Source organism: Staurois parvus, unplaced genomic scaffold (genome assembly GCF_062004578.1).
Source record: "Staurois parvus isolate SC_StPar_1 unplaced genomic scaffold, SC_StPar_1.0 ptg000025l, whole genome shotgun sequence".
Taxonomy (NCBI): Eukaryota; Metazoa; Chordata; class Amphibia; order Anura; family Ranidae; genus Staurois; species Staurois parvus.
In genome coordinates this window covers 16,779,945-17,068,302 of record NW_028317821.1, presented here as the reverse complement: position 1 = coordinate 17,068,302, position 288,358 = coordinate 16,779,945, and the positions used below count along the sequence as shown (strand labels likewise).

General features: G+C 41.1%; 1 protein-coding gene across 1 annotated transcript; it reads right to left on the bottom strand.

Moving 5' to 3' along the window:
• Positions 1–103,968: 103,968 nt before the first annotated feature.
• On the bottom strand, positions 103,969–244,633 carry NUAK1 (NUAK family kinase 1). The gene is made up of 7 exons (XM_089652076.1): positions 243,622–244,633; positions 184,830–184,950; positions 152,026–152,177; positions 146,730–146,795; positions 118,890–119,009; positions 112,324–112,456; positions 103,969–110,448 (listed from the first exon to the last, which is right to left on the bottom strand). The coding sequence occupies exons 1-7, from the start codon at positions 243,919–243,921 to the stop codon at positions 109,313–109,315; spliced, it is 2,028 nt and encodes a 675-aa protein (XP_089508202.1). The 5' UTR covers positions 243,922–244,633; the 3' UTR covers positions 103,969–109,312.
• Positions 244,634–288,358: the final 43,725 nt, after the last annotated feature.

Genomic DNA, 288,358 nt, shown 5'->3' with positions numbered 1-288,358 from the left:
GGATCAAATACTTATTTCCCACATGAACATGCAAATCAGTGCATAATTTGTTACACATGCATTTCTTTTGAATTTTTTGTTGCTATTCTGTCCCTCAGTGTTACAATACACCTACAATTTTTAAACTGAGCATTTCTTTGTGAGTGGACAAACATTCAAAATCAGCAGGGGATTAAATACTTATTTCCTTCACTGTATATGCATTGTTTATTCATACATGATGTCTTATTGCACCTTATCCATGGTTACAGTGCCACCATCAAATTGATTACAGTTTGCGCCTATCCCTTTTGTTTTTATCCCTTGATTTTATACATCTGTGGCCATGGTATATATATATATATATATATATATATATATATATATATATATATATATATATTTGATATGTTATATATGTAAATTGTTTGATGATTGTATGTTGTTAATATTGTTTTCATCTTTATATTTAGTTTGTATCCATATACCCTCATTGGCCTGATGAAGCCAATTGCGTAACACATTGACGTATCTGGATTTGGACAAGCATGCCTATGCATATACAATACCTATCTTATAGAAGTGCATATACATTTGGGCTAGCTGATATACCAGTCCAGTAGAGGGTATCTGTATAGAATCTGATTTTAAATATCTATATGTGTATTTGTTTATTAACAATAAGAGGTTGTGTTCACAATTATGTATTTTGTTTTATAAATTTATATATCGTGGTGTGCCTATAAAGTCCATTTGATAGGAGCTGATGGAGATTCTATTTTTCTCCTTCATCTTATTTTCCCTTTTTTTGTAATTAACTCAAGCAGCTGGGTAAAAATACTTGGTGGATAAAAATTTTTCAACAACACTCCATTGGACTTTTATTGTTTAGGACGTTTGTTGAATATTTGTATTCTTTTTTTCTCACTGTGGACTTTTGTCATATTTTTGCACACATTTATTTGAAGAATGGATTATGTATTTTGTGTATTTGACATTCACTTTATTAGCTACTATTGATTCCACAAACAAATTAGATATTTTGACAAAAAAAAATACAGATTTCAGAACAATGGCATTAAAACAGGTACTGTAGCTAGCTCTTGAAAAGCTAAAAAATAGGAACATATTCTGTCAAAACAGATCCCAGTTTCTGAAACAAATACATCTTTCATCAGAATGATTGAAGTTGTAGATAGCCAGCTCCTGGGATTAAAGCAACAAGGTAATTAGTCAAAGCAAGGTTTTTTTGTCCCAATATGAAAAGCACCAAGTACAGGAAGAAATTGTACGTTCTTGAAAATTGATAAGCAAAGCATTTTGTCAAAGCCAAGTTTTTCTTCTAAATGGTGCAACTTTATAAGTTACTGAGTTTTGATATTGCTTGGACCTGAAACTAAAATAAAAAATGTTTTTTTTTGTCAAACCAGGCCTTTAAAAAACGTTTCAGCTATTTGTAAACTAGGAAATAATTCTTAGTTCATAAATAACAAGATATTTTGTAATGCATGCTTCTTTATTCTCTTACAGGCAATGCAATATATTCAGCCAAACTCTGGGAAATTGTTGGCCAAAAACAAGACCTCTGTTTCTTTTTAAATTCTGCTGAGCTGAGAAAATTTTCATTTACTAGAACTAAAACAGATTTTTTTTCTTTTAAAAAGAAGTCTCTATTGTTTCTCAAGAAACGCATCTTTCTCTATGCAAAAATGTGGTGATAGGTTGACATCACCTTGAAGAACATGTGCAGAGCATTTTGTTATCTGCTACCTGTAAGGCTCCATGTACACTGCAGCTGATAAACTCACGTTTAGGAACTTTTCAGTGTTTTTTTCAGCAGCCCCTGAACTCTCCCTAATGTTTTCTTATGTGTCCATGTACACTATGTCGTTTACAGTCGTTTACAGGCATTTGAGTTTACAGTCGTTCAGGAGCAGATTTTATCAGCATTTCAAACGCCAAATGCTTGTAAACACATGTAAATGCAGATAACCACTTTTAAAAGCGTTTGCGTTTGACATTTTTTTTAACTCTTCCTTTTCCAGATGCTGTCCAGAACCTTTTTTCATCATAAAAAATGCATGCAAAGCGTTTTCATGATATTCAAATGGACCTGGTACACTATACTTTGAGGATTTGCATGAAAGAAAATATGTTAGACACTGCTGAAATAATTTGTGCTCAGAAATGAACTGGAACACATCCAAACACCACAAAAAAAAAAGACAGCTAATCTCAACAAATACTGCTCTCTCTCTGGTTCTGCTCTCTCTATTCTCTCAAAATGTCTGAAATAGTTAATTTTTTACTGTTTTTCAGTGCATTCTGGGCATTTTGGAAGGTCTCCTGAGGTTATCTTTAAAAAACGCTTCTCAACTGAAACGCTCATAAACACGGTATGCAAACGCAGCTAAACAGACATTTTTTAACCTATGTTTTCCAGCAGTCAGTTTCCATTGTTCAGAAGTGTTTTCCAAATGTCCCGTGTACATGGAGCCTAAGCCTACCTAACACATAATACCCCCTTCCAACCTTCCCTACTCACATAACGTATGTGATGTGACAGCTGGTCTCTGTGAGCTGTTTTTATACAGAGGGAGTGACTATTCATTTCATCCCTGCTGATTGGCTACTGCAGGAGGTATTGTGTTCTAGATAAGAGGATCAGAAACCAATCTGTGTGGTTCTTGATTATGTAATACCCGTGATTCGCCAGTGGCTAATCTGAACAGATTTTCCTTTTGACTGCAGAGCATTGTCCTTTTTTCTCTCCTGCTTAGAAAGCAAGGAAAAGATCAATATGACAAGCAGAAGTACTAATAAAGAAATAGTTTGAACAAATAAAAACAATTTCATTTTGCAGTCAAATTGGGATAACACCTACTCTATATTTGTTACATGTCCCAATTCACAAAGCATAATTTAAAATAAAAAGTGCCAGTTCACATACTATACAGTATATGCGAATTGGATGAGGTTTGAACCATATCCGCATGACATGTGGAACAACATTGCTTCCTATGGTACCTGTTCACATATGTCCAAAGCACTAACATTGCAGATTGAAAAAGTGTCATGTCCAGTTTCTGAGCAGGTCAGGTTCAGGTGTGGATTACAGGCTATTGAGTTTTATGGGAACTGTTTCTTTTTTATCCACACGTCATCAGTTGTGAACAGGATAAAATCCTGACCTGAACCTGTCCTGAAGCTGATGTAAACCTGACATGAACCACTGAACAACTACTGTTTTAATTAGCTGTGAAACCTGAGCTTCAATACACACCACACATGTGTGAACCAGCTCCTAAAAATTGCAGCTTACATTTGTAGATGCGCTTTCCTGCAAATTCAAGCAATGTAAAATCCCACTAGTTCTCTTTGTTTGTGAGGGGGCTGGGGAGGTGTGTTTCCTATAATTACCCCTCTATGCTCGGATCTCATCAGTTCTAAACTAGATTTAAACCCTAACTGTCCTAACAAAAGCTTAAACATTTAGCTTTTGTTATGTTAATGAGTGCCAGTCCTAGAGTTTCTATTGGGACAGAACACAGTGATTGATTTTCTTGGGAAATGCTTGCAGTCAGCCATGACACCTTCTCCTAAGAGATATCTAAAATGTAAGAAATGTTTTTTATTTAGGTATGCTTTGTGAACACAGATATAGTGGGGAAGTGGAAATACTCTTTAAAAGGTTAGGTTGAGGTCAAAGGTTGGTTTTAGAGATGGGGTCAAGATAAGGGACCATGGCCTAAGCATCAATGGCCCTTTGCTATTGGTACTGCTGAGCCATAGTCAGTATAGGTCTGATAGATAGTTCTGCTTTCTGTAGGTTTAACTTAAGGTTATTGTATGCTTCTGTTTGCTGTTAGGAAGTGTCTCTGGCAATAGTGTAAGAAAATCCAATAACCAGAGTTATGAAGATTTATATCTCCCTTGCTAACTACTAAGAGGTTTATTGCCAATGATGCATTCTGGGGTACGGTAGGGTAAGCTCTTCTTTAACCTCCTTGGCCTGTGGCCTGGGGAGAACACGTGCTTTTTAGAAGAAACTAGCCCTGAGCTTAGGAACCTACACGCTTGCACTGCCTTGGCAGATGGTCTACATGGGAGGTGGAATTAAGCATCAGGGAGGTCTGCAGAACAGTGTTTTGAAAAGCAAGGTAAATGCTGCAAGAAGCCTGGTGGCCCACTTACTGTAGAGTTTTTGTGATGTAACTGCCTACAGCCCAAAGAATACACAGTGCCGGTCTGGCTTAAAGATCCTTCTTCTGTATGGTTGTATGTAGATCCAGAATCTGCATCTGTTCTCTTTGGTTATCAGTGCCGCTATGCCTCACTCCCAAGGGGGTTTTCAGGTTATATAAACTCTGGTAACCCTGAAGTGACATGTAAGACCACCTAACCAATGGGATGATACGTAGCTAAAGTGACTAGATATATGAGCAATTCAGTGGAAAAGCTGAAGACACAAACATAAATATTTAGAGCATATAAACACAAAAAGTGGCCAAAGGCAGGAAGATTGAAAGTGAGAGGTTTATTAAAAAATGCTGAGAAATAATTAAGAAAGTGAGCCAATAGCACCTAGGGGGGCACTAGTATATGTAGTTGGATATATGTGGTCAATTGGTCGCTATGTGTTACTGCACTTATTAATGTACGCTTTAGCTCTTTTTCACATGGCTGATTAGGGTTGTGGTCCATCAAGTATTAGTGTAAGTCTGTTGTGATTAGGGACAGTTGTTGCTTTGTTTCAAATACCACTTTATGCATTGATATACCAGTATAGACCCAGGTTGTCCAGAAAGTATGCTGACTTGGTACTATCCATAGGCAGCTTAACTCTCCAAAAAGCCACAGAAGTTGAATCTGACAAAATTTTACTTCAGAAAAAAGTGAAGAGCTAATACTTACTGAGGAAACATGGAAGAAACCAAGAGAGTATGAGTGGAGTAACTAGCATGAAACAGGAGGGAAGAACAGGTGAGGATACCAAATCACATCAAGTGAACAACTACTACTAAATGTTACCATACATACAGTAGGGACAATAGTAACCTGACACAGTTCAATACAACAGAAAAAAACATATAGGTAGAAGAATAGATGCAATTAAGAACAAATGAGCTGCCCCAGACACAGACAGTTTGCGCCCAGGGCTGCTAATCTGTCCCTAATCATATATAACTGCTGGATGTGAGGTTACATGTAAACAGTCACAGATAGCTATGGTGCCTGTCAGCCTTTTGTAAGGGCTTCCTGGCAGTGGCTGATCACACACAAACACCTATGATCCGTACGGCAGATTTATGCTGATTTTTGCTACGCAGTGGCCGTAATGAGCTATGTAAATGAGGCCTAAGAATTGTAACTTTTTAATGAATAAAGCTGCGTATGATCACAGTGGAAATTGGACTACAAACTTAAATTAGACTTAAAGATATTATAAATTATATTCATTTTTGGTGGTTAGCATTTGAAGAACTCCATGGCTCCTTCCTAATCCTTTCATCTTTTAAAGTTTTGAAGTTTTGTTTTATGTGTTTTTTTCATCATTATTGTATTTTTGCATTTATGTGTTCCATTTTCCTGTCTCAGTGGAAAACTCAGTTGTGGCCTTTATGTTCCAATAGGTTGAACCCTGGGGGGGATGTGATTATCATGTGATTTATGGTACTGTAAGTGTGGCGACTATCTCCATATGCTTACTTTTGGATATTATTTGTATATGTTATGTATAACATATATGCTATATTGTAAATTTAACCACTGTGATATATATCCCCCTGATGAAGATTTGTGTGAAGAATTGAAACGCATTACAATATCGCGTATTCATTATCCATGTTCATGTGTTTCATTGTGGTTTATAGACACTGCTCAAAAAAATTAAAGGAACACTTTGAAAACACATCAGATCTCAATGGGGGAAAATATCATGCTGGATATCTATACTGATATGGACTGGGTAATGTGTTAGGAACATAAGGATGCCCCATCTTTGATGGAAATGAAAATTATCAACCTACAGAGGACTGAATTCAAAGACACCTCGAAAATCAAAGTGAAAAAATTATCCAGCAGGCTAGTCCATTTTGCTGAAATTTAATTGCAGCAACTCAAAATGGTACTCAGTAGTTTGTATGGCCCCCACGTGCTTGTATGCATGCCTGACAATGTCACAGCATTCTCCTAATGAGATGACAGATGGTGTCCTGGGGTATTTCCTCCCAGATCTGGACCATGGCATCACTGAGCTCCTGGACAGTCTGAGGTTCAACTTGGCGGCGTCTGATGGACCGGAATGTGATATCCCAGAGGTGTTCTATTGGATTTAGGTCAAGCAATCATGGGGGCTATTCAATAGTATCAATTCCTTCATCCTCCAGGAACTGCCTGCATACGCTCACCACATGAGGCCAGGCATTGTTGTGCACCAGGAGGCACCCAGGGCCCCTTGCACCAGTGTAGGGTCTGACAATGGGTCCAAGGATTTCTTCCCGATACCTAATGGCAGTCAGGGTGCCATTGTCTATCCTGTAGAGGTCTGTGCATCCCACCATGGATATGCCTCCCCAGACCATCACTGACCCACCACCAAAACATCATGCTGAATGATGTCACAGGCAGCATAACGTTCTCCATGGCTTCTCCAGACCCTTTCACGACTGTCACGAGCTCAGGGTGAACCTGCTCTCATCTGTGAAAAACACAGGGCGCCAGTGGTGGTGGTTCAGTGGCAAATGCCAATTGAGCTCTATGGTGCTGGGCAGAAAGCACAGGGCCCACTAGAGGATGTCGATCCCTCAGGACATCCTCATGAAGTCTGTTTCTGATTGTTTGGTTAGAGACATTCACACCAGTGGACTGCTGGAGGTCATTCTGTAGGGCTCTGACAGTGCTCATCCTGTTCCTCCTTGCACAAAGGAGCAGCTACCGGTCCTGCTGATGGGTTAAGGACCTTCTATGGCCCTGTCCAGCTCTCCTAGAGCAACTGCCTGTCTCCTGGAATCTCCTCCATGCTCTTGAGATTGTGCTGGGAGACACAACAAACCTTCTGGCAATGGCATGTATTGATGTGCCATCCTGGAGGAGTTGGACTGCCTGTGCAACCTCTGTAGGGTCCTGTTATCTCCTCATGCTACCAGTAGTGACACTGACCCTAGCCAAATGCAAAACTAGAGAAAAACAGTCAGAAAAGATGAATAGGGAAGAAAATGTCAGTGGCCTCCACCTGTAAAACCATTCCTGTTTTGGGGATCATCTCATTGTTGCCTATCTAGTGCACCTGTTGTTAATTTCATGAACACCAAAGCAGCTGAAACTGATTAACAACCCCCTCTGCTACTTAACTGACCAGATCAATATTCCAGGAGTTTAATTAACTTGATGCTATACTCTGATTAAAAAGAGTTCCTTTAATTTTTTTGAGCAGTGTGGACCTATTTACACTATGTTTTTAATATACAGGGTGTTTTTAATGAGTTAAAAAAAGCATTCAAAGTTTTATTTTTTGGGGTGATATGTTTTGGTGCCTTTAAAATCCCAATTGCAATTCTTGTTTTGATCTATCTAATGCAATGTGGCACCATTCGACAATCTATAGTTATAGATGTAAAGGTAATTAACTTAGAGGTGCCTGCTTAAAGAAAACTGCTTATGAAAACATATTAGCAAATGTAATATATCCTTTGCAAATAAAAGCACTTTGAGAGCCATCATCAGAGGTGCAGATAATTTTAAATGCTGCTTTGTTTACATTCAGCCTACTTGTAGTTCGCTCTGTCCACACCCTTCATCATCCCATGTGGCTCCTGACTTCCAGTTGTGGTAGGCAGAATACACATTCATGATAACTGAATTTAAAATAAAATTATGCACGGGCATTGTTTTGTTTCATCCACGGCGTTTGCTCAGTGGGAGCGCAGGGGAACGCAGTTCCAGCACTGAATGTATATAATGGCAAGGGGTACTGGGGTGTGCTGCAGGATCTGTTTTTGTTGGCTTCTGGGGGATCTATTGTCAATGAAGGGGATCTATTTTTATGTAGGTGTCTCTTGTTGCTGGGGAGGTCTATTATTGCTGGTGGGGAATCTTTTATTGATAGGGTTCAATTGTTGCTGGACAGGATCTTCTGTTGAGGGAGGGGTCTATTGGCTATTGTTACTGGCTGCTGGGAGATCTGTTGTAGCTTTTTGGGGTCTATTGTTGCTAGGGTGCTATTTTTGTTTCTAGAGGAATCTATTGTTGCTGAGAGGGTCTATTGCTGCTGGCTGGGCGGTCTATTTTTCTACTTTTTTGTTTTTCATTAACAAATTCCATACAAATTATGTAGCACCACAAAATGATACTTGGCTCTGTTTATAGATAGATAGTGCCGCGCTCCTATATATTAGTGTATGTAACTTATACTTCTAAAGTGCTATAGATAATTATCCAAGGCAATGCATAAATCAAAATATATAGCAATCATGAATTACTATGCCTAGTGACTCAAACAGTAAATATAAATTATGATCTTCATGCAGGTGACATTAATGACTAGCAATCCTAAGGTGATGGTGCCTTAAGAGGTACAATGGTATACAGATCAAAAAATGTCTAAAGTAATGCACCTCTATTCTGCTGTGATCACTCTATTCATATTGTGCAGAAACATATAAAATTGTGCACGTGCATATAATAAAGTAAGTAAAAGTATATATAAAGTCTTTCAAAATAAATGTGCAGGTGGATTCTTTGTTCCCTCTCGCCGAGTGCTTAGTGGTCTCCCTATGTGCTCACCTCTATATTTGCCTGAATGAATCCAGGCAAATACGCTTTTTATCCTTCCAGGATAGATGAGATGGGATGATGCTCTTGTTCTAGTTGTCTCAGAAGGTGGATGTGGATTTAAATGGGTTCTCCTGTTCTCTCCTTTATCCCCTTGTGTAGCTGCTCATGAATGGATATACTGACCAGCTCTCTGAGGATCTCCTAATTCCCCTCCTGGGGTTGTTTCCTTCTCCAATCCTCCTTCTACCAGCTCAAGGGGTGTTGGTCAATTGAAAAAAGGAAGAAAACAGACCATGGTGCCTTATCTTTGTGCATAAAAGGAGATTTATTGCTGCCAGTTAAGGTGTTGCACAATAGTATACAGCTCTGTTGTAATCCAGGTCAGCATAGATGACAATCTACAGGTATACTCTGCCTCTGCCTCTGCAGTGCTGTCTGCCTGCGTCTGTACTCGGATCACCGAGCCTCTCCAGGGAAATGATTTCCCCCTGATGAAGTCACGTGACCCTGTGACGCAACGCGTAGGGGAGGGGCTCTGACGTCACGACGTTGCACTGGAGAGGCTCGGTGATCCGAGTACAGATGCAGGCAGACAGCACTGCAGAGGCAGAGGCAGAGTATACCTGTAGATTGTCATCTATGCTGACCTGGATTACAAACAGAGCTGTATACTATTGTGCAACACCTTAACTGGCAGCAATAAATCTCCTTTTATGCACAAAGATAAGGCACCATGGTCTGTTTTCTTCCCTTTTTCAATTGACCAACACCCCTTGAGCTGGTATAAGGAGGATTGGAGAAGGAAACAACCCCAGGAGGGGAATTAGGAGATCCTCAGAGAGCTGGTCAGTATATCCATTCATGAGCAGCTACACAAGGGGATAAAGGAGAGAACAGGAGAACCCATTTAAATCCACATCCACCTTCTGAGACAACTAGAACAAGAGCATCATCCCATCTCATCTATCCTGGAAGGATAAAAAGCGTATTTGCCTGGATTCATTCAGGCAAATATAGAGGTGAGCACATAGGGAGACCACTAAGCACTCGGCGAGAGGGAACAAAGAATCCACCTGCACATTTATTTTGAAAGACTTTATATATACTTTTACTTACTTTATTATATGCACGTGCACAATTTTATATGTTTCTGCACAATATGAATAGAGTGATCACAGCAGAATAGAGGTGCATTACTTTAGACATTTTTTGATCTGTATACCATTGTACCTCTTAAGGCACCATCACCTTAGGATTGCTAGTCATTAATGTCACCTGCATGAAGATCATAATTTATATTTACTGTTTGAGTCACTAGGCATAGTAATTCATGATTGCTATATATTTTGATTTATGCATTGCCTTGGATAATTATCTATAGCACTTTAGAAGTATAAGTTACATACACTAATATATAGGAGCGCGGCACTATCTATCTATAAATATTATATATACACTAGCAAGTGAGTCAGTGCAAGTGCCAGCGCACCTCACGCATGAAATAAGAAGAATATACTTAAAGTTACTTATTGAACACCTCACTTCATAATAGCTCACAAGCATTCACCATTTATATTAATATACTTGGCTCTGTATTCTCCGAAATGAGTGGTACTAGCAGGTGGGTAGGGAGTGGATCCAAGAGAAGGTGACTCAGAAGGGGGGTGTTCCTGTACTTATTTTTTGAAAAAAGAAAAGGCCTGGTTTCATCCCCTATCAAACCCATTAGATATTGGTTGTTTTTTTTTCAATACCTCGTCAAAGGGGGCACAGATGGGCTATGAACACCCAACGGGGTCTTAACCTTTAATGCTCTATCCAAAAGGAAATAAAAGGTTTAATCTGGTGTTGCCTTTAAAAGAAAAAGCACAAACAATATAAAATCCATACAAATGACATTGCACAGAAGTAGATAAGAAAGCAATAAAGTAAATAACAAGGAAAATTAAGAGAGGAAAATAGTACATTTTCACAAATGTAATGTGAAAGACAGAAAAGGAGACAAAGGTGAAGAGTTAAGAATGAAAATATATCAACATCAACCACTGAGGAGCTCAACAAAAAAATGAATAGGGGAATTGTTGATCAAAATGAAACAAATAACTGGAGATTTACCATGACACCTAATAGTAATAAATGGTATGTACTTTTAAGTAACTGGAGTGAAGCATAAATCTCTGTAGGTTAAAAAGACACTGAAAGTGATATGTGAGGGAGGATACATTAATCATCATTGCAGGAGATAATGGTTGTTTTTCCACATACTCATTTTTCATAATGACTGTGGTATTTAAAAAACATCTCCTAAAGAAAGACACATGATTAATATGGCTAAATATCATAATAATACTGACACCTTTTAAATTAAATACACTGGAATATAGTGATAAGTGTGCATAAGAAATATTTGTCCTAATTGATTAAGCCCTGTTTATCAGTCAAACTCCTGAGTTTAGGAAAGGGCTCACAGGTGTCATTTAGAATGTCTTTAATCCTTTTTGACAGCTATGGTAATTCAAAAGAAGTATCTAAAGTTGAATGTGTTACTAAGAAAGCTTATTATTTTCCCCTCTCATCCCACCAATAGAAGTACCATTTTATGGGTTTATCAGCTACGAGTCCAAATGTGAATTCCGCATGACTGATGTTTGCAGACCCAGCAAAATAACACAGGATTTTACCATAGTAACTATAATACACTACCTGGCTTTTGAACTAAGGTCAGCTGGCTTAGAGGGGCCACAAAGGTAGCTTTTGGATAAGTCAACACCCTCATTGTAAATGGGTGAGGTCACAGCAGCCATAGTTACAATTTGTTTTAGCAGTGATATGGAAAGGGAAGGGAGTGATTCTGATAAAGTGACTAGGGAAAGTTTAGTGTAGGACTTATAGACACTTGCATGTCTGCCAAGGTAGATGTTAACCCATACTGAATGTCATGTAGGTAGAGAACTGCTGTGTAACTTGGAGAATTATGGGGTGGGGGTTCCCTTTTTTAATGTGTATTATACCTTAATGCTACTCATGTCTCTCAGCCTCTTAACAATCTGTCCCTGTCCGCACTACAGTGGAAGCAGACTGCATATGCTTTTTCACAGGTCATAGTTCCTAATTGCTGCTGGCTGCAATAGATCCAATCTATTGAAAGTAAAATTGCCTGCAAAGGGGATTTAAAAGTAAAAGCTGTTGCTTAAAAACACCCCGTTTTCCAATGCTTCTTGGTGGAGCGTACATCCAGCTCATTGCAGGGGTGTATTCTTGCACGATTTTGAATATTCAGCTATCCCAGGGGGGTGGGTGATGTCCCTTACATATTCAGGAAGCATAAAAATCCAGGGCAGAGGTAATTTTTTCTTTTTTAGCAATGACTTTATTGTTAAATTAGAGGAGGGTAAACAAGGGCCAAAGGAGCTACATAGTGCAGTGATACCTTTTGATAAAATAGTACACCTAAAAACAGACAGTACGTAGTGCACTTACAAGTATGGAGACAGAGTAGGCATATGTAAGAAAGCTCAGTCTCAGAGTCCTGTGATGTGTCCAATATTCAGCCTGTGCAGCCACCTCTATGAGCAGAAAATATAATAGAAGGCCACTCTCACTCCTGTCAGCTTGCAAGGCACCTGGTATGTGTTTTCAGAAATACTTCCCCTTTGTCAACCTTTGTGGGTGTTTTGACTTTGGAGGGTGGGAGGCTTTCAATACAACAGATATTCAATTTACATGGAAGGTCCACTTCAAATGGTGACAAAAAGACTATGCCTGGGCAATGTGCATCGGCACAAAAGCTTATAGGTTCCTTTAACCACTAGCCTACAGGGCACTTATACCCCCTTCCTGCCCAGGCCAATTTCCAGCTTTCAGCGCTGTCACACTTTGAATGACAATTGCGCGGTCATGCAACATTGTACCCATATGAAATTTTTATCATTTTTTTAAGACAGATAGAGCTTTCTTTTGGTGGTATTTAATCACCTGTGGGATTTGTATTTTTTCTTAAACAAACCAAAAACCACTGAAAATTTAAAAAAAAACCCATTTTTTTCTTAGTTTTTGTTATACAATTTTGTAAATAAGTGATTTTTCTCCTTCATTGATGTGTGCTAATGAGGCTGCAGTGATGGGCACTGATAGGCTGCACTGATGGACACTGATAGGTGGCACTGATGGGCACTGATGGGCACTGGTAGGTTGCACTGATGGGCATTGACAGGCATCACTGATGGGCACTGAAAGGCAGCACTGATACATGACACTGATATATGGCACTGATAGGCTGCGCTGATAGGCAGCACTGACTGGCACTGTTAGGCGGCACTGACTGGCACTGTTAAGCACTGTTGTGTCCGAGGGACACAGCGGACCGGCGATCGCCGCGCTGCGCGCTCCCTGAGCCGCGCATGCGCAGTGACAATGGTAGGATGTCATATGACGTCCTATCAGAACGAGAGAACCACCTTGCGCCCTTCATTGTACTATAGGGCGGGCGGAAGGTGGTTAATAAATTATGTGACAAGGTTATTTTCAGGGAGGTAATTGTAGGAGACAGTAGCAGAGTCCTGTTGCTTATAACACAAAGGGGCTGGTATACTAAAACTGGAGAGTGCAAAATCTGGTGCAGCTGTGCATGGTAGCTAACTTCAACTTGTTCAATAAGGCAGCTTTGTAAAAAAAAACTGGAACTTGATTGGTGTCTATGCAGAGCTGCACCAGACTTTGCACTCTCCAGGTTTAGTAAATCCACCCCAAGTTGTCCAAACAAGGACCTATATATCAGTATCACCAGCTGTTATTTTCATGAAAGCTAGCAATTAGAATAAAAATAGGCTTTCCAAGTGATATTAGTATATTAAAGCTTTACTGAGATTAATGTTTAGTGCCATTAAACACATGATCTCTTAGATTGTAAGCTCCAAGGAGCAGGGCCCTCCTATCCCTCTTGTATTGAACTGTATTGTCTCCCGTTATATTGTAAAGCGCTGAGCAAACTGTTGGTGCTATATAAATCCTGTATAATAATAATAATAATGGTCTTGCCTGGCTGAAAATGCCATAGTGTCAGCCACCTCTCTATCGGAGCCTAGAAAGCTGCCAGTAGCTCTAGCCCAGTGTCGTTCCTGCTCCTTGGGAATACGCACTGCAAGACATCATGACACCATTTAGCTTGGGATGTTGCAAATGCTCTGGGTGCTGTAGAGGGACTGCTGTTTCTAAGAAGCCAGAGAATGAAGCCAGTGAAGAATAGAGGGTACAGGAGATAGTGCCATCACCATCAAATAAGACACATGGCGGTTCTTTCAGATCCAGCGGTGTCCCCATCCTGCTAATTTCTCAACTACCAGAAGTTTGACTCAGTGTGCCATGAAGGATTCGTAGTGTCCTTGCCCATCTTTATTGGACCTTGTGTGTGTCATCATGTGTACCCTGCCACTGACAGCATAGTCCAACTATGGGGTTGTTTTATTAAAGTCAAATAGGCTATGCACTGCAAGTGCACTAAAAGTGCACTTAGAAGAGCACTGAAAGTGCCGTTGCTCTAGATCTGAGGGGAACATGCAAGGAAAATAAAAAAAACAGCATTTTTGCTTGCACATGATTGGATGAAAGAAATCAGCAGAGCTTTACCTCATTTCAGAGCTTCCCTTCGGATTTGAAGCAAATGCACTTGCAGTGCACAGCCTATTTGCCTTTAGTAAATCAACCCCAGTGTTTTCTACATGCTGGTTGAGGGCAGGGATGGCTTTCTGAGCAAAATAATGGCAGTTGGGTACCTACCACTGTAGTTTAGGACAGGCCATAGATTCACAGAAGAGGGATGATTCAATGAGTTGAAATGGGAACAACAGCAAAGCCAGCAGTTTTGCCAAGCTGGCAGTATTAAAAAGCTGACCATAAGGGTGATTTGGGAACAATTTTTTCTTTAATGCTAGAAGCAGATACAAATAGACCCTCACTGGAGAGCTCTGTGGACCAGACCTGGGAATAGCAGTGGCTTCATTACCGTAGTTTAGCACAGGCCATAGCTTCACAGAAGAGGGATGATTCAATGAGTTGAAATGGGAACAACAGCAAAGCCAGCAGTTTTGCCAAGCTGGCAGTATTAAAAAGCTGACCATAAGGGTGATTTGGGAACAATTTTTTCTTTAATGCTAGAAGCAGATACAAATAGACCCTCACTGGAGAGCTCTGTGGACCAGACCTGGAGATAACAGTGGCTTCATTACCGTATTTTAGCACAGGCCATAGATTCACAGAAGGGGGATGATTCAATGAGTTGAAATGGGAACAACAGCAAAGCCAGCAGTTTTGCCAAACTGGCAGTATTAAAAAGCTGACCATAAGGATGATTTGGGAACAATTTTTTCTTTAATGCTAGAAGCAGATACAAATAGACCCTCACCGGAGAGCTCTGTGGACCAGTCCTGGGGATAGCAGTGGCTTCATTACTGTAGTTTAGTACAGGCCATAGCTTCACAGAAGAGGGATGATTCAATGAATTGAAATGGGAACAACGGCAAAGCCAGCAGTTTTGCCAAGCTGGCAGTATTAAAAAACTGACCATAAGGATGATTTGGGAACATTTTTTTCTTTAATGCTAGAAGCAGATACAAATAGACCCTCACCGGAGAGCTCTGTGGACCAGTCCTGGGGATAGCAGTGGCTTGTACTTGTGGGGCAGTGCTGCCAGATGTATTAGGATGGCTACTGCCTCCAATGCTCTGCAAGCTGCCCCTGCCCATGAACAAAATCCTCCTTCACTGTGGTCCTGCCTTCACCTCAGAACTATTCATCTCTCCAAGCAGTGGCACCCATGAACAGTCTGCCATCTTATAATCCAACGCCTCTGTGCAGTAAGTTACTGCTGTTTGACTGAACCCTACTCTCCCTCTATGGCCATGGTGCTACCTTACCCATCCTCCATAAATGAAAGGAGAAATGCTTGCTCATGACCAATATAATTATATTTCAGCAAATCAGCAATTGTGTGATCAAATAATTCCACTGACTCTTATGGCCAGTTTTTAGGGCTATGATGGGATTGCAGAAGAGGAAAAGGAACAGGGTGCATCAGTAGCAGTTGCACAAGAGAAAGGCCTTCAGCTACTTCATTTCTTCTTGCATGTACTGTAGCTGTACAGAACAATTACACTGCAATAGAAAAGATGTGGCCTGACTTTAGATGGAGCTTGACCACTGCTTTGTCCAGCAGAACCTGCTCACCTGTTATTGTCTCTGTGTCTCACTTCAGTCCTGCCTGACATTTTTTTAATAAAGGAGAATGCCTAAGTTCACTGGCAGATATAGCAGTTGGGGGTGGTGCTTTGGTGTACACAACTTTACAGTCCAAATTTAGGGTGACATGTTACAAACAAAGAACAGCTTTAAGTATATACTGCAGACCCAAAATACAAAACAGGCCTTAGCAAAATAAAATATACCGTCTCAAAATAAACATAACATGGGAAAACACAGTAGTATTCCACACCTAATTTTTGCTGCTAAATGTCCTTCACTCTGGCCGTAGGATTTCTTTCCTCTATTTTCTGCTCCTTTCTCTTCCCCCTGTGCTGTGGAAAGGTTTTTTTTCATTCAACCAATGGATTGAGGGAAAAAACTGACCCAAAGCCCATATCCACACATTCTTTGTGGATGAGGGAATTCTCCCACTGTGTCATTGTATTCTGACAGTGGGGAGACTCCCTCTCCATCAGAATACACAGATCAGCACTGCAGTCCATAGGCTGCAGTGCAGATAGAGCCAGCAAATACGGATAGGGAGGTTTAACAGAAGACAATCGGTAGATTGACTTCTATTCAACCACAGTGGCCACACATTATTATTATTATTATTATTATACAGTATTTATAAAGCGCCAATAGTTCGCTCAGCGCTGTACATTACAAAGGGGGACAGAACATGTGACAGAACAATACAATGCAAAACATGAGGGGATTGAGGGCCCTGCTCTTTCGAGCTTACAATCTAGGAGGGAGGGGATAGTGGTACAGGAGGAGATAGCTGTGGGGGATGGAGTGGTAGGAAGAGTGGAGGAGGTCGGCAAGTTAGCAGGGGGTGGGGAAGCTTCCCTGAAGAGATGGGTTTTCAGGGTGCGCCTGAAGGAGAGGAGAGTAGGTGATAATCTGATGGGTTGGGGCAGGGAGTTCCAGAGGATGGGTGACACTCTGGGGAAGTCCTGGAGGCGGGCATGGGAGGAGGAGACCAGGGAACTAGAGAGAAGGAGGTCTTGTGAGGAGCGGAGTGTGCGTGCTGGGTGGTACTTGGATATCAGGTCAGTGATGTAGTTCGGGGCAGTATGGTGGACAGCTTTGTACGTCAGTGTTAGGATTTTGAATTTGATCCGTTGCACAATCGGAAGCCAGTGGAGGGATTGGCAGAGGGGGTGGCGGAAATGGAGCGGTTGGAAAGGTGAATGAGTCTGGCAGCCGTATTCAGGATCGACTGAAGCGGGGATAGCCAGTGGCGAGGCAGGCCAGTGAGGAGGGAGTTGCAGTAGTCGAGTCGTGATATGATGAGGGAGTGGATGAGCTGTTTAGTGTTTTCTGGGGTTAGGAACGTGCGTATTTTGGCAATGTTGCGGAGGTGGAGTCTGCATGAGTTAGTTAAAGATTGGACTTGGGGCTGGAAGGATAGGTTGGAGTCCAGAATGACACCAAGTACTCTGGCCTGCGGGGCGGGGCGGGGCGGGTTTGATGGTGGCGTTGTTGGATGTGATGGAGAAGTCAATGGGGGGTGGTGTCCGGGCTGGGGGGAAGACAAGAAACTCATGGATTGAAATTCAGCTGGTCCCTGTTGAACTGACCAAATTTTGATCCATGTATGGTCAGCTTTATTTCTAAAAATAAAAATAGCCTTTGATAGCCTTTAAATGCTAAGCTCATCTCTTCAAACAGAATTTTACTTTTCATAATAAACAGGAGACTTTTCTAATGTCTTTTCTGTTCAGGCCATCCCAAGGTGATTATCTCTCAGTTACCTAGTCTATGGAAGCCTTGAATCAACACCTCTCTGTTCAAAATTAGACCATCCAGGAAACCTAATATCCCATCATGCATTGCCTTACTGCATCGCAGAATAGGGTGCATTTTACCTCTCTGGACCACGCCACTTCTTTTTCTATTTCCACCCATTTTCCTACCTCTTCCTATAAGCTGACCATACACTATACAATCTGATTGTACACTCTCTTTTTGATCTACCATAAACTATGCAGTGCAAGGGCCTGCCTGATTTGATACAAATTTAATAGATTGTTCAGGTGGGTCCTCCTATTACATAGTTTTGGTAAATCTAAAGGAAATTGTATAAACTTTGTACACTATACAATCTGTACAATCTCTGTACAATTTCCTTTAGATTTTCTCAAACTATATATTAAGAGGACACACCCATTGATCCAACAACTCTGTATCCAATCAGGCAGGCCCTTGCACTGCATAGTTGATGGTAGATCTAAAGGAGATTGTACAATCAGATTGTATAATGTGTGGTGAGCTTTGCAGGATGTCAGGGACACACTTCTCCTGTTTTCAACACTACAGCTCTGCTCGATATAGGCTGTTATGTGATTGCCCAGCTCCTTCACACTCTGCCAAATGAATGGTCTGTGAAAGAAGAAGGTAAGGTACAAAACAATCTATCAGCAGAGGGAGACACTGGCTGTGTATTGAGGGAGAACGATGCTGTAATTACAGAGGCAGATGGGAGAAATCTCCTGGAGGAGGAGGGCAGGCGCAGGTTATGTTTTAATGAGGTCAGCTGCAGAAAAATTTCCTCAACTAATGTTTTTTATATCATGCAAGACGTATACCAGGAAATCACGAAGGAGTTTTCTATAGAAGAAACAGAGGCCTGCATACAGAAAGCTTTTTCTTTTCTTCAACAGAAGTACATAAATGATATATTGGTACATATGGAAACTGGAAAAAAGGGTGAACAAAGCCTTTTTTTACATACTGTTTTACTTTTATTGAAGCTTTCAACAGAAAAAGAAAGCATATCCAGTTCACAGATGCATGTAAAAAGAGATTGTATAAAAGTACATACAAAGGGATCCAGACAAATAAAAACGCCTTACAGAGCAAAAACTCTTCTCAGAACATAGCATAGCATGTACAACAAAGTGAACAATATCGTGTTGTTGCAACAGTAGAAAAGAAAATAGGGAATCAGGACTGAGGTAATCAGAAAGATGAGAATAATGTTTTGCACATATCAGTGGAAAGTACAAGGCATGTAATATACACTATATTGCCAAAAGTATTGGGACGCCTGCCTTTACACGCTCAGGAACTTTAATGGCATCCCAGTCTTAGTCTGTAGGCTTCAATATTGAGTTGGCCCACCTTTTGCAGCTATAACAGCTTCAACTCTTCTGGGAAGGCTGTTCACAAGGTTCAGGAGTGTGTCTATGGGAATGTTTGACCATTCTTCCAGAAGCACTATTGTGAGGTCAGGCACTGACGTCAGACGAGAAGGCCTGGCTCACAGTCTCCACTCTAATTCATCCCAAAGGTGTTCTATTGGTTTGAGGTCAGGACTCCGTGCAGGCCAGTCAAGTTCCTCCACTCCAAACTCATTCATCCATGTCTTTATGAACCTTGCTTTGTGCACTGGTGCGCAGTCACCTTAAGAGTTCCCTTCACTGGAACTAAGGGGCCAAGCTCAACCTTTTAAAAACAACCTCACACCATAATCCCCTATTCACCAAACTTTACACTTGGCACAATGCAGTCAGGCAAGTACCATTTTCCTTGCAACTGTCAAACCCAGACACGTCCATCGGATTGCCATACAGAGAAGCATAATTCTTCGCTCCAGAGAACATGTCTCCACTGTTCTAGAGTCCAGCGGTGGCGTGCTTTACACCAATGCATCCAACGCTTTGCAGTAAATATAAAGCAGAATAAGCGAGAGCTAAAAACCAAAAGCAGCCAATGCACCGAAAGGTAACCAAAACAACCTCCAAGGTAATCAAACTCAGAAAAAGGTGCAGCGCTAAAAGCCAATAATAAATCAATAAAATCAATAAAATGTGATCTTATATATATATCTCTGTATAAATGCACAACTCACATATAGGTGATATATAAAGTGACAAAGTGCAGATATAATGCACATAAATAAGTAAAAATTTTATATCAAAGTGCTTATACAGTGACAATGGTGAACACTTGATGGTGCTAAATGTCTATCAGAATATACAGTATAAGCAGATATATAATCATGGGAAAGCTCATAAAATTGCTAATCGTAAAGATCCATCAAATGATCTGAGGTAAGTACTCCGTATACTCAATAGTTATCCAGGTGAGGTGCCATGAATATGTTAAGATTACGCACTCACCAGATGCGTAATCATAATATGCATTTGTATATATGGTGTTGTCTGCCGGAGGTCCCTTTAAGGAAATGAGCAGCCTGGTCTGGTCAGAGAGAGATATATCCCCTTCCCCTGGGTAGTCTGCAGCACTCCAAGCCGTTGTCCAGAATGGGCTCTGTATTAGTATCCGCTCATGAAGAGCTTTAGGCCTACAGGAAGTGAATGCTGCGAGCAGGGGCGGACTGACAACTCATGGGGCCCCCGGACAATAGGGGATCATGAGACCCGTGTCCTCACCCACACTCAAACCACACCCAAAAAAGCCTATGAAAGGTACCAGGGGCATCTTATGGGGCCCCATACTGACCCTGGGCCCTCGGGCGGTGCCCGAGTTCCTAAATGGTCAGTCCGCCCCTGGCTGCGAGATGATCTACAGGAAGTGAGGGAATCTGAGAATCATTTAAAAAATTCAGATATACGGACAAGATTTTAAACCTCCTGTGGATAAAGCTGTTCATGAGCGGATACTAATACAGAGCCCACTGTACATTTCTGCATGCATTGACCCTCCTCTGTCATTTTAAGTAGCCTACCACTTCATGGATGAGTTGCTCTTGTTCCCAGTTGCTTCCACTTTGTTATAATACCACTAACAGTTGACCGTGTAATATTTAGTAGCAAGGAAATTTCATGCATGGACTTATTGCATAGGTGGCAATCTATCACGGTACAACGCTTGAATTCACTGAGCTGACAGTGACCCATTCTTTCAAAAATGTTTGTAGAAGCAGTTTGCATGCCTAGGTGCTTGCTTTTATACACCTGTGGCTATGGAGGTGAACACCCAAATTCAATGATTTGGAGGGGTGTCCCCATACTTTAGGTAATAGAGTGTATATCAGTTAGGATCTAATGATAATTAGTAAAGATGAGCAAAGGAAAGAGAGGTACCATAAATAGACTGATACCACGGGTCCCAAACATTGTTAAATTGATCTAGAGTGTCCCCAAGTTTGGCCAGGAGATGTTCCATCTTTCTGACATTGGTAATAATATTTAGTATAAATTAAAAAAACATTATCGTGGTGCCTATAGAAAACCTTATGTTGATGACCGTGCTAAATCAACCTAAAAAAATCTGCCAAAGGCAGTAGTAGCAGCTGCCCCTATTAAGTGAATTCACACTCTAAAATGCAAAATAATGAATAGACAGACACTTCCTCAATAAAGCTCCAACATTAAACATATAAATAAAAAAAACATAAGAATCAAATAAATGTGTATCAATAAAGTGCTTCCCCAACATTACAATAAACAGTGAGAGTCTGGGTGTTGAATAAATCCAGAATGGTAGCTGGTTGAGAGTCCTATGTAAGGGTGTCACATTAATCTGGATAGATATTCTACACCACTTGTGAACAATGTACAAATTTCCCATTCACCAGAAGGTGTTGGCACCCAATATAGATGGTCAAATATCGCTTGGATGGTAAAATAATGCTTAGATTCCCAACTTTAAGCTCTCATATAGTGGGTCTCCAGGCTCCCCTTCTCTCAATAGTGGTTCTCAGAAGAACTCAAAATAAAGAGCAAATATCAATAAAATATGTTTAAATGTAGTATTAATTAAGGACCATAGTTCCAGATAAAATATATTTAAAAAATTCACATTGTATGGTGCCTAAACCCTGGCACCAGTCTGTACAGCCTGGGGTTTCAGAAGCGTGATCCCGTCACTTCCAGGTCCTGCATGACATCATGTCCGGCCCATGAACATGAGGCTTGGAGCGCATGCCGGCGATCCTTAGAGAAACATGATATCTCCACATTGGCTGTACAGACTGGTACCGGGGATTAGGCACCATACAATGTGAGTGTGTTTTTTATCTATTTTATCTGGAACCATGGTCCTTAATAAATACTACGTTTAGAACATATTTTATGGATATTCACTTTTTATTTTGAGTTCTTCTGAGAGCCACTATTGAGAGAAAGGGAGCCTGGAGACCCACCATATGAGAGCTTACAGCTGGGAATCTAAGCGTTATTTGACCATCCAAGCAATATTTGACCATCTATATTGGGGGTCAACACCTTCTGGTGAGTAGGAAATTTGTACATTTCTTACAAGTGGTGGAGAACATCTATCCGGATTAATATGACACCCTTATATAGGACTCTGAACCAGTTACCATTCTGGATTTACGCGACACCCTTTTATACAACTCTCACTATTTAATGTGGTATTGGGAAAGCACTTTATTGATACACATTTATTGGATTCTTATTTTTTTTTATTTATATGTTTAATGTTGGGGCTATATTGTGTAAGTGTCTGTCTATTCATTGTTTTGAAAAATATTTAGTAGTTTGGGGTGTGATGGTAGGTCTATAGACAACCGATGTTATCGCTTTCCTATAGACAGTGAAAACATGAGAAATATTTTTTTGGGTACGTCTGGAGATGCCAGGGAAAAGTGGACCCAAAAGAGCAATTTCTGTGACCGCATTTCCAATATGTTCCAGGCATTGTTGGGTTTCAAGCATGCATTATCTCAGGCATTTTATACCAGAACATCATAATTGTATAAGTAATTTCTCTGTGCACTACTTCAAGATGACTTAGAGGTGTATTCCCAGATTTTTCCCCAAAGCTTGAGAGGGATTGGTTGTCAAAGAGTCTGCTGAAAGGTCTGTGCCCATTTTTCCATATATACAGTAAATGGGAGTCCTCTGTTAAGGGAGATTCTTCTTGAAGACATTCGTACTGAATATACAAGAAATTAAATGGAACTTAGCCTTTAAAATTGTCTCTACAATTTCTAATTGGACTCACTAGATGTCACCCTTTCCAATATACTTTTAATTAATGTTACGTATATGTATGTTCACTGACCTGAGCCAACTAACATTAGCCATATCTTGGAAAAGGTTTCTTGGGTATGACAGTCTTGGTGCTGTATGTGCTCAGACAAGCCTTCTTAATTTCACAATTCAGCTTTACAGTAATATACCTGGCAGTGCCATGATTTAACTACAGATCTTTGCCAAGCCCCAGCAAATAAAACATATTTTGAGAACATGCTTCCAGCATTTTAGATTTAATTATACATTTTGCAGGCATGTAAACTTCAGATTAGCATATCTGACAAACAATCACTTAGTGTTGCTAAATGGTTCTAATTTAAGGAGATGTTTTTCCTGGCATTACATATATTCAGCACTAATGTAAATGTATATGTACCTTAACATTAAAAATGTTTGCATTATCTATTATTTATTTTGCTTAGGGCTAAAAAAAGTAACATTAAAATATATAGCCTGATAAACATTAAATATTGAATAGGAGTATTTCATATTTAAATTTTTAGACTTGGATGCCTTGGCTCCTTTGCACATGTTTACAAGAATCATTTTATCTATTCTTTCGAAAAAAAAAAAAAATCTCAATAGACCAAGCTCAAATTTGCATATATCAGAATGAACCCAATGAGTAATTGTCAATCCCAAATCACCATACTGTCTCTTCATTGGGGGCCATTTCTAGATTCAAAAGAAGAGAAAGCAAACAGCTGCTACTAAGGTCCTTTTTTACAAATCCATAATCTTCTATTAATCCTATGGCATTATTAAATGAATATATATATATACAGTGGGGATCGAAAGTTTGGGCACCCCAGCTAAAAAATTGTATTAATGTGCATAAGGAAGCCAAGGAAAGATGGAAAAATCTCCAAAAGGCATCAAATTACAGATTAGACATTCTTATAATATGTCAACAAAAGTTTGATTTTATTTCCATCATTTACACTTTCAAAATAACCGAAAACAAAAAAATGGCGTCTGCAAAAGTTTGGGCACCCTGCAGAGTTAATATCTTGTACTGCCCCCTTTGGCAAGTATCACAGCTTGTAAACGCTTTTTGTAGCCAGCCAAGAGTCTTTCAATTCTTGTTTGAGGTATCTTTGCCCATTCTTCCTTACAAAAGTCTTCCAGTTCTTTGAGATTTCTGGGCTGTCTGTCACGCACTGCTCTTTTAAGGTCTATCCATAGATTTTCAATTATGTTGAGGTCAGGAGATTGTGAAGGCCATGGCAAAACCTTCAGTTTACGCCTCTTGATGTAATCCCCCATGGATTTCGAGGTGTGTTTAGGATCATTATCCATTTGTGGAAGCCATCCTCTCTTTAACTTCAGCTTTTTCACAGATGGCATCAAGTTACCATCCAAAATTTGCTGAAATTTTATTGAATCCATTTTTCTTTCTACTCGTGAGATGTTCCCTGTGCCACTGGCTGCAACACAACCCCAAAGCATGATTGATCCAACCCTATGCTTAACAGTTGGACAGAGGTTCTTTTCATTAAATTCTGTGCCCCTTCTTCTCCAAACGTACCTTTGCTCATTCCGGCCAAAAAGTTCAATTTTAACCTCATCGGTCCACAGAACTTGTTTCCAAAATGCATCAGGCTTGTCTATATGTTCATTTTCAAAGTTCAAACGATGATTTTTGTGGTGAGGACGTAGAAGAGGTTTTCTTCTGATGACTCTTCTATGAAGACCATATTTGTACAAGTATCTCTTTATAGTGGAATAGTGTACCACAACTCCAGTGTCTGCCAGATCTTTCTGGAGGGATCGTGCAGTCAAACGTGGATTTGGAATTGTTTTTCTCACAATCCTGCGAGCTGTTCTGTCTGATATTTTTCTTGGTCTTCCAGATCTTGCTTTAACTTCCACTGTTCCTGATGACTGCCATTTCTTAATTACATTCCGAACAGAGGATATTGACATCTGAAAACGCTTTGCTATCTTCTTATAGCCTTCTCCAGCTTTGTGAGCGTCAACTATTTTCAGTTTCAGTTTTCTAGACAACTGCTTAGAAGAACCCATGGTGCTGATTGTTGGGACAAGGTCAGATGAGTCTGGGCATTTAAAACCTTTGAGATTGACATAACCTGGTCTTCCCAGACGATGATTGAGAACAATCCATGACACTGGCAGGTCTCAGCTTTGCAAAGGGGGCAGTGCATGCTATAAATTCTGCAGGGTGCCCAAACTTTTGCAGACGCCATTTTTTGGTTTTCTGTTATTTTGAAAGTGTAAATGATGGAAATAAAATCTAACTTTTGTTGACATATTATAAGAATGTCTAATCTGTAATTTGATGCCTTTTGGAGATTTTTCCATCTTTCCTTGGCTTCTTTATGCACATTAATAAAAATTTTTAGCTGGGGTGCCCAAACTTTCGATCCCCACTGTATATATATATATATATATATATATATATATATATATATATACAGTTGTGTTCAAAATAATAGCAGTCAGACATCACTAACCAGATCAATCACTGTTTTTGGTAGAAATTATATTTCTACATGGCATATAATTTACTAGCAGGTGTAGCAGAGTAATAGAAATCCAACAGACCCAACAGTCATGACATGCATGCTGCTGATTCTGTGTAATTGAATCACTAATGGAAAGGGGCATGTTCAAAATAATAGCAGTGTGGAGTTCTATTAGTGAGGTCATTCATTCTTTGAAAAACAGGTGGCAATTATTGCCCTTATTTAAGGAAGAAAGGCAGCAAATGTTGTACATGCTGGTTACAGTGCATATCTCTCTAAAATTCTGAGGAAAATGGGTTGTTCCAGACATTGTTCAGAAGAACAGCGTACCTTGATTAAAAAGTTGATTGGAAAGGGGAAAACATAGAAAGAAGTGCAGAAAATGATAGGCTGCTCAGCTAAAATGATCGCAAATTCTTTAAAATGGCAACCAAAACCTGAAAGACGTGGAAGAAAGCGAAAAACTACCATTCGAATGGATAGAAGAATAGCCAAAATGGCAAGGACTCAGCCAACAATCAGCTCCAGGAAGATCAAAGAAGGTCTAAAGTTACCTGTGAGTACTGTTACAATTAGAAGACGCCTATGTGAAGCCAAGCTATCTGCAAGAAGCCCCCGCAAAGTCCCGCTGTTGGAAAAAAAAGACGTGCTGAAGAGGTTACAATTTGCCAAAGAGCACATTGACTGGCCTAAAGAGAAATGGCACAACATTTTGTGGACTGATGAAAGTAAGATTGTTCTTTTTGGGTCTAGTGGCCGGAGACAGTTTGTCAGACGACCCCCAAACACTGAATTCAAGCCACAGTACACTGTAAAGACAGTGAAGCATGGTTGCACAAGCATCATGATATGGGGATGTTTCTCTTACTACGGTGTGTAGTACGGTGTGTAAAGTTCCCAATGCATTTGTGTGTATGGAAATAAAAGCTATTAGAAGGATTTTGAGCTTTATTCACTTTTTTTCAACACACTGCTATTATTTTGAACACAACTGTATATATAAACAGCATATAATGTATAATTGACTCAAATCATCATTAAAGTGTATGTAAACCCTAACAATTAACTTATGTTATTTGCTCCCTTTTGGTTTTTTGGTCTTTTAAACATAGCATTTAAAGTGTATTGTTATATCTTTTCAACATCAAAATACCCGTTGATCCTGCTACAAGTTTTGTGAGCTGAAAACTTCCTGTGTTCTCTGTCTCTACTGACTGTTATCAGTTAGCATTATTCCCAGCTATTTCTTTGGACTCCAGAACACCTCTTCCTGTTATGGAGAAGATGGGAGCTGAGGGTGCTAGTCATGTCCTGGGGTAAGTACATTGATTGAGCATTGTCACCCTAGACAGAAATTGGGTTACTGTCAGGATCTCCATGTGGTAATAAAGAAGAAAAGCCTGAAAAAAGAAAAACTAATGCAGCCAGGGCTTATGTAGACGGGTGTAGTTTCTAAGTCTGAATGCATTAAAAAAGCAGGCCAGCAGATTTCCACTAACTGCAATGGAATAGTGGACCTAACTGTTCAATGGCTGTGTTTAACCTGTTTTGCCTGAGTTTCTTTGGATGCAGCATGTCCTATATGGGTATTTATGAACTGCATGCAAAGCAGGTTAAATGCAGCCTTTTCTTCTAATCCGAGGCCTTAAAGTGCTAATTTGAGAAAGAATTCATGTTAAAACCAACCATTTTCATTTTTTTTTAAATTAATACTGTATATGAACCAAAGGAAAAAATGAGTTCAAAATGACAAATCAATAAATAAAATAAAATAAATGTAAATTTGTTGAACAATGGTTTTGCAAAAATGATGACTAATATGGTCATCACGACACCACCTGCCTGGAGTTTGCATGTTCTTGCCTTTTGTGGGTTTCCTCCCACACTCCAAAGACATGCTGGTAGGTTAATTGGCTCCTGTCTAAATTGTCCCTAGTATGTGTATGTATGAATGTGAGTTAGGGACCTTAGATTGTTTGCCCCTTGAGGGTTAGGGACTGATGTAAATGTATAATATATATGTAAGTGCTGCGTAAATTGACTGCTCTATATAAGTACCTGTAATAAATAAATAATATAAAAATAATCTATTAGATGTATTGCTTATTTCACAATACATTTTTATTGCTATTTCCTGATTAAATATATTATATAACAATAATAACATGGATTAACTGCCATAATTACTCATTGCTTATAACTGTATAGCCTATTAATATTGCATTATTTACTGTCCACACACCAAAACACATTTGTAACTTAAAGTGATACTAAACCCTGGACCCTGCATTCAGTATATCTAGTCTCCCACAGTACACAGAACATGGAAATGCAATAATTTTAGTAAATATAAACTGCTAAATACCTTTTCTACTCAGCAGTTAGAGCAGTCTTGTGGCTTCAGCAGAGCACTGGTTAAAGCTTGTAGGAGGAGTTTTCTTTCTGCTCTGACCCTCTGTCTGGACAGTACTGATTGGCCCTGTGCTGATCACATGCACCCTCCCAAAAAAAACAACATCTCTAGCAATACACACCAAACTGAGCATGTGCATGTGACCACAGGTTTAGCCTGTATCAGATGGTCATTTCAACAAGAGGAGGGGCAGAGAAGAAAGGATCAAACAGCTTTTTTACACAATGCAGAGGATTAACCCCTTAGGTTCCACAGTGAGTATAACAAGCATGCTTTACTGCATATAAAGACTGATTTTACTGTTGTGGGTTTAGTAACACTTTAACAATAATAATAATTTTTTGAAGAACTGTTTTATCCATTTTACATTACACATGTTGTACTGGATGGTATCTTTATGTGGGCACACATAGGGTTTCACAATAGTCAGAATGACCATGTGCAGGCTGCCATTTTCATTTTTTGTGGTTTTAGCAAAGCTTAGTCCAGCCAAAACCTTATTTCTTCTTCAGATAGTGTGCCAAAGGGTTAGAATGTGTCAAGTTTTTATTTCTATGACCACATAGAGGAGATATGGTTGGGATGTAATGCAAAGTCATTCCTATAGGTACAGACACAGCAGCAAAGGTATTTAGAAGGTTAGAGTCTGGCAGGCTTTCATTGTTGCCTTTGCCATCCATACACTGTATGCACAATTGATTGGCAAGTGAATATTTTGAGCAAATCCTCCGTTTTATGCATATTTTCCAACTCCAAGCTGTATAAACGTCAATGCTTATAGGAATTAACGTGTTGAGAAAAAAAAGACGCAAATTAACTGCCAAAGATTTGAGAAGAATCAATCGTGAAGTTAGCAGGAACCCATTATCTTCCAGTGCTGTCATATTCTAGAGCTGCAACCTACCTGCAGTGCCCAGAAGTACAAGGTGTTCACTGCTCAGAGACACGGCCAAGGTAATGAAGGCTGAAACCCAACCACCACTGAACAAGACACATAAGATGAAACATCAAGACTGGGCCAAGAAATATCTAAAGACAGATTTTTCAAAGATTTTATGGACTTCTGAGATGAGAGTGACTTTTGACAGACCAGATGGATGGTAGATGGATCAGTGACAGCACAGAACTCCACTTTGACTCTGACTTCGATGCCAGAAAGATGGAGGTGGGGTACTGGTGTGGACAGGAATTATTAAAGGTGAGCTAGTTGTCGGGTTAAAGATGAACTCAAAATCAACTCCCAAACCTACTGCCAATTTCTAGAAGACACGGTACAGGAAAAAGTCTGCGTCTTTCAAGAAGACCATGATATTTATGCAGGACAATGCTCCATCGCATGCATCAAAGTACTCCACTGTGTTGCTAGCCAGTAAAGGCCTTTAAAACAAATGAATAATGACATGGCCCCATTCCTCACCTGACCTAAACCCTCTTGAGAAATTGTGGACCCTTCTTAAATGGGAGATGTATAGTGAAATAACAGTGTCTGGGAGGCTGTGGTTGCTGCTGCACAAAGGTGATTGTCAACGAATCAAGAAACTAACAGACTCCATGAATGGAAGGCTTTTGACTGCTATTGAAAAGAAGGGTGGCTATATTGGTCACTGATTTACTTGTAAATGTCAGAAATGTTTATTTGTAAATGTTGAGTTGTTTGTTTATTATTCTCACTTTAACAGATGAAAATGAACAAGTGAGATGGGATTTTTCTTGTTTTTCATTTAGTTGCATAATAATTCTGCACACTAATAGTTGCCCAATAATTGTGCACACATAGGTATTCTCATAAGAAAGCAAAAAACTCACTTTTACTTTCTTAAATATCCAGGTTTGAGGCTTACTAACATTTTGGATTGACCAAGAGCACTGTAATTGTTCAATAATGAAATGAATCCTCAAACATACAGCTTGCCTAATAATTAACCTAGCAGCACTAGGGTCATCAGTTTGAATCCCAACCATGAAACTACCTGCATGGAGTTTGCATGTTCACCCTGTGCCTGTTTCCTCCGGGTACTCCAGTTTTCTCCCACACTCCAAAGACATACTAGTAGGTAGAATGGCCCTAGAATGTGAGTTAGGGACCTTAGATTTTAAGCTCCTTGGGGGCAGGGACTGATGTGAATGTACAATATATATGTGAAGCATAAAAAATTGATGGCACTATATAATTACCTGTAATTTCAAAATAAATTGTGCCTCACTGTACATGGATTTGCTAAGCAAGTAATCTTTTTTTTCAAATCTGTTTCCGAGTTTCTTATCTGGAGATCTTGCCAGTAACAGTATATTTCCTGTTAAAGGCTGACAACGCTGAGCCACTGTCTTGCAATTAGCAGTAGCATTGGCAGCCTGCTGGGAGCACTGTTTCAGTTGGCTAAAGATATGAATAAAACACAGCACAACTGAACAGTGGAAAAACTTCTTTCTTAGATTAATAAATGACACAAGATACAGTTGTTAGGCATTTCACACTTAAAAGTTCTTTTTTAACAAAAAAAACCAAACAGGTTTTCTATAGTCCTATTGGTGAATCCCTCTTATTCTTGGTACTTATATGTAAGATGAACCGGACTAGCACCCGGTCAAAGTGGATGGACAAGAGAGCTAAGATCCATCTGGAGCAGTTTGTTTGATCTTTATTCTTCAGTTTACTGTTAGGGTGTCTAAGTTCTGCACATGTATCTGGTATTTGTTTTTACATGCACTTTAACTATTAGCATGCAATAAGGGGCAGCACAGTGGCTAAATGGTTAGCACTTCTGCCTGGGAGTACTAGGGATGCTTGTTCAAATTTCAACCACGGCACCACCTTGCTGGAGTTTTCATGTTCTCCCTGTGCCTGCGTGGGTTTCCTCCCACACTCCAAAGACAAGCTGGTAGGTTAATTGGTTCCAGTCTAAAATTGGCCCTAGTATGTGTATGTATGAATGTGAGTTAGGGACCTTAGATTGTACGCTCCTTGAGAGTTAGGGACTGATGTGAATGTACAATATATATATGTAAAGTGCTGCATAAATTGATGGTGCTATATAAGAGTGAGCAAGATGCTTTCTTGTAATAAAAAGGCATAGGCTTATGAGAGAGAGAGAGAGAGAGAGAGAGAGAGAGACAGAAGTGAATTGATTTACTAAAGATGTAGAGGATGTTCACATTGCAAAGTGAATAATCACTGAGGTAATAAATCACACATGAATAAGTATCCAAAGTAAGATAGTTAGTTGAATGCCATAAAGAAAATACACTGCTCAAAAAAATTAAAGGAACACTTTTTAATCAGAATGTAGCATCAAGTCAATTAAACTCCTGGGATATTAATCTGGTCAGTTAAGTAGCAGAGGGGGTTGTTAATAAATTTCAGCTGCTGAAATTAACAACAGGTGCACTAGATTGGCAGCAAAGTTTACCCCAAAAACAGGAATGGTTTTGCAGGTGGAGGCTACTGACATTTTTTCCCCTATTCATCTGTTCTGTTTTTACTAGTTTTGTATTTAGCTAGGGCCACAGTCACTACTGGTAGCATGAGGCTATACTTGGACCCTACAGAGGTTGCATAGGCAGTCCAACTCCTCCAGGATGGCACATCAATACGTGCCATTGCCAGAAGGTTTGCTGTGTCTCCCAGCGCAGTCTCAAGAGCATGGAGGAGATTCCAGGAGACAGACAGTTGTTCTAGTAGAGCTGGACAGGGCCGTAGAAGGTCCTTAACCCATCAGCAGGACTGGTATCTGCATCTTTGTGCAAGGAGTAACAGCAGGCCACTGGTGTGAATGACTCAAACAATCAGAAACAGACTTCATGAAGGTGGCCTGAGGACCTGATGCCCTCTAGTGGGCCCTGTGTTTACTGCCTGGCACCATAGAGCTTGATTGGCATTTGCCATTGAACACCAAAATTGGTTCACCCTGAGCACATGTGACAGACATGAAAGGATCTGGAGAAGTCGTGGAGAACATTATGCTGCCTGTAACATCATTCAGCATGACCGTTTTGGTGGTGGGTCAGTGATGGTCTGGGGAGGCATATCCATGGAGGGACGTACAGACCTCTGCAGGCTAGACAATAGCACCCTGACTGCCATTAAGTATCGGGATGAAATCCTTGGACCCATTGTCAGACCCTACGCTGGTGCAGTGGGTCCTAGGCTCCTCCTGCTCAATGGCAATGCCCGGCCTCATGTGGCAAGAGTATGCAGGCAGTTCCTGTAGAATGAAGGAATTGACACCATAGAAAGGCCCCCATTCTCACCTGACCTAAATCCAATAGAACACCTCTGGTATATCACATTTCGGTCCATCAGACGCTGCCAGGTTGCACCTCAGACTGTCCAGCAGCTCAGTGATGTCCTGGTCCAGATCTGGGAGGAAATACCCCAGGACAACATCCGTTGTCTCATTAGGAGCATGCCCTGATGTTGTCAGGCATGCATACAAGCACGTGGGAGCCAAACAAACTACTGAGTACCATTTTGAGTTGCTGCAATTAAATTTCAGCAAAATGGACTAGCCTGCTGCATCATTTTTTCACTTTGATTTTCAGGGTGTCTTTGAATTCAGTCCTCTGTAGGTTGATAATTTTCATTTCCATCAAATGATGGAGCATCCTTACGTTCCTAACACATTACCCAGTCCATATCAGTATAGATATCCAGCACATTTTTCCCCATTGAAATCTGATGTGTTTTCAAAGTGTTTCTTTAATTTTTTGGAGCAGTATATAACCAAAAACTTGTTTCCTAAAGCCTTCAGAAATTATGAAGAGCATCAGCAATAACTTTAACAGACAGTTTTATTTGTTTTTTTTTTTGTAATAATTCCGTTCATGGGTCCCAGTACAGTAACAATTTTCACTTTTGTTTCCTTAGATTAAAAAATTTTAAGTTGAATTCCAGGTAAAAATAAAAATTGACCCTTGCAGCGGGGTTCCTACTGTACTGTAAGGGTTAAATACTTGAGAACAGAAAAACAGTCATACTTACTACAGTGAAGGAAATACATATTTGACCCCTGCCGATTTTGAATGTTTTCCCACTCACAAAGAAATGATCAGTCTAAAAATCGAATGGTAGGTGTATTGTAACATTGAGAGACAGAATAGCAACAAAAAATTCTAAAGAAATGCATGTCTAACAAATTATGCACTGATCTGCATGTTAATGAGGGAAATAAGTATTTGATCCCCTATCATTCAGCAGGATTTCTGGCTACCAGGTATCTTTCATACAGGTAACAAGCTGAGATTAGAAGCAGTCTCTTAAAGGGAATGCTGCTAATCTCATTTTGTTACCTGTATAAAAGACACCTGTCCACAGGAGCAATCAAACAATCAGATTCCAAACTCTCCACCATGGCAAAGAGCTGTCCAAGGATGTCAGAGACAAGATTGTAGACCTATACAAGGCTTGACTGGGCTACAAAACTATCCCCAAGCAGCTTGATGAGAAGGTGACAACAGTTGGTGCAATCATTCGCAAATGGAAGAAACACAAAAAAACTGTCAGTCTCCCTAAGTCTGGTGCACCATACAAGATCTCACCTTGTGGAGTGTCAATGATCATGAGAAAAGTGAGGAATCATCCCAGAACTACAGGTGAGGATCTTGTCAATGATCTCCAGGCAGCTGGGACCACAGTCACCAAGAAAACAATTGGTAACACACTACGCCGACAAGGATTGAAATCCTGCAGTGCCCGCAAGGTCCCTCTGCTCAAGAAAGCACATGTCCAGGCCTGTCTGAAGTTTGCCACTGAACATCTGAATGATGCAGAGGATGACTGGTTAAAAGTGTCAGATGAGACCAAAATCGAGTTGTTTGGCATCAACTCAACTCGCCGTGTTTGGAGGAGGAAGAATGCTGCCTATGACCCCAAGAACACCATCCCAACTGTCAAACATGGTGGTGGAAACATTCTGCTATAGGGGTGTTTTTCTGCTAAGGGGACGGACAACTGCACTGCATCAAAGGGACAATGGACAGGACAATGTACCGTCAAATCTTGGGTGAGTATCAGGTACCTGGTGATGGAAGCCAATGGAGAGAGGGCTTCCCTTGCCTTTTGGGTGAGAACCTTCTTCTCTCAGCCAGGGCATTGAAAATGGGTTGTTGATGGGTGTTCCAGCATGGCAATGACCCAAAACTTACAGCCAAGGCAACAAAGGAGTGGCTCAAGAAGAAGCACATTAAGGTCCTGGAGTAGCCTAGCCAGTCTCCAGACCTTAGTCTGATTGAAAAATCTGTGGAGGGAGCTGAAAGTACAAGTTGCCAAACGTCAGCCAGAAAACCTTAATGACTTGGAGAGGATCTGCCAAGAGGAGTGGGCCAAAATCCCTCCTGAGATGGGTCAACTACAGGGAACGTCTGACACCTCTGTGATTGCCAAAAATGAATTTGCCACCAAGTACTAAGTCATGCTTTGTGAAGGGGATCAAGTACTTATTTCCCTCATGAACATGCAAATCAGTGCATAATTTGTTAGACATGCATTTCTTTTGAATTTTTGTTGCTATTCTGTCTCTCTGTGTTATAATACACCTACCATTCAATTTTTAGACTGATCATTTCTTTGTGAGTGGACAAATATTCAAAATCAGCATGGGAGCAAATACTTATTTCCTTCACTCTATATCCCTCACTCCCCTGGAAGCCAGCACTCTGTTGTACTCTCCAATGGATGCTTTAGCTTGTGGGCTGGCCCATTGTACCTGATGACATCGGAATGCCGGCTAAATTCTGAGCGATGAAGAGAAGCCATTTTAGGGGATCTGTTATTAGGTTGTGAGGAAGCCTACAAGGGTGAAGAATAAGATAACTATTTTATTTTGTTTCCCATAGACAAAAAATTTAATTAAACCTTTTCAGTTAAGAACCCATGCTTTAGCAAATCCAGCCCAATATCTTGTCCCTATACAAAGCACCAATGGCACCAATTTTCTGAAAGATTGTTATAGAAATGGAACACATGTAAAGTTGGGCAATTGACTTAATCAAGGACACGGAGGATATCAGCTATGAAAAAAAGACTAACTGAACAGGAGAAAGTTGTTCAATTTAAAATCACCACAAAGGCACAAGTGACCACCCTTTTTGACTACAAAAAAAGTTTAACATTTACTTTTGGAAAATGTTCTTTATTGTAAGAGCTGTGAAATATGTGGAATAACCTTCCACAGAAGCTAACTCTTATTTTTTTTTATAAAATGACTGGATGTGTTTCTAAGTACTCACTATTTAAATGACTGCTAATATTTGTAAGAAATAGCATTGTAAAATGTTGATTCAGAGTTATTCATTTTTGGTCAAGATAGAAACTTTTATCCCATTGTAGAAAATCGGCCATTGTTTAAAAATGTTGTTCATTGGCATCAACTGCAGAACTAAGTGTTTTTGAACCTGATGATTTTTCCCCACCTGACTTTCTATGCAACTATGTCACAATTGATAAACAGAAATGACTCAAAGATAAGGAACAAAACAAGCAGTCACAGTAATAATGATATGATATTACCTCAATGCACATACTGCTCACAGATGTGTTTGCCATTTCAGAATCACTGTTTAGACCTGAGCCTCCCTCTTTGTTGCAAGGCCGGATCCGTCACATGATTTATTCAATCATATTTGGTTTTTGTCTGTGTTTGTTTTCCTTCTCTACAGAAAGTTACCATGCACATTTAAGCCCTAACACAATAATTTAATTAATATATGCATGTCAATCCAACAGTGCACATCTGTGTTGTGTAAATTATGTTTGTTTTTTTCTTCTTTTTTTTTGACCAGATTTATAGTTTGAATGGTGTAATGAGACCATTGATTAATTTGTGAATTCCTTTTTCCTGTCACTTACTTAGACTTATTACCTACAATTTATTTCAAAGTGTGTTGTAGACAGTTGAAGAAGCCAGCTAAACATCTTGATCTTTTTGCTAGTAGTAAATTAGAGAAAGTGTTTGGTATCCTGCAGATGTAATTTGACAAAAAATGAATAAAAAAAAAAAAAAAGATGAAGGATGTCTATGAAGTTTCCCATTTGTCCAGGTCATGATGCTGCTAGTAGTAATTAGTCACATTCAACTGGATTTGATCTAAAATGTTGAAATGTTTTTCTGGTCATCCAATTAGTTTCCTCAGTTCTATTTGAGCTGGAATTTTAGAGACATGCTTGTTCATTATGGCAGGCTTACCTACTAGACATTTGCCAGAAAACTTTGTTTAGTTCTCGCTAATTGAAGAATTTTATTTCATCATATTCTTAATGATAAACAGATTAATTTTCGGAATTCATTTCATGTCTTCAGCATTCATTTTGTATATTCCAGGTGGATAGAAAACTATATTGAAGCTATTCAGAAGGATTCAATATTTTTGGATGCAAAGGAATAAAATCAACAACTATGATTCATCTGTTGTCAATGGGATTCCCCACTGACAGCAGAATGTAAACAACACAGGTGTCAGGATTATCCACTTGCCCTCCTGAGGATTTACCCCCCTTCCTGACCAGGCCATCTTTTGTGTTACGGCGCTGCGTTATTTTAACTGACAATTGCGTGGTCATGTAATGCCACACCCAAATGAAATTTAAGTTCTTTTTTTCCCACGAATTGAGCTTTCTTTTGGTGCTATTCGGTGGCCTGTGCATTTTTTTTATTTTTGTGCTATAAAAAAAGCCCGACAATTTTGAGAAAAAAACAATATTTTTGACTTTTTGCTAATAAACACGTCCAATAAAAAAATTTAAAAAATCACATTTCATAATAAATTTAAGCCAAATGTATTCTGCTACATGTCTTTGGTAAAAAAAAATCCCAATACGTGTATATTAATTGGTGTACATGAAAGTTATAGCGGTTATAAATGGCGGTATTGATACTGTTTTTTTTTTACTAGTAATGGCGGCGATCAGTGACTTTTAGCGGGACTGCAGGACTGCGGCAGGCATTCTGACACTGGGGGGAACTGACATCCCCAGTGACACCAATACAGTGATCAATTCTGAAAAAAGCACTGACACTGTACTAAGGGCACTGGGCAGGAAGGGGTTAACATATGGGGCGATCAAAGGGTTAACTGTGTACTGTGTGCTGTTTTACTTGTGTCTATGTGTGTGCTTCACTGTAATCACACTGCAAAGCAGTGCGCACAAACTGACAGGGAGGAGAACTGTATTGTTTACATACAGTTCTTCTCCCCATCGGAGATGCTCGGCAATCACCGGGCACTGGTGAGTAACCACCGGCCAGGACCCGGTGATTGACAGCCGCAGCCGTGCCCTACCCGCTAATGCAAAATCACATATAAATACGAGATATTACACACACATGCCGCCCTGTAGCAGTATATCTGCTATAGGGCAGTCAGGAAGCAATTAAAACATTGGACAAAGGCCTGTTCCTCACTACCCTGGCCCACTGGTTTTTGGGTTGTGGGGTGACCTATAGGTCTGGTATTATGCCAATGTTTTTTTTTTAAATGGTGTGGGGTCCCCCTTAAAATCCTTACCAGATGCTTAGGTCACCCCACACCCCCAAAACCACTGGGCCAGGGTTGTGGGGAAGAGGACCTTGTCCTTATCAACATGGGAAAAAGGTGCTTTGGGGGGGGAGTCCTCCTCCCCTAAAGCACCCCCTCCATGTTGAGGGCATCATGTTGTAAAGCGCTGCACAAACTGTTGGTGCTATATAAATGCATGTTATTTATTTATTTTTATTACAGGTACTTACAGTATATAGCGTCATCAATTTACGCAGCGTATTACATATATTGCACATTCACATCACCTCCTGCCCTCAAGGAGCTTACAATCTGAAGTATATAATATAATAATAATAATTTGGCCTGGTATGGTTAAGGAGGCGGGGGGATGCTTGCTCATGCTCCCATTTTCCTGGCCTGCCGGGCTGCATGCTTGGATGAGGGTCTGGTATGTATTTTGTGGGGACCACATGCCCATTTTTTTAATTTTAGCATGGGATTCCTCTCAAAATCTATACCAGACTCGAAGGGCCTGATAAGGTTTGGGGGGGACCCCCAAGCTGTTTGTTTTTTTTAATTTTTAATGCCTGCACTTATATTATTTACATTCTGCTGTCAGTGGGGAATCCTGCTCACAGCAAATAAATCATGGCTGTTGAGGACACGGTGGCCACCCACTCCTTAACAACCAGCTAGATCCAGTCCTGGTGGAAGTTAATCTTTAATAACATCTACCACTGAGATCTTCAGCATCTAACACTTCCTGGTATGTCAGATGCCTGCCTCTCCTCACTGCACAAGATAGTTCAAACCACTGGCCCTGAAAGAGAATATCATCAAGTATGACACATATTGGTAAAGCCCAAATCAAAACAATGGTGTGAAGTAAGGGCATCACCAAAAGTTTTATTTTACTACTTAAAAATATCCGCTCTCCATTTACTTTTCCCAAGCCACATTTTTAAAATCAGTCTCTAGATTTTTTAATTATGCATTGGTTATTAGTCATTTTCCCACAGCCCAATAATTGTTTCACTTTTTTTAAATTAACTCTGCATTATTAAGGTTATTTCAGTTTAACTCATATATTGAAAGTGTCATGTTGGCCCAAGATATATGTTTGGCTATGGTTTTTAGTGAATTGTTATAATCTGTTTCATCATTCATTGGCTTGGTACTCTCAATAGTGTTTGGCATGTTGTATAATAGGCCTAATATTTCACATTATAATAGTCTGAAGGAATTTGAATGCGGCTCACTGGGTCTCTTGAGAATGCTTGTCTTCAGCGGTATAATTAAAACCAGATCCTATCACACCCAGAAAGTGCTCAGTTGAATAATTACTGAAATATTAGGTGCATAACAAAAGCATTGAAGAAAATTATATGTAAAAAAACACATTGATGTCACTGGAATTGCCTTTAACCACAGCACTCCTCTGTGTCTGTCCTGAGGATGCAAAGATGTATAATTCATGCTGTGAAAAAATTCTTGTAGCACTGGATTTGTGGCTTGTCTTTCTTTATATTTATAAACTTCTCTCCTCATAGGTAGGTACCCCTACTATATAGGATAGCACCTTGACTTCACAAGACCCATATGATGTCCTAGTGGATAGGATACCGTATTATATGTCAAAACTCTATCCATAATGCCTTAGGGGTCAGTTCATAAAATCCTAACAATTTTTTCAATCAAAACATTTTCTGTTCATTTCACTAAAGGGATTATTATATAACTTAGCTGAATTTACTGCATATGCATTTTTGTAATGTTTTTGGCATTATTTTGCATGTACAATAAAAAAATGTGCTCAAGGTTCAGCTTGAAATTCACTCTCTAAAATACCGCCTGACTCGTTCAGAAGTGATTAAACAACTATATAATGAACTAAAATAAGGATTCCACAATTATGTGTTATCTATATGTGGTAACTGAATATTACCATGTAATGAATATAATATGAGTGTAGCACCCTCCCAGTTAGGCTGCTAGGTAAATTTAGTTTTTGGTTTCAGTGGAGCAAAGATCAGGGAGAGGAAGCAGGGCAAGAAGTGGAAGGTAGTGAGTGGAGGAAAGATCAGGGAGAAGATAGTAGGGTAAGCAGTGGAAGGTCGGTTTTTTGTGCTGGAGTCAGAAGACAAGAGAGACTGAGCCAAGACAAGAGACAGAAAGACTGAGCCAATAAAGCCCTTTGGTGTGCCCACATACCGGGCTGCCTTAATGCATAGGCACCCCTGGACACTACCCAAGAGCCCCAGGTGCATAGGGGCCCCATGATAATCTTGCATTACATCATACTTGCCAACTGTCCTGGATTTTTCAGGACAGACATTCTCTTTACTAAGGTATCCCAGGATGGTCTGGGCAGCATCTCAGAACCTGTACTGTGCCCTCCTGATCCCAGTATTGTGCCCTCCTGATTCCCCCAATACTGTGCCCTTCTGCCAACCCACCCCATACTGTGCCCTTTGTGTTGATTAGTCTGATTTATGGCATGTTTTCTTCTTGTTTAAAATCAATTTTATTGAAAGTACTAATAAAGATATGTTTAATTCTGTCAACTGTTTATACTTTCATTTTTTAGAGTATGTGTGTAAATTTGGGTAGGTTGGTAGGAGCCCCAGTGCATTACTGTGTCTAGGGGCCCATGATGAAATTAAGACAGCCCTGCCCATATATGGAGAGTACAAAGCTGTGACCTACATGCTGAGGGACTCCTCACAGTCCATGCTATGCTGGGGACCAGAGTCACACCAGGCAGCCCAGACTGCACGGACATCTAACCAGAGGGAACACTGCCACTGTGTCGCTGGGTCTGGTGGCCAATACCGGATTCCTCAAGATACTGAACCCTTATAACTGCCTTATAGCACTTTTACTGCCTGCAGGCCTTATTGTGACTGTTCTTATGCTTGCTAACTATACCACTGGGCCCTAACATTAGCTGGCTGAAGATTCAGGACTAAAGACTGTCCATTACAGTTGCCGGACAAAGACCCTTGTCCATTGTTTAGTTTAGAAGTACCTCTCAGGATACATTACATAGAACTTTTAGAGTGCACTCTGAGCACAGTTACAGTATCCGTATTCAAAAAGTAGTTAGCGTTTATGTGTACCGCTTATTGCTGATTCATGTGTTGATTCCAGTTTATTGGTATACAGCCCTATTCAAAATTACATTGGCATAACGTTTACACTGTTTAGCAGGCTATGTCCGAATCTACCTTCTGTATGCTCATTTATGCTCATACCATCATTCACTTGCTCATTACTGAGTCCATTACCACTAAGTTGTCTTGTGTCTATTTCCTGGTACTAATCCATAGCTAAGTTAAAAGTATCTATACTCATGATATTATAAGTACTTGCAGTGACTTTTATTTAACCAGGTGTGTCAGAGGGGCTGAGGTTAATCCTGGCATCAAAGTGCAGAACAGAAAACACAAAATTACCAAGTAGCTCCTTTGGGGGGTAGAGCTACATAAGTAAAGATATGCTTTAATTATACAAAAAGCCAGAAGAAATAAAAAAACTAAAGCAAGAGAATTTGTAAAATGTTATAAAATCAATCAAATAAAGCAGCTTAGCAGTGAATATTTACCTCTGCCATTCAGAGGAAGAGCAGCAAACTGCAGCAGGTATAAAGAACAGGCACCTAGAAGTACCCACAAAAGTACCAGTATAAGCCCAATAGGGAAGGAAATGATCTTGCAGAAATCACTGGTACTTCCAGGGGCGGACTGACAACTCATGGGGCCCCCGGGCAATAGGGGATCATGGGGCCCCGTGTCCTTGCCCAAACTCAAAAAAGCCTATGAAAAAGGTACCAGGGGCATCTCATGGGGCCCCCTACTGACCCTGGGCCCCCGGGCAGCACCCGAGTTTCCAAATGGTCAGTCCGCCCCTGGATACTTTATATTCTAATCTATCGGGACATGTGTGCAATTAGAAAATGAAATATTTGTTGATCTGAAATTCAAGAAGACTGCTTTCTCTTTATGATCCTAATCTAGGATCAATTTAAGCTACAGTATAACTCGTTTAAAGCAAACCCAAGCCAAAACTTTATTTTCAAGTTTGGATAGACTAGGGAAGGGTTAGAACCTCTATAATGTTTTATCTCCATCTGTGAAAACCATTTAGGGAGATTACGCCATACTTCCTGTCTATATAATGGGTATCAGGCAGAACAGAAAGTGATGGGAAACATTCTCAATGGGGACACAGATAACATTGAACACTTCACCTAGTAAAGTGGATAAAGCTCAGAACCCTACGTTTTTACTGAAGCCTAAGTCTGCTTTGGGGATATTCACCCTCATTTTTTGCAGCTAACAGAGCAGAAAGTGAGGTACGGCCTCATCAACAGCCCACACAGCATTTAAATCCTATCAAATGTTTAATTAGTTTTCCACTCAAATTAAAACTGAAAAAAGGAGATTTTGCCTGGAGTTGGGATTTAACTCTATATATTGTATAATCCAACCATCCAACAGTTAGGATATGCCAACAGACTTTGTTGGGCTGGGCACATTCAATACAGACACGTACAGTGCTGCATCTTTAGATCAATTTAAAACGTATGCTTTATTTTAAAATATTTTTTACTTTAATCCAAATAACCATATTTGCAGTGGCTATTTGATGCTTTGAAATGTGTACAGATGGTGCTGCATGGTAGCAAAGATTACATATATAATTGTTTCCATATACTACTTATACGTGTATCATTTTATTTACAGTTTTAAAAACATAGATTGATCCTACAAAACCTTCTCTAACTATAATTCATTACATGTCAGAGAACTCATGGTCATTTTAGAGTTAGGAAAATGTTGTGCATTTCACCATCTGAAGTCACAGTCAGGTTTCACTAAAATAGTTTATGTTAAGTATAATAGCTTAAAATGGCAACCATATGGTGATCATATTCAACCCCTTTCAAATATAGTTAACATTCTCATATAGCAGAAAGCAAATGATCCAAAATATGGTAACAAACATTTATTTTCTTCTAAAGATGCATTATTATGTGTATAAATGCTGTGTAGTAGACCCTTGATTTCCTGTTACAGCCTCACAGCCATTGCCACATGTGGCAATCTTGACCTTTCCCAGTTGATACCACAGGTGGTTTAAATTAAGTTAATTAGGGGTCTGTAATGGGCTTTCACTTTAGTCCCCAGTGCAACAGTAGGTGAAGTATAGTCCCAAATGCACTGGAGACATGGCAGGCAAAAAATGCCAGCTGGCAATTGAACTTCTCTTTTATACAAATATAGATGTCTCCTCATAACAAGGGGTTAATTTTCTACTCTTCATAGAATGGGTGAATGCTTACATACAGTATAACATGTAGTGGTGTAACAGAAAAAAGAGTTCCCATGTAATTATTTGCGACATTTTAGGCTGCACTACATCACCTATTATATAAAGCAAATTTAAGCTCAATCACCAACGTTTCAAATAACCTTTCAGTTATTAGTGTACATATAATATTGCATTCAACCTTTTTAAACCTACAGCTCGGTTAAAAATAATGCCTGGTGATCTTGCCATAGAAGTCCTTATTCAAGGTCTTCGTAGTATGAGGTGACAACTGTCTCCCAGTGTGCTCCTATATTGTCATCATGTCATATACTGTATACATATACTTGATGGAGACTGCAAGTGGCCGTACTGACATCACATTGCACATGCATAGTGTAGTTGGCTTAGTTGAAAAAGTCTGGAGTAGATTAGCAGAAAAAAAGATGAGAACCAAGTGAAAACACTATGTTAGGAAAAACCCATGGTAATTCTTTATGATACATAGAGCTGTGGCATTGTCACGTACCTTTTCGGAGGCCAAAGTGACGAGAGGGCTTCCCTTGAGTCTGAGTGCAGAGCACCCCTGAAGGTTGAGAACAGGGAGTGCTGTACCCGAAGAAGCACTGCTGTGGAGTAACGTGATGAGCAGGGTGGATGAGGCACTCGAAAAGGGTCTTGCAGCGGTATCAGCAGGGTAAAAGAGACTCTAGATGAGCAGGTGAAGTCTTGATCATGCCAGATTACCAGCAGGACAAGTGGAACTCCAGATACACAAGTGGGTCTTGACAGATGAGCAGAACAGTAAGCGGAGTCAGGAACCAGAGCCAGGATCATGCACAGAAGGCTAGTCAGGAACAAAAGCAGGTCAAGATCTAACCAAGGTCATACGGAGGAAGCAGTCATTAAGTGATATCCGTATAGCTAGCCGGGGTCAGAACCAGGAGAGAAGCCAAGACATGTTTAGAGGCAAGCCAAGTCAACAACGTGAAATCCAAAAGTATAGTAACACAGAAGCACAGGGAAACAGGGGGCTGACAATGATCCAGCAATCTTTGCACCAGAGTGCTGACTTTAAATAGGCCAATGGGTGCCAAGAACTGTCACACTTTTCATGCGCCATGGCGCACCGGCGTGTGAGATTGTGCCCCCACATGCATTTGCATGGGCACACACCCGAGTACCCTCACACAACATCTGCGTGCATTTCTATGCAAATTAGCATGGCTAATATGAATGTTGGCAGATGTTCCCTTTCTTCTGCGGTTCATCCTCTGACAGCCAGACAGCTAGGCTTTACATTCATTTTAAGGCATTTTAAAGGTCAATAATTATGTGTAATGGAAACAGAGAAGCTTACAACAACCCATCAGATTTTAGTTTATTTTTTTAAAAAGACTCGTGAGCCAATATAGTGACTTTCACCTTCAAAATGTGTAACTATTCTTTAAAAAATGAATAAAAACATAAAATAAACCAAAAATAAAATAAAAAATAAAAACAATATGTGGTTCGCAAACACTTCACTGGGATGTTTTTTGATGCAAGGGTGATTTTCTATGAGGATTTTATGTGTATTTTATTGGGATGTTTTTGCTACATGGGTGGATTTTTAGTGGAACACAATTAAGAGGGTTATTGCATGTTTCTGAAAATTGATATATATGCACATGCTGTTTTTGTTTTTAGGGAGCGCAGCACAATAATTTGTTTATTTAGATTTTAGTTTATTGTTGTCAAATTGGTTAGAACTTTGGGTTATTTCCCATTTGTATTTTATGAGTATAACCAAGAAAGTAAAATATCCAATACATAAGTGTAGCTACTGACATGCATGGGAAAGTTCCAGTTTTTCAGCACTGTAAACAGTTGTTAAAAGTCACACCCAGAACAATAAATGTATAAAAGGTTTTAAGAATTTGCCATATACATCTGGATTGGAAGATTATTTGACCTTATTATATCACCATATTTTGTGCTGCAATGACTTCATTGCTTCATTTGCTGACTTGGCTTGGCTTTCATGTCTTTCCTTTAGTTTTCATATTTCTGTTTAATTTTTTTATGAGGGGGATTATTTGCAAAATATATTTTAGAGGAAAGAAGTTAATTGTACCTGTACTAACTTTTCTTGATGATTTATGAGTTAACCGTTTACACACATAAAGTCATAATAGAGGGGCAAGCTTCCAATGGGGAAACTAGTTCTGGTGACCTGGAGGGTCCCCAAGGAATTTCCTTCATTTGCTGAGATTTCCTCTCACTTCCTGTTTGGCTATGGGGCAGGAAGTGAAGAGAAATCTCTGTAATGAGACACAGATGGTAAAAAAAAGAAACTGGCAAGGGTTATTACTCTCCCTTTCTCTATGAAAAATGAAAAAAATGCCTATATTTCTACTTTAAGCCTGACATTTAGATTTTATTCAGTATGAAACAGTTGAAATAGTTTGCTGCATTAGGTGTGCAGGATCAGAAATTAGGTTTTAACTATTTAACTTTCATACTACCTGGAATTACATTTTTTGAATTTTCTATGAATCCTACACCATTAATATTGAATTTTGCTTGCAGTGCACACAGCAAGAAACTCATGGCTGCTTGAAGAGCATTAAGAAACACAATCTCTAAAATTCTGAAACATTTCTTTGTAGTTTTAATTCCTCAAAATATTCACTCATTGGGTTCTATTAAACGTTTCAAATGTATCTGTGTATATTATGATGAGTACAAAACACTTCCATATGAATTCTTTGAAGGCACGTGGTGGTCCCATGCTAAGGGGGGAAATTTAATATACTATGAAAGGACAATCTCACTGTGATCAGGGGAAAACTCCCATTGATTTCAATAAAAGCGTTCAGACACTCATATTAAGATCTGTTGGTTCATATATTGAATTACAGTATTCCCAGTACAGCTTTCCCTTTGAGATAGCTTATTTTTGGTGAGCAAGGCAATCTGAGTTTGTGCCTTGGGTTTACATTTATTGGCATAAGCAGCTTGGATCACATATTTTTAGAGTTTCATGCTTCTAACTAGTTAATTAAATTTCCATGGTTAAGCAAATGACAGACATTAAATGGACCAGTAAAGTATATAAATATAATATTTTATGAAGAATTGTGCCATCAGTACCACAGAATTTCTGTAATAATTTTGTAAAAGTGGATGGCATGAATTTTTTCAATTGCAGCAATTCTTACCCCTAAGGAAAGTACCTTACCTTTTATATTATTGCTCTGCAGTCAGATACTAAACCACGGTCCCAATCTGTGTACCAGTGCTCATTGACTGTAATGGAGCATCACAGTTGATTATATGGCCTGATTTTAGAAGATGATTTGAAGTGAACGTTTATTGCAATTACTGTTTTTTTCTGATGCTTTAACTCTATTCCACGTTTTCCTGGTTACCTGTGACAAATGCTGCTGCAAAATCTAATAAGACAGAAATGAAACATTTATCTTTTTCCCTTGTCCTTAATAGGTCATTAAAGCGTAGCTCCACCCAAAAGGGAAAGTTCCACTTTGAGCCTTTTTCCTCTACTCCCCATTAAGGATTGGCACCTTTGGGGAGCGGGTACCTGAATTTGACAGGTCCCAGATCCCACTTCCGCTGCAATCATCTAGGAGGCACTTGACAGGTCCCAGAAGACTACGGGGCCATTCACTAAGAGCAGCACTACTCGCTCATACGCAGTGGGCACCCGGCTGTGAAGCCGCAAGTTGTCCCATCCGGGTGCCCACACTGAAGATGCTGGCGCTGGGGAGAGAAGACAGCCGGTGAAACCAGCTGTGGTGAGGACACCGCTGGATCGAGGGAAAGGTAAATGTCTGTATTTTAAAAGTCAGCAGCTACAGTTTTTGTAGCTGCTGACTTTTTTTTTTTCATCTGCAACTCCGCTTTAAAGCCATATTCATTTAATTCTGCTTTTGGTTAGAGTGGGGAAAATAAATTTTTTTGTCTGTTTTTTTATCTTTGACCTTATTAGGTACATTTTCCTTTATTTCCTGTCTCTGTGTTGCCTGTACAATAAATGGGGGAAATTATTTTCACTGAGACAGGAAGACAGCAATGGAAAACTCTTCCTTACTCTACTAAAAATGTGTTTTTATTTGCATCCTCATTGGAGAAATTTTGCATCATTTCGTGTCCTAGCAGGAAGTGATAGGAAACCTCCCCACCAGAGACAAAGACAAAAATAAAAACAAGAAAGCTCTTCCCCACTCTGTCTAAAGGAAAATATAATATTTTGACTGAAGCATTTCTTTGTGGTATTTGTGTTTTTAATGCCTCAAAATACTGTACATATAATAAATACATATATGTGAACTGTTTCTTGAAGCAATTGCCTGAAATCCTGCTCTTTATTTGAATATTTTATTTTTACACTGATACTGAATGTTGTGGCATATCTGGAATGTGTTCATGCAGGTTTGTTATTTAAAGGTCCAGTTTAATTTTTTAGTCTGTTTCATATTTGCCACTTGTAACCAGCAGGTGATGCACTTAGGGTAGTTCACCACTTATACTGAGTAATTTACTATTATGCCGGCAATAGTCTGCAATTTGATGTCTCACTATTCAGAAAAGAACACTGCATCTCTTCCTCTTCCCTTGTACTAAATTCTGTGATTTGCTCATGCCTTTGCAGATGGGTCCTCCTATTGTTAAGACCAAGTCATTCTTAGGACACAGGCAAATAGGCTGTTTATTTTGGGATGGTTTGTTTAATGATCAGACTCTTGATATGTTTTTGATGGCTTGGGGGAAGCCAGAGGATGTTTGTGATCGAAATCGGATCCACTGTAATCGCCTCTATAGACCTTGTGGGGAGGGGGCGGAATCAGAGAAATTGTTAGTTTGGCTAACTGCTCCACAGAATAATAGGAAGAGATATGGGAATCTAATGGCTCCATACTCTCCATTACTCACAATTATACATAATCCGATGTAGTTAGCAAGAACCACACAAATTCAAAAGGTGGATCTCCAAAAATGTAAATAGAATATGTAATTTTCTATCTTTTTCAGGCATATTGACTTTTCATTCTCTTAGGAGTCTGCATAAAATACCATCACAAGAAATCTTTCAATACCTCCAAATTAAAAAATATTTTTCCAGCATTCTAGGGACCAGCTGTAGACATTAACCCCATATGAACATATACACTACTGTATATTGCCAAAAGTATTGGAACACCTGCCTTTACTGGCACATGAACGTTAATGGCATCCCAGTCTTAGTCCATGGGGTTCAATATTGAGTTGGCCCACCCTTTGCATCTATAACAACTTCAACTCTTCTGGGAATTCTGTCCACGAGGTTTAAAAATGTGTGTATATGGGAATGTTTGACCATTCTTTCAGAAGTGTATTTGTGAGGTCAGGCACTGATGTCGGACGAGAAGGCCTGGCTCGCAGTCTACGATCTAATTCATCCCAAAGATGTTCTATCGGGTTGAGGCCAGGACTCTGTGCAGGCCAGTCAAGTTCCTCCGCCCTACACCTGCTCATCCGTGTCTTTATGGTCCTTTCTTTGTGCACTGGTGTCAGAACAGGAAGGGGCCATCCCCAAACTGTTCCCACAAAGCTGGGAGCATGAAATTGTCCAAACTGTCTTGGTATGCTGACGCTTTAAGAGTTCCCTTCACTGAAACTGAGGGGCCAAGCCTAAGCCCTGAAAAACAACCAGACACCATAACCCCCCCTCATCCAAACTTTACACTTGGCACAATGCAGTCAGGCAAGTATTGTTCTCCTGACAACTGCCAAACTCAGACATGTCCATGGATGCAGCTGCTCGGCCATGGAAACCCATACAATGAAGATCTCTACGCACTGTTGTTGTGCTAATCTGAAGGCCACACAAAGTTTTGAGGTCTTTAGCTATCAACTCTGCAGACAGTTGGCGACTTCTGCGTACTGTGCCCTTCAGCATGTGCTGACCCCGCTCTGTCATTTTACGTGGCCTACCACTTCGTAGCTGAATTGCTGTTGTTCCCAGATGATTCCACTTTGTTATAATACCACTAACAGTTGACCGTGAAATATTTAGTAGCAAGGAAATTTCATGGATGAACTTATTGCACGGTACCACGCTTGAATTCACTGTGCTCCTGAGAGCAACCCAATCTTTCACAAATGTTTGTAGCAGCAGTTTGCATGCCTAGATACTTGATTTTATACACATGTGGCCATGGAAGTGATTGGAACACCTGAATCCAATGATTTAGAGGGGTGTCCCAATACTTTTGGCAATATAGTTTATGTCTACATGACCATTCATCTAAAGGCACTATATCCACTATCTACACTTCCTTATCTTTCAAAACAGAACAGATTCCTTGTCTCAACTAATATATAAAAAAATGGGAAGATGATTTAGTAGAGTCATTGAAGAAAGAAGACTGGCTCCAGATTTTGGATACCACAGCACACTGGTCTACTAATACAGCAACCATGGAATCTAATTATAAATTACTTACGTTCTTGTATATGGTTCCCCAAAAATTAGCCAATTTAATCATAATACAGTATGTTGAATAAATGCTGCCAGGATTGTGTAGCAGTACATTTGGTGGAAATGCCCTAAAATTAGACAACATTGGATAGGAATTTACCAAATGGTCCAAATTTTGGGAGGAGTGGCATTCGCAGATCACCTAAAGTAGCCCTTCAGACCACCCGGCTTTACATCTAATCAATACCTCTTCTCAACATTTCTTTTTATGGCAACCAAACTTTGGCAAAAATGTGGTGGTCCTCCATTCCAAAGGTGGCCAAAGTAAAAAGTGCAATGAACTGGTAATTGATCCATGAAAAACAGGCTGCAGTGTTGAACAATGACTACCAGAAATTTGAAAACACCTGGTCTCTTTGGATGCCATCCTATCTCTTTGCAAACTCTGGCACAACTTTATAAGATTATATCATTAATAGTATCGCCTCCATGTACAGTATGTGATCCACTGTGGATTCCCTTCCTCAGCACTTCTTTGTGTTCTTTTTAATTTCTCTTCCCCCTCCTTTCTTTTCTATTCTTCAACTTCAACCCCCCCTTTTTATTGATTGTTATAGCGTTTTGTTTCTTTTTACAATATTTTTATTTCTTATCTAGTTATTTAATTACATTGACGTTATTGGTACACTCAACACTTTATCTACAATGATTTAATACCTTTGCCACGTGATAATCTCCATCTATTTCACAAGCAGTTACAGTGGGGATCGAAAGTTTGGGCACCCCAGCTAAAAATTTGTATTAATGTGCATAAAGAAGCCAAGGAAAGATGGAAAAATCTCCAAAAGGCATCAAATCACAGATTAGACATTCTTATAATATGTCAACAAAAGTTAGATTTTATTTCCATCATTTACACTTTCAAAATAACAGAAAACAAAATAATGGCGTCTGCAAAAGTTTGGGCACCCTGCAGAATTTATAGCATGCACTGCCCCCTTTGCAAAGCTGAGACCTGCCAGTGTCATGGATTGTTCTCAATTATCGTCTGGGAAGACCAGGTTATGTCAATCTCAAAGGTTTTAAATGCCCAGACTCATCTGACCTTGCCCCAACAATCAGCACCATGGGTTCTTCTAAGTAGTTGTCTAGAAAACTGAAACTGAAAATAGTTGACGCTCACAAAGCTGGAGAAGGCTATAAGAAGATAGCAAAGTGTTTTCAGATGTCAATATCCTCTGTTCGGAATGTAATTAAGAAATGGCAGTCATCAGGAACAGTGGAAGTTAAAGCAAGATCTGGAAGACCAAGAAAAATATCAGACAGGACAGCTCGCAGGATTGTGAGAAAAACAATTCAAAACCCACGTTTGACTGCACGATCCCTCCAGAAAGATCTGGCAGACACTGGAGTTGTGGTACACTATTCCACTATAAAGAGATACTTGTACAAATATGGTCTTCATGGAAGAGTCATCAGAAGAAAACCTCTTCTATGTCCTCACCACAAAAATCATCGTTTGAACTTTGCAAATGAACATATAGACAAGCCTGATGCATTTTGGAAACAAGTTCTGTGGACCGATGAGGTTAAAATTGAACTTTTTGGCTGGAATGAGCAAAGGTACATTTGGAGAAGAAGGGGCACAGAATTTAATGAAAAGAACCTCTGTCCAACTGTAAAGCATGGGGTTGGATCAATCATGCTTTGGGATTGTGTTGCAGCCAGTGGCACATGCAGGGAACATCTCACGGGTAGAAGGAAAAATGGATTCAATAAAATTTCAGCAAATTTTGGATGGTAACTTGATGCCATCTGTGAAAAAACTGAAGTTAAAGAGAGGATGGCTTCTACAAATGGATAATGATCCTAAACACACCTCGAAATCCACAGGGGATTACATCAAGAGGCGTAAACTGAAGGTTTTGCCATGGCCTTCACAATCTCCTGACCTCAACATAATTGAAAATCTATGGATAGACCTTAAAAGAGCAGTACGTGATAGACAGGCCAGAAATCTCAAAGAACTGGAAGACTTTTGTAAGGAAGAATGGGCAAAGATACCTCAAACAAGAATTGAAAGACTCTTGGCTGGCTACAAAAAGCGTTTACAAGCTGTGATACTTGCCAAAGGGGGCAGTACAAGATATTAACTCTGCAGGGTGCCCAAACTTTTGCAGACGCCATTTTTTTGTTTTCTGTTATTTTGAAAGTGTAAATGATGGAAATAAAATCTAACTTTTGTTGACATATTATAAGAATGTCTAATCTGTAATTTGATGCCTTTTGGAGATTTTTCCATCTTTCCTTGGCTTCTTTATGCACATTAATACAAATTTTTAGCTGGGGTGCCCAAACTTTCGATCCCCACTGTATATACTACTCTATATAATTCTAATTGAAATAATTTAAACTGATCTTTGTTATTTTAATATATTAAATGCTACGTATTTAGATTCTTTTTGTCAAGAAATTGTATCGTGATACTTGTATTATTGTAACTGAATAAACATTTACTGAAATAAAAAAAAATTAAAGTTTAAAGAAAAAGAAAAAAAAATCATTTTGCAAAGATTACCTGATAATGTGCAAGCACAACAAAAAAAGAACACTAGCACGTGAATGGATAATGGAAGTCAGGAGAGATTCAGATAATTACCTACGGTAAGGGAAAATTCCCTTGCAAATTAATATTCCTTTGTAAAATGAACAGGCTATTTGCATTTAGTAAATCAACCTCACAGTCTGTTGATTAGTCTGCGATGGCTGGATTCCATTAGTTGTTATCTATCTTATATTGTTTTATGTGTAGTCGAGTCTTTGATCTGTTGGAAACTCTTCAGTGAAGAAATTTATGAGGGAGGGGGAGCTCTAGGATTCATAAGCCAAATCCAACGCTGGAACAGGTATCCTTTTTTCCCACTGTGGGAAACACTGGGTGCAGGGCCTTGGACACATTAGTCCCCAAAAGCAGAGTAATCTCATATTGAAGAGAAACTATACATACCAAAAATGGTTTGGGGTAATCTTATATGACTAGAATGTGATTCCTTTGCACAAGCCCTTAAGTAGGGGGTTATTTTAATTTGAGACAGTGACATTTTACCAACAATTTGCCATCAGTTAGTTACTGAGGCAGCAATAACTGTATTTAGATTCATATACTTTACCTTCCTCCCTCTAATTGTCTCAGGACCCCTCCATCTATAGAATTTTTACAGGATCCATACATGTAGAATTTCTTTATTTAATATAAATAGTTTTGGGCCACAGTGACATTATATATTGCTCTACCACTGTTTCTTCTGAAGAAGTGAACTTTGTTCATGAAATACATTGAGATTATTTTATGCTTCCCCATCGTTTCTGGATTTATGTGGATTTTCATGAAGCAGTTCATATATACTGTACTTAGCAAATGACAATATATGGAATACTAGTTTGCGTTGTAGGCAAAGAGGTGTGTTTTTAATTTATTTGTTATTAGAAGGATGTGGTAGAGTGAATGATGCTGGAAACCATATTACATTGATTACTTTGGAATATAACATGAAAAAAAATCCTCTTTGTGCTGAGAGCACACAGCATTTTTTGTGGACAGCAGTGTTAGACCTGCCCAGTTGTTGTTTTTTTTTAACTATTCAAAGCCACCCTCGTACCCTCATATATTATGCTCCAAAAATAAATACTAATCACTCTGTAGTCCTACGATAACAACAAGAAGGGTTAATTGTAGTGGCAACTCTTGCAGTAATTTAGTATGCAATGATAACTTTTTATTGTACCAACCTAACACTTAAAAGACAAGCTTTCAAGCGTTTTCCTTTCTTCCTCAGGTATTGCTTCAGACCTGAGAAAGAGAGAAAATCTCTCAAAAGCTTTTCTTTATAGTATAAAGGACAGTGCACAGAGGTCAGTAGGATGTAGAGCAGTGTACAGGCCAAAGTAGTATTAAGGGCAGTGTACAGGGGTGAGTAGTATGTAGAATAGTGTACAGAAGTCAGTAGGATGTAGAGCAGTGTACAGAGGTCAGTAGGATGTAGAGCAGTGTACAGAGGTCAGTAGAATGTAGGGCAGTTTACAGAGGTCAGTAGGATGTAGGGCAGTTTACAGAGGTCAGTAGGATGTAGAGCAGTGTAGAGAGGTCAGTAGAATGTAGGGCAGTTTACAGAGGTCAGTAGTATGTAGGGCAGTGTACAGAGGTCAGTAGGATGTAGGGCAGTGTACAGAGGTCAGTAGGATGTAGAGCAGTATACAGAAGTCAGTAGGATGTAGAGCAGTGTACAGAGGTCAGTAGTATGTAGAGCAGTGTACAGAGGTCAGTAGTATGTAGAGCAGTGTACAGAGGTCGGTAGGCTGTAGAGCAGTGTACAGAGATCGGTAGTATGTAGGGCAGTGTACAGAGATCGGTAGTATGTAGGGCAGTGTACAGAGGTCAGTTGTATGTAGGACAGTGTCCACTGGTCCATAGTATAAGGCAGCAGGACAGAGAATTCCGGCCAGCAGGGGATCAGCTCACAGAACCCCTGCTGATCTGAGCAGAGTGGGAGGATGATAGGTCCATGTCCACTCAGTTTCTGCAGAGTGGACATGGTCAGAGCCCACTCTGCACTACGGGTGGCTGGGTGTAAATGGACTCTGCTGTCAATTTACACCTGACTGCCTTTCGATCCACTTAAACATAAGAGGAGGGATTACCTTTGGTTATTTTTTTTTCAGCAGACCCAATCATACAAGAGGTTGGCGTGTGTAATTAGACACAAGTCTGTTTACATCTGCCTGTCCATAGGGATGCATGGAGGGTCTAATCAGGTCCAACTCATATACTGACAGGCAGACATGATCGGACCTGCTCTGTTAAAGGAGCTTCAGGCACAGTTCACATCTGGGTGCTTTGTATCTCTTTGTATCTCTGTATAATTGTTATAATTCTGCCAATGATCCCAAAACGCTATGGAAAAATTACAAATTGCACTTTGCGTGTTCAGGTGGCATTTATTTTTAATAGCACCTAAATGTGGAGCAGATCCGCCGTGAATGTCATGTGGTAAATTGCACTGCAATCATGGCAAACCACATTGCGCGAAGTTGGTTTCCCAAAAGAAGCTTGTTACCCCCCCCCCCCCGCCCCCCCTGTAGCGACGCCACTGGTTAATTGGACTTCTTGACATAACAGGATGCAAAATAGCTCTGGATTTCTGACATAATCAACATGTCAGGGGGAAACAGGGTATCACCATTCCCAGAACATTCAGCTAGTGATGGATACATATTATGCAGGCCACTGCCAAGATAAAGACAATAGATGTTTAGCCTAATGACTGGAAAGGAACTATCAAGAGACCTTTAGTTTTGTAGAACAGGATAATCTCATATGATTCTGAGTTTTTTGAAAAACAAATTGGATAGTTTATCAATAAAATTATCATGTAATGTTTGTGAGAGAACAGTTCAGGCTGAAACCCTCTATTGAAATGAGCAATCATGGTATGCAATGGCTCTCATGGCGTTTATGTCCTGAAAACGGATTGCAGTCATTTTTCTTGGTAGTGTTCCATCACATAAGATAAGCAGAGCTGATGCTAAAAACTGTTCTGCACAATATTCAATAACACTCATTGCAGCTGTACCAGACATCCGTAGATCCATCTGTGAGTCATACTTTTTTCTATATTTAATTTTAGGCATTATGATTTCTCCTTGAAGCTATTACATTTTCTATTTGTTGTCTTTCATCAATGAATAATTTGATAACCAAGTACATGTTGTATTTTAGAATCTGTCATTTAAAGAACACCTATTTTTGTATTTTATTGTATCCTGCCAAATATACAATGTTATAACTTAACTATGACATAGTTGGTTACAATATGGAAAATGTGTATGCATCATGCACATATATAGCAATGAAAGGCAAAATGACATTAAAAGAAGCATTAAAAACAGTAATCACTAATATCTCACTGAAGATTGATTATTAAATCTGGAAAAAAAAATGAAAGCATGTGAGTATTATACCGGACTTTTAAAAATAGTTTCAATAGTCCTAAAATACTACATATGTATGACACTGGCATTGGTGATGTCACTGGCATTACCAATGCTTATCAATACCAGGTAAATAATGTCAAATTTAAAGAGCATCTAATTCCAAAAAGCAAAAATGCAATATACAGTATTGTAACTTATTAAGATGATGTGGCTGAATTTGTTTCTTCAGGCTATTTTTTATTGTTATTATTATTTAGGATTTATATAGCACCAATAGTTTGCTCAGCACTTTACAAAATGAAGGTAGACATTACAGTTACAATACAGTTTGGTACAAGAGGAAACAGAGGGCCCTGCCCGTTAGAGCTTACAATCTGGGAGGAAGGGTTGAGTGATACAAGAGGTATAAGCTGAGGGGGATGAGGTAATGGAGGAAACAAAAGGCAGTTTACTAGTTAGAAGCAGGATAGGTTTCTTTAAACAGATCGGTGTTCAGGGATTGTCTAAAGGTGGATAGATTAGGAGATAGTCGGACAGATTGGGGTAGGGAGTTCCATAGGATGGTAGAAGCTCGGGAGAAGTCCTGGAGGCGAGCATGGGAGCAGGTAACACAGGAAATATAGAGCAGAAGGTATTGAGAGGATCGAAGGGAGAGGTTTGGTAGATATTTTGAGACCAGGTTAGTGATGTAGCTTGGGGCAGTGTTGTGGATGGCTTTGTAAGTTGTTGTTAGTATTTTGAATTTTATTTGTTGGGCGAGTGGAAGCCAGTGGAGGGATTGGCAGAGAGGGATAGCAGACACTGAACGGTTGGTAAGGTGGATGAGCCTGGCAGCAGTATTCATGATGGACTGAAGGGGGGATAGCCTATGTAAAGGGTAAACAAATTTGGAGGGAGTTGCCACCTTGGCTGGATTTCACTCATGCTTTTGTTCATTTGCACCATATTCACTTTTATTCAAGAACTTGGCATTCACTAATATCATATTTGCTTTATTCCATTTAAACTAGAGAGGAGATAGAGCCTCTCCCAGGTTTTATTGTAGCCTTGTACTATTGTTTGGGTCCTGTTCGTGGAACAATAAAAGAGAAGAATTCCAAGCTCAACTTACCGACCAGCCTGCAACCAACTAAATTATCCTGTCTAACAGTTTGTGTTAAAAACAGGGGTTTAGTTTGCACACATTTGCAAATACATGCGTAAGCATGTGGAACATTCGCCTTACTTTCTTTTTAACCACTTCCTGTCTGCCCTATAGCAGTGATACTGCAACAGGGTGACACTGGTGCACAAAATCACATATATATATATATATACGTGATTTTGCATTTCTGGGTAGGGGCACCCGCTATTCATGGGCTCGGTTGTCAAACACTGGGTCCCAGCTGGTGATTACTTGCCGGCACCCAGTGATTGCTAAGTATTACCGACGAGGGAGAGAACTGTATGTAAATAACACAGCTCTCTCCCCTGTCAGCTCCTGCACACTGCTTTTTATGGCTGTGCCTAGCAGAGCCATACAAAGCAGTGTGCTTACAGTAGAAAGCACACACACAGCTTACAGTGAAACAGCACACAGTTAACCCTTTGATCACCACACATGTTAACCCCTTCCTGCCCAGTACCATTAATACAGTGTCAGCACTTTTTGTTAGCACTGATCACTGTATTGGTGTCACTGGGGATGTCAGTGCTACCAAGTCAGTTCACCCCAGTGTCAGAATGCCCGCTGCAGTCCCGCTATAAGTCACTGATCGCAGCCATTACTAGTAAAAATAAAAAAACAATATATATACCAGCATTTGTAAACGCTATAATTTTCACGTAGACCAATTAATTTACACGTAGTGGGATTTTTTTAGGAAAGATATGTAGCAGAATACAGCTTGGCTTAAATTTATGACGAAATTTTTTTTTTATTATTTTTTAACTGGACATGTTTAATACCAAAAAGTAAAAAAATTGTTTTTTCCCTCAAAATTGTCAGTCTTTTTTTTATAGCTCAAAAAAAAAAAAACGCACAGGCAATCAAATACCACCGAAAGAAAGCTCTATTTGTGGGGAAAAAAGGAAGTGACCATACAATTGTCAGTTAAAGAAATGCAGCGCCATAACACAAAAAATGGCCTGGTCAGGAAGGGGGGTAAATCCTCTGGAGGGCAAGTGGTTAATCAACAGTCAGTGAGGTAAATATACCTACTGGGTATGTAGACACCTATAAAAAAAAAGGTGTTAACCCTTCCCTTGTACACAACAGTAGAAATCAGATTGAGCCTTGTGGAGTATTGCACTTTTTACATTATCATTGCATTTTTGTATTGCCATTTTGTTTTATAATTAGTAAATAAAGAGGTTGACTTTTACCATTTGGTGTTGCTTAAAGTGTGGGCTTCTGACAGAGCTATGCTTGATACAATCAGCAATTAGAACAAAAAATTAGGGCTTACACACTGTACCAAATCAGGCAGAATTGTGTGTCAGCAATTGAGCTTTATCTATGAAGGTGCCAGCAAGATCTGATCATTTACTATACAAATTATAATTTAAGAAAGCCTGTTGTGGCCCACTGAAAGCAAAATTCGCCCAGAAAAAGCATAGAAGGCAACCTTTAGCAGCAAATAATATGGGTATTGTTTGCACCAACACACTCCTGCCACCTCCGAAAATGTATTGCTCAGTGGCTGAGCAAGCAGTCACTAGGCATTGGAGGTGAAGGTGTTCCTCACCATATACAAATGTAAACTTAATGTTTGCATAGCAGCTTTTGGGGCTGATCCAGGCACCATGCAGAAGACCTAAGAGCAGCGATTGGCAGAAGGGTTGCATGTTATGCCTCTGTGTTGTTAGTTTGCATTCACTGACAACTCATCAGGTAGCTTAAAAATGAAAACCAGAAAATGATTTAAGCAAAAGCAATGGAATATAGCTGTAGTTGCCTGCAGCAACCAAAGATACCCTTAACTGGCCAACATCTTACCAACCTTCTGTGCAACTTGTTTTAAAATGTTTTTGGTAGAAGCTGAAGTAAACTTTTTATGATTTTCTTAAAATTCTTACAGACTTCATTGCTGAGCTTACTGCACTTAACCTTCTACCCTGGCTATTGCTAGCAGTCTTCCCCTTTCTGGTGGATTTTTTTAATTTAATTTATGTATAATTTAGAAAATGCAAGAGGCAAGGTGTTGACTTATTCCACAAGGTTCCATCCATAACTAAAATGCAATTTATGGGTGGACCAACGCTAAAAATAAGTGTGCCACTTTTTGCTTACTAGATTTCAATGATAAGAATTTACTAACTTAGATTAGATTTACTTAGTAGATTTACTTAGTGACAGCTATCGGACATATTTAGACATTGAAAACACCCATAGATTAAAATTTGACTGAAAGACATTTTCCAAAGTCCATATGTCCCATCATGCAAAATGAATGATTCAATGTACAAACATAAATGTAAAAAGGTATCGTTGAAGTTCTAAAGCACATTTGACAAATTCATCCAAAGAACAATTCTTTGATCAATAAAAATGTCTGGTTATTATATACTACTCATTAAAAACAGGGAGGGTATTACATTCTTCCAACGTTCAGAGAACATTTTCTCTAGTTGTTTGGATTCATGCCACTGTTTAAGTATAGGCAGCTTTTCCCCCTACCAACATCTGCAGTTTGATTATTTGACTATTCCTTGGCATTCAGTCAAGCCACAGCAGAACACACTATCCTGTGATTAACAGCCCCCGGATATAGTTGACATTGCTTTTATTTTAGGTAGGTCTTCCTTTATACTTTAATTTACATAAGTATATGGAGTTACAGCAACAACCATATGACTGAACAAAGCACTGGGATAAGTACAGCTAATCTTATAGTCTAGTATTTGAGATGTCTAAAACTTATTGAACGTATTGAGCAGTTTTATTTTGACCGATGCACCATTATACTGCTCAATTTAAAGAAATATCAGAGTCTTGTGATTATTATTTTGTATTTATTTTACTACTTTGCTGTTGTTAAACATATGAATTCCTGAAATCATCCTATAAATTAACATACCTATAATACATCATAACTGGTGTATTTTTCATTAAAATATGAAGAGGTGTGAATTATAAGCTTTGTCATTCTTGGGCCTTTTTGCCATTTGTTCTTGCATGCTCATGCTAATGTTGAGCATTATAGGCTAGGGCTAGGAAGTGCAGAGGAAATTGAGACTCCAGAGAGAGAGATATCATATTACCCCTGTACAAATCATTAGAAAGACTTCATCTGGAATATGCAGTTCAATTTTGGGCACCAATTCACATAAAGAACATTGGGGAACTGGAGAAAGTACAGAGAAGGGCAACCAAACTAATAAGAGGCATGAAGGAGCTCAGCTATAAGGAAAGATTAGAGGAACTGAATTTATTCTCTCTTGAGAAGAGGAGATTAAGGGGGGATGTGATCAACATGTATAAATACATCAGTGGTTCATATAGTGAACTCGGTGTAGAGCTATTCACCTTGAGGTCATCACAGAGGACAAGGGGGCACTCTTTACGTCTAGAGGAAAAGAAATTTACTCTCCAAACACAGAAAGGTTTCTTCACAGTAAGAGCTGTGAAAATGTGGAATAGACTCCCTCAAGAGTTGGTTCTGGCCAGCTCAGTGGATTGCTTTAAAAAAAACGCCTGAATTCTTTCTTAGATACACAGAATATAACTGGACACTAACATTTATAGGTTAAGTTGATCCAGGGAATATCCGATTGCCTCTCGGGGGATCAGGAACAAATTTTTTTCCCTGCAGGAGCAAATTGGACCATGCTTTGCTGTGTTTTTTTGTCTTCCTCTGGATCAACTGTGGGTATAGGATTATAACTTTTTTTTTTAATGGTTGAACTGGATGGACTTTTGTCTTTTTTTTAGCCAGACTAACTATGTAACTATGTACGTAGCTAAGGATAAAAAGTATGCATCACGCCATAACACTTTGTAACTCAAATTAGGCAATTATGCTCTAGCAGATTAAGGTGAAATTAAAGCTAAACTCTACGCAAATATAAATTACACAAATGCAGCAATGTAGTCATTGTTAAGTCATTAAATATACTTTTTATTGGAAGCAGTGTAAGTACCTGAATGTGGCCTGGTATCAGTTTATGGTAATCCCTGTACAGCAGGCTAAGAGGGAAAAATAGCTCAAGGAGACAATCAGCTGTACTGCAATGCTCATGTGCTAACAAGGAACATGCTGATAGAGGGAGTAAACAGGGTGATGAGAGAGATGAGCTCATCCATTTACTGCTCCTCCTTTCACTGTCTAATCACAGGTTAGGTTAGAGAAAAGACCTGTAAGTGTAACTTAAAATGTATCTAACCCTTCAGACCACAAAATATATTTTTCAGCTTAAATTAATGTTATGTTTTGTAAAGTGTTTTGTCAGGACCATGAAAATACTTTTTAATACAGGTATTTTTTTAATCCATCAAGATTCCCTTTTTAATAATTTTTGTCTGTCACCCCCATATCTAAATTGCAGGATTAAAGGATAAGTTGGCCTTTCTTAATATGTTACACTCATATTCAGGGTGTAACATTTAACATGTTACGAATAGACCGGCCTCCACTCCGCATTTATTATTTTTACCTTAAAGTTTTTGACCTTTAAGTCAATTGCTGTATTTGAGGAATGCATGCCGTTCTTGAATGACTGCAACTGCTTGATCCACTAACATACAGTAGTTGCAAACATTTAAAAAAAGTTTTTAGGGACACCTTTTTTTCTATGTGTCCAGAAAGCCACTGTAGGCAGAGCATTACTTTATTTTGGGGTGGGGCATTCATTTATTGTGGGCGTGGTTTTACAAGAAGCAAGAGAGATAAAAATGCAGGGTGAGAAGTGGTTTTAAATTACACGAAATATTGGCTGTGGCTTAAAGGGGATGTGGTTAAATAGAGTCTGCAATGACTTAAATAATGCAGAATGTGGTAATGTTAACTAGTTGCCGACCGCAGATAGCCGAATGACGGCTGCACTGCGGCCGGCCAGTTCTGGGTGGACGTCATATGACGTCCCCCCAGAACACGCTCCCTGGGGCGCGCACCCGGCAATCTCCGTGATCGCTGTGTCCTACGGACACAGCTGATCACGAGATGTGGTAAAAGGCCAATCATACCGGCCTTTTACCACGTGATCAGCGGTGTCCAATGACACGCTGATCACAGGGAAATGCAAGTGCCGGTTCTCGGCTGCACTTTCCTCACGCTGTCAGATCGTGAGGAAAGTACTGCCGAGAACCGGCAGTTGTCAGAGCGAGGATCGGCACCGATCATCAGGGCACTGATGATCAGTGCCCTGATGATCGGTGCCCAGCAGTGCCACCCACATGTTCCACCCACCTGTGCCCAGCAGTGCGCCCACTAGCTCCTCCCACCTGTGCCCAGCAGATCACCCACCTGTGCCCAGCAGTGCACCCACATGTGCCCAGCAGTGCACCCACCTGTACCACTCTGCAGTGTCACACACCTGTGCCCAGAAGTGCCACCTACCTGTGCCCAGCAGTGCCACCCACCTGTGCCCACCCACCTGTGCCCACCAGTGCCACCCACCTGTGCCCACCCACCAGTGCTGCCCACCAGTGCCACCCACCAGTGCAGCCCAGCAGTGCTGCCAGTCAGTGCCACCAGTCAGTGCCCAGCGGTTGTGCCAGTCAGTGCCGCCAGTCAGTGCCCAGCAGTGATGCCAGTCAGTGCCTCCTATCAGTACCCATCATTAGTGTCACCTATCAGTGCCGCCTATCAGTGCTGCATATTAGTGCCGCCTATCCGTGACACCTCATTAGTACTGTCTATCAGTGCCGCCTATCCGTGCCACCTCATTAGTACTGCCTATCAGTGCCCTTTAGTGCTGCCTATCAGTGCCTATCAGTTCCCATCAGTGCTGCCTCATCAACGCACATCAGTGAAGGAGAAAAATTACCTGTTTGAAAAATTTTATAATAGAAACAAAAACTTTTTTTTTTTTCAAATTTTTTGCACTTTTTTAATTTATAGCGCAAAAAGTAAAGCGCCCAGTGGCGATTAAATACCACCAAAAGAAAGCTCTATTTGTGAGAAAAAAATGATCAAAATTTCATATGGGTACAATGTTGCATGACCGCGCAATTGTCAATCAAAGTGCGGCAGCGCTGAAAGCTGAAAATTGGCCTGGTAAATAAGGGGGTATAAGTGCCTGGTAGGCAAGTGGTTAAATAGGGAATGCACAGTGCAAAACGAGGGGCAAAGATGCCAAAGTGCGAACCTTCCTTCCATACCAAAAAGAATGAATAGTGCATAGAGTAGCTGGGTTGGCATAGTGAACCAAAATGAGAACCCTAAGATATTAGTACCATAAAAACATTAACAGGATAGGGAAGGGTGTTTCAATGTAGTCATCATAATTCTGCAATTTGAATTTCTACAATTATATATCGACTTTCAGATCTATGGTGTTAAGAAACTGCATCCATGTACTTTTCGTATATACCATCCTATTCATCCATGTACCTCTATTATATACCATCCTATTCATCCATGTACCTCTCTTATATACCATCCTATTCATCCATGTACCTCTCTTATATACCATCCTATTCATCCATGTACCTCTTTTATATACCATCCTATTCATCCATGTACCTCTCTTATATACCATCCTATTCATCCATGTACCTCTCTTATATACCATCCTATTCATCCATGTACCTCTATTATATACCATCCTATTCATCCATGTACCTCTATTATATACCATCCTATTCATCCATGTACCTCTATTATATACCATCCTATTCATCCATGTACCTCTCTTATATACCATCCTATTCATCCATGTACCTCTCTTATATACCATCCTATTCATCCATGTACCTCTCTTATATACCATCCTATTCATCCATGTACCTCTCTTATATACCATCCTATTCATCCATGTACCTCCCTCTCTTATATACCATCCTATTCATCCATGTACCTCTCTTATATACCATCCTATTCATCCATGTACCTCTCTTATATACCATCCTATTCATCCATGTACCTCCCTCTCTTATATACCATCCTATTCATCCATGTACCTCTCTTATATACCATCCTATTCATCCATGTACCTCTCTTATATACCATCCTATTCATCCATGTACCTCTCTTATATACCATCCTATTCATCCATGTACCTCTCTTATATACCATCCTATTCATTCATGTACCTCTATTATATACCATCCTATTCATCCATGTACCTCTCTTATATACCATCCTATTCATCCATGTACCTCTCTTATATATCATCCTATTCATCCATGTACCTCTCTTATATACCATCTTATTCATCCATGTACCTCTATTATATACCATCCTATTCATCCATGTACCTCTCTTATATTCCATCCTATTCATCCATGTACCTCTCTTATATACCATCATATTCATCCATGTACCTCTCTTATATACCATCCTATTCATTCATGTACCTCTCTTATATACCATCCTATTCATCCATGTACCTCTATTATATACCATCCTATTCATCCATGTACCTCTCTTATATACCATCCTATTCATTCATGTACCTCTCTTATATACCATCCTATTCATCCATGTACCTCTCTTATATACCATCCTATTCATCCATGTACCTCTCTTATATACCATCCTATTCATCCATGTACCTCTCTTATAAACCACCCTATTCATCCATGTACCTCTCTTATATACCGTCCTATTCATCCATGTACCTCTCTTATATACTATCCTATTCATCCATGTACCTCTATTATATACCATCCTATTCATCCATGTACCTCTCTTATATTCCACCCTATTCATCCATGTACCTCTCTTATATACCATCCTATTCATCCATGTACCTCTCTTATATACCATCCTATTCATCCATGTACCTCTCTTATATACCATCCTATTCATCCATGTACCTCTCTTATATACCATCCTATTCATCCATGTACCTCTCTTATATACCATCCTATTCATCCATGTACCTCTCTTATATACCATCCTATTCATCCATGTACCTCTCTTATATACCATCCTATTCATCCATGTACCTCTCTTATAAACCATCCTATTCATCCATGTACCTCTCTTCAATACCATCCTATTCATCCATGTACCTCTCTTATATACCATCCTATTCATCCATGTACCTCTCTTATATACCATCCTATTCAACCATGTACCTCTTTTATATACCATCCAATTCATCCATATACCTCTCTTATACAGTGAGGAACAGAAGTATTTGAACACCCTGTGATTTTGCAAGTTCTCCCACTTAGAAATCGTGGAGGGGTCTGAAATTCACATTGTAGGTGCATTCCCACTCTGAGAGACAGAATTTAAAAAAAAAATTCAGGAAATCACATTGTATGATTTTTAAAGAATTTATTTGTCTTGCACTGCTGAACATAAGTATTTGAACACCTAAGAAAATCAGTGTTAATATTTGGTACAGAAGCCTTTGTTTGCAATTACAGAGATCAAACGTTTCCTGTAGTTCTTGACCAGGTTTGCACACACTGCAACAGGGATTTTGGCCCACTCCTCCACACAGATCTCCTCTAGATCTGTCAGGTTTCGGGGCTGTCGCTGAGCAACACGGAAATTCAGCTACCTCCAAAGATGTTCTATTGGATTTAGGTCTGGAGACTGGCTAGGCCACTCCAGAACCTTGATATGCTTCTTACGGAGCCACTCCTTGGTTATCCTGGCTGTGTGCTTCGGGTCATTGTCATGTTGGAAGACCCAGCCACGACCCATCTTCAATGCTCTAACTGAGGGAAGGAAGTTGTTGCTCAAAATCTTACAATAAATGACCCCATTCATCCTCTCCTTAATACAGTGCAGTCGTCCTGTCCCCTTCACAGAAAAGCACCACCAAAGCATGATGTTACCACCCACATGCTTCACAGTAGTGATGGTGTTCTTGGGATGCAACTCATCCTTCTTTTTCCTCCAAACACGACGAGTGAAGTTTAGACCAAAAAGTTCTACTTTGGTCTCATCTGACCACATGACTTTCTCCCATGCCTCCTCTGGATCATCCAGATGGTCATTGGCAATCTTCAGATGGGCCTGGACATGTGATGACTTGAGCAGGGGAACCTTCCGTGCAATGCATGATTTGAAACCATGACAGCGTAGTGTTCTACCGACAGTGACCTTTGAAACTGTGGTCCCAGCTCTCTTCATGTCATTGACCAGCTCCTCCCTTGTAGTTTTGGGCTGATTCCTCACCTTTCTTATCATCAGTGATACCCCACAAGGTGAGATCTTGCATGGAGCCCCAGTCCGAGGGAGACTGACAGTTGTCTTTAGCCTCTTCCATTTTCTAACAATTGCTCCAACAGTTGATCTATTTTCACCAAGCTGCTTGGCAATTGCACCGTAGCCCTTTAAGCCTTGTGGAGGTCCACAATTTTGTCTCTGGTGTCTTTTGACAGCTCTTTGGTCTTGCCCATGGTAGTAGTTGATGTCTGACTGACTGTGGGGTGGACAGGTGTCTTTAAAGAGCTCAGACAGGTGCTACTAAGTTAGATTAAGGAGTGGAGTAGAGGTGGCCTTTTTGAAGGCACAGTAACAGGTCTTTGAGAGCCAGAATTCTTGCTGTTTCTTAGGTGTTCAAATACTTATGTTCAGCAGTGCAAGACAAATACATTCTTAAAAAAATCATACAATGTGATTTCCTGAATTTTTTTTAAAATTCTGTCTCTCAGAGTGGGAATGCACCTACAATGTGAATTTCAGACCCCTCCATGATTTCTATGTGGGAGAACTTGCAAAATCGCAGGGTGTTCAAATACTTCTGTTCATCACTGTATACCATCCTATTCATCCATATACCTCTCTTATATAGCATCCTATTCATCCATCTACCTCTCTCATGTATCATCCTGTACATCCATGTACCTCTCTTGTATAGCATCCTATTCATCCACGTTCCTCTCTTATATACCATCCTCTACATCCATGTTCCTCTTAAGATTTGCCTAAAATTATTTAGTACATGGGGCTGCATAAACAATACATTACATTTTTATCCGTATGGATAGGCCCTTGCATTTCATAGTTTCAAAATGAAAATTGAACAATCAGACTGTGATGTTTGCATTTATCCTGAAGTGTGTCCACTTGTGACAATAATGTGATTGTAATGCAAGTGCTATCAGCAGCACACAAAACCATTTCAGCATGTGACCAGTCACCGATAGGTCTTCTTTTCTACAGACAAGAATGAACTTCTAAGCACAATTTTCAGCTGTTCACCGACTGGAACCTTACAAAAAAGAGAAGAAGAAAAGGGGTTTCCTGATCAGTAGCCAACATGCCCAGAATTATAAGCTAAACAAAGGGAAAAGACCCCCTATAGGACTTGGGACTTTGAAAGCATAACTATATACTGAAAAAAGTTTTATAAAAAGTACAAGCTTTTTAGTGTGTCAAAAAATTATTTTACCTTGTAGACATACCATACAATACATCATCCAAAGTCATTGTACAGCATCACCATCAAAGTATAAATTGCATGATAAGGATACCCAGTATGACTATATTTGACTAGTCTTTAAAAATGTTGTAACATCACCATCAATACATATGATTACAGAGATCATTTCTATATGATCCAACGCGTTTCCGAGTGACCACTCCTTCAGGGAAAAAGAAGAACTCTGCATATGGGTGACATCATCTACAAGATTGAACATATATTTGTTTGGAACATTTCTTCTATCCATTACAATATTTTACAATTTACAATCTGTAGATATACTCACAATACATGAAAGTGAAGAAAGAATTGTTAAGTTTTCAACCCATTTAAAAGACATGGTACTTCAAATTGCTGCCACCTCATTATATCCACCTTTTTGTAAGCTTTCTTCAGGATGGAGATGACTGGATGGGGACAACTGTATGTACAGGATGGAGAGGACTGTGTGTACAGGATGGAAATGACTGTGTGTACAGGATGGAGATGACTGTGTGTACAGAATGGAGATGACTGTGTGTACAGGATGGAGATGACTGGATGGAGATGTCTGTGTGCAGGATGGAGATGACTGGATGGAGAAAATTCTGTTTGCAGGATGGAAATTGTGACAGACCCAACAATCCAAGCCTTGCTCTCAGCATTCATCATGTTGTTGTCCATCATTAGAGAATGATTTGCTCTCTCCATGGGCCATAATCAGTGGGTAGAAGGCTAGCCCCTAGTCCCCTCCAAAATACCATATCCTAGTTGGGTCTGTCACAGAAATAACTCTGTGTACAGGATGGAGATGACTCTGTGTACAGGATAGAAGTGCCGGGATGGAGATGACTGTGTGTACAGGATGGAGATGACTGTGTGTACAGGATGGAGATGACTGGATGGAGATGATTCTGTGTACAGGATGGAGATGTCTGGATGGAGATGACTGTGTGTACAGGGTGGAGATGACATAGAGATGACTGTGTGCAGGATGGAAATGACATGGTAGATTACTGTGTTGAGGTTGGAGATTGCATGGAGAGGACTGTGTGCAGAATGGAGATGACATAGTAGATGACTGAGTGCAGGATGCAGATGACTGTGCAGGATTGAGATGACATGGAGATGAGTGTGTGCAGGATGGAGATGACATGGAGATCACTGTGTGCAGGATGGCGATGACTGACAGCCCTACTCACAAGGTACAGAGCACCCTAAATGGCTGCTGCTTGCTCCCCCTCCAAAGAAAACCCAGAGAGATACCTCCCAGCCATTATGATCTGCCCCCTAGAGATCAAGATGCAGAGAAAGCCAATAACACAGCACTAAACATACCACTGATCGGGTCTGCTCTGCTGCAGCCTCCTCCTGCCTCACACATGATGTTCCTCTTCAAGGCTCAAGCTGTTTGCTCTGTTATGGACAATTTGAGACATGCCAGTTAACTGTTTTGAAAATGATTGCGGTACCTGGGTGAATCAAAACAGGACTGGTCAGTCCTGAGTGAGGGGGTGTGGCCACATGAGGGTGATCACTCTCAGGTGGCTATGCCCCCCCACTAAGAACTGACCAATCCACAATTAGGCAGGCAGCATCTGACTTCCTGCAAGTGGATGAGGTAGGGAAGGGATCTCTCTGACTGAGAGTGTGTCTCTGTTTTGATTCACCCAGACACTGCAACCATTTTCAATAAAATTAACCGGCATGTCCCAGAGTTGTCCATGACAGCTAAATTTTTGGAATTTTGGGGATATTAGCTGAACCGATATCTGCATTTTCTTAATAGAGAGTATTCACTTATAGGATATCAAATGAGTTTGAATGAAATTCAGGAATGTTAGAGAGATGATCTTGTAGAATCTTCCACCTATTCTGCATAATCCTTGCAATGTTTGGGGACAAGAAAATCTACTGTGTCACAAAGGGGACACAGCCCCCCAGTTCCTTATTCTTTTCTTCCTATTTTCCCCTAGCTCCAAACTAGTTAAATCCAAAATGTTTAGAGGGTAACCCCATAATATAAATCTATCTTTCATCATTAATAACCTCATCACCCTTATCAACTGTGAATTGGAGAGGGTCTTTTTGATGGGTTCAGGATGAAAACTTAAAAATGGAGACTCCAATTCCAACAATCTGTGTCTTAATAAGGATGTCACTCTCAAGGTTATCCCCATGTCCAAGAACGAGAACTTGACTCAAAGGTACTGTCAGCTAAATTATCGAATGCTTAACACAAAAGAAATTCCACAAATTCTAGTAGGGTCAAATGTGGCCCCATCCAAGGCAGAATTTCAACCCCATGGCTGTCCCCTTGATCTGCTCAAACAGTAAATAGTTATGAGCTAACACAATACAATAATTAAAGCAAGAATTTTCTCTGTGATATTGAAAACTCAGAACAATTTTCCAAACAATGTATAATTGTCTCTAGTCCTTCCTTGATTGGTCTAACTGCACAAAGGCTTATCACCTTCTGGATTACTAAGAGACAAGTGTCTGATCCAGGGAAAAATCAGGTGACGTTACAATTATTACAGTGAACTCTGGGAAATGTAAAAGCTCTGCCTTGCAGTGGGGCTGCATGTTTATACCTAAAGTGGACCCGGTAAAGAGATAATCTCTCTTACATTTCTCAATTTGATTCAAATCCTTTGATCTCCTATAAGCAATCTCTCTCTCTTAAAGATAGACTAGAGAAAGTGGATACGGGTTCGCCTAAAATTAAAGAAAAGCAGAAGTATATGCATGAGAACCATCCAATTGCACAACAGTGAGGTTACTGCCAGTGCTTAAAGTGGTTGTAAACCTCAGACATGAAATATGAATAAAGCATATCCCTCTCTAGTGTGCACATGTCACAATCCGGAGCACTAAGTGTAGTTTCTCTCTGCTGTTTTGTTCTTCTGCTATCTTTATGAGTCACTTCTAACAAGTTTTCCTGACACCAAGAGTTAAAACGGTGACAGGGGAGGGAGCTCAAGCACACAGCCTGGGATTGAAAGCTTCAGCTGTGTTCCTGTGTGCTGTGTGAAAGGGTTTGTGTCTCTTCCTTCCAATCAGCTCTCAGCTCTCCTCACTGAGCTCTGCAGAGTGTAACTTCAGCTCTCCACCCCCTGCTTTCTGTAAGCTAAGGTAAGCTGTATAAATTCTGCATTTTGAACAGATGTAGAGAAGAGAGGGCTGCAAATAAACAGCTACAACATATGTAGGATGCTTTTTTTTCATTTCTGTGTATCAAAGGGTATATGCAAGTCTGTGCCACAGCTCTGGACTTACTCTATGACTCACTATAGATATCACTCCATGACTAGCTAACACAATACACAGAGGTGAAAAGATCCATAATGCAAAACACAATGCCTGAAGGTCACATTCTGCACTAGCCCCACAATATTTCAGTACAGCAGGATCCAGATACAGCCTTCAAAGCTGTTACTGAGGATACAGTGACCTAGATAGCTACTGTCTAGAGACTAACTCAAACACCAACAATTATGAAGTCTTGAATGAAGAAAGAAAAATATCTACAGTGTACCAACTATCTAGATTGAGGTCAACAAAGGAAAAAACAAGCAGAAAATATGAGAATAAAAAGGCTTGAACAATGATAGATTTTTTTCAGCAGAGCAGAAGAAACAGTGTCTATCCTCCTAACACTAGCAAAAACTGAGGGCAGCATGGTTGGAGGAGGGGTTATATGGGGGCTGGCTTCAATGTTTTATGTTTGCCAGTGTCCCAACCTTCTGTAGGTGGCAGCATAACCTGTTTAAGAATTCACATTTCCTTCAATGGTCGATAAAGAAAAAAAAGTCTAAAGCACATAGGCATGTAGATGTGGGTAACAAGGAAGTAATACAGTAGCATGAAGCACTGTGCGTATTTGAGAGGCATGAAGCAATGCATACGATAGAGGTGTAAAGCATTGCTATAACAGAGGGAAAATGAGACAATCCATGACATGAGGCCCAACAGTGGAAATTTTCATTTCTTTTCGGGTGCAATTTGTTCATTGAAGAATTTTATTTAGACATATCGGTTATATTTAACTGATTAGTTTTGGGATTCGATTCTCATCTTCGGCATTTGTTTTGTATATTCGTTGGTGTGGGTGGATTTTAAAAATATTGCAGTTTTTCTGGAAGATTGCTACATATTTGATATATTCTCAAATCGGACGGATTCAATATTTTCAGACACTAGTCAAACCCACTAAGAGAAATGGAATGAGCTGATTGAATAATATTGACTGGTGTCATGTGGAACCCAAAATAACAAATGGAGCGAAATTCAAATCCATTTATCTGAAATATCAAACAATTTTGAAAATTTAATTCATTTCCCCATGGGCCCCAATATAGAGGTCAGTAGCATGTTTTACAGCTGGTCATTTTCACATCTGTGCAGTGGGGGGCCATTGGGAGATGACACCCCTCTCCCCTGTCTGGTTTACAATCTCAGCTGGCTGCATGCATGTCGTCATGACGTCATCAGTGAGAGGATGATGTCATCATGGCGTGGTTTTGGTGCCATATTTGGGGTTCTTTATTACATGGGACCATATATAAGGAAGGGCAGGATTGCCCCAGATATCACTTTGCTCTTTGGATCGCATGGCTAGGTGCTGTTAAAGACCACTCTGGACAATTTATATGACACGGATGTAGATTTGGTGAGTATAGTTTTTACATATTAAGAATTATTTTCCACACCTTTATATTTGGGATTTTGTTGCTAATATATGGGCTAATTCCCTATAACAGTTGTGTTCAAAATAATAGCAGTGTGTTGAAAAAAGTGAATAAAGCTGAAAATCCTTCTAATAGCTTTTATTTCCATACACACAAATGCATTGGGAACACTACACATTCTATTCCAAATCAAAACATGAAGAATATATCAAATTTGTGTTGTTCCTCTAAAAAAAATTGAAGAAAAGTGAATATTAGACTGTTCAAAAAAATAGCAGTGTTTGTATTCTTCTTTACAAACTCAAACATTCACTTTATAAACTGAAAAATGTTTGAAGATTTTGTTTTCCTTTGAATCACTTAATTAATATTTAGTTGTATAAGCACTGTTTCTGAGAACTGCTGTACATCTGTGTTGCATGGAGTCAACCAACTTCTGGCACCTGTGAACAGATATTCCAGCCCAGGATGATTGGACTACATTCCACAGTTCTTCTCTATTTCTTGGTTTTGCCTCAGAAACTGTATTTTTGATGTCACTCCACAAGTTTTCTATTGGATTAAGATCTGGGGATTGGGCTGGCCACTCCATAACGTCAATCTTGTTGGTCTGGAACCAAGATGTTGCACGTTTACTGGTGTGTTTGGGGTCCTTGTCTTGTTGGAACACCCATTTCAAGGGCATTTCCTCTTCAGCATAAGGTAGCATGACCTCTTCAAGTATTCTGATGTATTCAAACTGATCCATGATCCCCGGTATGGGATAAATAGGCCCAACACCGTAGTATGAGAAACATCCCCATATCATGATGCTTGCGGAACCACGCTTCACTGTCTTCACAGTGTACTGTGGCTTGAATTCAGTGTTTGGGGGTCGTCTGACAAACTGTCTCCGGCCACTAGACCCAAAAAGAACAATCTTACTTTCATCAGTCCACAAAATGTTGCGTCATTTCTCTTTAGGCCAGTCAATGTGCTCTTTGGCAAATTGTAACCTCTTCAGCACGTCTTTTTTTCAACAGTGGGACTTTGCGGGGGCTTCTTGCAGATAGCTTGGCTTCACATAGGCGTCTTCTAATTGTAACAGTACTCACAGGTAACTTTACACCTTCTTTGATCTTCCTGGAGCTGATTGTTGGCTGAGTCCTTGCCATTTTGGCTATTCTTCTATCCATTCGAATGGTAGTTTTTCGCTTTCTTCCACGTCTTTCAGGTTTTGGTTGCCATTTTAAAGCATTTGCGATCATTTTAGCTGTGCAGCCTATCATTTTCTGCACTTCTTTATATGTTTTCCCCTATCCAATCAACTTTTTAATCAAGGTACGCTGTTCTTATGAACAATGTCTGGAACGACCCATTTTCCACAGAATTTCAGAGAGAAATGCACTGTAACCAGCATGTACAACATTTGCTGCCTTCCTTCCTTAAATAAAGGCAATAATTGCCACCTGTTTTTCAAAGAATGAATGACCTCACTAATAGAACTCCACACTGCTATTATTTTGAACATGCCCCTTTCAATTAGTGATTCAATTACACAGAATCAGCAGCATGCATGTCATGACTGTTGGGTCTGTTGGATTTCTATTACTCTGCTACACCTGCTAGTAAATTATTTGCCATGTAGAAATATCATTTCTACCAAAAACAGTGATTGATCAGGTTAGTGATGTCTGACTGCTATTATTTTGAACACAACTGTATATACTGTACATGTCAATGCCAATATAGACTATGGTTATGAAGGTACAGTATATTAAAAACAAAATATGCAGTGCTACTTCAATTAAATGTAGCACTACCCCCGAAGGAGCAGCTTGGTAATTTGGGTTATCTGTTCTGTTCAGCCCCTCTGACAACACTGGTTGAATGTACGTCATTGCAAGCACGTATAATAACAGAAGTATAGATACCTTTAACTCAGCTGTGAATTAGCACCAGGAAATAGACACAAGACAGTTTAGTGGTAAATAACCTCAATGTATTGGTACAGGTTATAATAAATGGTGGTTTGAGCATAAATGAACACATACACTCACCGGCCACTTTATTAGGTACACCTTGCTAGTGCCAAGAAAATATCCCCCACACCATTACACCACCAACCTTAACCGTCAATACAAAGCAGGATGGATCCATGCTTTCATGTTATTTATGCCAAATTCTGACCCTACTGTTGCCTTTCTATCATCTCAAAGCAGTTTTCCCATTCTCCTCTGACCTCAGACATCAATAAGGCATTTTCGTCCACACGACTGTCGCCCACTATATATTTTCTTTTTTTTGGACCATTCTCTGTAAACCTTAGAGATGGTTGTGGAAAATCCCAATAGATCAGTTTTTGAAATACTCAGACCAGCCAGTCTGGCACCAACAACCATGCAACGTTAAAAGTAACTTAAATCCCCTTTCTTCCTCATTCTGATGCTCAGTTTGAATTTCAGCAAGTCATCTTCACCACATCTAGATGCCTAAATGCATTGAGTTTCTGCCATGTGATTGGCTGATTAGCAAGTTGTGTTACCAAGCAATTGAACAGGTGTACCTAATAAAGTGGCTGGGGAGTGCAGGTAGATAGGTTCAGACACAGTCCACTAGACAATATAATCTCTATGCCTAGGTAACTTAACAGCTTCCCGTCTGTCCTATAGCAGAAGTACTGCTACAGGGCGGAACAGGTGCCCAAAATCATGTATATATACGTGATTTTGCATTTCCAGGTAGGCCATTTGCAGCCGCAGCTGTCAATCACCAGGTCCGGTGATTACTCGCAGGCGCCCGGTGACTGCCGAGGGTCTTTGATGGGGAGAGAACTGTTAGTAAACAAAACAGTTCTCCTCCCTGTCAGCTCCTGCACACTGCTTTGTGTGGCTACAGGCATGCAAAGCAGTGTGATTACAGTGAAGCACTAACACACAGACACAAGTAAAACAGCACACAGCACATGATTAACCCTTTGATCACCCCACATGTTAACCCCTTTCTGCCCAGTGCCATTAGTAAAGTGTCAGTGCTTTTTATTATCACAGATCACTATACTGGTGTCACTGGGGATGTCAGTGAATCCAAGTCAGTTCCTCCCAGTGTCAGAATGCCCATCGTAGTCCTGCTATAAGTCGCTGATCACCGCCATTACTAGTAAAAAGAAAAAAATCCCACTATATATACAGTGGGGATCGAAAGTTTGGGCACCCCAGCTAAAAATTTGTATTAATGTGCATAAAGAAGCCAAGGAAAAATGGAAAAATCTCCAAAAGGCATCAAATTACAGATTAGACATTCTTATAATATGCCAACAAAAGTTAGATTTTATTTCCATCATTTACACTTTCAAAATAACAGAAAACAAAAAAATGGCGTCTGCAAAAGTTTGGGCACCCTGCAGAATTAATATCTTGTACTGCCCCCTTTGGCAAGTATCACAGCTTGTAAACGCTTTTTGTAGCCAGCCAAGAGTCTTTCAATTCTTGTTTGAGGTATCTTTGCCCATTCTTCCTTACAAAAGTCTTCCAGTTGTTTGAGATTTCTGGGCTGTCTGTCACGCACTGCTCTTTTAAGGTCTATCCATAGATTTTCAATTATGTTGAGGTCAGGAGATTGTGAAGGCCATGGCAAAACCTTCAGTTTACGCCTCTTGATGTAATCCCCTGTGGATTTCGAGGTGTGTTTAGGATCATTATCCATTTGTGAAGCCATCCTCTCTTTAACTTCAGCTTTTTCACAGATGGCATCAAGTTACCATCCAAAATGCCCATGGTAGTAGTTGGCGTCTGACTGACTGTGGGCAGGTGTCTTTAAAGAGCTCAGACAGGTGCTACTAAGTTAGATTAATGAGTGGAGTAGAGGTGGACTTTTTAAAGGCACAGTAACAGGTCTTTGAGAGCCAGAATTCTTGCTGTTTCTTAGGTGTTCAAATAGTTATGTTCAGCAGTGCAAGACAAATACATTCTTTAAAAATCATGCAATGTGAATTTCAGACCCCTCCATGACTTCTAAGTGGGAGAACTTGCAAAATTGCAGGGTGTTCAAATACTTCTGTTCCTCACTGTATGTTATTCACTGTCCCCTTAGGTGCTGGATTAGCTCACACTCTTCCTCTGTGGTTTCTTATGCCCCACTGTCCATAGGAGATGCCTTACGTCACCGGCTCCACCCCTTACATGTTAGGCCACTGGGTGTTGCTTCACCAGATGAAGATCACTGTATAGGCAATAGCTTTAGCTGTCATGAATGGGTTTTTGATTGCTTTTGATTGTGACCTGTGATTGGCTAAGATACAGGTACCATGTGATTCCTGTGAGCCAATCACAGATCACAACAGTAAGCAAGCTGTTCATGAATGGAAGGCCATTCACGATAGATTGTTTACATTGTTATTGCTATGACCAATCATAGCAATCACATGTTACCCGGTTACTGGTAAAGAGTGATCTGCTGTGTCTGGTGAACACAGCTGTCACAGGAGGGGCGTGCTGCACGCCCCTAAACAGGTGAGGATTCAATCAGGCATATATACCTGACTGAGCCAGAATTTGCCGCCCTGCCACAGTAAATGTACTGGGGCGGAGCGGCAAATGGTTAAACCTTGGTCATTTTAACCTTTCCTTCTAGCTTAAGTCAATCAAACACATCACAGTTCTACTAAAAAAAAAGACAGGTGATATTCTTAGTTTCATGCTTAGTGTTATTGTTGCATTACTTATGTATTTACAAAGGCGAACATTTATTACATATGCTATTGTATAAGTGTTTCAGGAAAAAAAAGAAAAACTTAGAATAGTGTGTCCTAAATTAAAAAAAGAATTTGCGTGAATGCATTTTATAGGTAAGTTTGACCAGGGGCCATAACCACAGCTTGATCCATTCCATCTGCACTGTGTCAAATGTGTCTGCTACCCAGGCGTCTGGAACATATGCGGGTATGTGGCATATGAGTAAGACTTCATTAAGCCAAAAGTGGAATTTGGTCCCTTTTATAGATCTCATATTATGTCTGGTTGGAACTTTTAAGTTTCCAGTGCAAATTCAGTTGGCAAATGCTCATTCCATTATCCTCTGGTAGGATCCCTGTGACTAAAGTGACCAATAGTTTTTGCAAGGTTTTTATAATTGTAATACCTTCATTTATTAATCAAAATAAATTTCCTGAGATTTCTTTCTACATAGACATTACCTGTATTAGATCAACAGAAAATGTATCAAAAAATCGGTGTAGATTTTATTACACAATAGCATTAATTACGACTTATAACCTTTTGATGAAGTAATAAATAAGAAAGCTTAGAAGAGAACAAAGACGTGTAATTCCTTAATTCACCCACTGCTATAATATGTCCAAAATAAATTGTTATAGATAACTTGATAAATATTGTATTAGTATAGCAGCAATATTACCAGTTGGCCGCCAAAGTGTGGCATTGGTTCATACAGTCAGAGTGATGTTTACGTTGCTGGGGGAACTTGTTTTATTTTAGGCTGCTGTATTTGTTTCTTTACAAGCATTCTCTCTATGGGGACCCAGACCATCCAGCTCTAGGGTTACCTGGTGGATATATTTATGCTGTCCCTGTCTACATTTCTCTCATGGCTGTGTATAAGCAAAATCTGTCACCATAGATGACACGGAAAAGAAACAGATCCATGCAGACCAAGCACTGCAATTTTCTGATTTGCCTGATTTATGTGAAGACTCATTGCTGCAGTAATGCACCCTAGAAACCCTGGGGCACCTGCAGCAAGCAACGTCCAGTTTAAAGTTATAAGATATAATAACCTCCCTGGCGGTATTCCCGAGTGTAGCTCGGGATTAATTATCAGTGCCAAAAGTGGTAACCCTCGAGCTATACTCGGGATTACCCTGCAACGTTGTTCCGGGATCCCCATTTCACTTACCTTGTCCTGCGCTATCGCGATGTCCCCCCTGCAGCATCCCTGGCCATCTCCTCCGGCCGATGCCAGCATCCGTCTTCCAGGTTCTGGTCCCTGAGAGTGTCGGGACGTACGAGGGCCAGAACCGGAGGGAAATTTAAAAATTTTAAAAAGTGACATTCACTAAATACACTAAAATCACATAGTAAAACATTACTATATCAAAGTATTTCACATACATTTGGCTCTAGTGCTTTGTCCTGCGCCCTGCCTGCATTTTTACCGTTCTTTCTGCCTGGAAACTTAGAAATTTCCTTGGCGTCCAAAAAGCGTCCCTTTAGGTCAAAATCGTTTTTAGATAGTAAATTAGAACTTACAGAATTGAGTGATAATGATTTGTGGGGAAATTCGTCATCAGACACTAAAAACGATTTTGCGACTGTGATGTGCGAACTTGGCGCTATATTTCAAATTTCAGTGTTTTTGGTTTGATTATATTATTGAATTAAATTTATTAATATATTATTATCTTTTATGATTATTATATTATAATTTATGATTTTGTGTTTCAAATTGTATTATACCCGGGATGTTTACTAGACTCTTGTTTGGACAGATTTCAGTGAGTTATTCCTAAAAATTACAGACCTACAATAAAAAAACGACATATTTCCATGCAAAAAAAAAAATTTACAGCTTTGAGCTCAGAAATATTGACATAATCATACCGCTAGGGAGGTTAAAAATCTAAATAATAACTGGCTAGGAGTGAGCTGAGGAATAGAATGGGTTTAGGTGAATTTACAGCCACTGTGATACTCAAAATTCAATTTCTATGGTTCTTATTACATTTCTAGCCTATCAGCTGAAGCAGGGAAACTGTTGTGTGGTAAGGCATTGGTGGAGTTGGTGGAAGAATCAGTGCTCAACATTCTTCTCCTAAAAATGTCTCTGTAGTTGGTGCCAGGACAGGTGTCATTGGCAGGTGAAAAGACGTTATTCCCCCATATGGGAGGTGCGGTGAAGTAATTTGGACTCCAGCCATGAGGGGGCGCTGAACACATGCTAACACACAAGTAGACCATTATGCTTTAGAGAAACATAAACCGGACAACAAGTTCTAAGAAGGGTCACCCACAACAGATTTAACACATAGGGAAATTGTCCTGTGACTGCACTGAAAGTGTTTGCATCCTTCAACAGTTTCACATTCTGTACTAGTACTTTTAGCTATATGTCAAACAATGGATAAACAATCAAACCTAGGGTTGCCACCTCATCCCTTTAAAACCGAACACATACTAATTACACAGGTTCTGTGGCTGATTAAGGTGGCAATTAAAGTCACTTAGTGCTTTATTTGCATTAAATTATCCTCAGAACCTGTGTAATTAATATGTTTGGGTTTAAATGGATGAGGTGGCAACCCTAATAAAAACACTCAAAGGAATAATTTTGGATGGTAGACTTGCATCCACATGGTTAAAGAGGGTTATGAAACAATTTGTTCTGTAAAGGTCTGATATTATAACCGCTTAAGGACTGCCCTATAGCAGGAATACTGCTACAGGGTGGACTCCATGCACAAAATCACGTACATATATGTGCTTCGCGCTCCCACCATGACCGCGGGCTGGGGGAGTGTGCGTGTGCCCGCAGACCCGCCGGTGCCGTGATTTGGTACCTGACTAATCAATCAACAGATTCAGGTCAGTGATGTTCAGGCTGGATCTGCTGATTGATTCCTATCACACATCATCCTGTACTTGTATTTACATTTCCACAGGTACAGGAAATGATGCAATCTTCTCTCTCTGGGCAAATTCCATCTCAGAGAGAGAAGAAAGCAGATCCACGTGAGTAAAAATCGCTACCTTTTACAGTAAAAGCACATATAGGTCACATTTAACCCCCTGATAACCCCCAGGTCAACCCCTTCACTGCCTTGTTGCCAGTGTCATTAGTACACATTAGTCCCTCCCAGATAGCGTCAGATTGTCTGCCATTACACCAGTCATCACATTTAACCCCTTGACTGCTAGGAACACGCTCATATACACAATAAACCTCCATTGCTTGTATAGTGTCTGAACGGATCAATATCTTTGATCAGATCAGCACTATACCAGCATTCACAATAGTTCAGTGTCCCCAATAGCGCAGCGTTAGTGGGATCAGCCCTGGAACGTGCCAGCACCTGCGTTTAGCCCCTACGCTTAACCCCCCCCTTCTCCCCCAGCAAGTACAGTGTCAGTAGGTCACTGTCACTTGATAAATTGCACAGCAAACCGCAGTGTTTGCAGAATCAGGCCTGATCTCTGTTAGCACTTGCAGGTAAATTTTTTTGTAGCGGTTCAAGCAGTCCCTGATAGCCAGGTGCTCTTTTTCACACTAGGTACCTATATATTTAGTGGCCAAAATATCCAAAGTACTCCAGTAAAGAGGCCTACAGGATTTTGAGCATGTCAGATGAGAGCGAAGGGGAAGGCTCACTGACAGAATTAGCCTCAGAATATGGACCTGTAGACAGCAGCGGCACCCTGACAAATAGCTCAGACAATAGAGAAGAGGTCCCTGCTAAGGTCAGGCGTACCTGACCCTGTTCCCAGGTTGCTGAGATGTTACAATTGCATGATGATTCTCATATGCAGCAAAGTGCCAGTACTAGTGCTGCTCTACCTTTTGGTGAACTGCGAGCACCAGTGGCCTAGTACATCCTGGTCTTAAACATACCAGCACTGCAGTGTCACTTGGTGAAGTGGCGAGTCCCATAAGTGCAGTACAAACTGTTGCAGTGGCTAGCACAAGTAGTGTCCCACAGCCAGCAAGAAATCCTGATAGGCATCCCACAAATTCTGCAGCACCCATACTTCCCCCATTCACTGCCCAACCTGGAATACAGGTGGAAACAGCAAATTTAACTACTCCCCTTGATCTTTTTGAGCTGTTTTTCATGGAAGATCTGTATGCATTGATTGTGGATCAAAGCAATTTATATGCACAACAGTTTATCACCGCCAACCCTAATTCAAACCTTGCCAGACCACTTGCATGGAAACCTATTACAGTTTCTGAATTTAAAGTTTTTTGGGCCTAACCCTCAACATGGGCATTACTAAAAAAAATGAATTGCAGTTGTATTGGTCCACAGACCCGATTCATCCTATGCCCATGTTCACTGTTGCTGCCGTGGCCAGGCATAGATATGAGAATAAATTGCGATTTATGCATTTCAACGACAATACACTCTGTCGTCCTCGGGGTGACCCTGAATTTATTTATTATTTATTTCAGGTACTTATATAGCGCCGTCAATTTTACGCAGCGCTTTACATATATATACATTCACATCATGCACATATACATACATTCACATCAGTCCCTACCCCTCAAGGAACGTACAATCTAAGGTCCCTAACTCACATCCATACATACACGTTAGGGCCAAATTAGACAGGAGCCAATTAACCTACCAGAATGTCTTTGGAGAGTGGGAGGAAACCGGAGTACCTGGAGGAAACCCACACAGGCACAGGGAGAACATGCAAACTCCAGGCAGGTGGTGCCGTGGTCAGGATTTGAACCAGCGACCCAATACTGCCAGGCGGAAGTGCTAACCATTTAGCCACTGTGCTGCCCTGAATTTGACTGGCTCCACAGAATTTGGCCCCTCGTAAATCACCTTAACCAAGAATTTGCAGATGTCTATACTCCCCAGAAAAATAACTGTGTTGATGAGTCCCTCATTAGTTTTTCTGGCTGCCTTGCATTCAAACAATTTCTCCCCAGCAAGCATGCCAGATATCAGTTCAAGATGTATAAAACCTGTGAGAGGGCAACAGGCTATACATGTAAGTTTCGGATTTACGAAGGAAAAGATAGTCACGTGGAGCCCCGCGGATGTCTAGACTACATGGGGAGCAGTGGCAAGATAGTTCGGGACTTGGTGTCATCCTTTTTCCATATGGGGTACCACTTATACGTGGACAATTTTTATTCAAGCATGCCACTATTTAGACATTTGTACATTCTTGGAATTGGCGCATGAGGCACCGTGCAACATAATCACTGGGGCTTCCCTCAATGGCTTGAAAATACCAATATTAGAAATGGGGAAAAAGCCTGCTTGAGAAATGATAAATTGCTCGCAGTGAAGTGGAAGGACAAATGGGATGTTTTCGTCCTGTCTTCCATTCACACAGACTCGCCCATCGAAATTTCCATGGAAGCTGGTGTTGTTGAGAAGCCCTTCTGTGTCCATGACTATAACCTTAACATGGCAGGGGTGGACTTCAACGACCAGATGATGAAGAGGTACTTCGTTTCCCAAAAAGCCAGGCGCTAGCACAAAAAAAGTGGCTGTTTATTTATTTCAATTGGTTCTATATAATGCTTTTGTGATTTACAAAGCAACTGGACATAGTGAATCCTTCCTAAAATTCCAGGAAGAGATCATCACTGCCCTTTTGTGTCCAGAAGGTGCTATGGCCCAAACCCCCAACCCAGATGCAGTCAGCCGGCTGCATGAGAGGCATTATCCCGATGCCATTTTTGGTACCCAACCCAAAGGACACCACAAAAAAAGATGTTGTGTCTGTAGCAGACTTGGAATTAGGTGTGACACCCGCTTTTTTTTGTCCCTCCTGTCCTGGCCAACCTGGTCTTTGCCTCAAGGACTGCTTCTGTCACTACCATACACTAGTGGACTATTAGTATAGGGTACAGCACGGCACAGTTCAGGGCACATATTTGCACAGGGTCTTGAAAGATGTTAGGTAGTCAGGAAACTGGCTATCGCATTTTGAGAGACCCTGCAAACTGGTTAAAGTTTAAAAAAAAAAGTAAAAAACCCATAAAATGTTTTTAAAAAATTAAACATTTTAAAAACTAAAAATAGTTGTGTTTTTTTGTTGTTGAGTTGCTGTTTTACTGTTACGGTTTTACTGTTACTGTTTTATTGTTAACCATTGCAGTTTTCTTTGCACGAATGCCATTCAGCTGCAGCACCGATCTATTTATTCTGACAGCAACAGGGTCTTGCTCTCAGAAAATACGTAAGTAAATGTGTGCAGCACTGTTGGATGAGATTTTTCAACCGCAGTTTAAAAAGAGCATATAAGAGCATGGGGACCTGGGGTGGCCAGTGGGTGGATGGCCCCTATGCTTCGGCATATAATTTTTTTTGGCACATACAGTGAAGAAAATTAGTATCTGATCCCCTGCTGTTTTTGAATGTTTGCCCACTCACAAAGAAATGATCAGTCTAAAAATCCAATGGTAGGTGTGCTATAACACTGAGAGATAGAATAGCAACAAACAAATCAAAAGAAATGCATGTCTAACAAATTATGCACTGATTTGCATGTTCATGAGGGAAATAAGTATTTGATCCCCTTCACAAAACATGACTTAGTACTTGGTGGCAAATCCCTTGTTGGCAATCACAGAGGTCAGACGTTTCCTGTAGTTGGCCACCAGGTTTGCACACCTCAGGAGGGATTTTGGCCCACTCCTCTTGGCACATCCTCTCCAACTCATTAAGGTTTGGTGGCTGACATTAGGCAACTCAAACTTCAGCTCCCTCCACAGATTTTCAATTGGATTAAGGTCTGGAGGCTGACTAGGCCACTCCAGGACCTCAATGTGCTTCTTCTTGAGGCATTCCTTTGTTGCCTTGGCCATGTGTTTTGGGTCATTGTCATGCTGGAACACCCATCCACGACCCATTTTCAATGCCCTGGCTGAGGGAAGAAGGTTCTCACCCCAGATTTGATGACACATTGCCCCGTCCATCGTCTCTTTGATGCAGTGCAGTTGTCCTGTCCCCTTAGCAGAAAAACACCCCCAAAGCAGAATGTTTCCACCACCATCTTTGACAGTTGGGATGGTATTCTTGGGGTCATAGGCAGCATTCCTCCTCCTCCTCCAAACATGGTGAGTTGAGTTGATGCCAAAGAGCTTGATTTTGGTCTCATCTGACCACAACACTTTCAACCAGTCCTCATCTGTATCATTCAGATGTTCAGTGGCAAACGTCAGATGGGCCTGGACATGTGCTTTCTTGAGCAGAGTTGAGTGTGTTACCAATTGTTTTCTTGGTGACTGTGGTCCCAGCTGCCTGGAGATCATTGACATGATCCTCACGTGTAGTTCTGGGATGATTCCTCACTGTTCTCATGATCATTGACACTCCAAGAGGTGAGATCTTGCATGGTGCACCAGACCTAGGGAGACTGACAGTTGTTTTGTGTTTCTTCCATTTGCTAATGAATTCACCAACTGTTGTCACCTTCGCACCAAGCTGCTTGGCGATAGTTTGGTAGCCCAGTCCAGCCCTGTGTAGGTCTACAATATTGTCCCTGACCTCCTTGGACAGCTCTTTTGTCTTTGCCATGGTGGAGAGTTTGGAATCTGATTGTTTGATTGCTCCGGCGGACAGGTGTATCTTATACAGGTAACAAAATGAGATTAGCAGCACTCCCTTTAAGAAACTGCTTCCAATCTCAGCTTGTTACCTGTATGAAAGACACCTGGTAACCAGAAATCCTGCTGAATGATAGGGGATCAAATATTTATTTCCCTCACGAACATGCAAATCAGTGCATAATTTGTTAGACATGCATTTCTTTTGACTTTTTTTTTGCTATTCTGTCTCTCAGTGTTACAATACACTTACCATTTGATTTTAGACATTTCTTCGTGAGTGGGCAAACATTCAAAATCAGCAGGGGATCAAATACTTATTTCCTTCACTGTATACCCATGGCATGTGTGTGCAATATATAATTCAACTGACAACTTTGTGTAAAAAAAAAACTTGTAATTTTCCAAAAACTAGCACCTCAAGAAATATGATGCAGTGAGAAAGTAAAAGCTGAGTAAATTCCAGTATCTATACCATTGTAGACGCTATAACATTCAAACCAATTAATATGCAGTTATTGGGATTTTTTTTACTAAAGACATGTTGCAAAATACATTTTGGCCTACATTTATGAAGAAATTTGAGTTTTTTGGATATTTTTTATGACAAAATTGAAAAAATATTGTTTTTTTTCCAAAATTATTGGTCTTTTTTTGTTTATAGCGCAAAAAACCCCCAGAGGTGATCAAATACCACCAAAAGAAAGCCTATTTGTGTGAAATAAAAGGACATAAATTTATGAAAAGTATTGCATGACCGCACAATTGTCAGTTAAACTAGCACAGTGCTGTATAGCCAAAAAATTACGCAAATTGCAGTTTCTATAAAACAGTTTGTATACGCTATAACTTTCACACAAAGCAATAAATATACACTTATTGGGATTTGTTTCTACCAAAGACATGCAGCAGAATACATTTTGGCCTAAATTTATGACTAACTTTGAGTTTACTATATATTTTTTATAACCGAAAGTAAAAGAAATATATATATTTCAAAATTTTCAGTCTTTTTTTGTTTAGAGTGCAAAAAATAAAAACTCAGAGGTGATCAAACACCACCAAAAGAATGCTCTATTTGTGTGAAAGGACACACATTTCGTTTGGGTACAGCATTGCATGGCTGGGCAGTTACCAGTTGAAATAGCGCAACGCCGTAATGCAGAAAAAAGGCCTGGCCAGGAAGGGGGTAAATCCTCTGGAGGGCAAGTGGTTAAATTCCAGCTGGTGTTCTCTGCAAATCTGTAGGTAGAAACAGTTGTCTTGCCTATGTTTAATGAACTCAACTATTGGTTTCTAGAAAACCTCCTGCTACATATCTAGGTTTCATGAGATAACTTTGGATAAAAAAAAGTCTTTTGCTACATCTAATTCCCCTAAAATAGTGTATAGATAACCTAAATAAGCCACATATATCTAATCTATTTGGCAAAATGTGCAAAATCAGAGTACAAGAGAATTACCAAACATGCAGCATTTATCATAGCAAATATATTAATCTTTATTAAATAAGGCTTTTATTCAGGTGCTATCACACTTTACAGAGAGCAGTACTTGGCAGGTCTATAAAATGAAATATAATGTAGAAAATGTATAATTCATATGCAGCATAAATACCATTTATTGTTATTCCATTTAGAATTGTTCAAGCAATAATCTTTAGCATATGTAAAAGCTGTATGCTATTTATAAAAACACACAAATAAACTCTACATTTACAGTATGTGGTTAACACACTAAGAATAATAACAACATAAAAAGAAATTTTACTGCAGTAAATTAATTTTACCATTTAACATGTAAGCATGTGTTGTATTTTGAAAGTGTCATGTTTGAGACCTTGTCTACTCAGACAATCAGGTGAAAGTGACAATCATAGGATTCCTAGAGAGATACCATGTCAGGGTCCTATCCATGGCAGAAGTCCTGGAAGACCGGGCATTTCCGCCAGTACCCTATATGGCTGCAGAAATACACCCATCAGGCCTGGTTTTGGCGCCAAGCGGCCTTTATAAGGAGGCTTTTCACTCCCTCAAGTTGCTGGATGATCTCTAGCTCCCCGTACCTTGTTCCTGTGTTATCGTGACCTGTGACTTTGTGATACCGACTCGGCTTGCTCTTGGACCTGTCTACTCTACTTTACCCCTGATCTGAGCTCGGCTTGTCTAACGGATACTCTCTCTCTCGCTCCTCGGTGTATGACCTCGGTTATCCCATCTGACTACGTCTGCTCTGATTCCCACTTGGTACCTGACCTTGACTTGAACCGGCTATCCAGTAATCCTCTATTCCTGGAAGGGCTTGCATACCTCGCACAGGCGCCATCTGTCTGCAGACCTCATCTTGATGCATCAGCTGTGCTCCTGGGTGGACCACCAGCAAGCACTCCTACAGGCGACCTGTGCCACTTTGGGCCTGACTCCCGCTGTCCCACACACAGGGGAGTCTGGAACTTAGCCACAAGGGAAGCCCTCTCTCCATTGGCCTCCATCGCCAGGTACCTGATATACCATCCAAAAGAAGTAAGCTTTCATTAAGTACTAAAGATAAAGGGACTTTACCATGCTGCACTCAGGATAAGTTTATAAAAACGTCATGATGTCACCATCACAGCTGCACCACATGGTGCCCTATGGTGCACATGCATTGAAGGCAGAAATATGTACTGTATATGTATGCATATGTACTGTATGTAAATTCATGGCCAAAAATATTGGTACCCCTGCATTTCTGTCAGATAATGCACCACTTCGGCCAGAAAATTGTTGCAATTGCAAATGTTTATGCTTTCTCATGTTTATTTCTTTTGTTTGTATTGGTATGACACAAAAAAGTGGAGAAAGGAAAAGCCAAATCTAACACATTCCATGCAAAACCCCAAAAATGGACTGGACAAAATTATTGGCACCCTCAATTCAATTGGTAGCACACCCCTTGGAAAAATCTAACTGAAATCAATTGATTCCTGTAACTATCAATGAGTTTCTTACACCTCTCTACTGGAATTTAGACCACTCTTCTTTCACCAACTGCTCAAGGTCTCTCAGACTGGAGGGGTTCCTTTTCCCAACTGCTATTTTGAGATCTCTCCACTTGTGTTCTATGGCACTGAGAACTGGACTCATTGCTAGCCAGTTCAGTAGTCTCTTTGTCTGAAACCATTTCTGGGTGCTTTTTGACGTGAGCTTTGGATCATTGTCCTGCTGTAAGAACCATGACCTCTGACGGAGACCCAACTTTCTGACACTGGGTCCTACATTGCACCCCAGAATTCTTTGGTAGTCTTCAGATTTCAGAATGCCATGCACACGGTCAAAACATCCAGTGCCTGAAGCAGCAAAGCAACCCCAAAACATCAGTGGACCTCCACCATGTTTGATTGTAGGCAGTGTATTCTTTTCTTTAAAGGCCTTGTTTCTTTTTCTGAAAACAGTAGAATCATGGGCTTTATCAAAAAGTTGTAATTTTGTTTAGTCTGTCCACAGCACATTCTCCCAAAAGGGGTTTGGCTTCCTCAGGTTAGCTTTGGCAATCTCCAATCTGGGTTTTTTTGTTTCTGTGTCAATAGAGGGGTCCTTCTTGGTCTCCTAACATAGCTTCCCTTTTTCATTCAGATGGCGGCATATAGTGCAAACTGACATAATTGTATCCTGTGCCTGAAGGTCAGCTTAAATTTGTCTGGAAGTTGATCAAGGGTTAGGGAGATTAACTACAGTGCCATGGGCTACAAACTTCTTGGGAATGTTGTGCACAGTGGACACAGGAACATTAAAATCTCTACACCTCCCTGTCCGACCCTTCCCCAACCCCCCATCTCCCCCCCACCCCCCTTTTTTTTTTCTTTTTCTTCTTCCCCTCCCTCCCCTTCTTTTTCATGATTATTCTTAAATTCTTAATCCCCATTTCCTTGCTTTCCTACTAAGAGTTTAGCTTTCATTCTCCCCTTTCCATTTTGGTACACTTCTCTACGCATAGGAGCCCTACTCCCTATCTGCAATCCAGCTGCACATGTTTTACTTTTACATATCTCCTTTCCCGAACCCTTTACCCACATGCTGGCAACCTGTAGTGGGTTACCTCAGTTTCATCAAAAGTAAAAGGCCCTATCCTACAAGTCCTTGCACCCCCCCCTCCACACCTACTGTATACATTTCCAATGCATACCTTTGACTCACTGGCCCTGCTCTTTGCTGCTGCTCGGTAACTGAGCTTATATATCATCGACCCTGCCAGTGCTGTGATTCCAATATGCTGAATAAGGGCTTGAGACCAGATATGCATTTTATGTTCCTGCGTTTGCATGTCCTCATCTTTTTTCTCCTGTTTTCTTTTCCCTGGGATGACTTACGTCTGATTCTTTGCCTATGTATTGCTATGTATCTTTTTGTTTGCTTTATGTGTATTACCTCCTATTGCATTTCTGACTGATACCTTATTACCTGTACCTATTGTATGCTCTGAGTTTATTAAACTTTATGGAAAAAAAAAAAATATCTGGAGATGGACAAGTTTTGTTCTCAAATGCTCAGACAATTCTTTGCTGCTCTTTCTCTTCTCCATGCTCCATGTGGCACACAGAGACACACAACAGAAAAGTCGAGTCAGTTTTTCACCATTTTAATTGGTAGCCGGTGTGATTTCTATATTGTCAGCACCTGTTAAGGTGAGTTTAATTACAAACTACAGGAGCATTTTGTATGTCTCTTGAGATGTTTGATTGGTAAGAGATTTGGTATGCTCTTGTATTGTTTGATTGGTGTAAGTTTTGGTATGTGTAATATGTTTGATTAGTATCAGTTTTTGTATGTTGCATGCGATGTTTGATTGAAATTATTTTTTTCTTATGTGTTGTTTTCTTGGGACTCATATCTATTGTCTGGATTCAACACAAACGGTGGCATTCTCATAAAGAGGGTGAATAATTCTCCATAATCAGTCCCTAAAATAGTTCTGAGTGCCATTCATAAAATCATGATCAGGTAGGCTGCATGACAGCCTTTTTTTCAGGGTCAATCCAATGAAGAAAAAAAACATTCAGAAGGCACTGGCACAAAGTAATGAGTGGTAAAAACATCTGAAAAGCTCACAACCCTTCAGTGGGTACCCAGCAGGTTACCAGAAGAAAACTTTCACCAATGGAAGGAGCACCAAACCAAATGATAAAAGAGTCTAAATTAAATTATTGGTCTTGGCATGAAGTAGTGAATCAGCATTGTTACCTCCGGGACTAAGACCTTTTACAGCCTTATGACAATTATACACAGGCTACTACCCGACTGCCCTGGGGATAACATACAATAAGAAGCCTTAAAAGCCGATACAGCTTCATCCTACCGCCGATGATCACTTCAGCATTTGCTAGAGAATGGGTCCTGCTGTAGACCTGTGGTGTACAGTTTAAGAGGACTGTTGTGTACCCTTGACAACATGTGTAATTGAGAAAGCCCCTGTGAAATGTTCAGGGAGCTAGAACGCACCAACTCCAAGGCCATTTCCTATTGGTCCTCTGTCATGTTACATACATCCACATCTCCAAGGCTGTACATGGGTAGCTTTCCTGATAATTAGTAAGCAGGATGGTATAGCAACTGGAAATAAAATGTTAACTGAAAGTGGATTGTTGCATTAAATTGAACACAGGGGTGGGAGACAGCTACAGATAGAGAACTGAACTTCTGAGCCATTATCATATTTTGAATATGTAAGTAATATAAATACATATTAGATGGTAAACTAAACTGAGATTGTAATAAGGCAAATTGAACCAATCTACCCCCACTGAAAATATGCCATAGGTGGGTAATGCCATAAGCTTGCCATTTAATTGCATATTGAAATTTGGTTAGTTCCGGATAAGAATAGTTTCTCCAAATAGGACTGTACACCACATAGCCTGTTAAAATATGTAGCTGTTTCACTTTTAACCAAACTTTGATTATGAATTTAAAGGTGGGGAAAACTTTGAGTTTTCGAAAACCCCTGGGAGAAATTGGGAGTTAGTGAAATGGAAGATAACTGACAATGTGGAATTGTGAGCAATGCCAGTCTCCCCTGATATCTGGGCAAGTCCTCCCACCACATGCTGGAGCTGAGCCGCCAAATTGTACAGCTATGGTTTTTGGAAGGCTCTATCCTTTACCCATTGCAGCTGTTCAAGCTGGATCCTGGGTGACCCATTTCTCCAGTGTAAAGTTTGAAATATCAAGCTATTCAAAATATTTTTAATGGTATAACCACCAGTATATTGTGTAAGAAATATAATGATCCCATATTTTCAGCAGGGGTCTGCATATTAATGAAACAGAAATTATTTTACAGCTGACGTTTAACTAAAATCTCCCATATTGTACAGGCTACTGGATCCTGTAGAAATCTTTTGCGCAAGGTACTCAGTCTTCTCCCTGGCGCTGAACTACCAAAGCAGCAGAAGTTAATAGGTCCAACTCTCCTGGCTAAATTCAATAGAAGAAGCTTCCATTGGATACCCAGCCCCTTCACCTCTCTCATTGATTAAGAAGAGCCAGTGCATTTCTTTACACAGTATGTAACATGATCTCTGAATTGGAAAGAGTTAGGTGATTGGCAAGTAAAGAATTAATGACTGAGTAAATAAGGACCAATGAGCAACATCTACCTACACATATGAGGTGAAAGGTATTCTGCAACTGCACTTACTGTGACAAGAACATCAGTAGGTTACATAGACTTTATCCTGTGGCTGAAGGGTTTCTAATAGATAATGATGATTTAATAATACAGCTGTACAAGGTAAAAGAAAAAAGGCAGGACTGTCTTCCAAAAACTACACCTGTAACTCTGAGTATGATTTGTTCCTGATGTTCTACACATTTTATATTTAATGTAGGGGCCCTGCCATAATCGACCCCCTTTTTACCGAGAAGGAGGAAACTCACAATCTTAGCACTAACACTATGATTTTAGCATAGACGTCTGCAACACACACTGTCGCCACAGATAGGTATATTCAGAGGATTATTATTTTGCAGTAGCACTCTTCAAGCGACAAGAATTCTTTTGACTTGCATTAAAAGCTTTAGAGACAATTTCAACACTTTTCCAAATAGGGTTTAATACTGAAAAGGTCGAAATGGTGCAAGTAAAATATTTACAGAAAAAAAGATGTTGCAAAGACTTAGAACCCAAAAACGCAACAGAGAAATAAAAGGAGGTGAATGAAAATGCAGAATAATTGAAAGTCCTGGTTTTAAATTGAATAATTGAAAGTCCAAGCAAAAACGTTGATGTGGCTCTCTTGGGTGTTCATTGGTTGATGTTAAAAGGAGAGCTTCCTTAACAGGTCCTGTCATTCCTTTCTTTGCGATATCAAAGGGGTGTTGCCAAGACCATCTGACCAATTGTCCAGTTTAAGGGATGGGCGCTGGGAGGCCACCACATTTATGACCAATTCCCAAATACAATTTCTTATAGATATTCATATTTTTGAATATTGGCCATTAATACTCTGTTACCATGCAGATTATTGTCCAACATGAATTTAGCTTCAAAACGGATACAGATATGACAGATCTCAGATATCTATTTCTCATAGGGAGAGTGTGGAGACCTAATCCACTCTGAAACCTCCTAGCATAGGAATATGTGGGTTCAAAACGCTACCCAGTAACTGATGAAGGGGACTATGACTTTCTTGTGGCTAGATTGACACAATTCTAGAAATTATAAAACATGATGAAGTCTTAGAATCTTGGCTGATAAGTTGTCTATCAGCAAGGTGTATGGGCTATTTTCTTCTGATGAGCTATTTACGACTGCGTATCTGTTAGTTCTCTTAATTGCTTAAGCTTGAGAGGGTGACAGTTTTATTAGGGTCTACAAACTGCAATGGGGGATTGAGCTAATGGAGAAGTATGTATGTCTCATCAATGGATTGATAAAGTCCTGGCATCAGTTAATAGTTGTTTATTGTGCCAGATGGCTTCCTGGGGAATGTAAGAAGGGAGCTAATGCTGCTATTCACCACCATGTGAGACAAACTATCATGGCTGCAATCTGAACAACGTGGTGTCCTTGCCCTTTCACTCAGCTTTGTGAGGGCTCAGTATGCATTACCATTAAACATGTATGCTTACATTGGTCCAAGCTGGACCAGTCTAATTATGTAAACAATGCCATACCTAAATTGCAACGTTAAGTACAGTTTCATGTAAAATGTACATTTGTGAAAAATGAAAAAACTGATTCTACAACAAAAGTAAAAAATTATAACTGTATAAACATGTCATTTTATACTTTCTAAGGAAGGCTTAGGTGGTTAAAGTGCTATTAGGGATTAGCAATTCTAAGGCTTCATGTTCCTTTCAATATAATCACTTGAAGGTGTGGCCCAAAAGGTAAATAATATATCTATGACATAGATATATTAAAACAATTTAAAATGGAGACAATAACAAAAGATTTGAGAGTTTGTGTAAAGTTCTCTCAGCTGAAGACAAGCAAATCCTGGAATACAATACAAGTAACACTGTACTTTTCATGCAGGTCTCAGACAAGATAAATCTGCATTTAAGCCACGAGGGGGCACTGCAGGGGAAAGTCTTCAATTTGGTTTGCTTGTGGGTTCCATCTTGTACCTCTTACAGTCGGGTGATTGTTGGGATACAGTAAATGATAGTTTCTGTCCTCCTCTGAGGGCTTGACAGGTAAGAGGGTAAATTTGACAAATTCGTTTATCTATATCCTATTACCTTTAAAACCTCATATTAATGTTCTCCACCATTACAGCATAATGTTTACCTTTATTCTGATCAGTCATTTTTTTTTCTTTTCTTCCTTTCAGTAAAATGATGAAACCAACATCTAGAGCAGTGTTTCTCAACCAGAGGTTCTGTCACAATCTGCTCGTCCATCACAAGAATAAGCACAGGTTGCAGAGCTGCAGAGGGAAACAACTTACATCACTGTCCTGTGCCGATCCCGGCTGGCCCTCTCTTCCTGTCTGCCCCAGGTGCCTTTGTGTGACATCACTCAGGAGGAGAGAGCAGGGTGGGTGGGGATCAGCGTGCCAGATATGATCCAGAAGCTTTCCTGAGCTAATCTGCATGAGGAAAACATGACCCCAGTATTGTGTCCTCCAGTATTGTTCTCTCCTGCTCTTACCATACTGTTCTCTCCTGTCCCCCTGTTCAATTCCCTCCTTGCCCCCTGTACTGTTCCCTACTGGCCACCCCCCCCCCCCAGTTCTCTCCTGAACCCACTATACTGTGCTCTCCTGGCCCCCTGCACTATTCCCTCCTGGATATCCTGTGCTCTGCCCTGCTGACCTCCTGTACACTGCTTATCTCAAGTTTGACCCAGAATTGAGCATCTGTGAAATTAAAAAAAAACAATCACAAGTTTTACAATAAGGAGGTAAGTTTTATTATTTATTCTATTGTTTAATGCTCTAAGAATAATTGATATATATACAGCTCACTAATCACACCAGTGTTCAATGAGCTGTAGATAAGAAAATTATTTCAGGGGTTCCCTGAGATCTCAGACTTTTTGCCAGGGGTTCCTCCAACGTAAAAATGGTTGAGAAGTCCTGATCTAGAGTTTGCTGAGAGCAAAGCTGCATTGTATGGCTACATTGTATGGCAGGTATTGTTTATGCTAGTGTTTACATTTCCCCTTCATTACTCAGCTGAGATACTCAAACAGGGTGGTTGTGGTTTCTTTCTTTTCTCACTGGTACTCCTGGTGAGGGAACTGGGCCTTGTTGACAGCTGGTGTCCCAGGCATCCAGCATGCAAGCTGCTCCTGCACTCATGGAATGATCTTGAGAAAAGACTGGGGAAAAAAAGCCATCCTTGTTACTGTTCAACAATGAACCATTAAGCCTAGGGGTTTATCTAACCACTCTCCACTTTTGATGGGATCTTTACCTGGAAACATGCCTGCATGGACCATGTGGAAGCTAAACTCCTGCCTCTTCTATCTGAAGCTCCATATTCCTGCCAAATTATCTCTCTTGTTAGGATGTAACAGGAATTCCAGCAACTTCAACATATTATGGGATGCACTCAAGACCTTTCTTAGGGGCTTTCTCATGAAATAAGTCTTTAACATCAAATGTCCTCCAAGCAATGGGTGATGGTGCTGCTATCAGCTATGGATAAAGTGAAAAGTAAGTATAAAATTAATCCTACTCCCCCTACTCTACCTATATGGTTGAAAACGCAAGAATCGCTAAAAGAAACCATCCTCATTAAAGCAAGAAGTAAACATTACATTGATAAACTACTGTATATAACAATACTTTGATAATGTCATGGCCAAAAATATTGACAAACCTGCATTTTTTGTCTGATAATGCACCACTTTGCCCAGAAGACTGTTGTAATTACAAAAGTTTAGGCATTCTCATGTTTATTTCTTGTTTGTATTGGTATGACACAAAAAAATGGAGAAACAAAAAGGCAAATCTGACACATTCTCCGCAACACTCCAAAAATGGACTGGACAGAATTACTGGCACCTTCTCAGAGGTCCCAAGAAATATTTGCAGCCCAAGTTTGTGATGCTCTTGTAATTTGTAATTAAACTCACCTGCATCAGTTACAGGTGCTGGCAATATGATGAAGCTACGAGGGGCGTGGCGTAACGTGTAGACGCGACGTGGTGACGTATGACGCATGACGTACTTCCGGTCCAGCACCATCTTTGTACACCAGCAAGCTCTTAGTACACCCATGTGAGGCGACACAGGCGTTTTGTACTACAACTGAAATGTGAGTTTGTGCTTGGCGTTTTTCATATATTAAAGCTTTATATGCAGTATTACACTATGGAGGATCTCTGCTTTTTCTGTTGTATGATTACCAAACATCATATCTATATATGAGCATCCATATTGTTACCTGGCCATGGAGGAATAGTGGAAGGTGGAGGAAAGCTCAATAAAGGCGGTGGAGCCAATCCGTTTCTGGAGTTTTCGTGTAGGATCCAGGGTGATCCATAAGGCTTTTTGGCCCCAGTGGGTCGCAGGGGGAAGGGCACGCCTGCCATATAGGAGCATCACTCACTACCTGCACTGGCACAGGAGCATGCACTTTGTCATTTGTTGTGTGGGCTATTGTTACACAAGCTAAACACCGGATATTGTGGACTGCTTTATTATATATATAGATTACCCATTTACGGTGATGCATATCCCTGTGTAGGGAATCACTGTGTGTTAAGATTATATGATCACTTGGATAAGTATATGTTTGTCTTATACTGCATGTATCACTTATTAGTATCACAGTATATACTTGGTTGACAGCATATTGATATCTCTATTGCCTAAGGGTTAAAACAGTTAACACAACGCTATATTATTATTATATTAGTTCTATTCATTTTTCCATCTAAAGGTGAGGATTGGATGTAAGCTGCTTTTTCATTCACTTAGTAGACACAGCAGCACTGGAGGATTTATTACAACAATATAGTGAAGCAGTATCCTTGCAGGAGCCGCTTGTTTGTTGCCCCTTACTTCGCCCTGCAGCCAGGCACAGTATATTTCTTCAGCCAAATACACACACTTCCGCTCATTATCTTCAATGACCAGTCTAGGGGATTTTTTGTTTTTGGAGTTTATTGTAGAACTGGGGATAGGGATGGGGAATGTAGTAGGATACTCCAAATCAAAACTATTCCCACTGAGGACATTTAGCTGATCTCTTAATTGAACTCTGTAGAAGTGTTGGCTGACAGAAGATAGCAGACTTCCTTGTAACATATAGCAGCAGAGGTTTTAGGAATAAGCAAAGCCCCCTTGGGCTGAGCTCCTCAGGAAAAGCCAGTTACCACAGACTGCGACAGTCTAATGGTAATGTAGCTGAGCAAAGTCCCTTTGCAGTAGCAAAACTTGGACAAGCTCTTCAGAACACTAGCCAGTGTTCCCTTTTTCCAGACCCATGCTGACTATGAAACCCCAGGTAGCAAGCACACAGTGTTCCAAGTTCCTCAATGTCAGTACTCACAAGGCCCAAGGATAGAATGGTGGCCTCCTTCCAATCTTCCAAGTGAAACCCTCCAGTGATACCAGATAGAGCCTTGGCAGACAACTCCCCTCAGTCAGCTTCCTGCAAAACCTGGGTCACTCTCTCTAACTTAAGGCCCTCAGGTCGACCCACCTGAGGCCACATAGCAGCATGTGCTAGGCGAGGCAGCCTGCCTTCAGCCTGGCTGGTGCAATCCACCCCTGGGAAAGACATTGAATCCATATGCTCTCAGAATATAAATACCACTCCCAGCCTGCCAAGGGACTGCCTTCCTCTGCCATTGTCAGAGGTCATGGTCTTACAGCAGGACAATGACCCAAAGCACATGTCAAAAAGCACCCAGAAATGGTTTCAGACAAAGCGCTGGAGAGTACTGAACTGGCCAGCAATGAGTCCAGATTTCAATGCCATAGAACACTTGTGGAGAGATCTCAAAATACAGCAGTTGGAAAAAGGAACCCTTCCAATCTGAGAGACCTGGAGCAGTTTGAGAAAGAAGAGTGGTCCAAAATTCCAGTAGAGAGATGTAAGAAACTCATTGATGGTTACAGGCAGCAATTATTATACATGACTGATATAGTGTCAACAGTTTGCTCAGTGCTTTACAATATAAAGGGAAACAATACAGCAATGATACAATGCAATACAAGAGGGTTAGGAGGGCCCTGCTCCTTGGAGCTTACAATCTAAGAGGGAAGCGATTGGTTTCAGTTATTTTTTTTCAAGGGGTGTGCTACCAAATATTAAATTGAGGGTGACAATAATTGTGTCCAGTCCATTGTTGGGGTTTTGCGTGGAATGCGTCAGATTTGGCTTTTTCTTTTGCCAGTTTTTTGTGTCATACCAATACAAACAAAAGACATGAGAAATGCCTAAACATTTGCAATTACAACAATTTTCTAGGTGAAGTGGTGCATTATCTGACAGACATCCAGGGGTGCCAATATTTTTGGCCATGACTGTATATGAGCCACATGCTAGCAACTTCCAAAATGCCTCTAATAAATAAAATAAACGTCATATATCAACCACTAATTAAGTCATCTAGTGGCGACATCTACAGGTGAAACTCGAGAAATTAGAATATCGTGCAAAACACTGCAAAAGTTCATTTATTTCAGTAATGCAACTTAAAAGATGAAACTAATATATGAGATAGACTCATTACATGCAAAGCAAGATAGTTGAAGCCGTGATTTGTCATAATCGTGATGATTATGGCTTACAGCTCATGAAAACCCCAAATCCACAATCTCAGAAAATTAGAATATTACATGCAATCAATAAAACAAGGATTGTACATAGAACAATATCGAACCTCTGAAAAGTATAAGCATGCATATGTACTCAGTGCTTGGTTTGGGCCCCTTTTGCAGCAATTACTGCCTCAATGCAGCGTGGCATGGAAGCTATCAGCCTGTGGCACTGCTGAGGTGTTATGGAAGACCAGGATGCTTCAATAGCGGCCTTCAGCTCTTCTACATTGTTCGGTCTCATGCCTCTCATCTTTATCTTGGCAATACCCCATAGATTCTCTATGAGGTTCAGGTCAGGCGAGTTTGCTGGCCAATCAAGCACAGTAATCCCACGGTCATTGAACCAGGTTTTGGTGCTTTTGGCAGTGCGGGCAGGTGCCAAGTCCTGCTGGAAAATGAAGTCAGCATCCCGATAAAGCTCATCTGCGAAAGGAAGCATGAAGTGTTCCAAAATCTCCTGGTAGATGGCTGCGTTGACCCTGGACTTAATGAAGCACAGTGGAACAACACCAGCAGATGACATGGCTCCCAAAATCAACAGACTGTGGAAACTTCACACTGGACTTCAAGCATCTTGCAGTGTGTGCCTCTCCATTCTTCCTCCATACTCTGGGTCCTTGGTTTCCAAATGAGATGCAAAAGTTGCTCTCATTAGAAAAGAAGACTTTGGACCACTGAGCAACAGACCAGGTCTGTTTTTCTTTAGCCCAGGTAAGACGCTTCTGACGTTGTTTGTTGTTCAGGATTGGCTTGATAAGAGGAATACGACATTTGAAGCCCATGTCCAGGATCCGTCTGTGTATGGTGGCTCTTGATGCACTGACTCCAGCCTCAGTCCACTCCTTGTGAAATTCCCCAACACTTTTGAATGGCCTTTTCCTGACAATCCTCTCCAGGCTTCAGTCATCCCTGCTGCTTGTGCGCCTTTTTTTTCCACACTTTTGCCTTCCACATAACTTTCTATTAATGTGATTTGATACAGCACTTTGGGCACATCCAACTTCTTTTGCAATTACCTTTTGAGGCTTTCCCTCCTTATGGATGGTGTCAATTATGGTTTTCTGCACAACTGTCAGGTCAGCAGTCTTTCCCATGATTGTGATTCCTACTGACCAGACTGAGAGACCATTTAAAGGCTCAGGAACCCTTTGCAGGTGTTATGGCTTAATTAGCTGATTAGAGTGGGACACTTTGAGCCTAGAATATTGCACCTTTTCACAATATTCTACTTTTCTGAGATTGTGGATTTGGGGTTTTCATGAGCTGTAAGCCATATTCATCACAATTATGACAAATCACAGCTTGAACTATCTTGATTTGCATGTAATGAGTCTATCTCATATATTAGTTTCACCTTTTAAGTTGCATTACTGAAATAAATGAACTTTTGCACGATATTCTAATTTTTCGAGTTTTACCTGTAGATAGAATCTCTCTTTTATCCAAACCTTTATACTTCCAAAAGAATGTGTTTTGGAATGTGTAAATGTTTTGATTGAAAAAGAGAAATTCTATGCTACTACAGCAGTTCTCTCCTTCTTCGTGCACTCACTCCTCAAACTAACACGTCTTTGACTCTAAGCTTATCCTGACAGAGGCTGTTAATTCCCCATTTTTTTGCAGTTAACACTTGAGCACCCAATCGAACGATAATTTTATGCTGTCCCTCTTTACAATTATGACAATATTATTTAATTTTTTTTTGTTATTCATTATTCGTTATAAGGTATTACACACAAATAAGTGTATGATATGCATTTTGGGATATTAAGACTTGAAGAAGTAATATTTTTTTTACAGCAGACATAAAATCGAGCTTACCCAGATGTTTTAAGTAATGGAAACTGGCTTTAAGTGAGTGATGCAGAACGGTGATTTTCTAGAACATATTTAGATCTTTTCATCTTTAACCAACATCAGCATACTTATTGAGCACATCTATTATGAATACACCAAAAATAAAAAGTTACAAAAGCCAATTTTGTAGGACGTCTAATTTCAAAGCATTCCTGCCCATTCAAACTCATTGAACTCCTCTTCTTTCAGAACAGATTACAGTGTTCACTTCTCTTAACACACAGGTCATTTTTTTAAAATTCCCTGGGAGCATCTGTTTTTAATTTGGGTCCTGACTACACAGCAGGCAGGTTAACAACCCTGAGCTAAATACAAAGAGCCATACAGTATTACTAAACTACAGTCTACCCACTTGCCTCAATCTTTAGTGTATTTATAGCAATGACCTGCTTGGAAGGCAAAGCCATTTCAGGACATGACAAAATGCAGACTACTAGCATTGTAACTATATCTAGTACAAATCATACAAATAAAAGTCTATAATTTAAGACTTTGTGTTCTAACATTTTAACAGCTAGTAAGAATTTTTGCCTCCTTTTTCATGGCCCTTTTTTGGGACTCGCATACTATATAATTTTCTCATTCTCCGTGTTTTCTTGGCATTCACCTTTTATACACCTGCGTATTTTATTAGCTTCTTATATCACCATATTACAGAAGGTCATATGTTCTACCCAAAGCTTTTAAAACAGCAACTGTTATGTTAGTTATGTACTGTACATCACATACACGGTTGTTTCCTTGGGGAAATTTAAGCAGATGAGGTTTTTTCTTGTGCAGTAAAAAGAGAGAAAGAGCACGAGAAAGACAGAGCTTTATTGCATATATGGGAGTAGATAATTTCCTTATATCATAGGATTAAGACAAAATTTTGAGCATTGTTACCTTCAGGTGTGCTGTACATACCAGGGTGAACAAAGCTTTACAGAAAAACACAACCACAGCAGTGAGCACAAACTGTATCTAACGACATTTATGTTTATTAGAATAGGGAGGGGTTAGCAATTTTGTAATTGTTTTATAGCTGTCTGATTCACCCTCTCTATTGATCATGGTCACCATTTTCACCTGAATTGAAATTTAGGGAAACTCCAACAGAGGGGAAGTGCTCCATCTTGTTGGTGTGACAATTGTCTAAGAAAGGACTTCCCTAGATTACATGTTATGTTTCCTGGAACGTTGCACCTGTTTTAGAGGTTGTGGCCTTGCTGGAACTCTTGTGCATATGTTTTGGGCTTGCCCTATTCTCTTTTATCTGGCGTAGGATATTGGAGGTGGCCTCTGCCTTGGTGGGTTCCTTGGTAGACTTGTCACTGCAAATATGTTTACTGAGTGCACCCATTTCGGGGACTCCAGATAATCTAATGAGGCTTATCCATACTATTTGCATTTCCACCCTATGGGCTATTGCCCTTCATTGGAAGTCACCAGTGGTCCCTTTGGCCTCTGTATTACAGAGAGTTGATATGGTCATGCTCATGGAATGTATTCAGTACACATTATTTGATAGGATGCATTTATTCAACAGAAAATGGGATGGTTGGAAGACACAGACACTTAATGTTAGATCAAATTTCTATCGTACTCTGATTTGTCTTTGATTCTCTGTAAGACATGCGATTGATCTGCCTATACTGCTGCCTACCTATTTCATGTACTTATTCTTTGTTTTTTATGTGATTGTTTCTATATCACTGTAAATGACCTATGTGCCTTTTTCTTGCTGTTTTTTTTACCTTGTGTATGATGTGCAGCTTTTGTAGTCTGCGTTTCAATAAAAATGTTTGTAAACAAAAAAGAAAGGACTTCCCTCACTGTAAAAACTTTTCTTCTTACTTCCTGTTAAGTTTACAAGACCAGAAGTGAAAGGAAACCCCCCCAACAGGACAAAGGCAGGAAGAGGATTTGATGGATTTTAAAGCTTTCCTACTCTGTATAAAACTAAAAGAGAATGTTTTGGCTTTAGAAACAACTAAAAGAGCAAGTTATGATAAAAGAAAATGCATGCTATCTTTGTAGAAAATCTGGCTGTTCTTCACTTAACTAGGAACTAAACTCCACAAATACGTCTGGTCCAGCAATGCTGTCATGTACCTGACTAATAAACCTGATGTGAAGAGGAACGTCTCTCGTACAGCTCCGGCACGGGGGCCAGTGATGGAGGAACAGTAGCCACAAGAGCACGGCGAGTGCCTGTGATCAGTACAGTAGTCTGTGCTGGTCGTAGCTGTCTGTGTCCCTGTTTGGGATTTTCATTCACTTTCAATGATAATGGTAAACAGGACAAATAGGGTGAATCTCCCCAAGCTTGGGATTTCCCCAGAAAAGTAACAGAGAGGAAATATTTCAAAGGGAACACTAGTTCTGGTGATCTGGGGGTCCTCAAGGAGTTCCCTTAATTTACAGGGATTTCCTCTGTTCTTCCTGTTTGGCTATGGACAGGAAGTGAAGGGAAATCTCTGCACTGGGACACAGATGACGAAAAAAAAAATCTGATAGGAGTAATAAACCTCCTTTACCCTATCCAAAATGGAAAAACAATGAGTATAGTTCCTACCTTAATGCAAACAATAAACTTCAGTAATTCATTCTTGGTACCATGCCAAAATAATCTTCTATAGTCCAGCAAATCCCTCTATATTTTTACAAATTCATAAATATCAATTTACATATGGATATCTGTCACCTTGATGTTTTAAAAAGTATATCTGATACCTTAGGAATGACTCTCAAACCAATTCAGGTTTGGTCATGAACATTACAAGCACATTCACTTAAACAATGACGTTGATGGCAATTTACTCTCAGGAAATGCATAATCTACACAATGGGGAAGATTTACTAAAACAAGCACTCCGAATCTGGTGCAGCTGTGCATGGTAACCAATCAGCTTCTAACTTCAGCCTGTTCAATTATACTTTGACAGCAAAACCTGGAAGCCGATTGGTATCTATACAGAGCTGCACCAGATTGTCCACTCTCCTCTAATACAAAGACAATTCTTATTAAGGTAAGGTCTTTATGACTTTAGCACAATTGCAGCATTTCCTCTTTAACTATATAGCCCAAAACAATGAAAATAGTACTGCTCAAATGCCTAATAAACCTATATCAGTGGGATCAGAATGCGGATAGACAGACAGGATCAGCTTGTCAGGTTTCAGTAGACTTCAACTAAATGGAGGCCATATGCACACAGACACATGTTGCATGAATGTTACTGAAATGGGTGAAAGATGGCTTCAGCTTCTGTTCTCCATCTGTAGAGAACTCCTGAAATGTGATTCACCCTTATTTGGAGCTTAATCAGAGGTCGAAAAAGGGAAAAAACACATCTTAGGAGTTCTCTACAGGTCTTTCACCCATTTATCTTGTTGAAATTTCCTGTATAGTATTAGTATACTTGCTGTCTGTATCACTTATTTTCATTCCTTCCACCAAGGTTGGTCAGTTCCACGGACTGCAGATTTTTCTGCTATAGAAAAGGAGATGGCAACAGAAGAGTTTAGCATTATTAGTTATAATTTATTCAGAATGTTACATATTCCAGCCTTGCTGTTATTACTTGAAAATACAGTATCTAAACCACCCTAAAAGTTTTCATATTGGATGACCATTCAGTCTAAAGAGACTTTCGCTTTAACTGAAGTCTTATCAAATATGCGCTAGAACCTTTCCATGGGTCACTCCAGCACATATTAAATATTAGGCTTTGAGATGCATACAGAGAATATGGCCTACATGCTCAGTATTTCAGTTTTTCTTTCAGCCATTGTTGTATAGTATCAGTCCACTCCAGTTTCTTTTGCCTGAAATCTGGTCATCTTGGAGCACTCCTGTGTGTGGTGCTGGAATACCTTTATTGCTGTGTCCCACAAAGAATTTCCTAAGAACAAATCATAGCCTAAATTCACATCCAAGCCGATCTTGGAAATCTGAACTTGATCATTGATGCAATAAGCACAGAGGAAGAGGAAGTTACACAGCACATACCCCAGGAAGTACACTCCTCCTCCATCTGTGTATTCTGTGGGTGCAGGGGAGCACAAAGAACTACAATGAATAGACTTTTAGCACAGCTGCAAAGTGCTGGAATTAATTGGTAGCTCACTAATTGTTTTCAGTTGCTGCATGGAATTACCCTTTAAGGCCTTGTTTACAAGGGTGTACTACAGCATACATCCATGAGAAGGGCCACATGGGACGCAAAGGTGTTCCACGCCCATTTATGTCAATTGGACCACAGTGGCTGCAAGGACATAGTTCTGCTTCCGATTTTACAGCCATGTGGAGCCAAGCTAAGTACTTTTTCTCATCAGCTGTTAAAGCAGTCTTGTGACTTCTATCAGTGTGCGGCAGAGCACTGGTTAAAGCTTGTGGAAGGCATTTTCTTTCTCCTCTATGAGGCTGCAGGACTCCTAACCCTCTGTCTGGACAGCGCTGATTGGCCATGTGCTGATCACACGCACTCTCCCAAGAAAAAAAACAAAAACCCAACTCTCCAGCAATACACACCAAACTAAGCATGCACAGCTTGCCCCCAAGGCTCTATTCTATCAGCAGATGTACTGGGGTCTATGGAAGAAGGGGAAGATCAGAGAAGACAGGATCAAACATCCTTTTTACACAATGCAAAGGATTAACCCCTTATGTTCCACAGTGTGTATAACAAGCATGCTTTACTGCATATAAAAACTGATTTCACTGTTGTGGGTTTAGTAACACTTTAAGATCCATAAATTACTTTTTTTCTTTAAAAAGTCATGCTGGGAAAATGGAGTTAGATGGATCCAGACTGCAAAACAGATCCCTGGCGTGTAATTGCACTCAACTCTCCTCACAATTTAAACATTATAAAATGGTCTATTATAGAGACCATTAACCACATGGTATAACCTGCAATTCACTATGAACTAAAAGCATATAATATGTAAACAGAACTGTCTGTGATGGAGGTTAATTATTTGGGAGTGAGGACTATAGCCTCATTTAGACCCATCTTTGGATATAAATATTCCCATTAGCTATTGTTCAGCTTGATTAAGAAGATGGAATGTAAACGGTCATTGCTGCTGACCCACGCTAGTTTGTACATTATCATTTTGACACATCAGAACTTTGACCGGCTTCTCGCTTCAACAGCCAGCCATTCAGTTCATGAGTCTTATAAAGCAATGATCATTTTTCCCATATGAGCTGGTATTCATATAATACAGTGCTAATACAGTTTAATAAATATACACAGACCATTTGTTGGTATACTAATCACATAATTTTATTCAGTAAAAAAAAAACATGAGATTAAAAATACCATCATTTAGGTGGTTTGCATTTCCCAGATGATATGCTGGTTGCCAAACTCACCTATGATCATCAACAATAACTAAACATTGGCAGAAACCAATTAAATTACAACAAATATATTATACTTTGGAAAATGATTTAAGCAATAAATAAAAAGCAATGTCAAATACAAAAAAAAAAAATCACATTTGCAATACAAAACATTAAATAAACTCACTATACTAATAACAAATGTGCAGTCAAGTTTTTTTTTGTTCTCCTCTAGGAATGAAAACATGCCAGTAAGTCCCTAAATAACATTTCCAGTTTGGCAATAAGCATTCTGTTGCTCATTCACATAATTCTTAATATAAAATCCATTTATAATATAAGGCCTGGGCAAGCACATTTTAAATAGCATACCAGTTCTTTGGTAGCATGCAACTTGGCCTCTAGTAAATGTCCCCTTTAGCTGCACACGCACACAAAATATATATACTTCCTGTTAAATTTATATTTTTTAGGCATGTACTATGCATGTAAGACCTTAGAGACTGGAGATAGCATATAGAACAAGAAAAGAGTACATAATAAATGTTACACATTCATTTATAGGAAAAGAAAAAAGCTACAGATCATTGAGTTGCTGACTCTCAGAACCCAAATGAACTAGCTTGCTACACAAGCCATACATGTATACAGAACAATCAGATAAATCTGAACACAAGGGCGCAAAAACCAAGTATAAAAAAAAACATGTTTTACCATGATAAAACACAAACCGTAAATATAAAAATGATGTGCAAATGCTTTAAGAGCAATACAATACAATGAACCATTCATCTTCAAAGTATATTTTGAGTAAATACTGAAAAAACAAATAGATTACAGTGAACCACTGGATTTCCTGCTGGATTTTTTATTTACATTATTTTATATATGACACAGTCCACTGATATCAGTCATTGAACAGTAGCCGGTATGCAATATAATTTAAAATTGGTCTGATAAGGCAGCAGAAAGGTTTTGCTTGGTGAAGGTTTGCACCATTCCAAGTTTTCTAGCTGCATTATGTTAGCCTTGTCATTTATACAAAGTTTGCCTCTAAGCAATATGGTGTCTTCTTATAAATGCCAACCCCCTTGGATTTGTGACCTTCATTTTTATTGTGCAGTCGTCTACTATACATTTTACCTAACATCATACAGAACCAGCAGCCACACACTTTATCGACTAATCTGTACAACTACCAGTCTCCAGGGGTTTTAGCAATAGCAACCTATGGGACTTGTATGCATAGCTGCATAATCTACAAGGCTGAAAAAAATACAGGTTTATCTTACCCAACCTATGAATGCATAGGGTACAACAGTGTCCACAGCACTGGTAAAGGGAGGGAAGAGGATAGAGTCTGTGCTCTGGCTGGAGAATAAAGTTAATCAAGGGCATTTTTCCTTGTATGAGTTAGGTGAAGATTTTAGGAATATCTACTATCATCTAACAACAATCCCTAAGAAAAATGTTTTTAAATGGACCATATGACTCATCTCTAAACATTAATAAAGGAGTGACGGATGATAAGTAGTGACATCAACTGAGGATCTCTTTGTGATATGATGACTGCCAATAACTAGCACCATTTAGCGTATCCAAAATTCCCCCTCCTAGCTTCTTCACTCCTTCTCAATAACATAAATGGTGGCGCCACCAATCAGGGAGGGTGAAGTAATCACCAATTTATTGTAAAAGGTTCACACATCTTAGGATTATGGCATATATATGATGGACACAGCAATTACACTCAGTGGTCATTTCAATAAGTACACCTGCTCGTTAATACAAATAGACAGCGATTCGAACAGATCACTACAGAAAGCAATCAGGCTCAGTCAAGAAATTCAGCTGTTTGACCTAACATTAGAATGGAGAAGATATGTGATGAATTAGGAGTTGTCTGTGAATTGCTAGTGCCTGGCATAGCAATTGCAGTATCATAGACATTACTGACCCCTGTGATTGCACACACTAGAGTCTGCAGCTTCTACAAAATATGATGCATACAAACATGCAGTGGGAAGCAGTTCTGTTGGTGAAAACAACTTGTTAAAGTGGAGTTCCACTCACCCTGTCAAAAAAATAAAAGTCAGCAGCTACAAAAACTGTAGCTTCTGACTTTTAAAAAACAGCCACTTACCTGTCTGTTGGTGTGTCCCCCGCAGTCTGTTTCACCGGCTGTCCTGTATTCCAGAAGGCTGGCATCTTCAGTGTGGGCACCCTATGATAGCTTGTGGCTTAACAGCCGGGTACCCACTGCGCATGTGCGAGTAGCGCTGCACTCTATGAATAGTCCTGTAGTCTTCTGGTACCTGTCACATGTCCCAAAAGACTACAGGGAGGGAGGACACCTTCCGCTTCCAATCACCTAGACGATCAGACCGGAACTGGGAACGGGTACCTGTCAAATTTGGGTAACCGTCCCCCAAAGGTGCCAATCCTTAATGGGGAGCGGGGGGAGAAGTCCTTAAAGTGGAACTTCCCCTTTTGGGTGGCACTCCACTTTAAGTAGGAATCAGAGGAGAATGGCCAGACTTGTCCAAGCAGACAAAAACTTTACAACTGCTCAATTCTATTCTTTATAATAGTGGCATGTAGAAGGGCATCTCTGAATATAACAGAAAATTATGCTATAATGTGCACTGGATCACCAAAACGAATGAATAAAACCTTCAAATCATTGCCTTGTCTGCGGAATCCTTATTTCTGCTGCTAAGGTTAGTGCCATTGTGTCAGCACAGTCCAAACTCTATAAGGAACACTCCCAGTACCTAGCTGAATTCATGTCTGATAGGTGTACTTAATAAATAATCCACTTTGCGTATTTTTTTATAAAAATAAATAATGTCATTCTTAGAGCTATTTCCGATTTCAGATACTAAAGTAAGTATAGAATTGAACTCAAAAAAAATTTTTTTTCAGTATAAAGAAATACATTTTGCATTTTCGGTGTACTAGGGAAAATGACTATTTGTGGTCATCTTCCTTTTAACATGAGATATTCTGATTGTCTTTAAAGTGAGAAAAAAGATGCAGAAAAATGTAGGATTAATTTAGCGCAGAAGATGCAGAAAATTTAGGTAGTACATCAAACCCATCTAACATTAACCTTAATACTCTCTGGTCACATAACCATTTATGTTGGCTTGGGCAATCTAGTATTACCATACTTTGTTTGCCCAGGCCTGTCTAGTATCCAACATATGTAGGAAATCTAGACACAAACTCTTTTGCTGTGAAAGTTCACATTCTCTATAACATTCTTAATTAACCAGCTTCAACTTCCCCTTATCTTGCAGGATTCCATTAAAGAATGTACACCAATACTTTTCAATATTACTACACAGTACCTTTACTGTTCAGAGCCTAGGTGCTCTGAAAAACCCATCGTAGGCACCATGAATTGATATCCCAATGCCTGCGATGACTGTGTTCTGAAAGGTTTAAAGCTCTTCCCCAGTGGGAACAACAGAAGTTGCAATCTTTAACCATTCAGTCCCAGAAGCTGGGAAGATGGCACATCCTGAAACCTCTATAGTTCTACTACATTCATACACTTTCTACTTTCCATTTCTTGAGGACACATTACAACATCCCACACCTGTGAATTTTCCACTTTCTGTAGGCCACATCTATCAACACTGTACAAATAAAATCCAATGTCAAATTTCCAATGCTATACTCTGAAATATTTCACGTAATCAAATTGCTGACAGTGAAAGTAAAGAAACTTCAACATGCTCTGCTGATTATTGACCAACAAAAATCTTTGCATGAAGGTATTCATGTAATATGTATTATTTCAACAGCTCACTTAAGCTTCACTCCACCAGAGATAATTGGGTTGATTCACTAATGGCAAATAGGCTGTTCATGTTTCAAAGGAATTTTCACTTAGCAAAGGGAATTCTCTCTTACGTTTGTAAATGATGTCAAAGATCACTGAAAAAAATATCCAAGTTGTGTGCAAAGAAAATAAAAAATAATGTATTTCTGCTTGCACTGCACATGATTGAATAATGGAAGTCAGCAGAACTTCACCAGACTTTTAAAATTGTATTTGGCATATCTCTGTCAATGTTTCTTATAATATTAAGAAAATATGTATAGGGAACACACAAAACAGGTCTAATGAAATTTTCATTAAATTCATCAATTTGTTGTACTTTACTAGAAAGCCATTAACTACATAGTCCAATATAATACATTTGCATTGTGCCAGCAAACTACACAACCTTTTGTGCAGCTTTTCACAGCACCAGCATCATATTAACACTTATGAAAATCTTCCTGGCAAAGGAATGGTTTCTTTTGAATCATTCCTGCTGGAAAAACAGCATTCTGTCCCCGACAGATTTATGAACCTGTGCAAAAGATTTTGTTCTCCAACACATGGGTAGCTTCAAAAGAATATACCTAAAGTTTAACAATAAACAAAAAAATAGATTAAAATGGAAGTTTAGCCAAAAGTTTTTTTTCAGTTTTGAAGAGTAGGGAAGTTTTCCCTTACTTCCTGTCCCAGGACAAAGGACTCTAGTCCTTTCCGTCTCTACTAAAAAGGTGTTTTCAAACAGTCTAAGTTCTTGGGAACATTTTTCTTCATCTCCCAACACCAGAACAGAAGTGAGCAAATCTTCCAAAAGGAGACAAAAACATAAGAGTTCTAACCCTTTTTCATTCTAGCCATGGCTAGACTTGAACTTTATGTAAATAGTGATCATGGCAACAAAATATGGATATATTAATATTAAATATAGAAAATACAAAAGGCCCACCATTCATGGTAGTTTGTTCTCATAGGAAAACAAAGATACAAATTATTATACTTTTAAATTAGTTAATAAAACAATATGTGCAAGTATTTATCTACCCGATAAAACTCTATCCAGTTACCAAAATTCTATCAGAGATTTAACAAATAAAATACGTAAAAAACAAAATGGGTTAAAGAGCTAAAAAATTATATTTCAAGTAAAATGCTAAAAAATTACCCTTAATTTTATAAATTCCACCTTAATAAACTGTACCTAATAAATAGAAAATAATAATTATATTTGGGGGGGTTTTTCTAGCACAAAAGATTTTATGCTCCCACAGTATAAAATGACTCATATCAAAAGCATTCAAAAATCAGTTTTCCAAGTAGTTTGATTGTAAGGAGAGAGGAGAAGTGCAGTTGCCATGATTTAACCGTGGTGCATTATATTCTAGACTTTACACTGTCAACAAAGTAATGGCATAAAGAACTTTGCTTTACTAATTAAGCTTGTTGCAGATCTCCAAAGCTTTTTTGTAAACCTGAGTAACGTCATCCATATCAGTTAACAAAGAAAAACTGCTGTCAGCAAAACGATTACGGAAACGTTTCAGGTTCTGTGGACGAGGACTTTTTTGGAGCCTCTCAAAATCCTTAACAAAAAGGACATTTTCAGCTGATACACAACTACGTATTCTCTGTCGATTTGGCCTACCACCTGTCAATTCAAGCAAATCAAATGAGTCATTTGAGAGGATGCTATCATCGCTAATTACACTGGATGGACGACTGTAGCTTCGAGACAATCCTTCCGCAGGCAGAGGTCCTTGTTCCATTGATTCCAGTGATTTGGTGGTGATACTAGCCATTGGTAAATCTGTACTGCTATTTGAATATTTACTGTTGTGCTTTAAAATGCCTTTTCGTCTACAGGAAAGGCTGTGAGACACAGTCCGTTTAGTCTCACTGACAACTTGAGATGTATTCCCACTTTCTGTTCCATCATTATCCAATAGTTCTGAAGACTCACTCCTCTCTGGTGAAGAATAGTAGCCAGACTCCCTTTGCTGAGTCTTTTTTAAAATGCCTTTCTTTGGCATAACTGTAGGCTGCTTTGAACCACATATAAGTGGTTTGACTACTTCCTTGGCATTCTTAGGACAGGAATCAATGATCCCTTTATCACTTTCAGTTTTGTAAGTAGGCGATAATACAGGACTAATAACTCCCTCAATAAAACCAGCACTGTGGCACCGATGCTCACTATTGCTTCTTTTCTTCAGGATGCTTTTAGGTCTCTTTGATATGGTGGTATCTTCAGAGCCATCCTGCAAAGACTGTGTAATGTCATTTCCCTTCTTGGATTTCTTTAGAGATCTTTGTCGCTCAAGTGATACTTCAGATGGCTTTGAAAGGCACTTGCTTTTGTTTTCAGCCTCAAGCTGCCGGCTGGTTGAACGGTGATGCCAGTTGATGAATCTGGCAAGCAATGGAGATTCTGAGTCCTTCAAGACATCACAGTCACATACACTACTTTTGTAGCTCCAGTTAACCCACCAGTGGTTTGCAATATCTTCAATGGTTGCTCGACGCTCAGGATTAACCATCAACATCCATCTGATTAGTCCTCGAGCATCTGGAAACACATTTTAGGTAAATATATAGTATTTTCAAACCATTTTTAAGCATACACTGTCTTTTAATGGTATTTGTTTTATCGACCTAATAGTAAAAGTAAAGCCAGCGAAAAATGGATTGAAATTCGGCCAGTTCAGCAGAAAGACCGATGACTTTTGATCCATGTATGACTTTAGTACAACCAGCCAGTTGAGGTAATTTTCTTGCGATCACTGCCGGCGGCTATAGCCACCAGCAGTGATTGTATTCTGCTGGAGGGGAAACCTTCCTAGGTTCCCCCACCAGCAGAACACAATAGTAATACGGGAGGGATCCCCTAATCAACACTGACTGTGCTGATGGTGTATTTGAACAATTTTATTTCCTTCAATCCGTGGTTTATGGAAAGAATATTGCACAATGTATGGCTAGCCTAAAGCTGGCTACACATGGGCTGAAAATAGTCAGTTCAACAGAAACCTGCCGACTTTCGGCCCATGTGCACAGCTGTCTGTTCTATGACTGGTTTTTCTTACGATTGGCTTCTGTGAAACAGGCAGGATGGAAAAGCAGTATCCACTGACATCTGATGTGGCAGAACTGACCAGTGTGTTTTGGGGGTGTCAGATCGCTCCACTAACATTGCTTGTGTTAGTATGGTGATCTCTAATTTTTTTGTGTACCCAGCTTATGGCCTCTCCAGAAACTGGAGGAATTGGGAAATTTAAGAGGTCTATTGATAGATGGCTTTATCTGGTTTGTCATTGTAGATCCATTAAAAGATTTCTTTATCAATCCAATAACCGGTATTTTATTTGAAGCACGTATCACAAAAAGAATGGAAGCATTTATATGTTTCGAGTTTTACTGTCTTTTTTATGCATAACATTACAGTTTTAGAGCATGTCCAGTAAGTTATTTTTTTACAGGCAGTGTTGGTGGCAGTAATACTAATATGCTTAACAGCAGATGGTAAATACGATCAGTAATACGATCAGAGTATTGATAGACAGTAGTCATTGGGACAATTTTAATGTAAACTTTCGATGGTGCATACTTGATGTATAGGTAGTGTTGACAGAAAACAGTGATAAGGACATAATGCTGTCCTGCACTGTATGTAATATATGTTCAGGGATTATTGACAAACACATGGTAAAACTAGTTTAGCTGATGGGCACAGCTTTGCCAGCTCACTCACACGCCCTGAAATCTCTAACTGTGATTCATGTGTCCTTGAGCAGGAGGTTAGCACTGACTATGAAGATCAGGGCTGTGTTCTATGGAGAGATTTTTCTTTAATCTTGAATACTGTTAATATGGCATGAAAGGGAGCCGATTAATGATTTTTCTATTTACAATAGAATATCTTACTTAAAGGAGAAGTATAGCCAAAGCTATTTTGGCCGTACTTCTACTGTGGATCACAGGAGTGCAGTTTGTCCTGCACTCCTCTGACCCTTTCAGCTGAATACTGCTGTCAGTTGATGCCACTCAGCCAGTCCAGGCTCAGCCTCTCAGCAAGCCGCTTAGAGCCTGAACCAGCCACTTCCTCCCCCAGGACAACCTAGCGCTCCAGTGACTGACAGTCACCGCTCTCTGCTCAGGCAGCATTAAGAACTCAGCGATCAGCGGTCAGGTGGTCGCTGAGTTCTCACACGTAGTGCTGGAGGGGACAGACTTTAGGTACTTGACCCAACACGAGAAACCCACTTAACACTGAAATATTAAATATAAGTTATATGCTTTATCTCATGCATTTATTTATAAGCAAACACTCTTGAAAATATACCTGATACACACTATACCTGAACTTAGCCATTTATCATTTTCCAGGGTGGGCAAAATAAATATCTACTAATGGGCTAGTAAAATAGTTCTTGCATTTTTTTACCTGATGGTTGCGTTGGTTCTTTGTATTCTCCACTGCTTATTTGCCTAATTAAATTTTTGTGATCAAAACCATCAAATGGCATTGTTCCATAAACCAGAGTATACAAAAGTACACCGAGTGCCCAGCTGTCAACCTGTAACACAGACAATAACACATCTCAGGGATATAAAATCAAGTGTTTTAGTTTAGGACATATTATCAATCAGCCATAAACATTATGATCTAATACTGAGAAGGCCCCCTTTCTGAGGCCAAGCCATGGACTTCATAAGACCTCTGAAGGTATGTTATGGTATCTGACACCAAGCCCTCATTATCAGATTTTTTTTTAAGCCTGCCTTTTTCCAATAGGGCATCCTGGTGTCATCTTTCCCCTAGGTAAGTTACACACGTACCTAGCCATCCACAAGATGTAAAAGAAAACATGGGTCATCAGACCAAGCCACATTCTTCAATTGGTCTGTGGTCAAGTTCTGATGCTCAAATGCTCACTGTAGGCACTTTTGGTTGTGGACATGAGTCAGCATGGGCCCAACCTAGAACCACACAGTCCTATACACAACAAACTGAGATGCACTGTGTGTTCTGAAACCTTTCTTTCGGAACAAGCATTAGCTTCAACAATTTGAGTTGCAGTAGATCTTCTACTGGATCAGACTACACAGACCAGTCTTTGCTACCAACATGTATCTATGAGCCTCGGCTGCCCATGACCCTGTCGTCAGTTTTCCCCAGCACATCAGCATTGAGACTGGAAGAGGAGGTGACCTTTTGCACAGTGGTGTGATCTAACAACTGGAGTTTGCTAAATGGAAAGAGCATAGAGATCAGTTCATCAGTGGTGATCTCATCTTATCCAATCACCTTGAACAAGCTATCGGTTTGACTGCATTAGAGAAAAAGAAGTGGTCATAACCGTAAGAATGATTTACTGAAGGAATTGAACGTGTCTATTTGAAGCTAAATTCTTTGCAAAGTGAAAAAAATCACCCAGCTTAGAGCAAATAAGTTGAAGCTGTGCATCGTTCAAAGTGAATTTACACTAAGGTTCACCTCATTTAAGTGAAAATTCCCTTTGCAAAGTGAACATGCTCTATACTGCTTTAGAAAATCAACTATGCCTGTGTAGTATCTGGCAAAGTTGTCTGGATTATAAAACTGGCTAACATTTTTTGGCAGTTAACACAATTCACAAAACATGCATTTCAACTGTTTTTAGCGCTTTGCTTACATTTAAGTAGCCTTGAGCTGTTGAAGTTAAACACATTAGGCTTATAGTTACATAGTAACTAGGCTGGAAAAAGGAACAAGTCTATTCAGTTTAACCTTTCAAAAACACCTGCAGTTTTGGTCCAGAAGATGGCAAAACAAAAAACTTCTTTAACATCTGTAACCAATTTTGCTTAAAATAAAGAAAAAAAATGTTTCTCGCTGCATAAAAAAATGTGGCCTTAGTTCCTAGATTAAAATAGACCTCTATATTTAAGTAAACATACCTATGCATATCAACAATTAGAAAATTGTCCAGTCTTTTTTTTATTGCAATATTGACTTTGCCATTACTGTGTTAAGCTACTCCACAGCACATTAGATAAGCACACTTTAAATAAAAAAAAAAATAAAAAAAAAAAATCCTCCACTCACATTAGCTTTTGTATAAATAAAGTCTATTGCCTCAGGTTTCTCTATTGTCAGTCAAGACTTCCATTTATTGCCCAGGGCCAGAGCAGAGTTTATCATCATTTCTGAAGTTTCAATACAGTGTTTGCATTGAGCCAAGGATAGGTCTGTACGTATAGAAGAATAAGGTCTACCTTGACTTTAGAGCTAGTACAGAGTTTTAAAGTCAGACTCAATTTTTTCCCTCTCTATTTGGGGGAGCACTGTGTTCAAACATGAGGAAAGAGCACTGGAAATTACAAGCACTGAACCGGACTAAGACAGGCTGGACAGGTATAACAACATATTTCTGGCAATGGAGGTACTTTGTGTAACAAACCTTATGGAGGGCAGATTATATTTTATAGAGTAATTTTTGTCTTGGTTATAGTGTACTTATTTTTGAGGAACACTCATTATTAGGCTCCATGCACACTAAGAGTTTCTTAATCTAAAAAAACACTAAAAGAAATACTGGATAAACGCTGGTAATAGCGTTTAGGAGCGTTTTTACAGTACATGTAGAAAAAAGCTAGAAAAAAAGCTTTTAGGAGCATTTTAGTAGTGTTTAGAATTTGTTTCTGCTGGAAAAGCGCTCCAACAAATACTACAAAAACAATTTTTTTTCTGCTCTTAAAAACACTAATAGCCTAAAGTAGTGTGAATGAACAAAGAGGATTTATTTATTTATTTATTACAAGTACTTATATAGCGCGGTCAATTTCTGCAGCGCTTTACACATATATATTGTACATTCACATCAGTCCCTAACCCTCAAGGGGCGATAACACGATTTATCATAGCTGCTGACTTTTAAAATACAGCCAACTGCCTGTTCCTCGGTCCAGCGGTATATATGCTGGTTTCACCGGCCGTCTTCTTTCCCTGGCGCCGGCATTCCCTGGCGAGAAGCGCTGCGCTTTGTGAATGGCCCCGTAGTCTTCTGGGACCTGTCACGTGTCCCAGAAGACTACGGGGAGGGAGGGAGGACAACTTTTGCTTCCTAGGCGATCGCAGCAGATGTGGGAGCAGGTACCTGTCAAATTCGGGTACCCGCTCCCCAAAGGTCTGCAGTCTCTGGTCATCTCCTGTAGTACATCCGCAGTCTCTGGTCATCTCCTGTACTACATCCGCAGTCTCTGGTCATCTCCTGTACTACGTCCGCAGTCTCTGGTTATCTCCTGTACTACATCCGCAGTCTCTGGTCATCTCCTGTACTAAGTCTGCAGTCTCTGGTCATCTCCTGTACTACGTCCGCAGTCTCTGGTCATCTCCTGTACTACGTCCGCAGTCTCTGGTCATCTCCTGTACTACGTCCGCAGTCTCTGGTCATCTCCTGTACTACGTCCGCAGTCTCTGGTCATCTCCTGTACTACGTCCGCAGTCTCTGGTCATCTCCTGTACTACGTCCGCAGTCTCTGGTCATCTCCTGTACTATGTCCGCAGTCTCTGGTCATCTCCTGTACTACGTCCGCAGTCTCTGGTCATCTCCTGTACTACGTCCGCAGTCTCCGGTCATTTCCTGTACTACATCCGCAGTCTCTGGTCATTTCCTGTACTACATCCGCAGTCTCTGGTCATTTCCTGTACTACATCCGCAGTCTCTGGTCATCTCCTGTACTACATCCGCAGTCTCTGGTCATCTCCTGTACTACATCCGCAGTCTCTGGTTATCTCCTGTACTACATCCGCAGTCTCTGGTCATCTCCTTTACTATGTCTGCAGTCTCTGGTCATCTCCTGCAGTACATCTGCAGTCTCTGGTCATCTCCTGTAGTACATCTGCAGTCTCTGGTAATTTCCTGTACTATGTCTGCAGTCCATTGGTTCAGAATATTTTTTTTCTTGTTTTCTTCCTCTAAAACCTAGGTGCGTCTTATGGTCAGGTGCATCTTATGGAGCTAAAAATAAGGTCATGTTGGATCAGTGCTGAAAATAATTAGAAACAACATACAAACGTCACAAAGACAAACATATCAACTATTAGTAACTGATTATAGTAATGCCTGATGGAGCATAGCGGCATGGAGGGATAGCTGGTCTTCCAAGGGTGGTTGCAGCCAACCTAACAGGTCGGAGCGGCCTCAGGAAAGTCCTGGTTAAACTACAACTTTCAAGCAGGTATATGCTGTATATATAGCAAGGGTGTAAAAGAAAGGGGGAAGGGACAAAAGGGTGAAATGGGCAAGGAAAGGCTTGGGGGGGGGGGTTGTTTGTTGGGGAGAGGGGAAGGAATGTGGGAAGAAGAAGGAACCGAGATATGAACAAGCAGTAACACACAGAAAAGAGCAACAGGGGATTAAAGTCTCAGAGGATCTGGAGCATCAGAGGTATGACTGAGTGCGCCATGAGGCCCAGAGGTAAATACCAGGTGAGTGAACAGGTTGAAAGAAAGACAAGTTACTAGCGTTGAATGGTAGTGGCAGGGAGTATTTCTGTGAATCAGAAGGATAACATCAGCTCATCTTTTTTCAAGCTGGTAGGATGAAGTCAATGAATACTTGCCATTTATTTATGAAATGCCGGAGAAATATAAGGAAATAGTTCCATACGGATTTCTATAAAGAAGGGTTTTCAACTCGTGTTTGACATCTGAGGTAGTTGGCACATTATAGGAAGTTTATTTTTTGAGTATAATTCTGTGTGCAACCAACAGACAGATATGAGTCCATTGCAAGCAAAGGGATAGTCTCTTTATGTTGATTTGAAGTGGGCTGGGCTGCTGGGTAGCCATAACAAAATAACATTAGCAGAGGATGGAGCACTGAGTGACCCAAAAGACAAACTGGACATTTGGTACCAGAAGTTAGATATACGCTGGCATGACCAGTAGCTGAAGGTGAGAGAAGGCCTACAGAAGCCACATGGTGGACATGTGGCTAAGAGAGGATTGTCCTTTACTGAGAAAAATGTAATACAAGCTCTATGGAGGAGTTTGAACTGAGACTCTCTCCACATTTCATTGGTTACTAGCTTCACATTCTTGATGTAGCCACTGATACGTTTATTGGCAAGATCTTCTTCTGGAAAATCCTTACATCAAGTAGATACCAAGTGGACAAAAAGGTTTTGTGAAGTGTAAGCTGAGAGGTCAGTAGAGACAGACTGAAACATAGTAAGTAATGTACAGCGCTGAGCGAACTATTGGCGCTTTATAAATACTGTATAATAATAATAGTAAGTTAGTTTCTGAAGTAAATGGTCTATCAAGGATAGCTGTAATCTCTTGGTTTTCTCATGGCAGCAAGAATATGCATATTTCGTGCATTGTACATAATAGAAGGAATGTTGGTCCGGTAGATCATAAATGGTGGAGACGAGCTTAAAAGGGCTTCAGATTTCTATAGTCTGCTTTGAATAGTGACAGGACCTGTGATAGGCCCATGAGTTTCCAGATGGAGTAGGCACCATATTGCATACTGTGAAGGAACATGGGGTTGCCATGTATAGGCAGATATATATAGATATGTATGCCCTCTCCCCTCCTTTCTGGGGAGATATAGTTTCGGCATACTAATACAAGGTCTTTTGTTTCACCAAAGAAATAATGAGACTGCTTTATTTAACCAATTGCTGACTGCGCTATAGCTGAAAAGTGGCTACAGAGCAGTCTTCCAGTTTTGGGAGGGCGTCCATAGATGTCCTCTCAGAAACTCGCACCTTGAGCATCCCCAGGGCACGCATTGGGCACACGCTGTGACCGCTGTGTGGACGTGGTAAAGGGATAATTAGAGCAGCCCTTTACCATGTGATCAGCAGTCCCCAATCAGAGCTGGTCATATGTAAAGCAGTCCTTCCTTCACATGCTGTGTTTATCTGAGGAAAGAAAAACCAATAACCGACAAGGCTGTCAGTACATGGTTTACATTGATAATCAATGCCCATCAGTGCTGCCTTATTAGTGCAGCCACAACAGTGAAGAAGAAAAATTACTTTTTTGCAAAATTTTATAACAGGAATGAAAAAAAACGTTTATTTTCATGTTTCCATTTTCATATGGGAACAGAGTTACATGACCATGCAATTGTAATTTAAATTGTGACAGCACTAAAAGCTGAAAACTGTCAGGGCAAGAAGGGGTGAAAGTTCCAGTATTGAAGTGGTTAAAATGGTTCTAAAGGCTGAAGGTTTTCTACCTTCATGCATACTTCTCTTGATTCCGAATGATGACATATTACTTTGTCATATTAGCAAAAATTGAAACATTACCATTTAATAAATGATTTTGAGGACTTTTACTTTTTTTTTTAATTTTATGTATGCCAGTATCAGCACCACCCAAAATTATGTCTATCCAATCCACAGTGTGAATACACACTGCTCAGCATTCATGGACTTGGTGACAGATTATTCAACCTGTCTGTATAATTACAGAAAATTGGATAACAAATGGAGAGGTCAATATAGTCTGCTAGGTTTTAAGTGCTAGATGTTATATTAAATGTTACAATATGGGCCATGAATAACATCTATTGCCAAGTGTCTCCTTTGCAGGTGTTTTCATTTTCTGAACACTTTGTTTTCTGCAATAAAAACAGAAGAGAGTGCATAGGCCACTGACTGAACACATGACCTAACAAGTCCCTTAACACAGATGAAACTTAGATGGATGGATAACATATATATGAGTATTGAAGATAATTTTTAGAGATAATTGTTAATTGTAAATTAGCTTTTTGAAAATCTTTTATTATCCTTAAATGTACAAGAAACATCAGGTTTTCAGTATTTAAATAAAAAAAATAGTTTCTGTAACAGCAGCATTTGAAAACATTTTACACCAACTGAGGTAAGAAGCCCAATGCTTCATGTTGACTCAAAGGTTCCAGAGATAACACAACAACATAACCAACCATCCAGATCACACATTTAACCTAAATGCAAAAGAATAAAACAGATATACTTTACCTCAGGACCTCGATAAGGTCTCCCATTTACAATCTCTGGTGATGCATAAAGTGGACTTCCACAAAATGTCTGCAGAAATTTGTCTTTATGATAGAGATTAGAGAGTCCAAAATCAGCAATCTGCAAGACAAAACAAAAATATTTTTAAAATTCACACTAAAATATATAAATACATAAATCAAAACACTGTTTGTAACAGTCTTATATTTGCTAATTTTCAGAGACCATTCTAAGTGGGAACAATTTGCTCATGGACAACTGATCTCCTTAGAGACCATGGGGCTGCTGTACTGGAAAAGTAGAGAAGGTTTACTTTATAACCACTTGCCCTCCAGAGGATTTACCCCCTTTCCTGGCCAGGCCATTATTTTTTCGACACGGTGCTGCGTAACTTTAACTGACATATGCATGGTCTTGCAACGCTGTACATAAATGAAATGTCCTTTTTATTTTAAAAGATTGGTTAAAGATTGTAGGAGGAGTTTTCATTAAATTCTCTGATTGTCCTATGAGACTGAAGGACCCCTGACCCTCTGTCTGGACAGCGCTGACTGGCCCAGTGCTGATTACAAAAGGTACACAAGACAAATAGAGAGAGTGGATCTCCATGGTGAGCATACAGACAGAACAAAAAAAAAAAAAAAAGTGACAGGTTTTTTTTTACTCTTTCTCCGCTTTATTCGAAACTAAAACAGTTTTGCCTTTAGTTAAACTTTAAGTTAACCAATCACGTGTTAGCACATTTATTTCCTCACATATATTTGGGTATTCAAATGACACTGAACACCTTTTTTACTATCAAGAATTGCATATAAAAAAAAAAGGCAATCCCCCCCATCAGCCCTGCACACACCCCATAAAAAAGCACACCATGGGACAAGAACGTGTATGTAACATCAATTGCGCCACACATGTGAGGTAAAGTCATGAACCTCGGAGTGAAAGCAATAATTTTAGGGCTGTGGTTCACAGTTAAGGTAGAACTATAGGCATTCTTTATTCCATTTTGGACACAGTAAGGTAGGGTTATAACCCCTGTTGTCTTTATTTGTCATCTGTGTCCCATTGGGAAGATTTGCCTTCACTTCCTGTCCCATAGCTAAACCAGGAAGTGAAAGGAAATCCCTGCAAATTAAGGGAAATCATTGGTGCCCCGCAGGTCACCAGAACTAGCGTCTCCATTGGAAGATTTCCCCCTTATTACTGTTCTAGGGACAACCCAAAATTTGGGATTTACTTTTCATAATGGTAAACAGGAAAAATAGAGAGGGTGAATCTCCCTAGCAGGGACAAAGGTATTTTTTTTTATTGCTAACAGGTGATCTAATCACTCTCCACTCTATCCAAATCTAAAAAAAAAAAAAAGAAAAAAAAAAAGACTTATAAGGCGCCCCCTATGTAGAATTTTAGGTACCATTGTTCTTTGCAATTTCACAGGCATGCGCAATTTTAAGACTTGTCATGTTAAGTAAGCTTACCAGATTGGCTTGACCCTCATATTATAGAGTGGTCAAGGACAGCTTTGTATTGAAACCCTCTGGCAGCTGCAAACATCCACATACCATGATAAATGACCCCCTCGCACTCCTGTGTCAGTCACAAACTCACAATACGTTCAGGCCAGACATGCAAGGAATAAACATGCTCTCCATAGTGTAAATATTGAAAGTTAAAAGTCCAATTTATTGAAAACACACTTACAAGCTCCAACAGTAAAAACAGAGCTGTATTCAGAAATCTCCTGCATGTGCCCACATCTAAAATGGCCACCATCCAGCGTGCATGCATGGTGACATACGCTCTAGCTCCTCCCAATATTGTATTTGTTTGCAATAAATGCATTTTAGTGTATTGTTTCCTGAAAATATGCATTTGATAAATAACTTTGCAAATATTGTGTGACAGAGATTTATGGCTACCACCATTTTATTCTCTGCATTTTTTACTAGAAATTATTATAACCCCTCCCCCCAAACGTTTACATTTTATGAAAGAGAATTTTACCATGTGTGCCAAAAATGAACATATTGTCCTGTGGACTAGTGGTTATGGACAATTCATTTGGGTCTTTATAATTCACTTCAAATGAGAAGGAATCTTAAAAGACTGGACTCTTAGGAAGTTAAAAAGGTACTGGAAATAGGTAGCCAGTATATAATGATTGATTTGCCTGACTGCTAAAGCAGTTGCACTCCTGAAAAGCACTGGCAGTAACATTTTGTGTCTCTTCGATTCAAGGTTAATAGACTAAACAGCAATTAGTGTTGCACTTCAAAACTGTTGGATTTCTCGTTCGTGCGCCCCCCTAGCTAGCGGTTGTCAAAAAAAAAAAAAAGGCAGCCCTGCGGGCTCCGCCTGCCTGGTCATGTCACTCACAGTATTTTGTGAATGAGAACACTACAAGTTCCGACAGCCTTTGCAGCTGTTGGCTTGTAGTTCTCAATGAAATACCATGGCGCTGTATAGCACTGTGGTAGTTCACTGAGTCTTCCTGTCAGTAACTATCTGCTTGCCCATACAATGTAGATACATTGACAGGTCTGCAGGGGACCTGCATGGCACCAGTGATCTGCTGATTGCTGCTGCAATGCTTTGGAGGTTCCAGAAACAAACAAAAAATAAATAAATGCACATTATTTTACCTGCAAAAAAGTGCATTTATTGTTTCTTGTTAAAAGGTGAACTTATCCTTTAACATATGCAATCTTGTGACATGTAAATGACCTATCCAAGATCTAGTGCCTTACATCTACATCTTTTGTATAATAACTCTGGCCTCAGTGTGAAAATGCCCACTTACTGCACATATCACTGCACCTTGGGGATGCCACCCTAGGCCACTAATCCTGATTTGGACAGCAAACACCTTCCCCTCTCCTCGCCTCTATTACATACAAGACAGTTGCATGGTAGTTCACTGAAAAAAACTGATATCTGAGATTTCAGTTCTGTGTTCAGGAAGTTACAAAAGACAGTTTCTGGCAAGCTAAATCAGTATTTTTCTGTGATGGCAGAAAAAGTCCCCCCACAAAGTAATGCAGCTACCACATCTGAAGACTGGCAATATGCTATATATTACATTTTTGTTATTGGGTTTTTATATAGCTAAAAATGATTTCCTTGTGGTTTACATATTAACAGGAACCCCAAAAATGTTGTGTTAGGCTTAGAGTTGGAATTGGGGTCAGCATTTTTTGGATGGATGAGGCCTGGTTCTCTACACCATTACAAAGTATGGTTCTTAAAGCAGAACTTTACCCATAACTTGATAAAAATAATGTTCTTTAGCACGGAACATACATTCCACATTATTAATTATGCTACCAAAATGAATGTGTGCTGTAAATTATCTCCAACGTTGTTCCTGTTTTTTCTTGCTGGAGGCTGCCATTTTGCTGAAGCCCAGAGCAGCAGTAAATCTATAGGCTGGCAGCAGATCAGCCCCTACGTTTTTGGTAATGCCAAAAAATAGAGAGCAACTGAGCATGTGCAGAGCAGGGTGAAACAGTGTATTACTGGGCACTTATTTTTAATGTTTTATCTGCATAAGGTGCCAGCCTGAAGTGATCTAGCAGGACTTAATTTTCTGATTAAAGTTCCATTTTAAATATTTCAATTACTTTAGAAATCCAAGGAAGCAATGTAGACTACAGTTTTAAACTGGCCATACACGGATTTGTCTGGTTCAGCAGGGATGATTGACTTCTGTCTAATGGATGAGTTGGAAAGTTTTGATCGGTGGCTGCAGCCACGGATAAGTAAGCGTATTCTAACAGCAGCAAGAGCTACTGTCAGAATACAATATCCTGGCAGGGGGATTCCTCCATCCACCATTCGTTTCCCTGGCAAAAAAAAAAGTGTATGGCCAGCTTTACAATAATAGTGTTTCTTTTACAGATGGCCTGGATTCCTCTCTCTTATCAATTTTCTCTGACTGGCTAGTAGGAAGTTGCTCCTAATCCTTCAGACGTGTGCCCTGCCAATCAAGAGTAATATAATGAAACACTTACTCAGCTAATGAATCTGTGCTGCTACATGACCCTTGATCAGTGTCTGTAATAGTCTAAGCATATTTTCCCTAAAAGTGCATACTATTCTTTCCTTAACAAAACACATCGTTTTCAATGACATGGAATGTATGAAACATGAATTGCAAAGCCTGATATATTTGTTTTTTTATGGAGGAGCGGTTTCAGCAGCCATGTTTTCATTATGGCTATTCAGGAAAAAAGTATTTACATTAAAGTCCACTCCCATCCTCACAGACTGATGCTTATCGGATTTTCCCATTAAACTTGTCAGGCTCCTTGAAGCAAGATTAATAGGATTTCAGATTACTTCATGGTCTTGGCACTTAAAAAGCAGCAACACAGATATTTAAACCAGGAAGAAAAATATGAAAAGGTTTTTGAAGAATTTGCATGCCTTTCTTTGGAAACCACAGCCGTCATTTACTAATAAAAGTATTAAGACCAGGTATTAATATTAGTAAAGAATTCCAGAAAAACACAGAGGCATGCTTGTAAACAACAACATAACAGTTGCTAGCCTTTCATCTGACAGATAATTGTTTCAGTTCAAATGTTTTAGTCATGAAAGGACAGTTGAAACTAGTTGCCTCATAGCTCAGTTGCATCAACTCAGAATCAACTGTCCCAATTTTATTCAGGCAAAAAATAGGCATCAGTTTAATAACCACATACAGCAGCTAGATTACACCCTGATGAAGTCCACATTGAGTTGGACGAAAACATGCCAGCAGATAATCTGCACGCCCTGAAATGCATTGTGTTTTAAAATGCATACTCAAAGTATGAAAAAAAAAAAAAATTTAAATGCATTTTTAAAGCTGAACCACAGGCTCAAATACTTATTTAAATATAGGGGCAGAGCTTAGCTCTGACATCAGCATGCCAACTTGGTAGAGCGGTTTATCTGTACACATTCATACATGTGTGTCTCTGCATTTACTTTTGACGGTACCTTTCTTTGCATTAACCACTTGCCCTCCAGAGGATTTACCCCCCGCCTGACCAGGCCATTTTTTGTGATACAGTGCTGACAATTGCGCAGTCATGCAACGCTGTACATAAATTAAATTTCTGTTCTTTTTTTTCTTACAAATAGAGCTTTCTTTCGGTGGTATTTGATCACCTGTGCATTTTTATTTTTTGCGCTATAAACAAAAAAAGCCGACAATTTTGAAAAAACAACAACTTTTTTTTACTTTTTGCTATAAAACATATCCAGTAAAAAAAAAAACTAAAAAAAAAATCTAATTTTGCCATAAAATTTAGGCCAAAATGTATTCTGCTACATATCTTTACTAAAAGAAAATTCCAATAATAATTGGTTTACATGAAAGTTATAGCATCTACAAATGGCGGTATATAAACTGGAAATTATTATTTGTTATAATAGTAATGGCAGCGATCAGCGACTTTTAGTGGGACTTCAGGACTGTGGCGGGCATTCTGACACTGGGGGGAACTAACTACCACTGACATCACCAGTGACACTAATACAGTGATCACTGCTAATAAAAAGCACTGACACTGTAGTAATGACACTGGGTAGGAAGGGGTTAACATCTGGGGCAATCAAAGGGTTAACTGCATACTGTTTTACTGTGTGTGCTTTACTGGGGAAACATGCTACTGTGTATTTCTTTGCTGTGCAGATAAATACACAGCAGCATGTTGTTGCTGGCAGGAGAGAGACCTGTGTTGTTTATACGCAGGTCTCTCCCCTGCCACTGTTTGTCAGCGATCGCCGGGTGCCGACATCTGTAGCCACCAATGCCCCCTACCCGGAAATGCAAAGCATGTATATATACGTGATTTTACGCAGCCCCTCCGCCCTGTAGCAGGATTTCTGCTATAGGGCGGCAGGGAAGCAGTTAATAAAGTGGTGGTTTTATGAAAATGCTTCACTATGCAGTTCCTTTGTTTTCCTCTTAGTGCTAAGTGCCTTTTAATGCATTGACTGAAACTGGTGCGGACTTAAAGGCTGAGTAGACTGCATCCTGAGCTGATCCTGTTAGGATGATATCTTATTGAAGCGCTGAAGATCTCATAGCAAGAAGATCAAATATATTTGGTAAGGAGTTGGCATATTCACAAGTGGTGCACATTTTTGGGTTCCCTTTCTTGTGACACAAAATCTATGTTATATCATGGACGACAGGCACTGATTTTCATTGGTGTACTATTTCTTGTTTATATTCACTCCTATTTGTGGAAATATTTTGAGTGGGATGTATTCTGTGGATTTAAAGTGTTACTAAACCCATGACCCTGCATTCACTATATCCCCCCACAGTACACAGAACACGGAAGTGCAATTATTAGTAAATGTAAACTGCTAAATACCTTTTCTCATCAGCAGTTAGAGCAGTCTTGTGACTTATATCCAGCAGAGTGTCCAGAAGAGCACATGTTAAAGCTTGTAGGAGGCATTTTCACTTTGCTCTAGGATGATGCAGAACCCCTGACCTCTGTCTGGACAGTGCTGATTGGCCCTGTGCTGGTCACATGCACTCTCCCAAGAAACAAAAAACCTCTCCAGCAATGCACAACAAACTGAGCATGTGCAGACTGACTCCACACAATATGTCTTATCAGGAGATAGGAGGGGGCACTGGAAGAAGGGGAGGATCAGAGAAGTCAGGATCAAACAGCCTTTTTACACAATGCAGAGGATTAACCCCTTAGGTTTCACAGTAAGTATAACAAGCATGCTTTACTGTATATACAGACTGATTTTACTGTTGTGGGTTTAGTAACACACTTTAAAAGGGATAGCGCAGCACTAGAATTTCATAAATATGTTCTTTAACCACTAGCCTACCGGGCACTTATACCCCCTTCCTTACCAGGCCAATTTTCAGCTTTCAGCGCTGTCGCACTTTGAATGACAATTGCGCAGTCATGCAACATTGTACGCATATGAAATTTTTATCATTTTTTTCACACAAATAGAGCTTTCTTTTGTTGGTATTTGCTTGCCGCTGGGTGTTTTATTTTGTGCGCTATAAACAAAAAAACGAGCAAAAGAAGTGAAAAAAAGTTTTTCTTTGTTTCTATTATAAAATTTTGAAAACAGGTAACTTTTCTCCTTCACTGATGTGCGTTGATGAGGCTGCACTAATAGGCAGCACTGATGGGCAATGATAGGCGGCACTAATGGGCAGCACTGTTGAGCTGGCACTGATGATGAGCACTGACAGGCGGCACTGCTGGGTGGCACTGACTGATGGCACTGACAGGCAGCACTGATGGTGGCACTGCTGGGCACAGGTAGGCGGCACTGCTGGGCATCAATCATCAGGGCACTGATCATCAGTGCCCTGATGATCGGTGCCGATCCCTCTTCTGACAACTGCCGGTTCTCGGTAGTACTTTCCTCAGGCTGTGACAGCGTGAGGAAAGTGCAGCCGATAACTGGCAATTGCATTTCCCGGTGATCAGCGTGTCATTGGATATGGCTGATCACGTGGTAAAAGGCCGCTATGATTGGCCTTTTACCATATCACGTGATCAGCTGTGTCCATAGGATACAGCAATCATGGAGATCGCCGGGTGTGCGCCCCCGGGGGCGTGCAGGAGAGTACCTTCAGGAAGGACATCATATGACATCCACCTAGAACTGGTCGGCCGCAGTGCAGCCGTCATTCAGACATCTGCGGTTGGCAAGAGGTTAATAGTCATAAAGGATATGGATATATATATATATACACACACACATATACATATATATACACACACACTATTCCCAAAAGTTCTGGGATGCCTGCCTTGATACGCACATGAACTTTAATGGCATCCTAGTCTTAGTCCAGAGGGCTCAATATTGAGTAGGCCCACTCTTTGCAGCTATAACAGCTTCAATTCTTCTGGGAAGGTTGTCCACAAGGTTTAGGAGTGTTTCTATGGGAATGTTTGACCATTCTTCCAGAAGAGCATTTGTGAGGTCAGGCACTGGCGCTGGATGAGAAGGCCTGGCTCACAGTCTCCGCTCTAATTCATCCCAAAGGTGTTCTATTGGCACACATCAAAACGCACACATCACACACGTCAAAAAGCACCCAGAAATGGTTTAAGAAAAAGCGCTGGAGGGTACTGAATCCCACAGAGCAGCTGTGGAGAGATCTCCAAACAGCAGTTGGGAAAAGGAACCCTTCCAATCTGAGAGACCTGAAGCAGTTGGTGAAAGAAGAGTGGTCCGTAATTCCAGAAAGGTGTAAGAAACTCATTGATGGTTACAGGAAGCGATTTATTTCAGTTATTTTTTCCAAGGGGTGTGCTTCAAAATATTAAATTGAGGGTGCCAATTTTGTCCAGTCCATTTTTGGAGTTTTGAGTGGAATGTGTCAGATTTGATTTTTTGTTTCTCCACTTTTTTTTGTGTCATACCAATACAAACAAATGAAATAAACATGAGAATGCCTAAACATTTGTAATTGCAACAATTTTCTGTTGTGAAGTGGTGCATTACCTGACAAATGCAGGAGTGCCAATATTTTTGGCCACGACTGTATATGCATATCCAGATTTTACCTTAAAAATATAGCAGTAGCATTATCCCTGTGCTGCATATAGCCTGAACAGAAATAAGAGCTGTGGGTGGAACATTCTCTGTAAAAGTCCTGGTTTACCCAATCTCCCTATTTTTTAGACCAAAAGCATGTCTCTAAAAAGGTGGAGAAAGTGTTGCTAAGCTCCATTTTTACTGGATATTGATACTTACATAACTATCTACTAATTATTTTGATTTTTTTTTCATAAAAGATGTCCTTTGCTTATACAGTTTTGCAATCTATGCTTAGTTTGAAACACCAGCTTTATTTAAGCTCTCTGTCCCAAAGGCACCAATGCACTTCAGTGATCACTTTTTTTAAGGCAATTTAGATTGAAGAAATAAAAGAGCATTGTATAAGATGTGTTATAATAACATGTTATACAATAATAAACTATAAAGGGTTATTTAAATATAAATGAGCTAGGATCAGACTGCTGGAAACAAACATAGGGAACAACAGTAGGATACAATCAGCAGTGACAAAAGTTAACAATTAGCTATTATTTATAAATCAGAGTTTTTCACATCAGAATTTTTTTTGCTACAGACAAAGGAAAAACAAATACACTCCAATGGCCTTCTATCAGTTTTATTAGTATTTATATAACCTAAGCTTACATATAGAAAGCAAATTTGAAAAGAAAATTAAAGATTTGCTTATGCAAAGAGCAAGTTTGTTTGTTTTCAAATGATCATAATCTGTCAGCGGACAAAACATTTCAGGTATTTAAAAAATGCAATTACGATTAATTATTACTAAGCCTACACCTGGGTTTTTCTTTAATCGGAAATAGATGCTGTTGTTTTTACAATTAAGTCACACTGCATGCCTCGACCTTGAGCAATTTTTGTACTGTTTACAATTTTAAAAAACCTTTGGCATGCATAGGAGAACCCGTTAAAGGGCTTTTGTTCTGGAATATAAAATATATTGTTTTACATAGTTCTGAGTAACAGAATAAAATAGGTAGAAACATTTTTATCAGTCATGCGGATATATTAAATAAAGCTTTCAAGGCTAAATTAATATTTTATAAATTGCTACTGACCCTTCCTGCAGTAATAATTCTAGGTTTATATTTGTTCAGTGGACTAAAATTCCAAGCTTGAGAGCAAAATATTATTGTCAGACAGGCATATTATATTTGGAAGATGATGCTGCAATAGCATCTTTCACTATTAGTTGGTGCCGTATCTAAACTTTTATATTGGGTCCTAAAGGGATCAGAAGTATTAATCAAGTAGTTGGAAAGACCTCTTAAAAAGTAGTGCATGAACAGGATATTAGATTAAACAGTTATCTCTTAGTTCCCCTGCAAAGTCCCACAAATACCTGTGCAGCCTGCCCATTATGTCTGTCTAATGCAGCTTCCTGTAATGGTGTGGCAATGATGCTGCAATGCTCCTGAATTCAGAGCAGAATTGCCACCCTAATGTAGGCTGTGCCTGCTTGCACTAATGTGAAAAGAAAAAAGGTTGCAGGGATGTGGGCATCAAAACTCACTGCTTTGTCACAAGCCTGCAATTTGATAATCTGCACCTGGCCACAATTAGTCCTGCTCATAGCTTTCTTGACTGGCAGAATTCTCTCTGTTGCTGAAACCCTCCCACTGTGTGCTGCAGTGTCTGGGAGAGAAAGCATGTGAGACACAAATATTGGAGGACTTAGCTCAGCTGGAGAAGGAGAAGCCTCTCATGTTTACTTTCAGTGGTGTGTGCATTGCATAGGATATGCAGAACTGGACTTGGAACTGGCATACTTAAAGTTATACTTTAAAGTTATTAGCAATGATTAAATTGGATATTTCTGAAAGTTTAAACTTTTAACACATTGGAGTGTATTTTATCTAAATTTTGTGCTCAGGTCTTTTCAGGTCAAGAAGGGTACATAATATTCTACACGATCATTTAACTGAAATAAACATATGCCAGTTAAACTGAAGATAATTATACCTTGCACCAAAAAAATGAAGTATTAGATGAGAGATGATGGAACATAATGGGATTTTGGGAAGCGATGATGTGTGTACAGGTTATTCGAGTTAAAAATGTGGGTTGGGTGGCATCTCTGTACTTAGCTGCTGAAAAAGAGGTTTAAGCTCAAAGAAGAGTGCATGTTTTTACAAGTTTTAATCTCATGTTGCACCAGCCGAGGATTCTTAGTATTGAGTGATATACTGGCGTAATCTAATGCTTGCTGTAATAAAAATCAATGATTAATTGCTTGAAGGCAAAAGGTGGAAACAAAGGATAAGATCAGGGCTAAAAGCCAAAGATATGGAATACAAATGGTATCAAACGTACTACGTGATCACCAGCAGCCAGAGTTTAATCACACCAAGCCTGGATATGCCCACTGGACAAGGAGTGCAATGAAATATCACTAAACAGCCCTAGTTCCTAACCACAGTGCTTTTCACTTGACAACATATTTCCTGTACACTTTGATCTAAAAGGATCAAATCTATATTATTGGCATCACACCACATTAAAGGCAATGCAGTGATAAAAATCAGATAATTATTTGCACATATTCAGTGTTTCGCATAAGAGATATCCTACCTCTTTGATAACCTACTGAGCTCCAGTGGTGATGAGAGTCCTAAAGCCATGTTAACTCTTTTGACTCACATATCCTTTAAGCCTAGTACACATGATCAGAAAATCATATGAAAAATACCACTTTCGAAGCGATCGTATGATAATCTGATAATTCGCACACAGCTTTCATCCGAAATTATTTGCAGGGACAAGCACAACCTTTTTTCTCGTATGGTACAAGATCATACAATTTTCGTTTAATCAGTACAGTTTTCATCTGAAAATAAAATACAATTACAATACATTACATCGCTTCCAAATTTTTGTTCTGTCCACTGAGAATTTTCGTAACTTTAATAACCTCTTCATTTTGGATTTGGAGACTAGCATGCAAAAAAAATGGATGATCATTAGTTTGATATTCTCATCGTGTGTATGGGGTGTTAGTATGCAGTGAGGTGCAAAGTAGATACAGAAGTGGGTTTGCATTGTGAGTTTCCAAAGTCAGAATAGCTGGACTAGTAATCTTTTTGTCCAATCCTGAGCATAGGTGGATTGACTTTAATCTTTAAGTGACCCTGAAAACATTACAGCAGGAACTATTATGCTTGTGTGTGCAAATAACTGTGTGGTATTGATTGCATAATGAAACCCATTTGTTAAAGTATCTGTGTACTTCATGTTTTGTTTTTTTTAGCTTGATTAAACTTTTGAACTTTTTTATATATACACTATTTTTGATTTATTCTTTTCGTCATCTGAACAGTGGCTATTTGCTGTATTTGTACAACCCTATACATATTACACGGTTTATCTGTTGGTAACCAGAAACAAAATTGTAGACCTGCACCAGGCTGGGAGACTGAATCTGCAATAGGCAAGCAGCTTGGTGTGAACAAATCAACTGTGGGAGCAATAATTAGAAAATGGAAGACATACAAGACCACTGATAATCTCCCTCGATCTGGGGCTCCATGCAAGATCTCACCCCGTGGGGTCAAAATGATCACAAGAACGGTGAGCAAAAATCCCAGGACCACACGGGGGGGCCTAGTGAATGACCTGCAGAGAGCTGGGACCAACGTAACAAAGACTACCATCAGTAACACACTACGCCGCCAGGGACTCAGATCCTGCAGTGCCAGCCGTGTCCCCCTGCTTAAGCCAGTATATGTCCAGGCCCATCTGAAGTTTGCTAGAGAGCATTTGGATGATCCAGAAGAATATTGGGAGAATGTCATATGGTCAGATGAAACCAAAATAGAACTGTTTGGTAGAAACACAACTCGTCGTGTTTGGAGGAGAGAGAATGCTGAGTTGCATCCAAAGAACACCATACCTACTGTGAAGCATGGGGGTGGCAACATCATGCTTTGGGGCTGTTTCTCTGCAAAGGGACCAGGACGACTGATCCATGTACAGGACAGAATGAATGGGGCCATGTATCGTGAGATTTTGAGTGCAAACCTCCTTCCATCAGCAAGGGCATTGAAGATGAAACAGGCTGGGTCTTCCAACATGACAATGATCCCAAACATACCGCCCGGGCAACGAAGGAGTGGCTTCGTAAGAAGCATTTCAAGGTCCTGGAGTGGCCTAGCCAGTCTCCAGATCTCAACCCCATAAAAAACCTTTGGAGGGAGTTGAAAGTCTGTGTTTCCCAGCGACAGCCCCAAAACATCACTGCTCTAGAGGAGATCTGCATGGAGGAATGGGCCAACATACCAGCAACAGTGTGTGCCAACCTTGTGAAGACTTACAGGAAACATTTGACCTCTGTCATTGCCAACAAAGGATATAGAACAAAGTATTGAGATGAACTTTTGATATTGACCAAATACTTATTTTCCACCATAATTTGCAAATAAATTCTTTCCAAATCAGCCAATGTGATTGTCTGGATTTATTTTCTCATTTTGTCTCTCATAGTTGAGGTCTACCTATGATGCCAATTACAGGTCTCTCTCATCTTTTTAAGTGGAAGAACTTGCACAATTGGTGGCTGACTAAATACTTTTTTGCCCCACTGTAGTTTGGTACATGTCCTTGATCAACTTTTTTCAACCAGGGTGCCTTCTGGGTTCTTCAGGGGTTCCTTGACAATATGCCTAAAAAATGCTCCAAACTGTGTACAAGCCAGAAAGGGATCAAATCTTCCGTTTTGTTACACAAAACCATAATTTTTCATTGTGTAACATTATAACCTTGGGTACCCCCCCGCCCCCCAACCCCTGTCAGTACCAGGGTCATGTTAGATGCATGGTGGAAAGAAATGAAGTAGAACAAATGCTTGAAAATTAGTCTGTATCATTGTGCAAAAATGTATTTGCTTTGCAAGAATAAATTATTTCTAATGTTGGGTGTCCTATATGTGTGGACTGTTTCAATATGGAAAACTATTAGGGGTGCCTCTAAAATCTGCATAATTGTAAAGGGTGCCTTGAATAGAAAAAGGTTGAGAAACACTGTCATTGATGATTTATGTAAACCAAAGATAACTGGAGCTGCTTCTTGTACCCATCAGATTCCAGGTGTTATTTATCCAGCTCAGGTTAGAAAATGAAAGCTAAACCGGATGTTGTCCAGAGCAGCAGGCCTATTTCCTTCACGTCTGCTTTTAATGCATTCAATTACTGGTTATTTCCTATCTTTTACTATACATATTTTTTCTTTTCACTTTTAATGTGTCACAATGTATCAAAATTTGTAATTCAAACTGAGCAAAAATAAAAAAAGTGTTAACTGTGGGAAGCCAGCTTTGACTCCTTGTGGCTTCACAGCCATCTATTCACAGCGCTGAGCCCTGTGAATGGTTCTTCAGCGATTGATTTTTCCCAGAAGGCTGTGAACAGGGAGAATTTGAACTTCTGCTCGGATCGACTAGGTGGAAATGGGAGTGGGTAACTGCATGGTAATGCACTGCTGTGTGTTGTGGTGTGCTATGTTGACAGACTGGTGCAGGTGCACTTTTGGGTCTGATGTGGTGTGTTGAAAGCCCATTACAATAAATGGGCTTCATTAACGTAATGCGCATTAACGTGCAACATAACCTACCACACTGGACAGCACATGTAAAGGAGGTCTTAAGTTACTACATTAATATTTGCTACATAAGCCACAGAGTACCGATATGTTTTAAATAATTAAACTATGGCAACAGGATTCAGATTGCAAACAGTTTTTTTTTCCAGTCTCCTCATACCACTGCTCCTCTAATTGGTTCCCAAACTCTGCTCAAACTTGAGCTCAGAATTTCAGGAATCCTGTTAAATGGAATATGACGTTCTGGGCAAATGTTCCTGGTTTGATCCACTGGATGTTTTACCAGCAGAGACAATTCTGCACATCTAAAAATGGTAATGCTTTTTACTGTTACACTGGGGCAGATTCTGTGATTCTGGTATATGAACCTACCACTTAGTACAGACTAAAAATATCTCAACAAATGCACTCATATGGAAAACACAAGGATCTGCAAAAAAGTATGCTTAAATCTTTACTCTATAAGTAGTTAACCTCAAATTTATTCTAAAACTGAAGTGGGGACAAAATTAGTCAAGAAACCAGCATAACAAATGTGTCTACTAGTTTCAGATGTTCACATGCATATAGATCTGTGCACTGTTGGATAAGACTATAATCTGCAATAACTTTGAGGAACACTCACACAGAAACCCCTGTGTCCTGTTAGGCCTAACTGATGTGGGTCATTAGCTTTCCTGGCAAACGTTGCATCCAAAAAAAACATGCAGACACAATGTAATTTATCTTGACTAGGGGAACATTTTCTCCTCCTTCAAAAATAACGGAATACCACTTCTATAAAAACAGTTTGGTTTATGTAAAGGTGCAGGGTCAAAGGACAGACTATAGCCAGACTAAGGTTACGGTACATAAATACTAAGGGGTATATAGTTTCTATAAATAAAAAAGGTAGAAAAAACAACTGCATACTCAAAATGCAGCATTCAAAGATCCTATTGTTTAATACCCATTTAACACTTTCTATTGGACCACTGGACATTTTTTCTTCAAGTTAGTGCTTGACTCCATCCATCAGCTCAACCTGACATGGCAGAAAATAGGATAGCAAAACAGCTATATGGAATGTACAAATGTAATGCTGATCAGAGTTTTTTGTAGTATCTTGGAAGCCCAGAAATATAGCACATCGTGATAAACGATCATAGTGAAGACAACATACATTTTAGAGACTACTACTAGCACACAGAAAATTATTTTTTCAAGTACTTAACATCCTAATGCAGTTCTCAGGGGATTTACTGCACATTGGGGAGCTGTGAAACACTGTCAGGCACTTTTGTAGACTGTAAATACTGGATTTCATGAGTCCCTCATGAGATAGACCTAAAAGGATAAATATAGCTGTATTTTAAAGTAGAATTCCACCCAAATATCAAAATGTGCCTATTAGTATGTCAAATAACGTAAACATTTATATTATGCATTTTTTGAACTGCTGTTTGTCTAAATTAAAAGCTGTTGTCTGAGCTAGACAATTAGCAATTTCCCTTTCTGTACCGACAACAGTCTGCCTGTTGAGCTGAATGTGGAAGCTCACATGCACTTCCTAAAACCATTGTCGGTCTCTGTATAATAAATTCTAAATAACTCCAAGTAGCCCCATCCCAGTACCACCCAGTACCCAATTATTCCACCAAGCCATCAGTACTATGTGCTGCAGGCTCCTTCTTTCCACCTTGGCTTGGCTTGCAGGAGACGAAGAGCTGCAATAGTAGAGGAGTGTTTTATTTGGGAGTGAACCTGCAGATTGTAACCTACATTCTTATGCACCAATGGCATTGCTTCAGTAATTGTGAAGGAGACACAGGAGTCTTCCATAGAAATGCTGCTGAGCAACAGCCAGAGGGATACGTCCCTTTCAGAAGTGAGAGCACTAGCCCTCAATGTTCATGCCTGCCACCTATTGTAGGTATGCCACTTCCAGACAATCCTAGGGAGGAAGTGGACATGCCTAATAGCCGCACTACGGAAATAAATCCTAAGGTGTTGCAGTTAAGTGACAGATGGACTTTTTATTTTAAAAAGTTGGAAAGCAGCATATTTTAAGCACTTCAATACAAGGATCTTTCACGCCCTTCCTGCCCAGGCCAATTTGCAGCTTTCAGTGCTGTGGCACTTTGAATGACAATTGCGTGGTCAAGCAACACTGTATCCAAGTTAAATGTTTATATTTTTTGAGACAGATAGAGCTTTATTTGGTGGTATTTAATCATCAATGTTTTATTTTTTGCTAAATAAATGACAAAAAGACCGAAAATTTGGAAAAATAAAAAAACACCTTTTCCTTCATTTCTGTTATGAAATTTAGCAAAATGGAATCTGATGTGTGATGATGAGGCTGAACTGATGGGAACTGATAAGCTGCACTGATGGCACTAAAGAGGTTGCACTGATGGGCACTGAAAAGCACTGATGGGGCTGCACTGATAATCAGTGCCCAAAGGGCCAGGTATGGATTGGGGGTGACCCTGACGCTTTTATTCTTAAATTATTTTTTAAAGCTGAAGCTTCTTTTGTTTACATTATACGGTCATCGGGGAATCCCACTGACAGCAGATGAGTCACAGTGGTTACCGCCGCCGCCACCTCCTTAACAACCACATATTTACTGGTTTTTAAGGATGCCAGTGTCTGCTGGCTCCTTAACAACCAGCTAAAAGGAAACACATTCCTTGACTACCACATGCATGGACCACTACTTATTTAATGCATGCATTTATATACTTTAACGCCGTTTTATGTGGTTTTTACAAAGTGTTTTTGAGGTAAATATCGAATAAAGGGATACTGAATTAACATTTTCAGCATCGCATTCAACATTTGGGAAAACTGTGTCTGACCATCTAAATACTGTAAGCAATCTGCTTTAGTGAACAGAGCCCTCTATCTCTAATTGGTTCAATGGTCTCTCCAGTAAAAAAAGCATCAGGTTGGAATCCCAAAGTGACACAGGAGGTCGATTTTGGGGATTTATGTGAGCAGCTCCCTAAAGATAGTTCTTGATGAAGGACTGCAGGACAAGAGCCTTCTGGAATAAAACATATAAAGCAAAAGCCTGTCCATGGAGGGTACTCAAAGTAATAAAGTGATAGAGTATTTCCTGGGATTCCGCTTCCTGTTCTCGCCCCAGGAAATTAGCCTTCCATGTGCGATTGTAAATTTTACAGAGTTGAATTTTATTGCTCTAAGTAAGGTGGGAATAACAAAAGTAAGAAATTTCTCTATCTTTTAAGACTTAGGTTTGAACAGCCATGCCATTAAAGACAGCAGGATGGAATAATGGACTTTGGGCCAGTACGTCTGTTCTGTTTAGAAGATACCAAAGCTTGTCCACCAAAGAGTCAGTATGTCTGTGTACCACATTCTTATGGGCCAGTTTGTTTTGATGGGAATCACTGTAACCATTTCCTGCTCTAACTTGTGCAGCAGTCCAGGGAGAATTTTCATCTCAAGGATAACCCAAACCAGCTTCAATTGAGTCCAAGGAACTACCAGAGCATCTACTGCAAAGACTTGAGGATCTCTGGTCTTGGCTATAAACTGTTCAGCTTGTTGTTGCCATATGCTCAGTGGTGATACTTCCCTCCCTCTTTCTCCATGTACTCCTGTTGCTAAATACTATGGAGGTGGGATATAGTATGCTGATTGATTACATTTACTAAGTGACTCACAAAAAAGCTTCACTTTAATATTAATCAGTACCTTTGTCTGGCCAACACCAATCAGTGCTGGCCAGACAAAGACTCACACTGTAGAGAACATACATCAGTAGAGTAATAGAAGTCCCTCCCAAAGATCTTTCCCCACAGATGCCAAAGAACAGGGCAAGATCATTTGACCACACAACAGTGAGGCAGGAATAAGGTGCAGTGCAATGTGCAGTGCATAGCGTAATGTGGTATGCACTGCACATTGTATTAGTAAAAGCCAGGAACTGGTGTAAATACACAGGAAAACCCTGTCTCACTTTATTCACAATGCTGGACCTATTAGTGGCTCAGGCTTCGCCTGTCATTGTGAGAATACCTCTGAAGAGGGGTCTTTACGGTTTTTAAACCACAGAAATGGACCATGGCCCTGGACCTGTATAGCACTGTATGACTAGTTACACAAGCTGAGCTATGTGCCAAGAACAGCACCTTAGGCAGGATCCCATGCCCAAAAAAAAAAAAAGTACAGTACAGCCCCTTGGGTACATACCTTTGGTAACCAATCCAGAAAACCGCTAGATAGCCCAGGGCAGTAAGTAGTTAGATCTTGATAAAAGTTTCAGAAAATGTTGAAAAGAAAAAATAATTCCCTAGAGGAGAGCATGTTTATCACCTAAAGACACCAGAAAAAACTGGAGTTTCACAGACTGCACAGGGTTATATGGTGTGCACAGGGGATGGCCCTAGCAAGTGTATTTGCCAGTGTCCAATCACCTGAATTCAGCTGCATATAACCCGTGTTTAAGAATACAAGTCCTGTACTTTATGGTTAGGATAATGAGTAATTCAGGGTGGCTATAGACAGACAGTCCTCCCAATAAGGGGGATCAAACTATCCAAACTCAGACCTTTTCATCGAGGGGACCTTTCCCACTTCTCTCCACACTGCCAGAAACTGAAAAAATATGTACCACTTTTGTGCTGAAATAAATCTTTGAAAATCACTCCACACAATATCAAGCACTTCTGCATGTCAGACATACTCATTATCCCACAGAGGGAATATGCATTACTGAACTGTTTTTAATACCTGTATAGACCAAATGTCAAAAGATGTTCATATCTGTTTCATCAGTGAAATTTCATGGGACAAGCATTGGGATCCTAAGACAAAGCGATGTTTATACAACAATGCATGGTCCACTGATCACCAGCTGAGAACCACAGTGCTCAATTACTGCTCCTTCACTGGGTAACAGCTGTTTTTAGCAGCCTGCTTTGGGCAACAGACATGCACATTTTATTTTCAGAATATTCACGTGCAAGCTCCTTTGCATAGATTTTGTAAAATAAAACAAAAATCCATTCTCTGATAGAAGAAGGACCCTCACATGGGGTCCAACAAAAAAGTCATGAATAAATTTTAAAAAAATCACTTTTTACCTGTGCTTGAACTTTGTATTGAACTGTTTGAAAATAATCAAATTAGATGATATTTCAGTGAACTATAATTCAGGATAACTGTTTTAGAATGAAGTTTTATGAGTATGTTCACAAGTTAACTAGCCCACAGACTGTGTATGATAATAAGGTTTGATGAATTATTAAATGAATGGAGAGGAAAAAGGAGGTCATGCTGAAACTTGCAAGTCAGAAACAAAACAATTAGATGTAAATCTTGTCTCTGAGGAAGAGGTGACCACTTTGTGATACCACATACCAGATTAAAACACCACAAATATGGCTAGAATACATCCAGTTGTATGGGGTCATTAAAAGTACCATATACAGTGAGGAACAGAAGTATTTGAACACCCTGCGATTTTGCAAGTTCTCCCACTTAGAAATCATGGAGGGGTCTGAAATTCACATTGTAGGTGCATTCCCACTCAGAGACAGAATTAAAAAAAAAATTCAGGAAATAACATTGTATGAGTTTTAAAGAATTTATTTGTCTTGCACTGCTGAACACAAGTATTTGAACACCTGAGAAAATCAGTATTAATATTTGGTACAGAAGCCTTTGTTTGCAATTTCAGAGGTCAGACGTTTCCTGTAGTTCTTGACCAGGTTTGCACACACTGCAACAGGGATTTTGGCCCACTCCTCCACACAGATCTCCTCTAGATCTGTCAGGTTTCGGGGCTGTTGCTGAGCAACACGGAGTTTCAGCTCCCTCCAAAGATATTCTATTGGGTTTAGGTCTGGAGACTGGCTAGGCCAGAACCTTGATATGCTTCTTACGGAGCCACTCCTTGGTTATCCTGGCTGTGTGCTTCAGGTCGTTGTCATGTTGGAAGACGCAGCCACGACCCATCTTCAATGCTCTGACTGAGGGAAGGAGGTTGTTACTCAAAATCTCACAATAAATGGCCCAATTCATCCTCTCCTTAATACAGTGCAGTCGTTCTGTCCTCTTAGCAGAAAAGCACCCCCAAAGCATGATATTACCACCCCATGCTTCACAGTAGGGATGGTGTTCTTGGGATGCAACTCATCCTTTTTCCTCCAAACACGACGAGTGAAGTTTAGACCAAAAACTTCTACTTTGTTCTCATCTGACCACATGACTTTCTCCCATGCCTCCTCTGGATCATCCAGATGGTCATTGGCAAACTTCAGACGGGCCTGGACATGTGATGACTTGAGCAGGGGAACCTTCCGTGCAATGCATGATTTGAAACCATGACGGCGTAGTGTTCTCCCGACAGTGACCTTGAAACTGTGGTCCCAGCTCTCTTCATGTCATTGACCAGCTCCTCCCTTGTAGTTCTGGGCTGATTCCTTGCCTTTCTTATCATCAGTGATACCCCATGAGGTGAGATCTTGCATGGAGCCCCAGTCCGAGGGAGACTGACAGTCATCTTTAGCCTCTTCCATTTTCTAACAATTGCTCCAACAGTTGATCTATTTTCACCAAGCTGCTTGGCAATTGCCCCGTAGCCCTTTCCAGCCTTGTGGAGGTCCACAATTTCGTCTCTGGTGTCTTTTGACAGCTCTTTAGTCTTGCCCATGGTAGTAGTTGGCGTCTGACTGACTGTGGGGTGGACAGGTGTCTTTAAAGAGCTCAGACAGGTGCTACTAAGCTAGATTAAGTGGAGTAGAGGTGGACTTTTTAAAGGCACAGTAACAGGTCTTTGAGAGATAGAATTCTTGCTGTTTCTTAGGTTTTCAAATACTTATGCTCAGCAGTGCAAGACAAATAAATTCTTTAAAAATCATACAATGTGATTTCCTGAATTTTTTTTTTTAATTCTCTCAGAGTGGGAATGCACCTACAATGTGAGTTTCAGACCCCTCCATGATTTCTAAGTGGAAGAACTTGCAAAATCGCAGGGTGTTCAAATACTTCTGTTCCTCACTGTAACTATTATCCAGATATTTCCTACACAGGAGCCTGCTAATAGCTGCTGCAAATAGTCATAAAATAGTCTAGCAGCAGTACACATTGGTAAGTTTGGCTTTCACTTGACTCGAAACTGCCCTCTGACACATATTGAGCACCCAAATGCATTCAAAATATGTACAGTAATATACACACAGGTATATAGATTTTTTTTTTTTTTTAAAACATTATTTAGAGGAACAGAAAGCAGGCATATGTCACAGTGTATACAATAACAGCCAAAACAGACACAATGAGTCAAAAGGCATGGGGTAACCTGTTAAGTTGCTTAACTGTACACAGTGTAATAGCCAGTGAAATAATGAAGAGCCAAGAGCTCTAGCGTGCAATATTCCATGAAACTACATATATTTTAGAATTTTATGTCTGAGGGAGGGAAAAGGAAGGAGGGGTCTCCAACCTAAGGGACCCTAGAAAGCCAAGGGCTAAATAAAAAAAATAAATACAATGGAGGGAGGGGAGGGTGGTGGGGGTAATTTCACATAAACACACTCTGATATATACTCTCATGTGTATGCTACCTGGAGGAAGGGGTAAAATGGAGAAGAGGGCAAAGAAAGATTATTGGCTGCTAAATCATTTGTTTATTTTTGGACAAGCATTTGAATTCTTCCCAGTAGTACCATTTTTTCATTTGCTCTGCATTCCTGTCTCTGAGGGCCACAGTAAGGTCTTCCATTTCATAACCCTCCCACTGACACGTCCGTATGGCATACAGACATACAGCACCGCTTCTAGCTGGCCAGGTCCGTACAGTGACCATGAACTTATAGCAGAAATGTTCAGCACACTCTGATGAACAAAAGGATAGCTCTGATTAGCAGCTAAAAAGACGCTGATCAGAGCTATTAACCTAAAACACCTCGCCCACACCTCCCTCCCGCAGCCCTGCCTCAGCTTCTCTGCCGTGTCTCCAGTCCTCTCACCCGCCTATGCTGACTTCTAAAGTGCCCCCAAATCCCCCCCCCCCCAACTGTCCTTAACACTGCCTCACCCTGCCTGCACTAATTACAACCACCCCCTTCCCAGCACAGATTCCACCCCCCCCCCCCCAAACCCAATCCCACTGTGGGCTGTTGGTTGCTAGCCACTCTCCCTCCTTCCCCTCCCCCTGGCTGTAACCACTGACAGATCGCTGTCAGCTTGGAGGGGAGGGCTTCTTTTCCTGAGAGCAGGAGGGGCTGGTAAACACGTTTACCAGCCCCCTTCCTTTCCTCAATGAATACAGACAGCGATCAAAACAGATCGCTTCTGTATTCATTAATCACTGACAGATAGTAAACTGTCTTTATTATCTGTCAGCTTGTGAATGAAACATAGTAAAGACTATGTTTCATTTTTTGAACAAAAGCAGTCTATACTCCTACCTCATTCATCTTCAGTGCAGCTCAGGCTGCAAAGAAAGGGACTGTCGTCAGTCCCTTTCTCTGTCTCAAAAAAGAGACATTAGAGGTCTGCTTAGACTGCTGATGTCTGTCCAAAGCGCACCCCCAAAAAAAAATAATTTAAAAACAAAAAGTAAAAAATATTAAAAATGTTTTTAAAAATTTATTTTTTTAGATTAAAAAAAAAAAAAAAATTAAACTGTAAAAAAAAAAGTACATATAGGTTTACTCACACACACACAAAAAAAAAAAAAAAAAATAGTAAAGCTAGGTTTACACTAGTGCAGGCCGTGTGGTCTGTATATGTGCAGGCACGGCAGCCCTTTCATTTGAAGAGGCTGCCATGTTGGTGTTTCACACCAAAAAAAAAAAAAACACGAATGCACCTTTTCCAAAATGCATTCACAGGGAAACCACGTGGTCTTTTTGACCATGCGGTACTCGCACCCGTGTTCACGCTACGGGCTGAGATGTGTGGGGGTGGCAGAATAAATGGCAGCCCCATGTGTCTTGCATGAGCAGCTGTCTTCAGTCCCTTTGTTAAAAAAAAAAACCAAAAAACAGACATTAGAGTTCTGTTTAGATGCCTGACGTCTCTCCAAAGACCCCCCCCCCCCCCCACCAAAAAAAAAATTTAAAAAATGTAAAAATATAAAAAATGTACCTCTACAAAAAAAAATTAAAAAACATAGCAAGGGTAGATTTGGACATGTGTCTAAATCTCTCTTGCTTCTGAAGCATGATAGCATCATCACCCTGTCCACTGCCTATTGCAACTTACAGGGGAGCCACCCCCAACCACAAGTCTAAAAAAGGCTGAAGGCCTCATTCACATGGGGCATACTACAGCGAGGCCATGTTTAGCTTCACAGGTGTTCCGTCCATCCCTGTGCAGGCAATCCCACTGATGTCAACTGGGAAGCGATGCCTGCATCAAGACAGCCACTGCTCCCAACTTGACATCCATGTGGGTTTATGTCCCTGAACTCACAGTCTGCATTTGCTGTCTCTGCAGCTGCTGCGTCCCAGTTGACATGAATAGGGCTGCCTGCACAGGGATGCATAAAACACCTGTGCATCCACGTGCAGGTAAACACAGCCCTCCATGGACATACATTTTAGTACACCCCACTGAACGAGGCTTTAGTAAGAATTTAGCAAGATATGTTGTGGTTGTGTGTGCAAATAAGGATTTTAGTGTTAGGTTTTTTTGTGTGAAAATAGCAATTTGATAAACATTTCTGCAACTATTGTGGTGCCTAAAAAAATCAGTAGTACCATCTTTTTATTCTACTGGTCATGTGCTTTCAGAAAATATATAGCTTGGGGGGTCTCTGAAACCTGTAAGTGAAAAATTAAACACTCCAGATTGTTAGGGAAATTTTTGCGTACGTTTGATTCTCACCATTATGCAAAAAGGCGCAGTTTAGAATTGAAAAATATTTGTTATTTATTAACTCAAGGTTACAGGTTAAGCTTTTATATTTAGTTGGAATTTAGCAGGAATTTTGTAAAATTTGCTGTGTTTGTATCTGCCAATAATGATTTTAGTGTATTTTTATGGAAAATATTTTTGATAAAAACTTGCGCAAATATCGCAGAGCCATTGAAATCAGTAGCACCTTCTTTTTATTTTACTGGTCATGTGGTCTTTTACAAACTCTGAAAGCTGTAAGGTAAAAATAAAAAAGCAATGTAAAAATTGCAAAAATGGGCTGGCCAGCTGGGTTTAAAAGTGGAGCACAGGGCCTGGCAGTGAAAGCGTAAAGTGGTTCTAAAGGCTTAAAAGAGGTTTTCTACCTTAATGCATAGAATGCATTAAGGTAAGAAAAACCTTCTTGGTGCAGCTCCCCCCCCCTATCCCCACCCCCATTTCCCCCTTATACCTATCTGAGCACGATCTCAATCCTGTGATGTGCATGAGAGCAGCGGCTCTCCGGGGTCTATCTCTCCTCACTGGCTCACACAGCAGCAGGAACCATTGGCTCCTGCTGCTGTCAATCACAGCCAGTGAACCACTGTGGAGAGAGTGATGGGTGGGGCTGAGCTCCATGTGTCAATGGGCATACACAGTAGATCAGGAGTGAGCATGCCCGAGTGCCCCCATAGCAAGCACTTAGAAGGGGGGAGGAGCCAGGATGACCAGCGGGGGACCCAAAAAGAATAGGATCGGGGCTGCTCTGTGCAAAACCATTGCACAGAGCAGGTAAGTAGAACGTTTGTTATTTAAATAAAAATAATTTCCTTTAGAATCACTTTAAATATTGTTCACCCTGGTAAACCACTGTTGCAATGTCGGAGGAGTTGATTGCTTCCATGTACTCGAAATCCAGGCCCTAACATTATTTAGTAAATGGATTAATAGGGACCTCTTATCATTTATGAGACATGATCATAAAATTAAGAAGGATGGCAGCGGGCATTTCTGTTTAAATAACTTCGTTACTTGGTGCCAGAAAGGTTTAAACACAAGGCAGCCTCAGAAAACATGTATAAAAAGGAGCCCGTGTGCATTCCACATCACCAACAAGTGGCATCATGCTGTGGAAAGAGTATGGAGAGGACTGAAGGGGGTCTGTGCCATCTGGTCACAGATGGAGGCCTTGTGAGCAAAGAACAATATTCTGTCCTTATGACCTTTTGTGAACATGAGCTGTAGGTTCCTTTCCCAATTACTAAGAAACCCACAGCCAGTCTGCGAGTGAGGTCATAAGTAATTAATTGACATAGGATAAGGAACATCACATGGCCCTAGAGGCCATAAAGGGCAACAATTTTCTGAAGAAGTGTTGGAGTTTAGATATGGAATGCAAAAAATGGGATAACTGGTATTGGTGTCAGATATCAAATTCAGGGACACCGTAGGCAGCAGAAATAGCCTGGAAACTTTGTTCCACTCCATTGCCAACAGGAACTTCTCTGCCATCAAGACCCCTTGGTTGACCCACATGCAGAAAACTTTATCTGACTGGACTGGGAGCAACTCCAGGTGTCCCGTGATAGCAGTCACAGGAGAAGGAAAATTCTGAATGTTAAGATGGGAAAAATATCTATCTACAATCAGGTCCATAAATATTGGGACATCGACACAATTCTAACATTTTTGGCTCTATACACCACCACAATGGATTTGAAATGAAACGAACAAGATGTGCTTTAACTGCAGACTGTCTGCTTTAATTTGAGGGTATTTACATCCAAATCAGGTGAACGGTGTAAAAATTACAACAGTTTGCATATGTGCCTCCCACTTATTAAGGGACCAAAAGTAATGGGACAGAATAATAATCACAAATCCAACTTTCACTTTTTAATACTTGGTTGCAAATCCTTTGCAGTCAATTACAGCCTGACGTCTGGAACGCATAGACATCACCAGATGCTGGGTTTCATCCCTGGTGATGCTCTGCCAGGCCTCTACTGCAACTGTCTTCAGTTCCTGCTTGTTCTTGGAGCATTTTCCCTTCAGTTTTGTCTTCAGCAAGTGAAATGCATGCTCAATCGGATTCAGGTCAGGTGACTGACTTGGCCATTGCATAACATTCCACTTCTTTCCCTAAAAAACTCTTTGGTTGCTTTTGCAGTATGCTTTGGGTCATTGTCCATTTTTACTGTGAAGCGGCGTCCAATGAGTTCTGAAGCATTTGGCTGAATATGAGCAAATAATATTGCCCAAAACACTTCAGAATTCATCCTGCTGCTTTTGTCAGCAGTCACATCATCAATAAATACAAGAGAACCAGTTCCATTGGCAGCCATACATGCCCACGCCATGACACTACCACCACCATGCTTCACTGATGAAGTGGTATGCTTAGGATCATGAGCAGTTCCTTTCCTTCTCCATACTCTTCTCTTCCCATCACTCTGGTACAAGTTGATGTTGGTCTCATCTGTCCATAGGATGTTGTTCCAGAACTGTGAAGGCTTTTTTAGATGTCGTTTGGCAAACTCTAATCTGGCCTTCCTGTTTTTGAGGCTCACCAATGGTTTACATGGAATACATCTCTGTATTCACTCTGGTGAAGTCTTCTCTTGATTATTGACTTTGACACACATACACCTACCTCCTGGAGAGTGTTCTTGATCTGGCCAACTGTTGTGAAGGGTGTTTTCTTCACCAGGGAAAGAATTCTTCGGTCATCCACCACAGTTGTTTTCTGTGGTCTTCCAGGTCTTTTGGTGTTGCTGACCTCATCGGTGCGTTCTTTCTGTTTAAGAATGTTCCAAACAGTTGTTTTGGCCACGCCTAATGTTTTTGCTATCTCTCTGATGGGTTTGTTTAGTTTTTTCAGCCTAATGATGGCTTGCTTCACTGATAGTGACAGCTCTTTGGATCTCATCTTGAGAGTTGACAGCAACAGATTCCAAATGCAAATAGCACACTTGAAATGAACTCTGGACCTTTTATCTGCTCATTGTAATTGGGATAATGAGGGAATAACACACACCTGGCTATGGAACAGCTGAGAAGCCAATTGTCACATTACTTTTGGTCCCTTAACAAGTGGGAGGCACATATGCAAACTGTTGTAATTCCTACACCGTTCACCTGATTTGGATGTAAATACCCTCAAATTAAAGCTGACAGTCTGCAGTTAAAACACATCTTGTTCGTTTCATTTCAAATCCATTGTGGTGGTGTATAGAGCCAAAAATGTTAGAATTGTGTCAATGCCCCAATATTTATGGACCTGACTGTAACTCAAGTAGAACCAGACCCATTAGTGAATGCTGGATATAACACGTGGCTAAGTGGGGGGTTTTCCGTACATAAGAACGCCTTCAGGTTGCCATATTGCATTGCATTTTACAGAAAATTACAGACCTGCAGATTGAAAAAGGAAAGGTAAGTTTAAATAATGTTATACTGCAATTGCATGTGGTATTTTTTTTTTTAACTTGCAATATTTTTTCCCCACTAAAGAGGAGCTACCCTTCAACTCATGGTGAAAGATTCCCTTAGCACTGTAAGTTACCCAAAAGAGACAGCACACCAGGTTCTAATTTAATTTTTGTGTTTGAGGATGGAGTCCTGCTGGTGCTGGGCTAGGTTGCTGACAACATCTAAATGAATAAATGAAAGCCTAAGCAGGCTGTCTTCTCTCTCAAAGCTTTTTCAAACTCTGTATGCTTGATCAGAATCAACTTTTATGATCGTAAAATGGCAGCATTAAGGGAAACATTTGCATCAAATAGGAAAAACTATGAATAAAATTATTAGTAACTTTACCTTAATGTTACCATTTTCATCAAGAAGAATGTTCTCCAGTTTGAGATCCCTATGCACAACTCCATTCTGGAAAAAAAGTAAAACTGATATTAAAAAAGAGAAGAGGAACATAAAATACAATAACACATATACCGAACTTGTTTCATATTCTATGCCATTACTATTCTTTTATTAGTCATATGATATGTGGTTAAGACAAGAATGACTGGAATCTATCCTCCTATAAAGTATATAAAACAACAGGAGATTCCTTTGGTACCTCATCTCAACCTCCCCTTCTCAATGTAATGTGCAAGAGTAATATTATCTGCTGCTCATTGCCAAGCTCAGGAAGTGTGAATATAATTCCATTTGGGTGCCTTGCTGACTTGCAGGAAACATTTCGGAAAGATATGTTTGATTACAAGTGAAAATGTGTTATTACTTTCTCTTAAGCTTATGGAAGCTTTCAGGTTTTGATAGCTTGTAAGAGTCATAGGCCTGAGAAGAGTGTCCTGTAGTGTTTAGTCTGTAAGCATGACAGCATGAAGGACTTTCTATAAAAGGATTTGGTGGAAAAAGAGTGACACAGGCAGTCTGTGTTATAATACAAACATACCACTATCACATAAGATAGGAGTACAATATGCAATAAGAACAAAAATGGTCAAAAGCCAGTTTTGTCATTTACAGGTGTAGGTAATGTGTTTAAGAATAACAAATAGAACTCTGACAACTATTTAGTTACAAATTTGCATTCTACATATATGGATTTGTTAAAAAAAAGTTATATTTATATTCGGAGATGGACTTTATGATTCTATACATTGTTAAGGTTAATTGTTACAAGTTGGACAACATGTGAGTATATTAAATCTGAACTACAAGTAAACCACTCAATATAGCTTATTATAAATGTATTTACATATAAGGGCACTTTACCTACCATACCCCTTGACATTTTCCACATTTTGTCATGTTACAACCAAAAACGTAAATGTATTTTATTGGGATTTTATGAGTGAGACCAACACAAAGTGGCACATAATTGTGAAGTGGAAGGAAAATGATAAATGGTTTTCAAATTATTTTTTACAAATAAATATCTGAAAAGTGTGGCATGCATTTTATTCAGCCCCCTTTACTATGATACCCCTTCAGAAGTCACCTACTTAGTAAATAGAGTCCACCTGTGTATAATTTAATCTCAGTATAAATACAGCTATTCTGTGAAGCCCTCAGAGGTTTGTTAGAGAACATTAGTGAACAAACAGCATAATGAAGGCCAAGGAACACACCAGACAGGTTACAGTTGCAAGAAAAAGTATGTGAACGCAAACATTTCAACCCAATTGAAATGCTGTGGCATGACCTTAAGAGAGCGATTCACACCAGACATCCCAAGAATATTGCTACACTGAAACAGTTTTGTGAAGAGGAGTGGTCCAAAATTACTCCAGATCGCTGTGCAGGTCTGATCTGCAACTACAGGAAACGTTTGGTTGAGGTTATTGCTGCCAAAGGAGGGTCAACCAGTTATTAAGTCCAAAGGTTCACATACTTTTTCCTCCCTGCACTGTGAATGTTTACATGTTATGTGCAATTAAACCATGGCAACATCTAATGTTTGTGTAGTATTATGTTCAGCAGACTGTGTTCTTCTATTGTTGTGACTTAGATGACGTTCAGAGCACATTTTATGCCCAATTCATGCAAAACTCCACGTAATTCCAAGGGGTTCACATACTTTTTCTTGCAACTGTATATCCCAGGCTTTGAACATCTCAGGGAGCACTGTTCAATCCATCATCCAAAAATGGAAAGAGTATGGCACAACTGCAAACCTACCAAGACATGGCTGTTCACCTAAACTGACAGGCCGGCAAGAAGAGCATTAATCAGAAAAGCAGCCAAGAGGCCCATGGTAACTCTGAAGGAGCTGCAGAGATCCACAGCTCAGATTGAAAAATCTGCCACAGGACAACTATCAGTTGTGCGCTCCACAAATCTGGCCTTTATGGAGGAGTGGCAAGAAGAAAGCCATTGTTGAAAGAACATCATAAGAAGTCGCGTTTGCAGTTTGTGAGAAGCCATGTGGGGGACACAAACATGTGGAAGAAGGTGCTCTGGTCAGATGAGACCAAAATTGAACTTTTTGGCCTAAAAATCTCTTCTCTAAATCCCTCTGCTCCTCCCAAACATCTGTTCATTGCGCCCTCACTGCTTCCTTCTCCCCTCTACGGCACCCACCACCTCCTCCTAATGCTCCACTCTCCCACTGACCCGAACACCTCCACTGGTAGACTTACACGCTCCTGCACATCTCGCTCCCATGCCACCTTTCTCACCCTTCTTCTCCTAACCGCCGGGGACATCTCCCCGAACCCTGGCTCTCCACCTTCTCGCCCACCCACAAGACACCCTCCCACTTCCACGTCCTGCCGCAACCCCCTCAACCTGGTACCTGTCCCTCTGCTCCCCAAACCCCACCCCCCCTGTTTTCCTCTGCACTTCTGAAGGCCCGATCGATTTGCAACAAGCTCACCGCCATCCATGACCTCTTTGTTTCCCACTCCCTCAACCTCCTAGCGATCACGGAAACCTGGATCCAAGCCACTGACTCCACCTCCCCTGCAGCACTCTCCTATGGAGGTCTCATCTGGACACACTCACCCAGACCCAATGGTCGAAAAGGAGGTGGGGTTGGTCTGCTCCTGTCACCACTGAGCACCTTCCGAGTCCTCCCAAACCCCCCCTCTAGATCCTTCTCCTCCTTTGAGGCCCACTGCATCCAACTTTTCTCTTCAACCCCCCTGAGGATTGTTGTGATCTACCGGTCTCCTGGACCCGTATCCTGCTTCCTTGATGACTTTTCCGCCTGGCTACCCTTCTTTCTCTCTTCCGAGCTACCCACCATCATCCTTGGAGACTTCAACATCCCTGTCAACATCAATAACCCGGCTACATCTCAATTTCTCCACTTAACCTCCTCTTTTGCACTCACCCAGTGCATACAATCCACCACCCACTCCGACGGGAACATCCTGGACCTCCTCTTCTCCCATCTCTGCGCCCCCCACAACCTCACAAACACCCCTTTCCCTCTCTCTGACCACAACCTCATCACCTTCTCTGTCTCCTCGTCCTCAAACGCCTACCCCCCAAATGTCAAACTATTACCAGCCGGAACCTCCGCAACCTGAACCCTGCCCCCTTCAACTCCGCAGCTGATCAACTTTACGACAGCATCCTTCCCCTGTCCTGCCCCGACCTGGCCACAACTGCCTATAACAACTTGCTGTCATCAGCTCTAGACTCGCTAGCGCCTTTAACCACACGAAGCATCAGACCCCGCCCACTCCAGCCCTGGCAGACTGATCATACCAAAACTCTCAAACAACGCAGTAGTGCGCTGGAGTGACTATGGCGCAAAACCAGGTCCCAACTAGTGCTCACCCACTACAAATCTGCCTTCCACACCTACACCTCCTCCCTCCACGCTGCCAAACAAGCCTACTTTCTGACCCTCATCAATACCCTCTCCTCCAATCCTCGCCGGCTCTTCTCCACTTTCAACTCTCTACTCTCTGTCTGGTAATCCAATGGATGTGTCCGAGTTTGGTGACTGCCAGGGGAATGGTACATACCTGATTACATTGTGACAAGTATAAAGTTTGTTTTTCAGGGGATGGGCTTGACCGTTTAGTTCCAGTGAAGGGAACTCTTAAGGCGTCAGCATATCAAGACATTTTGGACAATTTCATGCTCCCAATTTTGTGGGAACAGTTTGGGGATGGCCCCTTCCTGTTCCAACATGACTGTGCACCAGTGCAAAAAGAAAGGTCCATAAAAACATGGATGAGCAAGACTGAGGTGGAGAAACTTGACTGGCCTGGACAGAGTCCTGACCCTAACCCAATAGAACACCTTTGGGATGAATTAGAGTGGAGACTACAAGCCAGGTCTTCTCGTCCGAGATCAGTGCCTAAGCTCACAAATGTGCTTGTGGAAGAATGGTCAAACATCACCATAGACACACTCCGAAACCTTGTGGGCAGCCTTCCCAGAAGAGTTGAAGCTGTTATAGCAGCAAAGGGTGGGACAACTCAATATTGAACCGTATGGACTAAGACTGGGATGCCATTAAAGTTCATGTGCATGTAGGTGATAGAGGAAGACTGCACAGCAGTAGGTACATATACAGTATACACATCCACCTGCCATCTAATGTCTACAATCAGTTGTACGTAATACATTTTTTAATTATACATCCCCTTGAGCTCACAAGCTCAGCTCACAAGAAAGCAGATGTTTCAATCAAAGGTTTAATTTGAGAAATCAGAAGCTGGCTTCTTATATTATTAAGCTCTGTTTCTGTCTTCTTGGAGTATCAGTATTGCATCAAAAAAGATGATGCAAAAGGGGTAATGGCAGATAAACATATTGTCTTGAGAATTCATTAACGGATTATCTTGGATTCTCCAACATATAGAATAAAAGGTCAACATCACCTTTTACCAAAAAAAATAAAAACTGAAAGGTCAGTAAAATGATAAAACTTACTGGGTATAATAATAGCCTACCACAATAAGGCTACCACTGCATGTATCTATTCTAATCCATGACTTATTTACAGTGCTATGAAAATGCTCCTGCATTGGGAGTTACCGCAATTCTTTACGACCTCATAATCCTATTTTTCTTTCTCACGACTCCAATACAGTTCCTTAAAGGTCAGTTCTTATCTGTGCAAATATTTGCCTGGTGAAAGCATCCATGAATTTTGTGTGTATATATAAAATATTTTAAACATTTGCACTGGCTGGCAAAGCACTAAAAATATACTTAGGGGGGATTTAGAACTGATGCACACAGAATTTGGTGAAGCTGTGCATAGTTTTATTGTTAAAAATTGATTGAACAAGGAGAAGTTAGAAGCCGATTAGTTACTATACACCAGATTCGGTGTGCACCAGTTTTAGTAAATTCCACCTTAGTCTACTAATGTGCAACAGATCCGGTTTTGCTCAATTCACCTTATATAAACAAACCAGATGGACTATGCAAAGTATTTCAGTGTCACAGTGGTGTGCAACAAGCAAAGCTCTACTGACCACCTTGGCAGAAAGGATGAAACCAGAAAGAAAATGATACACTGCAAATGTGGAGCATTATGATATGTGTCATATATCTGCATAACTTCATGCTCAAGGATTTGGGTTAAATCACCATTAAAAGCCATACAGATTTTCATCCAAACCACTATGCGTGTAGCTAGAGAACAGACGCAGAATTTCACGGCGTGTACTCTGCTTACCTTATGGCAGTAGTGTACCGCAGAGACAATCTGACGAAAGAAGTGTCTTGTTTCCCTTTCACTCAGTCTTCTCCTCTCACTTATGTAGTCATACAGTTCACCTTTGCTGGCATATTCCATGATAATCACAATCTTATCTTTATTTTCAAATACTGAAAGAAAGATACACCAAGGAATTATGTCATTATACATGCCCCAGCAGCACACAAATATGTAAACAGAAAGAATACAGTGACGTGTACTTAAAGTGCATCTACATCAAAATATGTTGTTGAACATGTTACTGTAATATCAAAAAGTTTAATCCTTCTATTTCTTTTTAAAGTTCTGCTTTCAATTAAATCATACCAGCAACGTGAAAACATGGACACTTCCTGTGGTTGGGTGCCAACTCTTACCCAGTTCAGTTGTTCCTTTCTTGATGCACACCTGTGTTGGACTCAATTTGGCTGTGGCAATACAGTACACAGTGCACGGGCACATTCTCTCATAGCACAGTAAAAACCATGACGTTCAGTTGATGCAGAAGAGCTTAAATGATGTACATCGTGCAGGGAGAAAATGGAGAACAGCATTGTTTGAAGAAAAAAAAAAAAAATTCCATCCTAATTTACTTGTAGTAATCTGCAAAACTCAGTATACTATTGTGAGAGTCTAGTTCATGCCTGGGCACATTGTGATCCCAGGACCACATTCAGCCTTTTGGGTGTCCCTATACGGCCCTGGTTGACTCCACAGTCAGCATGCTCTCTGAGCTTGTCAGATTCTTCAATGAGGAAGCTGAGAGGCTCACTGACAGATGTCCTTGTGAAGAGCTGTAAGAACTGGAAGAGGAGAGACTGCGCAGCTGATCAGTACAGCGGGAGGCTCGGCTTTTGTGGAAGAACTTTGCCTAGGAGAGGTCCCATCGCTCTCCTGTCACTGCTACATGACCAAGTTTTCCCTGTTCTTCATTCAGGTCAGGATCTCCAATAATCCCCGCCATACTGATCTCAGGCTCTCCCCTTTCAGTCACAGTGCTTTTCAGAGGGTTACAAGGAGATGTTATATCAACTCCTCACTGCCTAATTTAAACCTATAATGCAGTACTATCGCGCCACAATTGTGTGCATTTGTAAGCGGTTGAGTTGCAGCCACAATAAACTGGGTGAGTTTGGGCTGCAGAGCTTGACAAGCAACACCTTTGGTCAAAGTTAAAAATGATGTGGCCACGAAGCAAAGCATCATGGCCATAGCACGTGATCAGGTCCATCCAGATATCTTACAGTTCAGGTAGGTGGCTGGGAGACGGTAAAATTGCAGCTCAGCCGCCAGTTTTTATCACCCCCTGTCCGCCCATCTGAAAGAAAACTATTAAATCAGCAGTTGTAACTATTATTCCCATCCCCAGGTGTTTGTTTTCTCTGTTGTTCTACTTACAGACCTTCCCAGGTCCAAAATTAATATGGAGCAGAAATATGTTTGGCCTTCTACAAGAGTTCCAGATTCTTAAGTGGCCGTTAGGAAAATTGCCCATCCCTGGTCTACGTCTACATTAAAACATATCTAATCCACCCAAAATATTTAATATATTGCAGACACAATTCTATGTAGTTCAACCAACAGAAAAACAGATAACTAGAAAACCCCCATACACACAATCCTATATCTACAGCTGCAAGGAAAAATAATCCCCTATGAATCATGGTCCAATTTTCTCCAGCGGGGAAAAAATACCCTTCGTGGTCCCCCAGGAGGCAGTCAGATATTACCTGGATCAACAATCTCTGGTGTTATTACCCATAAACTCTAAAGGTGAAGTTCACCTTTAAAAAAAAATAAATGCACTTTTTTGCAGAGAAAAAATTGCTTTTATTTTTTTCTTAGTAGCCTGTATAGCACTGCACCTGTAATCAGCAGATCATGGGTGCAATGCCAGGCTCCTGTAGACTGTCAGTAGAGCAGTCTGCTCCTATGCGCAGGCAGTTACTAAAGTCCAGGAAGATCAATAAAGAGCACTCACAATGGCTGACGGTAGTTGTATGTCATTAATTCACTGTAAATGAATGATGCACTTGTGGAGGCAGAGCCCCTCATGGCCGTGCTGTGTTTGAATTGTGACAGCCGGTGCGGGGAGAGGATCTCCACCCGCTGTCACAATGGGGATCAGATAAGGGTGACAGCAGGTCATTTAGTAACATGTTACATCCTAAATACAGGTGTAACATGTTACTAAAGGTAAACTTATCCTTTAAAGTGGCAGTAAACTCTTCTTTAATAAGTTTACCTACAGGTAAGCTTATAGTAAAGCTTGCCTGTAGGTAAAATTAAAACTGCTTAGAAGATATTAGCCCTTTCTGATAGCCAGCGCATGCCCTGTGAAGGAATGGCATACCCATAGGACTCCCGCGCACATCATCGCGGCTCGGCCAGTCAGAGCTCGCAAACCCAGAAGGAAGACCGGGTGAAGATGGAGAGCGCTCTGATGGAGGGCTTTGTTTCAAGGTAAGTCCTCCATTATGTGCTAGTATGCAATGCATATCAGCACATTATGCCTTTACAAAGGAAGAAGGGTTGGTCGCACACCGGAGGAATGATGAATGATAATGATAGATTTATTATTTCATAACATACAAATAGCACTAGGACATATGCAGAGCTGTTAATGCGTTTCACACGATCACGTGCTTAATCAGGGTTATGATTAAGCACGTGATCGTGTGAAATGAGTTAACAGCTCTGCATATGTCCTGCTGCCATTTGTATTTTATGGAATAATAAATCTATCATCATTCATCATTCCTCATTCCTCTGGTGTGCAACCAACTCTTCTTCCTTCGAAACTTGTGTGGTGGTGAGCCAGGGTTTGCACCTGTTTTGGTTTGATGTGGATTGTCAGCCTGGAGCGGTAATCTCTTTGTTTCTTACATTATGCCTTTACTTGCAGGAGGTGTTCTATTTTGTACATCTAGCTCTTTTTTTAAAACAATCTACTGAGCTGGTCAGAACAAGTTCTTGGAGGGGGGAGTCTATTCCACATTTTAACAGCACTTACTGTGAAGAAGCCTTTCTGTGCGTGAAAGGTAAATCTCTTCTACTCAAGACGTAAAGAGTGCCCCCTTGTCCTCTAATGAAAGTCACTATATGAACCACTTACAGAGGAGAAAATAATTATTTGATCCCCTGCAGATTTTGTAAGTTTGCCCACTTACAAAGAAATGAAGGGTCTATAATTTTTTATCATAGGTGTATTTTAAATGATAGAGATAGAATCTCAACCAAAAAGCCAGAAAAAACACGATACAAATGTTATAAATTGGGTTGCAGTTCAGTGAGTAAATAAGTATTTGATTTCCAAGCAAAAAATGACTTCGTACTTGGTGGAGAAATTCTTGTTGGCAAGCACAGAGGTAAGAGGTTTCTTGTAGCTGGTTACCAAGTTTGCACACATCTCAGGAGGGAATTTGGCCCACTCGTCTTTACAGATCTTCTCTAGAAGGTTTCTTGGCTGTTGCTTGGCAACTCAAAAGTTCAGCTCCCTCCATAAATTGTCTATAGGATTAAGGTCTGGAGACTGGCTTGGCCACTCCATGACCTTAATATGCTTCTTCTTGAGCCACTCCATTGTTGCCTTGGCGGTATGTTTTGGGTCATTGTCATGCTGGAAGACCCATCCACGACCCATCTTCAGTGTTCTGGCTGATGTAAGAAGGTTCTTATTCAAGATTTTATAATACATGGCCCCGTCCATTGGCCCCTCAATGCAGCAAAATCAGCCTGTACCTTTAGCAGAGAAACAGCCCCAAAACATAATGTTTCCACCTCCATGCTTGACTGTAAGGATTCTGTTCCTAGGGTCATAGTCAGCATTTTTATGTCCAGTTCATGCCAAAAGAGCTCAATTTTGGTCTCATCCAACCACAGCACTTTCTCCCAATTCTTCTCTGAATCATTTCGATGTTCATTGGCAAACTTCAGACGAGCCTGTACATGTGCCTTCTTGAGGAGGGGGACCTTGCGGGTACTGTAGGATTCCAATCCACTGCAGAGTATTGTGTTATCAATGGTTTGTTTGGTGAATGCGGTCCCAACTGCTTTGAGATCATTCACATGCTCCTGCCGTGGAGTTCTGGGCTAATCCCTCACTTTTCCTATGATCATTCTTACCCAATGAGGCAAAATCTTGAGTGGAGCTCCAGACCTAGAGCGATTGATGGTTATTTAGTATTTTTGATAGTTGTCTCCTTCCCACCAATACAAGACGAATACTGTTAGCCAGGCTAATTCAGTTTGTTTGCAAGCTGGTTGGTAAGTTGAGCTGGGAATCACTTTCTCTTTTATTGTTTGACATGTGTTGCCCTTCTACGTGCTCCTTGCTGTGAAGGCCAGTTATAGACTGGGGCAGTGGTCATTTCTTGTACTGACGACTTGTTGGTGAGGAGGCACACTGAACACCTTGGCTGCCATTGTGCTATATGCTGGGTGTCCAGGATGCTCCTGTAACTTTAAAGGAGGAGTGGGCTCCCTCAGGTTCACCTGCCCTCAGTCTATCCATTAAATACATGTGCCTCTACTATGGGGGCTCTCAACACTTGTAGAATTCGGGAACTGCAGAATATTGGGGTGCTGTGAATAGACTCTGCAGCTTACACATGTTTGCAAATGTGTGCTAACTAAACCCGTTTTTAACGCATAGACTGTTAGGCAGGCTAATTCAGTTTGTTTGCAAGCTGGTTGATAAGTTGAGCTGGGAATTTTTCTCTTTTATTGTTTGATCTTCTCACTAAGCTTCTTGCTGATGGTCTTGTAGCCCATTCCAGGTCTACTATCTGGTCCCTGACATCCTTTGGTCTTGCCCATGGTGGTGAGATTTGAATGAAAGACAGATTCTGTAAACAGGTGTCTTTAATACACATAATGAGTTGTTGTTAGGAGCACCTTATTAAAATTGACAGGACTAATCTGTGTACCATATGAGCACAAAGCCAGTCTGTGGGAGCCAGAATTATTGTTGGTTGATAGGGGATCAAATACTTATTTTACTCACTGAACTGCAACTCAATTTATAATATTTGTATGATTTTTTTTATGGATTTGTGGTTGATATTCTGTCTCTATCATTTAAAACAGACCTATGATAAAAATTATAGACCCTTAATTTCTTTGTAAGTATGCAAACTTACAAAATCTGCAGGGGATCAAATAATTATTTTTCCCACTGTATGTATTTATACATGTTGACCATATCTTCCCTTAATTTGCTCTTCTCAAGAGAGAATAAATTCAATTCCTCTGATCTTTGCTCATAGTGGAGCTCCTCCATGATTCTAATCAGTTTGGATGCTCTTCTCTGCACTTTCTCCAGTTCTCCAATATCCTTTTTATGAACTGGCACTCAAAACTGAACAGCATATTCCAGATGAAGTCTTACTAATGATTTGGACAGGGGTAAAATGATTTCTCCCTCTCTCTCTGCACTGTATATATATTTTGATACAAGAAAGTATTTTGTTAGACTTAATAGTATGCAATGCCAAGCTGCAGTTTCTAAAGCTATGATCTACCAGAACACCCAGATCCTTTTCCACCATTGACTCTCCCAGTTGTTCCCCTCTTAGTATGTAATGATGCCCCCATGTTTTTTTTTACCTCCAAGTGTATAACTTTACAATTATCAACATTAAACTTCATTTGCCACATAGTTACCTAATTAAACAGTGCATTGAGGTTGGCTTGTAAGTTGGAGACATCCTGTATGGATGTAATGCCACTGCATAGCTTGGTGTCCCCTGGAAACACTGAAATGTCACTTTTAATCCTAAATTCTATTTTATAAAGATGTTAAAAGTAATGGTCCCAAACTGAACTTTATGGTACACCACTGATAACACTGTTCAACAGGTAAAAAGTTTTGGGCATAAAATTAGCTAATCTTACATAATTTTGGGGTGCTGAAAATGAAAATGACCCTAAAAAATGTTGATTGGCTCTAGTTTCCATGATATATTCACCCATCTAATGACGTAAGCCATTCAAAATTATGATGCAACTTCAGCTGCATATTGCGCAATTGATACTGGTGACCAATAGAAAATTGCATGTATACTGAGATGATGCAATATTAGCCTTTAATTGCATCACTTCACTGCATAAAAGCTGCAGTATCTGTAGCTGATTGTAGTTCGACAGCGTCTTTACATTTCGTTTTATGCTTATATAGGCTACTCAGTAATGCCTCGAACTTGTGTGAATAAAGCAGATAATTTCTGCTATATCTGCGGTGAAATAACTTTTATCTCACAAAAAAGGAGGATAACAGGAATGATTAAGAAAGCCTACAACTTGTATTTTGGCTGCAAGATAGGAGACCAGGACAAGAGCTGGGCACCACATATATGCTGCAATTCTTGTGGGACGGCACTGGAGCAATGGTTGAATGGAAAAAAGGCATCTATGCCTTTCGCTGTGCCAATGATTTGGAGAGAGCCAACAGATCATGTTAGTAATTGTTACTTTTGTATGGTGCCTCCAACAAAAGGGCTAAATAAGAAGAAAAAGTTATCTGTGCACTATCCAAATATTCCATCGGCAATACGTCCAGTTCCTCATGGAGAGGGGCTACCAATTCCTAAAGCACCAGAATCCTTCGTGGTTGAGTCAAGTGAGGAAGAACCTGAAGCGTGTAGTCATCAACCGTCAACCTCACATGACCCAGACTTTCTTCCATCCACACCCACTGAACCACACCTCATTACACAAGTGGAATTGAGCAATCTTATCAGAGACCTGGATCTTCCGAAGAACAAGGCAGAGCTTTTGGGGTCAAGACTACAACAGTGGAATCTCCTAGCAAGTGATGTTCGTACGTCTTTCTACCGTCATCGTCAGAAAGATCTGATCCCATTCTTCGTCCAGGAAGGTGATATTGCTGTATGTAACAATGTTCATGGTTTAATCTCAGCCATCGGCGTATGCTATGATCCCGATGAGTGGAGGCTGTTCATTGATGCTTCAAAGGCGAGTCTTAAAGCTGTTTTGCTCCATAATGGCAATCAGCTGCCGTCAGTTCCAGTTGCTTACGCAGTTTCAATGAAAGAAACGTATGAAAACTTGAAAGAGCTTTTAAGGTGCATCAACTATGATGAACATCAATGGTCGATTTGTGGTGACCTGAAGGTGATTGCTATCCTACTTGGACTTCAAGGTGGATATACTAAGTACTGCTGCTTCCTCTGTGAGTGGGACAGTCGTGCGAGAGAAATGCACTATGCCAAAAGAGACTGGCCATTATGCCAGTCATTGCAGCCTGGAGAATAAAATGTTAACTATCCAGCACTTGTAGACAGCAATAAGATCTTATTACCTCCATTACACATCAAGTTGGGATTAATGAAAAACTTTGTTAAGGCAATGGACAAGAATAAAGCAGGTTTCAAGTACCCGATTAGCAAATTTCCAGCACTTAGTGCTGCAAAAATAAATGAAGGAGTCTTTGTTGGGCCACAGATTCGTAAACTTATTCATGATGATGAGTTTCTTTCTCTGTTGCGTGGAAAGGAAAAGGCTGCCTGGACAGCATTTGTATCAGTGACATCAAATTTTCTTGGAAACAATAAAACACCAGACTACAAGAAAGTGGTAGAAAAACTCATCCAGACTTACAGAAATCTGGGTTGCAACATGTCTCTAAAAATTCATTTTCTACATTCGCATCTGGATTTTTTCCCACCAAACTGTGGAGCAGTGAGTGATGAACACGGAGAGCTCTTCCATCAAGACATTGCAGCTATGGAAAGAAGATATCAAGGTAAATGGAGCCCATCAATGCTTGCTGACTATTGCTGGACAGTTGTAAGAGATAGCCCTTTCCTCGAATACAAGAGAAGAGCCAAGAGAAGCAAAACCGACACAAACTGAAGACAAAACTAGTGAGAATCCTAAGTATTAAAATGATTCAACTTAGCTTATGGCTATAATTTTTCTTGGTAATCCTATGCAATATATTATGCCATTTAGGCTTTGTTATGTAGTCAATATCACTTGCTTTATATTTGTGGAAAGACATCTATCTATATAATTATTGTGCATTATGTAGTCATTACGCCTATAGTAGAAAACTTTCCGTTTACAGAAAAACTAGAGCCAATTGACAAATTTCATGCTGCGCATTCCTGTGTGATTCATATACTGGTCTATGCAGTGCAGTTTCAAGCCCATTCATTTAAATGGGCTAAAATCGCACCACACTAAAAGTAGCGCATGCACTACTTTTTTTAAATGCACGGCAACCGCATCGCATTGTACTTTGTACCATGTGGTTTGGTGTGGGCCAGTGCGGGAAAAAGCAATGTGTTTGCGACCTGCGTTTGGAGTGTCGTTAACTTTACAAAACAACAGTGCAGCGCTAAAATAAATACAATGTATGTGCAATGCAAATATATACTCTTAAATGTCACCACAAATTGAGAAAATAAAGGAATCCAAATATGAAGCCAAAAACTAATTCAGTGGTTCTTCGATTATGAGGGAAATGACAGATGTGTATGTCAGATGCCACCAAAACTTCTTAATGACGAATCACACAGCACCTCGGTGTACAACAAAGGGATGCTTACCAGAATCATATGACCCCCAAATTAGGAGTGGTCATCCAGCACTAGTGTATCAATGCAAAATATCCAGCTTTCCTCAAAACCATATGTCAAACATTGGTTCTGCTGCGTTATATCAGATCACTGTGCATATATACTCAGTTGGATATAGTATCATGAAAAAGAAAAAGACTGACTCTCCACAGTGTAATCAAGATTAAAACACCAATTTAATGTGGTAAATGCACTTACAATGAAAAGATGACAATCAGGAATTTCAAATCATATAAACAACTTGTATTCCAAAGTCTAAAATGGCTGTAGTGGGATTACGTCTTGCGTAGTGACGTGTGTTCCATCTCCGCCCTACTAGTTTGATCAAAGATAATGTCATCAGGAGCATGATGTTATATTTAACTGACCCCCGCAGCAGATCGCACCACAATCTAGTGTGAACGAGCCCTGAATGTCATCTTTTATCCAGTTTTCTATTTAACAATTAATTTTCTATGCCTGTAGACTTTAACATTAGCTGTGTGTCGTCAAGCACCTCTGAAAAATCCAAGTACACTATATCCACAACTACATTTTTGTCTAGGTCTTTGCTTACTTCTATAAAAAAAAGAAAATCAGATTTGTTTGACAACTTTGTAGTATATTAAATTTTTGTTTTGGGGTTTAGGAACACTTTAAAGTGTATGTGAAGCACATCATGCTTCACATACATATTGAAGTAACTTCTGAGTCTATGTTCTGATAAAAAAAAAAAAGCTCTCCAGATATCTTTTTGGTGGTTTGTAAAGGGGTCAAATGACTGCTAATCCTTTAATTATGTGTGGCTAGTGAAGACAGGGGCAGAAACAAATAGGCATACCCCTTTTGATAATGTACTCTTAGTACGAAACGCGTCAAGGAGGAGCCCCTGCAAGCCGTTGACGTCTTTGCCACCGGGTCACGGAGATCCGGTGGCCATCCCATGACACCAGCTGGTCAGTTTTTTGCCTTTCACACAATTTGTCACCAAATTGTTCCTGTGTTTATTGCATTTATGTACTTTTTTTGTATATATCCTTTTTTAATCATTAAAGCATTCTTGGAAATACTACACTATTTGCTCCACTTCGAGCATTCTAATTCCTTAGCGTTTCCTGGAGTATTTCCTAATACCTGGAAGAGGTCGAATCATTTTCGTATGGGCTTGTCCTGATACCCTGTCATCTAAGGAAGGTCACCCACTCCCAGGCTGTTTTTTGGATCACCCATGTGAAGGGACCCATGACTGATTTACTATATTATATACAACACACTTTTCCATAGCGCATCTGGTGAGTGCGCATTTTTTACACAATATTGGCATATGCACCCATGAACTGTCTGCATACTGGGACCCTATTACTCTATGATTTCTAGCTCATGTCATCTCACAACTTGGATGCATTCCAGGCTCATGCGTTTTGCATCATCATTTTCATACAGTTTTGGACTACTTTCATTTCATATAAGACTACTGTGTATCTAGGAATATAGTGTGCTGTTCATGATACTAACGCATTTATTTGATACGCTATTATCTTATACTTTGATGGGGTACGTTTTGTATGGTCATACATTTGTTATCAACATCCTAGTTGGTTTCAATAGGTTTATATGGGTATCTTTGTAGTTTTATTCTTTCAAACAACACACCTATCTAGTGTGTGCGTTTTTCATGTTATTAGCCTTTCATCCATCATTTTAGCGCTGCACTACCTTTTTATATTAGGGGCAGAAACTTCATAACCTAGATAAATTGTGCCCTCCTCTCCACTTGCCTGCTTATGCCTATTTTTTTTTATTGTACTGCAGCTTTTTGCACCTGAGCTACTGTCACTCAGTAGGGAAAAGGCAGAACTATGGGCCTGTGAAATCGATCTGACTAGGGAACTGAAGGCTCACTGAGTTTTTTCATAGTGTCCTAATGATCTCTGTGCAAGCTGAACTGTGAATGTCTGTCAATGCTACCCTGGGTCTGAACCTGTAGACAGCTTTGACAGAATGAAGCAGGAAACTAAAATATGAAAGGAATCCTGCATGATTATAAAAAGGCATTTTTGCATCTTTTTAAGCCAAAACACAAAAACAGGGCATATTATGGATATACAAACAATTTTAAATGATAAATGTGACTATGTATATGAATTTACATACACTTTAAGCAGAATAATGATCAGTGAGAATTTAAGACCTTTAACTGAGAACTAGACAAAATAAAGTGCCCATCTGCAACATTTAAACTAGACACACTGAAAGATGCAATGCACAAGTGCTGACCGGGGGATGGAGCAGAGCTATAGCCTTATTATTGTACTGATGCTGCTTCATTGTTCAATCAGCAGCCTGGGAGTGAATTTTTAACCAGACTGTACTGTTGCTGCAGTATAGGGTCTAGGGCCTGAGTTTTCGTGCAGGTCTGCCAGCATCATAAGTTTGGCTACACATCAAATAAAAGTGTTCACATATACGTATTGCAAAGTAGCTTTGGTCTGCTGTCCTAGGAACCCCCCCATGCCCTTACGAAGTTCACTTCTGCAATTTTGTATATGTAGGAAACTTCTGCAGAAGAAAAACATTATTGAAGAAAAAAAAAAGCTTAGCAGATGTATGAAGCAATTTTACAGATTCTTTAGACTAGGTTCACACTCAGTTGCACAGTAAAATGTGTTTTACCATGCAAGCTAGTGTAGGTGTGGCTGCAATAGGGATCAGTGTAATTTACGTTTCAGGGCACTTTCCTTTTTTTTTTTAACTTAATTTGAAGTGTTAGATGGTGTTCCACTCCTACATTGACAGTTTTTTCTCAAGAAGTGGTGGTTTTGATGATGTATGCAATGCTGTAAAACTTTTACAGGTGCAGATGGAGGAAGTGATGTAATGTAAATAGAAGTGGGCACTACAACGAAAATATGACAAGTGCATGTAAGTGTGCAACTAGCAGTACTGGCCTCACTTGCAGACCGGTGGAAAATCTCTCACTTACAAAACCTTAACAATCACTTGTTTCTTCTTGAGACATCCAGGATTTGTGTTAAGTGCTGAATGATGTCTAAGCATGTAATGTTAGAGTTATGTGAGTTTTGTAATGTCTGTTGTGTGCTCCATCATAAAAAAAAAATAAAAAATAAAAAAAATAAAAAATCACAAATGTTTTTAATCCTAGCTATGCATACTGTCACAGCTCAACGTTTATTTACAGTGTGTCTATTATCTTGTATTTGTACTTTATATTTTTCTGCTTTTGTAAGAAGCATCTAGCAGAAATGGATTGAGCAACAAGTTAAATACTTGTAATAGAAGTCCCATGAAAACACTCCTCCTTTGAGGCCTGAGCTTTGTAATAGGTCTGGAACAGTAGTCTGGACCTTTCCAGACTTTCATATATATATATATATATATATATATATATATATAGATATATATATATATATATATATATATATATATATCTCAATATCGAAAGAGCAGGGCCCTCGATCCCCTCGTGTATTGTATTGTATTGGTATTGTTCTGTCACATGTTCTGTCCCCCTTTGTAATGTACAGCGCTGAGTGAACTATTGGCACTTTATAAAAACTGTATAATAATAATAATAATATCACACACACATAGGCTGGCCATACATTATACAATTTTCTTGAGATTTTTGCTTTAGATTTACCAAAAAACATATAATATGAGGTCAAACCTAAACAACACCTTCAGTTGTATCCAATCAGGCAGGCTCTTGCACTACATAGTTGAAGGTAAATTTAAAAGAAATTGGACAGAAAATTGTATAGTGTATGGCCAGCCATACACACAAACACACAGTGCCAATATGGGGCTGACACAGCTGGGAGCTCTGGACCAAAATCAAACTGTGCACATCTACAATGGTGAAAAATACAAAAGTTCAGGATGATGGACAGCACTGACAAATAAACATGCTTGTCTGTGCAAGTAACCAGGTGGATCTCCCCCAAAAAACACCAAAGAGATCAATATATAATAAAAATGGATTATAGCATGGTAAATATACACTTATAGCTAGTAGTATAGCAACTTTAGGCATCCCTGACCTTTATAGGTACCAATCTGCACTGTTCCTGTTGGGGAGAAGTCACCCCATTTCCTGTCCTAATCACCAAACAAGAATTGAGAAAAGATCTCCAATGAAGACACAGATTAAAATAAAACCCAATAGTGGTTATCACTTTTACCCACTCTACATATAATTGCTGCCTGTGTCCATTTAAAGTTAGAGAGCTTCTGCTCAACTGCAGTCTCACAGACCACATAGGAAGTGAGGAAAAATCTCAGTGGCTAGAGAAACGGCAATAAAAACCTTACAGGGGTTCTTTCTTTGGCAGCACACAGCCTAAATGGTCAGTGGGAGAATAGTAAGTGTACTGGATCATGTGCGGTATAATTTCCTTTCCCTCTGCTTTTATCATCAGTAACATACAGACTACTTGTGACTGTGGGATGCATTTTAGTCCAAGCATTTTTTTTTCACATCAAGCTTTGTTGTAAGAGGCCGTGACTAAATGCTGTACGAAATGTACTGAGGCATCCTATACTGCTGTAATTTACTGATTTGTGTAAAGCCCCCCCCCCCCCCCCCCCGTGTTCTGCTCCATTCATACACTCTATTTGTGTAGGTGTACGGAGAGGAGCAAGTAGGTTCAAGCTTAGAGTGTGTTGCAAAAAAGATATAATTTACAAGTGTATTCGCAGAAGGCACTATATATACTGGTTATTATTTCTGTCATACGAAAACCTGGAATCGCTTAAAATTCTTAGCAAATATATGATGTTTCAGGTTATCAGTTTTCCTTGTCTCTCTATCATTTGTCTTAGTTAGCATGCCAAAATCGGCTTCACCCTTCCACCCTTGAGCTACCAGTCAGGATGATATGACAAGGAAGGCGAGGAAGCTGAAGCATGTACGTACCCTGCCCTGAAGGCCCAGACTGCACTCTCCTTTCAATGGCTCTCATCTGTGGAATCCTCTTTTAGGCTCGTTCACTTCTATGCAGATTGCAGTTGATGCATTTTCCGGGTGCATTTTGCTTTTTTTCACACCTGTTTTTGATGCTTTTTTAATGCATGTTGCATTTTGAGTAACACGCAACACTTGCATTTTTGGTGCAGTTCCATTGAAGTCAATTACACCAAAAACATCTGCTGTGGGAAATAAATCTCTGACCCTTTCAAAAATCTGCATTGGTTCAAAACACACAGATGTGAACTAGATCCAAAGGAAATCATGTTAAACGGACTGTGGTGAGTTTCTGCAAACTGGGAAACGCACTGAAAACTGCATAAATGTGAACCTAGGCTTACAGTATTCTGAAACCAGAAGTTGTCTATGGACAAATGACCTGATCTGTAACTCCCTCGGAAAATGAACACATAATTTAATTTTTTTTTTCTTATAAGATAATGTGTATACCAGGCTAATGTTTTCTGATCGTATTACTGGTATAATGCCAACATAAAGGATGGTTTTCCTCTGCAAGAAGGTGGCCAATAAATCCCATAATATATGAAATAACATTGCTATATTTAGTACTATATTACCCAAATGCATTATCCTTCCAACAAAATATTAATTGTGGTGTCAGGAAAAATTGGATGCTCCATAGTAGCAATTATAAAATTATGGTCGGAAGAAAAGTCAGCCAGGTTTCTTTCAGAAGTTTACAATTTAAAGTCAATGCTAAAATGTTTATAAAGGTGCACATGTGATTTCCTCTTTGAACTGTTTTATGTATCCAAATGGAAACTTTTGTAATACAATGCTCGGTTTAATTTTTTTTCCATGCTTTTTATTGCAGAGGACAATATGGCTTTGTAGATAACAGATTATAAAAAATGATGTTTTGTGTATTATATTCCAAATGTTTTAATCATATGAACGCATATGAGCTTACTGTGAGAGAGTGACTAGGGAAAAATATTCTGAACCAGAAATTGCGATTTACTTTAGCTCAAACCTTCGCTTGTACAATGAAGATCAAAGCAACAGGTTTATTTTAAAGCTCCCTCCCCATGTTTTAGAAGAACATGCTAAGATTTTCTTGGTCTCTCCCGGTTTTGTCCGGCCTTGGGAGTGAAGAAAATATCCAGGACTTCCATGTATAGAGGAGCATGTGACTGCATTCAGGAATATTGGTGACGGCCCAGAACTGCCATGTGGAAGCAGAGCGCTTGTGTATGCTATGACTAGACTAGGAGCTTACTTACTGGGAGCGCACACACTGCCATACCTAAATACATTCAATAGGTTTCAACACTGAAAATCATTTGTTCAAATTAAAAGGCTAAAAGACATCATAGAGCTAGGATCACCCTTGTTGTATGTAAACTTAGCTCCTTTTGTCTTTGCGTAAAAAAAAAAAATTGTAGCTGCAATCGAGGAGAAAAACAAAACAAAACATAGTTTGGTATGAGAACATGTCAGAATGTCTAAAGAGTTTTAACAGACTTCCTTAGGGCCAATTTCTTCAAATTATATGGGTACGATAAGAGTGCAGACATCAGATGAACAGCAGGGAAAGTTGGGATTTTGCAGCAGCATACTGTATCTACTGAAAAATGCTACAGCTTGCACATTACACTTACATCCCTAAATATTTGCAGACCGTTTCCAGGAGGTCTTCTTTTAAGGGAGATTTCCCCCAAAATACTTTTTCTGCCACTAGATGTCCTCAGACTGATAGCTAGAATCATACAACCCACTTTTTCTGGGCCTAGGTCACCCTGGACCCACCCCAGCCTTTGACTAGACAGTGAAAGAAAAAGTAAAACAATGATGAGCTCATCTCTCGGTCATTCTGCTTTCTCTTTCTATCAGGATGCTTCTTGTCAGCACATGAACTGATTAGATCCTTGTACGGCTTCTTCCTGTCACACAATATCTGCTACACAAGAACTGCAAGCAGCCAATACCAGGCCAAAAAGTGTACTTCCTCTTCTTGCATTTAAAACATTAAATGAATAATGTAGTAATGGCGTACATAGCTGTGTTAGTTTGTCTTTTTTATATCTGCCTAGAGTTCAACTTTAAGCAGGAGGTGGAGTGATCACATCAGGAGAGGTGGAGGCAGCAGCTCCTAGTAGCCAATCTACAAAAATCTGTGCATTCAATGTAGTATCAAATATACATAGGACAACCTTGTAAACATGTTAACATTACCTTCTGATAAACTCTATTAATCATTCAAGATATATTCTAACTGAAAATACATTCTACTTTCCTTCTAAACAGAATTAGGCCAGGAGACATTATTTAGTTTTGCAGACAGATATAGTTACATAACACGGTTATCTGTAGGAGTGGCATAAAGAAAGAAAAAAGGTTTTATTTAGTTTACGCTTTACATCTTGGAAAATATCCTGCAAAGTTATTATTGAGCTGCTGAACACAGTCAGATAAGACTACACAAATGCTTCCAATACATTACCTTATTCTGTGCTTTAATTGTGACCTTTGGGGGGGAACAGTTTGTAGGTTTAAAGGGATAGCCCAGACCTCAGTGGGAATTCTCCTTATGCTTTTGCTCTCAATCTGAGTAATCTACCTAAATTAGTTCCAGTATGTTGACATTTCTTCCATCTGGTGTCTTTCCATACAATGGTATTTTTATTACTCCTCTAGCAACCGCAGACAGAAGTACCTTTCCACAGTTAAGAAGTGTTTCTTTATTGAAAGTTCAGCCAATCAAAAAGCACAGGCCTGTGTGTGTTTAATTTTATGTATATAAAGCTATAATATCTGCACAGCCAATAATCCATGTAATGCTCCATTACGCTGTTACTATAACTGCCAATAAATTGCTCCTGCAGCCATCACTTTCTAGTGAGCATTTTACTAAACTGAAAAGTGTATTGAGTGTTATTTATTTATTTTTATTTATTTCAGGTACTTATATAGCACTGTCAGTTTACGCAGCACTTTACATATATATTGTACATTCACATCAGTACCTAACCCTCAAGGAGCGTACAATCTAAGGTGTCTAACTCACATTCATACATGTACTAGGGCCAATTTAGACAGGATCCAGTTAACCTACCAGTATGTTTTTGGAGTGTGGGAGGAAACCGGAGCACCCGGAGGACACCCACGCAGGCACAGGGAGAACATGCAAACTCCAAGCAGGTGGAGACTCCAGACACAGGCACAGAGGTAAACATGCAAACTCCAGGCAGGTGGTGTTGCGGCTGGGATTTGAACCAACAACCCTAGTACTGCCAGGCAGAAGTGCTAACCATTTAGCCACTGTGCTGCCCAGTCATGTTAAAGTGGAACTTTAGTCAGAAAATTATATCCTGCTAGGTTCATGCCGGTTTTTTTTGCAGGTATAGCTATGTAAAAATAAGTGCTTATACTGTGTAACATCCAGTAATACACTACTGTCTCACCCAGCTCTGTACATGCTCAGTTGCTCTCTTTTTTTCAGGACTATGCCAAAAATGTAGAGACCGATCTGCTGACAGCCTAAAGATATACTGCTGCTCAGGAGCTCTGGGCTTCAGCAAAATGGCAACCTCCAGCAAGAAGAAACAGGAGCACTGCTGGAGGAAATTTAAAGCACACACTAATTTTGGTAACATAATTATTAATGTGAAATGTATGTTCCTTGCTAAAGAACATTATTTTATTATCAAGCTGTTATGGGCAAAGTTCCACTTTAAGCACCAGGATGTGTGTATCCTTTAAAAAGTATTTAAAGGGTTAATTAAACATCTTAAAAAGAATATGCTTGTTATGTTATATGTTTAATTTTATACATAGTAACACAACTGGCCTTTTGAAAAATATTTTGTAATAAAAAGTCTCAAGTTTACCTTAAAATTTAATAACCACCTGCCCTCTGGAAGATTTTTTTTCCCCTTCATGACCAAGCCATGTTTTGCTATGCAGCGCTGCGCTACTTTAACTGACATTTGCACGGTCATGCAATGCTGCAACCAAACAAAATTTATATCTTCCCCCCCTCCACACACAAATAGAGCTTTCTTTTGGTGGTATTTGATCACCTTTGGATATTTTAATCTTTATTATATAAAAAAAAAAGACCAATGATTTTGAAAAAAAAGAAAAAGAAAAAAAATGTTTCTACTTTCGGCTATAAAACATATCACATGCAAAAATAAAAAATAATGATATCTTTTAATAAATTTTGGCCAAAATGTATTCTGCTACATCTTTGGTAAAAAATCCCAATAAGGTCATATTAATTGGTTTATGTGAAAGTTATAGTATTTATAAATTAAGACATATATACTGGATTCTTTCTTTATTTTTATACTAGTAATGGCCGTGATCAGCGACTTATAGCGGGACTGCGATAGTGCGGCAGCCAATCTGACACTGACACTTTGAGGGAACTAATTGCCACGGACATCACCAGTGCCATTATTACTGTGATCAGTGCTAATAATATGCACTGTCACTGTACTAATGACACTGGGCAGGAAGGGGTTAACATCTAGGGCGATCAAAGGATTAAATTAGTGCCTAACAATTGTTTGTGTGTACTGTGTGCTTCTTTTACTGGGGATCTAGTTGGTTTAATTCCCTGCTTAGCAGGGTATGAAAAACCAACTAGATCCCCTGCCACTGAACACAGCTCTGTGCCATTTATACTCACAGAGCTGTGTTCTGGTGGTCAATCACTGGTCGGGACCCAGTGATCGGTGATAAATCACAGCACAGCCAGGAGCACATGCCCCCTACACAGAAATGCAGAATCTCATATACATATGGGATTTTGCACAGAACGGCAGCCCTGTAGCAGTAAAGCTACATGGGCCGGTCTGCAAGTGGATAATCCTGTTGTGTTTCAGGAATATCTGCAATATGGTAGCAAGTTAAAGTGGTTGTTGTGCTTATGCTTGTTTTGGGGGTCTTTACACCTGCTTTTACCGATCTGCTCTTCATTTCTCCTTTATCTCTTCTTTCACACTTTGTCAGTTTGACAGTATGAGGTCTGCTATTGTCTCTTTTATATTTAAATGTGGACAAAATTATATATTTGCGTAAAGGGTTTCCCTCCTTCTCCTCTCAGAATAAACACCTAAAGGAGCAAATTATGTGCTGCTTTCTGGTTTCTGGACTCCTCCTTTCTTCTTTCATTCACTCTGTTTATCTCCCAATTTCCTTTCCATTTCACAAGCTTAATATTCCTTTCTTTTTTAAAGCCCACTGGGTGTCCCCCTGTTCTTCTTTCCCACCATAAGATTCCTTTGAAAGCCGTCTCCACCTGTCACATTGCTTCTCTCACAGATATACACTCACAATTTATAGTTTATAGTCCTGGGCACTCAACACTCCTTGTTTTTGAAAGTCCAACCGCTCTCTACAGCCCATCTAGAGGCACTTGTGACAGTGCTTGGTGCGTTGCCGCTCTCCTCACTAGTACTGGGGTTATCCAGGGGTCTCACCCTTCAGGGCTCTCCTCTCAATCCACTCTGCCGAGTGCGTCCTCCTAGGGGTCCTCGCGGCTCGTCTCGCGATACTCCCCTCAACTTCCTCTAGCCTCCTCCACTCCGCTCCACTGGCCCTCCGCTCTCACATTGCCACCATCGCACGCCCAGCAAACCACCAGGAATTCGACAGTCCAGGAACACATGGAGACCACCGGAGGTATTTTCAGTTGCAGCTATTCCTTCGACATCTCCCGGCAGGATCACTGAGTCCTCAGAGCATGCTACGTGTCAGTGCCATATGCAGGCCCCTCCCCCCCGTTCACAGCTGAGCGCGGTTGGTTCACATTTTAAAGTGATTGTAAACTCTCACATTGGAAAACAACCTATTCAGTTTAAATTGGAAATGAAAGGCAAAACATTTGTGTATAAATATAAATAAATATTATAAATACCTTATTTCCCCCTTTTTATAAGAGATATCATTCCCCCTGTTCTCAGTTGCATAGAATCTGGGGAGGAAAAACAGCAGCACACTGAGCTTCCCACTGAAAGGCTGTGCTGGGAGGGAAGGGAGGTGTCAGCAGAAGTCTGACCATTGGAGAAGAGCACATTGAGTTCCTAGCACAGCTAGAGAACTGACCACGCTGTGCACTCATGCCTACTGTGGTCAGTTTTTAATAGCAAAGATAGGAACATCAGGGATTTCACACAAAATAAGCAATACTAAAAAGAGAACAGGATACATTTTATTAAAAGTACATGGCACAGCAGGCACATATATCAGGAACATGAAATGTTGGGTTTACATATTCTTTACGCCTTAGACCCCTTTCACACGTGGCAGAATCCAATTTATTCAGAGATCTGTCTGCTGATCTCCAGCTGATCAGAGCAGGGCGGGCGGATGACAGGTCCTTGTGTGGCCAGTTTATGCAGAGTAGACACAGACGGAGCCCACTCTGATCTATGGGTGACCGGGTGTAAATGGACAGTGGAGGGTGTAAATGGACACTGCTCTCTGATATGATCCAACTAGACAGAGGGGGGTGGATCCCTTTACGTTCCCCCCCCCCAGACTGGATCGGATTGGAGGTAAGCAGGTATAATGGTACACAAGTCCATTTACACCCACCAGTCTATAAGGGTGAGTGGACTGCCCGATTGGGACCGCCTGAAAAACTGACAGGTGGACCTGATCGGACCCTTCGTGTGAAAGGGGTCTTACAAAGCACTGCCTGAATGTTATCTTCATACTGCAACAGACACACAAAACACAATTATCTTATTTTAAGAAACAAAAAGTTTTCCTTTACACACTCTGTACGATTTATGAGGGCACTAAATATCCTGATGTTGCTACATAACTACAGACAGGCAACATCCCTGGTGTCCATTACATAGCCTGCTGACCACTCTGTGTGCTGCCCATCATGTGCTGGCCTGTGCCCACCAATTGTTTAATAGGGCGATTTCACACTACCGAGCTGCAGTTTGGGTGCAGAGCAGCATACTTGTGGTTTTCTGAAAGTGCACCAAAACACATAATCTAATCGAAGTCTATGGGAAACCGTAGGTAACCTGCACGAAAACCATGGGTACCCTGCGCTGCACTCTTGCTGTAACCAAACCACAGCACGGCAGTGTGAAACTGCCCTTAGGATGAAAAAAGTCCATCTACTTCAACCAACAGAAAAAAAAAAAAAAACAGAAAACCTACATACACACAATTCTATTCCCCCAATTGATTTAGAGGAAGGCAAAACACACACACACACACACTAAAAAATGATCCATTTTGCTCCAGCAGGAAAACATTTTTGATCCCCAGGAAGCAATTGGATATTCCCTGGATCAGCTACCTCTGGTGTTACAAATGATAAGTGCTAGTATTCAGTTATATTTTGTGAATTTAGTAATGCATTCAGATTTTGTTTTTTGTTTTTTTTTTTAAACAATTGATTGAGCTGCCCAGAACTAGTTCTTGAACCTACTCCACATTTTCACAGCTTTTACTGTGAAGAAGCCTTTCCATATGTGAAGGTTAAATCTCTTTTCCTCCAGACATAAAAAGTGTCCTTTAGTCTTCTGTAATGACCTGAAAGTGAATAACTCCACACCAGGTTCACTATATGGAAGGACCAATTATGTACTGTATTTATACATTATGATCATGACGATCATATCCCCCCTCAATCTACATGATGATCATTTCCCCCCTTAATATTAAGAGACAAATTCAGTTCAGCTAATCTTTCCTCATAGCTAAGCGCCTCCATGCCTCTAATCAGTTTGGTTGTCTCTCTGCACTTTCTCCAGTTCTTTGATATCTTTTTGTGAACTGGTGCCCAAAACTAAACAGCATATTCCAGACGAGGTATTGCTAATGATTTATACAGGGGCAAAGCTGCTTGTCTCTCTGAAGTCTATTGGACAGCACAGTAGCAGGCAAGTAAGTGACCACCAACACAGGGGGAAGGGCAGTGGAGGTAGTGTTAAAGAAAACCAAAACTGAAGGTTATTACACCCATTGACACCAACTCTGAGTGTTATTATTGCTGCTACTGACACTAGTGCAAGGGGTTATTATTATGTTCACTAACACCAAACCTAAGAGTTATTATTGCATCCAATAACACCAATGCTGGGGATTTTAATTGTGGCCAATGACACCAATTCTGTGGGTTATTATGTCTATGGACAACAATGATAGCGGTAAATTTTTCAACCACTAACACTTATGCCAGGAATTTGATTGCGGCTCCCAACACCAATGCTGAGGGCTAATATTATGGCCACTAGCACTAATACGTGGGGTTATTATTGCTGCCATTGACACCAGTGTAGGTGGAACCATTATTGCCACTGACACCAATGATGTGACTTCTTACACCCTCTTTGTCTTCATACTCCCACGTTTTCTTCAATGTGTGTTGCAGTACACTGCAAAAAATGTAGCAGGACTGATATTTTCAGGAGTTAAGGTACATTACAGTCCATTCATTTAGAATCTGCAGCCTAATTTTATGCAATCTACCTCAACACACAAACAGCCCTCTTGTGTCAGGGCTGCATTTGAGGTCCTCTATAACTTTCAAGTTGAACACCACTGAACTATATAGTCAAACTAGACATGAATATATATGTGCAGGCCATCAAGCACAACTTTCTGTTTATACTTTATTGTTCTTGCTCATTGTCCAACATTTATTATTTTGTCAGTTCCATACAAACATCAGACTAACTATAGACTACTGATGACCATGGCACATGACACTGCAGAGTCTCCTTATTAAACAAAATTTCTGTTAGTATAAAAATGATCAAGTTTTATTCTTGTATCTTGCTGTAAGAATAAAGGTAGTGCCACAGTTCTCACTAATCCTTTATCATGTACGACAGAACCACCTGAGTAACACTGAATCTAGAGCTTGGAAGACATCAGATATAACTACTTTCATTTACAGTCAGATTGCGTTTGTACAGTGAGGCAATTTGACTCTATACAAGCAGCATGAAGGCACCTCTAGACCCTTGTCCAGAAAGAAAAAGCAACCTATTCAGAGATCAAGACCAAACAATAGGAGGATGGAAATAAATTCCAGCAGATTATCCCAAACTCTGACAGCCTGTGAACACATAGGGCACAGCAAGCAAAAATAAATACAAAAAAGCCATAAAGCCAAAAACAATATGGGGTCAATCTGAGTTACATAAAAGTGGCACAAAAAGGGAAGCCCTGTAGGAGGCCTGGAGAGTGTTTACTGAAGGAAGACCAGAATCAGGCCTCCTGCTTGCCAATTGCCTAGCATCTCTGTAGAGGACCCTGATTCTCATCAACATTTTGGTTATACAGTAGCTATAAAAATAGGTCTAAAGAGGTAAAAAGTGGTGGCTTGAGATAAGGCAAAAGAAGAAAAGCTTGTGTGAAAAAAAGGTTACTCCACTGAATTTGCAAAGCTTGCCCTGGTGGGCATACAAATATCTGGTACAAAAGTAAAGAGACCTAACCATTTTTTTTACCACATTGAATGGTCCTCCTTTAGTCTACGTTCAACATTTACCAGGTTTTCATTAAGTTTCAAACTATGGTGATTTTACACAAACGCCACCCAAAGTGAAAATCCAGGGAACAGTAGTTTTACAAATAGACAGGAATTTTATAATACTATTAAACACTATATTCAAGGAACTATCAGTAAATTGTCAATACTGTCCTTGTAGTTGATCAAACAATATGCTTCCTTGGATCTCTGGTTCACTAACTATATAGGTGTAAAATATTTATGTGGGGGAAACCAAGTACAGTGGAATGTTACAGCAGAAAGATCATTTAGTACTTGACATTCTGCCAGTTGCCGGTCACGAGATGACAAGGTTTTAGTTCATGGTGCTATCAAAGGAAAACAATGAGAAGTCTGGCACTGTCTGACGTCATTGCCCAGCCAGACAGGAAATTAATTAGAAGTAAGGTCTAATTGAGAGGTAAAATGATGCCAGATTTATTATCCTTGTTCTGTGTTAAGAGTCTGCCTATCATTTCATTATTTGTTTTTCATTTCATTCCAGTATACTCTGTGGGACTATACCATTTGCAAAACTAGACAAAAGCTATTTATAACCTGTACAAAAAAAAAAGTAATTTTAACCTACAATTCTGCATTTCATGGTCCTTTTACTAAGCAATAATAAATATTTGGTTACGTTCAAAATACAAAAAAGACATTCTTACAATACAAGAAATAACACCATAGCAGTGGTAAGTCGCAATATATTTGAAAAAAGATTTTGAACATTAGAGTTACATTCATAAAAAGTCAAACATTTTTAGGACGCATCTTTAATGTCCAGCTTCTCATCCCCTCCATCAGCATTGTATTATACCGAAGGGACTGTCAAAAGTCAACTGCTCCTGTGTAAAATGGCACTTTCGAGATTTAATAAAACTGAAGTACTCAGTATCTGGTGCAGCTGTGCATGGTCAGCTTCTAACTTCAGCTTGTTCAATTAAGCTTTGACAATAAAACCTAGAAGCTGATTGGTTTCTATGCAGAGCTGCACCAGACTTTGCAGCTCCGGTTTTAGTAAAATCAACCTCAGTCTGCAAGTGTGTCATTGAGCAAATACAAAGAATATATTATACCATTGTATTTACTATCTACTTCACATGCAGATCAAATTATTGACCCTTGATCTGCATATGACATCACTTAAAAGGCTAAGTTCACATTTGTGAACATGTTACACCCACATTTATGGTGTAACATGTTCAGCATGCAACCCCTCCCATACAGGAGGAGGGAGGGTGATCTTTTCCCTGCACCCGCTGGCACAATTTGAAAAAAGCTCAGCTGTACAGGGCTCCGTCCACATGGTAGCATCATTCGTTCACAGTTTCTGGTGAATGAATAGACTACAAATACCATCAGCAACTGTGGCAGACTGCTTGTAGTTCTCAATAAAGCCACTGGTGAGCGCACGCGTAGCTCATTGATCTTCCTGCTCTCAAGCAAATTCCTACCCGCATAGGAAGACAGCTATCCTGAGAGTCTGCAGGAGCCTGGCATTGCACCGATGATCTCCTGATTATGGGTGCAATGCTCTGCAGGCTCCATAGAAAAAAAAATTATACATAAACACCCATTTTTCTACCTACAAAAAATGTTGCACTTATTATTTTCAAAAGGTGAACTTGTCCTTTCAAGAAACCTTACAAGTAAACTTTTTTTCTTTTAATAAAATTTCAATTCAATCCTTTGTAGACCTAGCCCTAATTAGCTCCATCTTCCCTTTCTACCCTTAACTATTAACTTTCGCCTCCATTTTTTTCACTTTTATATTGCTTTGTTTGCCACTTTTTTCAGAATTGCGCAACAATAAAATCGCTCAAAATTTCATCTATATCTAGTAGCATAATAATGATCAAAACTGTGCTTTTAAGATTCTACCCAAATGCTACATGTCTAATAGAATCGTAGATTGTAAGCTCCAAGGAGCAGGGCCCTCCTTTCCCTTTTGTATTGAACTGTATTGTTGCTGTATTGTCTCCCGTTATATTGTAAAGTGCTGAGCAAACTGTTGGCGCTATATAAATCCTGTATAATAATAATAATAATAGAAGGGCATTGGAGGTCATCAAGTGATGTAAAGCCAAGGTTCATACTGCCTCTGGAGGCAGCCACTGTACTTTACAAGATTAGACATGCTTAGAGGTCACCAATGGGATTTAGTTGGAACTTAACAAGAGATGGAACTGAATCAGACAAATACATTCCTTGCATTAGTCCAAAATAAATAGAAAGTGAATATGTTTGCTTGTTCAAAAAAAAAAAAAAAAAACTTTGTTAAACTTTGATAGATACCCAAGAGAAACTACAGGTAAACCAGACTACTGTGTAAACATTAGAAAGCATTCAGAAAGTGGCAGCATAACTAAACAAACTCCAGCATAAATCAGTACGTTACATGGTTGGTTTAAACAAATGCTTGTTGTCTCACACTTACTAGATTAAACTGCTCTTGGATTTCTCTTGACATGCAGTGTTAAGGATTTTCATGAAAGAAGCACTTTCCTTCATGGATTAAAATGTAGACTCAAAAGTAAAGGTTCTGGCAAAGTCAGGTCTAGCTGCTTACTACTATTCAAGATGTTTTAAGTCACTTTAACAGTATTTTCCTCCCAGCTGTACCATACCGACTGCCAAATTCTATCCTGCTGAGAGGATGGAATTTCTTCTGTCGGAGAATTGGGCCTATCTCTTCCACTTACTTCTAAAAAGAAAAGTGCTTTGACTGAGTTACTGAAGAGTATTATTAGATTTGTAGGTTTTAATACCGATTTGTGAATGTATGTATTTTAAAGGGAACTGGTCATAAGAAAACTGGTAACAAGAGTAGGCACAAATTTCTTGTACATGTCAAGGTCTTGTCATAATTCTGTTCCAGTATGCCCAGTGGTACAAGTCTTTTGGGCAGATATGTTCCACATTCTCTCTAAACGTTTTGATACAGCCATTCCACCAGACCCTACCATGGAGCATCTAAGTATGAAACCACTGGCAATTACCCACTGACAATTCAAGCTATTCCTTCAGGTAACTACAGCAACCAAACAGACAATAACAAGAGCCTGGAAAACCCCCACTCTCTGCATGCTGGCAGCCCAAAACAGGGTCACACAAACCATGATTCATGCCAAAATAGAAGCAGTATTACTAAATAGAGTGCCTTCACGTATCCCATATCTACTCTTACTACAATTTGATATCAGCTTACTACTACCTGCCCTCCCAGCCCTTGCTGGCCTGAAGGAGTTTAAGGTAATCCTATGTTATTACTAGACTTCGGTATATTCATATTGTTAGTTTATTAGGTTTACTATTACACAAATTGTTTTTTCCAATTGTCTACTGAGTTGAAATGACATTGTCTTAGACATTGCTCCCAATCCCATCTCTGTTAAGAATGATTGCATTTATCGCTTTACAAAATGCTGTTTTGAATGTGACATGTTCATGATAGTTTGTTCTTTCAATAAAACATTTGAACAAGAATTCTGTTCCAAGCCCCAGAGCTCTCTAACACAGAGTGCACACAGTATGCACATCTCAACCTTACTTCAACTTAAAGCCCAGTCATGTGGCCCACATCCAGCATCCCACAATGCAAAGAGAGTGTCTCTGTAACCCACTATGGAGGACCCACTGCACCCGTGTATACGAGGCAGCATGAACTGTGTTAGTGCCAGTTCACATATATGCGGATTGGATGCAGTTTGAACCGCATCCAATCCTCATGACGTGAAAAAAAACCATTGCTTCCTATGGTGCCTGTTAACATATGTCCGGTGCACTGGCGGTGCGGACTCAGTGTGGTTTTAAAATGAGTCTGATTTCTGAGCAGTGCGGTGCGGTCCAGGTGTGGATTACAGGCTATTGACTTCTATGGGAACTATTTCTAAACCTCATGTGTGAGAAAGATAAGTTCCTGAGCTAATCCTGTCCTGAACCGGACGTAAACCAGACATGAATTTGTGAACAACTACTGTATCAATTAGCTGTGACACCTGAGCTTCAATCCACACTGCACATGTGTGAATCAGCTCTTATAAAGCAGACAAGGCAATGCAACAAAATATTAGCATGTAACCATGCCGTGCCGTGACTGCAATCACTTACTTATGCTGGTGTATCAACAACTGTCATTAATATTAGTTAATCTGGGATTCTATAAAACATAAGGATCAATCTGAAGATGAACTTCACTAAACATTTTCAGCATCTAAAAAATGGACAACACTGCAAACCCTAATGCAGTTAAGAAAAAAAAACAAAACCCTTCTGGGACCTGTTTAGGAATCCCCGTTATGCTAGAAATCCTACACATTTGGAAGAAAAATGTAAGACTGGTGTTCACATCACCTCCTTAGCATGCCTTTAAGGAGCAAGTCTGAAAGAAAAAAAAACAAAAACACTTCCGTTAGCCAGGAAGAACTTTGTTCACCTACTTATTGTGTTAGTTTTGATGATGCGGTTGGGGGGGGGGACACCAACACAGCATGGCTCCCACTGACACTCAATGACCTTACAAGTAAACATATGTTGGGAAAAAAAAAACATAGGGTGCCTTTGAAAGTGAAAATGAGAAAATGCAAGTTGCCTGGTGGTCTCTGACTACAGACACTCAAGCCATAGACTCAGAAATATGCAGCCAGAGCTGTATACTTAAACATATTAGGAACACAAAACCATGGGACGAGCATGAGGGCCAGGCAGATTGCACTAGAATTGCTCAGTAATGGCAACCTACAGATTTATCCTAGAATATGTGTTTTTTTTTTTTTTTTCTAAATAGAAGCTTAGTTGTTTTCGAAAAGTCATTATTTGCAGTAAAATGCCCTTCTACCCATGCCTCACCTGACAACAATGAAGCCAGGCAAATGATAGCTAATGCAGTCAATACATTGGTTGAATTCCAAACAAATTTACTTTAGAAAATCAGAAATTTTGTGCATTTTGTAATACAATGGTGCCACCATTAATTTCGGAATTCGACCAACCAAGCCTTTAATTTCACCTCATGTTGTTACAGAAAAGAATTTTCGTGGCCAAGAATTTTCTTTTCTTTCCAGATCATAGCTCATGCTCATTTCTTCTTGATTATATTTCTCACACAATTCTCCCATCAATTATTAGAAATTTGTAAAATTTTCAAAAAACTTTCAACATGCCTGATCACTCATATTCAATGGTCACTCGAAAATTAGCCCTTAGGGCTCGTTCATAATTGACTGTTTTACCAACGCTTGCCAAATGCCCCTATAGCGTTTGGCAAGCGTTGGTCCAGCGTTTGCGGAGTGTTTTTTTAACGCTCGGCAAACGCTCCGCAAATGCCGCATGCATGGTTTAGCGCCGGTTGCCGAGCGTTAAAAACGCCCCATAAACGCCTATAATGAAGTTGTATTGTATAATTGTATTACCGCTCCGCAAACTCCCAGCAACTGCGTTGTAACCGCACCGCAAACGCAGGCCGGGCGTTTGCGGAGCGGCACAATAGACTAGAAAAGGAGGCTTCAACGCCTCCTGACTCGACCAGAGGCGTCCGTTTTGCCGTGTCGCTAACGCTCCCGTTAGAACAGCACCATGTGCTGCAATGTGCAGAACTGTCCGAGGCGTTTGGGAAGCGGTAAAAACGCTTCCCAAACGCCTCTTTGCCACCAGCACACAACACTAGTGTGAACGTAGCCTTACTCTGGCTCACTAATGGTGCGAAATTCAGAAGAAAATTATTTCGGAATTCGACCCATGTATGACCGGCTTTAGGCACTGAACTGTTGGATGAACTGGGAGTGTGCAGGTATGTCCAATAACCAATGGGAAGCAAAGGGAGGGTGCAGCTGTGCCCCACAATTAGTGGGAGGCAGTGGGGAGGGTGCATGTGTGCCCCATAACCACTGGAGACACAGAGGACTGCACAGCTATGTCCTATAACCAGTGTTAAGCAGAGGAGTGTGCAGGTGGGCCCCATAATCAGTAGGAGTCAGAGAAAAACATGTGGGTGAGCCCCATAACCAGGTTAATTTTATGTCTGGTTTTATTTAAAAAGTAAAGGGATTGAATTTGCTGATTTCAGTACAAGAATGTTCTCTGGAAAACGTCATCACTCACTGATTTTACTTGTGTTTAGAGTTGCCCTTTAAGTGAATTACATGTACAATCCAATAAAAAAAGTACTGTAGAAACCATATAAACATGAGAGGTTGTGATTAAACCATATGTTTCTATTACTCAATGTAAGATCTGCAGATAAATGCCTGGCAATGCTTCATTAGTTCTCCCAGGAATTTTGTCACTCACAAAAATGATCTGATTTTTATAATTAGTGAAGCATTTGCCCAATATGTATTTCTACACAATATACAGCTGATTCTGGTTTTCCTCCAGAGTGAAAGGAAATCCCCATTAGGTGTTTCTATTTGGCAAGGTGCATTTGGCAAGTACTTCTCTTGGACTAGGGTGTACACTCCTATTATCATTTTTCAAGTGATCACAGTGCACACGGCTTGTTCCCATAGTCTCTTATTTTCATCCATAACATTCTTCTGCAATTTCGCTCACTGAACGAATCTCCTTGCCTGATTCTTTAAAACATAAACTTGGTCTGCTGTGACACAATGCACAACACATCACACTATCAAGCCCGTCGCTTCGTCTTGGCTGATGTTTTCCTCAGTGGGTAGGAGGTAGCCTCATGTAAACTAAACGGAACCCTCTGGATGATTACTCGTGTGATACGTCTAACTTCTTTCACTTTCCCATCTGGAGTAACAACATTTCTTGGCAGGAAAACGTTAGGTTACTTTGGGACAGCCCGATCTATTTTCTAGGGCCCAGGCTTCAGTTATTACAATGGAGCAGTATCTGCTTCACATAACACTTCTATTATTTTTTTTTTTATTTCATGATTTATAGTTCTGATAGCATTGTAGAAATATTTTACTTTTTTGTCCTTCAAATAACAGAACTAATTTTTTAAAAGAACACATCCTGAGAATTTTAAGCAACCAATATCTGTTCATTTCAACCAACGTCTGATGCAATGGACAAAGTGAAACAGAATTCCGGATTCTAGGTTCCAACAGCCACGCTTTCTATGACCTCTACTAAAATAAGTGCCAAAAAGTTGTGCCAACTGTAAACTTGTACCCAGCAAACATTATACAGCGGGACTATGATTTAGGTCTATTTTACGTTTTCTTCAAAATAAAAAGAAACCCTGTGCAAATTGTGACAGGAGCATGAATCTAGGCAAGACAGATATATTTATCAAAGTCCATTGCTCTTAATGAATTAACGTTATGTGGCCAGACTCGAACCAGATGTGAACCTGAACTATCACAAAATGTCTCTGAAGTAACAGCTCTAAAATATTGGTAGCATTTGGTGCTTGAAAGAATTAGTACTTAAAACTAAACTCCAGGCAGATATAAATACAGTTCATGCAGAACTGTAATCATTTTTATATCAATAGACATATTTATTAACTGTAGATAGTGAATAATTTGACCGGGTATCGGCCTCTTGCAGTCCCTGTATAGCAGTGCTATAGTGTGAGAGCAAAAAGCAGTACAAAGAGCCAATTAAGAAACTTACTAATACGGAGAGAAAGCAATGCTACCATGGAGAAATGGGGCTTTTCAAATGTGTTCTGTTATTCTGTGGCTGGTGTCCTGCTTTAAATTGATCTATGCATCATTTTGGAGCCTCTGGGGTCCTAGGCCAAGACTATATATGAGGCCACGATCTACACACAGGTCAAAAATCCATGTCCCTCCCAATGAAAAGTTAACCCTTTTCATTCAAATGCAAAATGCCCTCTTCTGTTTGCTGAATTTTTGATATATGACAACTGATTGGCAGAAGGGCAAAGCAACACACTCTTTTTAACCATGCCAACCCCAGCAACATATATCTACCTGTGTTCAGCACTGGTAGGCAAAGAAAATATCCAGTACTTCTTGGTATTGAGGCACATGTGATTCATCCCATCTGATGGCCAAATCAGCAATATCACAGCAGAAGGCATTGTGGGGGACAAAGGAAGGCAAGTTTATGGGTCTACATTATGGTATGGGTTTGCATTGATGGTACTCAGGGCCAAATACTGATCCAGACACAATTGCACAAAGGATAAGTCCCACATATATATTTAGGAAAGAAAGCGTCCTTGCATTGAGCAAAGTATGTCTTCATGTGTGATGGTAGACCGTGTGGAAAGTTGACATGCTATCAATTAGCATTGTAGGAATTACCGATTCAGAAAAAAACCTTTCGCTCTAGATCTGGGTTTCAACAATATGCTGTTAAAGCCAGCATTCTTGAGGCAGGGTGTTATACAGGACCCTGACACAGAAGACCTAGTTTATCTGCACAGCACCAGCAGTCTGATAGCACATGCCTGGGCCAATTCAGGGCTATGAGGATCAGAATGCCTTCCATTTCACTCCTGTAAAGCAGACAAAGGAGTTTTGGGAAGGAAACATGTAGTGGATTGGGTTGTATTGATCCCAAGTAGCCAGTCTTCCTGGCTTGAGGCCTAGGCTTCTTCTTCTAGGGTAGAACGCTTACCACAAGTGACATACTTGATGAGCGTCTGCAAGCAGCAAACGTTTTTTGTGTACCTCCTCTGTAGCCCAACATTTCAATCAAAGAGTTCTCTGTATGTTCTGATATGAACAGCAGGGCAGGAGACATCCAATACATGTCTACACATTGGTATGGTAGCTGGAACGAGGTCTACGTACTCAAACAAATAGGAGACCAGTGTGGAGGGAAGTTGGATTTCCTCCCCTAATGTTTGATAGACTATGATTGCACATTCCACTGGTGCAGCACCTAGTGCCTTAGTGTCACATACCTTTGAGTGGAAACCCAACAAACAGAGTGGGATAATATGGATTCCCAACAGTTATAAAAAAAAAAAATGTACCTGACATTGTTGCCTTTGTTGTTCCACATGCTCTACTCATAAATGAGTCTTCAGAGACAGGGTCACACCAGAGTCTGTGACACCACTCTCAAAATGGAAAGTGTTCTGCGGCTGACTAACACAGTACACAAAGGTCTGAAAAGCACCACAATGCAAAAGCCCGTGCTTAACAGACACATTCCAGACAGGTCCCACAACAATCCAGTTCAGTGGAATCCAGGTACAAAGCTATTGATACTCCAATTCAGATAACTCCATAAAGAGACCAGCTACAGCAACTTGTAGATGAAGTCTTGGTTTAAGAAAAAAATTATCTTGAAAACAAAAAAAAAAAACAAAAAAAATGAATAGCAAAAACTAATTGTTAGAAGTTGCTGTAAAAGCAGAATGTTTTTTACCTTCATGCATTCTATGCAGTAAGGTTAAAAAAAAACCTTCTGCATGCAGCTTTCCTTGCAGCTCCCCTAAATACATACCTGAGCATGATCTCGGTCCAGCTATGTGCATGAAAACCGAGGCTCTATCACTCATTTGGCTCAGATACAGCAGGAGCCATTGGCAATCAGACCCAGTGACGAGGGAGCGCGGAACCTTTATTACTTTAAGACTAATATGAACAACATAACAAGGCTAGTATTTCTCTTGAGTATCATATCTGATAGCAGTACATAACTGTAAACACATGTGCTATGTGTAGCATTGTATCCCACACAAACACAAGGCTGGCAAGCAGTCAAAGATAAAGAGAAAAAAATGTCCACACAAATTTCACATCAGCAAATGACATAGCCTTACCTTCATAAATACTTATAATGTGCGGGTGGCTGAGTGATGACATGATTTCAATCTCTCGTCTGATGTGAACCATATCTTGCTCATCTCTTATTTTGTCTTTACGGATTGATTTTATGGCAACCTGGAATATTTAAAACATTAAGCGTTACTCTGGGAACAGAAACAGATGTGAGACAACAATTAGGACAGAACAAAAATCAACACAGATGTTGTTTATTGGCAATTAATAGTTGCATACCAGACCAAAGTAAAAGGTCTGTTCTATGAATAATACATTTTGTCAGTATGCACCAATATTATAACTGTACAAAGACAATGGACTGGATGTCACTCCACTTCCCCAAACTCAACCTTTCCAAAACTGAGCTTCTAGTATTCCTCCCAGCCCGTGCCCACCCCCCCCCCCCCCCCCCGACTTCTCCATCAAGATCAACAACACTACCATCAGTCCCACCCCTCCCACCAGGGTACTAGGTGTAATCCTAGACCCCAATCTGTCCTTTCAGCCCCAGGTCCAATCACTGACAAACTCATGTAGACTTCACCTCCGCAACATCTCCAAGATACGACCGTTTCTAACCTCGGAAACCACTAAGCAACTCATTCATTCCCTTGTTATATCTCGCCTTGACTACTGTAACTCCCTCCTCATTGGCCTACCTCATCGCAGGCTATCCCCACTCCAGTCTATGAATGCTGCTGCCAGACTCATCCACCTTACTAACCGCTCTGTATCTGCCACTCCTCTCTGCCAATCCCTCCACTGGCTTTCAATTGCCCAGCGGATAAAATTCAAAACACTACACACTGACGTACAAAGCCGTTCATAACACTGCCCCTAACTACATCACCGACTTTGTCTCTAAATACCACCCAAACTGTACTCTCTGCTCCTTGCAAGACCTCCTACTCTCTAGCTCCCTTGTCTCCTTCTCCCATACTCGGCTCCAGGATTTCTCAAGGCTTCACCCATCCTCTGGAACTCCCTACCTCAAGCTATCAGGCTATCGCCTACCCTGCTCACTTTTAGGCGCACTCTGAAAACTCATCTCTTCAGGGAAGCCTACCCTGACCCCAGCTAACTACTGGAATCCCATACTCCCCCAACCACTCCATCCCCCACAGCTAATTACCTCTTGTACCACTATCCCCTCCCTCCTAGATTGTAAGCTCCAAGGAGCAGGGCCCTCTAATCCCTCTTGTATTGAACTGTATTGTTACTGTATTGTCTCCCTCCATAATGTAAAGCGCTGAGCAAACTGGCAGCGCTATACAAGTCCTGTATAATAATAATAATGTAGCCCTTTGCAACACAGAGGAACCCTTGAGATAACTTTCTGTCTTGGGGAACCCCTGCTAATAATTACTATATCTACAACACATGATACATTAGTGTGATGGTCATTACACTTATGGTAATTGGGAAGAAGTACCCCCCCCTACAGAGAGCTAAAAAGATCAATGGTGTCAGTGGGAACTTATCTGAGAGGCAGAAACTGCCCATTGCTCAAGGAACCCCTCGCAACTTCTGGAGGAACCCTAGGGTTCCATAGAACCCTTGTTAAGAAGCCCGGCAATAGAGGGCTATTTAAAGGTAAACATATATTACTCAAAACCTAATGCTGTGCACATCAGAATATATTAGACACATTGCAAAATGTGTGGGCTGTGTAGTAGTAATACATTATTGAACAGTAATTTGAATTATTGTGTGGTATACTATACAGCCCACACACAATTCTATGCTGCACCAAGTATTAAATGGCTTGTCCAGTTTTTTTAGACTTTCAACTCTGGCAGTAGCAGAAACACCATGACTAGTACATTGAACATTAATCCACTCTTAACAAAAATTAGTAGAAACTAAGGTAATATTTCCTAATTTTTAAATAAAGATACCTCAGTGATATTTATCCAGTCACAAAACCTTTATACAGGTACCCATACACGTGTGGATAACAAGTAGGCAAACTAGCAGCTGAAGAGGTCTACAGGCTGAGCTGGACATTTTGCCACTGGAACCTGTGACATGTCAAAAGTAGACCATGACCTCCAGCATTTCATATATCATGCATGTTCAAAGCACACGCTAAAATGTGCACAAACTAAAAGCAATTTAATATTTTTACATTATTCTTAAAGAATATACCTGACTGGGGTCCTTTTGCACAGTAAAATGGAGAGGTACCCATCTGACATAGCCCCTAGCAAAACACCTATTTTACCTTGCATTTTTGACATACTACAACCCCAATTCCAAAAAAGTTGGGACACTGTAAAATCTACATAAAACCAGAATGCAATGAAAATTGCAAATCTCACAAACCCATATTTTTTTGACAAAACAAATAGAAAACATATCAAAATGTTACCACTTGCCACCCGTCCAAAGGACATTTACTATGGGCGGGCTGCAGTTCCAGGATAAGTGACGTACTGGTATGTCACTCAGCATATGCAAACTAGTGCATTCATGACAGCTTACTTACTGTTGTGATTGGCCCACAGCTATCACGTCACCTGGCATCCTGTGCCATGTGATTAGCTGTAGCCAATCACAGCATCTCAATAGTAAGCAAGCTGTCATGAATACAATCCATACAACTCCCCCCCCCCAAAAAAAAAAAAAACACCTTGGGCTGTTTACTTTCCAAAAAGAAGTCATTTGGTGAGTATATGTACTGTTCTGGCATTTTAGGACCTCAAGAAAGAAGATAGGCCGTCAGTACATCAGGAGTGATCAGTTTTCAAATATATACCATAGTTTGTTGACCGGTGGTCAGAAACCAGTAGATCGTGGCCAGGGCTCGCTGACCCGCCATCCCAGAGCATCAAACAGAGTGCAATGCAGAGGGCCTAATTGTAAAGTTGGAGCTGTAGTATGGAGCAAGAGCCACATAAGCCGATGCCTCCTCTGTACTACTGGCTCCTGTCCCATGTGGAGTGATACTATCTACACTCCACCTCTGTCCCATGTGGAGTGATACTATCTACACTCCACCTCTTATCCTGGCTAGCGGTCTCCAGAGTGGTGCCAGCAGCAAGAAAGAAGACATCTTCAGGTCTGTGTGAAGCAATACACTGGGCATAATAAGACAGGGCTGCTTTCACAATGCTGCGCTGCAGTTTACCCACACCGCAGGTGCAGTGCAGTGTATGTGCAGCTTTGCTGCACTTAGCTATAGACTTCGATTATATCCTGCGGGTTTGGTGCACTTTCAGAAAGCGCACTAAAACTCCTGACAGCAGAAGTTTTGGTGCTCTTTCAGAAAGTGCACCACACCTGCAGGATATAATAGAAGTCTATGGCAAAGCGCAGCTAATCCAGGAAAGTCACAGAAGCATTGCGTGGCTCCGGAGGTGCATGTAAACCACAGCACATCAGTGTGAAAGCAGCCTTATAGGGGGCTGAGAACAGTAAGGGTTCATTTGCATTTGCAGTTTGGGGGGTGAAATAACCCCATAGTTAAGACATGTTTTTACCATCCCTGCCCTAACCACAACCCCTTTAGCTGCAGTGGCCAGGGGTGCAGACGTCGCAGCCACAGCAGGAGTTATACGCCCTGGCATGGTTGGTGGGTGTAGCACCTGCCAAGCATTACCTATTCAAGTGAATAAGGTTGTACTGCAAGTGCCCTGCAACCTTGTGCAGTACAGCAGACAAGGGGTTAAAGCAGGCAGCGTTGTGTTGCCTTACCACCTGGTTTAACCCCTCAGACCCCGCAGAAGCATGCAGTTGTGGGGCGCTTGCAGAGGGGCACCATTTACATGAATAGGTTGTGATTGGCAGGCAGTAGCACAGACCGAAAACAACAGGGGGATTAATTCCTGCTGTGACATGTGTACACGTGCTGCTGCTAAATGCAACTAAGGACTCACTCACAAATGCAGCAGGCACTGCTGCTCCTCTGAAAAGTGATTAGAGTGCGTTTGACAAGTGGTGAGGAGGTGATATTTTGCCTACTCTCCACCTGATTTAAACCAATGATTCCCATGCAATGCACGCGGTTGCGACATGGTAGTATGGCAATCAGAGGTTTAAATCAGGTGTGAGGAAGAGACAGTGGGTGACACTGTGCCCAGTGATCTTTGACTTCTCCCAGGTGGTTCAGGTAGATCTCCAGCTCTTTAAGGTTGCCTACCCTTGCTGTAGACTCTATAACTTTCACACATACTAAATAATATACACTGGTTTGGGTTATTTTTACCAAAGAAAAGTAGCAGAATACATTTTGGCCTAGACAGTAACTGAGGGGAACTCACTAAAACAGAGTCTGGCATAGTAGAAAAACCCTGACAGTACGGATTCTTCCCTGCTTAATTTAAAAAAAAAAAAAAAAACACAGTTGGCTGGGCATACAGTTTATGCAAGATTTTAGCGACTGGGTTTACATATACTTGAAAATGTAAAATGATTTCTGTCAGCGCTTGGACAGCTATTGTGTGCATTAAGCCCTGGGTGTAAATGTTCACAAGTGTTTAATCTAAGAGGTAAAGGATCCCTGGCATATATGGTGTCCGTCAAAAATGATTGTTGAAAATAAAGGTGATATGAGGTAAGAGTCCATGCTTTGACGTCACCAAGATAACAGGCAAATATTTGGTCTGTCAAAACTGAACTCGAGACCTTTTCGTAATTTATTTTCCAAGTTGTCTAGTTTGCACTTCACATTTCTTTGACAACATCTGGTGACAATCAGACTCCCTCCCATTGACAGCGCTGGCAGCTGAAACATCCCTGAGATTTCTTTTCAATACTAGCACTTTAAAGTTAACAGGGAAGTGAAAATTCTCACTGTTAGGCGTTGCAAAGTTTCTATGGAACAATAAGGTGGAAAAATAATCCATTAAACAAGTCTGATACACACATGCATATTTGCCTTCAATATTTATTCTCCTGGGCAGCAGACTACAGTACAATAAAACAAATGCAAAAAACTGTTTTGTCATGGCTAGCGACTTAGTAAATAAATAACAAAATATATCAAAATGAACAAACATACTTCTATGTGTGCTTGGAGACCTCTAAAGTTATTGTATTTAGATTTTATAGCAAACTACTTGGCACAAAGCCACTCTCTCAGCTTTGACCAAGATATTGGAGCACAGACAGACAGACTACATCTATCACACCACTATTTTACCATCAGTTTTTAGTTTTAAAACCATTAGGATTTTTTTGGTAATTCTGCTTTTCAATTATACATCTGATTTCAGCAAAGACTGTACACAACTGAAACCTATTACGACATCTTATGAAAAGGCAATGAAATACAAGTAGCAAGGTCTTAAAATCAGCATTTTAACCACTGGAGGTGGTCCGCTCCAATTCTGACATTTCTGTCATACATGTAAAAATCGGTATTGGAGAATAAAATGTATTTTGTTGCAATTTTTTATGTGATACGTTATTTGTGCAGTGGTTTATCAAACACAAACTTTTTGGGAAAAAATAAATTTTAATGTATTTTAGTGCAAACACAATGCTCAATTTTTTGGTAAAAAAAACAAAAAAAATGGCACGTTTTAAAATTGCGTACGCCAGTGGAACAGCGATAAACTATGTTACCTAAAAATCTTCATAGGGTATGCTTACAGTCTACAAGTTTAGAGTTACACAGGAGGTCTGGAGCTAGAATTTTTGCCATCACTCTGATGTTCCCATCACATTTGTGGTGTGATCACCATTTACATATGTGTGAGGGACCTAAGTGCATGTTCACATCTTTTATTTTTTTGTCTTAATTTGAAGCTGTACATTTCATTTTTTTTAATGAAACTTTATTGCTATCACAAGGGATAAACAACATCCCTTGTGATAGCATGGGCTGTTAGAGGTTCTCTTTATGGAAAGATCTGGGGTCTATTAGAACCCCTGGTCTCTCCTCTGCCCTGCAAAGCATTGATTAAACCAAGAGTCAACAGACAGAAACCAGAAGTGACAAAATCCTCATTGCATCCATTTTCTGACATCACAGAGGGGAGGCTGGTACCTGATATACCTTCCTCCTCTTCCAGTGTTTCAGAGATCTTGGCAGGTGGCGGCTGGAGGGGGCCTTCTGCTGCCTGAAAAAATGATCCAGCAGTTCTTTGGCTGCTCAAATCACTTCTACTTTGTAGGAAATCAGCTGCTCTAAAAAATATCACCCTTCCCGTCTGAGGACGTATTATACGTTTGGCGGACAAGAAGCAGTTAAAGAGTTTTAGTTACATGTATTATGTTTATGTGCTAAGAAAACATAAAATTGACCTAAGCTCAAAATTAAAGAATATGGCAACCCAATATGTCATATTCCTGATATGTGCCTGCTATACTATGTACTTGTATGAAAAAGTATCTTGCTCTTTTTGTATTGCTTCCTTTGTGTGAAATCCCTAGTGTTCCTGCCAGTTCCTTGTGTTCCTTTTAAAAACTGACCACACTAGGTATGATAGCACAGTGTGGTCAGTTTTCTAGCTGTGTTGGAACTCAGCCTGCTCTTTTTCAATGATCAGACTTCTGCTGACATGCTCACCCCCCTCCGCACAGCCGTTCACTGGGAAGATCAATGTCCTGCTACTTCTTCTCCCCCAGCTCTCTGAATTCTTTATGCAGCTGAATAGAGGGAATATGATCACCTATATATATATTAAAAAAAAAAAACACACACACACAACAAAAAGGAGGAAAAAAAAGATTTATAGTATTTTTTTAAATACCTATATACAAATGGTTTGCATTTCATTTAGATTTTAAACTGAATGGGTTGTTTTACAAGGTGAGGGTTTACATATACAGGTGCATCGCAATAAAACTAGAATATGCACAAAAAGTAAATTTCAGTAATTCAATTCAAAAAGTGAAACTCATATGTTATATAGATTCATTATACACCAAGTGATATAGTTCAAGCATTTCATTCTTTTAATTTTGATGATTACTAATTATAATGGCTTACAGCTAGTGAAAACCCAAAATTCAATAACTCAGAAAATTACAATATTACATAAGACCAATAAAAAAAAAAAAAAAAAACAGAAATGTTGACTTAAAAAGTATGTCCATGTACAGTACAGTATGCACTCAATACTTGGTGTGGGATTTTTTTGCATGAATTACTGCATCAATGCAGAGTGGCATGGAGGCGATCAGCCTGTGCCACTGCTGAAGTGTTATGGAAGCCCAGGTTGCTTTGATAGCGGCCTTCAGCTCATCTGCATAGTGGAGTCTGGTGTCTCTCATCTGCCTCTTCACAATACCCCACAGATTCTCTATGGGGTTTAGGTCAAGCAAGTTTGTTGACCAATCAAGCACAGTGATGCCATGATCATTAAACCAGGTATTGGCACTTTTAGCAGTGTGGGCAGGTGCCAAGTCATGTTGGAAAATGAAATCAGCATTTCCATAAAAGCTGGTCAGCAGAGGGAACCATGAAGTGCTCTAGAATTTCCTGGTAGATGGCTGCGCTGACTTTGGACCAACACCAGCAGATGACATGGCTCCCTTAAATCATCACTGACTGTTGAAACTTCACACTAGACCTCATGCAACTTGGATTATGTACCTCTCCACTCTTCCTCCAGACTCTAAATTTTGCATTTCCTTTGGAAATCAAGATCACACTTTAATCCAAAAAGAGAACTTTGGACCACTGAGCTACGGTCCAGTCCTTTTTCTCCTTAGCTCAGGTAAGACGCTTCTGACATTGTCTCTGGTTCAGGAGTGGCTTGGCACAAGGAATGCGACAGTTGTAGCTCATGTCCTGGATATGTCTGTGTGTGGTGGCTCTTGAAGCACTGACACCAGGAGTAATCCACTCCTTGTGAATCTCCAAATTCTCAAATTCTTGAACAGCCTTTGCTTTACAATCATCTCAAGGCTGTTATCCCTGTTGCTTCTGCACCTTTTTCCACCACACTTTTTTCCTTCCACTCAACTTTCCATTAATATGCTTGGATACAGCACTCTGTGAACAGCCAAGTTCTTTAGCAATGATCTTTGGTGACTTACCCTCCTTGTGGATGGTGTCAATGACTGTCCTCTGGATAACTGTCAAGTCAGAAGTCTCCCCACATGGTTGTGTTAATGACTGAACCAGACAGAGACCATTTAAAAGGCTCAGGAAACTTTTACAGCTGTTTTGAGTTAATAAGCTGATTAGAGTGTGACACCATGAGTCGACAATATTGAACTATTTCACAATATTCTAATTTTCTGAGATAATGAATTTTGGGGTTTCACTAGCTATAAGCCTTAATCAAATGCTTGAACTACACTGCACAAAAAATTAAAGGAACATTTTGAAAACACATCAGATCTCAATGGGGAAAATATCATGCTGGATATCTATACTGATATGGACTGGGTAATGTGATAGGAACGTAAGGATGCCCCATCGTTTGATGGAAATGAAAATTATCAACCTACAGAGGACTGAATTCAAAGACACCCCCGAAATCAAAGTGAAAAAATGATGCAGCAGAATAGTCCATTTTGCTAAAAAGTTCATTGCAGCAACTCAAAATGGAACTCAGTAGTTTGTATGCCCCCCACGTGCTTGTATGCATGCCTGACAATGTTGGGGCATGCTTCTAATGAGACGATGGTGTCCTGGGGTATTTCCTCCCAGATCTGGACCAGGGTATCACTGAGCTCCTGGACAGTATGAGGTGCAACCTGGCAGCATCAGATGAACTGAAACATGATATCCCAGAGGTGTTCTATTGGATTTAGGTCAGGGGGCCATTCAATGTTATCAATTCCTTCATCCTCCAGGAACTGCCTGCATACTCTCACCACAAGGCCGGGCATTGTAGTGCACCAGAAGGAACCCAGCACCAGTGTAGGGTCTGACAATGGGTCCAAGGATTTCATCCCAATACCTAATGGCAGTCAGGGTGTCATTATCTAGCCTGTAGAGGTCTATGCGTCCCTCCAAGGATATGCCTCCCCAGATCATCTGACCCACCACCAAACGGTCATGCTGAACGCTGTTACAGGCAGCATAACATTCTCCACGGCTGCTCCAGACCCTTTCACGTCTGTTACATGTGCTCAGGGCGAACCTGCTCTCATCTATGAAAAGCACAGGGTGCCAGTGGCGGACCTGCCAATTCTGGTGTTCAATGGCAAATGCCAATTGAACACTATGGTGCTGGGCAGTGAGCACAGGGCCACTAGAGGACATCGGGCCCTCATGCCACCCTCATGAAGCCTGTTTCTGAATGTTTGGTCAGAGACATTCATACCAGTGGCCTGATGGCAGTCATTTTGTAGGGCTCTGGCAGTGCTCATCCTGTTCCTCCTTGCACAAAAGGAGCAGATATCGGTCCTGCTGATGGATTAAGGTACTTCTCTGGCCCTGTACAGCTCTCCTAGAGTAACTGCTTGTCTCCTGGAATCTCTTCCATGTTCTTCAGATTGTGTTGGGAGACACAGCAAACCTTCTGGCAATGGCATGTATTGATGTGCCATCCAGGAGTTGGACTGCCTGTGCAACCCTTGTAGCGTTCAGGTATCGCCTCATGCTACCAGTAGTGACAATGACCCTAGCCAAATACAAAACTAGTGAAAATCACTCAAAAGATGAGTAGGGAAAAAAATGTCAATGATCTCCACCTGTAATACCATTCCTGTTTTGTGAGTCGTCTCATTGTTGCCCATCTAGTTCACCTGCTAATTTCATTAACACCAAAGCTTGACTTGATGCTATACTCTGATTAAAAAGTGTTCCTTTAATTTTTTGTGCTGTATATCACTCTGTGTGTAATGAATCTATATAATATATGAGTTTCACTTTTTGAATTGGTATACTGAAATAACATTTGAGATGCACCTTTACTTTAAGGGGACATTGCAGAGCATGCCAAATTGTGAATGAAAATTTTCTGTCACCCATGATTACATAGATCTCTACGCACTTTCATTCTGGATCACAGAACCTAAACCTAGCACTGGGCCACAGTTATTACCTTTTGTATCACTTCCCCTCCCTTCTAGTACAATCTCAAGTTCTCATTTTTCTTTTTGAATTGTAACTGCTGTCTCCTTTTAGTTGTGCTGTGAAAACCAAATGGTAGATGGTACTCAATAATTCCTGTATGAGAATTAGAAGGATATAAAACTACAGAAGGTCTGTTTGTTAAAGTCAGAATGCAATTCATTCACTGCCTGCCAAAGTGCATTGTCCCTGCAGTTTTATGGCATGTGACCTGAGTTGAGATGCACCTGAGAACCTTCCTAGTAAAAGGTAATTTTCTATAGATTTTAAAGCACCCAGACCTCACTTCCGTATATTATTTACAGTGGACTTTTAGATTAGATTTACATTTGGACCACAAAGTCTCAGAGATAGGAGGGACCTGTAACAGCTGCACGGAGTCAATCTTTGAGACTGTTGTAGTACCCTGCAAACCATGAGTTAATATAGAACAGTAGTAAAAAGGAGGAAAATATACCAATTATAATGCAGCGAGATCACAAGATCACCCTTATAAGAAAGCTCTTGGCTATATTCTTATCTTAACCAGAAAGAAATAAGACCAAAGACCTTTAAACATCCTGCTATCCCAATTGAAACATCTCCTCCTTTCAGGAAACCAGTAAACCTAGAAAACACATCTGTCAGGAACTAAAAACATGATACCAAGCCAGTACATCTAGGTAAGCACAATTTTGAATATTTTAATTTTTAATTTCCATTTGGTTAGTTCTGATGTTACACTCTAGTAGATGTAAAGGTGATAGCAATGGTCAGTTTTGCAAATTATACATGTATGATATCACAAATCATCACTGCTACAGCTGTCTGGCATTTGATCTTGCAAAGATAGCATCAGAATATTTAGAGTAGTCAATGTTAGGTCAAAATAAATTTTGATAGGTAGACTTCAATTGCTGTGCAAAGGTCATCCCCATGGAGATGCTACCAGGGGGATGTTGAAAAATTCTAATTAAGAAGCCATAAATAGCTGGAATGTTTTGGATCAGTGAGGGGCAATAAAAACCAATAAAACCAAGAAAGAAAATTATGGTGTAGTGTATCGGTCATCCTCTGCTAGGCTTTGCTGATATAAAAGTAGTCTGCAATAAGATTTTTGTTTCTATATTTGTTTACTAGTGTCAATACTAGAATGTTTTCCAAAGCAAATGGTATTGTTACCAAACCTGCAGCTGTACGAACATGCAGGCTTGGGCATGAACACAGAAGCTGAACAAAGATTGCACAGCCATTAATAATTATAACATAGGCTAGTGCCAGCACTTTAACCATTTTAAAATACACTGTCCATGTAACAATCATCTAAACTAAACCACCATGCTTCTTTACCCCCGGTTCATTTGAATGGACTCCAGTGCCCTGTGACAAGCAGGAAAGAAGTCCCTGCACTTCTTCAGAAAACACAGCCCACACGGTAACCTCGGTTCCATATTACAGTCGCGTTTTCCAGTGCGGGCGGTATACCATTAGAACTAATGGCAACCGCCTGCAGGTCCACATTTCTCTGTGCGGGTGGTGCGGCTGCACGGATTTTCTTGCGGATCCACGGCGGCACCACTCGCACAGATGTAAACCTAGGGTCAACGTCTTTATTACTTTTGCATTCAATGATGGGACTGATCCTATAAACAAAAACTGGGCTCTACCTATTGCTACTAAGGTGAAAAAGCCAAGGCACCAAATGAAAAGGCTTAATTCAACAGAAAAATCTACAGTTCACGCATAAAAACAATCACAAAAAAGACCATAAAATGGTCTTCTAAAGTCAGATCACATTATTTGGCTTTCCAGCCTCCAATTTCAAAAGATACAGACTAGAAGGGATCAGGGATCACTGCACATACTCTTCCTGGTAGCATGCTGCCATGCAACAGTGTGGGGGTGGACGACTCTGAAAAACACTCAGTAGGCAGGACACTGAAGTACTATGCTGTTAATCAGCCTCCATGAACTGCGGGTAAAAGTGTAGGTAAACTCTGCTTTGTCAATTTTACATACAGGTAAGCCAATAATAAAGCTTACCCGTAGGTAAAATGAATATCTCCTAAATGTGCACCGTTTAGAACAGGGGTGTTAAACTCCATTTCATCACGGGCCATATAAGCATTATATACAGTCAGGTCCATAAATATTGGGACATCGACACAATTCTAACATTTTTGGCTCTATACACCACCACAATGGATTTGAAATGAAACGAACAAGATGTGCTTTAACTGCAGACTGTCAGCTTTAATTTGAGGGTATTTACATCCAAATCAGGTGAACTAGTGTGGAAAAAAGACACATCAATTATTACGTCACTTTCTGTTGAATATCCAACTTGCATATTAGAGACTTCAAGGCGCTTTTTATCCACGTCACAAATGGATGCTTATCAGTCACTGTTAACACCAGTGGGTGTCCATGAACAAATGTTTGTGTTTAAGGAACCATTTTGGTATAAAAGAACTGTTTGAATCTGTGCTGCATCATGTTCCTACAAATGTGGCCCGCAGCGTCTGACACTTTAGCAATACAGTGGTGTTTAATTTTAGCTGTTCTCCTCAGCAGGAACCCCTTCCCAGAAGAGGAAAAACCAACAAACACAAACTAACTGCAGATGATCATTTTTAAAGGACAAAAGTCATATTTAGAGCCCACGTTAACTGAATTTCAAATATTTACAACCCATACCTTTCCACCCTTACAGAGTTCTTCCATCTTTGATTACATTAGTGGGTTCCAGAATTTCCTGGACAGGTAAGCAGAGATCCGATGTATGCTCACCACTGCCACCAACTTGGAAGTACACGCTTACCCTTCTACCCCTATAGTACCAAAGTGAGGAAAAAGAGAATGGTAAGGGCATAGATAAATAATGTGCATTAGCTACTGTGACCTATAAGCTAAGATAGCAAGCAGCAACAATTACTTTCAACAGATCTAGCAGAAATAGCTTCCAGCTAATCTCAGGAGGGGGCAGAGCAATCCTTCTTGAGTGAATACCATGCTATCACACTGTAGAATGTTGCTTCTCCTACTACCAGCACAGCCATAAATTCAGGTGTAAAACTAAATTCTCACAAGTATGCAGCAACTTTGATTACTTTTGCAGCTATATGAAATTTGATCTTGACAATAACAGAAAACGGGCTTATTCTCTTACAGCTCCGTTTCTTTCTTTACTGTAGTGAACCAAGCTGCAAAGGCACTCTTACTTTCAATAGAAAATATAAGCGCGTGCTTGGCTTTTGTGTTGAATTCCGTACTGTGTGCCAACTCCAAAGTGGGCTTCAAAGCCATTAGAGCATTTTAATGAGAGATGCTGGGCAGACGTAGGGAGGAGATGAACTAGAGACTTCAACAAAAGATGTTCCAAGTCAGAATGGGCTGCTTGTGGCAGAACATCATAAGACAGATCCTTTAAACATTGTCATACATTTGACCACATCCCAGCTAAATTGAAGATGAGATTTCCTCTCTATATTCATACATACCAAACGCTAGCCAGATGTTAGCTGCACACATTTAGTCAAAGAAAACAATACTTTCTTTCCACATATAATAAAAACACTAATAATCCATGAACTCATTCTGCTCTTCTGAAAGATTTTTAACATTTGACTGCAATTTCCTCACATATGCCCCATCTGCTAAAAGATAAAACATCTAGCATAAACGAAAAGGCATTTCTTGATTTATAATGTCTTTAGGTTTTACAACCTTTTACAGCATGTCAAGTCGTAAAGTATCTGATCTCCCAATCCTGACAACTCCAAAAAGGTTTGGCTTGTCTTTTTTTCAGGAACAGGAAAACACTCTATATAATGTGATGTGGGGAGGGTTGTGATATGATAAGCTAGAACACTTTTTTCCAACATACACAGCTATGAATGCAAAGTACAACTGATTACTAATCAATAATTCCAGTCATGAAACCCGTGGTTCACTTTGTGCTCATAAATTGATATTAACCTTTCAATGTTCTAAGATGGTGAGAAGATCATTTATCAAGATTTGAGTGACTTGGAGGAAATATGATCCTTTAGAGTTCAGAGTTAAAAGTAACATCTGTCATGGTCGGGACATATGGATACCCCCTAGAAGATCCCATTGGAACTGTTACAGACAATCCAAATAAGAAGAGAATTTGAGTTAACCCAGCACATAATGGAGTGATTACATCTTTCATTTGGTCTAGAAACTCCAAATGGAACTAATCAAGATGTCTCTGCATCATTATGTACAAATATATTAGGCAAGTAATGTCCAGGTCTGAGGTTACATAACAGCAGTAATAAGAGGAATTGTTCATATCTACGGTTATATATTTATGTGTTATGTCACTGTTGACTTTTGTCTACATATCCACTGTTACCAATAGGATTTATCAAAAAATATGTTAACCCTAACAAGAAATTTCACTTATTTGTTGTCCTTTTGTCAGTTAAATATACAAGCACATACAATTTGTTATACTTGTTTAGGAAGTGTAAAAAATACCCAGATTATTTCTGAGTGTTTTCTGGCACTGTTCTCTAGCACTGTTATCAGCCCTGACCAAGTTACTTCTGAACTACAAAGTCCCCCTCTAACCCAATGTTATGGAGATGAGAAAAGAGGGCCCTCAGCAGTTCTAACATACTTCCTATCCTGACAACTGTGCTTTTTAATATATTTAGTACAGCAAGTTAGCAGTGTCACCCTGGGATAGGAAGTGTGTTATTCGCAGGATCAATAGGTGAAAATGAATGGAAAAAGCCTACAAAAACATGCCTGTGATGTGTATGAACTGTACAGATTACATGTATATATGTGCTATTTCTGCACAGCATTTTTAGCTTTTATTTGATATGAATTTCACATCCGCAAAAACGATCTGATGTTGGAACATCATTCTTTTGCTAAAAATGTAAACCAACATTTTTCTTGCAGGGTTGAGCAGAGATGCATAAAAGATAGCACTCTTACAAGTGACTTTCAGAAAATGTCAACATAGCCAACAGCTACACTTATCCCATAGACATCCCAATCATCACCTGATCCTGCTAAAACTAATGTTACTGGGCGATTTAACAGTGTCTATGGATACTTCAACATGGTTTTAACTGCAAGTGCAGAAGTTTGATTTTTTTTTCATAAAAGAGAGCAGAGTGTGGAATAGGATAATAAAAACTCAGATACTGTACTAAAAACTCAGTTCTGAGAAGCAAGTTGACAGTATTTACATGGTAATAATGGACTTCAATACAGGATAGCAAGCTAAAGAGAAACAAGACAAATCACTGAAATTTTAAAATAATGTCTCAGTAAAATGCAAACTATTTTTACTGTCATTATACATGAATGTTTTTGATGAAGCTAAACAAATTCTATTTTTAACAAACATTAGATTGCTAGGAAAAAAAGACACATTCAGTATTGTGGGAATTTGTAGTTAGCTATACCTGTCATGTAGTTCTGACAAAGAACACAGTAGGTTCCTTTTACCCAACAGAGTTAGGAGTGTCTTCTGTACTGAGTTATGGACACTGTTCTTAGTAGTAGGCTACCTATAAATGGTAACTGCATATTGACTTGACAAAAAAAAGGTGCACCTAATTTTGATCTACAGCGTTATTAACACACACACAAAAATCAGGTTATATTACACAATCTCAAAAATAAAATTACCAGCATACTAATGACTATACTCACTATATCATCACACCTATTATAAACAACTTAGACAAATTGTGTTGCGCTGCCATATCATAGATTACATAAAACAAATAATTCATACACCTGCATAACAAATATGCCATGAATAACATAACATGAAATTCATAAAGTGCATAAATAATTTAAAAATTCCCATTTGATTAAGTTCAACCAAAACAAAATCTAAATGAGTAAAGTACTATACCAAAAAGTACAAATAAAGTGTGATTAAAGACCAAGATGACCCAAGTGATCCTGGAAGCTCTTCACCACAGTGGATAACACCAATTAAAAGCAACTTACTAGACCATTTGACTTCAGATTAAAAGGAGGTACAGCTGCACTTTAGGGAGAAATCCCTCAATGGATAGGTTATCGCCTCCTATCCTGCTCAGGGCTTGGTGTGGGAATGGTTGGATAAGTGGAAATAAGAACTCCAGCCAGATGGATGAATGCACAGTGTGCCTCGCCAACTCCGTCACTGCATATCATCTACACTGCCATCCACAGCCGTTTTTACCCTCATCTAGTCATATCAGAACACATGTAAAAAAGGAAGATCTATCTTGGTGCAGTAAAAAAAAAAAAATTCATATAAAACAAGGTACTACTACTCACAAAGACGATGGTAAACAGCATATTATGTAAATCATATCCAGTACCCCACCCAGCGGGTGTAGTGACATCACCACTGTAGCTCTACCCGATGCATTTCGTCCAGAGAGACGTCCTCGCTGTGGCAATTTTGCTTGCCATATCGGACATGCTACAGAGCAGCAGCAAGAACTTCAGGCTCCACCATAGCACCACATAGTTACATAGTTGATAAGGTTGAATAAAGACACTAGTCCATCCATTTCAACCTGTGTGAGTGCGTATGTATGTGTGTATTATGTCTCTACCACTTTGCATCTCTGTAAATATAGTGTTCGCTAAGACCTCCATCTAATTTGTTTTATAATTATCAACACTTCCCACTGACACTACGAATTGTGGAAGGAAGTTCCACATCCTTACTGCTCTAAAGAACCCCCTACGCAGTCTAAGATTTAACAGCTTAACTTCATTGAGTAGCCACATGTCTTCTTAAGCAACCCGAGACTGAATAGTATTCTATTCTGAATAGTAGTCACCTTTTAGATATCTGTACATTGCGATCATATCTCCTCTAAAGAGTATCTTCTCCAGGGAAAATAGAATTGGTGTAGCCATTCCTCATAATGGTGATTCTACAGTCCCCTTATTAGCTTTGTTGCCCTTCTATGGACTCTCTCCAGTTCCAGCACATCCATCCTGAGCACTGCTGACCAGAACTGGATGGCATATTCAAGAACTGAGTCCCAGAATCGAACCTTGAGGTATCCCACATAAAACTTCAGACCATTCAGAAGATACACTATTACCACCCTTTGGCATGCTCTTGTAACCAGTTTTCTATCCAGATACATACACAATCTTCAATGCCAACAGACCTCAATTTGTAAATTAAGCATTTATGGGGTACCATATCAAATGTTTTGGAGAAATATAAATACGCTATATCCACAGGTCTTCCTCTATCCAGATTACAGCTCACTTTCTCATAATATGTTAACAGGTTAATATAGCAAGAACAATACTTAACTGGGTGCCTCTAAAGATAAGGAAAAAAAAGAATTAAAAAAAAAAAAAAAGACAATGTCCACGGTTGAGTTCCTTATAGTGTAGTGGTTTAGCAGATAATTGGGTGTAATATAGAAAGAGAAGGCCAAATGCAATGGTGTACTCACATCTGTGAAGCTGCTGAGCTCCCTACTGTGGGAGCAGACAACTTGAAGTGAAAGCCTACAGGGAATATGACTGTCCCTGCGCAGACAAAGGTAGCACTTGATGCTTGGTGGGGTGATCTGGATGATCCCACGCTTTGCGGTCTGAATGTTCACAGTAAGAGGTCTTTGAGCGCCAAAAAAATGGGAAAGTGGTGTCAGCAGACGCACCCGAATGTGAAGGAGAAGCTGAGAAGTGGATTCTTCATTGATTTGATATTTATTGCTCACAGAATAGTATAAAACACTATTCTGTAAGCAATAAATATCAAATCAATGAAGAATCCACTTTGCAGCTTCTCCTTCACATTCCGGTACCTTTGCTGACACCACTTTCCCATTTTTGGGGCTCAAAGACCTCTTAGTAAGAATGAGCTTTCATAAATGCTTACTACTAATGATAATAATATTTTCATCAGCAAATTCTTGGATATAGTCCAATAGATTACGTGTTATGGACAAGCTGACATACATGTACAGGTATGTATCTTGGCCCTTTTTTGAAAATTGGTACTACGTTAGCCATTCAACAATCAGCTGGTACAATTCCAGTCAGGAAGCTGTACTTAAAGCAATGACCTGGCTAAATTCTTTGAGAACTCTCGGATGTAAGCCATCTGGTTCTGGCGATTTATTCACATTAAGTTTTAAAGCCACAAGGGTACAATCCTTGCAGTGCATCTAACAATACCATCTTGTCTACTATACTCCTTTTTTATAGTAAAAACTGAGGAGGAGAATTTATTTAGCACTGTTTCCTTCTCCCTCTCCCTTAACCAGCTTCCCCTGATTATCTTTTAAGGGGCCAATATGTTCTGACTTTGCCTTTTTACTATTAGTACATTTTTTTTTAAATGTGGGGATTCTTTTTACTCTACTCTACTATGTGTCTCTCATGGTCTATTTTTACTGATTGCGCTTTTACAATTCTTATTGCATTCTTTGAAGTGTTGGAATGCTGTCGATGTCCCCTCAGTCTTATATTTTTTAAAGGACTTTTTTTTCCCCTTTTATATGCCTTTTTATGCTTAAATTTAGCCACTCAGGTTTTACAAAGTTGTTTTATATTTGATGCTCATTGGAATACACTGGTAAAGCTATTAATTAATATGTTCCTAATGCACACCCACTTTTCCTTCATGTTTTGTTTCTAGAATATTTTCCCATTTAGTTCATAAAACTCAAAATATTTAGTGCCGCGCTTCCACCCTAAATAGAACAAAAAACACTTATGCTCCACACATCAAGTAGTATCTGCTTTGCACAATATCACATTCAATAATACAATGAAAAAAATACACGTAACAGATTAAAAAATAAAAAAATTAAAGTCTCATCAGCCAAAAAAGTCCCTTTGTATGCTTCTCCAATGTGTATAAAATATGCGTTTGAATATTCTCTTCAAAACTCTTAGTGTCTTCTATAACACACTTGTGTTATACCTCCACCAACCACCAGATGTACTCTCACCAGGAGTTTTTGACCTCACATGTAATGTTAGGTCAAAAAGTGCTTCTGTTTAATTTGACTTTATACTTTAGATTTTTACGCCCCTTGAGGGCTAAGGAGTGATGTGAATGTACAATATATATGTAAAGCACTGCGTAAATTGATGGCGTTATAGAAGTACCTGTAATAAATAATAATAAATAGTGTAGCCTCCTCGTATTTCCTTCTGAGTGAAGATCAACACCATCACTTATATATAGATCCTTACTCCTCCGCTCAGCTTGGCGCTCTGGATAGAGATTAGAGATGGTGGTGCCGGGGCTCTCCTTAAAGTGCGGGCCTCAGTCGCACAGCGAGTCTCTCCCAGCAACAGCAGCTTGTTCTTGCGAGTCCGGGCTAATCATCCTTGGCAATCCCTGGCAATAGGAGCCACATTCCCCCAGTGACCCGGGTCTTGGCTTGTCCCTCGGGTGGTGAGGTTAGGTTGTGTTTGTGTTCTGTATGTGTGTGTGCACCATGGACTAAGCCCAGCACTGATACCGACAATAGAGAGGAAGCGGACAAGAGGGGGTGCACACACTGCTCAGCGACCCCCTCCCAGGCTGCACTGTCTCTTATCTTTTGTTTATAGTTGTGGCATCCACCAACTGATACTGTACATTAAATTGTCCCAAGGAATTATGAGATTTAAATGAGTGAGCAGTTCCGTCTACCTAGTCAATATCTGGGTAACTGAATTCTCTTATGATAAAATCACATTGCCTTGCTTCGCTGCCATTTGTAGCAGTGAAAGGAGGTCGATCTCCTCTTTATTCTTCAGGTATGGGGGCCTGTAAGATACACCCACTATTGATTTCCCTTTTGTTTCTTCCTTTTAAAACTCCAGCCAAAAGGATTCCACCTTCTCTGTTTCTCCATCAGCAATCTCATTCCTCACATTCACCAGCACATTACTCTTAACCTACATGCACACTCCTCCCCTCTCTTCTACCTACCCTGTCCCTTCAATAAAGGGAATATCCCTGTACAGTCGCAAGCCAGTCATGTGAGCGGTCAAAGCAGGTCTCTCTGATACTCCCACAAAGTCAAACTCCTTCTCATGTATTAGTATTTCCAGTTCTTCCAGGTTATTGACCACACTCTCAGCATATGTGAACATGCCTTTTAATTTTGTACCTGCGCATATTGTTTGTTCTGAGGATGCAGTAGGATTCTGCCAGCCTACATGTATTTGTCTTAGGTACTCCAATTTCACTACGAATACTGACCACAGTAGCAACTTCTCCCCTTCGCTCGCTGTCTCAAATAGTTTCCTCTTATCAAACCTCCCATCATCTAGTTTAAAAGTTCTAGCCTCTCTAACATACCACACGTGAGCTTCTACCATCATCGGGTAAAAGGATCACAGCGTGCCCTTGCACCAATGTGACTTGCTGGAGGACAAGCTGATACCTCTCTGCCTGTCACTCTTGAGAAGATATTAGCCAGTCTGTAGACAACTTTATACAAGGCTTCATTTTATAGTAACAGTTTCAATCTGTATGAAGCAATGCTGACATTAACGATTCAATAACACCCATGTACTTTTCTTGTAAGTTTTCATGAATGCAATAATGGACTAGATTCCTTATCGCCCAGAGGCTACATCACTGTTTACGAGTTAGTGTTCCATAAGTTACACTTTCTGGGAGGCTGAGGAAGGCTTGCCTGAGGTGCTCTTCATCAGTTTTACTCAGCAAGAGGTCTCTTAAGTAAATATGCCTGACCCTTCACTGAAATATATTCAGTTCCTCTATGGGGCTTTTACATATATTTCTGTCAAGGACACTCAAGAGCCATTTTTTATGATTTAACTTGTGTTTAAACTTGACCATACCTATGTAAAATATGATATTTCATACCTACAAGTTTGTGCCATCAGGCGATTTCTAATTCATTCAACATGCAGTGCGTGACACTCATGTACTGCATGTCCACCTCAAATTTACTGATACTCTAAACATCTGAAGTACGGGACATAAATATTTTTAGGTAAGCTTTTCAAATATGTTTAGCTCACAGATATACATTTTATCACTAGTCACTTCAGTCTAGATGCCAATGCACATACAGCCGACGAAGATAAGAAAGCAGGCTTGGATAAATCTCACCCAGAATTAGCAACCAGCTTTTTTTTTTTTTTGAGCTTTAAAAACCTAGCAGCCAGCACTACACAACCTTCATATGATCATATAGCAGGGTTGCTAAACCCCTAAATTTTTTACCAACAGAACATGTAAAATTCACTCACAGAGCATTTCTTTACTGACAACCTAAAATATGACAGCATTTCAGACAGTATTAATAATAAGCAAATGTTGACAATACCTAGATAGAACAAATAATCTGACTGGGTTAGCAATTAAAAAGTCTAAACAGCATAACGATAAATGTGAGCATGACGTGGATTATAAAAGACTTGGGGCACTCCAAGATACAATGGAAAAGCAAAATTCTGCTGTGCCCATAGGCATGGCAAGATTGTTCCCAACAATGGAAATGGTTAATAGGGGGTGATTAAACAGAATGTATGCTGTGCCTAGTTGCTGTATATACTGAACATATACGAGTATGCCACCCTAATCCTTCTTTATGGCAGTGGAGATTGGGGTCCTGTCACCTGCCCAGACCAATTCAAATGGGACTCCAGCCCTCCAGAAATATTCCACCTGGAATTCTGCAAGCACCTCCTCCAAGTCCATCAGAGCACCTCCAACAGTGCTTGCCGGTCTGAGCTGGGCAGATTGTCTTTGCTTTTCGCAGTACACATGAGGGCGCTATCATACTGGGGCCCATCTACAAAACAGCAGTCCTAACTCATACCAACATAAGTCCCTACTGACCAATAAGGAAAAGTCAAAGGCATGTGGCCTGCAACAACTCATCAGCACCTTGTGTATCCCAAACACCCAACAATCTGGCCTGACAAAATCTCAACTAAAAAACATAATGGATGATACTCAAGACAAATATGTTGAGGAATGGAGACATCAAATAGCAAACTCAAAGAAACTAACAGTTTACCAATTACTGCAGAGAGACTACAAACTGGCCTTGTACCTGGGAGGTGATACAAGACCCCAAAGACATACAGACACTGAGCTGGTAAAGATTGAGTGCCCACAGCCTGGAACTCGAGTCGACCCTACTGTTGGTTGATGTAATGGAGCACCAAGGTACACTACCTTTGTTAAAAGAGAGATTATTGAACATGCTCTTAACCGTGGATATGAATGTTGGGTAAATTGGGGGTCTCCTGAGGGTGAGATCATTTTGAAATATCTCCATGTCTGACCACATGGAGACTTATTCCATTTTATTTAGCTTCACATAGGGGAGATCTATTGAATGACATCTATTGAGATGAGATCTAATGACATGACAAAAATAAAATTTATTGTAATATATTCCTCATTTTACAGCTAGATGGTTTTAGCTGTAAAATAAAGGTCGCTGGTAAAAAGCCATGTCAGGCAATCAACTGTTATCTCAGGGCATACCCTAAGGCAATAAACCATTAAAATGTGACATGTATATCAGTAAGGGCCAATAATTTTATTACATCCATTAAAATGTTAAGTTGTCCTAGGTCAAGCTGCACTGACTACAAACTAAAACTGGGCAACTACACCTTTTCTCTACAATTAATAAAATGTAAACTGTCATACCATAAAATATAACAATTTCTTTTTGCCAAACCACTCATGTTCAGCAAATAAGGTAAAAAAAAAATAAAATAAAAATGTGTATATCTTAAGTCTAGCTACAATAACTATTTAATTTACACAAGTTGTAATAACCGCATGCAAGAGTCTCTATTTTTGTAGAATTAACTTAAATCTGGTCTTAATATCATCCAATATTCCCTCCTGCTGAGAAAAAGGTTTATGTGTCTCATCTGTAAAAGTCGCTTGAGTGTTTCATGCAGGGCATGCTCTGTACACAATTTTCAACCAGTCTACAGGGCAATATCACGCGATTGCCTCAGTATATATCAATGTGCTCCCTTATATGAAGGTTTTCAACTGTACCATATACAGTGAGGAACAGAAGTATTTGAACACCCTGCAATTTTGCAAGTTCTCCCACTTAGAAATCATGGAGGGGTCTGAAATTCAGATTGTAGGTGCATTCCCACTCTGAGAGACAGAGGTCAAACGTTTCCTGTAGTTCTTGACCAGGTTTGCACACACTGCAACAAGGATTTTAGCCCACTCCTCCACACAGATCTCCTCTAGATCTGTCAGGTTTCGGGGCTGTCGCTGAGCAACACGGAGTTTCAGCTCCCTCCAAAGATGTTCTATTAGATTTAGGTCTGGAGACTGGCTAGGCCACTCCAGAACCTTGATATGCTTCTTACTGAGCCACTCCTTGGTTATCCTGGCTGTGTGCTTCGGGTCGTTGTCATGTTGGAAGACCCAGCCATGACCCATCTTCAATGCTCTGACTGCGGGAAGGAGGTTGTGCTCAAAATCTCACAATAAATGGCCCCATTCATCCTCTCCTTAATACAGTGCAGTCGTCCTGTCCCCTTTGCAGAAAAGCACCCCCAAAGCATGATGTTACCACCCCCATGCTTCACAGTAGGGATGGTGTTCTTGGGTTGCAACTCATCCTTTCCTCCAAACACGAGTGAAGTTTAGACCAAAGAGTTCTACTTTGGTCTCATCTGACCACATTACTTTCTCCCATAACTCCTCTAGATCATCCAGATGGTCATTGGCAAACTTCAGACAGGCCTGGACATGTGATGACTTGAGCAGGGGAACCTTCCGTGCAATGCATGATTTGAAACAATGACGGCGTAGTGTTCTACCGACAGTGACCTTTGAAACTGTGGTCCCAGCTCTTGTCATGTCATTGACCAGCTCCTCCCTTGTAGTTCTGGGCTGATTCCTCACCTTTCTTATCAGTGATACCCCACGAGGTGAGATCTTGCATGGAGCCCCAGTCCAAGAGAGACTGACAGTCATCTTTAGCCTCTTCCATTTTCTAACAATTGCTCCAACAGTTGATCTATTTTCACCAAGCTGCTTGGCAATTGCCCCGTAGCCCTTTCCAGCCTTGTGGAGGTCCACAATTTTGTCTCTGGTGTCTTTTGACAGCTCTTTGGTCTTGCCCATGGTAGTAGTTGGTGTCTGACTGTGGGGTGGAAAGGTGTCTTTAAAGAGCTCAGACAGGTGCTACTAAGTTAAATTAAGAAGTGGAATAGTTGTGGACTTTTTAAAAGGCACAGTAACAGGTCTTTGAGAGACAGAATTCTTGCTGTTTCTTAGGTGTTCAAATACTTATGTTCAGCAGTGCAAGACAAATAAATTCTTTAAAAATCATACCATGTGATTTCCTGAATTTTTTTTTTTTTAATTCTGTCTCTCAGAGTGGGAATGCACCTACAATGTGAATTTCAGACCCCTCCATGATTTCTAAGTGGGAGAACTTGCAAAATCGGAGGGTGTTCAAATACTTCTGTTCCTCACTGTATCTCTAGATTACATTAGCTAATCATACAGATCTTCAGATTTTGTCCTTGACCTAGGTGAAAATTAATCACCCCTGCGTGGGCTTGCTAATTAAGGCGAGATCGCACAGATAAGCTTGCACAACCCTTTGTGCCCACTTTGTATTTAATCCTCGGTTATCATCAATAAATCATTTGATACCAGAAAGTCACTTTAGTGGGATGTAGAAAATATTGACAATTCTACACCTAACTTTAAAAGTATATGTAAACCACAATAATGAAATTGCTCATATTTGGGCTATTGCATATAACCATTCATTTGGTATCTCTGTCTACAAATACCTGTTGATTCTTCCGGAAGTCAGTGAGCTGATAACTTTTTGTTGTGTCCGTTTGTGATGATGGTTATTAATTACATTGTTCCCAGCTATCTGCAGAGTACAGAACCCCTCCCCACTATTATGGAAAAAAAGGAGAGTGCAAGGTGTGTGTGGACCCAGCCTTGGGTGACAGCTAGTGATGAGCTTGGACGTGTTTGAACTAGGTTTAGAAACCATGTGTGCAAGCCCACTAAGGGAGCTGTCACCTGTACTGGCCAATCGTCTGTGTAACCACATATATAAGGTGCAGGTATACATGCAGCTGTGAGACAGGGAATTCCCCTGCCACTAGGGCTGAAACATCTAATTAACATAATTGATTAGTTGGCCTGCATACAGAAAGCAATATTTGTTTACCTGTCAGGAAATACAGTACAGTACACATACAGCTCAGTACACCATCCATACATGTCAGTACACACAATGCAGCACACATACAGCTCAGTACACCGTCTATACATGTCACTATATACACATCACAGCACACATACAGCTCAGTACACAATTTATGCATACCAGTAAGTGTCTGAGAACATGTGACTGTGTGAGGAGCAATGCTTCGTGGGACATGTAGTCCTGGGCAAGAGAAAAAAGTGATTTAAAATGATCCTAAAGGCATAAGTTTGTTATCTTGCTATAAGGGCACTTTATACTATACAGCTTGTTATAGTGGCACTCTGAAGGCAATATCTTAGGTAACATAAGGAATTACAATGATTCACGCGAAAATTCTTTGCACATTTGATGAATGAAGTAATGTTATCAGACAATTCCACTTGCCTTTAACAATCAATCTTAAAATTAATGTAATTTCAGAACGAAAGCCGCATATACCGTCCAAAAATGTGCTTGATCGAGAAAAATTCTATTCTGCTCCTTTGAATTTTTCCAGCACTGTGGCCAAAACCGTACATCAATGTGACCCCACTAACAGTTACAAAATCAAGCGAGCATTCTTAAAACTAAAATTTTCAAAGGAACCTTCCATTTGTGTATGGCTATCATAAGTGACAACAGGCGCAGGTAGCTTGTATCAAGCTACACTATATTGCCAAACGTATTGGCACACCCCTCCAAATCATTGGATTTAGGTGTTCCAATCACCTCCATGGCCACAGGTGTATACAATTAACCACCTAGGCATGCAGACTGCTTCTACAAGCATTTGTGAAAGAATAGTTCACTCTCAGGAGCTCAGGAATTCAAGCGTGGTACCGTGATAGGTTGCCACCTGTGCAATAAGTCCATCTGTGAAATTTCCTTGCTACTAAATATTCCACGGTCAACTGTTAGTGGTATTATAACAAAGTGGAAGCAGCTAGGAACAACAGCAACTCAGCCACGAAGTGGTAGGCCACATCAAATGACAGAGCGGGGTCAGCTCATGCTGAAATGCACAGTATGCAGATTCGCCAACTGTCTGCAGAGTCAATAGCTAAAGACCTCCAAACTTCGGGTGACCTTTCGATTAGCACAACAGTGTGTAGAGAGCTTCTTGGAATGGGTTTCCATAGCTGAGCAGCTGCATCCAAGTCTTACCAAGTGCAATGCAAAGCGTTAGATGCCACTGGACAGTGGAGACATGGATGAGCAAGTTTGGGGTGGAGAAACTTGCCTGGCCTGCACAGAGTCTTGACCGCAACCCAATAGAATACCTTTGGGATGAATTAGAACGCAAATGTGCGGACGCTCGGCGTCTAGGCCCAGACGCCGGGAGGCCGCACATTTGTGTGCAGCTGGCATAAAGGGGTTAAAGTGTCCCCTCCATTTATTGACCATAATCATTCTGTCTGCTAAAGAAAATGAATCTTGCTCAAATCAATTTGTCATCAGTTAATGGAGAATTTGTTTGTCTTTTTCCAAAAGAATGGAAAAGCATTTTTAAAAAACAAGTTATCTGCAAGGTAGATTTATCAGTTTTTGTGTTTTGTTTTTTAACCTGGTTTATACAAGGTTAAATAATGGTTATACAATGTGCAGACCGCCATAATAGACATACATGTCATAGTGTCAGGCCTATCTCATTGGCTGCATTTTATGTGATATTGTATAACACTGCCTTACATCTTTGGAACATTTCTACATTTCACTTCTCAAAAACCAAGGGAAGGTACCCTGCTATCTTAGAAATAAGAAAAATTGGTGTAGCGCTAAACAGATGCCACTATGCATAAACATATGTACATAGATAGAACCTAAACTAATACATAGGGGTATATATACTTTCAGATATAACACAGATAATCATGCATACAAGGATAAAACCCCTTGTATATCCCCTAATAGGGAAAAACGTGACTATATGCTTGTGGTGGTTGCACACAAAATCATGCAAAAAGATGACACACTGCAACAAGTGATAAAAGTGAATATTATACAGTCCACTTCAAACAAAAACTGTGATCCTTTAGGAAACGTGAGAGTGCCACTGGGTTTTATCCTTGTATGCATGATTATCTGTGTTATATCTGAAAGTATATATACCCCTATGTATTAGTTTAGGTTCTATCTATGTACATATGTTTATGCATAGTGGCATCTGTTTATCGCTACACCAATTTTTCTTATTTCTACTTATGCACTTTTTGGTTAAAAGGAGGGTGTTGGCAGCTTAGTGTTTTATTCATCTGAAGCGCAGGAGGTTTTAATATATTTTACCCTGCTATCTTGCTCTCATGCACACTGGATGTTTGTCCATCTCTCCTAGATGCCATTCCTCTTGGCAGCAGCATTTTGGCAGAAACAAAAGCTTTATGCTTGTATAATTTATTCTGGCCATTGCATGAATTAACACACCTAGCTTTAATACATGTTTAGATGCGTTTACATGCATCAAGAGTTTTTTCCTGGGAAAATGTTGCTGCTCCTGGATGTGCTGGCGGTGGGGGTTTTTTTCTGCCTCTAGATGTCTCCCCGCCTTTAAACCCCTATAGACTTTTACAGGAGTGATTTACTAAAAAACTGAAGAGTGCTAAATCTGCCACAGCTCTGCACTGAAACTAATCAGCTTCCAGGATTTATTGCCAAAGCTTAATTGAACAAGCTGAAATTAGATTGGCTACCATACACAGCTGCACCAGATCAAGAGTGTACCAGTTTTAGTAAAACTCCCCTAAGGTTAGGTTCACATCTGTGCGGGTGGTGCCGCTGCAGATCCGCACAAAAATCCGTGCAGCTGCACCACCCGCACAAAGAAATGCGGACCAGCGGGCGGGTGCCATTACTTCTAATGGTACGCCGCCTGCACTGGAAACCGCAACCATACTGGGAACCGAGGTTCTCGTGCGTGCTGCATATTTGGAAGAAGTGCAGGGACTTCTTCCCTGCGTGTCACGGGGCACTGGAGTCCATTCAAATGAATGGTCTCTCGTGCCCACACGGCCGCATACAGTTGTATTCAAAATAATAGCAGTCAGACATCACTAACCTGATCAATCACTGTTTTTGGTAGAAATGATATTTCTACATGGCAAATAATTTACTAGCAGGTGTAGTAGAGTAATAGAAATCAAATAGACCCAACAGTCATGACATGTACAGTCATGGCCGAAATTGTTGGCACCCTTGATATTTTTCCTGAAAATCAAGTATTTCACACAAAAAAGGTATTGCATTAACACATGTTTTGCTATACACATGTTTATTCCCTTTGTATGTATTGGAACAAATATAAAACAGAGGCAGAAAAGCAAATATGACATAATGTCACACAAAACCCCAAAAATGGGCTGGACAAAAGTATTGGCACCCTTAACTTAATATTTGGTTGCACACCCTTTGGAAAACATAACTGAAATCAGTCGCTTCCTATAACCATCAATAAGCTTCTGACACCTCTCACCCGGAATTTTGGACCACTCTTCCTTTGCAAACAGCTCCAGGTCTCTCTTATTGGAAGGACACCTTTTCCCAACAGCAATTTTAAGATCTCTCCACAGGTGTTCAATGGGATTTAGATCTGGGCTCATTGCTGGCCACTTCAGAACTCTCCAGCGCTTCTTTGCCATCCATTTCTGAGTGCTTTTTGACGTATGTTTGGGGTCATTGTCCTGCTGGAAGACCCAGGATCTTGGACGCAAACCCAGCTTTCTGACACTGGGCCCTACAGTGCGACCCAAAATCCTTTGGTAATCCTCAGATTTCATGATGCCTTGCACACAGTCAAGGCACCCAGTGCCAGAGGCAGCAAAACAACCCCAAAACATCATTGAACCTCCACCATATTTTACCGTAGGTACTGTGTTTTGTTCTTTGTAGGCCTCATTCCGTTTTCGGTAAACAGTAGAATGATGTGCTTTACCGAAAAGCTCTATCTTGGTCTCATCTGTCCACAAGACGTTTTCCCAGAAGGCTTTTGGCTTACTCAAGTACATTTTGGCAAACTGTAGTCTTGCTTTTTTATGTCTCTGTGTCAGCAGTGGGGTCCTCCTGGGTCTCCTGCCATAGCGTTTCATTTCATTTAAATGTCGACGGATAGTTCGCGCTGACACTGATGCTCCCTGAGCCTGCAGGACAGCTTGAATGTCTTTGGAACATGTTTGGGGCTGCTTATCCACCATCCGGACTATTCTGCGTTGCAATCTTTCATCAATTTTCCTCATCCGTCCACGACCAGGGAGATTAGCTACAGTGCCATGGGTTGCAAACTTCTTGATAATGTTGCGCACTGTGGACAAAGGCAAATCTAGTTCTCTGGAGATGGACTTGTAACCTTGAGATTGTTGATATTTTGCCACAATTTTGGTTCTCAGGTCCTCAGACAGTTCTCGTCTCCTCTTTCTGTTGTCCATGCTTAGTGTGGCACAGACAGACACACAATGCAAAGGTTAAGTGAACGTCTCTCCTTTTTATCTGCTTTCAGGTGTGATTTCTATATTGCCCACACCTGTTACTTGCCCCAGGTGAGTTTACAGGAGCATCACATGCTTGTAACATTCTTATTTATCCGCAGTTGTGAAAGGGTGCCAATACTTTTGTCCAGCCCATTTTTGGAGGTTTGTGTGACATTATGTCGAATTTGCTTTCTTTCCTCCCTTTTTTTGTTTTGTCCCAATACACACAAAGGGAATAAACATGTGTATAGCAAAACATGTGTTAATGCAATACGTTTCGTGAGAAATACATGATTTCCTGGAGAAATATCAAGGGTGCCAACAATTTCGGCCATGACTGTATGTAGCTGATTCTGTGTAATTGAATCACCAATTGAAAGGGGCATTTTCAAAATAATAGCAGTGTGGAGTTCTATTAGTGAGGTCATTCATTCTTTGAAAAACAGGTGGCAATTATTTCCCTTATTTAAGGAAGGAAGGCAGCAAATGTTGTACATGTTGGTTACAGTGCATTTCTCTTTGAAATTCTGAGGAAAATGGGTCCTTCCAGACATTGTTCATAAGAACAAAATGATCGCAAATGCTTTAAAATGGCAACCAAAACCTGAAAGATGTGAAAGAAAGCGAAAAACTACCATTCGAATGGATACAAGAATAGCCAAATTGGCAAGGACTCAGCCAACAATCAGCTCCAGGAAGATCAAAGAAGGTGTAAAGTTACCTGTGAGTACTGTTACAATTAGAAGACGTCTATGTGAAGCCAAGCTATCTGCAAGAAGCCCCCGCAAAGTCCCACTGTTGAGAAAAAGACATGTGCTGAAGAGGTTACAATTTGCCAAAGAGCACATTGACCGGCCTAAAGAGAAATGGTGCAACATTTTGTGGACTGATGAAAGTAAGATTGTTCTTTTTGGGTCTAGTGGCCGGAGATAGTTTGTCAGACGACCCCCAAACACTGAATTCAAGGCACAGTACACTGTGAAGACAGTGAAGCATGGTTGCGCAAGCATCATTACATAAGGATCTTTCTCATACTACGGTGTTGGGCCTATTTATCGCATACCAGGGATCATGGATCAGTTTGAATACATCAGAATACTTGAAGAGGTCATGCTGCCTTATGCTGAAGAGGAAATGCCCTTGAAATGGGTGTTCCAACAAGACAACGACCCCAAACACACCAGTAAACGTGCAACATCTTGGTTCCAGACAAGATTGACGTTATGGAGTGGCCAGCCCAATCCCCGGATCTTAATCCAATAGAAAACTTGTGGGGTGACATCAAAAATGCAGTTTCTGAGGCAAAACCAAGAAATAGAGAAGAACTGTGGAATGTAGTCCAATCATCCTGGGCTGGAATACCTGTTCACAGGTGCCAGAAGTTGGTTGACTCCATGCAACACAGATGTACAGCAGTTCTCAGAAACAGTGCTTATACAACTAAATATGAATTAAGTGATTCAAAGGAAAGCAAAATCTTCAAACATTTTTCAGTTTATATAGTGAATGTTTGAGTTTGTAAAGAAGAATACAAACACTGCTATTTTTTTGAACAGTCTAATATTCACTTTTCTTCAATTTTTTTTAGAGGAACAACACAAATTTGATATATTCTTCATGTTTTGATTTGGAATAGAATGTGTAGTGTTCCCAATGCATTTGTGTGCATGGAAATAAAAGCTATTAGAAGGATTTTGAGCTTTATTCACTTTTTTCAACACACTGCTATTATTTTGAACACAACTGTATATGTGAACTGGGACTTATGTGTGCATGGACACATAGGCTAACATGCAGGAGTGTTTAGAGGCAGAAAAAAAAAAAACCCTCTAAACAGCATCATTAAAAACATCCAGTGTTCTTGCGGCCAATCTCTTAGTACAGAGCCGTCTTGAAGCTTCTAAGCCCCAGACAGCTCCCTTGCCCATAATCCAGCACTGGTTAGAAATGATGAAAAAACAAGTGGAGAACTGGCTTACAGAATCCACTCGGTTTCTTTTTTGATTTTGTCAGAGAATATAAGAAGGTAAAGCCTGACTGGGCACTAAGTTTTCTATTTGTGTTCCCATTTTACTTTTCTTCAGGTTTTTATAAACAGGCCCATTATCCCTTACATACATTCAACTGGAATTTAAACATCTATCATTATTTTCATTTTTGGATAGAAGCTATGATGATGAGTGGAAAGATTATCAGCTATGACCGAGACCACTGCCTAAGCTGAAAAAACACATTATGGTTGAGGCATGAAAGTCATAAAACTTTCTGCTATGCTATTGCCTTCAAAACAGACTCAACAGAATGACAAGGATGTGTGCCAGTCTAAGTATGGAATGATGCCGTCTCCGTCATTCCTCATCAAGGGAAAAGGGGAACTGCAAGATGGATGCCCCCACTAGATGTGTCCAACGGAGCTACAACTCGGTGTCAACTTTATTTGGTGTTGAAAACACAGACACATGTCATAAACCAACACGGAAAGTTTAAGAGCTGCTAATAAAATGTATTGATGCTGTCCAATGGTTTTAAATGCTGAAAGATTTTTTTTTCTTTAAATAAAAAAAGTACTTACTACTGACATAGCAATTCAACTTCTTATGCTTGCCAGAAAAGACTCCCAGAAAAGACTTGTGCAACCATACTATGCAAAAAATACATTTATTTTTTTTTAATAATAAAAAAATTGAATGTGTATGAAACCCCAACATTGAACTTTTTGTTTTTGGGCCTTTTTGCTCTGGTAAGTACACCATCCAAGGTGTTGAATTATATATGCTCGGTAAAAATGCACAAAATAACGAAGTTTATTTTACCAGAAATCTTGTGAGCTGATAACTTGTTGTGTTCTCTGCCTGTGCGCAAAGTGAGGTTATGAAGATGAAGTGGGGGTGGGGGTTGAAGAGATGTATGTGTACTTTTGTAAACTATCAGAAATGAAGTAGGCAGAGCTGACACCACATTCTCAGAAATTCAGAATGGTTTTCCCATGGCATCGAAAAAGGAAGGAGCTTACTAAATATCTGGCACCTCAACGGTTACATTTCAATACTTTCAGCATCTTAGAAAAGGGATAAAACACAGGGAAAGTGCATGTATTGGAGAGATGTACTGATTTTTTTTTTAATTTCATCCTAACATACACTTTAACCACTTTCTGTCCAGTGTCCCCCTACCGCCATTATTCCCATGTTCTCCATTCAACCGGGAAGCCCAGGACCCCCTGCAAGCAGTCAGGTCAGCTGACCACAGAGAAGATGGAGGAATATATGTTCCTCCATCTCCTCTGTGATGAGTGAAGCTGGAAGCGACTAGGATTTCATCACTTCCATTTTCAGTGCTGTGTTTGATCAGATGCTTTGAAGGAGGAGGGATCAGGGGTCTAAAAGACCTCTGACCTCTCCATAAAGAGCACCTGTCACTGCAAAAGCTATCACAAAGGATGCTGTTCATCCCTTGTGATAAGAATAAAGTTGAAGGAAAATAAACCATTAAAAAATAAAAAAAATAAATTAAATTTAAAAAATAAAAGTACCTTCATCCCCCCTGTGCTCGTGAGGAAATGTAAACACACGTAAGTAATGCACACATATGTTAACAGTGTTTGCATCACGTGTGAGGTATGGCCACAAACGTCAGTTCTATCACCAGAGCTTAAGTTTAACTCTAAACATATAAAAGCTTTTACAGTGTCACCTAAGGATAATTTTAGGTACTGTAGTTTGTTGCCATTTCACAGTCATGCGCAATTTTAAATCTTCACTGTTCGGTATCTTTTTACTCAGCACAACATTTATATTTACAAGCTTTTATATTTTACAAAAAAAAAACTTGTATTATATTGTGTTTGTGTGCACTAAAAATTCATTGAAGTGTATATTTTCTAAAAATGTTTAGTTTGATAGACAACTGCGCAAATACCGTGTGACCTAAAAAATGCAACAACCACTATTTTATTCTCCAGGACCTCTGCTTTCAGAAAATATATCATTTTTGAGGGATCTAAGAGATCTTTGCTAAGATTCCTTTTAAAAAATTGCTGATTTTAACATGCAAGTGAAAAGTGTCAAAATTGCCCATGACAGCAAGTGGTTAAAGTGCTACTCAACCCAGGACCCTGCATTCACTATACCTGGTCTGTCACAGTACACAGAACATGGATATGCAATTATTTTAGTAAATATAAACTGCTAAATACCTTTTCTCATCAGCAGTTAGAGCAGTTTTGGGACGTCTATCAGTAGCAATATACGCCAAACTGAGCATCTGCAGCTTGCCCCTAAGGCTCTGTTTTATCAGGAGATTAGTCAGGGACAGTGGCAGAAGGGGAGGATCAGAGTAGACAGGATTAAACATCCTTTTAAAACACTGCAGATATCTAACCCCTTCAGTTCTGCAGTGAGTATAACAAACATGCTTTACTGCATATACAGATTGATTTTACTGTTGTGGGTTTAGTAACACTTTAATATTCACCCAACCTCCCAATGCAAACTTAGCAGAGATGTAATGTGTATCTCCAAGCACTACCCAAATTTATCATAATGTATCCCTCTCCTCTTTTTGATCATATCCCAGCTGTATTTTATTACTCTTTGTTCCTGTAGTGGGAAACAGCTTTTATTACTCCCTGTAATATAAAGACTTGGTCTGAAAAATTCTTGCACGGGCCGTTGCTGGAAGGTCACTTTTTATTGAGGTAGACACACAGAACTACATCACCCAAGAGTCCTTTCTCTACATACATTATTTGAGAAATCTCTTGCAAGTCCAGGCAGCAGCAATGTTTTGCTGGAAAATAAATGAATATGTTCTTATAGTATCGGATAGAGAGAGACAGTAAGTACTGTAGTCTAGCAGGCAGAGGATTGGATTTCAGTGCAGCACAGGCATGGTGATATCAGCTCAAACAGGAACTTAGGAGTTCACTGGAATTCCTGAGAATACGGTTATTTTTCTGTACTTGTTTTTTTTTTGTATTTAAATGGATAAAACATGGGAAAATGTGAATGTATTAAAAAAAATTTGCCAAGTAATTTTTTTGTATTGAAAATACTGCTCCCCATTTCACTGCCATCAGTTAAATTGAGTTCACAAACTGAAAAGAATACTACCTATTATAGTTATTAAAGCACATTCTAGTTTAAACTTTTGCACTGTAGTTTCAGAATTATTACATAAACTAATTAGAATGTGTACTACCACCCAGTTTTTAGAATATGAAGACTATCAGCAGTATGCAGAAAAGCACTACACACATTAAACATCTGTTAATTTATTTCTGGGAAGCATCCAGGATAATGGATCAATATATGGGAAGACACGCCTCTTGTCTCCTGTGTATGAAGATTTAATTGCCTGATATAAATGCTAAAATGCTGAGTGGGTTATTCCTCGAAACAGATGTTGCACAACTTCACTAGCTGGCCACATAGTTTCAACAAGAGACAATGAAATAACCAATTAAATATGCTTTGTGTTAGTAACATCATGATGTTTCCACCCAAATTTAATATACAAACTAGAAACACAAAACAATTGTTTGGAGAAAACTGCACAATCTGTGTTTTTATTTCAGGGTTTAGGGTTACTAACATGTGAGCTGTATTTTAGAAGAGAATTAAAAAAGGAGACTAAATATGTCTGTAATTAGTTCCTGCCGAGTGCTAGGGCCTGCCACTTGGCACCAATAACAGGCAGATGAATCCGTTCAGGCCTGCTGACGAGCCAACTGTAAGATCTGTGTGGGATGACATTTTAAGGAACAGAACAGCAATACTTAATCGCTTATCTTGTGTCTTCCGGAAAGACACAGAAGTGTTTCCACTACTGTAAGAAACAGCAGATGCAAAGTCATTCAGCAATACTGCATACAAGAGTGGTTTACGTATTTACATGACCATGTTCCAGTCCAGAGGTGGGAAGAAGGGAACAATAAAGAGAACTGTTGTCAGGTATAAAGTGCAGCCCCAACTCCAAGTCCCTCTAAGGCTTCATCATGTGCACTGGCAGCTCCTAAACTTGAGTTTAGTAGCTTTTGGCGTTTCATTGCTAAAGCTCGTAAACTCAACTCCATAAAAGCCTATGTGTCCATGTACATATACAGTGGAGAAATGTTTGCCCACTTACAAAGAAATAAAGGGTCTAGAATTTTTATCATAGGTGTATTTTAAGAACACCATCCCTACAGTCAAGCATGGAGGTGGAAACATTGGCCAAATCCAAGGCTGTTCTGATGGGTAAAGCTCAAACTCTTGTTGGCTTTGTTGAAGCTTGTCTGTTCCTTTCCATTACCATGATGAACTGCCCAAGAGAAATGTGCAGGAGGCAGAAAGAAGTACTGAAAATACTGGAGCTTCATTTTGTTAGAATGACCCTGCATGTAGTCATATAAGTGAAGGTTTGGAGACTGCTGAAAGTATGTGTAGTCACTTTATGGTGTCTGCACTTTATATGTGACAGCAGTTTTTAAAGTAGAACTATAGGCATTTCTTTATATATTTTGGATAGAGAAAGGGAGGGCAATTAGCCCTGTTACATTTTTTTTTATGCTGTGTCCCATTGTGGAGATTTCCATTCACTTCCTGTCCCATAGCCAAACAGGACGTGAGAGGAAATCCCTGCAAATTAAGGGAATTCCTTGCGAACCCCAAGGCCACCAGAACTAGCCAGTGCATGCCCTGAAACGCATCACATTGCATCTTGGTCACTGACGACATCACGCCTACGCCATTGTGGTTCAGCGTGCGTTCCAGCCGCCATCTTTAATAGTACGTGCATGCCGGCCGGATCCACATCTGTCTCCCTCCTGAACCACGCTCCCTACCATTGAGATGCGGACGATACAGGCATCAGTGACAGCTGTTCCACAACACAATACCCTACATGCTTTTATTACTACTTTTCTATCCTACTATTTATTATATATTAAAGTGGTTTGCTGCACTTAGAGGCGCTTCTTCTTCTCTCCTCACCAGAACTAGTGTCCCCATTGGAACATTTTCCCTAGATTACTTTTATGGGGACAACTCAAAATTTGCGATTCTCTTTTACTTTCACTTTCAATGAGAACGGTAAACAGGACAAATAGAGAGTGTGAATCTTCCTAATGGGGGCACTGACAGGTGTTGCAATCCCTCTCCGCTCTATCCAAAACTAAAAAAAAAAAATTTTGCCTTTAGTTATACTTTAAGCTTTCTTTTAGACATGTTGAGCCATATTTAACTCCTAGATTGTAAGCTCCAAGGAGCAGGGCCCTCCTATCCCTCTTGTATTGAACTGTATTGTTGCTGTATTGTCTCCCTTTATATTGTAAAGCGCTGAGCAAACTGTTGGTGTTATATAAATCCTGTATAATAATAATAATAATAATATTTGTTACTTGTCAAAGGCAGACAGACACAAGGTCCATAAAAAGGGACATACCCACAAAAAGCAGAACTGCCTAGAGTTATGTTACAAGCGAATTATTAAAGGTTGTCTGACATTCTTCAGTCTTACTGCAAGTATCTGTGGTATAGGGGGAAAATGTATAAAACAAAGCAATCATGAACACACACAAAAAGGAAGAGGGAAATCTCTCTTCATGCCAGGTGTCAGGCACCAAAAAAAGCACAGGAATTCCTGGGCTACTGATTGAAAATCTCTTCTGGCTGATCTTCAACTATGTTGTTTTCTGTGGGAAGTCATAATTACTCTGCTCGCATACCAAACACAGTATCACACGGGTCACAAATAAGGGTCAGAGAGGTACCTGGCACATGGTAACTGCATCACAGATGAACAGCTTTCTGGAAAACTATTTTAATAAATTCTATAGTTGATTTTTATCTTCCCTTTTATCCAAAAGTTATAATAAAAAAAAAAAAAGTTATTCTGCATAGCAGGATCATGGACAACTTGACATCTCCGAAACAAGCTGGGGTTACTGGGGCTACAAATTCCTTAACAATAAAATTAAGTTTTAGGTCTATATAAGAGGATTCTATGTGCAGAACAAATATTGCTAGTCATGTGCACAGTGCCTCTTTGTGCCACACACATATTTTGAGGCATTGTTTGTGTGTTTAGCAAATACTAGCTAGAGCTATGCATACATTACAGTGCCAATTGTCAAAAGAATTTATTTGGAAAACAAAACCACTATTGTAGTCTACATACTTTCTCTTATGATGAACAATATATGGTATTGCACAGCTTGGATAACATTACATGGTAAGTGAATTCTGCAATTTTTCTCTACATTACCTGAACGTGGAATATGCCTTTGTTAGCAAGAAACTTGCCAAGCCCTCTCAATACCAGGGCATGCAGACAACGTATTTTCAGCATTAGGGTAGTGACAAGAGTAATGCTAAATGTGTTACTTTCAGCTTTTTGTTTTAATAGATCTAAGCTTTCCATCAAAGACATCTATGCATGTCCACAAATCAGCAAGGCAGTGCTGATATATCTCTGCCAGCAGACTCACTTTTCTACCCACCTTTCTAGAAAAGTGAAGGAGCACAATACTGTGTGTGTGTGTGTGTGTGTGTGTGTGTGTGCGTGCGTGCGTGCGTGTGTGTGTGTGTGTGTGTGTGTGAATAACAGAGCACTACAAGAATTCACTATGGTCTTTATCATCAACCCTGGAGTATAACTAAAAGCAAAACTTTCTAGTTTTGGATAGAGTAGTGACGGGGCAGAACCCCTGTGAACTTTTTGTTGCCGTTTGTGTTCCAGTTAGGGAGATTCACTGTAATTGTCCTGATCATCAATGTTAATGGAAATAAAAAAGGGAGAGTATATCCAATATTTTGAATTGTCATCTAAACAGCAATAGAGAGACATCTTCCAATGGAGCCCACTGTTCCATGTCAACTGCCTAAAAGGACATCTCCCTTAAATTGAAAACACTTCCTGTTGAGTTTACTGGACAGCAAAGTGAAAACTCCCTAATAAGACATGTTAAAGAAGGAAAAAATCTGGCAGACATTTTAACCCTCCTCTTCTCTGGCCAAAATTTAAAAAAAAAATTCTTTGCCTTAAGATATACTATGCGGAGCTCCAGTCAAAATATGAAAAAATAAAAAAGTCAGCAGCTATGGACGTTTAACCATTTCAATACCGGGCACTTTCACCCCCTTCCTGCCCGGGCCATTTTTCAGGTTTCAGCGCTCTCACACTTTGAATGATAATTGCGCGGTCATACAACATTGTACCCAAACTAAAATTTTAGCATTTTCTTCACACAACTAGAGCTTTCTTTTGGTGGTATTTAATCACCACCGGGGTTTTTATTTTTTGCTAAATTAACAAAAAAAGACCAAACATTTTGAAAAAAACAACCCGTTTTTCGTTTCTGTTATAAAAGTTTGCAAATAAATAATTGTTCTTTGTAAATTTAGGCCAAGATGTATTCTGCTACATGTCTTTGGTGAAAATAACCCAAATTAGGATGTATTTTTTAGTTTGTAAGTTATAGAGTTCACAAACTATGGTATAGATCTGAATATTGATCAATCCTGAAGTACTGACGGCCAATCTAATTTCTTGAGGTCCAAGAATGTCAGAATAGTACAGATATCCCCCAAATGACCCCTTTTTGCAAAGTAGACAGTCTGACGTACTTCATAAGAGGAATGGCAAGTTTTTTGAAGTTGTATTTTTTTTGTCATAATTTTTCAGAAAATGAAAAAATTAAAAAAAATTATTTTCACTACTTTTTTTTTACATACTGTCACCAGTGCAGTGCAGCATCATCATATAACTGGCATGGCGATGATCAGGGATACTGACTGGTGACAGTATGAAAAAAATATATATATAATTTTTTTTTTTTTTTTTTTATTATTTTTAATTTTTTATTACATTTTTTTAAGATTTTTTTTTCATATTTCACTGACCAAAGTAGTACAATGTTACCATAGTAACATTGTACTACTTTGGGGAAGTGATCAGTATTTTTTTTTTTTTACACCATTTGCTTATAGCAAAGAATTACTTTGCTATAAGCAAGCATTTACCTAAATGACATCCATTCATTCATATTTTTTTTTCGTGCTTAGCTGTGATTTGGCCACGGCTAATCCCATGACACAGCTGGGCTGTGATTGGCCCAGCTTGTGCATGTGATCGCTGTGACCATTCACAGCTAGACACTAGTATACAATGGATGGCATGAATGAAGCCATCCATTGTATACAACTGTCATGTGACCTGCTGTGATTGGTCACAGCAGGTCACATGGTACCGGCAACGGGGCCGGTACTCAGAGCTGTCATCGGCCGTGTCCGAGGTACACGGCCGGTGACAGATTGCACCGCTGCGCGGCTCTGCAGGCGCGCAAACTGCGCATGCCTCGGAGGACGCCATATGGCATCCACCCAGAATGCTGAAGGATTTTGCCGGCCGCCAAACGGCCATTGGCCGGGCGGCTAATGGTTAATAGACACCTGTCCCTCGTTCCAGCGGTGTCCTAACCGCAGCCAGTCTCACCAGCCGTCCTCTCTCCTCTGCACCAGTATCACCGGCCATCCTCTCTCCCCGGCGCTGGCATCTTAAGTGTGGGCACCCGGTTGTGACAGTTTGCGGCTTCACAGCCAGGTGCGTACTGCACATGAGCGAGCCTTGTTAATGGCCCCGTAGTCTTCAGGGACCTGTCACGTGCCCCAGAAGACTACAGGGTGGGAGGACAAATTTTGCTTATGATCATGTAGGCGATTGCAGAGGGTACCTGTCAAAATCTGGTACTCACCCCTCCCCCCTGCTCCCCAAAGGCGCCAATCCTTATTGGAGAACGTGGAACGAGGCCTTAAAGCCGAACTTCCCCTTTTGGGTGGAGCTCTGCTTTAAGGCCATAATTATCCTTATTTTGTGGTCAGATCTAAATTCAAGTGTGCATACTGTAAATGCAGACCAAGCATTCCCTGTTTTTGAATCATGCCTGCAGTACAGTGAAAACCTTAAAAGAGACGTATAGACTTAAAAGATAAACATTTATGCTCACCTAGGTGGATGCAGCATCAATCCAATGCTGCATCAGTCCCCTGCTACCTCTGCAGTGAGAAGTGAGCGATCAAACACTACTCAGTTCTCCCCCTCCCATGGCTGTCAGTCTCCGGCTCTCTGCTCTGCCCCTCCAGTGCTCACGAAAATGTTGGGCAGTGGAGGGGGCACGAGAGGCTGGCTCAGACTCTCGACAGGTCACATATGGTCAGTATCTTTTCAGAGCCTGGACCAGCTGAGTGATGTCATATACCCCCTGGTACTGGGGTACCTGCCAGCTCTTTTGCCAGTGGCAATGGAGTTAAAAGCCCAGCGTGTCCCCCTGCTAGACTTGTCCCTGGGGGTATGTCCCTGGAGGTACCTTGCAAGCCCTGTCCCCAGGGCACTGGGATTGTAATTGTGGTGTCCTCCAACAATTATAGCTTGTATTACTACATTTCTGCCAGACCTTACTTTTACTACTGGGTTTTCTGCTATTCCCATGTCCTTTGTCATTATAAAACCATGTCCAGTTGGTATTAAAATAGTCCTACCAGTTGATTGTTATCCCAACAGAATGTCCTAACTTGTATTGCTGGTTATAAGGAAGTTGAGATAATGAATCTGCCCTTGGCTTCCATTTGGTTTGTTCTGGCTGGTGAAACTGCAGTTCTGATGTCAAGACTGGTATATGTGAAGTGTTTTTTGATGAATTGTTATGGGACTGTTATGGTTAAGTAAAGCTGGCACTAGCAGGGAACACAGCACCTAATGTGGCTCTATTAGCAGCCAACATTGCACAGGACAAAAACTCAGCTAAGTCCTGCTGGCTTGTGAGAAAGGCGAACCTAGATCAGTCTGTCTTGCACAATGCTTGTTGCCAATACAGTTACATTAGCTGCTCCAGCCCCATGCAATGGCTGCTTACCTAACAATAGTCTCAGCATTTCAGTGCCCACCTCTCTATCAATAGCTATATCAGCATGTTGGGGAAAACACTATACCTCTCTCCGCTTTCGCAAGTTGCGAATGGTCAGCTTCAGAACCATGACTTGTCTGGGTTATGAGAGACCAGTGCACCAAGGCACAGTACACAAAGCAGGCAAGCCATGGCGCGTGTGTGTGTGTGTGTGTGTGTGTGTGTGTGTGTGTGTGTGTGTGTGTGTGTGTGAGAAGACTGCCGCTTCCCGCCAGCAACCTCCTGGGACACTGCAGAGACTGTGGGACCATTCAGAAAGTGCAGCGTGTCTCGCTCATGTGTAGTACGGAGCCAGCTGTAAAGCATCAGGAAGTCATAACGGACTTCCCAGAGTTAAGATGGTGGCACCAGGGACACTGAAGACTGGCAATAAACCAGCCCAGGTGAAGACAGCACTGAATTCCTGTGCAGGTATGCATCTGTACATTAAAAGTCAGCAATGACAGTATTTGCATCTATTGACTTTTCATTTTTTTTCATATAACACTTGGTTTCTTTTTGCATTCGCTAGACACCCATTTAGTGTCCATTACTATAACTGAAGTGGACTGGCCAGAATAATATAATTCCTTTTGCATCATGCCCTTCATTACATTGTTAAAGCAGACCTACACTCCCAAAAGGTGATGGTTCCCTTCCTTCCCTTTCTGCAATCGGACACAGAGTTTTTTTTTTTTTATTTCTACTGCTCCTGCATAAATTTATTTTCCTCTGGCCCCGCCCCCCACCATAATGGTGTGTTCCTGCAGCTTCCTGGGATAACCACATTACATCTCCTAGGAGGCTGCAGGACCAGGGACACAGGGTAACTAGAGAGTGGCCTCACGCACATCATGAGGGGCTGTATAAACCGTAAAGAGACAACCAGCACCTTTAAATGAGATCAAAGATGAGATAGAAGACCTCAGCTATGTCACCCAGGGGATCGAAGTTGGACAATACTAGATTTCCTGGGTGGAGGAGTATGTTTTACTCTTTAGGAAACATAACTATATTGTTTCTCCTCCAGACCAATCAAGCTTTGAGCACTTCCAATGAATTATTGTGGCTGCAAACTGTTTTCAGAATTAACATACTGATACGTATAGGGACAGCTAGGACCAACAGCTGATAAGTACACATATACTATTATGTGCAGAACACAGGACTGTGCTGTTAATCAAGTACTAAACGCCACCACATTTTTCAGGTTACACAATTCAACATGCACAATAACATGCATAATCTTCTGTCGGATGTAGTCAAGTCAAATAAGACAAGCAAACATGATTAGAAAGTAACCCATGTAATGCTCAAGCCTTTCCCCGAGGCTGGCTGATGAGGACAATATGAAGCTCTGTCAGCAAGCCTTGGAATGACTGAATTTGCAGTGACAGAAGAACAGTTGATAGGAGTGTGAATTATGTCACAGTTGATTTGTCTGCCAAATCTAAAAAAAATGCCTGAACCTCATTGCTGATAAAAATTGCTTATATTGCATTAACCCTTCATCAAAACACCCTTGACATTATACTTATAAGGAACACGACTCTGCTAAGTGACAATGTTTACTGACATCTGCATTTAGTAAACACATGAATGCATTTCTGCAGTGATATCTGTCCATGAAGTGCCACTGCTTACAAACAAAGCTTACTCTGGCAGAGGAAGGAAGATTGTACGCCAAAAATTAGGGGTGTACCAGGATTTTTTTTTGTATGGTTTAATTTTGTTCTGGTTCCTTTGACAACAATATGAGCATGAAAAAGAAAAAAAAAAAAAAAAAAAAAACAGATTTCCAACTGCTTACAGAAATTGTGCAACATGGTAAACAAATGATTGGATTGACACCCATTTTTAAGAGAGCATGGCAATGTCAGGGATGACCAGCAGCTCTCTTATAGCCCACCTGATATAGAGACATGCCCATGTCTGGTAGAGACCTAACATGTAAAGCAAAAAAAAAAAAAAACCCACACACTCTCCTAGAAGCTGTCCTCCTGGCAACAGTGTTTTTGCAGAAAACTTTTGTAAAAGATCCTAAAGCTTTTACAAGCATTTAGGCACACTTACAAGCGTCAAGCTCTTGAGCGTTAATTCATTTAATTGGCCGGAATGATCATTTATTCCAGCCATTGAAATTAACGCTCAAGCACTAAACATGCTTAGCATTTAGACGCGTCAAGTGTTGTTTCTGCCAAAAGGCTGTTGCTCTTGGACACACTGGCCCTGGGATTTTTTCCTACTGGTAAACGCTACTGCTACTAAAAGCTTCTAAATGACTATACATACATGGACACACAGGATAACAGAGGGCCATTTGGAAGCAGTAAAAAAAAAAAAATAATTAAAAAAAGGGGTAGGCAGACAGAACCAAAAGCACCCAGCAGAGGACCAGACATCGGACACACCCAGCAGTGTGTCAAATGCAGAAGATCCTCTGCACTGCATTTTTTTTTTACTGCAAACCATGGCATATATACTTCCTACAACTGTAAATGTTCTTCAGTGAATTTAAAGGAATCCCCCCTTTCCTAATATAACCAGGATAAAAATGTTAAAGAAATCAATCTGCAAAATATAAAAGTAAAATCAAGAAAAAACAAAATGTAAAAACAAAAATGCAACTATTTTAATAACACATTTACATTTAGGTCGTATCCGGACATAAATTCAAGTTTTACATGTGTAAGTGGGCATGGAGACTGAGCTTGTAAGAATATCTTGCTACGGAAAAAGCAGAATTTACTGAAACAGCTTGTCTTTGGTGGCTCTGCTGGGCAAACCTAAATAATTCAGAGGATGGTAATACATTATTTAAAACCTCCCTGTTTTACTTTCACGTGTAATAAAACATTTCAGTATTTTCAACAAAATTTGCAATGCAACACAAAATAAACATGATACTTATCAAGTGCAATTAATGGATGTGGTTTGAGAGCTGGCTCCAGTCAAATTTCATCCTTTTAAATTTCAACCTATTTTTTTTTAACTAAGTGGCTCCAAACTGGTACTGGAGAAGGTTTCTTAGCTGCTAAACTGTTTGCAATTAAGGTCTGGACAAAAGATTCTGCTTACACTTATTGTACACCCATGCTCAATGGCCAAAGATCTCGCCATTAAACCAGTATTCAACACTCATAAATAGAAATAAATAGAAACAGAATACTGTGGGGGAATTGGTAAACATCACTTACTGTACATAACTGTCTTAAAGTGACTTGGTCGCTATATATTATATACAGGTGCATCTCAATAAAATTAGAATATGCTCAAAAAGTTAATTTCAGTAATTTAATTCAAAAAGTGAAACTCATATGTTATATAGATTCATTACACACAGGAGTGATATAGTTCAAGCATTTCTTTCCTTTAATTTTGATGATTATGGCTTACAGCTAGTGAAAACCCCAAATTCAGTAACTCAGAAAATTAGAATATTACATAATACCAATATAAAAAGATTTTTAATACAGAAATGTTGGCTTGTTGAAAAGTATGTCCAAGTACAGTATAGTATGCACTCAATACTTGGTGTGGGTCCCTTTTGCATGAATTACAGCATCAATGCGACGTTGCATGTAGGCAATCAGCCCGTGGCACTACTGAGGTGTTATGGAAGCCCAGGTTGCTTTGATAGCGGCCCTCAGCTCATCTGCATTGATTGGTCTGGTGTCATCTTCTTCTTGACAATACCCCACAGATTCTCTATGAGGTTTACGTCAAGTGAGTTTGCTGGCTAATCAAACACAGTGATACTATGATCATTAAACCAGGTATTGGTACTTTTGGCAGTGGTCAGCAAATGGAAGCATGAATTGCTCTAGAATGTCCTGGTAGAGGGCTGTGCTGACTTTTGACGTGATAAAACACAGTGGACCAACCCCAGCAGATGACATGGCTCCCCAAATCATCACTGACTGTGGAAACATCACACTGGACCTCATGCACCTTGGATTTTGTGTCTCTCCATTTTTCTTCAAGACTCTGGGACCTTGATTTTACCGTCATCTGAAAAAAGGGGACTTTGGACCACTGAGCAACAGTCCGGTCCTTTTTCTCTTTAGCCCAGGTAAGAGGCTTCTGATGTTGTCTCTGGTTCAGGAGTGGCTTTACACAAGGAAAGCGACAGTTGTAGCCCCTGTCCTTGATGCGTCTGTGTGTGGTGGCTGTTGAAGCACTGACACCAGCCGTAGTCCACTCCTTGTGGATCTCCCCCAAATTCTTGAATGGCCTTTGCTTCACAATCCGCTCAAGGCTGAAGTTATCCCTGTTGCTTCTGCACCTTTTTCCATCCACTCAACTTTCCATGAATATGCTTGGATACAGCACTCTGTGAACAGCCAGAGTCTTTAGCAATAACATTTTGTGACTTACCCTCCTTGTGGATGGTGTCAATGATTGTCTTCTGGACAACTGTCAAGTCAGCAGTCTTCCCCAGGATTGTGTAACCTACTGAACCAGACCATTTAAAGGCTCAGGAAACTTTTACAGGTGTTTTGAGTTAATTAGTTGACTAGAGCAGCCTCTCTCAACCAGCACCCTGAGGCGCCTTCAGGCTTCTTCAGGGGTTCCTTTGGCAAAATGCCCAAAAACTGTATACAAGCCAGCAGGTAGATCAATCTTGCCTTTTAGTACAGAAAGCCACAGGTTTTCATTGTGCACTTTTACGACCTTCTAGCTGCCTGCATCCTAACAACCAATGGCATCATCACTTGATAAGGAAGAAGTGGGGTGCATGCTATAACAGCGTATACCCAGAGATGGACGCGGTTCAACCATTTTGGCTTCAACCTCCATCTTGGCAAAGGTGTTAACCATCCTGACAAACGTATTTCCCCCTCATTCTCCCCCTTCCTCTCTGTTCAGCCAAAGTGACATCTGGTTGTGGGTCACTGGCAGGCTAGAGCCAGCAGGGAGCCCAGAGCTATAAACATCTCTCTGAGCTGGGGCCTAGCTGTCCAAAGAACCTGTACAATTTAACACCTCGTATAAGATAAGGCAAGCTTTCCCTGGAGTTCAAAGAACATTCCCAGGAAACACAACCATATAACCTTTGTTAAAATCCATTTTTCCCCTATGTCTCATATCTTGGAATATGAGAGACTTACATAAAAACCGAACATATCGTCAGATTGGCCACGAGAAGGCCAACAGTGTGGTAGGTCACTTGCATTGTCTCAAATACATAGAAAAACAGAAAAGTAGATCTCATGAACCGTACAGTGTATAATTTCATAATTCATATCTAATCAATCCTCAGACGTGTCTGCCTAATAATCTACCCGCGGGTGGAATGTCACGGGCCAAAATATGAGTTATGGGAGATTTTGGCTCTAGTTTAGGTATCCGCCCATACCTACACGCCCTAAACGGGGTATTGGTCCTTGACTTCAGAGACACCCCCATTGGGGAACTACAAAATAGGCTGTCAGGCGTAAGAGAGCTGAGTTGAAGACGTCTCCCATTTTAACATCAGTACCACCTGGGGAGACCCGTGCCCTTTCGCTCTGAAATTTGGATCTGCTAACCCAGGACTTTGGCAAGTACCTTAACCCCTTCACCTCTCTCTGATATCTCTTTGCTGTGCTGTTATTCTCTGTATATTATATATATATATATAATATATATATATATATCTTAGTTACATCTTTTTCTGTAAATATTTTTATTGCACCCGTTTGACCTTTTAGTAATAAATCTTTCCTTCTGAAAGTGTTGAATTGTTTCTATAGTGCTTTATTGCAATTTACGAATTCCTGCCTCTAAAGAGAACGCTACTGTGTTTGTTTAACTCTCTGCATAATCGGCCTGCGGTGACCGTATTATGCAGACAATTATCTCAACCATTATAGTGTTTTAGCTGATATTGCAGAGTTTCCTCTTTCTCTGTACAAAAAGGAGGTGGTGGCAGTGTGAAGGGTTAATTGCTTAAATAACCTGACCCAGTAACAAACGTTCAGGCTGCCGATACATCGATTGTGGTCCAATTAGCTGGAAAATCATTGTGCAGGGTGCAGCTGGGTGTGGCATTGTTACGCACGTGACATCGCGGTTTTAGATCGGCTAGTCCTTCTGTCACGAGTTTGGTGAGAAGGGCTGGGGTCTGACGCCGCGATCGTGACACATCCATATCATTCTTGTTTGCTCCTCCCTTGCTCCTGGGTGTACTGAATGTGTGTAGAATAGTTTTTTACATTTTAGAATGGGGTGTCTTGAGATTGTGCAGAATTTTAAAGGGTGCCTTGAGATTATCCATAAATGTAAAGGGTGCCTTGACTGAAAAAAGGTTGAGAAGCAATGGGCTAGAGTATGACAACATGAGTCTACAATCCTTTAGATTGTAAGCTCCACGAGCAGGGCCTTCATATTCCTTCTGTACTGAAATGTATTGTAATTGTACTGTCTCCCTTATATTGTAAAGCGCTGTGCAAACCGTTGGCGCTATATAAATCCTGAATAATAATAATAATAATATTGAACTTTCACAACATTCTAATTTTCTGAGATACTGAATTTTTTGCTTTTTGCTAGCTGTAAGCCATAATCATCAAAATTAACAGAAAAAGATGCTTGAAATATATCACTCTGTGGGTAATGAAGCTATATAATAAATGGAGTTTCACTTTTTGAACAGAATTACTAAAATAAATTAACTTTTTGACAATATTCTAATTTATTGAGATACACATGTATATAATGTGCCTGCAAAATAGAAGGTAGGTATTTGCTTTTACTACTGCTCACGTCACCGAACACTAGTCTGATGAAGAGAAATCATCCCCTGAAATCTCTTCAGAAATTGACACTTCTGGAAACATCAATCTCCTGTGTCCCCCACTGTGATCAGTGGCTCCTACCGCCAACCCCTATATCACTACTAATAATACATCAGTTTTGTGGAAAATTTCAATATTGTGGAATGCCACTCCAGACTGCCTGCAAATGCTGTTGGAATAACTAAGATGTTTTAAGAGCTAAAGCAAGCACGTTTGTACAGTTGCAACAAAGAGGCTGTCTGTATCAAAAGATAACCTGGAAATGCAGAGATCTCTTAGGCTGGTCATACATTATACAATTTTCCTTTAGATTTACCAAAAACCATATAATATGAGATCAAACTTAACCTCCCTGGCGGTATGATTATTTCAGATTTTTGGTGCGGAAAGCGGTACCATTATTTTGCATGGAAATGTGTAGTTTTTTATTGTAGGCCTGTCATTGTTAGGAATAACTCACTGAAATCTGTCCGAACAAGAGTCTAGTAAACATTCCGGATATGATAAAACTTGAAACACAAAATCATAAATTATAATTTAATAATCATAAAAAAAATATTATAATAAATTTAATTCAATAATATAATCAAACCAAAAACACTGAAATTTGAAATATAGCGCCAAGTTCGCACATTGCTGAGCAAAGTCTCTGAATCGTTTTCAGTGTCTGATGACGAATTTCCCCACAAATCATTATCACTCAATTCTGCAAGTGGTTCTAATTTACTAATCGCTGTTCTCTAGCTGGTCTAAAATCGATTTTGACCTAAAGGGACGCTTTTTGGACACCATGGATTTTTCCCAGTTTCCAGGCAGAAAGAACAGTCAAAATGCAGGCAGGGCACAGGACAAAGCAGTAGGGACAAAATGTATGTGAAATGCTTTGAAACAGCAAAGTCTTGCTATGTAATAATCGTTTACAAAAAAATGAAATTTTTTAAAACTTTCAAATTTGCCGTCGGTTCCGGCCCCCGTACGTTCGGATGTCACAGGGACAGGAACACAGAAGCAGGCATTGGCTGGAGATGGCCGCTGCAGGGAACACATCGCCGGAGCGAAGGACAAGGTAAGCACTGCAAGTGTAGCTCGGGGTTATCGCTTGTGGTACTGAAACTTTATCCCAAGCTACACTCGGGAATACCGCCAGGGAGGTTAAACAACACTTTCAATTGTATCCAATTAGGCAGGCCCTTGCACTACATAGTTGAAGGTAAATCTAAAGGAAATTGTGCAGAAAATTGTATAATGTATGGCTAGCCAAGATATGGATCTATTGTAGAAATGTTATCTGTTTTCAAAGAAATATTGCCAAAAGAAAAGAGAAGGAATTGGAAAGAGATTATTACCTTATCGATTGCCAGTTTTACAACTCTTAGACTAGACAAAAACCCATGCTGGCACTTTTTTACCCCTTTTTACATTGGTGCGGCCATGCGGCCCGCATTTGCACGGGGTCAGCAGCCCATTCATTGGATAGAGCTGATCTGCCCGCGTTTCACGCAAGGAAAGGTTGCATGCACCTTTTCCAAAACACATCCACATGGAAACTGCATGGTCTTTTTGACCATGCAGTTCCCGCACCCACGATCGCATGTGGGGATGAGATGCGTGGTGGTGCCATTCAGAATAAATGGCTCCCCCACCCCACATCTCGCATTCACATTGAGGCTAGTTTCACACTAGCCCACACGCTGCGGGCTGGTTGCAGGTGGGTCCTGCACCCGCAACCACATTGTCTCTTTCAAGACGCTGGAGAGGTGTCATTCATTCTGAATGGCACCCCTATGCATCTCATCCCGCAGCACGATGGCGGGTGTGGGAACTGCATGGAACCATGTGCTTTTTGTGCGGAATAGTTTTGGAAAAGGTGCATGCACAAATGGGCTGACATGCCCGTGCAAACGCGGGCTGCACGGCCTGCACTAATTTGAATCAGGGGTGATTCCCGCACCTGCAATGAGTGGGCTAGTGTGAACTTAGTCTAATCAACTGCTTCTGCCCCTTTTACTTAGGGCAATTTCCTAAATACCATAACTTAGAAAAAAAGAATGCAGTTTCTGCTTTTACAATTAGTTACACTGACATATTCTTGCAGTTCCACCAAGTGTACTGGAAGTGGGCCCTAAACTTTTCAGCACACAAAATTTGTTTTAAGTGTTACACATATTTAAGGCCAGTGAACCATATAATGTATTAAATGCTTGGAAAGGAACGCTTACATATTAAAACACTAGCAGTTCACCTACGAAATAGCTGAAACCACATATTATCATAACAATCTGGGACTGTAAAATATGCCTAAGCAACCTTGTTATTAAAATCTAATGATATTGACTGTACATCATTAGCTGATGGATAGGGTCATTGTATTTAACAATTTGCAACTATATATTACCAATAAAATGTCAGGATTCTATGGAGAACATATTCAAATCAGTAAAAAAAGGAGTTTAGAGCAGCTATAAGATTGTCACCTAGTCTAGCTGCTTTCCACTACATCTGGCAACAACAGGCTACCATATATCCTTAACTGGTGGAAGCTGGGTTAAGTTTTTTTGGATAATTTCTGCCCATCAGTATAGAAAATTAGGCATGCAGGATTAGGTCACAGTTTGGGAAAATATATCTTTAAGCTGTCAAATTGTTCTTGCATCCTCTAGGTCTGCAGTCAGCTCTGTAAGATCATGACCACAGTAAAAAATACACAAGGCTCCATTCTGGGTGAAAACCAATATACTGTATATTCCAAATGGCTCCATCACCATCACTATTTTTATCTTAATTATAGCTACTTCTGTATCTTTAATTCAATCCTTCTTGACAATAGGAACCAAGATTTTCAGCAATATGCTTTTTTAAACCAAGTACCCCATGTTCACCAAAAAGATACTGCTTTCATTACAATTGACAGCTTATATATCATCTTCTAAAATAATATGCATATATAGAAATTTAGGATGGTTCAACACAGGTCATGCATCAACAAATATGCTATGGTTAGTATGCAATACCAACTGTCGATAGTAAAGAAGAGATCTAGCAAGCTTTGACAAGTAGGAGGTACGTATGTGGGGCAACTTCCACCTTTCATACCTTCAAACCTTGGCCTGCAGAACTGCAGTTCTAAGGTGAAACTCTTGCCTATTTTACAGAACTGCTGTCCCCCTTGTTCACATAATGCAAGCAGATTCCAACGTAGTGATAATTATGTAATTAAAGCTGATATTTAGCTGGCAAACGTTTGACTTTGAATGCCCCAGAAAAAAAAAATGATTTGGCTAAAGATGCTATTTATTCTCTTGCGCCATATGATTTTTAGGGGCTTATTCATAGACTAGTGGCTTGCACACCCTAACCTGAAGAACTTTGCTGGAAAACAAAAACTAAGCAAAACTATTTTGATATTTTTTCACTTATATAGCAAACAAAAAAAAAATAGTGGTGATCAAATACCACAAGAAGAATGCTCTATTTGTCTCAAAAAGAGGATAAAAATTTAATAAATCGGTACAGTGTTGCATGATTGCGCAATTGTCACGCAAAGTGTGAGTGCTGAAAATTGGCCTGGACTAGAAGGGGTTGAAACTGTCCGGACTTGAAGTGGTTAAAGGATAATTTCACTTTAAAAAAAAAAAAACAATAATAATAATTATAAATGCCCATTTTTTCTGCATGTAAAAAATGTGCATCAACTATTGCACCAGCGACCAGCAGATGCAATGCAGTATTTGTATCAGGCAAGCAGATCCAGTCTGACAGGAAGACTCAACAGCACTCAACAGAACCATGGTAGTTCATAGAGAGCTACAAGCCAACAGCTGCAAAAGCTGTCGGGACTTGTAGTTCATTAATGCACAGAACTCTGTGAATGAATGTTGCGGCCGTGTGGGTTGAGCTGTGGGCCGTGCGGTTTTCAAAAACTGACAGCTAGTATGGGGAACTTCTCTGTATACTGCTGTCACGGGGAAGAGGGGTTAAATCGGACAGCAGCGGGACATGTTACATGTTCCACCCTAAAAACGGGAGTCAAAGTCCATGTTTTGAGCTTTTTATACATATCCACATAAACATACACTATCCCTATAAGGATCTGTCTGTATACATGCAGGAATATTTTGTCCAAACGTGCATATTTATTAACCAAGCAGACAGATGGGGTCACTCTTTTCTGAGAAAAAGGATAGCTATAATTAAGGAATATTTATTCAGAATGAATATTTTTCTCTGAGACTGGTGAAGTAGGAAGTATTTGCAGAGGTTGCAGTGTGTCTAAGGATTTACAAATATCTTCTGATCTCATGGTTATCAGACAGATCAGGTGACAATCATTCCATTAATTATAGTGGTAAGTGAACAGAGTATAAAATGCACGCATGATGAGGATCACCAATACTTGTAGAAAATGTATTCACATTATGAGTTTTCATTATGAGTCTACAGAACACTGCAAGAAAAATTGAGCTCATGCTCCATCCAAACCACTGCTGAGTAAGTCCTTAAACTGGCCATAGACGGTTTGATATTCCTTCGGGTTTAGCAGGGACCAGCTAAATTTCAACCCATCTATGGCTGTTTGGCTTCTATTGAAAACTTGGAAAACGTGTCGCTCAGTGGCTGACCAGTGTATTTTGGCGGTGGAGTCGCCTCACTGTCAGTACAATGACAAGGTGGGAAGGATTCCTCCATACACCTCTCGTGTGGATGGGGAAATCCGATCCTTTTCTTTTCGTCCAGCCTGCTGGCTAAAGGAAAAAAACTGTATCGCAAACACAGCGAGACTGTCCACATGAGAATGCATGGTACAGAAATACCATGCAATCTAGCTGAAGTGAGATTTTTGGAGTAGTGCATGCACTACTTTTGGTGTGGTGTAGTGTGCTTTCAGCCTGCCCTGCACTCAAAATTTCACAGAACCGCAAGCACGCTCTGTGCAATTCCTGGCGTGAACCAGCAATGAAGTTGCTGTCAAAGACATATAAAGTATTATTTTTCAGCCTGCCTTGACTGCCTAGGCCCGATAGTTTAAAGTGTTACTAAATCCACAACAGTAAAATCAGTCTGTATATGCAGTAAAGCATGCTTGTTGTACTCACTGTGGTACCTAAGGGGTTAATCCTCTGCAAGGTGTAAAAAGGCTGTTTGATCCTGACTTCTCTGCCCCTCCTCTTGTTCATATGTCCACACTGATAAGACAGACTGAACCCGTAGCCCTTCTGCACATGCTCAGTTTAGTGTGCATTGCTAGAAAGGTTTGTTTTTTTTGGGAGGGAGAGTACATGTGATCAGCACAGGGCCAATCAGCACTGTCCAGACAGAGGTCATGGGTTCTGCACCCTCCTTGAGCAGAAAGAAAACTCCTCCTACAAACTCTTTAATTAGTGCTCAGCTGAAGTCACAAGACTGCTCTAACTGCTGATGAGAAAAAGGTATTCAGCAGTTTATATTTACTGAAATAATTGCATTTCCATGTTCTGTGTACTGTGGGAGACCAGATATAGTGAATGCAGGGTCCTGGGTTTAGTAACACTGTAATGCTGTTGGATGTTCACGAGTGATGATGAATATACTTGGCTTAAAACACCTCCTAAATATATATATATATTATTTTTTTTTTAGGAGAACTTGCATAGCTTGTCAACATACAGCATACCACATCACAGCATATAACAAAACATTGTATTACAAGAATTGTAGCAGCAATCTAATTGCTATGGCAACATCAAAGAATACTAATAGTTGAGTTAGTGCCTCTTCTGAAACGTGTACCTTTCAAACACAGGACAGAGAGAAAAGATTGCTACTTTTCTTCCATGATAGAGTTGGTGAACTAAATATCACAGATTTTCCAATCTGTTACAAAATCTGTATGTTTGTTGTCAATCTTCCTTGCGTTACCCAAATATAGCTAACAGTGCTTGAACTGGTGCGATCACCAATGCAAATTGGACAGGTTACAAATAGCTTTCCTGGCTAAAATATCCCTGAAGCTCATAAATGCATATTTATTTATTTCAGGTACATCTACAGCGCAGTCAATTTACGCAGTGCTTTACATATATATTGTACATTCACATCAGCCCCTAACCAGGGGCGGACTGACAACTCATGGGGCCCCCGGGCAATAGGGGATCATGGGGCCCCTGTGTCCTTGCCCAAACTCAAAAAAGCCTATGAAAAAAAGGTACCAGGGGCATCTCATAGGGCCCCCTACTGACCCCGGGCCCTCGGGCAGTGCTCAAGTTTCCAAATGGTCAGTCCGCCCTTGCCCCTAACCCTCAAGGGGCGTACAGTCTAAGGTCGCTAACTTACATTCATACATGCACATACTAGGGCCAATTTAGACAGGAGCCAATTAACCTACCAGCATGTCTTTGGAGTGTGGGAGGAAACCAGAGTACCCGGATGAAACCCACGCAGACACAGGGAGAACATGCAAACTCCAGGTAGGTGGTGCCATAGTAAAATGCACTACATTTAATACAACACTGCAAACCAAGAACACAAGTATGACTGCTAAGAATAGAATTTCTGTTACAACAAAATGATTTAAGAGGTCAAAACTTTCATGACATGTTGCTTTCTTGTTATGCAGCCAAATATAAAGATTATCTTAAAATACACTCAACATGCCCCTCAGCTCCAGTCATCACTTCAGGCATGTGAGAAGCAGACTGCTGAACGTCAAGGCAAATAACTCTTTTTGGACAAGACCCTTTCTCCTGACATTGGCTGGCTTGTCCCTGTTTTGCATCCACTTTGGATCCCAGATATGCAAGATACAGAGGGCTGTACAGAGGTCTGTTTGGAAAGCTGTAGGCATCCAAAGGTCAGAAAAACTGTTTCAAGGCCTCACACAAAGAAATGCGACATTGTCAATAGTCAGATCAGAGTAAAGGCATGATCAGAAAACATAAAATCACATGGTTACATGCAAAATGCAGTGCAGAATTCAGAATTCACCTTTCATCAGTTTAGAAAAGTCAGAGCAGCAAAAAATGTTTCTCTATTGGTTTCTATAGGTGCCTGCACTTTACATCATCAAATACACGTACCCAAAATGAACTGCACATCGTGTCCCCATAACTCCTTCACAATACTCTCAACATCACCACCATTACCAGTCTTATTAGGTACCAGTAAGACATTAAAGAGGTCAAAAGCTTGGTTTTAATTACATATGGATAACTCGAAACATAACACCTAAAAGCTAAATACTTAATATATGTCTTCATACAAGCCCAAATACACACGCTAGCTACAACTGGAGAGATACTTCTGGGTTTTTTTTGCAACCAAAACATGGAATCGATGTACCCTTACTGACAACAATACTCTCATGTCATCTAAAACATCAGTTCATATTGTCCACTTGAATTCCAGGTTCTAAATGCAGAAGATCCTGTTTCACATATCTAAAATATTTAAAAGATCTAGTCCCATAATCTCATCATTTCACTGCCATGCAACCAAAGAATATGTATAAACCTGGTTAGGAGCCCCTGCATTAAAAGATTTCTGAGATCATGTTCACTTCAGATGCTCCAAATCATGGGACTTATTGGTCAGTCACTCTGCATTTTCCCAACCAATTTATAATATTACCAAATAACCATGGTGTTGTAGGTGCTTTGTAAAAAAAGGACATGCAAAAGCGCAAATTACAACCTGTGGACCTAGGCTGAAAAATGTTGGTCAAACAGCATCTGCATCCAATCAGATGCAGCCGTTGTTCAAGTGCTGTGCCAGCTGTCAGAATACAATAGCCGAAGCAGAAGACGGGAGACTGAACAATCAAGTATGAACCTGATGATTAGGCTGCATGGGCACATTTTGGCATACATTTAAGCCTGTAATGGGAAGATCTGACCACCATAAGACCATGGCATAAACATTCTTATATAATGAACAAACAGCCCTGTCTTTGACTAGATCAAGATCGATAGGCCAGGAAAGTCCTATTCCTACCATTTAGTTCTTCCCACAAGATTTGTCTGGGGAAATCACAGACTGCCCATTAATATTTCCTGTTCTAAGCCCTGGATCACACCAAATGAGGCTTTGATATTGAACTACTCAAACGTGATTTCAAAGCCACCGATCAGTGCAACTTCATGTGCGGCTTGCAGACATCCGTATTACTTCATGCACAGATATCAATGCAAGTCACACATGAAATTGAAAAAAATAGTGCAGAAACCTTTTTCAAAATTGGTCAAGTTGGAAACAGAGCGCCCTGCTCATTAGAGTTTGCCCCTACTGGAATGCATGATACTAAAGTAGCATGCGATCTGGTTGCAGCATGTTTCTAAAAGTAATGAATGCACTACTTTTGGTGCGGTGTGATGCGATTTTAGCCTATTCAAATATTGCATTGTAGAAGAATACACAGCACGTTCCTGTGCGGGCATGGTAATCACACAGGAATATGCGGTGCGATTCACATCCAGTTCTGCAACTTCAGCCCATTCATTTTGTACCAAGTGATCTAGTGCAGGCAAGACCTGCTTTTGGGGTGTCATTAACTTAAGACTGACACCCGCTGCATTTTAAACACAGTGCAGGAAACGCACATGGTACACGACTTTCCTGCACTGTATTCTGGTGTGAACTGGCCCTGTAGCTTTGGCTATTAGTACCTTAAGATGACCATATATGAAAATCATTTAGCATTGATTTAATAAAAGTGTCTTATCGCATAAAACATTGAACAAAGCAACACACAATATCATTTCATATTTTGTGACCAACTGATAAGATCAAACAAAAATAACATCTGTTAGCAATATCTGTGAACTATACATTGAAAATTATGATATAATCAATCGGAATAATGATCACTTCTCTGACACAAAAGCAGATATTTGTTTGATTGATCAGAAGTGCTCAGCTAAATTACACCTCATTTCAGTGGACCAAAATTGATCGGGAGCGCACTACATCGATCAAATGGAGGTATAACTGTTATAGCTCATGTGCACTGCAGCTGCTAAACTGACGTTCAGGAGCTGTTGAGCATTTTTTTTCAGCAGCCCCTGAACTCTCCTTTATGTTCTCCTATGTGTCCATGTACATAGTCGTTTACAGGCAGTTGAGTTTACAGTCGCTTTTTTGAACGCACCAAACTTGCGTTCAGGAGTATATTTTACCGGCATTTCAAATGCCACACGCTTGTAAACGCTGTTAACCACGTTTACAAACGTTTGCGTTCAGACGTGTTTTTTGACAGGTCCATATCCAGATGCTGTCCAGAGCCTTTTTTCTTCATCAAAAATGCATGCAAAGCGTTTTCCATGTATTCAAATGGACCTAGCACACCAGCGCAGTCAGTTCCAGGTTTCGCATGAAGGAAAAGATGGTAGAACGTGCTGCATTATGCTCATGATGGGATCCATAGTGAATACAACCAGAAAAGACAGGTAATCTCAACACATACTGCTCTCCCTGCTTCTGCTCTATTTCTCTCAAAATGTCTGAAATAGTTAATTATTTACAATATTTCAGTGCATTCTGGGCATCTGGGAGGGTATCCTGAGGTTATCTTTTAAAAACGCTTCTAAATGCAAACGTGCATAAACGTGGCTAAACGTGCATAATCGCAGTATGCAAACACGGCTAAACTGACATTTTTTAACTTATGTTTTCTAGCAGTTTTCAGCGGTCAGAAGAGTATTCCAAACGCCCCGTGTACATGAGCCCTTATTGTATTGTTATTTTGTTTGTTATTGTATTATTGTATTGTTGTTACATTGCATAATTATTCAATTTGATCAGTTTAGTGGCATGGAAGGATACATTGAATGATCACATTGATGTGACCTTAAGCCACAGTTCACACCAGTGCCACTGGTCATGTGATTTGAAAGTTCTAAATAGCATGACAACTCACACTCCTTTGCCAGTAATGGAACTGCTCATATCGCTGTGACACTAGTGAAAGAGACATTATGAAAAAGATTCCTGCACTACTTTTTGCCACTTTCATTGCGACTTGCATAGACTTCTGTTATATGAAGTCGCAATGAAATCGACAGTGCAAATCGCACTGATGTGGCTTAGAAATCTTGCTGAGGTAGCCTGATTTTAAAGCCACACTAGTGTGAACTGGGTCTTATGGCATCCTGGCACGCTTTGATTTTTCTTTTTATCAGATCAATGTACAATTTGACCAATTTAGAGCAAACTAAGTTGATTGGCCAAGGTGGAAAATGATTAATTGTCCTGCATCGATCGGCAGCAGCGAGATACTTAGGTCATCAATTTGGTTGTATTTCAAATGATAAGATAAGGAGATTGGAGGGTGAAAACATAGATGTGATCGATGATCTGCGGTTAAGTTGTGACCATATCTTCCGCCTAGGGATCGAACTCCCCTTCCCTGTGTGCGTCCACCAATGGAATAGGCTGTGGTGTATAGGTCATTTATGAAAGCGTCCAATGGAGGTGTGATGGGGGTCATATAACTTACCACTCTGCCGGAGAACCTCTCGATGGCCCTCTTGACTTTGCCATAGGTGCCTTTGCCCAGGGTCTCCATCAGCTCATACCTGTGCTTCAGGTTGTGTTTGTGATTATGCCTCTTGACCCCCTGCTGCTTGAGGCCCAGCTCAGGAGGGGTACTGGCCCCCGATTCCTCATCAGAGAGGGGTTGTGAAGGGGAGGAAAGGTTCATCTGCTCCACCAAGCCGGCAGCCCCCTTGTCTGACCCCCCATGGAGGCAGCTGTCATCGGCATTGGCCTCCAGCTTCTCCGCATCATCCCCATCCATGTCTCCGCAGCGGGAGGACGAGGAGCTCAATGAGTCACTTGGCTGTGATGGCAGCAGCTAGGCATTTGGCCCGTGGATGATCCCATCAGCAGACCCCCATAGTGTACAGGGCTCAGCTATGTGATCTTATCAGCCGGCTCCCAGTCCGAGACAACACTAAACAAATGCTTGGAGCATGATCCGGCACGCCGCTCTCTATCAGTCACCTAGCACTCCTCATCCGGCTGTCCATTCCTCAATTCCTCACACATACATAGACTCTCGTGGCCGTGCCGCTATCGCTCCCAGGCGTCAGTGCGGAGCACAGCTGAACAAGGATGCCCCGTGCCTGGCAGCAGCTGCAGCTCTCTCCATTCACCTTCCTCTAGATGTGGCGCTGCCTAGGCTGGTGCGCTGCTGATGTGCTAACATGAAGAGCACAGTGTCGGCTTCCAGGAGGGGGATACACCTTCTCTGATGCCATCATCATCCTCGGCTTTTCCTCCTTTATCCCCTGAGTCTGAAGGCTCGTGTGAGAGGCCCTTTTCATCCCCGTGTTGTGTGCGGCGGTGTGTGGAAAAGCCCATGTGGGTGGAGCGCAGCCTCCTCCTCCTCCTCCTTCCCTCACATTCCAGGCAGAGCGGAGCAGGGAGCCGGGGTCATGCAGCGGGGCACAAGGCGAGGATACAGGCTATTGCCAGGGTAAGGCTGCCTGCCTATATCATCTACCTCATAGTCCCGCTCCGCTGCACCAACTGCCCTCCTATTCTCTGATCACCCTGCAACATAGTGTGCTCATAGCATAGTGGACTGTGCTCGTCTTCCTACATACTGTGCTCGCCTCATAATTGTGTTCACCTCTCAACATAGCATTCTCACCTCATAATTGTGTTCACCTCAAAACATAGCATCCTCACCTCATAATTGTGTTCACCTCTCAACATAGCATTCTCACCTCATAATTGTGTTCACCTCTCAACATAGCATCCTCACCTCATAATTGTGTTCACCTCTCAACATAGCATCCTCACCTCATAATTGTGTTCACCTCTCAACATAGCATCCTCACCTCATAACTGTGTTCACCTCTCAACATAGCATCCTCACCTCATAACTGTGTTCACCTCGAAACATAGCATCCTCACCTCATAACTGTGTTCACCTCGAAACATAGCATCCTCACCTCATCATTGTGTTCACCTCTCAACATAGCATCCTCACCTCATCACTGTGTTCACCTCTCAACATAGCATCCTCACCTCATCATTGTGTTCACCTCTCAACATAGCATCCTCACCTCATAACTGTGTTCACCTCTCAACATAGCATCCTCACCTCATAACTGTGTGCACCTCGAAACATAGCATCCTCACCTGATAACTGTGTTCACCTCGAAACATAGCATCCTCACCTCATAACTGTGTTCACCTCTCAACATAGCATCCTCACTTCATAACTGTGTTCACCTCGAAACATAGCATCCTCACCTCATAACTGTGTTCACCTCTCAACATAGCATCCTCACCTCATCATTGTGTTCACCTCTCAACATAGCATCCTCACCTCATAACTGTGTTCACCTCGAAACATAGCATCCTCACCTCATAATTGTGCCCACATTCTCTACATAGAGTGCCCACCTCATAACTGTGTTCACAACATGGCTTCTTCACCTCTTAACTGCGTTCATCTCACAACATAGCATGCTCACCTCATAATTGCGTTCATCTCACAACATAGCATCCTCACCTCATAACTGTGTTCACCTCTCAACATAGCATCCTCACCTCCTAATTGTGCCCACATTCTCTACATAGAGTGCCCACCTCATAACTGTGTTCACAACATAGCTTCCTCACCTCATAATTGAGCCCACATTTTCTACATAGAGTGCCAACCTCATAACTGTGTTCACAACATAGCTTCCTCACCTCTTAACTGTGTTCATCTCACAACATAGCATCCTCACCTCATAATTGCGTTCATCTCACAACATAGCGTCCTCACCTCTTAATTGCGTTCATCTCAAAACAGCAAGGAAAAAATGTCACCAGCACACCGAGGTTAACCAATATGGGTCCAAAGGTTTTAATAAACCATCACATAGTTACAGCAAGGCAACGTTTCGGAGTCTTGCAGGACCCCTTCATCAGGCATGCCTGTGAGACTCCAAAGCATTGCCTGCCTTGCTGTAACTATGTGATGGTTTATTAAAATCTTTGGACCCATATTGGTGATCCTCGGTGTGCTGGTGAAATTTTTTCCTTGCTGATTTTCTTCGGTTCCAGCCGACGGTCACTGCAGCACCCACTTATACACACAGCCACTTTTAACACAGGAATGTGTGCGTTTGGATTATACACTTGCATCTCAAAACAGCGTCTTCACCTGATAATTGCGTTTATCTCACAACATAGCATCCTCACCTCATAATTGCGTTCATCTCACAACATAGCGTGCTCACCTCATAACTGCATTCACCTCACAACATAGCTTGCTCACCTCATAACTGCGTTCACCTCACAACATAGCGTGCAAAGCGTGCTCACCTCATAACTGCGTTCACCTCACAACATACCGTGCTCACCTCATAACTGCGTTCACCTCACAACATAGCTTCTTCACCTCATAATTGTGTTCATCTCACAACATAGCATCCTCACCTCATAATTGTGCTCATCTCACAACATAGCGTGCTCACCTCATAACTGCATTCACCTCACAACATAGCGTGCTCACCTCATAACTGCGTTCACCTCACAACATAGCGTGCAAAGCGTGCTCACCTCATAACTGCGTTCACCTCTCAACATAGCATCCTCACCTCCTAATTGTGCCCACATTCTCTACATAGAGTGCCCACCTCATAACTGTGTTCACAACATAGCTTCCTCACCTCATAATTGAGCCCACATTTTCTACATAGAGTGCCAACCTCATAACTGTGTTCACAGCATAGCTTCCTCACCTCTTAACTGTGTTCATCTCACAACATAGCATCCTCACCTCATAATTGCGTTCATCTCACAACATAGCGTCCTCACCTCTTAATTGCGTTCATCTCAAAACAGCAAGGAAAAAATGTCACCAGCACACCGAGGTTAACCAATATGGGTCCAAAGGTTTTAATAAACCATCACATAGTTACAGCAAGGCAACGTTTCGGAGTCTTGCAGGACCCCTTCATCAGGCATGCCTGTGAGACTCCAAAGCATTGCCTGCCTTGCTGTAACTATGTGATGGTTTATTAAAATCTTTGGACCCATATTGGTGATCCTCGGTGTGCTGGTGAAATTTTTTCCTTGCTGATTTTCTTCGGTTCCAGCCGACGGTCACTGCAGCACCCACTTATACACACAGCCACTTTTAACACAGGAATGTGTGCGTTTGGATTATACACTTGCATCTCAAAACAGCGTCTTCACCTGATAATTGCGTTTATCTCACAACATAGCATCCTCACCTCATAATTGCGTTCATCTCACAACATAGCGTGCTCACCTCATAACTGCATTCACCTCACAACATAGCTTGCTCACTTCATAACTGCGTTCACCTCACAACATAGCGTGCAAAGCGTGCTCACCTCATAACTGCGTTCACCTCACAACATACCGTGCTCACCTCATAACTGCGTTCACCTCACAACATAGCTTCTTCACCTCATAATTGTGTTCATCTCAAAACATAGCATCCTCACCTCATAATTGCGTTCATCTCACAACATAGCGTGCTCACCTCATAACTGCATTCACCTCACAACATAGCGTGCTCACCTCATAACTGCGTTCACCTCACAACATAGCGTGCAAAGCGTGCTCACCTCATAACTGCGTTCACCTCACAACATACCGTGCTCACCTCATAACTGCGTTCACCTCACAACATAGCTTCTTCACCTCATAATTGTGTTCATCTCACAACATAGCATCCTCACCTCATAATTGCGTTCATCTCACAACATAGTGTGCCAACCTTATAATTGTGTCCACTTCACAACATAGTGTGCCCACCTCATAATTGTGCCCACCTCACCACATATTGTGCTCACTTCACCACATAGAGTGCCCACCTCATAATTGCGTTCATCTCACAACATAGTGATCTCGCCTCATAGTTGTGTTCATACCTCATAGTTGTGACCAACTCAAAACATAAGAGTTTTCATCTCATATTTGTGTTCATCTCACCATATAATGTGCCCACCTCACAACACAGCGTGCTCACAGCATAGTGTGCTTACGTCACTCATAGTGTGCTCACCTCTTAACTGTGTTCACCTCACAACATAGTGTTTTCACCCTATAGTTGTGTTCAGTTCACCATATAGTGTGCCTGTTGGAATACAGTGTTCATGTATTCTGTGCAACAACTACTGTACATTACTATTCAGTAAAGATATATTGAACCAGTAGATGGCAGGGTTTATATGTTTGTAGCTGCATCTATGACTATACTTTATGTCTTCTTCCTGAATAAAGTTCCTGTTTGTAGAGAAGCAGCAGATAAACATGTGGACTGTGCACTGTCTGGGTCCATAACCTGTTAGAAGTTCTGTTTATAGCCCTATAGAACAGACACCCACCCAGACAGCAAAAGTGCAAGATACAGAAACAGAAAAAAGTCTGCAACAGGAATAAAACAAAATGGCCAGTAACACAGCTGCAAAGCTTTAATTTGTAAATCTGCCAAACCAGAATTACCAGTCTTGGAAATTCAAGATGAAAATGCTGCTAATAAGAGAAGGTACCTGGAAATGTATACATGAAGTCAGAACACCCTTCAGATGAGTAGATAGAGAAAGATCAGAAAGCTCAAAGCACAATCTCTCTTAGCAGAGAAGATGATCAAATCATACATACAGTATATGTAAGTGTTAAACTGCTAAAGAAATGAGAGGACTACAAAAAGTGCATGAAAGAGCTAATCTCAGCAATAAACTGTATTTGATTAGAAAGCTATACCAAACTAAGATGGCAAAAGGCCAGGATATGCAAGATTGCATACAGTGCACTTTTAGGAATGGTTGAACATCTGAGAAATATAGGAGAAGAAATAAAAAATTTTCATGTCACAGCACTATTATTTTTTTTCCAAAAAGTTACGAAATGCTCATAACAGCACTTGATGCACGCCCAGATGATGAACTGACATTTAAATATGTTATAGGCAAGCTTATGGATGAATATAAGCATAAAACAGAAAGCATTAACAGTGACCGTGCTTCTGTCGCAGAGTCTGCTTTAAAGATGAAAAATAGGAAAAAAACAGTACATGTGAATGCTTTGTGTGCAAGAAACAAGGTCATTTAAAAGCAGATTGTAGAATCTGGAAAGCTAAAATACAAAAACAAACTAAACTAGAAAAGCTACAATTTCTGGGGAAATTGTGTGAAGTGTTCTTGCCTCCACCAGTAGTCTACAACTGGAGTGGGCGGAGTAACTGGGTGGAGTGGCTTGAGTAACTGTTGTGTGGTTGGAGTGGCTGGAGTAACTGTGAAAAGGTTGGACTGGGCAGAGTAACTTTATGGAGTGGGCAGAGTAACTGTGTGGAGTGTTTGGAGTGAGTAAAGATAGTAAACATTACACTAACCAATTGATTGATCAAATTTAAAAAGTGCACATGGCAAGCTTGATAGAGTGAGAAATGCATTTCAACTTTTAATTATTTATATAGCACATTTAATTGCAATGTTGTTGTCCAAAGTGCTTCACAGTTACATTAAAACATACATTTATAAAAACATTAGCAGCATTATCACCTCAAATACTCTCTACTGTAGAAAACTTATTTCCAAACCTTTAACCAGAAGCTGGCCAAACTGTCACGAATTCAAAATTAGATTTCAAATAGGGCAGAGAAGAGCGGTTAAAAACAAACTGCTCCAAATTGCTCACTTCACTGGCGTCTTCAAATGGTCGTAGTTTTTAAAACTATAAATCCTACACCGAAGAGCTTTATATTGTGAGAATCACAAGACCCAGACCTACATTTTGATGCATAGTATGTCTCTGAAATATTAAAAATGAAGGCACAGTCGCATTTTAGATATTGCCCTTCAAATTTGAGGTGGCTAGAGTGCAGTTTCAATGAATGTCAATGGGCAGCGTGAGTTGCAAACAAATGGTCATATTGTGAAAACTATCAGGACTATGGCTTAGCCGTGGACATGTTTAGTGGCAGCAGGGATAGCTGAATGTTTTGATATAAGATTTGTATAGGTGGGCTTGAAAATGAGGGAGTGATGGCAGTTTAGAAATCATGTCCTGATTTTTCAGCTCACACTCTAGCTTTTGTCAGCTCCCACTCTAGTTTTGAACATTTCGCCATTCATTCCTATGGGACCAATTTCACCACAAAAACGGCGATATTTCATGAACCATTCGGCGAAACGTAATAGCACAAAGTAATAGCACACCAATCGGGAGCAATCCGCACGTTTCGGTATATTACTGTCTATGTAGTGTAAAAACTGTGGGAGGAGTTAGGGTGGTAAATTTGGCTATAATAATAAGAATATATATGTGAGATAACAGTAAATAGTCTTGCCATGCAAGAACACTTAACTACAAAAGGCCAAAAGTGTGAAGAAAGTTGCACCTCATCTTTGCAGGCATGGTGCGTTGATTCAGAGTAAAACAGAAAAAATCACCACAGCTAATGGGCTAATTGAATCAGAAGGATTAGGAGATGGTTTTCTCTACTGTCCTGTTTCCCAGAGTGTCACCAGAAAGATACCTGTGCAAAATGTCCTGTGTGTCCTTGCTCCTGAAACTAATCTTTTGTCAGTAAAGAAGCCGAGAAAACAAGGCAATGTTGTGACCTTCCAAGATGACAGTTGCGTCTTCACAAAACAGGATATCTTACTTGCAAAGGCTAAAAATACAGATGAACTGTATCAGCTGAACTGCAATGAGGTGGTTAATAATGCCAAGGAAGAAAAACATTCAAACTGCAGTCACACATGGCACAGACGACTTGGGGCCAGAAGTCCTGACATATTAAAGAAATTAACTGAGAATGGCTATGAAAGTGAAATAAAAAAATAGTCCATGTGATCAAACAATGAAATGCACCAGCTGTATAAAAGAAAAATGATGAGAAAAGCCTTTCCAAAACAGAGTAACAGCAGAGTTAAAAGAAAAACCTCTGGATCTAATTCATTCAGTTCTTTGCTGTCCATGGAAAAATTTACTTCAGGAAAGAAGAGGTATTTCCTCACTTTTATAGGTGATTACTCCAGGTAAGCAACTGTACTTTATGTGCGAGTGGAAGAACCATGCTGCTTAATGCAGGTATGCCAACCAGATACTGGGGGAAAGCAATTATGATCTCATACTATCTCCAAAATTGACTACAGGAAAATCAACTGAGAAAACTCAATAACTGTGGAATGGAAAAGCACCAAATTTGAACATCTAAAAACTTTTGAAAGCAAAGCCTATGTGCACATGCTAAAAGAAGAACATGCAAAATGGGATGCTTGCACAAAGGAAGGTGTACTTGTGGGGTACAGTGAATCTCAAAAGGGATACAAAATTCTACACCAAGACACAAACAGGGTAAACATCAGTAGAAGTGTAATTGTTGATGAAACTTAAGTGTGTTCAAAATTTCATGAACTAACACAAACGCTTCAAACTGAAGGAAATTCCACATAAGTTTAACATGAAGATAATAAACAATGTGACACATAAATAGAAATTAACACAGACAATGCAAACACTGTAAAAGAAGAAACCAGACCACAGGAGGCTTCAATTAGGAAATCCACCAAAAATAATAAAGGCATCCCAGCCAAACGTCTGTCCAACAGTGCCTTGAAAAAGTATTCTTACCCTTTGAGATTTTCCACATTTTGTCGTGTTACAACCAAAAACGTTTATTGGGATTTTATGTGATAGACTAAAAAAAGTGGCACATAATTGGGAGATGGAAGGAAAATGATAAATGGTTTTCAAAATTGTTTACAAATAAATATCTGAAAAATGTAACGTGCATTTGTATTCAGCCTTCCTGAGTCAATACTTTGTAGAACCTCCTTTTGCTGCAATTTCAGCTGCAAGTCTTTTTGGGTGCAAGTCTTTTCTACCAGCTTTGCACATCAAGAGAGTGGCCCATTCTTCTTTGCAAAATAGCTCAAGCTCTGTCAGATTGGATGGAGAGTGTCCGTGAACAGCAGTTTTCAAGTCTTCCAACAGATTCTCAATTGGATTTAGGTCTAGACTTTGACAGGTCCATTCTAACACATGACTATGCTTTGATCTAAACCATTCCATTGTAGCTCTGGCTGTATGTTTAGGGTCATTGTCCTGCTGGAAGGTGAACCCATACTCAAGTCTTTTGCAGACTCTAACAGGTTTCTTCTAAGATTGCCCTGTATTTGGCCCTATCCATCATCCCATCAACTCTGACAGCTTCCCTGTCCCTGCTGAAGATAAGCATCCCCACAATATGATGCTGCCACCGTCATGTTTCACGGTGAGGATGGTGAGTTCAGGGTGATGTGCAGCGTTAATTTTCTGCCACACAGTTTTGCTTTTATGTCAAAAAGTTACATTTTGGTCTCATCTGACCAGAGCACCTTCTTCCATATGTATGCTGTGTCCCCCACATGCCTTCTTGCAAACTGAAAACGGGACATCTTATGGTTTTCTTTCAACAATGGCTTTCTTCTTGCTGTCGCAAACGTGCGCAACAGAGACTGACGCAGTCCTCCATTTTGTTAAGAGTATCCGGTTTTCTCCCCTCACTCCCTCTCCCTCCCTCTCTGAGAGGAGACATTTGGCCAGTGTGTGTTGTGTGCTGGTTGTGGGTCACTGGCAGTCCAAGGCAGCAGGGAACCCCAGAGCTATAAAAACATCTCTGAGTTAGGTGCCGAGCTGTCTGGGTGAGCTGTACCATATAACACCTCGTAAGAGATAAGGCAAACTTTCCCAGAAGTTGAAAGAGATTCCGAGCTAATAAACCTAGCTCAGCGTAGGTGACAGAATCAGATAAACACTTCTCAAAGTCATTTTTCCCCTATGTCTCATATCTTGAAATATGAGAGACTTACATAAAAATCGGACACCTCGTCAGATGACCAATGAGCAGGTGAACAGTTTGATGGGTCACTCGCCTTGTCTCGGACACTCAGGGAAGCAGAAACATAGATCTTGTGAACCGTGCAGTATATAATTCATAATTCACATCTAATTAATCCTCAGACTTGTCTGCATAATAATCTACCCATGGGTGGAAGGTTATGTGTGCAGATGAAAAGTTATAGGCAAATATGAGTTATGGGACTTTTTTTTGCTCTAGTTGAGGCATCCACCCATCTCTCCACGCCCTAAGAGGGATTGGTCTTTGACTGCAGAGCCACCCCCTGCTGGGGACTTTAAAACAGGCTGTCAGGTGTAAGAGTAGGGAATTGAAGAATTCTCCCATCTTTACCATCGTAACATAGGGAGATCAAAAAAGCAACCTTCTGCTCTGAAACTTGGATCTGCTAACCCAGGACTTTGGCAAGTGCCTTAACCCTTTCACCTCTCTCTGATATCTCTTTGCTGTGCTATGGTTCTTTGTATATATTTCTATATACACCTTGTTCCAAATTATTATGCAAATTATATTTTTCCATTTACCTGAATAACTGATGTAAATAACAGTCAGCATAATTCTCATGTTATCAACTATTAAGAGTACAATTCAAATTTTATTGAACAAATTTCCTAATGATAACAGTATTGTTTTTAAACATAAAAAACTTACAATGCACTGTTCCAAATTATTACGCACAGTAAGTTTCAAAACACTTTATAAGTTGTAAAGAACTGAAAATTGTCATTTGTTGTGTTTGCAGCATATTCACTGAAATCAAAAGCTATTTCAATCAAACTTTTAGCAACATTTTAACTTTTTAAACATTTTAACAGGTCACGTTACATTTTAACATAGGACTCCTTATTTGATAGCAGCTTCACAAGTCTTGCATCCATTGAACTTGTGAGTTTTTGGACAGTTTCTGCTTGAATTTGTTTGCAAGATGTCAGAATAGCCTCCCAGAGCTGCTGTTTGGATGTAAACTGCCTCCCACCCTCATAGATCTTTTGCTTGAGGATGCTCCAAAGGTTCTCAATAGGATTCAGGTCAGGGGAGGCCACACCATGACTTTCTCTCCTTTTATCCCCATAATAGCCATTGATGCAGAGATATTATTTGCAGCATGACATGGTGCATTGTCATGCATGAAGATGATTTTATTACGGAAAGCATAGTCCTTCCTTCTGTACCAGGGAAGAAAGTGGTCAGTCATAAACTCCACATACTTTGCAGAGGTCATCTTTACACCTTCGGGGCCCCTAAAGGGGCTGACTAGCTTTGTTTCCATGATCCCGGCCCAAAACATGACTCCACCACTGCCTTGCTGACGTCGCAGCCTTGTTGGAACAGGGTGGCCTTCCACCAACCATCCACTACTCTATCCATCTGGACCATCCATGGTTGCATGGCACTCATCAGTGAACAGGACTGTTTGAAAATTAGTTTTCATGTATCTTTCTGCCCAATGCAGACGTTTCTGCTTGTGAGCATTGGTTATTGGTGGCCGAATAGAAGGTTTATGCACAGTTGCAAGACTCTGGAGGACTCTACACCTTGATGTCCGTGGGACTCCAGAGGCACCAGCAGCTTCAAATATCTGTTGCTGCTATGTAATGGTATTTTAGCAGCTGCTCTCTTGATCCAATGCATGGATCTGGCAGAAATCTTCCTCAATGTGCCTTTATCTGCACAAACCCATCTGTGTTCTGAATCAGCCACAAATCTCTTAATAGTGCGATGATCACACTTACGTTTTCGTGAAATATCTAGTGTTTTCATACCTCATCCAAGGCACTGAACTATTTCACTTTTTTCGGCAGCAGAGAGATCCTTTTTCTTCCACATATTGCTTGAAAATGGCGCTCTGCTTAATAATGTGGAACACCGTCCTTTAGTAGTTTTTCCTTAAATTGGGCTCACCGGCCAATCTAATTATCACAGCTGTCCGAGATTGTTTTCAGTGATCAAAAGAGCCCTGAGACACAATGTCATCCATGAGTTAAACTGAAAAACAAAATATTTAATCTTTGTGACACTTAAATAGAATTTGCATAATAATTTGGAACATGGTGTATATCTTAGTTACATCTTTTTTCTGTAAATATTTTATTGCATCCGTTTGACCTTTTAGTAATAAATCTTTCTTTCTGAAAGTGTTGAATTGTTTCTATAGCTCTGTATTGCAATTTATGAATCCCTGCCTCTAAAGAGAACGCTACTGTTTGTTTAAACCTCTGTATAACCGGCCTGCGGACCCTTCTATACAGACGATTATTTCAATCATTATAGTGTTATAGCTGATAACGCTGAGTTTCCTCTTTCTCGGTACAAAAAGGAGGTGGTATCAGTGTGGAGGGTTAGTTGCGTAATTAACCCGACCCAGTAACAATCGCTCAGGCTGCCGGTACATCGATCTGTATCCATTAGCTGGAAGATCGTTGTGCAGGGTGCAGCTGGGTGTGGTATTGTTACTCATGTCACATCTCAGTTTTAGATCGGCTAGCCCTTCGGTCACGAGTTTGGGTGAGAAGGTCTGGGGTCTGACACCGCGATCGTGACACCCTTCCATAAAGGCCAGATTTGTGGAGTGCACGACTAATAGTTGTCTGAATGGGTTAATAGTTAACTAACCTTTGTTGTGTGCTTACTAACCAATCAGATCTGAAGTTCACCCTAAATTAAGATTGAAGATTTCTTACTGGGCTGAATTACCAAGTAACATGCCCAGACATTGACCTCAATATACAGTCATGGCCGAAATTGTTGGCACCCTTGATATTTCTCCAGGAAATCATGTATTTCTCACGAAACGTATTGCATTAACACATGTTTTGCTATACACATGTTTATTCCCTTTGTGTGTATTGGGACAAAACAAAAAAAGGGAGGAAAGAAAGCAAATTCGACATAATGTCACACAAACCTCCAAAAATGGGCTGGACAAAAGTATTGGCACCCTTTCACAACTGCGGATAAATAAGAATGTTACAAGCATGTGATGCTCCTGTAAACTCACCTGGGGCAAGTAACAGGTGTGGGCAATATAGAAATCACACCTGAAAGCAGATAAAAAGGAGAGACGTTCACTTAACCTTTGCATTGTGTGTCTGTCTGTGCCACACTAAGCATGGACAACAGAAAGAGGAGACGAGAACTGTCTGAGGACCTGAGAACCAAAATTGTGGCAAAATATCAACAATCTCAAGGTTACAAGTCCATCTCCAGAGAACTAGATTTGCCTTTGTCCACAGTGCGCAACATTATCAAGAAGTTTGCAACCCATGGCACTGTAGCTAATCTCCCTGGTCGTGGACGGATGAGGAAAATTGATGAAAGATTGCAACGCAGAATAGTCCGGATGGTGGATAAGCAGCCCCAAACATGTTCCAAAGACATTCAAGCTGTCCTGCAGGCTCAGGGAGCATCAGTGTCAGCGCGAACTATCCGTCGACATTTAAATGAAATGAAACGCTATGGCAGGAGACCCAGGAGGACCCCACTGCTGACACAGAGACATAAAAAAGCAAGACTACAGTTTGCCAAAATGTACTTGAGTAAGCCAAAAGCCTTCTGGGAAAACGTCTTGTGGACAGATGAGACCAAGATAGAGCTTTTCGGTAAAGCACATCATTCTACTGTTTACCGAAAACGGAATGAGGCCTACAAAGAACAAAACACAGTACCTACGGTAAAATATGGTGGAGGTTCAATGATGTTTTGGGGTTGTTTTGCTGCCTCTGGCACTGGGTGCCTTGACTGTGTGCAAGGCATCATGAAATCTGAGGATTACCAAAGGATTTTGGGTCGCACTGTAGGGCCCAGTGTCAGAAAGCTGGGTTTGCGTCCAAGATCCTGGGTCTTCCAGCAGGACAATGACCCCAAACATACGTCAAAAAGCACTCAGAAATGGATGGCAAAGAAGCGCTGGAGAGTTCTGAAGTGGCCAGCAATGAGCCCAGATCTAAATCCCATTGAACACCTGTGGAGAGATCTTAAAATTGCTGTTGGGAAAAGGTGTCCTTCCAATAAGAGAGACCTGGAGCTGTTTGCAAAGGAAGAGTGGTCCAAAATTCCGGGTGAGAGGTGTCAGAAGCTTATTGATGGTTATAGGAAGCGACTGATTTCAGTTATGTTTTCCAAAGGGTGTGCAACCAAATATTAAGTTAAGGGTGCCAATACTTTTGTCCAGCCCATTTTTGGGGTTTTGTGTGACATTATGTCATATTTGCTTTTCTGCCTCTGTTTTATATTTGTTCCAATACATACAAAGGGAATAAACATGTGTATAGCAAAACATGTGTTAATGCAATACCTTTTTTGTGTGAAATACTTGATTTTCAGGAAAAATATCAAGGGTGCCAACAATTTCGGCCATGACTGTAGTTTCAAATTAAGAGCCATCATACTAAGCAATCTTCCAAAATTCCATACATTTTTGAAAACACTGGAAAGAAATTAAATATAATTTAGCAGTAAAAAGTAATTACATTAAACAATCTCCTGCTAATAATTTGCTTTAGATAATGATGCTTTCATTTGATTTTTTATATTATTCCAAAAAATATTTCCCTATAGGCAGATGGTATACAAGCATTCCACTGTTATCAATGCAGAAGTGAAGAATCTTTGTCAGGGACCACATAGGGGTTTATTTACTAAAGCTTGAGATTGCAAAATCAGGCTCACTTCTGCCTAGAAACCAATCAGCTTTCAGGGGTTTATTGCCAAAGCTTGAAGGATAAGTTCACCTTTTGACCAAAAATAATAAATGAAGATTTTTTTGCAGGTAAAAAAATGTGCATTTATTATTTTTGGTTGCAGAAGCTGGTAAAGCATCGCACCAGTGATCAGCAGATCGCTGGTACCATGCAGGTCTCCTGTACACCAGTCAGTATATCTGCTTGCCCGTACGGGATGTACGAGCAAGCAGATATACTGACAGGAAGAGAGAATGAACTACCACGGTGCTCCACAGTGCCATGGTAGTTTATTGTGAACTGAAAGTTGAAAGCCACTAAGGCTGTCAGGACTTGTAGTTCATTAATTTACAGAACACCGTTCTGGTTTCTATGCAGAAGTGAGCCTGATTTTGCACTCTCCAGCTTTAGTAAATAAACCACATAGTGTCTTAAGACCCTTACTTAATAAACACAAGTCCTTATGAAAGGCTTGCCATTTCACAATGCATGCCTCTCCTGACATGCTGTAAACACGGGCGTGACTGAAGAGGGTACAATGGCTCTTGTCATATAGGGGTTTATTTACTAAAGCTGGAGAGTCCAAAATCAGACTCCCTTCTGCATAGAAACCAATCAGCTTCTAACCTCAGCTTGTTCATTGAAGCTTTGGCAATGAAACCTGGAAGCTGATTGGTTTCTATGCCGAAGGGAGTCTGATTTTGGACTCTCCAGCTTTAGTAAATAAACCCCATAATGTAGTCACAGGGCCAAACATTACTGCTCTCCTCCATTATTTATTACCTCTATATTTATATCAACTTATGACATAATACAGCAGTATTTTTCATTCCTTTTCAGACTTTCCCATTTGCTACTTGATGTTTAAAGGATAAGTTCACCTTTTTAAACAAAATATTAAATGCACTTATTTTTGCAAGTAAAAAAAATGTGCATTTATTTTGTTTTTACTTGGAGCCCGTGAAGCATTGTACCCGTGATCAGCAAATCGTGGGTGTCATGCAGGACTCCTGCAGACTTGTCAGTGTATCATTCTGCTTGTACAGGCAGGCAAATATGCACACTGACAGAAAGAGAGAATGAACCACTACAGCACTCAACAGTGCCATTGTAGCTCATTGAAAACTACAAACCAACAGTTGTAAAGGCTGTCAGGACTGGTAGTTTTCCAATTCAAAGAATATTGTTTATGGATGATGCGGTTGGGTGGGCGGAGCCCTGCATGGCTGTGCTTTTTTCAAATTGTGACAGCAGGGGGAAAAGAACCCCCACTAGCTGTCAAATGGGGAGGGGGGGTGCAGGAGCCAGTGGAATTGTTGCATATGGGTGGTAACATGTTACAAAAGGTGAACTTATCCTTTAAATCAGTAAATTTGGGGATAATAAGTTACATTTGTATACAACTGAATTCTGACATTGGGGAGGCTCTCCCACCCCCTCCATAACTCACAGATTATCACTCTCAGCCATTGGCTATGAGCTCTTATCAGATGCTGGTTATCCAGCATGTCCCTTCGACAAAAGCTGGTCTTTAGACCTGCTTCTGCCGGAGAGACAGCTGTACACACTGACCGAAAGTCATCCACTTCCTGCTAAGTAGGAAGATTTTCATACAGTGTGTACCAAGCTTACTGTAATGTGTTATCATGGCAATGATTCAGTTATTACGAACACCTGTCTAAAGTAAGTTAATGTTGCTTAGCTATCCCCTTTCTTATATTGCAACACTGAACTAGAGTGCTTTTTACAACATACTGGGGTTGATTCAATAAATCTGCTACACCACTTTTCTGGCATTCATTGCTCTTGTTACTGAGTTACACCTAATCCAAGAAACATCTACAACAGTTCTGATTCTGACAGCAACTCATGCTCCAAATTCATGCAGTTCTAATTTGCACCACTTCTACATTGTGGCACAATGCCTGCACCAAATTCAAAATAAAATACGAACAGTTCATATGTACAGAAAGAGGTTCAGAATGGACCCACAAAGATGTGTATAAATGTATTGGTGCTCAAATCTTTCAGCCTAGTGTCTGTGCCCACTCTGCATAAACTGAGCAGATACGGATGTACAGTTGTGTTCAAAATAATAGCAGTCAGACATCACTAACCTGATCAATCACTGTTTTTGGTAGAAATGATATTTCTACATGGCAAATAGTTTACTAGCAGGTGTAGTAGACTAATAGAAATCCAACAGACCCAACAGTCATGACATGCATGCTGCTGATTCTGTGTAATTGAATCACTAATCGAAAGGGGCATGTTCAAAATAATAGCAGTGTGGAGTTCTATTAGTGAGGTCATTCATTCTTTGAAAAACAGGTGGCAATTATTGCCCTTATTTAAGGAAGGAAGGCAGCAAATGTTGTACATGCTGGTTACAGTGCATTTCTGTCTGAAATTCTGAGGAAAATGGGTCGTTCCAGACATTGTTCAGAAGAACAGCGTACCTTGATTAAAAGGTTGATTGGAGAGGGAAAAACATATAAAGAAGTGCAGAAAATGATAGGCTGCTCAGCTAAAATGATCGCAAATCCTTTAAAATGGCAACCAAAACCTGACAGATGTGGAAGAAAGAGAAAAACTACCATTCAAATGGATAAAAGAATAGCCAAAATGGCAATGACTCAGCCAACAATCAGCTCCAGGAAGATTAAAGAAGGTCTAAAGTTACCTGTGAGTACTGTTACAATTAGAAGACACCTATGTGAAGCCAAGCTATCTGCAAGAAGCCCCCGCAAAGTCCCACTGTTGAAAAAAAGACGTGCTGAAGAGGTTACAATTTGCCAAAGAGCACATTGACTGGCCTAAAGAGAAATGGCGCAACATTTTGTGGACTGATGAAAGTAAGATTATTCTTTTGGGGTCTAGTGGCCGTGGACAGTTTGCCAGATGTCCCCCAAACACTGAATTCAAGCCACAGTACACTGTGAAGACAGTGAACCATGGTTGCGCAAGCATCATGATATGGGGATGTTTCTCATACTACGGTGTTAGGCCTATTTATCGCATACCAGGGATCAGGGATCGGTTTGAATACTTAAATTAATTAAGTGATTCAAAGGAAAGCAAAATCTTCAAACATTTTTCAGTTTATATAGTGAATGTTTGAGTTTGTAAAGAAGAATACAAACATTGCTATTTTTTCGAACAGGCTAATATTCACTTTTCTTCATTTATTTTAGAGGAACAACACAAATTTGATATATTTTTCTTCATGTTTTGATTTGGAATAGAATATGTAGTGTTCCCAATGCATTTGTGTGTATGGAAATAAAAGCTATTAGAAGGATTTTGAGCTTTATTCACTTTTTTCAACACACTGCTATTATTTTGAACATAACTGTATCTGCCTGTTCTACGCTCATGAGATCTGTTAGCAGGCTGTTATCTGTAATTGGGGTTCCATTAAGAATTAATGACACGGGGGGTGTGGTCTGACTATGGTGGCATAAAGACACTCATCTCGGAGCTCTGCACGGACCGGGACAGATAGCCTGCACATCGCCTGGCTGCTTTCTCATGCCGGGGGATCGGAAGCCTACACAGACCTCCAGGAACATCAGGGATGGTGAAATTATTGTACTTTCTCCGCCAACACTCTATATCCTCTCCCGCGGCATCCTCCAAGATTGCGCCGCCACGGCCTAGCTCCACCAGCTCGGCCTCTGCCAAAAAACCCTCACAATCGGGGAATGCTACCTCCGAAGTGGGAGTCACGGCACACCCCGGACCGGTGTCCTCGATCTCACCTGCGCTCCCCCCAGAGAACTCTCCATCATCGGATGGGGAGAGGGAAGCACATGACCCTACTTCGGGGTCTCTCAGGGACCTCATGGCGGACTTTCCTACTAAAGAGGACCTGCAGGCCATGGATACCTCAATCATCAATGCCCTCTCCTGTGAACTTCATGATCTCCACCAGCAAGTAGACACTGTGGAGGGAAGGGTGACAGACTTGGAAAGCTCTTCTAATACTACCGATGCTAGACTGTCTGCCATTGAAGCTGATCAGCAGGCCTTCCGCCACCATCTCATAGATGTCCATCTTTGCCTAGATGATGGGGAGAGCCGTAATCGTAAGAATAATCTTTGGTTTCGGGGGATCCCCAAGGCCACCAATGGGGCACACTTACATGCTACTGTAACTGTTATTCTCAACTGCTGGGGAAGCCTCCCACAGCGGAATTGGAACTTGACCGAGTACACCGCATCCAGGGACCGTGTCTGCTCTCTTTAAGCCAGGTAGACTCTGCCTCTCTTTCTCCATCCAGAGATGTTCTCTGCAGGGTTCATTTTTATACAGTAAAGGAAGAAATCCTTCGTCAGGCTTGGACCGCAGGTCCAATAGACTTTGATGGTGCCACGATTCGCATATACCCTGATATCTCTAGGCAGATCCGAGTCATGCGGGGGATGCTCCGGCCCCTGTTAGCAATGATACGTGAGGCAGATGTAACGTAGCAGTGGAGCCACCCTTTGCATCTCATTACCCATAAGCTGGGTACTGAATTGTTATCCAGATCAACTGCCAGCGCTGTTTGATTTTCTGGGCAAATTTGCGGTGGAAGTCCCAAACTGGCTGGACTCTTTAATACATCCCGACATGCCAATTGCTTCCTTACCTCGGCCACAGAGGATCTGGAGGCCACGATCTAGAGCTTCCAGCCACAATGCTGCCAGACAGAGGCTTCTTCAGAGGATTAACTAGCCCTACTACTGTCTTTTACCATAGCCCTGACTACTGGAGTAACGGGGGGATCTCCCCTCCCTTCCTAGTTTTACTTTTTGTATGGAGGTATTCCTTGATTTTACCAACTTGACTCTGGTGCTTGGACTTCCAATCTGCGGTGGTGGCTGCTGCCCGAAGTGGCACGAGGTGCATGACGTTGGACAGTCCTACTTATTCCCTCTGGTTATGCCCCTTTGCCTTTCTTGAGTACCGTGGACGGGAGGAGTATCACTATTAATGTTAATAATAATTTTTATATGGTGATATCTCTCTGGCTCCTGGTGGACCCCCTTTCTCCGCTCCATATTCTGTGTCTCACTGTGACCAGCCGGTCACCGCTTTTCAGTTGTTGGAGAGTATCCTCTCCTGGTGAAGGGGGGGTGATGGGGTCATTCTGACAGCCGCCTCCCTCTCTCTATAGTTATTTGTTGCCATAATGTTAATTAATTCACTGTTTATTTCCTGTGATATCTGATTATATGCTATATTGTCTGGGGGTCTGGTTGGGTGGGGGGTGTTCCCAGTCCCTTGGCTTCTGGGGGGCTGATGGTGGATCGCCCCTTGTTGGTTTGTGGTGGCCGTTCCTAGCCTGGAGCTGATGGTTCTTGCCGATGCGGGGGGGGGGCACCCTCTCCTCTCATTAGAAGGTGAGCGAAGGTCTGTGGGGTTATGTGGTCCTAACCTATATCTGGTTGTGGCGGTGTTTACTTATGTCTGTACTGTATATCCCATCATCATAGGTCTCTTGTCTGTGCATCTCCCTCACCTTTAATATCTGTATTTCCCAAAAAATTTTTCGGCTTCACCCGCCTGTGATTGCTCTGTACCTCTTGTCGGGTAGATCCTTGTGGAGATGTTTTATTCTCCCTCCCAGGGATCTCAGTTTTGTCTTCATTTGTAGACATCTCCCATCCCTCTTTTATCCCCATCCCTCTCTCTCCCATCCCCGCCTACCCCTTATCCTCCCTTACTCTCTTCTTGTTTTCTCCTCTTCTCTTCTGTTTCTTGCCTTTTTTTCTCCCGTTTCATTCAACCTCCTTCTCTACTCTTCTCTACTTCTTTTTCCTCTCCCTTTCTCTTCTTTTTCGTTGTTTTCCCCCCTCCTTTTTTTCTCCCCTATCCTTGGGGGCTTCATTCCTTTTTTTTCAGTTTGGGTTTCCTCTCCCCCATCCGGGGGCTCTTGATCCGCACATAGCCACCTGTTTGTAGTGGGGCAGTGCCTCCCTGATTTGCCATGGACCTGCTGAAGATAACCACTCTGAATGCCAGGGGTCTTAACACCCAGGAGAAACGTTCACGGCTACTGGCCGACCTCAGAAAGAGTAAGATTCAAGTTGCCTTTCTACAGGAAACGCATTTCAAATGTGATCATATTCCAAAATTTACTAATAGGGACTTTCCATTCTTCATTATAGCTCACTGCTGTTGCTTTCCCCGGAGTTAAAGGAAGCTTTGTTTCTTTTAAGAAACTAAAAGGAAACATTGTTTCTTTTAACTTGGGGAAATAAACTAAAAGGAAACGTTCTCTTTTAGCTGGGGGGAAAGTGACAGCTGAATCTCTGAGCTATAGTGAAGGAAAAAAAAAAAGCGGCAATTACATTTAAAAACCAGCACCATAATAAATTGTAAAAAATGGCATGGGGTCCCCCCTCCCATCCATACCAAGCCCTTGCCTGGTCTGGTATGGATTTTGAGGGGAACTCCCATGCCAAAATTAAAAAAAAAAATGGGGGTCCCCTCCAAAATCCATACCAGACCCTTATCCGAACATGCAGCCCGGCAGGTCAGGAAAGAGGGGGAGATGAGCAAGCGCCCCCCTCCTGAACCGTACCAGGGCACATGCCCTCAACATGGGGAGGTGCTTTGATGCATGTGACCCCACCCCATGTGACATCAATGATGTCACATGGGGTGGGGTCACTCTGGTGATGTCCCTGGGTGGCACAGCCCCTTACATTTTTTAAAAACTATCAAACCACCAGAGCAGACAGCAGGAGCCATCGTCGGAAGCAGAGCCTTTTTTTTTTTCAGTCGGCGGGCATCGTGATTGACGTTGGATCTACTGCAGGGGACATTATTTTAGTTTTTTTATTTTAATAAAGGACTTGTTAAAGACCGTGTCCTGTCTTTTTTCACACTGCACTTTTTGTTTTTTGTGAATGAGTATTGGCACCATGTACCCCATACTCATTCACATGGGGGGGGATCTGGGGGCCCCCTTATTAAAGGGGGCCTCCAGATTCCGATAAGCCCCCTGCTCGCAGACCCCCACAACCACTGGCCAGGGTTGTGTGGAAGAGGCTCTTGTCCCCATCAACATGAGGACAAGGTGTTTTGGGGAGGGGAGCCCCCCCCTGCCCCAAAGCACCCCCCCTGCCCCAAAGCACCCCCCCATGTTGAGGGCATGTGACCTGGTATGGTTCAGGAAGGGGGGAAGCGCTCGCTCATCCCCCCCGCCTTTCCTGACCTGCTGGGCTGCATGCTCGGATAAGGGTCTGGTATGGATTTTGGGGGGGCCCCCAACGCCATTTTTTTTTAAATTTTAGCATGGTAGTTCCCCTCAAAATCCATACCAGACCCGAAGGGCTTGATATGGATGGGAGGGGTGACCCCACGCCATTTATTTATTTATTTTTTTAATTGCCAGCAATTTTTTTAACATTCAGTTGTCAGTGGGGAACACCGCTGACAGCTGAAACATTAACCCTTTGAGGACCGTAAGGTTTTGGAACGCCAAAAGAATAAATTTTTTTGTTTTTAAAGTTCGTACACTTTAGTTGCTGTAACTAAGCCATTTCATGAAATAATTGGCAAAAAGCTAGATCCATTTGTTTGTTGATAAGAACTAATATTTTGACTCAAACCAAAAAAAAAAAAAAGAGTTAAGTTCTTAATCAGATGATACACGCAATTACAAGCATGGGACAAATACGTCCTTTGGTCCTCAAAGGGTTAACACATGGTTGTCACTACTAAAATACCGCATGACTTGATAAAGTAGCTCATGCTGTATTTTAGTAGCGTTTACTTTTTTCTGACCTCAGGAATGGATCAATTGGTTTTCAATGCATTCCTATGGGAAACGGTATTTCACTTTACGTATTTTTTGCTATACGAAAAGTCCCACAGAACGAATTAAATTTGTAACTGAGGTATGCCTGTATAAGTGGAACAAATAAAGTCTGATAACAAAGTCTCTGGGGTCCCTTAGGAGAAGGCCAGCTCTGTGAAAAGATCAGGAGAGAAGAGAGGAACAGGAGGCGCCAAGCTAAGTGCAGTATATAACAGTAAACGTTTAACCGCTTGCTGACCAGCCACAGTACTTATTGTAAGGGACCGCCTGGCGACACCACTAGCACTCCACTAATCAGGCGTCCCCAGCGCACGGAGTCTAAGTCCCAGAGTACTTGTTCACCAGAGCCCCTGATGGTGGGGATGGACTTGGAGTACCCCGGGACCAGGTCGTGCTTACTGAGGACACCCGTCAGTGGTAGGGGTGGTCGCCAGGGGCTCCCACGGGAGAGAGCCTGATATGAGGAGGTCTGGGAACCCCGCTGAGAGGAATGGATGGATGGCGGAGCAAGTGCAGAGTCAGGCAAGCTGGGTCGGTAACGGGGAGGACAGCACGGTACAAGGCAGCGGGCAGAGAATAGTCGGGTCACACGCCAGGTCAACAACAGTAGGTCAGATCCAATAGGGGACATACGGAAGAGAGGTCAGGCAAAGCAAGGGTCTGGGCAGGAGAATTCAGCAGTGGTCAGGTACAATCCGGGTCAGCAACTTACAGGTACAGGTTCAGATTCAGGATACAGGATACAGGGCAAGGACAAGACCAGAAGGCACTGAATGACAGCTCAGGGCCGTTTAAATATCGCGCCCTGCGCTGCCATTGGTGCCCAGCGGGCGGCCGTGGCTCCTACTGCGCATGCGCGAACTCACGCGCCGCGGCCGGCCCGGACCTAGAGCCCGCGTCCCTGCACAGGGCGGCATACTGCGCCTGCGCCGGGACCATCGCGGCGGGGATCGAGGGGATCCCTGACATTGCCCCCCCCCTACGGGCAACCTCCGGATGCCCACCCGATCTCTCCACCACGGGTGATCACGAAGAAACCGCCGGACAAGTCTGGGTGCATGGACATTATGGGCTGGTTCCCAAGAATTGTCCTCGGGGCCATAGCCCTTCCATTTTATAAGAAATTGGGTCTGGCCCCCCCTTCTTCGGCACTTCAGGATCGTTTCCACCTCATATTCTTCTTGTCCCTCCACCGTTATGGCCTCCGGAGGTCTGGATTCTCGTTCTGGGAAGGCATCCGGGATCACAGGTTTAAGTAAGGACACGTGGAAAACAGGATGAATTTTGAATGTTTCAGGGAGGGTAAGTTCATATGTTACCTCGTTGATCATTCGCTTCACACAAAAAGGCCCCACGAATTTAGGTCCCAATTTCTTTGAGGGACAAAGCATTCTCAAGTTGGTTGTTGCCAACCATACCTTATCCCCAGGCTTCAGCACCAGATTCCCTCTTCGTTTCTTGTTATATGCATTCTTGTTATCCTCCTGGGCCCGAGCGATGGCTTCCTGTAGTACTTTGTTGTTCGAGGAGAAGAAGTTTAATGCGTCTTGCGTTGCCGGAACTGGGCATTCAGAGACCAAATCAGGAAGAAAGACAGGGTGAAATCCGTAGTTAGAGAAGAACGGAGATTGCCCTGTCGCTGAATGGCTTGCGTTGTTATATGCAAATTCCGCTAAAGGTAACAGTGGTAACCAATTATCCTGAAGGAAGGATGTGTAGCAACGCAAGTATTGTTCTAGGGTCTGGTTGGTCCTCTCGGTCTGTCCGTTGGTCTGAGGGTGGAAAGCAGAGGAGAGGGACAACTTGATATCCAGGGCCTTGCACAGGGCCCTCCAAAATCTAGATGTAAATTGGACCCCACGATCCGAGACAATGTCCTCCGGGATTCCATGTAATCTTACGATTTCCTGGATGAATATTCGCGCAGTCTCGGACGCAGATGGAGTCTTCCTTAATGGTACAAAGTGAGCCATTTTCGATAATCGATCGATGACCACGAAGATCGCGGTGTGTTCTTGGGACGGTGGGAGCTCGACTATAAAGTCCATTGCGATCCCTTGCCGCGGTCGTTCAGGAATCGGCAAGGGACGCAGCAGTCCCCAAGCCTTGTTCCTCGATGGCTTGTTTTTCTGGCAGATGGTACAGGATCTTACATAGAGTTTACAATCCTTGGCCATACTTGGCCACCAAAAAGAGCGTTGGAGAAGCTCCAGGGTCTTGGCTGGGCCAAAGTGTCCCGCCATCGGGTGGTCATGGCAATGTCCCAGGACAAGGGTCCGGACCTCTTCAGGGACCATGACCAGCCCATCCTTCCATAGGAGTCCCCCCTTGTTCTGGAGGGACACACCAACTGGGACTGACGTGGCCGTGGATGCCTCCAATAGCTTGGACCGAAGGTCCGTCTGGAGCGCCAAGAAATTTCCTGCAGACAGAATCGTATCAGGTACCGGATCTTCTTTGGAGTCTTCAAACATGCGAGATAGTGCATCAGGTTTCGTATTTTTAGATCCGGGCCTATACGTGATGTGAAAAATGAACCTGGAGAAGAACAATGCCCATCTTGCCTGCCGTGGGCGTAAGCGTTTGGCGGTCCTCAGGTACTCGAGATTCTTGTGATCTGTGAAGATCAAGATGGGGTGTGAGGCACCTTCTAGCAGGTACCTCCATTCTTCGAGAGCTGTTTTGATGGCCAACAACTCTCGATCGCCGATATCGTAATTCTTTTCTGCTGGGGTAAGTTTCCTTGAGAAGAACGCTACAGGATGGAGCAATTCTTTGGTGCCCTTTCGCTGGGACAGGATGGACCCCACCGCATTCTCTGAAGCGTCTACTTCCAAGATGTATTGCAGGGCAGCGTCCGGGTGGCCCAGAATGGGTGCCGAGGTAAAGAGCTTCTTCAAGGCCTCAAAGGCTTCCTGAGCCTCCGGCATCCATCTGAACCGGGTTCCAAGCTTAGTCAACTGAGTTATGGGGGAGACCAGACCCGAGAAGTTCTTAATGAACTTTTTTGTCCGTGGGTACCGGCCACTCCAAAATCACCGAGACTTTCTGAGGGTCCATTGCGACCCCCGCGGTGGAGATAATCAACCCCAGGAACGTAATGCTAGGTTGCTCAAAGCAACACTTATCTGCCTTGGCGTATAACCCATGCTGACGTAACCGCCCCAACACCCTTGCCACATGTATCCTGTGATCCTTCAGGGAGGATGAGAAAATCAGTATATCGTCCAGGTAAACGATAACAAAAATGTCCAGGTAATCCCTAAAAATATCGTTTACGAAATGCTGAAATGTGGCTGGTGCATTGCACAGACCAAATGGCATGACCAGGTATTCAAAGTGCCCAAACCGTGTACGGAACGCAGTTTTCCACTCGTCCCCCTCCCTTATGCGAACTAGGTTGTACGCCCCCCTTAGATCAAGTTTAGTAAATATGACCGCAGCCTTCAGGCTCTGAAATAACTCTGGCACTAACGGTAATGGGTAACGATTTTTAATCGTGACCCTGTTCAGCTCCCGGTAGTCTATACATGGTCTCAGAGATTTGTCTTTTTTTTCCACGAAGAAGATCCCCGCCCCTGCTGGTGAAGTGGAGGGACGGATGAACCCCTTCTGGAGACTGTCCTCTATGTATTCCTTCAGGGCCCCCAATTCAAGTTCCGATAGGGGAAAAATTCGCCCAAAAGGAATCTCGGAGCCAGGTAACAGGTCTATGGGACAGTCATACGGGCGGTGGGGGGGCAGGGCATCTGCTCCCCGTTTACTGAACACGTCCAGGAATTCGTGATATTCTGTGGGAATAACCTGTTTCATATCAGAATCCCCCTCGGAGCATAGGAGGACCTGGGGGCCTGCCGGGCCTGAAGTGCGACAGTGTTCCTGACAGTATGGGGAAGGGAACAAGATTGATCCGGTTTCCCAGTCAATTTGGGGGTTATGGGCCCGTAACCAAGGGAGCCCCAAAATGACTGGGAACAGAGGTGACGCAATGGCATCCAGGCGGAGGAATTCCTGGTGTTGGTTGGCAATGGTAGTGGCAATGGGGGGAGTTTCCTGATTAACCACTCCTGATTTTATCTGGGAACCATCGGCCAAAAATATGTTAAAACCCCTCTTTCTGGGTTGGAGGGGAATTTTCTGCTGACGAGCAAAGTCTAAATCCAGAAAACAACTACATGCCCCCGAATCAATTATGGCTGTTACTTCCACGGTCCTTTCGGGAAGCTGAAAGGAGAGGGGTACAACTAAGTATTGGGAAGGACTGACATTGCCAATAGACAAGGAAGAAAAAGAGGTACACTTACTCATTTTCTGAGGGCAGGATCGTACCATATGACCGGCTTCCCCGCAGTAGAGGCAGAGGTTCTGCGAGCGTCTCCGCTGGTGTTCTTCTGGCGATAATTTGGGCCGAGCCAGGCCTAGTTGCATGGGTTCTGGAACATCTCCTGGGAGTGGATTCTGGATACTTGGTCTGGGTGGTTGGCTGGGGCCTAGGAATGGACCCCAGTTGTTTCCCCCATGTTACCCCCATCCAGCGCCTAAAATCTGAGGCGTATTCCTCTGCCGCCCGATGGCCCTGTCGGAGTGTGTATAAGATTGCTTCGGCAGAAGCAGCCCGCTGCGGGTCATCATATAGGATGGCCATCGCCTCAAAGAAGTCCTTGACTGTTCCTAGGTGTGGGTCATTGTTTCCCCTTAACCGATGGGCCCAATCTTGGGGTTCGCCCTGCAACAGTGAGATTATAAATCCCACCTTCACTGATTCTGTCAAAAAGGTACGGGGTTGAAGTTCAAAAAATAGGAGGCAGGACTCACAGAATGACCTGAAGCGTGTGCGGTCCCCGTGAAAACGCTCCGGTAGGGGTACCCGGGGTTCCGCCATGGGTAGCGGGGCGGAGGCCCCTGTTGCTGGCTCAAGAGCAGCCGGGGGTGCAGAAACTGGGGCCTGTGGGGCTGGGTCAGATAGGGAGCAGGTCTGGAAGCGGTTCTCCAGCTGCATACATTTATCCTGCAGGGCTGCTACGGCCTGCGTCAGGTTAGATAGATGCCTGCAAATTTCTTCCAGCGGGGAGGGCCCTCCTCTAGGCTCAGTCATGGCCTTCTGGTACTGTAAGGGACCGCCTGGCGACACCACTAGCACTCCACTAATCAGGCGTCCCCAGCGCATGGAGTCTAAGTCCCAGAGTACTTGTTCACCAGAGCCCCTGATGGTGGGGATGGACTTGGAGTACCCCGGGACCAGGTCGTGCTTACTGAGGACACCCGTCAGTGGTAGGGGTGGTCGCCAGGGGCTCCCACGGGAGAGAGCCTGATATGAGGAGGTCTGGGAACCCCGCTGAGAGGAATGGATGGATGGATGGCGGAGCAAGTGCAGAGTCAGGCAAGCCGGGTCGGTAACGGGGAGGACAGCACGGTACAAGGCAGCGGGCAGAGAATAGTCGGGTCACACGCCAGGTCAACAACAGTAGGTCAGATCCAATAGGGGACATACGGAAGAGAGGTCAGGCAAAGCAAGGGTCTGGGCAGGAGAATTCAGCAGTGGTCAGGTACAATCCGGGTCAGCAACTTACAGGTACAGGTTCAGATTCAGGATACAGGATACTTGGCAAGGACAAGACCAGAAGGCACTGAATGACAGCTCAGGGCCGTTTAAATATCGCGCCCTGCGCTGCCATTGGTGCCCAGCGGGCGGCCGCGGCTCCTACTGCGCATGCGCGAACTCACGCGCCGCGGCCGGCCCGGACCTAGAGCCCGCGTCCCTGCACAGGGCGGCATACTGCGCCTGCACCGGGACCATCGCGGCGGGGATCGAGGGGATCCCTGACACTTATACTGCAACAGGGCGGCACCGCTGTGCAAAATCACGTATATATACGCGCTTTTGCATTTCCGGGTAGAGGGCACATGCGAGGCTGCAGGGGTCAATCACTGGGTCCCAGCCGGTGATTACCCGCCGGAGCCCGATGATTACCGGCAAACACCGACAGGGAGGAGGGCAGCCCTCCTCCCTGTCAGTTTGGACACACTGATCGGGAGGGCTGAGCACAGCCCTCCCGATCAGTGTGCTTGCAGTGAAGCACACATCCCCCGCCCCCCAGTAAACCACTCCCATCACACAGTTAACCCTTTGATTGCCTCCAAATGTTAACCCCTTCCTCCCCAGTGCCATTAGTACAGTGTCAGTGCTTTTTTTTTGCACTGATCAATGTATTGGTGTCACTACTGATGTCAGTGACTCCAAGTCAGTTCCCCCCTAGTGTCAGAATGTCCGCCGCAGTCCCGCCATAAGTGGCTGATCATCGCCATTATTAGTATAAAAAAATCCCAGTATATATATCGCCATTTGTAGACGCTATGACTTTCATGTAAATCAATTAGTTTACACGTATTGGGATTTTTTTTTAGCAAAGACATGTTGCAGAATACATTTTGGCCTAAATTTATGACTAAATTTGATTTTTACATTTTTTTACTGAACATGTTTTATAGCAAAAAGTCCAAAATGTTTTCTCAATATTGTCGGTCCTTTTTTTTATAGCACAAAAAATAAAAAACACATTTGGGGGCAGCGTTGCATGACCACACAATTGTCAGTTAAAGTAACACAGCGCCGTAACACAAACCGCTTCTGTAACCGCTTCCTGACCGCCCTATAGCAGAAATACTGCTACAGGGCAGCACTGGTGCGCAAAATCAGGTATATATATGTGATTCACACTCCCATGGTTTTTACGCCCCTCCCAGATAGCTTCAGATTGCTCATCAGTACACCAGTAATCACATTTAACCCCTTGATTGCCAGGAACACGCTCATACACAATATACCTCCATTGCTAGTATAGTGTCTGAACGGATCAATATCTTTGATCAGATCAGTACTATACCGGCGATCACATTAGTATAGTGTCCCCAAGCGTTATCAGCCCCGGCATCTGCGTTTAGCCCCTACGTCTACCCCCCCTTCTCCCCCTGCAAGTGCAATGTCAGTATGTCACTGTCACTTGATACATTGCACACAAAACCACAGATTTCGCAGAATCAGCACCCATACTTCCCCCATTCACTGCCAAAACCGGAATTCAGGTGGAAACAGCAAAATTTAACTACTCCCCTTGGTTTTTTTGGAGCTGTCTTTCACGGAAGATCTGTATGCATTGATTGTGGATCAAAGCAATTTATATGCACAACAATTTATTGCCGCCAACCCAAATTCAAACCTTGCCAGACCATCCACATGGAAACCCATTACGGTTTCCAAATTTACTTTTTTTGGGGGCCGAACGCTCAACATGGGCATTACTAAAAAAATGAATTGCGGTTGTATTGGTCCACAGACCCGATTCATCATATGCCCATATTCTCTACTGCTATGGCCAGGCATAGATATGAGAGTATATTATGTTATGTTTTATGCATTTGAATGACAACACACTGTGTTGTTCTCGGGGTGACCCTGAATTTGACCGGCTGCACAAAATTCGGCCCCTCGTAAATCACCTTAACCAAAAATTTGCAGATGTCTATACTCCCCAGCAAAAAATCTACGTTGATAAGTCCCTCTTTAATTTTTCTGGCCACCTTGCATTTAAACAATTTCTCCCCAGCAAGCGTGCCAGATATGGGGTCAAGATGTATACGACCTGTGAGTGAGCAACACGATATATATATAAGTTTCAGATTTACGAAGGAAAAGAAAATCATGTGGAGCCCCCTGGATGCCCAGACCACATGGGGAGTGGTGGCAAGATAGTCTGGGACTTGGTGTCATCCTTTTTCCATATGGGGTACTGTGACGAACGCGGCGTCAGACCCCTGACCTTCTCACCAAACTCATGACCGAAGGACCAGCCAATCTAAAACCGCAATGTCACGTGAGTAACAATGCCACGCCCAGCTGCACCCTGCACAATGATTTTCCAGCTAATTGGACCACAATCGATGTACCGGCAGCCTGGGAGCGATTGTTACTGGGTCAGGTTAATTACGCAATTAACCCTTCACACTGCCACCACCTCCTTTTTGTACAGAGAAAGAGGAAACTCGGCTATACCAGCAATAACACTATGATGGTGGAGATAATCGTCTGTATAACACTGTCACTGCAGACCGGTTATACAGAGGGTTAAACAAACACAGTAGCGCTCTTTTAGAGGCAAGAATTTGTAAGTTGCAATAAGGAGCTATAGAAACAGTTCAACACTTTCAGAAGGAAAGATTTATTACTAAAAGGTCAAAAGGGTGCAATAAAAATATTTACAGAAAAAAGATGTAACCAATATATATATAAATATACAGAGAACAACAGCACAGCAAAGAGGTAACAGAAAGTAGGTTAAAGTACTTGCCAATCAGCCTTGGGTTTGCTGATCAAGTTTCAGAGCAAAAGGGCACGTCTCCCAGGTTGGTTCTGATGTTAAAAGGGAGAATTCTTCAACTTCCTCTCTTAGGCCTGACAGCCCATTTTGTAGTTCCCTAGCAGGGGGTGTCTCTGAAGTCAAGGACCAATGCCCCGTTTAGGGAGGGAAGGTCTGGGTGTAGACCTAAACTAGAGCCAAAATCTCTTATAGTTCATATTTTGGCTCATAACTTTTCCTATGCACAAGTGACATTCCACCTGCGGGTAGATTACTATGCAGACGCATCTGAGGAACAGGTAGATATGAAATACATATTTGAAGGGTTCCAGATATGTAATTTTCTGCTTTCCTTGGTATTCCAGTCAGGGAGTGTGACCTATCAAACTGTTTGTCTTCTCGTGGGCAATCTGAAGATATGCCTGGTTTTTATGGAAGTCTCTCATATTCCAAGATATAAGACATAGGGGAAAAATGGATTTTAAAAGTGTTATCTGGTAACTCCAATTTCTCTCCTGACGCAACCCACTTCTGCCGTGGGCTTGCCTGACCAGGGCACAGAGCTGCTGTGCCCAGGGGTTCACCTTGGTGTGATATGCACTGCGTGTGAACCAAGTTCCATCTGAAAAGGAAGCTGTTCTCTCCGGCAACACTGCTGTGCCAACCAAGTGAGTGGTCACGGGTGAGCACCAGTCGGCTGTGACTATCCGGATATCGTGGCGACTGCCGGGGTGCCCACCTGTTCACAAAACACTTCGGCTCAGGGGTGCCATCTGCTAACATATTAATATGTAGCTTTTTGTCGAGGCAGAGAAGGAGATTTCCCTCTCCCATCTTCTTCCTCAGGCCTAGTGTCAGGGTCCGCCGCGGCTCCGTCCCCGGCGCATGCGCAATAGCGGCGGCTCACGCCGGGACACAGGCACCAGATCCCGGCGGGCCGCGGCTGACAGGAGGCCGCGCATGCACAGTAGGAGCCGCGGGCGCGCCTCGGGCGACCAATGACAGCCCGGGGGCGCGTCCTGGGCGGCCAATGGCAGTGCAGGGCGCGATATTTAAAGATGCCCTGCACTGTCATAAATCGCCGCAAGGTCTGATCTGATACCTGTGTTTCCTGTGATTGTGACCCGGATTGTTTGACGTTCTGCCTGCTCCTGCCCTGACCCGGATTATCTGACTACGCTGCCTTCCCCTGTGATTGACCCGGAGTGTCCCTGACTACGCTGCCTTCTCCTGTCCCGAACCCCGGCTTGTTTGACCATTCTGCGGACTGACCCCGGTAACTGACCCAGCGTGCGACCTGACCACTCTCTGCCTACTGTCTCAGTACCACGCCATTTCCCACGGTGACAACCGCCGGTTTATCCTGCCAGGTCCTGCCGGCCTCCTCACATCTGACTCTACTCTGTCCTACTTCTATCCACGGAGGCTCCCTCTGCCACGGGTGGTATTGCTCGGAGGTCGTGACCTGGTCCCGGTTCTGCTCCAAGTCCATCCCCACCATCAGGGGCCCTGGTGAAAACGCAGACCGGGACTTAGACCCCACGCTCCGGGTGATTCCGCCTAGTGGGCTGCCAGAGGTGCCACCTGGCGGATCCGTAACAATACCTTTGAGGTTTAAATCAACATATCATTGGGAATTTCAGTGACACCAGAAGGGTTCCCATGAGGAAAATTAAAAGTCTAAGAGATGGGGACATACAGTACAGTAGCTCAAGACCCTGATTAGAAAAAAAGTGAACTTTGGCTACACAATATTTTTTCACTTTATTACTCCTTCACTATATAAGTAACTTACACTGTATAAAAATAATTGTAAATCTGACTGATATATACTCACTAATATCATACTTTCATGGGAGCACATAAGCACAGGTACATATTCAAAATATTACACTTAAAAAATACAGCTGGTGGAGTATTTTAGAGTTACTAAATCTATTTTCAGGTTAATTACGTGAAGCAAAGAAAGATGTGCTGCCCTAAGCAAATGGCCCTTGGCAACCACTGAACTGATTTCAGTAAAGTAAAATTTGGTTGTCATGGAATATTGAAATTTTCATACAATCACTGCACTGCTTTACCGAACTAGACTGCCAGACACACAATGCTACAGCATTGTTGTACTATGTCTTTGCCTTTGAGTTTAAAACTGGTGAATTTTATGTATGTCATTTATGGCAGATTCCTTTTTTTGCATTGTGGCAATGCATGGTAAAAAAAAGGGGGTTTCTCACTACTTTAACACACCACATTATTAATATTGATGTGCATGCGGTAATGCACCACAAAGGTCTAATCCTAGCCTTAGATCACCATAAGTATAGGTACATTTCCAAAATAAATCCAGAAATTCATTCACATATTCATAATGTATTTTCTTCTTCAATAAAAAACCTTTAGAGTAGATATTTTATTAGCCTGTGAAAAAAAACTTTTGTTTATAGGCTCAGTAGCTCAAGCTGCAGTTCACCTAAAGAAATAGATGACTTATCCCAAGTGAATCCTTTACCATAGAAAGGAAAGATAGTACTTTCTCTTTAGTGAACCTATAGTGCTCTAGGATTTTAGCCATATATTAAATGTATGTATATATATATATATATATATATATATATATTTATTTATTTTTTTTTTATTACAAAAAACATACATTTTAGAGACACAACTAAAATAAATGTGACTGAAAACCATCTAAGATGTCCTTTCAGATGTATGTGTTAATATGTATTATATGACCTGCAATAGAAAATTGACAGAACAGTGATGTCCTATCTCCTGTTGCAAATTCAAAGCTTGTCTGCATTCAGAAGCATATCTGAGAAAAAACCTCCAGACTCAGTTCCCAGGCTCCTATACCTGTGGCCATGACAGAGTCAGGAAGAGGTCCGGCCTCCCTGGAGGATATCTGCCAGCATATGGCGACCCTAACCCAAGCGGTCCAGACTTTTCATACCCGATGCTCCCACCTTGAGGACCGCATGGAGACGCTAGTCACCCTTACATCCCCGGCACAGAGCTCGAGTCCCGCAGCTTCTCCTGGGGAATCACCTGCTACCCCAGCTCCCGGAGCAGGGGCCGCACCCCCTACTCCTGAACCCCGCGTTCCCTTACCAGAATGCTTCCGTGGAGACCGAAGCCGCTTCAGGGCTTTCCGGAATGCGTGCATCCTGTTCTTCGACCTGCAGCCCCGCACGTTCACCACCGAGACCGTCAAGGTGGGGTTTATAGTCTCTCTCCTTCAGGATGAGCCCCAGGATTGGGCTCATCGCCTGATGGAGAATCACGACCCCCATCTTGATTCCGTGACTGAATTTTTTAGAGCCATGGCCATACTATATGACGACCCTCAGCGAGCTGCTTCCGCAGAGTCCACCTTGTACTCTCTGCGGCAGGGTCGCCGGGCAGCCGAGGAGTACGCGTCTGAATTCAGACGCTGGATGGGGGACACCCGATGGAACAATGCGGCATTATGTCACCAATTTCGCATCGGGCTATCTGAGTCACTCAAAGACGAGTTAGCACGGGTAGGCCTACCTGACTCCCTAGAGAAGCTAATCGAGCTGGCCATACAAATTGACCGCAGACTGAGAGAACGCCGGCTTGAACGAAGCAACCAAGGTCAAAGGGCGGCTTGGGTACCATCAAGGGGATTATTCCCGCCCACAGGAAGCACTACCCGGAGTTCGGAACCTGAGGACACCTCCGAACCCATGCAACTGGGACTGGCTCGGTCCACATTATCGGCCGAAGAACGTCAGAGGAGACTATCACAGAACCTCTGTCTGTACTGCGGAGAAGCTGGCCACCGGGTGCGCTCCTGTCCTACGAAAAAATGTAAGTCCACTTCTAGTTTTTTTCCGTTATCTGCGGAAAGGGGTGATCAGTCAAGTTATCTGGCCATACCGGTGTCTTTACAGCTCCCAGGAAGAACCTTGACGGTGACAGCTATCATAGATTCGGGGGCATGTAGCTGCTTTATTGATCTCACGTTTGCTCACCAGCAAGGTATCCCACTCCAGACCAAGGAAAGGGGGCTGAACATCTTCCTGGCGGATGGGTCTAGCTTAAAATCGGGAGTGGTGAATCAGGAGACACCCCCTATTTTCGCCTCAATGGCTGATCATCACCAGGAATTCCTCCGTCTGGACGCCATCGCGTCCCCCCTTTTCCCGGTCATTCTGGGGCTTCCTTGGCTGCGATCCCATAACCCCCAGATTGACTGGGAGAAGGGAACCGTGCAGTTTCGGTCCACATACTGTCTGAAAAGTTGCCACGTCTCAGGGCCCGTGGTCCCCCAATTACTCCTATGCATGGATGGGGATACAGATCTGTCCCAGGTTATTCCCCCGGCCTACCACGACTTTCTGGACGTGTTTAGTAAGCAAGGGGCAGACACACTTCCCCCACACCGATCTTACGACTGTCCCATAGACCTCCTGCCCGGATCCGAAATTTCGTTCGGCCGTATTTTCCCTTTATCAGAGCTCGAGTCAGGAGTTTTGAGGGAATACATAGACGAAAACCTTCAGAAGGGGTTTATTCGCCCTTCCACGTCCCCAGCCGGAGCCGGGCTATTCTTTGTAGAGAAGAAGGACAAGACACTGCGGCCCTGTATAGACTACCGCGACCTGAATAGGATCACGGTGAAAAACCGCTACCCGTTACCCCTGGTTCCCGAGCTCCTCCAGAGGTTAAGGTCCGCAATGGTTTTTACTAAGCTAGACTTACAGGGGGCCTACAATCTAGTTCGTATCAGGGAAGGTGATGAATGGAAGACGGCCTTCCGTACGCGATACGGACACTTTGAATACCTGGTCATGCCGTTCGGGCTCTGTAACGCTCCGGCCACTTTCCAACATTTTATAAACGACGTGTTTCGTGATTTCCTTGATATCTTCATGGTTGTCTATTTGGACGACATCTTAATCTTCTCGCCCTCTCTGGAGGCTCATCGAAATCACGTGATGCGGGTGTTGGAACGTTTGCGCCAACACAGGCTATACGCCAAAGCAGACAAATGCTGTTTTGAACAGCATAAGATCACATTCCTGGGATTGGTTCTCTCCCCCGCGGGGGTCGCGATGGACCCCCGGAAAGTCTCGGCAATCCTGGATTGGCCGATACCCACCGATAAGAAGGGCGTGCAGCGTTTTATCGGTTTTGCAAACTTTTATCGAAAATTTATCAAGAACTTCTCCGGACTGGTCTCCCCAATCACGCAACTGACTAAACAGGGGATCCGCTTTAAGTGGTCTACCGAAGCACAAACTGCTTTTGAAGTTCTCAAGAAACTTTTTACCTCTGCTCCGATACTCAGTCATCCCGATTCTTCTCTCCCATACGTGTTGGAAGTGGACGCCTCAGAAAACGCGGTAGGAGCGGTCCTGTCTCAAAGGAACGGCACCAAGGAGCTGCTACATCCTGTAGCGTTCTTCTCCAGGAAATTGACACCTGCCGAGCGAAACTACGACATTGGAGATCGGGAGCTCCTGGCCATAAAGACCACCCTGGAAGAATGGCGGTACTTGCTGGAAGGAGCTACACACCCCATCCTTATATATACCGATCACAAAAACCTGGAGTATTTGAGGACAGCCAGACGACTGAAGCCACGCCAGGCGAGATGGGCTCTTTTCTTTTCCCGGTTTACCTTCCACATAACTTATCGACCTGGCTCTAAGAACACTAAGCCGGACGCGCTGTCCCGCATGTTTGAGGACCCCGACGATACACCAAGACCTGACACGATCCTACCATCCGGAAATTTCCTCGTCCTACAGACGGAACTCCGCTCCAAACTTCTTGACGCTTCCATGGGACTACCAGCGCCGCCTGGGACACCTCTCCTGAACCGTGAAGGGTTATTGTGGAAGGAGGGTCGGATCGTAGTACCCGAAGGAGTCCGAACCATGGTCCTGGGCCACTGCCACGACCATCCAATGGCGGGCCATTTCGGAGTTACGAAGACCCTGGAACTTCTGCAGCGCTCATTCTGGTGGCCGAACATGGTCAAGGACTGCGAGCGCTACGTTCAGACTTGTCCTACCTGCCAGAGGAATAAACCCTCCAGAAGCAAGGCCTGGGGATTGTTGCGCCCGTTGCCAATTCCAAAGAGGGCCTGGCAAATGATAGCCATGGACTTTATTGTCGAACTCCCACCGTCTCAAGGCCACACTGCCATATTTGTGATTGTCGATCGCTTCTCTAAGATGGCCCATTTCATACCCCTGGAAAAGACACCATCCGCGCCGGAAACTGCACGAATATTTATCAAGGAAATAGTTAGACTACATGGAGTTCCCGAGGATATAGTATCAGATCGGGGAGCCCAGTTCACTTCAAGGTTCTGGAAGGCCTTGTGCGAAGCATTGGGAATCAAGTTGTCACTCTCGTCCGCCTACCATCCCCAGACCAATGGGCAAACAGAGAGGACCAACCAAGTATTAGAGCAATACCTCCGATGCTACACGTCCTACCTACAGGACGACTGGTTGACGCTGTTACCGTCAGCGGAGTTTGCCTACAACAACTCGAACCACTCCGCTACGGGGCAATCCCCGTTCTTCACCAATTACGGTTACCATCCAACATTTCTTCCCGATCTCATGCCAGAGAGCTCAGTACCAGCATCTCAAGACATCCTAAATTTCCTTTCGACCAATAACAAAACAGTTCAGGAGGCCATCACGAAAGCCCAGGAGGACAGCAAGAAGGCTTTTGACAGGAGGAGAAGGGGGGAACTGGCGCTTCAACCTGGAGACCGGGTTTGGCTGGCCACTGCCAACTTGAAGATGCAGTGTCCATCAAGGAAATTGGGTCCGAAATTTGTTGGCCCGTTCCAAGTCAAGCGAGTCATCAACGAGGTAGCTTACGAACTCGAACTGCCGGAGTCTTTCAGGATTCACCCGGTGTTTCATGTGTCTCTTCTGAAACCGGCCGCATCGGACCCTTTCCCGGATCGGGAATCCAGGCCTCCTGAGGCAGTCACCATAGGTGAACAAGAAGAGTACGAGGTAGAAACGATTCTCGGTTGCCGTAGGAGGGGAGGCCAGACGCAGTTTTTGATAAAATGGAAGGGTTATGGTCCTGAGGAGAACTCTTGGGAACCCATCCAGAATGTTCACGCTCCCAGGCTCATCCGGGAGTTCTTTCGTGGCCACCCGCGGTGGAGAAATCAGTGGGGCTCCCGGAGGGTGCCTGTAGGGGGGGGGCAATGTCAGGGTCCGCCGCGGCTCCGTCCCCGGCGCATGCGCAATAGCGGCGGCTCACGCCAGGACACAGGCACCAGATCCCGGCGGGCCGCGGCTGACAGGAGGCCGCGCATGCGCAGTAGGAGCCGCGGGCGCGCCTCGGGCGACCAATGACAGCCCGGGGGCGCGTCCTGGGCGGCCAATGGCAGTGCAGGGCGCGATATTTAAAGATGCCCTGCACTGTCATAAATCGCCGCAAGGTCTGATCTGATACCTGTGTTTCCTGTGATTGTGACCCGGATTGTTTGACGTTCTGCCTGCTCCTGCCCTGACCCGGATTATCTGACTACGCTGCCTTCCCCTGTGATTGACCCGGAGTGTCCCTGACTACGCTGCCTTCTCCTGTCCCGACCCCCGGCTTGTTTGACCATTCTGTGGACTGACCCCGGTAACTGACCCAGCGTGCGACCTGACCACTCTCTGCCTACTGTCTCAGTACCACGCCATTTCCCACGGTGACAACCGCCGGTTTATCCTGCCAGGTCCTGCCGGCCTCCTCACATCTGACTCTACTCTGTCCTACTTCTATCCACGGAGGCTCCCTCTGCCACGGGTGGTATTGCTCGGAGGTCGTGACCTGGTCCCGGTTCTGCTCCAAGTCCATCCCCACCATCAGGGGCCCTGGTGAAAACGCAGACCTGGACTTAGACCCCACGCTCCGGGTGATTCCGCCTAGTGGGCTGCCAGAGGTGCCACCTGGCGGATCCGTAACACCTAGGACTACATCTGACCCGAAGGTAGTGGTGCCTGTGTGCACCGGAACCGTACAGGTGAATTCTGGAACTCACCTCCCAGATGTGTTCACAGGTACCTTCATCCAAGATGAACAGTCCTCTTTACCTGCTAGCATCCAGGACACCAGTTCCGCCAGTTTCCTGTCTGCCAGGTCAGTCACAGGTCCAGCTGAGCCAGGATAGTTGCACCCAGGCGTCTTACCGTAGCCAGCTGCACCCAAGACTGACGTAACCTGCTATTTGGCCTGGGCAGTAGGCCAAATCACAGCTGCCTCAGTCTCCCCATGCCCAGACCTCTGGGGGTCTCTTCCTACTGGTGGTTCCCAAAGCTGAACCACTGACATGCCCCTCTGACAGTTACCCTTCTCGACTGTCAGACTAGGCACGGGCAGTTTGTTCCTGACTAGTGACAGGGGCCCAAGTTGACCTTCCCAGACAGGGCCGAACAACGCAAGGCCCCTAAAGTGGGCAACTGCACCCAGTTCCACTCCAAATTGCAGGTCATTCCTGACCCCTGGGGAGGTGGTTGGTGCGTTCTCAACCCCAACTAGCTTTTCCGTGAATTCAGGTAAGCCATATGGGGTGGTGAAGGCTGACTCGTCCTGAGCCTCCTGGGTTAGAGATGGTGGCCTATACCCTCTGCTCAGGTCCATGATGGTTAAACAGGGGGCACCTTCCGGAGGCTTCATTACCTCATGGCCCCTGGGCATGCGGTGTGCCACACCCATAGGGCTGGCGCTTAGTTTTCCAAGGTCCTCAAAAAGCCTGGTCAACTGATCCTTTTTGGGGATCGAGACTAGCGAGGATGCCCAGACTCTAGCTGACCCCTGGATTCCTGACTGCGCCATTCCCCCGGTCTCTTTGGCTTATTCAGCCTGCACCTCCTGGGTGGTGAGGTATGCTGAAGGCAAGAGGGAGGGATACACTCTGCCATCCAACTCCTGAACAGCACGGTGAGCTCTCCCCGGGTTTCCCAGAACCCAAACACCATCTATCATAGGCATTGCCAGCAGCTTCTGTACCTGAATGGAAAGGAGAGGTGATTGAGCTGAGGGCCGCAGCCCCGTCTCTGAGATCCGCGGATCAATTCCAATGAGGTCCCTCGCACTTCCAATCCAGGTGTGCTGTCACTGCCTAGGACACATGTTTGTCTGCCTGGTGACACACCAGGACAGGTCAGATCAGATGACATGCTTTCAGGCTCCAAGCCCCCTGCTGATAGGCCATTAATTCCATCCTCCCTGTCAGGCCTTTGTTTACCCTTCTCAGCAGGGAAGCTCACAGCTAGCTGGCCTCTGAAGTTCATTTGTGGATTGCTTTCCAGTGCTGTCTTATGCGTGGAACTACAAGTCCCAGCCGGCTGCCCAGTACCATGCAAGGCCAATGGCTGAGCACTTATCAAGGCAGAATCTTCTGGGCTTGGGCAAGGAACAAGGTCATGGTCAAGTTTCCCCGAGTTCTGATCTGCTCGGCTATCATGCTCCTGTAGATCCTGAATCAAATCTGCACGAGTTTTGCGACTGACGTCCATTCCTCGTGAGGTACATTCCGCACTCAAATCACTTTTGCTCATCTTCTTGTATTCTGCGTCACCAGGCATAATTGCAAGCAAAAATAGAATAGGAAACAGAAAAAGGAAGGAGCTGTTGCTATATGTCTCTATATATACTGTATACCAAACAAGGACCAACAACGTACTGGTACATCACTGGAGTTTGGTTATACCAGGATGATGCCTACAGCTACAGGCAATGTCCTGGTATAATTTTTTTCAGCTGGCAGTCGGCTTTCATGTAAAAGCAATCCTAGTGGCTAATTAGCTGCAGGATTGCTTTTACAAGCAGCGGGAGACAATGCCCCCTCTTCCCCGCTGCCTTCCAAGGCCTTCTCTGGCAGTCCTGTGCCATCAGGGAAACCTGAGAATGCAGTCGGTGTTTCTGCCAGATGACCATAGAACTGACTGGTGACTGGAATGGTGTTAATCATCTCTATAGTCTAAGAAATCGGAAGCTACAAGAATTTCATCACTTCAGTTTCGCAGGATGTAAACAGCGCCATTTGTAAATTGGGAAAGCATCTGATCACACCAATCTTGGTGAGATTAAATAATGTAAGGGCAGAGGGGATATCTAGAGCCTCATAGACCACAGATTTCTCAAAAAAGAATATATGACAATGCCCATTGAAGTTATAGGGGATATTTGCATTCCCTGTGATAGCATTAAAAGTGATCAAAAAAAAAAAAAAAAAATTAGGTGCTCCCTGATGCCTCCGCTTCGCCTCGGATACCTGTTGGGGTGAGGACACTGAGCCAGGGACCTGTCTGCTTGTGACCGGGTCTGTGGTCGGCGATCCTGGCTGTGGTGGAGAGAGAGTGCAGAGACGAGGAACGCTGGAGGAAGCACGACCCAAGGAGGGGGGCTGCTGGGAGGACGAAGAGACAGGGCGGGATCTCACGATCAGCCTGTCAGGAATGGACTTGCCAATAACGGTGGGACTCACCTGCCTTGTGGGCTGCAGTACCAGGGCTGGCCAGCGGGTGCTCTCAGCAATCAGAGACTCACCCCTGCAGTCAGCCAAAACACCTGAAGCTGATTGCAGGGGTTGTATTTAAGGAATGGCCAGACTCACAGTCCGGGCCTTGGTGTGTGTTTTTCCATGGGCCCCTGTATCTTGTAACCTGCATTCCTGTTCCTGTTCCTGTTTCTGCCTGACTTGTTGCCGACCTTGCCTGATCCTGACCTCTGCTGACTTCTCCTGTTTGATCCCTGGCTTGTTACCCTGACCATTCTCTCCGCCTGCTCCTCCTGTACCTACCTGCCCGATAGTTATCGACCCGGCCTGCCTGACTACGTTGTGCTGTGTATGTACCTGTGTATTTATATCAGTTTAGGTTTGGGTTTGTTTCACCTTGTTGTATGTATTTGTGTTAGCTTGGGGTTTGGTGCACTGCATTTATATTTGTATTGTTAGTCTCAATAAATTATATTATTTACTATATCTGAAGCCTACGTTTCTCTGTGTCAGTCCACTCACTTCTGGTCACACCCGCATCCCTGACACAGCCGCAGAGGAGCTCTGGGAAGGGGAGAAAGCCAGCCGGCGTCTGAGGAAAGAGAGAGACACTGATGCTTCTCCCCCCCAGCATAGTGACATAATACAGTTAGTGAGCCCCTAGCGCCCCCGGGTGAAGAGATTTCAACCAGAGAAGACCGGGAAGTGAACTGCTGGAGGAGAAGCCCAGAGGAATCCCCCTGAAGAAAAAAAAAGAGAGGAATAAAGCTCCTTGTCGGAGGCCCACGCTGTCTTAACAAACCCACCGGAGGGAATCGTAAGGAGAGGGTGAGTGTGGACAGTTTGGGATGGTCAAAATTGCATAAAAGTATACTGCTGCTGGAAAGATAAAGAGGACTAGTAAAAGGGGGGATTCCCTGGGGGAGTTTTCAAGCGATCTAAATGTAATAACAAGAAGATATAGAAAGGAAATATATTGGAAAAGTGGACAACTTAATAGAGAGGATTGAAATCTGAGTCCCAGGCCTAAAGTGTCTAGATCTTATTGTGGTTCCAGCCTTTAAAGCAAGAGTAAGGAGAAAAGAAGGAGGAAAAGCCGAATCTAAAAAGATGAAAAACAGAAGTGTGAAAATTAGTGGGCTAAAGGGGTCTCAGACAGACACAATAAAGGTCTCAAGTGGTTGGGGAAAAAAGCCCTAAGCCCTCGGTGGGAATACAATATAGTAGCCAACAAACAACAGAAAATTTGGAGGTAAGAGAACTAGAAAAGGAGCTACAAGTACCAAACAAGAAGGAGATGGCGGATATGTTTAAAAACTTAGAAAAAACGATAAAGCAAGAACTGGTAAATATTCGGAGTGATCTGGGGCAGATATTACTGAGGATAGAGGAGACGGAGGAAAGAGTTAAAAATCACACCCAAGACACATCTGAACTGGAAAAAAGAACAATTGATATTAGGAAAGAACAAAAGAAACTACTCTATAAGATGGAGGTACAAGAAAATAGAGACAGGGTAAACAATCTCAGAGTAAGAGGAGTACTAGAGACCGTAAAGGGAGAAGAGATACGTAGCATAACATGTAGAATCATAAACTCTATATTGGATAAACCAGAAACAGAAGTAGTGAATCTTGAAGCTGTATATAGAGTAGGAAGAATGAAACAAAGAAGTGGAATAGAGAAACCAAGAGATATAATTGTCCAATTCCAGATAAGGGGAGATAAAGAAGAGATTTGGAAAAAGACAAAAGGAAAAGCAAATATCAAGTATGGAGATATGAATATACAGATTTATGCAGACTTGACACCAGAGACAATATGGAGAAGGAGAACTTTGAAAACCCCTATTAGAGCAGATGAAAAAGCAGAATGTGCACTATAGATGGGGTATACCAGAATGCTTAATCGGGTGGTAGAATGGAGTTACAGCTCTTCTGAGATTCCCTGAGGACTTGAGAGATTTTTGTGAGAGACTTGATCTACAAATAGTGGAGATCCCTGGATGGGAGGAGGAAGAAGGTTATTGTGAAGTAAGAGGAAAAGAAGATTGGAAATTAGTTAAAAGAAGGACATAATAGGGGGGATTGAGGGGAGATTTGTGTTTTATTTTAATTTTTTTTTTTTTCTTGTCTCCTCCCCTCTTTCTTTCTATTAACACAGAAGGGGCTTTATAATATTTTACTGAGACTTTAGAATCTTGCAGGAACCAAATGAAATCTTAAAAGATAGACCAAGGGTAGGGGGGGTAGGGGGCGCCGTGCATGGGTGAAGCTCAACCCCAAGTTGTAAATCTATGAAGGGGTGGGACCCTCAAAAGATGAATAGGCAAATGGAAAGCCTAAATAAGGGCGGGGTGGGAGAGAGAGGGAGGGGAGGGGGAGGGAGGGAGGAGGGGGTGGATGGGAGGGTGGGAGGGGCTTTAGGGACAACACTCTGCATGATGGAAGGGAAAAAAAAAACAAAAACAGAGATATAAGACATATGGAAGATCTCCGATTTATAACATATAACGTAAAGGGATTGAACTGTCCTGGGAAGAGATTTAAACTATTCAAGGAGCTACAGCATAGAGAGGTTTCGGTGGTATTTTTGCAGGAGACACACCTAGAGATTAAGTCAAATATAAAGTTGTACTCTAGAAATTACCCAACATGGTTTTATGCGGATTCCCCAATCAAGAGAGCTAAGGGAGTAGCAATACGGTTTGCAAAAAACGTAATGTTGGAGATAGAAGAGAGAGAGGTAGATCCTGAGGGGAGATTTTTGTTCTTGAAGGGTAGACTACAAGAGCAGGAATGTACAATTGTGAATATCTATTGCCCAAATAAAAGACCAGAAGCTTATCTGAAGGGAGTCTTGAGAAAACTGATGGCCTTTAAGAAGGGACTCTTGATAGTGGCAGGGGATTTAAATTTTTGTATGGACCCACAAATGGATACGACCTCTTCTGTGCAACGAGAGGGAGGTAGAGCTCTGAGAATCCTGAAGAGGGTGATACATGAGTGTCAACTGGTGGATATTTGGAGAGTGAGTCATGGAAAAGAGAGAGATTATACCTTCTTCTCCAAAGCACACAAGATGTACTCCAGATTGGATTATATATTGGTAGATCATCAACTTATAGAATTGGTGGATAAAGTAGAAATAGAGGCGATGTCCCTTTCAGATCATACCCCTGTTACACTGAAAGTGAGGTGGAGAAGATGATCGACAGGTGGGATAGGTTGGAAGTTGAACGAGGCCCTTCTCCTGGATCAGGAGGTGGATCAGAAAATCAGAGAAGAGATTGAAAGATTTTTTTCAAGAGAATGAGACAGGGGAGGTGTCGGTGGCTACAGTGTGGGAGTCCCATAAGGCCTATATAAGAGGTATATTGATTGCGTCCAGGGCAAAAAAGAAAAGGGAAAGAAGAGAAAAACTTACTGGGCTGCTAAAAGAAATATTTGACCTGGAGCAGATACATAAAAGTAAAAGATCAGAAGAGATAAGACAGAAGGTAATAAAAAAGAAAGAAGAACTAGAGCTACTGATGGAGGAGGAGAAGAGAAGAGTTTTTAACAAAGTTGCAAGTGAGAGGTATAGATGGGGAGATAAACCAGGAAAATATTTAATGAGAGCCTTGAGGGAAAAAAAAAATAGGAAGAATAGGTTTTTTTTAAAGTAATAAAAAGGATGTTAACAAAATACATATGGAAAAATAAAAAACCTAGAATATCATATGACTTGTTAAGTAGAAAAAAGGAGAAGGGAGGTTTGGGAGTGCCAGACATTAAGAGGTATTATAGAGCAGCAGTTCTAGCGAGAATTTATGATTGGACACATAATTCAGAGGGGAAAAGGTGGGTTCAGATTGAGAATGAATTAAGTGGAGTTACCTTGAGTAGAATTATATGGGCACCAGCACAATATAGAGGGTTAAAAGATACCACGAGTGTTTTTACATTAAATGTTTTAAAGGTTTGGGATAAATTGCATAAACTTATGAAATGGGATTTTAATTCACAA

What these genes read in the sequence shown, in the direction of transcription:
- NUAK1 (XM_089652076.1), bottom strand. Translation starts at nt 243,921, where the DNA reads ATGGATGGGGATGATGCGGAGAAGCTGGAGGCCAATGCCGATGACAGC. An exon ending in CATTATAAGTATTTATGAAG is followed by an intron (nt 152,178 to 184,829) that starts GTAAGGCTATGT and finishes TCTTTCTTTCAG; the next exon opens with TATTTGAAAATAAAGATAAG. An exon ending in ATGAAAATGGTAACATTAAG is followed by an intron (nt 119,010 to 146,729) that starts GTAAAGTTACTA and finishes TTTGTCTTGCAG; the next exon opens with ATTGCTGATTTTGGACTCTC.